The 236,113-nt window shown below is 28.9% G+C and overlaps 11 protein-coding genes across 16 annotated transcripts; 6 read left to right on the plus strand and 5 right to left on the minus strand.

Moving 5' to 3' along the window:
* Window positions 1–31,708: 31,708 nt before the first annotated feature.
* LOC132928372 (basigin) lies at window positions 31,709–39,261 on the minus strand. 2 transcript variants are annotated; one of them, XM_060992986.1, is made up of 9 exons: window positions 38,763–39,258; window positions 38,313–38,691; window positions 36,342–36,611; window positions 35,750–35,873; window positions 35,507–35,679; window positions 34,808–34,918; window positions 34,552–34,734; window positions 34,351–34,486; window positions 31,709–33,970 (listed from the first exon to the last, which is right to left on the minus strand). In XM_060992986.1, exons 2-9 carry the CDS (start codon window positions 38,392–38,394, stop codon window positions 33,922–33,924), a joined length of 1,128 nt encoding a protein of 375 aa, XP_060848969.1. In that variant the 5' UTR covers window positions 38,395–38,691; window positions 38,763–39,258; the 3' UTR covers window positions 31,709–33,921. The 2 variants fall into 2 exon arrangements, with proteins under 2 accessions (XP_060848969.1, XP_060848970.1); XM_060992987.1 differs by having other exon boundaries at window positions 34,347–34,486; window positions 38,313–39,261.
* A 12,073-nt stretch (window positions 39,262–51,334) lies between these two features.
* Window positions 51,335–52,846, plus strand: LOC132929343 (pyroglutamyl-peptidase 1). Of its 2 annotated transcripts, XM_060994640.1 has the most exons (3): window positions 51,335–51,718; window positions 51,787–51,986; window positions 52,053–52,846. In XM_060994640.1, the coding sequence occupies exons 1-3, from the start codon at window positions 51,515–51,517 to the stop codon at window positions 52,210–52,212; spliced, it is 564 nt and encodes a 187-aa protein (XP_060850623.1). In that variant the 5' UTR covers window positions 51,335–51,514; the 3' UTR covers window positions 52,213–52,846. The 2 variants fall into 2 exon arrangements, with proteins under 2 accessions (XP_060850623.1, XP_060850622.1); XM_060994639.1 differs by having other exon boundaries at window positions 51,787–52,846.
* An 8,145-nt stretch (window positions 52,847–60,991) lies between these two features.
* LOC132929341 (ubiquitin carboxyl-terminal hydrolase 2) lies at window positions 60,992–67,770 on the plus strand. 3 transcript variants are annotated; one of them, XM_060994636.1, is made up of 3 exons: window positions 60,992–62,729; window positions 63,261–63,793; window positions 67,531–67,770. In XM_060994636.1, exons 1-2 carry the CDS (start codon window positions 61,581–61,583, stop codon window positions 63,774–63,776), a joined length of 1,665 nt encoding a protein of 554 aa, XP_060850619.1. In that variant the 5' UTR covers window positions 60,992–61,580; the 3' UTR covers window positions 63,777–63,793; window positions 67,531–67,770. The 3 variants fall into 3 exon arrangements, with proteins under 3 accessions (XP_060850619.1, XP_060850618.1, XP_060850617.1); XM_060994635.1 differs by lacking the exon at window positions 67,531–67,770 and having other exon boundaries at window positions 60,993–61,266; window positions 61,337–62,729; window positions 63,261–64,037; XM_060994634.1 differs by lacking the exon at window positions 67,531–67,770 and having other exon boundaries at window positions 60,993–62,729; window positions 63,261–64,037.
* LOC132929342 (integrator complex subunit 14) lies at window positions 67,256–70,063 on the minus strand. The gene is made up of 8 exons (XM_060994637.1): window positions 69,879–70,063; window positions 69,573–69,774; window positions 68,916–69,086; window positions 68,539–68,844; window positions 68,261–68,476; window positions 68,004–68,187; window positions 67,785–67,939; window positions 67,256–67,723 (listed from the first exon to the last, which is right to left on the minus strand). The coding sequence occupies exons 2-8, from the start codon at window positions 69,732–69,734 to the stop codon at window positions 67,508–67,510; spliced, it is 1,410 nt and encodes a 469-aa protein (XP_060850620.1). The 5' UTR covers window positions 69,735–69,774; window positions 69,879–70,063; the 3' UTR covers window positions 67,256–67,507.
* A 258-nt stretch (window positions 70,064–70,321) lies between these two features.
* On the plus strand, window positions 70,322–133,420 carry LOC132929340 (semaphorin-1A-like). 2 transcript variants are annotated; one of them, XM_060994632.1, is made up of 17 exons: window positions 70,323–70,718; window positions 81,671–81,722; window positions 111,257–111,412; window positions 119,780–119,879; window positions 121,882–121,927; window positions 128,485–128,547; window positions 128,656–128,763; window positions 128,883–129,072; window positions 129,161–129,249; window positions 129,326–129,467; window positions 129,572–129,768; window positions 130,082–130,310; window positions 130,481–130,706; window positions 130,791–130,927; window positions 131,026–131,067; window positions 131,203–131,280; window positions 131,420–133,420. In XM_060994632.1, exons 3-17 carry the CDS (start codon window positions 111,289–111,291, stop codon window positions 131,791–131,793), a joined length of 2,145 nt encoding a protein of 714 aa, XP_060850615.1. In that variant the 5' UTR covers window positions 70,323–70,718; window positions 81,671–81,722; window positions 111,257–111,288; the 3' UTR covers window positions 131,794–133,420. The 2 variants fall into 2 exon arrangements, with proteins under 2 accessions (XP_060850616.1, XP_060850615.1); XM_060994633.1 differs by lacking the exon at window positions 81,671–81,722 and having other exon boundaries at window positions 70,322–70,718.
* Window positions 133,421–136,446: 3,026 nt separating this feature from the next.
* On the plus strand, window positions 136,447–179,234 carry LOC132929160 (gamma-2-syntrophin). The gene is made up of 11 exons (XM_060994300.1): window positions 136,447–136,788; window positions 168,604–168,691; window positions 168,783–168,962; window positions 169,583–169,739; window positions 170,557–170,685; window positions 171,857–171,922; window positions 171,992–172,176; window positions 172,246–172,404; window positions 174,695–174,919; window positions 175,584–175,787; window positions 176,885–179,234. The coding sequence occupies exons 2-11, from the start codon at window positions 168,626–168,628 to the stop codon at window positions 176,999–177,001; spliced, it is 1,488 nt and encodes a 495-aa protein (XP_060850283.1). The 5' UTR covers window positions 136,447–136,788; window positions 168,604–168,625; the 3' UTR covers window positions 177,002–179,234.
* On the minus strand, window positions 152,026–156,890 carry LOC132930425 (hairy/enhancer-of-split related with YRPW motif protein-like). The gene is made up of 3 exons (XM_060996296.1): window positions 156,220–156,890; window positions 155,768–155,988; window positions 152,026–153,417 (listed from the first exon to the last, which is right to left on the minus strand). Exons 1-3 carry the CDS (start codon window positions 156,450–156,452, stop codon window positions 152,615–152,617), a joined length of 1,257 nt encoding a protein of 418 aa, XP_060852279.1. The 5' UTR covers window positions 156,453–156,890; the 3' UTR covers window positions 152,026–152,614.
* A 1,353-nt stretch (window positions 179,235–180,587) lies between the features above and the next one.
* LOC132928309 (transcription elongation factor B polypeptide 3) lies at window positions 180,588–188,274 on the minus strand. Its single transcript, XM_060992889.1, has 9 exons — window positions 187,946–188,274; window positions 183,826–184,600; window positions 183,637–183,752; window positions 183,418–183,554; window positions 183,258–183,352; window positions 182,969–183,168; window positions 182,553–182,699; window positions 182,308–182,473; window positions 180,588–181,189 (listed from the first exon to the last, which is right to left on the minus strand). Exons 1-9 carry the CDS (start codon window positions 188,036–188,038, stop codon window positions 181,122–181,124), a joined length of 1,797 nt encoding a protein of 598 aa, XP_060848872.1. The 5' UTR covers window positions 188,039–188,274; the 3' UTR covers window positions 180,588–181,121.
* Window positions 188,275–188,955: 681 nt separating this feature from the next.
* LOC132928308 (protein phtf) lies at window positions 188,956–207,088 on the plus strand. The gene is made up of 18 exons (XM_060992888.1): window positions 188,956–189,338; window positions 196,946–197,008; window positions 197,147–197,286; window positions 197,655–197,878; window positions 201,758–201,932; window positions 202,019–202,097; window positions 202,229–202,396; window positions 202,476–202,819; window positions 202,891–202,985; window positions 203,082–203,387; window positions 203,470–203,515; window positions 203,728–203,850; window positions 203,912–204,095; window positions 204,177–204,405; window positions 204,517–204,612; window positions 204,681–204,824; window positions 205,045–205,140; window positions 205,911–207,088. Exons 2-18 carry the CDS (start codon window positions 196,977–196,979, stop codon window positions 206,058–206,060), a joined length of 2,631 nt encoding a protein of 876 aa, XP_060848871.1. The 5' UTR covers window positions 188,956–189,338; window positions 196,946–196,976; the 3' UTR covers window positions 206,061–207,088.
* A 4,081-nt stretch (window positions 207,089–211,169) lies between these two features.
* On the minus strand, window positions 211,170–222,434 carry LOC132930245 (J domain-containing protein). The gene is made up of 4 exons (XM_060996003.1): window positions 222,093–222,434; window positions 214,624–214,725; window positions 214,398–214,514; window positions 211,170–212,292 (listed from the first exon to the last, which is right to left on the minus strand). The coding sequence occupies exons 1-4, from the start codon at window positions 222,177–222,179 to the stop codon at window positions 212,107–212,109; spliced, it is 492 nt and encodes a 163-aa protein (XP_060851986.1). The 5' UTR covers window positions 222,180–222,434; the 3' UTR covers window positions 211,170–212,106.
* A 6,125-nt stretch (window positions 222,435–228,559) lies between these two features.
* On the plus strand, window positions 228,560–229,645 carry LOC132928720 (general transcription factor II-I repeat domain-containing protein 2A-like). Its single transcript, XM_060993573.1, has one exon. It carries the CDS (start codon window positions 228,560–228,562, stop codon window positions 229,643–229,645), a length of 1,086 nt encoding a protein of 361 aa, XP_060849556.1.
* Window positions 229,646–236,113: the final 6,468 nt, after the last annotated feature.

Here is a 236,113-nt window from a genome sequence, read left to right on the forward strand (position 1 = left end):
AACCAAGTCGGATATATTTTATTGCGTGGTGGCATTATCCAAAGTGATGCAGTAATTTTACCTAGGTAAAATACAATTGATACTTGAAATTTGTTCAAAACAAACTGTAAAAGAGAAAAACTATTGAGAAAGTTAATGTTGTGTTCCTGTTCAGTAAAACGTTCTTTTTGAACACAATTTATAATGCGTGTAAGGTGTAATATTATATTGTGTATCAAAAGTTTAAACGCTATGATGTTTATCGAGTTGTACTGCAGTAAACGCTATGTGTACCGGTACTACACTAACTCATAGTTTGTGTATGTTTGTATATATTTATATAAAGGCGTCGAAACCGCAAGTCAAAAGTTTCGCGCGCGTCAAGTCGTTTAGTATAGGTGGTTTAGGCGTAGTTCCGCGTAGTACTGCACCCCGCACACACCACACGACACACCCGCGACCGACATCCACAACACTTCCTCCGGATCGATAAGCGACCGCCTTACCGAGTATTTGTAAATGTGCGAGTATACACTTATATTTTATATATAATATACAGTATACACGCGCTACACGGGGTTGTGGGCTATATTATGCTTTTTGACCGAGTTCCGTTGTATCCGGAAACGAATACGTTCGTCGAAAACAATTACATATTAACACGCAAATAAGTATTTCTATTTTTTTTTATCATTATTATTATTATTATTTATAATAATATGAACGCCCTCGGAAAGGTAATAAATGATAGCTACACAAAATAAAATGTATCTATGGAAGTTTTTAATTTTTATCCAGAGTTTATTTTGTGGTGATCACTACAATGTAAAAATACAAAATACAGTATGTATACTATTGGTAAGTATGAAACAGAAAATATACAATAATAATATTGTATCTATGATAAAATGATAGCCGCGAATCTCCCTCTCGAACATACCGAACTGAAAAGTCAAACTATATCTTACAAAATGAGCAAGAAATTGATCATGCTGATATTTTGACGAATTAATAATAAACTAAAATGTTTCCTTAAATATTTGGTTCATTGATTTGTATAAGGGATGAGACTTGAGATATCTATACGGTTATACAGCATATTATTCTTATTTATCAAATCTTGCGAATTCTTAAGTATTGCGTTATTTTATATGTACAGGCATGTTAGGTATCTGTAAGTTAAACAATTATTAAATATTACATTTCGGTGTACATCATGTTTTCTATAGGCTAGATAGATTTCAAAGATATGCTGAATGAATTTACCAGAACACATCATAAAGAAGATTTCATATTTTAAGTGAAAAAATTATTTTTAATTATTAACTAAATTTTCTTATTATACATCAACATTTAGTTAGTACCTACTTTACTAAATAATAAAATGATTATTATTTTAATTATTGAAATTCGTTTAAGTAAAACTGGTTATTTAAATTATTGCTGATTGGTAAATTTAAAGATGTATTTGGAAATAATTTGCAATGCCAGTCCGATATTTTCATTGCTTATACAGACCAATAAATAATTAATCCGGCACTGTTCAGTAGTGTTTGGTCTAATTTCCATGGCCGTCTCGATAGTGACTCTAACAAAAATTATTATTAATAATTATTTTTAACCATAAAATAGCCGAAAACAAATATTTGTCTTGAGATAGTTTACAATAGGATTATTGTATGGACGGGACGTGGCTGGACACTAATGATTCCTACAGGAGAGGAAACTCGATTACAGAGGTATAGTGTTATACATAAGCGGAAATTTGATGAAATTAAGGGGTGCTCATTACACCTATATATAATGCTAAGACTTATACTTTAAAATTCTTCTGGGGGGGGCTTAGTCCCCTCAAGCCCACTCCCCGATTTCGCCTATGAAAGTAAGTATAGACACTATAGTTGCAGCCTGCATGTCTATACTCTATATAATTACATAATATTAATCTATGTACCTATCAATAAATTTAGCCAAAATTTGATATTTTGACGCATATTATTCCGTTCGTCAGACGTATGCATATAGGCAGCTATTGGTAGTAGAATGATAACATACGATATATCGCGGTGTCCATCGTACCTAAATATTTGCTGACATGAAATTGTTATTAAATGCACTGCATGCATACAATAATTACGAGCAAATTTTAAAAGATATATTTTCATGACGTTTATAATTATTATAATATATAGGTATACGATTTCGTTAATAATTCACGTAGGAATGTCGATTTTTGTTGCCTAAACACGATTACTGTAAACGTTTATAAATAGCGAAAAATATAAAAATGCAAACAATTACAATATAAAATTGGGTCTTACGCGGAAATATAATATATAAATAAAACAAAAACGCAACGCACGCGAGATTATAAATGAACTTCGTCCACTGAGTTCACGAAGACTGCAGTGTATGCGATGTATGAAACCATTGATAAAATATGATTATCATATTATTACGACCTATATAAATTATTAATTTAAACTAGTAAACATTTGACACATTTTTTACATTTTTCGTGTTGCTCCCTTTAAAACTGCACTCGCCTTAACTTATTTTTCGTACTCGTATAATATATATATATACACGATTTCTATTGACGATAAAATTATTTTGGTAAAAATTGATTACCCATCTGCATAAATTTCACCAAAACACGCTACTGCAGCACTGCACCCAAAATGTAAATCATGTATTATGCGTGTGATGTGAATGTATGTACCTACAACATAACAATAACATTTATATAAGTAGTTTTCCCGCGTATAACTGCTTCCATAAACAATACACATATATTAGTTAAGTAGGTGACGGCAAATTCGTCGATGATGCGTTTGGATCTAAATCTAAATATTTATAAAACTTTAACATACTCTCGTACCTGAACACGTACATCACTGATGGTTTTTTTGGGGGGGGTTATCTAATATTCATGTTTACATTCGATTCGTATTTATGAAGACAAGTTTAGTAACTATACCTATGTTGTTAATAACTGCAGTTATTATTATTATTACATCCTGATAATTTCACACACTCACACACACACACACACACACACACATATATATATATATATATATAATAACCTATTAATTAATATGTTATTTCAATATGTGTTAATGTCGAATAGTCAATAGGTCCTGCAGCTATCCCAACAGTCGGACTCATACATTATAATATTATACGACGCACTGTCACGCTCTACTCTCTCTCTCTCTCTCTCTCTACAATTTATATACATATCATATTCAATTATAATATAATTATTGTAGTCTACGTGTGATGCACAAAATATGATATTGTCACAAGAACACGCTCGAATTTCCGGACGATATGAAATTGTCGAACAACCGACGCATCAGTATATTATATAAAATATTAAACACAATATCTAATAATATTTTAATATGGTACGCTGCGATTATTTTTAAGAAAAATACCGTAGTGCAGTGTCCATGTCACCGACTAATACATTGTACGCAGCTGAGAAATTTATGATTTTTTCCATTTTTTTCCGTCGCGTTTGACACTGCGGGCGGATTTGTCATATTATTTTACGCGCACCACACACGAGTACACTACCTACCAACCTATACCTATATACGAGTACATTCAAAACCAGTATTTCTAGGACACACTCGAAGTCGCGCGTACTTGTATTTTTATCTACTGACGTGTCATAATATTACACGGACATTATGCCAACTTCTTGGCTGAGCGTATAGCTAATATATACCTCGCGGGAGGTATGATAACTACTACCGCGGTCGATGTCATTAGCAGTCATCGCGTGTAGATGCTCGTAAATCGTGCAATACTAATATTTCGCATTTCGTAATGTTGTACATTATAATGGTCTCCTATTGTTATAGTGGTTACTTAACCGAGTCAACCGTGCGTATAATATCCTAATTAAAATAATAATAATTATGATAAAAGGACCGCTGCAGGTTGTGGTTTTGGGCACTGGGTATATATTATATTATTATTATGCAATACAGTGGTTCCAAAAATGGCAGTGATCCAAAACACATGGCTACACTTTTCAGTTTGGATATATACTTTATAAAGCGCGAGTCACACTTGTGATTATAAACGGCAAATTCAATTGGTCATATATAATTTAAACGCGACTGCATTTTAAACACTTGTATTCACCAAGTTTTTAATTTTAAACTACTATACGACGTTTAACTTGTTTGGCTACAATCGCGCACAGTATATTTAAAACGTATCTGCATCGAGTTCCGTTTTAAATATAGTGAAATAATTGTAGGCAAATTGCACAATCACGATCTATATAAAAAAATGTATAGTTATCCGTGGACCAACAGACGAATGTAAAATTATTTTTTTTAAATATATAAATATATTTATATATTTAAAAATATTAAATATACTACTACTTGTAAGAACTGTAATATTGTGATTGTTATTTAAAATATAGCGTACGACTAATAGTAATATGATAAACGAGTTGAACTTAGGTTATACTAGGTTAAACTAAATGTAAGTTTATTTATTCGATTTGAATTATTAAAAAAATAATATAATCATATAGTATATAATATATATGCTTGTGTTTCACAAACCTGTTATAAATAAAAAACTGTGTTTAATAAATCTTTGTGTACTCGTACAATATAATACATAGGCACATAGTATACATAAGCAAGTAAATATAGACATACCGCATGGCACATACACATAATACACATAATACACATAATATATAATCTATTAATGAATAAATAAATATAATATATCCCGTGACCTGCAATTATTCACAAACGATTTATGACCCATAAAAGTATGATACGCAATCTGCAAAATAAATTAATATTATTATAAATGAAAATGCCAGCGCCTAATCTAACCTCGGGTGTTAAAACTAATATAATTCTATATTCGCAAAATGAATATTTGACAGAGAGATAACAGTTTAAGTTCAAAAACACTATTAATACTATAAAATTCAAATAAAAATGTTGCATCCGTGTACTACAACATATAATAATATTATAATACGGATATTTAGTCGTTGACGACCTCGCGGTATACCTACGTCATTACAATAATTATAGGTATATGTACTGTATATATACTAGTCTTTGGAAAAATGCTCAATTCACGTGTTATATAGATACATACTTTACTATCAAACATCAATAATATTAACTGTGTATTATTGTATTATATAATAACCTTTTTATCTGGTACTGACGATAAACAATAGTATTGTTTTTTAAAATATTTTGTTTGCGCCTCACCTATTATTATTATTTGATACAATAATATTAAAAATAATGGTTTTTTTTTTACCGACGCTAAATACATCAGGCTTGCGTGTATTGTACATACTTATCGTGTAATCGCATGCGAATGTCAACAAAACACATAAGTTACATAATAATGTTAATTTAAACAACATTTCCCAAACATAATAATAATAACAATACCTAATAAAAATAAAAAATAAATCTATTTTAGTTAAATATAATTAACACAGAGTTTATAATTATTATATATTTTTTTTATCACACATATTCGTTTACATTTTATTAATTTACTTTGACAGTTTGACGTTACACATAAAGAACATAGGTCGTGTATAATAGAGAGTATATTATTTTTTATCACGTATATAGTATAACGTTATCTATTAATGCGTGACTCTAATAATTGCAAAGTGTACAATGAATATTATGATTATTTCAACAGATAACACTATCATGAAATATCTCAAAAAGTAAGTATTTAGGTTTTCCAAATATTTTTTTTTTTTATTTAATTTTATATAAAACAACTTTAAATCAGAATTTAACACGTTGTGGTAAAAATTTTATAAAATGATAATAGTTTTAAAATATCATTATACTTGAAAATAATTAAACTTTTTCTTCTTTTCTAGACAAATACTTTTATAGGATCTATACTTTAAAATAGTTTTGGCCTTGTAGGTATTAATGTTCTCCTTTTACACAATGACCGTTACATATTATATTATAGAGGTTACCGTTAACAATAGTTTTACTGTGCCTGTATTATATCACACAGTAGGACCAGTAGGTATATTATTATTTATTGCATTATACATAGGTATACGGTTGACGTGCATGTATAGCCTACCATAGTTAGTAGTAATAAACAGCAGACAACAAACTCCGTTTGCTTAGAAATGTGTGTGGACACTAGCATACAAGACTTATCTATTAATTATTATCAAGTGTTTAAGTATCGTCTGTAACTATAATAAAATATGATTTAGAACAATTATTTTTGTTTGACATAATAGGTATCGTTTACAATAAGAATGCGTCGTACTGGTTTAAATGTACAATATTATAAAAAGATAAATAGAGACGGGTATGTACAATTATTTTTATATTATTATTATTAAAAATAATACTTCTGCTAAAAATGAGCGTCGGTGTGAACGAAGCCGACAGTGCCTCGTGTTCGAAAAATATATTCCAAATGTTTTTTTACAAAACAAACTTTTGAAATACAAAATATAAACTTTTGAAATAAATTCCTCGTGATAGTGACGTATTAAAATATTATGTTAATGCAGATGAGTATATCTACCAGCAACGACGTGTTAGAAATTCCGATCTGTATCTACGAATGGCTATTTTTAACTAATTGAGTGACTTCTGTTTCCGACGATAATCCACTTTAATTCCTCACATCCCTCCACAGGAAAACAAAAAAACAACGAAAACGACTATAGGTAAATACTTATATCACACAATTAGACAATTTTTGTTTTCCTCGCTCGGAGGAATAATAATGTTTAATGACAATTCACAACGGAAACACTCTTTTCAGTGTCAAGAAAATTCCAAAATGTTTGTTCTGCAGTGCTTGTAATATTTTCTATATAATTCTATATGTCTTTGAATAAATCAAATCGATAAACGATATGTATTACTATAACGCGGAATGGCGGAATCCTATCAGATTTCCATCATATAATATTCGTCGTAACACGATTCAATTGGATTAATGGATATCACACAAACTGTCCCGTCCTTCTTAGTGCCTATATGTATATAAAAATAGTTTATACACATTTATAAGTTTATACGACAGTTGCTTCGTTAATCCAATCGTTCATTGACAAACACAGAGGTTAGAACTACCTAGTAAAAAATAATCCTTTTTTTGTATTATTATCTGTGTACCATCATCTTAGCAGATATACCGACCAAGCGCATTATAAACAGGTAAGAATAAATACGTCATTTTTTTTTTTTTATTATCAAATAACTTCGCTTATACTTCTGCATCAATAACTACTAATACTCAAAATCTCACTTAAAGGCTAGAAATATACATCAAATTATCACGACATCGCAACATTATTCCCTCTGTACGATGATTATATTTTCTAATAAAAAAAACTCGTTGTCCCTTTGAACTCTTCGAAAGTATTTTAATTAGGTTACTTAATTAAATTCACATTTGTAATATTCTTAAACCGACTTCCTATCTTTATCAGTTACTGTAACGTCATATATCTGTATTTATTACTAATCAAATAACTAACAGAGCATCCAAGGCACTCGCACCAATTGAATTATAATTATGAACCAAAACACCCAATTAAAACAAAAACAAAAGGAAGTCATTCACGACATTTTTCGAGGTTAACTGGATCGAGGTAATTTTGACCAAATTTCGCATAAACATTTAAAATTTAAATTTGACTGGATTATCACCATTATGTAAAACAATTAAAACCACTACATACCCGAAATTTCCTATTCCCATAGATTTGCTAAATTATCACAAACCGACAACGATAAAGAAAACGACACTATATACTGCTGATATTAAAACCTGTACAAATTCAAACAATAAACATTGTAGCTTTTTTACTTTTTATATATGCTATATCATACATTTTATTGTTATTTACAATGATACATGCCTAATTAAAAACATTTTTTTTTTAAATGTTGATTATAAATCAGATTATTTATAATAAGTGTCTCATCTAAGTATAGTGTATACATTTTAAAAGTATCATAAATGTATTTAAAAAAATGATATATTATTTATAAGAAAGGTGTATAAAAATATTCTGTGTACCTATATAAATTATGATTTTAATAGCTAGTTATAAAATAAAAATATTAAAAAATAAAATAGGTTAATATAATACCTCAATAAATTGTACATTTTAATTTCTTAGAATATAAATTTAAAACACTAATATATAAAAAAAATTCCCGGTTGAGTGGTAGTGCTAGTTGTAACAAATGCTCTTTATATATTCTGTCACCAAACTTACATATTATATAGGTACATTGTAAAACTGTATAGACTATAAATACATTTTTATTCAATAAAAAAAAACTAAAAGGACATAAATTCACCATGATACAATTAAAATAAGGTTATCGGTTATTCTACACTTCTAACATCTGTATAGTAGGTTATATATTTTCAATTCTGAATTTAGTTATTGTTAGCTATTTTTCAATAATTGTTGATATTATTTCATCGCAATATTCTGAGTAACATGATTATGTTAACATTACAATCAACATTAAAATATTATCACACAATTTATTAATTATTTTGATTGTACCTTTTCACAATATTAAATGTATAATCTATGTATTATATAAGCTATATAATATAGCGCATAGTTATTATAGGTATATAATACAACTTTATTTTTAAAAGCTTGTAAACAAGCTATTATTTAATTTTTTTATTTTGTTCATCGTGGTTTGGTATTAAAAGTACTATTAATCAAGCAATTTAAATATAATCTATACTTCACTGGTTTATAAAATTATGTTCCATTCTTACGTTTAAATAAGGTGATGTTATGGATGAAAGGTTTAATAAGGTAGAAAACAAGAGTAAAACCATTGGATGTATAAACTATATCGTAACCGGTTATTTTATATAAAAAATTCAACAAAAGAAAAAAGAAAAACAAGATTATGGAGAAAAAGCATTGATAACAGTAGATGATAATTTCTTATAGTTACATCAAGTTATATATTATTATGTTTTGATTAAAAAAATAGTAAAAAGCAACAATTATCTAGAGACCTAATATGTATTGACGCTGTTCGCAGTAGTCACACATAAAATGTACAAAGTACAAGCACTACAAGTCTACAAAGTACCACTACAGGTCTACAGACATTCGTTTCTGTCAACCACCACTTATGGATACAAACAGCGTTACTTGGTTGACACTTCCACATTACCCGATCACTGAAGGTGGTCTCGGCCAATAGACACACGTGCCGACGGCAAAGGCCGCGACTTACCTTGATAACCTCCTACGACAATAGCCGGGTCCATAACGACGACCATTCCGAGTGAAAGAGTTTTATTCATATTAGTATTTTGTTCTAATAAAAATCAATATCCATTACACACTCGGGGACGATCTTAAAAATATATGTAATAATGTAGTTTTTAAAATTTCCGAATAGATTTTGTAGAAATAATATGTTTAATATCTTAATAAATATAATACCAAACTGCTGACTGAAAGTCTGCTGAATCACCTCATTTCCAATGATTCTCCTACATTGCATCCGTGATTCAACTTTGGATTCGACGTTGTGTTTTTTCCTCACCTTTCACACAACATCAATTTTAATCTGACAACGATAACCAATGACTAAATTTATTGCAGTCTACGTCAGTATCAAATAAATAACTTTTTAACATACAAATAAGGCAATAACCAATATAGTAAACAAGAAAAATGATCTTGCAAACTTATGCTCAACTGCATCACAACGCTAATTGTTGGCATACGAATTTGGCATGAACCGCTGTTGAATTGACAAAAAAAAAACAATTACATATAAGTAAATGAAGTTTTTGGCTGCAGATAATAAAAAGTCAATCGAAATAAAAGATAATAATCGGGACGGTTAATTCAAATCTTTAATGTTAACCATAATAAATAATAAAAATAATCATAAAACGGTTATCTCAAGTATCATTAATATCAGAACTCAAATTATATCTATATAGGTAGTAATATATATATATATATATATATATATATATATATGTATTATAATATACATTTATGTTATGCATCAAAAAGTACGTATACTATACGTTATTTTTTCGTTTAGAAAATGTTAAAAACCAATTCAAAAATACAATATACTAAAAAGTAAAAACTTGTATAAAAATGAATCATCGAAAGTAATAAATATTTACAGTGTGTCATGCTATAGGTACTGTCTTTCATTCAGCGAAAACCCTATTTCAATACAAGATCATCCAACTGAAATATTTAGTGGTACCTCTTGGCGTAAACACACTGTATATAATATTGTATTTGTATATATAGTTATCTGTTAAACACATGTTTGTGTACGGAAGAAGTAAAGAAAAGCTACTGAAAAATACTGCAGAGCTGATGAGATAGAATTTGTTGGACTCTATAACTTCCTGAACTCCTAATGCGGCCCTCCAAAAATACTAATTGATGATCCCTAGTATAAACAAGTATAAACATTATGCATACGTGTTGATAATATTCCGTTTTACATAGATTTCTGTTACCGATATAGTTAATTTCACATATTTAATCTTCTGGAATAAATAATAAAAAATTGTGTTGCTGTCGAAGTACATCTAGATATTCCAAATCTTACTAAATATAAATATTTTTAATTATAATAACGAAGTATTAAATCGGCACAGCGTTGTTCGGTATAAAGAAAACACGATGCGCCGCATTAAAAATACTCGCGGAAAAGACAAGACACATGAATCGTTTTTACAGAAGATAAACATATAATGCTAATATAACATACTCTCGCGTATACACGGATACACGGTATATAGTTTATACGCGTATATAATGTATATATTTAAGCCTCAATACGTGCAAGTCGTCATATATTATAAAATCGTAAAAATTGCAATATATCTATACATCTGCGGTAGCACGCCAGTCCGTTGGTCATGAATGCGCACACAATTAAACAATAAAAACAAATTAAAAAAAAAACCCTTCCACCGTGGCGACGACGGTGGTTTCGGATTCTATATTTAAATAAAAATATTATATATATAATATGACCGCGACTACTATATTACCTATATTATTAAATTTTATGGTTTCTGAAATTACGAAAGGTAATACACACATATGACCTGATGTGTGTGTACGAGGTGGCGGCCGAGAAAAAAAACAAAATCGTAATAATAATATTAATATACCAATAAAAACTGAACGAAACGCTTATACTATTATACCGCGAGCGGCGGCGGTTCCATATAAAAAATACTATTCTGTACTCATGCGCTCGGTCGAACCGACAGCGGCATCGGCAGTAGCTTAAAAGTTAAAATGCACAATAAGATATATTTATATATATATATATATATATATATATTATGTGTATATACAGCGAAAAAGTAACAACCAACCGCGTTACGGTGGAAGTAATAATAAACAAATATAATACATACTTGTATAATATATTATATGGTATTTTTTTTTCTTTTTATGGTTAGGTGTTCGTGTACAAAAATCATCGCTACGTCTTTATACTGTATAATATAAAGGTACTATACACATATACATACATGATATATGTGTATGCCGAGAATAATTATTACTACACGCGCTCACATAATATTATATAATATCATAATACACGCGACGGCCGTACGCTATAAACACACAGTCAAAATAATGACTAAAAAAATAAAAAGTTTTAAAATTAATAAAATATTCTCGTTCACCAAACGGTTATAATAATATAAGGTCAACAGTTAAACACTTCACTGCAAAATTTTATCGACTGCTATAAATTGCACCCGCCACCCAAATATGAAACTTTGTACTGCAGTGATATTATATTAGGTATAACTTATAAGTTATTGGACTAATATAAGATATTGGATTGAGTATTTTTATAAACTTTATCGAATTCTTAAAATACTTTTGAAATTACAAGTATTACCTGTAATTAATTTTGCCTTAGAGTTAAACTTAGTATCAAATCTCAGTATGGTTAAAGAAAATTTCAAGAATTGCTTATGAAATAAACTATCCAGTAATTCAATATGAAAGCTTGCAAAATTCCCTATAATAGTATCTATAATTCAAAACTAAAGGAGAAAATAAGTCAATATAATCAAAAATGTAAAATTTTACTTAATTATACTCTAAGTAAAGTACCTTAGGTAAAATAATAATAACCTAAGTTATTTAATTATAATACTGCAATATTCAGCTATGTATGACCTATATAGTATAACAAATAATAATTATCTAAGTAAATCAAATTACGTTTATACATAAATTCTAAAATGGAATAACTTTTTATAAAAATAAAAATATATAACTGAATACCACAGCAGTGACTAATAAAAAAAAAACAGCATTTACTAGTTAAGGTATCACTTAAATAATTATGAACATTAATATTTTTATCAAAATAATATTTAATAGGTATAAGCAACGACCTAGACTGACGATTCACCTATCATTATAGAATTTAAAATATCTACTACCTACACTTACTATATTTAATCCAATTAAAACATAACATTTTGTATTAAAGGAAATTATGGAGTTACCAATTATTCGAAGTTAAAAGTAAAATTAATGTAACTATCAATAGAATTTCGGAAATACTCTATACTATCATAATATTCTTCAACTAGTTCAAATGCTAAAACTTTAACTGTTAAATATTTGTAGACCTATCAAATATAAATTTAATGTACTTAATATGAAATTTAAATATTTTTAGAAAATCATAGAATATTATTAAAACAATATAATATACCAAATATATAAGTCACGGTAGGTAGTCTAAATAATTTATTATTCAATTGTTCATAATAGTTTTATAAAATCAAATGGTTAAAAGATTTATAATCAATAATCATACATTTATTGTTACTTATTAAAATTTTAATGACAATTTTACCGGCTAAAAATTGACTTTCACATTACCTTAATTTCAAATGAAAAGTGACGTGAAATTGTAACATTCTTTTGACTGAATAAAAAATGAATGAAAAATAATGCAAAATCTACTTATTTTTTTATGAAAGGAGCTGGGATAAGAGATTGAATAAATAGATATTATACTACATCATCATAATATCAGAATATTGCCATATAAATAAATATCTATGATTTTATCACAGTATTCTGTGATAGCATATAGTTATAATAATTATTATTTATAGCATAACGTGTGCAATTGACAACAACTCAAGAGAAAGAATAGTGAAAATACTTTTCACATATTTAAATGTAGTATTTATTATTTTAAATATGTTTATAATTTTACTGTAATGCTGATATTATAAACGCTTCATACTTATAGACGCATACGGCATACCCAAAAATCTAGTGCGTTGTAACGAACTTGCGGGAGCATTTGTAAGTGAAAATAATTAAAATAAATCAACTATAGTGAAAAAAAGTGAATAAATCACGTTACAGAATGTTATCAAATCTTTATTCGGACATAGGTCTTCAAATATATGTATTGTATTTATTTTTATCAGAGGGTATAAATTTGAATTCTATAGTTGATTTTTTTCCACTGGATTTATTTAAAATGGAAAACATAATATACCGAACTAAAGAAAATTAATGACTATACTTTTCAAGACATAATAATAAATAGTTTTTAAAACTGAATTTTAGTTGATTTCAAAATATTAAATCGTACTATCGTGAATAGTTTTAAATAACCAATAGGCAATATAAGTAATACAACTTCATTATTATAACCGTTTCACTTAAACAATTTCATCATACATTTATTTTCCTTTCATAATTTAAGAGTTTTTTTTTAGTAACGCGTAATACACATATTATATCTGCACAATATCTTTATTTATACTATATTTTGCAGCAACCAGACTTTTTTTCTCAATTTAAAATAAATATTTTTGCATTCGTCGTTATTTTTCAAAAATGTCAAATTTACACGTGATTGTAATATATGTATTATGTTATATTCATTATGCTGCATAATTGATTATGTAAATTTAAGAACGTCATCGTTAAGAAGATATTTTTTTTTATCAATTTATTTTTCGCCATCAGAAATACACCTATATCATAAACTATCGATGCAAATCTCTTCAAACTATGTCGTACGATTATAAAGAATTTCAGAGAAGTGATAACCATGTTATAAATTTTATAAATATTTATAACATCTACATATTATGTATGGTACCTTCATATACCTATTGTATCATTATACGTCTATAAATTGATAAATTTGCATTCCTGTGCGGACACAATATTATAATAACACGTAATAATGTAATATTTTATATTTACTGCCGGCATACGTGCGATGTAAAGGAAATAAAAATCAAAACTTTATTGTCGGCTTACGCACTCTCCGTCTGACAACATAATGATATCATACCCGCGTGTCATACTATATTATGCATGTGTGTACTTATTTGCACACGCGTGACCGCCCGTTATGGCGTTATCGTACAATATAAATATCAAATTTATAATATATAATTCACTACCGACGCATCAGATATACACGTTAATGTTATACGCATACAGCTCGTACACATGATAGTGTGACTATTACAAATAATAATAATATATGTGCGTATAATAGTATACCTACGTGTACGCAGACATTATAAAAATATACAATCGATTTGTTTCGTGTCGGGCGGCGCCCGCCGTAGAATTCTGTCGCGGTCTATAATGTATTATATAATATTATTGTAAAATATCTATCAATATATATATATATATAATATTATTGTATTAGTAAGACCGCACGTATTGTGTATAGGTACACGCGCTTGTATTGGAAATTGCGCGAAAACGTAAAAACCATATGATGTCGTTGTGGCAAAAACTTCGAAAATTAAAAGGATCGCCAGAGGACGTGATCAGGTGCGTTAACATCACCGCGATGCGGTGGCGGTGTGGGAGTCCCACCGCCCACGGCGGCGACGTATAGGTAGGTACGACATTATAATATTCGACGAGATTAATGACTATATATATATATTTTCTATAATAATATGACGTATATTATATATATACTGTCGGGGATGACTTGGGAAAAAGGCATGCCGGGAGCGCGGACTTATCGGAATTCAAACACTATATATCGATGAGGTAGACGTCTTGCATTCGCGCGTAAAAAACACGTTTTTATATTTCCAGTGACTTTGGCGTTGGCGCACGTCGTCGTCGTCTTACACATAAATATTATAGCCTATATATAAGTATGAGTATATATTATATATATATGAGTACGTTATAAAATATATAATATATCCGTGTGCGTATATTTATATATATATATATATATATAGACATCATCAACCCGATCGTGGGGGAGGGGGGGGGGCGCACAGAAACTCGGCGGCGCGTCAGTGGCGGCGGCAAATGCTTCGTCGGCGCGTCGGCGGCGGTGCGGGTGCGGACGAGAGGCGCGCAGGTATTATTAAATTACACGCGCACGCCGCCGAGCCACCCGTCTATACGACCCTCTCCCGGCACACACGCACGCGCGACACTACCCGCGCACCCACACGCAGTAGTCACAAACACACACGTGCACACGCACACACACTCGCATAATAGTATATATTATTATACGCGTGCAAGTACGCGCGAGCGTGTGTGTGTGTGTGTGTATGTAGCTATTGTATTTGGGGTTGGCGATGTGTGTGTGTGTGTGTGAGCTATATATACATGTATATACACCACCACCGCCGCCACCACCGCCACCGCCGCCGCCGCCACCACCACCACCTTATCTAATGGATGATTCGACGACGACGACGACGACGACGACGATGATGACGACGACTACGGCGGCGGCGGCGACCAGGAGCTTTTAGTACTGATTATAGGGTGAGCGTTCGGTGTACACACACACACACACACACATAAATATATTTCTATATATAGAAAGAGTGAGAGGACGAGAGAGAGAGAGAGAAACGCGTTTATGTGTACGTAGGGGTGGCGGCGCGTCCTCCCCACCGGTGCTTTTACGCGCGTAATACTCCCGCCGCGCCCACCCGTTTCGCTACCGCACCGCCGCTAAAAGCTTTCCTCCCGCCGCCCGACCGCCACTACGCTATATAATACACACACACATATACTTATAATATATATATTACATATACTGTTACTGCTGTTACTGCTGCTGCTGCAGTGGTACGCCAACGTGTATACGCCGCTCGACGGCATATAGCGCGCCCGCTTTATCGCCATCACGCCGTGCGCGGCGCTTCGATTATTATCGTTAAACAAGTGAAGAGTTTTTCGGGTTTTTCATCCCTTTTCTCTCCCTCCCCTATATATGTATATATATATATAAACACACACACCTAGCGACTCCGCGCCACCTTGTCCTCCCTCCACTTGTCACGGCCAACGCTGTTACCGCACTCTTTATATATAAATATATATTGTATATAGGATTTTCTTCCTACTTTTTTTCATATTTTTTTTTATATTCACCCTTTCCTCGTATATTATTTATATACATATACTGCAGAAAGGTAGGTGTGTAATAAGTTTATATATTTATATATATTATATAATATATATATATATAGACGCACATCCGCAACTTCCGTTTGCTCGTCAAATATATATGTATGTGCTGCACCTTCGCGCTGCAGTTCCACACGAGGTATATGGGTGGGTAAGGAAAAACGTTAGTCGATTTTTGTATTATTATACGTATTTTATTTTTTAAATATTATTTACAAGAATTTCCGAACTGTCGGATTTCTTTAGTGCGTTTTCCGCGTACCTACACGTGTAGATGCACAAATATATGTTTGATATGAAGCACTCCGATATTTCAGTGTAAATCTCAAATATAATCTTGCGCTATATTTTTAACATAATTGTGGTTCTCTGGAGATTATATACGTATTCGTATTTTACTGTGATCACGCATAAAACAACTTTCAATCGTTACTGTACCTAATTTATTTTTCCATTAATAGTATGATAGTTTGACTAAATTTACCATAAAACCGCACAAATATTAAAACATACTCACTGTATATAATAAATTAATAATTATTATAATACAAGTATAAATTACTTATACCATAGGTATGTTGGTTATATTATTTTGGTTTGGTTAGGAAAACCTAAAATTTGGACTTCAACGCTTTTAAAAAAATGTGTGTTTATGAATTTTTGAGATTTTTAGGTTGCTGTAAAAACCATTTCAGAAGAACCGTGTTTTGATTTTCAAGCCTATATAAATTAGGTATCTTAAAATTTAAAATATTACATTTCGTTTACATTTTTCATAAATAAATAATTTGCAAATATTCGTAATTTTGACGGATTTTGTTGAAACCTTAACTTCGATCCCTTGAAAAAGAATACAATTATTTATAACTAATAATTATAAAATATATTATAACATTGCAAATTGTGATCAATTCAAACCATGTTTAAATATATCTAAAATTGTATACTGTTAAAATAATAAATATTGCTATATTTTATATGAACGCAAAACTATATAGTACTATAACGTAATTACACCGAATTTAAATTAGAAATTCTAATTTCTTTTTAGTGATAAAAATTAACACATGCAGTACGCTTGCGTGGTTTAAACTAATTGAATGTATTATTATTTATTAAATGTATACGTTTGAATTCTTTAGAACGATAATAATAAGATTTTTAATTTAGTTCAAACATTAATTATACTACGCATATTATTTACATTAGTAGCACACGTCATTCAACTTACTATATAATTGTATATACAGCAGTGTGTATGATGTCGTATATTTTATTATATAAATAAAACGAATCCATCATGTTCTTCCTTTCCAATTTGTAAACGTATTTTTAACTGAAGCGTCCACATTTATAACCAATGTCTAAAAATCTTTAAATTGGAGGAACGACAAAAGAGATTTATTTTCCTCAATAATGTAAACTAAATTTAAGTTCATTTTGCTATTACGAGCCCGTACAAATTGATTGGCCGGTATACAGATTAATGATACGCAATAATTAACAATTTAAATAATACAAAATCACGATATTTTTAAATTATTTAAAACGTAAATATCATGCTATTATGATCCAAAATTTGTATAATCTTGTACTATTATTCTTTTCAGTTATAAGTAGTGTAACTCACTATTACAATGAAAAATAAGATTTAGTATATTTCAATTTACTTGATAATTGATAAGTAATTTCAAGTTCGAAACAATAAAAATATTATAATAAAATATATCTCTTGGCATTTACGAAGAGATAAAACTGTACCTACCCTCAACTCAAAAAACATATTTGTCATCATCGACTCTCTCGGCTATTATTTAAACTACACTAATCCAAACAAAAAAGAATATTGAATTCATATAGATATACTACAACATCAGATACTGGTGAAACGGGAAATGAAAAATAAGATCAATCTAATAATTATGCAACCAAAATAATTCCAAATTCAACAATAAATAACATATTATTCTCAAATGGCATTAAAACTTTTATCACTAAAATAATACTCTCGGTTTAACTAGACTACCGCAATATAATACCTCCAACAAATAAACAAAAATAGAAATGGCACAAACCCTCTTCTTTCAATAGTTGAATTTAAAGTATAGATGAGTCAGAATAAACACGTCTATTCTTAATAAACCAAATCAGTAAAAATCTTCTGTGCGACTGTGCTATATATGTCACACTGCTCTCGCAGTTAAACAAATATTATAAATAATATAAATTGGAATAATTGGTCATTCGCGCAAGTGGACATCAATAAGTTCATCGATTATATTATTTAAATTCAAAAAAGTGGTGGCAACGCGTACATTTATTATTGTATGCGTCCCCACGAGGGCCCGCAGGTTAAACAGACATTTTTCGAACGCGCCGGGGGATTTCGCATTGATCATTGTACGCAAGAAAAAAATACTGCAATGAAGAGAACAATAATAAAAAAGAAACGAATAAAAACCAGAAAAAAATACCGTCGCAAAGAATATCCGCCTATCCGGCCGATTCACTTATCCGTGCGCCGTTGGCGGCATTTGCGTTTACGATGAACGCATAAATTATACGCTACCACGGCCCGGTGAGTTTGACGCGAAAAAGAGTTGTGCAATTGTAGCGTAGTATTTTATACATAAACTGCAAGACGATGCATGATATATATATATATATATACATACTTATCCTTCCATTTTATAATCTAATGATGCATTTATTCGTGTTCTGATTTTTGGATTTTATAACCAATTGACTTGTATATCATATTTTCAAATACTTACATTCTTCCATAACATTTTAGATTCAAATGAGAGCGATAAATGTATTTATATTACAAGAAATGTATATACTATGATTTTTTTTTTGTGTATATCTATAATTATCACCTTTTGGAGCAGTAAAAAAGATTCAATCTTCAATATGAGAGTGTCTAGTTGAAATACGTCTGAGAGTCAAAAGTAGAATATCTATTTAAGATTAATTATTTAAAATAATTTTAAGCTATTGCTTATATATATTTATACCACTAACCTATTTACAACGTTCCATGCGAGTACTCATCCCATATTTATTTAAAATCGAATAGCAATAAAATATTATAAAGATACATAATATTAAAATAATTTATACTTAATAATATAATAGATGCGATGTTTTTTGCAAAAATTAATTAAATAGCTTACGTAAATTCAAAAATAAATTACTAATAGTAAAATTAAAGTGTAAATAAATAAATTTAAAAAAATATATAAACGGAAAGACATGCAGTATCCACTCCAAATCGATATTCGTATACAATATGATTTGTCAATGAATTCAATTTCAACACATCCATTACCATAACCTATACTCTAGTATACAGCAGCATGCCTTCCACGGTTTTTTCTATATTAATATCAATCACTATCAATTTTATACTACCATAATGTATATTACCTCAGCAGAAGTGTCCTGCCTTAAAAATTCTTAAAAACAAAATTAATATATAGGTAATCAAAAGATGAACTAATGAAACTTAGTGAATCAATCTGTTTAATGTATGTACAGATCGTCCTAGTACCTGTAGTTAATATTGTGATGTTCACTGTCCGTCAATATCGTATTTATTAACGAGAACACAAATGACACAAATGTCATGGCTCATGACTATTTTAATTTAACTAGATTAATATTTAAAAATTATACAAATACATGGACCAAAAATTGAAAATATTCTATTTTAATGTATTTATATTTATATTTTATATATTATTATATTGTAAATTACCTATAATTCCAAAATTACAGGTATTATGAAAGAAATCATTCATAATTATATTTTAGTAACTTTTTAATCAGACCGATGATTTACCCAGCATTAATAGTATTTATAAAAATGAATAAACAAATAATTATACATGAATATGTATGATAATTAATTTATTGATCCATTTATATTAGGAAATTAAGATTACACGGCGATGTAGATATGCAATTTAGGTACATGCATTACAAGTTGATAATAATATAATATTATCATTTATTTTATAAATAATTAATAATAAATAATTAGTTATTAATAATATTTAATTATTTTTGTTGAAAATAACAAACTACTATTAAACGTGTTATATATAAGCACAAATGCAAACTCAAATTCCGTAGTTTAAATAATATATATTTAGGTACAGGTTTGACATATTTTTTAATTTTAATTAATATTCATACTTATTGAATGTTTTTAATTAGGGAATTTACGTCAACCTATAAATATATTTATAAGCTTATTACTACAGTATTCCATAACTTAATCTTTATCAATGTTTGTGATTTTCGAAAAATGAAATGATTGCATTCTATTTTAAGTTAGCATATGTAAGTATAATAATTAAATGTAAATTAGATTAGGGATATAATGACAAGCAGCAGTAAAACTTAAAAAAATAAATGAAAAGTAAAAAATCAATATGAAAGTGGTATTTTACCCTGTCAATCAGCCGATAGATTAATTATGCGAGACCGATGTTTCCTGGAACTGTTTGAAATATATCTAATATCAGTGATATCTATATACATAAATTGTCATTACATAATTTATTATATTATCGACAATAATTTACCAATCGGATATTTTCTCATCCAAATATAAACTTTTTTCACTTCTAATATCTTAAAAGTAATATTTTACATATGTATACCTTACTACCTAGAAGTCTTTCAGTTCTATATGTCATAATGATATTGTACCTGCTATATGAATAATGAACATACAATATAATATTTTGATAATAGTTTTGTAAAGTATGTATGGTACACATAGAAATTTTATGACCCCCCTTCCCCTCAATTAAAATCATGTTCCTCGACACCTCTGAAAATAAAATCTAGGCCCAAATTATTAATTCATACGAAATGGGCTAAAACGAATAATAAACCTCATATTGAAAAGATTTTTTTAAAACCAAATACCTTTATGCGTGATGAAGAGCATCAATACAATAACGAATTTCGTTTAAATAATAAATTAATTTTTTTCTATACCTATACTTAAGAATAATAGACCAAATTTAAAGTTGTCCAATGTTATATTATATCATAATATTATGTATTATATTAGAAAATATGAAAGTCTTTCAAATTACAATTTTTTCAAATCGACACAACGAACTGCACGAATCACTCTGTTTCATTTGTTCGATCGTAAGTGATACAAAATTTTCCCGCTGTTTTTCGTGTCTTATTTGTGGGGGGGAACACGGTGTAGCCATCTTATCTATTATATTCATAATATGACCATGATATAGTACATTAATATAATATGCACTGACCATATGTTGATTTGGATAACCAACCGAGTGAGCTATAATCCTATAGGTAGGTATTATTATTTATATACGCTTATACTATACATAATATCCATAAATAATAGGTATCTATTACAGCTATCTATACATAATACATAATGGGACCACTAAATAAATTGATGTTTTCCAACATCGCATGTATAAAAACGGCCACTGTTTCGACTTTCCCTTGACTTTCAACTTTCGGTGTGATAGTCATAAACTCATAACATGTCCATCGAGTACTATATTAAAACAGGCAATATATATATATATATATATACCTACCTCTGTTCTATCTATACATATGATGATATATATAAACGATGTTATAATATGTACAAAATCGTCAATATTTATATACTAATATACTATAGGTATATTATCATACATCGTAAGCGTATTATATTATGTGTAAATGCATGACGTGTGCGTATATGTATAAGTCGGTCGTTTTGAAAGTAAGCGACCGAGTGATAATCGAATGTGACTTTGACCAGGAGATGTCTCGGTCCGGTGCGTCGTCGTCGTAGACTACACCACTGCCGCCGCCGTATTTGCAACAATCGGATTAGTACGGTACAAGAGCGATGGCGTGGGCGAGGGGTAAAAAAAGAGAAAAAAGAACGTTTTAATTCGATTTCGGATTAACCCTCGTCGTATACCCGGCGTGCCGCACCCGTTTGATGATAAATAAAATCTTCGGCCCAGTCACCGTCCTAATGGATGTGTCGCCACCGATGTAAGCTCGAACCGTCCGCGATGCAGTAATCGTCTATTTTTTTCTAAAATTATATTACGTCATAATGCTCCGACACGACTACCCCATCGAATTGTATTACATATTATAATAATATAAACCAGGCCCGGCGCGAGACGATGACGGAAAAAAATATTCGTTACGACAAAAATCAACTATGCGTTATAGTCTTATAGAATATAATAATATATATGTATATATATTGCATATAGATTCAAACGAATAAATAAATATTATATTATGTATATCATACATAGTTGATAAACCGATAAATATATGCGTATTTTAGGGAGGGGCACAGTGACCTACCATTTTTCTTTTCTATTTATTTTATATAATATATTAATTACTTATTGGATATTATAATAAACAATAATTAGGTATCTAACTACGATTTATTCAATTTTTCCATATATATTTTATACCCTCCCCCTTTTCTAAATACGCACTACTGGGTAGTTATGTATGAATTTCGTACCTGTATAGTCTAAAAATTGCAGAAAATTAAAATACAAGGCAAGCTGCAAAGTGAAATGTACCAACAGTTTGGAAAAATATTCTGCTTCGGAATATAAAATTAAAAATGTACCTATAGATACTGTCGTTCTAAAAATTAAAAATAAATAATAAAAACGTTGTATTATAATAACTTCAAATTATTTAAAAACAAAATTTTTCATTAAAATTGTTTTAAGAAAATGTGTTTACATTTAAAATAATCACCCTGTATTATGAAATAAATATATTAATCAACTATCGTTTTGTCGCACGAACACTGAAGACTGAACAATATAAAATATTATGTACAATAATATTATGTTTAGACAATGGACGGCATCACAGTTATGCCTTTACCGTTGTACATACCTACTACGTAGTATTTATATATATTTTTTTATAGATATAACCATAAAAGTAAAATAAATATGGTAAAAGTGGGATGGGGGTAATTGCCCTCAAATGTTTATCATAGTAGCGTGAACAAAGGTATATTGTTTAAAGGTTTAGGAGGTTGGATATTTTATACTAACTTAATAGCATATAGGTATTGTTATTACTAGATAGTTATACAAAACTGCGCGCTATAAATATAAATATATATTAATTTTACGATAGTGAAACACATTAAAGGAAAGACACGGTAATCAATTCTATTTATATTAATTTGTATAGCAAAATAACATATATAAATTCAATATAATATATGAGTATATGACTATCCATTCCAATTTGCATTTACCGTCACTTAAACAGAAAACTAGAACATTAAAAAAACAACCTTAACAACTAATTCATGTTTTCATTTAGTCATTCAACCGATTGTTTAACATATACTTTAATGGATTTCATGTAATGAGAAAATTACTACCTAACTGAAACATCTGATTTTTCACGTTTTTTAGTAGATATGGTACACCCTATTTTATATATACACTAATAATAATTTTAATTTTTGAAAAACTTAGTACAACTATGCGACCCTGTTGCAGTAATAAGCAGCTTACCGTCGCTATAGAAACGTTACAAAATTAAAATACAAATCATTAATAATTATTGCAAAGGTATCGTTCGCATCACTCGCCATCACTTAGATATTCCGATTTTATTTTTTATATTCTATCGATAAAATGTATGTCCATCTGGTGCAATTGAAAACTTTACACATCGTACGTTAAAAAAATCATCGTTAGTATTATTAAACGTAAAGAAAAAGTTTATATTATCTATAACATTTTGTAGTTATACGCTATTTAATTACCCGTTCTGGGATCGAGATGAATATAAATCAATTCGACGACTACGGTTATAAAATGTCCCTGATATCATTCTGGAACCGCAGCAAAAGCTTCTCTCAGGTGATATATTAAGAAGTCGACGAATTGAGGCGTCGGCGAAAGTGCAGGCGCTGGTGTTAGGCAGGATGGTAGTGAATGGAGATGATAGTCGGGCAGAAGAAATTTGTAGAACGTGACAGGTAGGCAAGAGGTGGACGGTTAAGCTAATTTGTGGTTTAATTCTGTGAGCCGATGGCCATCTTTTCAGTGCGGTTATGTACATTACTTTAAAAACTTGATGCGAATAAACGATATACCTACGGGACCGGATGGCAGTATTGTAATAAACAGTTTCCACCCATTCCTGTTATTATAAAGGTAAAAAAAGGGGTGTTAATTCGTTGCGACTGAACCACTACAATCTTTTACATTTTTATAATACAATTTTAAATTCATGTTTTTTATTGTATGTATATTTACAATTAATCGTGTATTTATGTTCATCAAAATCCTAGGAGATATCTTCCAAGTATTTTTATAGACGAAAATACTTAATATAAAACAAAAGTGACAACATATTCGATATGTTTAAACTTAAATAATGATTTTAAAACCAAATTTAAAATTTGAAATGGAACGTAAATTTAGTAATGTCTAGAGTAGGATTTAAGTCAGTGAAAAATTGAATAGTTAATAATACGTACACCGACAGCTCAAAAAGTTATACTTTGTGATAAACTTTTTCCACTCACCCACCAAATTTAAAGGTACCCTGGAGCAGTATGGGCTTAACACTCTCTCAAAAATCTATTAAACGACTTGAGTTGTTGAGATAATTTTCTTGCAAAAAGTGAAGGATAATTGGGTTTTATTTATTTTTTTAAATTTCCCTTTTAAAATATGTCCTTATAATATTATACTACATTTAATTTGCTTTAACTAATTCAATACTTTAATTTGTAAACAGTTGTTGTAAGTTTTGACATATTATCATAGATGCTCTTAAATCTTGACAAATTTATTTATTGATATACAAAAATTAAACTCAAATTATTGCTAGTTAAGTTAAACATTTTAAAAAGAACTTTTTAACTTGAATATTTTAACTATTAATACCTACCTCTGGGAATAGGTAGCTATTATAATATGTCATGGTACATTTTTTGCTGACCTTAAGTATTCGACCTGCTGTCAAAAAAGCATTAAATATTTTCAGAAATATTAATTATTTATAATATTTCAAACCTTTTTGTTGCGTCCATTAAAATGAATTTCATTGAAAAACTTCATTCTAAAAATCAATTTATATTACTCAAATCGGAGACCTTAACGCCATCTTTTAATGATAGTCGTGTACTACATTTAGGCGTTACGCACAGAAAACACAGCTATAGAATAACGCTTTTCATAACGATGCTAATTTTAGTCAAAATAAATATAAACAATAATCATTTGATAGTAACACGAAGGACATAATATTAACAATAATATCTATACATTTTTATTGTATAAAATACAATATTGAAGTAAATTTAAATTTGTAACAAATAGAAACATATATTTATTTTTTATCTTAAACGTCTATTGCAGTTAGTCGAAAAATAAAATTAAAAATAACTAGCTAGATATATCTATAAGTACGTACCTACATTATTACTCGATGACATAAAATAAATTTGGACAGTTCCAGTTTTAGTGCCGTAACCAAAATTATCAGATTCGACAGATACCGAAGAAAACATCAATCACGGTATCGTTCGAAATAATAATGATCGTTATTAATTTCACATTTTCACACACATATTTTAGGTAAATATAATATAGTAGATGCATACCTACCGGGTTTATGGATGACATATATTGTATATTATTATTATATTGTAATTATTGCCTACCTTTCGATGTAACTACCGCACAAATGTGACAATTGCAGTGAGATTGTAGATTTAGCCAGGACACTTCTCAAATTCTGGCTGGTGTACACCACACGATCTCGATGTCTTTTAAATCCCCGTCGGATCACGAAAAGAACAAGTTTCTAAACATTAGTGTAATTTATTTATTTGTGTACCGTCCGGTGTCCAGTGATCGTATCTTCTAGATAGAGACACACGACACGTTTAAAGAAAAATTTTTTGTTTTTATCAAATTTGCGTTGAGTTATCGCACAGAACATATTATATACTGTGATAATGCTATATACAAGTATACAACATACGTATAACAGCAAGTTTATATTTCTTCGCGTAACCGAGGTCGTGGGCACAGTCGTCGAAATAGGATATCACTCCAATATGAACTAAGGGCAGCCAACATGCTCGCGTCTAATATTTTATAAAATCAAAATTTACTTATTATAATTTATAATACCTATTATGAATTTCAATTGTTTTGGTGTAACTGTGTAAGTACATTTATAAAAATTTATCAAATTATGTAAAATGTTTATAGACATTTTGGCTTTGATGTAATTATTGTGTTTATTCACGTGGCTCGCAAACATGATGGTGTTGGCCACTTCTGTTGTAGATTCTTGCTTTGTACCTACCTCTAACTACTTCTCAATAGTAGACAAAATTTATTATCATACACTTTAAAAAAATAAATAAATCATACACTTCTAGGTAGGTATATTAAAGATCGTATATACCCGGGTATATTTTAAAGAGATACTCGTATAGTCGTATATCAGTGGCGTAGCAGGGGGATAGGCGAAAATTTTAAATTGTAAATATTATAAATAATTAATCAATTTTAATTGTGTAAATGACTTATGGACAAATAAAAAAAAAGATCTGAAGTTTAAATTATGAATACCCTATTAGACAAACATTATTATTATTATTAAACGGTGTTTTGTGTAGGCATCTTACTAACTACACTATCACAGTCTTGAATTCTTTGTTTTCTCGTATCCTTTCATAATATATTATTATATGATTTGTTTCAATAAAAAATCTATCGCATCTTTTACAGATCGGCTATTTAGATGCCCATGTTTTGTTAAAATTTAATACTTTTAAATAAGTTCAATATAATATAAAATTGCATTGATCCTACCAACTTAAGTATTCTATTAATTGTTAAAAAATTTGAGTCCTGCAACATATCTACCTACATAAATAATTATAGCAATGTTTATATTTAACGGTCACTTATTTATATATAAATTGTACTAATTTTAGTGTTAAAATTGTTAAATACTTAAGTGTTTAAATCAAAATTAAGTGAACATACATACATAATGCTTAGGTATTTCATATACCGACAAACGCTGATGTAGTATCTCGTTAAAAAAAACATTTGTGAATACAATAATTGCAATTTAAAACTGTTTTTAATTTCTCAAAAGAAAATTACAGATAGCCAAGTCGTATATACCTACACATTTTAAGCAAAACTTAGCGTAAAAATATTCGGTAACAATATAGAGACCTTGGCCACACTTATTTTGGGACGTCTGTACTACCTACTAGATAATTAAAATATTAAACGTAGTTTTTGCATGATGATCCAATTATAAATACGTGTGTTACGAGTGTATATGACTGTAAACTTAAATAATATATTTAAATGTATACAGGCAATTTTGTATTTAGTTGAGGTGTCCTCCATGGTGGGCATTCTAGACTTGAAAAAAATAGCCTAATGTATTAGTATTTTACTTATGCCGATCAAATATTTATATCCAAACTACAAAAATGAAATTAATTTTATTAGATCTTACATGTTTCAAGGAATATTTTGAACACCCCCCCCCCCAAAAAAAAAAAAAAATCACTCAAAATACGCCACTGCCTAATACCTACACTCTACAGGTATAATAAAGTAGGCTATGTTCTAAAGAGTCTAAAAGTACTATGCAAAATATATACACACAATTAAAGGTATTAAAAATATAATAACTTATATTATATAAATCTAATTACGACTTAACAACTTAAGTGCAAACAAATTTCACTCAAATTAGATTGTATATATTCATTTCAATACAGGTTTAAATTATAATATAAGATATATACTGGTTAAGTATTATAACTTAATCGTCAAGAGTGATATATATCACTGCATGTATTATTGTATTGTATAATAATTTATATACCTAATATAAGTACCTACCTAATCTGTCTTATTATCTTATTGTGTGTCTATAGTTAAGTATATTGGTAGGTATATAGTAATATAGTATACAGTATACCTACTGACGAAGTTTTTATTTTACTTTTAATCTAGAATCAGCGAATTATTTAACTTAATTTAAGCACGTACAATTACATATACACTATCAGTTTTTCATTTTTGTATAATAAAGAAGCAACAATACCTACGTAATAAGAATAATAATAAAGGGTGCAAATTAATTGTTTTTCAAGAAGCAAGAGAGCGACACCGTTAAAAAAATAATAAACTTTTAAATGAACGTAGTTATTTTAATTATTTGTTGTGTTTTTAAAAGACTTCATAAAAGGATGGGAGGTGTTAAATTAACACTGTTAATGGCAGCAACTTCGCAAGTACAATACAATTTAGTATATATAGTTATAGGTACTTAACATTCAGCATAGCAAACCAGTATATATATATGACTACACGTTTCTAGTAAAAACTTTCTAAACACACGTTAGGAATAAAAAAAACGAGTTATTTCATTTTTTGCTGTTTTTATATAAAAATAAAAAAGCTGTTTAAAAAAGATACAAATCAAAACTTGTTTTACTAGGTACAGAAAAAATAAAACCTTTAATATGTAATAAATGTAATAATAAATACAACAATATTGTTAATTAACAATAAAACTGTAGGGGTCAAAGTTATTATTATTTATTTTGAAATAAAAAAAAAACTTTTTGAAAAGTAATGGAGACGAGATACTAGATAGTACCTTCAATCTTCATAGTAGTATGCTTTACTCCTGTGGATTATTGATTTATAAATCAAATTGGATCCTTTAGTCTTTACCTATACTAGGAAAAAAGTATGCCCAAAGTACATCTCAAATTAATTAATAATTACTAGCAAAAAACAGCTCTCATAGTTAGATACATTATTTTTACAATCAAGCCCAGATTAAGATAATTTTAGGCCCGGGGCAAAACAATTTAAGGGGCGCATAATCATAATCAAAATATTGGTGACCCACAAATAAAAATATTTCAGACAAAAAAAAAATTATATTTATAAATTTATTTCATACTTTTAGATTCTGACGGAGTGATGAATGCATTAATTTTACAATGATGTTTTTTTTTCGTCTGTCATCACGTTTTGGAGTAGTAATAGTGCTTTGATTTTTAGACTTCAGCCCCTTTTTGAAAAGGAAATTGAATTTAGTTGGTACTTTTGGGGGGAGGGGGTCAAAGTATTTTTAAAAAGTGTTAGGAAAAACCCTGAAAAAGTAACGGAAAACGGGAATTTTTACGCATAACCACTTTTTGACAAAATCGATTTTTTGATTTTGCAGTAACTCAAAAACAAATCATAGTAAATACTTTAAATTTTCACTAAATGTTTATATTAGCGTTATCTATTTACGGTTAAATTTTCTAAATATTTAGAATTTTTTTAAACTATTTATAGACCATTGAAATTTTCGATTTTTATAAATTTTTTTTCTTGAAATGCCGATAAAAAAAAATTGAAATTTAATACAAGGTTTATTATAAGTTGTTCTTGTTGCAGTAAAAAAAAAAATCAAAAATCGTTAGTCACAATTTTTGTTTATCAAATGTTTACAAAATATGTCAAAATAGCGAAAATTTGCAAGGAATTGGGAAGTTGAAAATTCATAAAATATTTGTGATTTATATCTAAGGTTAACAACACAAGGTTCTCCATAACTTTTTCTTCAGATAACAGTAAAAAAAAAACTCCCGCGTCAATATAGAAAAAATTTTATGAGCGTATGAAATGTATTTTTTTACGAAATCGAATAAAATAACGATATATTACAAATTACAATTTAAATATAGGTAATAAATAATAATTTAATATATCCTACTAATTATCATAGACTTACAAATCATCTCCATTCAGAATCATTTTTTGTATACAATGATACCTGTCATTGCATTCAAATTTAACACATCCATTATAATGACCTATCCATCTCCTTGTCTACTATACAGCAGAGCGATATCCACTTGCCCACCTTTTTTAAATATAAAAATAAAAATGTTATTTGTATAATATATAATTGTACATTTTTCTTTTGATAGACGAAATATACCATTATTATATCCAAATATTTTTGATTTAATAAAAAAATGAAACGTACCATTCGTCAGGGGCCCACTATTCTTTGATATCCGTTGTGGGTCCGGGGATGACCCCCCCCCCCCCCGTTAATCCGAGCTTATTTACAGTCCCTACATTTTTTCAAGTGGTGCCTGCCAAGGTCCAACAATCATATTCTTAAATTATATTTTTAAAGAACTATAAATAAATACCTAACTCAATTGATGGTTGATAAAGAAAAATATTGTATATTATATAAGTACTCTACGTAAACAGAAATTGGGTAAATTACAATATTATTTATTATAAGTCGAATTATATCGAGGAACAACAACTTTATTTTACACTTTTTATTCCAATATATTTTAAGCATTAGAAATAGTTATTATTTAAGTATAATACTTACTCACTAGTCACTACAACGCTCAAATAATTTTATAACATATAGATAATATAATACATATTATTATAAATTATAACATAAAATAAGAATAGTTAGGTGTTTTAAAACGTTCCTACAGTAGTCAAAAGTATCCCTACATAGTATGCACTTTACATGAATATCGCGTTAATAAAAGTTATAATAAATTGCAAGTGATGAATACTATAGTTATGTATCAACTAAATAAAATGCGAAGAATAATAAATACATTCGAATCCGTGCCGAATATATTACATTTATGTATTTACATAAATCCAGTCATGGGCAAGCAACCTAACACAGTCTGTTGGAAAATTAATACTTACCAATTTTTTATGCGTATGTAATTATAACATAGCATGTATAGCTTCAGCGGCTTACACACGGGGTGGGGTTGCAGGGTGTTCAATACTCAGCTTGGCTTTTTTTATGAAGTATATAAAAACGTGAAAATGTTTATTAATTAATATAAAATATAAATATAATAAATTGTATAGAATATACTTATTTTTTATTTTTAATAACCAGAGGAGTTAGGGAGTATTATATAAAACCCCATCCTCTTCAAATTGGAAATTTCTGTGTACGCCGCTGTATAGCTTTATCGAACTATTGACATACATACAAGGAAAACACGAGAAAAAAGGTAGTTGAAACTCGGATGAAATAAATAAATAATCATTAAATAACAACAACTGTACTTACTATATTTCTATTTTTTTTTTTTTTAAGTAAAAATGACAATAGAAACATTAAGGCTCAAGGACATATTGGGTAAACACGTTTCTAACATATTCACGTGTTTAAATCATTGATTTCGCACCACTGAACTCAGTCCGTATTTGTCCGAATTATAACTCGGAAAAAAATTAATAACATATGGCAGTGCACTCTAGTGGCACACGAACAGAAACGGTAATATTGACGTTTCAGATCGCAAGACCACACCCTGAAATTTTTAACAAATTTCTTAGGGTAAGGGCACTAGGGCATTAACCATCAATTATTAATATAATCGCCAAATAAACTAATTTACATTTTTTTAATTTTTACATATTTGTTTACATTTAAAGAAACTATTTACCCAGAATGTCTTAATACTTATTGAAATTACAATTTGTACGATTATTTTGAGCCGCTAAAGCCAACTATTTTATTTATTTTAATAGTGAATTTGCTATAGTGGTAGAATTATTAATGAATATTATATTATATTTTTCAAAAAAAAAAATTATATTATGTTATTATATATACTATATAATAATAATAATATTTAACATTATCTTAAAATTACAAAGAAAAAAATTTGTCATACATGAGAATTGTTGGTTCTGAAAATTAAAGCCGTTGGCAGTGTTTAATTTTTGATCAGAAACACGTTTGTACATACAAGATAGAAATTAAAGAAGGTGTAGTTTAAATTTAATTAACAACAACCCCCTCCTCCAAGGATACTTTTTCAATTGAATTCTACCACATTATAAGTTATCTGAATTGTAGGTATAATTAAAAAAAAAAAAAAGCATTTATTAAACGGCGTCATAAGTGAAATATTCATTAAATACAAGAAGGTGTGGACGAGTGGAGAAATAATAACTTGTTATAACTATGAAATTAATTATTTAATGCTAACAATATTTTTTTTTAATTTTAACAAATTCTACAAATATAACACTGAATAAATAATAAAAAGGTCTTACGAGTAACAAATAAGATGGTTCACACCAATATATAGGAAATAAAATATTAACGTTTCATATCTCTCTTTCTGGTGTCAAAAAATTGATTGTAATGTCACTACGTTAATAGGCTTAAATTAGTTATGTTTTGAAGAAAGTTTTTTAAATTTCATTACAACAATTTAACAACAAGCAGTGACATTATATATATATTACATAATAATAAACATAATTTTATACGATCATATACGATTTAAACTTAATTTATGCTTATTGCTAAAAATAAATTTCCAACTGGGCAACTTTCAAATTTGATAAGCACCCTTAATATACTAGTTATAAATAAAATAAACCACTTATAAGTAGAATAATAATAAATATATATTGCTGGGGGGACAGAGGAAGTAATTATTATTAAATTAGACGAAAAAGTGAAATTGTTAGAAATAAAATCAGCGTGTAATACTCTATCATAATACTAACCTACGAATAAGTAACTCACATTATATTTTTTTTTTTTAACAACACTTTTATTATAAGCTACCTATAAAATAAATCTATGACCAGAATTAAAGTAGTTTACTTTTAGTTAAACGATAGGATAAATTTAATATTATTACGAACTGAAGGAATAAACATTTATTGAGCATTAAATGCAATATTTTCAGGCTTGTAAAAGCGCAGTAAACTTAAGATTTGGATAAGTTAGGCATGATAACATTGAAATTTTAACAAATCATTGAGGTTAACAGGCAGGGAGGGGGCGATTACTGTATTTTATTAATAAAATAAAAACACACATCAACTTTGGTAAAAAAAATAATAATAAAAAATAAAATAAAATAATATTAATAATAATAACACAACAAAATACGGAGAACAAATGATTTGCACAATGAGCCTAAATTTGTTTATACAATACAGCTAGTATACCATTATTGAACCTGAATTATTCCCATAACGTGTGGGAAAACATTCAATTTCATTTTTTATGGAGTAAAAAATACAATAAGCAGTAAGTATAACACTGTTTCAGCTGGACCAAAACAACAATTAGCTGTTTTCATTTAGTTATTTGTTAACAACTATGATAAATTTTTTTCTAAAAACATAAATAAAAATTGGTCTGGCAAACCTAATGCATCTGTATCTAAAACTTTATTCCTTACTTATGACCTTTGTTTAAAATGTGTTATTATTCATTTAACTGTCAAATTATTTCCGGTGTCGTACATCACCACCGCTGTGGTCATTAGCATTGTTTCTGAAATAGGTAATAAAAAAAAAATGAATACAATATTACAGTATTTAAAAAAAATGTAATCTTCAAAGATTAACATATTATCATTATGTAAGGTATAATATTATATCATGAAATGTATATCTAATCAGAATTTGCAACAATAAAAACTTAATACATTAATCTCTACAAAACACCAGAATTCTTGTAATAGCCTAGCTTTAATGTCATATCATAAGATTAATTTAAAAAAAAACAGTATTTACCATTATTATGACTAAACGATTACACTACATTTATAGCCCATTAGTTTAAATCTAAATTAAGACTAATTTAAGTGATAAAAAAAACTGAGGTTTCTTTAAAATATAATCCAATGTATAAATCAAGCTCATCTTACTTACGTCTCTGGCCCTTGGTCTGTGTCACTTTCCTCAAATTCGGCCTTGTTACGTTTCTTCTCATATATAAATATAACCAAACACAGAAGGATCACTTCAACACAAATACCCAAGAACGGCCACAATGCTGCCATTTTGTCTATGACATAAATAAAAACCAATCAAATGAAACAAACGTTCACTTTCTAATATTTTAGTTATTACCTTTAATGCGCACGTAAGAAGCAGCAGAGTTTACAGGTTCAAAGACAACAGTATTCTTTCCACTGCAGATGAAATTTCCTCTATCTTTCATTGTTATCGGATCCAAAACTAAGATGGCATTGGAAATATTCTTTTTGTTAGGTAAAAATTTAATATGTTCAGAAGGCACAAGAGTGGTATTTTCTAAAATAAAAATGTATTAACAGATAGTTTTATATTGGAAATATAAAAAAAATATAATTTTTCATATACTTACCAAATTTCCAACTAACTTCTGGTGTAGGTACACCATATACAATACATTCCAATTCCATTTTTTCACCCTCAATAAATGTAGCTGTTTTTGGCAGTTTCATGTAAGGCTTTACTATAAAAATAAAACGTCTTATGCATTTTAAATCATAACTTAATAGGATAAAAATAATTATATGCTATCAAAATTTTAATTTTAAAGCAGTGAATTTATTAAATCCCTTAAGGGCATACAGGAGATTAAATTCTTAAATAAAACTTATTTAATAATATTGAAATCAAAAATAGATGATTATTAGGTCAATAAAAGTTAATAACAGAAGATTAAAGTAAAAGTGGTTAAATAGGTTATAATGGTAGAGATAGGAAAGCATGATGAAAGTAACATTTTGTACAATTCAAGAGTTTATGACAAGAATGTTAAAAACAAATACAAAACACTAATAAAGAATAAACACTTTTAAAGTACATACTTCAAAAACAAAATCTTATTAAAGGCAAACAATTTTAATCTTAACTTAAATGGAATAACTATTTGTTAATTTATAATGATATATTTAAAATATATTATAGTATATCTATCAATGTGTTACCACTTTAACTAGGTAAATGACAAGTTATTTATTTTATATTCAATAAAAATTAGATTTAAAAAATAGAAAAAATATTTGATTAAAATATCACAAAAAAATAATATACTAACAGACAACATTGAACACCTTCTTGTCAATAAGATTATTATTTGAATTGAATAAGCTGCATGTATACTGGCCAGCATCGCTTTCAATAAAACGATTAACTACCAGAGTGTTTTCAGACACATCAATGTGATGTGGGTCTTCAGAATCAGTTGTTATTTGATTGTCACCTTTAAACCTAAAAATTAATATTTATTAAATATTTATTTATGATAAAAAGTACAGATAACTGAAATGTATATACTAACCACTTCCATATGTACTTTGGATCATGAGTGCCATCAATATTACAATTAAGTAGTAGTTTGCTTTTATATTCACCTATTTTATACTTATCGCCGTAGTCATAATTTGCTTTTATAGTTACTTGAGCTAAAACAAAATTATAAACAAAGAAATGAATACCTAGTAAAAAATTATTGGTTGTTGATTTATAGGATATTGTAGATAAAATGAATATCTAACATAATATAGGTCATTAAAATTGGATTTTAAACAACATAATATACAAATTACATATTATTATAATATTATATGCATTAGTAAAAAAAAAAAATCATATGAATGTCTGAAAGGTTTAATGTTTTATATAAATATATGTATATTTTATTTCAAATGCAAAATCTATATAACAAATAATGCAAACAATAAAAAACCAACAACAGTAATGGGTTAATACCTAACACAATGATAAATCTAATCTATATGAGATGTCGCAGTATACTGGAAAGTGTGTCTAGTCGCAATAGTTAATTTATATGCGAGCCTAAAATGAAGCGAGGCGAACCGGTCCGGGCACATGGACATTTATTTTAAAAGCTCATCATAGCCGGCACGTACCGGTAACCACATATAGTACATGAAACTTGTTGTACTGTGTTGTGCATCGATAGGAACCCGAATGTATCGAAGATGCAGAATTGGCCGTAACCGTGGATAATAACATACTGTCACCAGTTACTGCTTCGCTGATATTGAAGTGTTCATCAGTAACCAGGGTTTGACCATCCTTTTGCCATTTTATGACTTGGAACATTGACACACGACATGTTATCTTAAATGGTTCGCCTTCTCTCACTGTTGTATTACCCTCGTAACTGGGTTCATCAGCTAAGTAGTCCAATTTCGTTTCCGAAACAAACAAACATATTTTTCATACCCCATAGCCACGAACAATTTAAATAAACAAATAAACAAAAACTAAATAATCAAGAGTTATAGCTGTGCTTAATAATTTAATTATTGAATATATGGCATAAAAACTTTATCACTGTGTACATTTATATGGTTAAATAATTTAAGCATACCTACACTTATAAAACATACTAAATTACTATAATCTTCCTAGACATCACATCAACTACTTAAATATACATTTTTAATATTTTTAATTAAGTTTATATGTATTTAAACTATGACTTATAAGAAAATGGTGAAGTATCTTATTTTAAACTTTCTTTGAATATATATTGTGAGTTTAGTAACTAAACAAAAAAAACTTATTTATTGTAATATCAGTTGTAAAAATGTATAGATAATAAATGGGTACTATTAAAATTATTTGAATTTATAAATAAATACCTATTATTATACATACCAGTGTTTATCTTTAATTTTATACTTTCTATAAGTAGGTAAAGTTTTATACTTAGTGTTAATAAGTTAATAAGAAAATAAATACGTATAAGTAATAAAATTAATTGACCTATGTCAAACTATTATTAAAAGATTATCTTATTTACGTAATATTAATATAAAATACATTGAGATAAATTATTAATTTAGATAGGTACCTAACATTTAAAATATTTAGTTATTATTAGGAACCTAACAACTTATTAATTATTAATGGAAATGTAATTTCAACTTTTTCATTGGACATTTTTCACTTACATAATGTGTATACAGTAAAACCGATAACAGTTTTGAACAGCACCTAATTTATTTCTCCGTTTTAAGGAGACTAAAACAAACAGGATATAGGTTATTTGAGGTTGTTGCTACTTTTCATTGTAATGAGATTTCTGTCTTATAAAAGATCAGTCCAAAGGAGGTTTTACTGTACCAAATAGAAATATTTAATTGAATAACAGATTAAAGTAATCAAGTCGTAGCACACCACCCACCAGCATCCTATGTATAAGTAATAGTAGATAAAGGAATTATTACACTTGGTCATTAATATCTAGTACCTATATTATTGTATACATACATAGATATATTTCTTTCTTTAAAATTAGGTAGTAGGTATCTGAAACCATTTTAATTTGCAGCATTTTAAATTAAATTGACATACCTACTTGAAATCTGTGTAAATTGATAGTTTCGACATCATGATAGGCGACAAATTGTTTGATTATTTAGTTTAATTTATAATACCATAGAAATCTATTGTACCTACACATTTAAACCAAAGCTGTTTAAAATTTGGATAGGAGTAGGCACGGGTTATGATGTATTGTGCAACACAATCAATTTGAAACCATACAGGGACTATTACGAGCGTTGACGATCAGCACAAATATTAGAACATATAAACAAGTCGTGGACAGGTGGCGGCATTACGACGAGACAACTCGAGACGTTACGATTCACAAACCCGAACCATAAGAGAATAAGATTTGTTCTGGGGGGGAGGTGGGGGGTCGTGGTGTTGAACTTACAGCAAACCACCAAAAGGTGGTACCCATCGAACATTTTAAATCATTTGTTTATTTTATTTATTTATTTTGGAACGGCGCGGGTAAAGCGGGTAACGCCCTAACCCTAAGCACAGTAACGGCAAATCGACGTAAAAACAAAGAAACGTACCCAAGACCCTGGAGGGCCCGAAATCCAACAGGGCGCAGAAAACGACGCTGTACACAACGACGCTGAGCGAATTCCAGCACATAATTCCGGATACGTTTTCCCGGGTATGGGTCGGCCGAATTTCTCAGCAAATCACTCTAAAACGATCGCACTGGCCTTCTACTCGTCGCAGCCACCGCCACCGTCGCGCTCTTGGTCGTCGTCGTCGTCGCCGCCGCCGCCACCACCGCCGCCGCCGCCGTCTTGATCGCCGTAGCCGTAGCCGTGATCGACGCTGTGAAGGTCTTCGTCACCGTCACCGTCGCCGAACGTCGACCCGAAAGTATTTAAACGGAAAAAATCACGACACCCACGCGAGTACACAAATCACGTATAGTACCTATGTGTATATATAAAAAAAAAAAACAAAAAATTATTAATTTTTACTCAGTCACACGCACGACAACTCACGACGACTAGAGTGATGTGGTGTTGGTGTGTGTGTGTGTGTGTGTGTACGCGTGTGTGTGTTCGGTGCGCGTGTATGCGTATGAAAAACCGTACGGACTACGGACGCCCGCGCGCGCGGAATTAAAAAGGCGATATTATTCGGCGGACCGTGTATGAGTGAATGTGTGTTGGTGAGTGAGTGAGTGTGTGTGTGAGTGGGACAGTGTGTGTGTGGAACGTACGACTGCCCGTACAGTGTGTACAGCGGCTAGTGGAACGTATGTGTGTGTGACTGAGTGAACGAGTTTGTGAGTGAGCGAGCGCATACGTATGTGACGTGTGTGTGTGTGAGTGTGTATTACGGTGTTCAGTCGTCGGAGAGAGGTAAAATAGGCTAAAAATTTCCTTGTGCCCCGCGGAACAGGGCCGACAGAAAATAACTCGAAGGGAGAGAAGAGACGACGACACACACGCACAGATGCGGCGACAGAGAGAGAGCGACTACGGGGCCGCCGTCATTGACTCGGCGTTGGTGCGACCGAGACGGCCAAACTCACCGCTGCGGCGGCGGCGGCGCCCTGTCGTATTGATTTGCCGCCGCTCCACGCCCCGCCCTGCACCGCGACAGCGTAACAGTCGCGTAGCCGCTATAGCCGCCGCCGCCACCGTCGCCGGGCGCTCGACAGTGGTACCGCGGTCGCCGGATCGAAATTATTCGCACGAGACGCGGCGGAAAACACCGCATCCGCCCCGGGTACGGCCCCTACGGTCTCGCGCCGAAATTCTCCTACACAGTACACAGTTTTTCCGTTTTTTCCGACCGGCGAGCTCTTCCCCGCCGTTGCCGCCGAAGTCGCCGACCTCGAAATTCGACCGGAGAGCCGCTCGCCCCACCATGTGCATGTGTTCGCGAACCACCTCCCGGGCTCTGCCGCCGCCCATCCCTTAAGCCATCGAGCCCGTACGCCGAGCGCCGCGGCCGGGCCGGGACGACCGACCGGTGCACATCAACCAAACCGTAGGTCGTGTCCCCTTTGTCGGGGGCGGAAGCAATGAGCGCGTGCGCGATCGGAAAACTCCTTTGCGCTCGTTCTCTCTGTATACCCCACATTGCCGTATTTCTCTCTCATTATCGTTATTTCTCTCCCGCTCGTTCATCCCCGTCGTCGTCGTCTCACCCCCGCCTGGCGTAGGTCTATTTTCTTTCTCCGCTCCTCCCCCGCATCGGCGTGTTCAAGTCCCCGACCGCCGCCCGTATTATACCATCGCTGGTTTAATAACATTATAATAATAATAATTAATTATAATACGTGTATACGTGTGTGACAACGATAATAAATAATATTAATATAATAATAATATGAATCGTGTACGTGGTGACGGTGGGGCACGGATCGCACGACGTGACGTGTATACGTCATACCTGTACCGATTACGTTTACTGGTGGGGGTGGGGGTGGAGGAGCTTATCGAAAGTCACAGCGCAACGGCAATGGTGTTCCGATAACGCACCCGCCGCCGTCGCGTACACTGCAATGTAATCGGCCGCCTGCAGCACGCACGCACACATATGGGTCAAAGTGTGTGTACATGTGAACGTCGTCGTCGGCCGATCGACATGCTGTCTGCTGCCGTCGCCGCCGTTTATATTTATTTAGACCCGACCGCGAAGGAATTTTTTTCGTATATATATAAATATATGTTTATGTTTAGTCGCAAAGAAAATAGTTTTATTAATCTAATTAACGGGCACTGGCTCGTGAGATTTTCACAGCCATTCCAAAAGAATTCTCGTAAACGCGTTTGGCACAGAAACTTTGTCCGTCAATCGAATAGTGGTGTCACACTCATATTATTATTATTATTTAGATTCCGCACTAACCGTCGCCACGATTTCTCCGATGTCGGTTTAATATTCCGCTCAATGCCGATTATCGATCGCTCTCTAATGGACAATAATCTCTACGGTTGTACGCGATACGGCTTGATTAAATATTATTTTTGTATTACTGACGTGACATAAGCGTGCCGTGTAAAAGTTAGTTTAGGCGTTGTTCATATTATGCCAATCGGTATGTGCGTACCTAACGGATACCTAGACCTAATACTGATATACATAACCATTATATATTGTTATTGCCGGGTTTACCATTCCATTACACCCGATCGTAGAACTGAATCTCTCGTATAATAATATATTATTGTGTCGATATTTACGAGTAAAAAAAAATTTAATTTTCAATGGGTAATGAAAAGGGGAGTCACTGTTACTGTGTATTGGCTATACAACTATTACAGGCTTAAATATTTTGACCAGGGTAACTTTCGACAGTTCGAGTAGGTAAAAACTATATGCTAGGGATATAAAAAAAAATGTATATATACCAAATTATACGGTATATGTACTATGTATATTACTATATAATATATATATACCACGGAATACTATAGGGACTAAAAAGGGCGTTATACACCCACATTTTAAGGGATTTAGTATAGGCAATTTTATTGATTTCTTTTATGAGACAAATTAAATATAAATAAATGAATATTAAATAATTAAATAGTTAGGTACATCTAACACAAATTGTGATGTAATGCATTGAAAAAAAAAAAGAAAAAGTACCTATATACTACAATATAATATATAATTCTTTAAAATATATTCATGTTAATGACAATTTAAAAAAGATAAATATAATATATTTAGGTATTTGATGATAAAAATTATATTGTAATTTGTAAATAATAAATACGGATGTTGGTTGTTCGCAGGTTTTGTATTGAAATAAATATGTTCTATACGCGTCATCTTGAAGTCTATTTACAATACGAAAATAATCAAATACCTAAAATGTTTTCAATTTCGATAAATTAAATCGACAATAGGTAATCAAAAAGTGAACCACAGATTCATAGTTAAATTATTATTAGTTATATAACTTATATCGTCATAATAGCATAAATTTATTTATAAGTTATGACCACGATATTACTATATTAGTTTTGCATGTCATATGACAATAGTTTTAGTTATGAGTTTATGACTCATAAGGCATAAGTTATACGTTTTATAAGTATAACCATTATTATACAATAAACACACGGCATACTATATTTGGCGCGAAGCCAGGATTTTTGTTAGGAGGGTGTTTTAATTTTATATTTAAATATCTCTTTAGGGAGGGGGGAATTAACACAATCGCCGGTGTATTTACTAATTTTCACAACAATAATATCAAATATATGAAATAAAATCATATATTATACGACAACATATTTTTTAGATACACAATAAAAATAATAAAATATATTAGACCTATTAAATAATTTTTTTGTTTCAATACTATTTATACAGAGTGTTAAAAGTTTTAATATATTTTGTAGTTACTTACAAGTTACAACTCCTAAAAACATCATACTGCTGGCTACGCCTCTGCACATTACTGTACATTTAACAAAATTTTATTATTTAACGCTAAACAAACAATTTTCACTATGTTAATTAAGATTCAGTTTTCCATATTTTGTTGTTATTATCATAATTAAAATCTATACAAAAAGTGTACACTACGAACTAATCAGCCAACATTTGCTTATCAGCGAATTTAACATTAATTATTATTTCATATTTTATTACACCTACCTGTTTAAAAAAATAAATTATATAATAATTAATGTTTACCTATTAATATTTTAATAACGTATCTACTTATAGATACTTTTTTTTTATTAAGAAAATATTTACAATCTGTATAAAAAAATGATACAATAAGTAAATTTTAAAATAAATATACGAACAAGGCATTAGATAGAAGGGGGCATCCATTGACACTGTTTTTTTTTAAACTGAAACCAGTAATTCAAAATATTATGAAACTGTGAACATTTAAAAACGTATATAATGTTTTACATTTGAATAAATCAGTGGTGTAATTTCATTTTTTTTTTTTTTTTTATACGCATATTTTGATGCAAGCCATACCATATAACCACTATTTAGAATTTTCCCATTTCAGGTCAATCAATTTATAAAAACCAAGAAGAGGGGTGGGTAAATCACAATAATATTGAATTTTAAACACGGAAATATATATACCTTGTGTGGTTTAATTAATGACACTGAAAAAAGTATTATATTTTTAAGGTTTTGAATCTTGGTTCATGTGACTTACTGATAGTATTACAAACATAATATATACTTACCTATTATATTCTAGCTAAATTGTTTATTATAATTTATATAATATGTTAACAGTATTAACCTAGTATTAAGTAATCTATATTACACCATTTATGTATTATCATTATTCAAATATAATAAATGTGACCTACATAAAATATATTATGAGGTTCACTAGGTACATTATTATAATAGTACTACATATTTAAATTTAAAACTAATATCATGTACCTACCTTATCAGTTATAATTATTGATTATTTGTAGATGCTACTTTCCAGGTATATGATAATTACTACAATACAAAAGTTTAACATTTTTAAAATTGCATTGTGTATAGTAAATAATAATAATACGTGTCATAATAATACACTCATACCCAAATTTCAAATCTCTTCGAAGTTCAGATAATATTTTTTTGAATTAAGTGTACAAAATAATTAATGAATGAAAACAAAATAGATAATTTTAATTAATGTCCAATTTTATCAACATTTTAAATTAAAATATCTACATTAAATGCACTTAATAGTTAATACATATTGTACATAATATGTATATTTGCAATAAAAATATGAAATGACGATTCTTGTATTACATTCATAGAGACCTTATAATATAAGGTCTATGATTACATTATTAATTTTTTTAACTGAACATAAAATTTTTAATCAGCAAGAAATATCAAAAAATCAAATATTTTGAACGCTCATAAATAGCTCAAAATTGGTCAAAATAATTTGAATATTTCATTGAATATAGAAAATGATAATTTAAGTCACCGTTTTTCAAGTTTCTATGGTTAATACTTTTTAAATTACAACAACAAAATTATCGTTTAATAATAAGTCGTTATTTACTCTGTAATCTAGTTATCAGTGTATTTTAATTTTACGTATATATATATATATATATTATATATATACCTATTATACTCCTATAGGCTATAATAGTAGATATTACTGTAGAGCTGCAGTGGGCTGAACGAAAAATATACTATGAGTAAAGAATATAATATGACAATCATGATGATGTTAATTTTATCTTGATTGCCGTTTGCCGATTGGGGTGTGGTACAAAATACAAATCCATTAATAAACTAGAAAACATATTTATAACTTTTGTATGAAAAGGTCAAAAGCATATTATTGATACCTATTCGATATCTTAATAAATTAAATTATTTTTAGAAAATGTTCTTGTTTTAATTGATAAGTTCATAATTATTGTATAATAATTAATACATCTTACTTCACTCACACTTATTTTACAATACATTAATAATATAATTGAATAATCAACAATAGTTTAACAAATTTACCAATAATATTAAAATGTAAAATTAAGGTTAATACTCGTATGTTATTAAGATATCACAATTTTTTTTTAGAAGATAATTTGATGAGTAATCTATTGTAAACTAAATATTATAATATATCTTTTAACTCTCTATATTAATTGTTCATATATAAATAATTTTTAACTATTATACAGTGCCACATTTACAATTTTAACACACAGTACCTACAATCAATTTACAATATTTACATAAAGTTCTAAACATGACTTTTTAACACATTTTTGTAAAATATATTATTATAAGGTAAGTGTCAAAACTTAGATTATAAATTTAACATTTTTATCTTTTCAAAAATTAAAACTAAAATTAAATTTAAAATGCTCGAAACTTGTTCAACTATAATTTATTATGTTATAACTTATACATTAAATTATTCAATTTGACTAATGAATAACCTAATTAATGTCATTGAAATATCAAACTTTAAAATCATTTTTTCCCTTGAATTTCTAGGATCACCCTCACATAAATTTGCGACCAGTAAAATTCCACTCACGGAATCCCACAAAAACACGGACCTGCTATATAACTACTTACAATTTTAATAGATTATATAAACCTTTAATAAGTATGATATATTATTATATTATTTAATATAACATAGATACCTTAAAATAGTTTTATAAATTATATTAATATAAATAGATAAATATTAACCACTATAATTAATATCATCATCATACCCCTTATATCTTCTCAACCTATCATTAAATCCTATATAGACCTATTAACCTTAGTGATAAAAATAAAATAACTCAAAAATTACTAGATTGAATTTTAATTTAGATACATCAAGTCAATGATACAATGCCTCAAATTCTAAAAAAAACTAAAAAGTAATGAATCAGTTTAATGTTATAATTCTATTAAAGAAGATAATAACTATAATATAAATATAAATAGTTGGTATAAATGTATAATGTATTATTAATAAAATAAAATATTTATTGGTATTGATAAATAATTAAGCCTAGTGTTTTTTTTTAAGTAGTGGTGATATAGCCAGCTTGAAAAATGTTATAGTTTCATAATAATAAAATTCAAACTCCCTATCAACTCTTGAATAACTTTTGGATTCGCTGCTAAAAAATATTGATGCTAAAAATTAATGTAAAACTATAATTATGTTAAACAAGTTACAAAAATCTGAAAATATAGGTAGGTACCTATGCATTATATGTTAATTAATGATGATTGATGAACTATTTTATAAAATAGAAATATGCTTACTCATTAGTCATTGTCTTAACAACATTAGTATGTTTTTCAATTATTTAAATTGTTTAATTCAAAATACTTTGACCCAATTTCATGCAATACGTCATAATCTTCTTTCTTTTCATTCTATCAATTACATCATAATAAATTATTTAAAAAAAATTACCATTGTCAATTCGAATAAACTTAGTTCACTTCATCATATTGTTGTTTTAATTATGATACAGAATAGAATATACCTGTAAACTTGGAACTTAGTACTTTATGTCTTTATAGTAAATTGAGAATTACATAGGTACCTACATGGTTTGAAATTCTAAATTAGAAACTTTGTACATTTATTATTTATACTCTTATAGTTATAATATAACTATAGAAATTAGAATGATAATATTTTCAAATTTTTATTTATATATCATTAAAAAATATTTTAAAGATAATTACCTATTGTAGTATTTGATAATTAGCTATACATAATATTATACGTGATAAATCTTAAAAATAATTATAACATGTGTGTTTTAACTTAAGTTTAATAATATATATATATGGTATACAATTTAAAATTATCCTTATAGAACACTTTAGTCAATACTTTTATACTTACTAATCGCATTTCCCTCGTTAAATTTAATATTTCTTTCTATGAGTTCAAATAATAAAGATTATGATGTGTATCATGTAAAAATTATGCATGGGAAAATGTTTATGATAGACTTGACCGCATGATTTAAATTTTAACCACACCTAGAGCTTTTAGGGTTTCGCTCGGACATTTCGTTTTGACCTAATTTAGCTCGTTTCAAGTAGAGTGAGAAATAAAGTGACCGACATACAACAGAACTAAAAGTTGTACTTATAAGAACCGCTTAAAATATATATTAGAAATATTAAACAAATCTATTACAGCCAAAGTAGTCCGTTCAAGAAAAATTAGATACAGTAGCTAATTATATACACTGCCATTATAATATTACGCTCATTTTAGTAATTTCGTTGAATATTTATGTGCCGTCTGCAGACGCCGCAGGTTGGAATTATTCTTATAGTACGCGACTAATTTTCCGGCACATATATTATATACCATCACACATATACTCGCTATATATGCTGCAGTATATTATATTATTATGTACATACACAAACTAAAAATCATTAGCACTTCATTAACGTGAGTAAGACGAGTAAAGTATTTTTTTTTTTTTAACGAGACAAATCAGTGATACTGTATGTTACAACACAAATAGGTATACTACATTACTATAGTATGCATCAAATATAATTATTAACATTTGTTTTTATAACTGTTCTTTAAAGACATTTTTTGAATTTCAGTTCAGAAATACGTATGTAATATATTGTAGCGGTTAAATAAAAATTTATAATCTTTAATAATATGAATAATGATATACTGTAAGAATAGCACGATGTATTACAATAATGTTCAATGGAATATATACTCCAGCTGTACAACACCATTACAAGTTACTTCAACAAAATAAATATAATTGCACTGAATATTGAAAACCTAGCTAGTATTTGACTCCTAGCTCTGTTACATTACGTAATATACAGTAACAATAAAGGTCTAGTGCATAATGCATATTGTGTATGTATACATGTATATGTATAGTGTATATGACTATATGAGTTATGTTGACAGACCAAATAGAGATATTTTTGGCCGTAATATGTGTTTTTGTTTACAATTTCCTAATAATAAGCTTTAAAAAGAACGTAAATCATTTTATTTTACATTAGTTTTTTGTTATGTACAAAACAAGAACTATAGTAGGCAGTTGATATATTTATGTATTGTGTATTTACTATTTTATGTAATACTGTAATAGATATATACTCGATTACTCGAATAAGTAGACGCGTTCTTTGTAAGCAGGTACTCATGTTTAAAATGTCTTTGAATTTTTATGAACGTTGTATTAGTACTATATATTATATATTTACGTCTTATAAGTATATATTGATAATAAATAATAATTGCCTGCAAATGCCACTTTCGAGTTTGTAAAAAAAACTTAGAAACTTGAGTAAAAATTCACGCGCACAAAGTGAGCCAACTGTCTTTATAAGTTGAAAATCTAAACAATTCTTCACTATAACATTTTTCAATAATTTTAAAGTAAAAACTACCCCATTTTTCATAAAGTGAACTGGTAGAGTAAGGTAACTTTAACTGGTAAACTAGTAATATAATATAACTTAAAAATATACCTAGAGTAAAAACTAAAAATTATTTTATTTCCTTTTATAAACTTTATTTTGAAAATATTTCATAAATCGACGAGTTATACAAAATTGTTTTGCGAAACATAATAGTATTTCACATGCAATGCCAACTTTGGTATAATTATGCATTATTATCTTATGAATATTCGAATATAAAATCAAAACTTGCAATACTGCTAATAATAAGTAATAACTTACTGTTATTCACATCTATTATACCTATATTAGTAATCACAATTTATAAATTAATGTAACGCAGCATGTAATTGTTTTAAATTTAAATTGAATGTAATTAATAAATACTGTATCAACAAGTTTTTAAATTATGTATTGAAATACATTTAAAATTTAAATTTTAAATATTATTTTTATTTAAATTTTTATTATTGAAAGATTTTATGTAATTATATATTCTTGTTTTTTTATTGCATTTCATCTTATGGCATGAGCTCATGAATTTTAAAATTCTTATACACCAAACTAAAATTAACAAGTTTGAAAAACAAAGCAATAAAAAACATAATGACTTTCATAAAAATGAACGTCTATAGTGTGCATATATTTTTAACTACAAAAAATTACAAATTTTCGCAATTTTGATGAATTTCGTCAAGATTCTTACTATAAACGCTTATAAAAAAATGTTGTGACTTTATTTTTATTTTTTTTGGTGAATGGAGAAAAATGAAAAATACCATATGACAATATATTATATTATTATATAACTCAAAAAGAAACAAATGTTTTGAAACTTACATCATGTGTAAAAATACAAATATAAATAATGATATAAATATATAGTAAAAATTTCAAGTTTGAATAACATTAAAAAACAAAATCGATATTTTTAAATACCAGTTTTGTATGAAAATTCCAATTTTTTTTTTCCTAGTTCTTTTGAAAACAACTATGGATTTACGAAAAACCATCTTTAAAGTTAAAATCTAAAGCATTTTTACAAATCAAAAAAGCCAGAAAAAACACATCATTGTAAAATCAATGCATTGATCACTCCGCTTATTAGAATCTAAATATTCTTTTCGGTCAACAGTTCAGAAAAATGTCATTTTAATGTAGAAATATTTACTTGCTCAAATAATTAATAAACATACATTATATATATTTGGATCTCGATTAACCAGGCGTGAGGTCTGACAGATCTAGTAAGTCGTTAGATATACATATTAGTATATAACACGGTAAAATGAAAATATATATACCCAATAATTGACACACTTCATTAGACCCTAATAATCCAATAGTTTCCCTTTAGAACGCGACAGTATTAAAGGAAAAGCTAATAGTGAAATAATAGACGTTTTGATCGATCACTTTCGATATTATACATTTATATGGATTACGGCCTGTATAGATTGAATGATATTGTTTATTTTCGATATCCATTATATTTTAACCGGGTGTAGGGTATGTACTTTGTTTTAAGTCGCGAGATTAGACGAATTATTACAAAATTATGTTTTAAATTTTAATATAATAAGTAAAATATTTAAATATATACTTATTGTAAGAAATATCCAGACACCTATATATTTGAACATAGTATTGTATACTAGTATACTATATTATTCAACTAATGCTTACAGATATTTTGTTTATGAGATCATACACTATATAAAGTATTAAAGTTATTATTTACATTTTCTATGATAAAATTATCCTATTATCAATTACATCCGGTTGCCTCCACCAATTAATTTAAAAGAGCTTATTAAGATACATTTAATGTTGACGTTGATTAGGACTCTTCCCTCGTAACTTTGCAACAATGGATCGAGACAACATTACACTTACTGGTGAGGATAAAGTGCCTACAGTGTACTTCGTTTCAATAAAATTAATTAGTCACTTATTAAACGTTGTTGATGTTTATTAATTATTTGAATTGCAATTTCCAACAATAACGACGATTATTTATAAATTCAATGAATACTATTCATACACTTTTTAAGTAATATAAATAATAATTGTAAAATAAATTGTTATAAATTATTAAAAAATAGTAGGTACTTCTTATACGATTTATAATGCTTAATAGATACTAAAATATTAACATCGATTGTTCATAAATCAACAAAATAATAATAGATTATATAGGTACTTATTACATGTGTATTGTATATTGAAAAAAAAATGTAACAGCAGTATAGTCTGCAGTGTGTGAAATCTGTTGGTTTGTTTCACTCAACTCACAAAACAAAGACATTTTCATAACATTTAAAATTCCGAATTCAACCCAAAATATTTCACATTATATGTATATATTAATTATTAAAATAAAATAAAGACTTTGTAATTCGTACATAATACTGTAGAATTCGCTCAGAATCTAAAAATATGAAATGCCTTATGCCCTTATACAGTTAGGCCATTTGTCTTTGTGATATTTTCGAATACATATTTGAATAGATATTTCACAATAATCAATATGAATTTACAACTATATCTATGCTATAAGATAAAATTATAACTTTATCTCACAAAGTCATGACTGCTGACTGCACCCTTATAAATTATATAATATACATTGTTTCTTTATAAATAATATAAATATATATATATATGTGTGTGTGTGTGTGTGTGTGTTTATGTCTACTTATACGTCATGCATGCATATACTCATAGGTACTCATAACTCACGTAGGTTCAAAGGTACATATAACTGTAGCACTGTAGCCATTGTATACACTGTTTACGTATCGCTTCATTCCGATTTATTTGTATAATTGTATGGTATTGGTTTCTACCTATAATTATATAAATAAATATGTATAAATATTGTATAAATATGTTTTATATATATATTTTTTACCTCCATCAATCCATTCCAATAATTCCTTAATTGCTTAATTAAAAAGTATAAATTCCAACGTATTAGCAATTCATATTTACGAACAAATAAAAAAATTATTATTTAAAAACCGTGTTGGCTTATTATAAAGATTGCTAAAATGTAACTCTTTAAAACATTATTAAAACACCTATATAATCTTTTAAAAGATATAAAAATATTTTTAAGTTATATTTAATTTTATGTTATAAAAAACACTATAAACACACATTTAATACCGAACTCTTTTTATTATTAATCTTTTGGCGAATTTGGGATACCAATAAAAACCTTTTCAAACATTTTAAATTTGAATATCCCGTATATCTATTGTCCAGTACCAATAATGTCACTAATATCACTGTTATAGTTTCTATATCTAATTTTTAATGGTTTCTCAATAAAGGTATATTCATAATTTCTGATTTCATTAAGTGTAAGAATAAAATCGAGATAACTACACTATCGAAAAATGGTAAAAAAATAGCATCAAGTGTGAATTTTTCCACTCACCATTTATCATCTCATATTCGGAGATAGCCTACATTTTTTTACTTTTTTAGGGTTCTTAAGTCCACACTCTATATTGATCTATTGTAAAATAATACGACGAGGTCACTGTTTTTAAAATGTAAGGGCTCGTGTTTATATTCTCCTTGAATCAATAATGTTATCAACTTCTTATCAAGTTAAATAAATATTGATAATATATTATCATTATCGTCAATGAATAAAAAAATATTAATAAATCATAAATGATATTTTAATTAAATAATTTAATAATTTATTAGGATAATCATATCAGCTGTTGATACTAATTACTTACTAAATACTTTTTGGTAAAATAAAAATTTAAGACGTATTTCAATATTATTTAATATAATTATTATTATCGCTTTTTAAATTAATTTATAAATTATGAATCCAAAAACGGTAGTTGTCACAGGTTTTGGAATTTTTCGAGACTATAAAGTAAATGCAAGTTGGGAGGTTGCTCGAGTATTACCTGAAACTGGCATTACTGATGAATTAAATATAAATTTGGTCACAGTCAATATTCCCGTGTCATACAAAGATGTTGATCAGATTGTGCCGGCACTCTGGGTCCAACATGAACCTGCTGTAAGTTATACACTACAAAAAATAATTAGTAATTGGTATAATTTCAGTATATAATGTATCAACTTTAGCTAATGGTTCATTTGGGTGTATCACACTTGGCTAAAACATTGACTGTTGAGTTAGTTGCTAATGGGCATGGTTATTGTAGTATGGATATATACGGAAATGGTCCTGATGATAAGTGTTTGGTTAATAATGTAATCGAAACGGGCTTGAAAATGGAATGCACTGATGAATTAGATATTTGCACATCTCGAGATGCTGGAAGGTATTTATGGACCAAGAGCATTTACAGTTTTTCTATATTTTCATTCATATTATGTATATTATACAGGTATTTGTGCGAATACATTTATTTTAAATCTCTATGTATTAATAAAAATCAAACTATATTTATTCATGTACCACAATTGGATCAAGATAACACAGTTCATAAACTAGCAGAAAAACTTAAATATGTTATTAAAAAATTACTAGAACAAATTACAGAATGATTTGATAAAATACCAAATCAGTAATTTAATATTTATATATCTAATTTGTGATAATTGTTCCATTATTATACTTTACATTTTATATTGTTATATTTTTATACAATCAAGTTACAGAATGATTTGATAAAATACCAATTCAGTAATTTAATATTTATATATCTAATTAGTGATAACTGTTCCGTTATTATACTTTAAATTTTATATTGTTATATTTTTATCTTGATGGTTTTTTTCAATTTTAACTATATGCAAACAAAAATTATTTTTTATAATTAATGGTTGTACAAATTTATTATATTGTGGTATAAATCAAATTATTTATAAGCATTTAAATAATCAATCTAATATGTAGGTATACATTAGAATATATATATTTACAAATGATTAATTTATTTGTATAGTTATTTATTTGTAAGATTATTGATTGTTATGTGATGTTAATGAGTACAAATTTTAATTTTAATTTATACTTATTATCACAATTAAGAGTGCGCTTACTAGTATTTATCTTACTACAAGGTATGAGAAAAAACCGTTTAATTTAAAAAGTTAAGATTTTATTTTATTATTTGATTAATGAATGATGTACCAATTTACTTGTAAAATTTTTAAATAAATATATGATTTAACTTGATGATTTTATTTTAGTTTATGATATAATAACATAATATAATATGAGGGGGGGCTGGCATAGTTATATATTGTTATATATTATTTATCTTTAAATTTTAGTACCAATAGCACCATTAAATTTTTTATTCTAATTTAACCTTTATAAAACACAAAGATATATAAATAATGTTATCTTGATGATAGTTGAGGATGGTATTAAGATCCTAAGAAATCTAATTAAAGTTTTATATGTTACCTATATAGGCTATATATATTAATTTATTAACCGACTATAATATAAACTATATAAGGATTAACTAATAAATAAATATTATATTTCTAAAAATATAATGATTTCACTATATTTTAACTTACAAAAAAAAAAGTTGGGTAAGTGGGTCATTATTATGGGTGTGTTAAATTTGAATTCAATGATATATCATTGTATACAAAAAAACGATTCTGAGCGGAAATGGCTTGTCAACTTATAACACTAAGAACATTTCATGATATGTTTGTTGATAAATTATGTAGTAACTAAAATCATTTATTTTACATTTAGTATTACAGTAGGTTGATAAAATTTTTACCAAAAATATTGTTAATATTATTTATTATTATAATAATATTTATTTATACATATTATTATATCAACTTGTATAACTCAAACCTTTATAACATCATTCTGTAAATACCGTACAACAGTAAAAATAGATGCATAGTATAAATAGATGATAATGTCTTAAAGAAATTAAAAAGGCCATTGCGTATATTAAAACTCATATATTATATTATATTATATTATAATATAATATAAAAGTTTTAAGTACCCACGAATAATATTTTTAAATTATAACAAAATAATTAACATCGTTATTTATCTTTAAATAACTAATTTCATCCAAATTTGAACTTAAAATGTCTATAAAAAATATTTATTTTTAGTTTTTATGGTGTCAGGATGAACTACTTACACCAAAAAAACAAAAAAATTGAATTTTCGTAAAAATCTGCGCTATTCCTTATTTTTCATTTTGTTTTTCCCGATTATAAAATTTACTTTTATTTTTGACCCCCAAAGTAAAAACTAGATCTAATTCATTACCTAACCAGAAACCACCCCCCATTTTTGAAAATCTAAGTATTTTTACTGTACCGAATAATGTTTAAAGACACAAAAAACACACATTACTGAACTTAATACATTTATCAATTTATCACTCCGCTTAGAATCTAAAAAACGCCTTTTAAAAATAGTAAAATAGCTTGATATTGATTTTTATTAACATATATAGATACCAAAAGCTAGAAAGGAAGAACAAATATATTACTAGCTATGATAAACTACACTATAATCATTAGTTTTAATTACTACTTTACTAGTATTGAACTAATAATACAGTAATGTTATGTAAAAAAAAAAATATTTTTTTTTAGTAAAAATGGGGCTCAAGTACTAAGATATTTTACTACAACGACAAAAATAAAAATAATGTAGGTAGGTATTTTAGTCTTTTGTGCCTTTTTAAATATACCAAAATTACACAAATAAACTCAAATATCTACCCTAATTAAAATGTATTGTTTGCTTAAATTGCTATGTAAATTTAAATTTAACTACGAATAATTTATGTAAGTTAAAACAGTAATTGCTAAAGCTGAATACATAATCTTTATACTTCAAAATATATAAGTAGTTAAGTGCATAAATATTTTATTTTTTCTCAAATATTTAATACTATTAAATACTTAATAATCTATGGCTATTTCTGATAAATTAAGTTAAGTATTATTCTTTTAGACTTCAGAGGTTGATACTTAGGAATATTTATATAATTTTTCTTTCACAAACACAAACCCTCACACACAACATACACGACACACATAGAAAATATAACATAATTTCAACCATATAAGATTAAAGTATATTCAAATTGAACTGTAGATTTCAATAATAGGTAGTAGGTACTATAGAAGCATTGATTATAAATACTATACATAATCAACATTGATATTTTATATAGGTAGATACTCACTAAATCAGCAGTTCGGAGGGAATATAGTGTTGATAAAATAACGAGAATTTCGTCGTTAATATAATTATAAATTTATACCATTTTACAATCAGTAGGTAAAATTGAAAACAATAAATTAATTTCGGGACAGATGCCCATCAATAACAATTTTACTTTTATTGCCGTGGTTATTGGTTACCAATTATAAGTACAAATGTAAAATAGAGCGGAAAATAGGGTCAAGAACAAGAAAGGATCATGTAATATTATACTTATTCTACTTACTAAATAGGTACCCTAGACATCAATGTTATTACTTATTATAATATAGAAAATTAGAAAATATTGTAAAAAATACCTTCACAAGCACTGAACGAAATTATGGTGAACACTGTGTAATGACATAATAATATGTATATGCATAATATATGTATCAACATGTTGATATAGTTATTATAACTAATATTTAAAAGTGTTGTATTTCCTTACGATTTGTTTTCGGATGAATAAAAACATAAAAATGTTATATGTAGTAAAAGTTCAAATTATATATACCTAAATGAATTGCTGATTGCAGTCTATACCTAAAACTTTTTATTGAATTTGTCACTAGTCTTTAATAAAATGCTAACAAATAACATAAGCACACTAATTATCAACCTTGAGGGTGGTTTATTGTAACAAATCTGATCTAGTTTATATACTTTATTTGCTTGTGTATATTACGTCAGTAAAGTACAATAATAGTTAACGAGTTTTATTTTCATTGTGATCACTGATCACCTTAAAATTGATTTACACTAAAGAAGTAATATAACTACTCTCATACAAAGCCAGCGTGGGTGAGCTGCCGCTGGCCGCTGCCTTAGCCTTATATTGATAATATAATATGATTAATACACGATGTTTTTCGCAAAAAATAATTCAACATAAGGCATTATTTATAACAAATTAAATTATACATGCATGTATGGAATATTAAACATGGATAAATTATTAAATATCTTTATAAATAGAGGTTGATACATATTAAACCAAACTGTGGGTCGCGATTATACTTTTGGTGGGTTGTGTTATATTTTTAAATAAAATCCATCTTTTTTAATTTGTTGTTGTAAGCAAAACAGCAACAAAAAAAGATCATTCGTTGATATTGCGGGTCACCAAATTTTAAAAAATTCCCAAAATGGGTCGTACAATAAAAAGTTTGGGAACTTCTGCTCTAAACCTTAAATTAATTTAGAATTTTTATCATTTATCATATATCATTATTTCTCAACTCTTACTACTTTTACTTTTTTCCTAAACAATTCAGCCGTATATTATTAATAGTCTATTTCAAAAACTTTTGTCATACTTTTAAAGTTTTGATTATGCCAAAGACACTCAAAACTTAAGTTTAATTGAAATTGTAATTTTTTATACCTACCTACCTACACCGCCGTATTTGCCGATTAAGAAATAAACAAATTGAGGCATTGAGTAATTAATAAATATAATTAAAAATGCATAAATGTATATTTTATTTTATTCCTTAGGCTTAGAAATTAAGGCAAGTGACCAATTTGTCTCTTGTCATTACTGGAATAAAATTAATTCATCGTAAAACCACATTGATTTGTCATAAGCATTTTACGTGCGAGGTTGACGAAATTGAATGTTTAAATCTAAAATAATGTTTCTCATCAAACGATTTGTCATTTGTATTGATCGTATGAAACACGACGCCATAATGTATATTATTATTTTCTAAGCAATTTTCAAAATATTTAAACTAACCTAACATCTTCAATACATCCTTAATATTCTACATTTAAATATTAATAACAATAAATATTATTATTATTATTATAAAAAATTATATAATACTAATATTGTATTATAATAATTAATAAAATAAGTAGATATAATTTATGTGGAATGAATACGTTTAACTAACTATACTACCAATAGAAAAATAAATAATAAAATAGCTTTAGAAATAGTGATTGACCGCTGTCTATAGACTCGGAATTATTTATTGCATATTATACAGATAACGATTTATTATTGAATTAAAATTTAACATTTATAATTTATCCATTTCAGTCAACAGTGACAAACTCAATGACAAGGTATAGTCGAAACACTCGAAACTACCAACTAAATGTACTTATACAGTTGACCATCTTTCTCGTTTTTGCATATTATATAGGTATTAGGTAATGTAAAACAATAGTATATTATTCGTATGTATTAAAAAATTGTTAAAACACTTAATAAAATAGACAAACGTATTAACTGATATATAAGGATATTTTATTTGTTTATCTATGGGAACATTATGTTAATAAAAATTGTTTACATGTTTTAAATTGCTAAAATTTCCTAATACACTAGAAATATTATCATTTACAACTTTTTTATTTATAATTTTTTTATAAGAATACAATATGTACAGGATACGTAATGCATAATAAAAATGCATATATCATATGATAGTTTAGTTATGGCGGGTAATGATATTAATTATATTATTATCGTTTAAAGTTTAAACGAATCATTTAAATGAATGGACCTTGATGTTTATATTACGATTACGAATGCACCTATTGCACTAATAACTTACTGATTACTCGAAACATTTTGCGAGCTCAAAATAAATTTATTAAACATTAATATTTTTGAACTTTGTGACAAACCTATAACTTGAAAAATTTAATTAATATAATATAACTATATGTCCGGCATTCATTAATCAGTCGCTTAATGACTCATTTATTATCATATATTATTTTAAATGGTGTTGCTAAATGCTAATATTAAATGTTAGGAAAATTAAAATATTTTAATTTTAGGGGTTCAGTGAATGATGTTACACCGAAAAACGTATAATAACATCCATAAAAATCAGAATCACGTCTCTTCGATATCTAAGTATATATTATATAATAATTATTATTTATTATAGTAGTAGATATCATGGTTTATAATTATAGTAAATAGTAACACTAAATATTAGGACTAGATGATCTTTAATAATTTCATCCAGGGGTTTTTTTTTACTGTACTTATACTAGTTATATTCATGTCTCATAAAACATGGCATTACATTATTTTTGCATGGGCATTAACAAACATGTTTTTTGAATTACACCCCTTCCTCTTATAGATTTTCAATAACAATTGTCTTAAAATTTTTAAAAATTGTTGGTTAAAACTCGAGAATGAATAAAAAAAATCATAAGATTGGTATAAATCATACAAAATTACAAGTAATTCCGTACAAATATGCTTAAAAGCCTATAGCATTAAAATAAATAAATACCTACATTATTTATAATGTGAATTATAACAAAAATGTAATGTTTTTTCACTATTATTCGTATTTTGTTTCATTTATTGCTATTTTTTTCACGGAACTTCCATGCGATTTTGTGTGATGATTTATACTGGTTACCTAATGGTTTGTATAATTTTTAACTTAACTACTCTAGCGATCACTCAATTTTAATTTTTTTTTTTTTTTATTATTCTTTCTTTATATCTTTAATGGTCCCACGGATAAAGTTCGTTTATAGAAAAAAACTTTGAGTTTTCAAAAATAAGTGTACTATATAAAGCCATTTATGTAGTAAAAGAAAAACCTAATCAATCTAAAAGTCATTTGCCCAAAATATTAAGTGTCACCTATTTAGTAAATAAATCGCGATCACACTGCAGTAGGTATATCAGTATTATCAGTGCTATGATTATATTATATTCGAAAAATTAATAATATTCTTAAATTCGATAATATTAAAAATGTATGATGATCCTTTCGTATTATTTATTATTTTGTACAGTGATCCGCCAATTACTATGCTGCTCACCCACCGGCCTCTTTTGTTCTTTAGATTTTAATATGAGCATATAATAATATGATGCGTTTATTAAAATATATATTTATAATGCTTTACCGCTATACGATTTGCAATTAATTTTTAACACTTTCCCCGTATTTCACCGAAACTAAATTTTCATATTGTTCACAACCATTATCATAATATTATAATCATATTATAATACGTTATTGCAAGCAATATCAAAACGTGAAACAATATATTCGTGCGTCACATCCTATCATACACTTAATAGATTTATTCAATTATAATATTATTGTTATTATTATATTGCGCACCTATATAGCTATACACAGTACACACAATATTGTTGTTGTAATATTACTGTACAATATATCTATATCTATAGCTATACCCAAATACCCTATTATAATACACAATCTGATAGTATAAATTTCGTTTCCTACACCGCCGACTCCCATTAATATACGCAAATATACGGTGGAGCACGCGCGTTATGATAACTAATCAATTATTCGACTAGTATAAGCCGAGAGGGCGCGGTGATGGGTATCGGAGATAATGTATGCTCACGAGAGATACTTATATACATACACACGTATTTATATACAAGCATAGAGAGACACTGAATGCATATAAAGTATGCAGAATAACGTATAATACGACACGAATTACCGTCTGAAAAGTCGAGCAAAACGCGACATTAGCGAGAATGACTAAAGTGTCACCTATAATATAATATACATCATGTATTATATATACTCGCCGCCTAATTGTCCGTGTACTTATTACGATGTGTACGATAATGCGAAAAAGTATAGTATAATTATTGTACCAGGTAATAGGTATAATAGGTATGTATAATATTTTAATTACGCGCTCACAATATTTATGAATGTCGATATATAAATTTGTTATTTTAAGCGTATATACAATATTTATATTAGCTCTCCGCGGGCGCGCGACGACCACGCCATATAATAATAATTTAACGATGACACGCCGCGGTGCCACTACGGCAAACCTAATATTTTAAACCACGCCGAAAAAGGTGTGGTCCCGATTCGCGAAAAAGAAGAGGAAAAAAAAGTAAAATAAAAACCTATTGAAAAATATTGATTCCGGGCGCCCGCGAGAGAGAGATACTGCGGCCTTGGCCGGCGTGTCTCTTTGGCGCGCGCACGCGAGACCTCACGCCAACCGATATATAATAATGTATATATTGTATAATATAGTCTGTATAGGTATGTCGTTTTCGCACCAAGCACGGCTATCTGCAGGTCGACAAAACCAATACCGTGCAAAGTTCATCTCTCACGAAATCGGTCAAGTTCGTTATAAAAATACTGCTGCGGGTACACGGCCGAGGCGGTGTCGCGTCGACGCGCGCGTGCCGTATATTATAATATTATGTTATATGCACGCCGTGGGTGCGGACACAGTATAAAATACAATATTATTATAATATATAATGTATTATATAATACTATAAAATACGTCAAAAAACGATTACGTCGAATTTTTGAGGAGGTTCGAACGGCACGTAAGGTATATTTTTTCGGGAGTACTTTGGAAATATCACTGAAAGGCCGATCCCGCGTGTACACGTTATATATATATATATATATATACCTACCAGGGTTTCCGCCCTCCGCGGTCACCGTTACACGCATCACTCAAGTGATATCGGGTACCTTTATACATACATATATATATATATGCGCGTGTGAGCAGAAGAAGGTCGACATCATGACATGTGTACACCATACTATATATATATATATAGGTGTACCTATATATATGCAAGCGGTTGTGTCATCGGTTAGGCGCGGGCGGAGGATATAAAAAATAAATATATAAATTTCGAGCAGACCGTATTATGATATAGTCGCGCACTATACGCGCGTGATGCATCCATTGTATAAGACCCTGTCAAGGCTAAACGCGACCGACGACGGTTGTGGGTGTGTGCAGTACCCACACACACACACACACACACACACACACACACACACACGTATGATGTATACATAACAGTCGCATATATATATACATATATATATTGGTATACGTAACGTATAATAATAATACGTTGTGGCATTGACGATAACCGTCACGCACGCACACACGGTGTATACGATTTATACGCATTTTAATACACGTATACGTATAATAATGATATGATGTATATATATATATGTGTGTGTGTATAAACGCTAAAATAAAACCGAGACGAACTAGGTTAATCAATAGGCGCGCGCGCGCCGTGCGGTGACATCGGGACGACCGCGACGGTGGCTATCGATGGTCGCGCACTATACGGCGCGGTCCGCATCATCGATGGTTGCGCGGCCCGCACACATCGATAGTGGCGCTTGACGCCGCTGCTGCGGGGGTCGAACGCGCTCGCGGCGGCGCGCGTCACGCCGCCGCGCTAAAAATATACAATCGCGCCGACGACGAGGCGTTTCGGTACCGCGCACGCACATCGATCATTTGCCACCACCGCCGCCGCCGCCGCCGCCACCGCCGTGCTACCGTTTTCGCCGTCGACGGCGCGGCCGCCGCTTGCAGTGCGACTACGAGTTGTGTGCATAATAATAATAATAATAATAATAATAGTAATAGTAATAATAATAATAATAATATCTTTAGGCGACGGAGAGAGACGTCCTACTCTCGATCCCCGACGACACCGCCGGACAAAACTAACCGAATACGGGACAAGACCCGCTGCGTGCGTACGCCGACGGACGGACATCGGCGCGCCGGACGGACGATTGGCGGCGGTGCAACAGGAGACGACGGCGGCGGCGGGAAACGGACATGTTATGCGGCCCGGTAGTCGGGACGACGGTGCAGCAGGCGAGTGTTCGTCGTGTTCGTCGTTAATAACGTCATGTACGCGTCATCGTCGGCCGACAAGTACGGCACCGGCAGGACCGCGACCGCCAAGTCGTACCATCACCATCACCTCCATCACCTACATCACCACCACGTCGGCACGTCGTCGTCTTCGTCGTCTTCGTCGTCGTCGTACGCGTTGTCGTCCGAGCTGAGCGCCGACCGGCGGTCCAGGGCTTACAGCAGCGCGCCGAGACAGGTGACGCCGGTCCGGTCGACCGCGTCCTCCAGGTTGACGGACATCAACGGTAATATCCGATCGCTGAGCTTGAGCAAGAGCCTGTCGCCGGCGTCGTCATTAGGTTCTGCCCGAGGGGAAATCGGCGGAAAGACCACACTGCTGCAGCTAGGCAACGACAATAAACGGTATGACGCAACGAAAAAACGTTTGGACGCGTTCTACAACAGCAGATCGCCGTCGTCGTTGCTGAACAAATCGTACAATTACAAGTCCGGCAACTTGTCGTACTTCGAAAAGTACAACAAACAGCAGTACCAGCAAGACTCCCCTCCGCCCAACGAACCGTTACAGCAATCCAAATATGTCAACATGAACAGGACAAACTACGGCGGCATCACTGACAACGGAGCGGTGCATCCGGAGTCGTCGTCGTCGTCATCGGCGTACAGGTCGGTGGCCGATTCGAAAAAGGGGGTGGTCGGCATCCGGAACATAGGGAACACGTGTTACATGAACTCGGTGCTACAGTGCCTAAGCAACACCAAGAGGCTGACGGACAGCGTACTGGACGACGTGGACGGGGCCGACGGCAAGCTGATCCGGGTGTACCGAGACCTCCTGTCCCGGATCTGGACCGCCGCCGACAGCCATCCGGTGGACACCACCGCGTTTAAATCGGCGTTCCAGCGGTTGTCCCCGCGGTTTGCCGGCTACGAGCAGCAGGACGCCCAGGAGTTCCTGCGGCTGTTGCTCGACCGACTGCACATGGACGTCAACAGGGTGAAGGTCAAGCCCCGCGCCATGCCGGACGTGGACGAAACGCTCAAGGACAACGCGCTGGCCATCGAGTTCTGGCAGAGGTACCTAGCCACGGACAACAGTACCGTGGTCGACCTGTTCGCCGGACAGCTCAAGTCCACGCTCGAGTGTTCTACGTGTGGCCACAAGAGTATCACATTCGAGGTACGTGTACGAGTATACCAAGGTTGTTAGCCGATGCGCATTATAATATTATAATATTACGCATATGTAATATGTATATATATTGTATCAGCATTATACGTACGACTGTGGCGCGGCTACGATGTGATGATTAAATTGTAAATTTAAAAAAAATTGACCCCAATCCGAGCGCGCGAGATTAAAAATACGCTATACGCGCGCACACATTCCTCTGGCAACGGTCCCAGGCCGCCGGCGCCAAGTTGCGTAACGCTATATGAACGTATATAATATGGCCTTTTTTTTAAAAATATTTTTTTCTCTCCCGATATTATACTGTGCTGCGTTGCAGGCGTAACTGAGAAGCCCCAACTTCCTCCATGCCCACTCCCTAAAAAGCATTTCTAACCCGCCCTGCCGTAAAGGAATGCGTTAACTACAAGGCTATATACCTATATTACCTATATTACCTACATAAAAAACTGGAGAAACCAGAGCTGTTACATAGCTTATGTATTATAAAAGCCGTTGTTGTATGTTAACCGTATACAGGTGTTTTGGGACGTGTCGTTGCCACTGCCGTCCAGCGGCTCGGCTAACATAGTGTCCATCAACGACCTGCTGCACAACTTCACGCAGGAAGAGGTGTTGGACTTCCGCGAACGGCCCCGGTGCAGCGTGTGCAAGGTGGACAGAAAGATGTTCAAGTCGTACCGGTTCCAGCGGTTGCCCAGGTACCTGGTGCTGCACCTCAAGCGTTTCCAGGGAACGCAATCGTACAAGAAGATCACGTCGCTGGTGGCGTTCCCGTCCGTGTCACTGGACATGAGCCCGTACGTGTCCGGCACGGCCCGGAGCATACAGCCGCAAGGCTGCAAGTACAACCTGTACGCGGTGTCCAACCACACGGGCACGCCGATCGCCGGACACTACACCGCCATGTGCAAGCACCCGGTCACCGGTGACTGGAACTTCTTCAACGACAGTTCCGTCTCCCGGATTACGTCGTCCGCGAAACTCATAAGCAACGAGGCGTATATACTGTTTTACGAGGCCGCGAATTATTAATTAGCCGATGAAATCAGGTTTATAAATTGTTCTTTTTATTTAATTTTTTTTTTTTTTCTTGATATCCGTCCATGGATCGAGGCTTGATGACATGACACCATGCATATACTTATTATGTATATCAATAAGTACTTACCTTTATCATTTTATTATATACCTACCTAACTGTTTTCGCGAACGACCTTTCAATTTTGTACGAAACTTTGCTATACACCATACTTGCATGTACGTTAGAGTACAATAATATGAATTTATTATTTACCTATACGCGTAATTGGTAGCAGCAGTGTTGAAGTGTACGACTAGTGAAAAATATCGGGGAATACGATGGGAGGTGGACACGAGAGGGGAAAGGTTTACCAAGGTTTTATTATAATGGATACCTATATATATATTTAAATATAGCCAATAGCCGCATATAGGTTATAGGTAATATAGGTGTACCTACTGTGTACAACACGTGTTTTATGATCAAGTCAATATATAATGTTAAGTCTAACGTGATATATTATATTTATAATGTATTCTATAATAATATATTCGATGGTGTACATTCAATTTTCTTTTGATATGGAGGGGGGTGGATTAAATTATATACTCATTATATCGGAGTCCTTCATCCAACGCAATAAGTTCTATCAAAGACCATGTTAAAATATTCAGAGTTCATACATAATATTTTTAATAGTACTTTAATTAGAAAATTGAAATCAACTCATACAAAATAATTAAACAAAAATATATAGGAATTGAATATTTTATATTATTCTATTACAAAAAAAAATTCAAACATATTTCACACTTTGTTTGATATTTCCATAAAATCTTTGTCTGCAGCTAATATGGATAGTATCTATAACCTAAGCCTTTAAATCTTCCCTGTTTAAAAAAAAGTAAGCTATACACAAATTATAAAATGTCTTTACCTTTTGGATTATTATTGTTGTACGATAAAATATCATGACACTCGGCGTTCGTATATATTTACGTTTATATAAATAAACAATAAATAAGGAATTCAATTAAGAATTATAATAATATTCCGATTCCAGTATGCTGCACTCAGCTACAAAAATAGAAACATCTAGTCCATAAAGGGCACAACTCAAAGATAATTTACTAATATCTAATGATAAATAATATTTAATATCTACACAAAAATAATTTTTATATCAACAACATGTATTTATTTTTATACCTCATCGACCGAAAAATTAATGTATATTTTGTTATTCTATCATAGTTGACAAATGTTAAATTTTAAACACGTGTTACAACTGTGAACTGTTACAAGTACTTTTCATTCTAATCATTTTAATACTGAATTGTTAATGTCCTCGGGGGAGGGGGATTTACCCCGAAATTCCTCCCCTATTTGTACGCCACTGAATATATTTATATTTAGTACATTATAATTTATAATACATAAAAATGTACTTATATAGATACATATTACATACTGCATAATAATTAATGTAGGCATTATATAATCAGGGTACGGTAAAGATAAAATTGTGACATTTATGTTGTACAAACTACTAAGTTCGGTCGAATGTAGTGCTCATTGGTGCAATTATAGGATCGAATTTCTGTAGGGGGATTTCTGGCATGGGGAAAGAGGAAATAGTCCCTAAAAAAATTAATACAAGCTACAAGCGATGGAATAGTAAGGTGTATAAAAAAATGTCTCATCAATTCTTTAAAACTGTAAATATATTTATTTTTTTTGTGTGTGCGGAGTCAGCTCTCTTAGTTATACCTTATACCAATAATATGTTATGGTATTGAGACTTGAGAGAGTCATAATAATTACTCGTTCGATTCGATTCATGCATACACGAGCTCAGTTAGTTACATACCAATTCAATTTTATAAGTAATATAATATACTATTATAGTTAAAATCGGTAATACGATTGACTAAAAAACCTTAATTTGTTACCAGTGATTGATTAAGAGGTACCTATGATATAATGTAGGGATGAGCAACTCAAAGTTAATATAGAACCTCTATAGAGGGTCAATTTTTAGAACTTTAAAATCTAACGGACCAGAGAGTATAGAAAGCAAAAAAAAAGGTCAAATTTACTTTTTGTATTTATTTATTATTTACACGTATTAATATTGAATACATTGTTCTAAATACAGATAAACATTAAAATTGTATAAAGTAATAAGACAATGTAGATGTATGTGTGCTGATGTGCCCCACAGGCTGCCAGTTGCCCATCTCTGATATAATAGGTATATCAAATAATAACAATAATAAAAATTGAATTTCCTAATGACGAATTGTAAGGAAATAAAATTGTGAATCAGACATTTTTAAATCCTCATGAATTGATCATCAAACCATTGTTTACTTTTTGTCTTAAGATTTGTTTTCTAGGGACACTTGACTATAATAAAAATTATATCATGCTGATATTATTTTAATAGCTTCAAAAGACATAATTGTCATTTACGAGTATTTAAAATTGATTATTTAGAAATATTTTACTGTATCTCCTACTTTAACCTGGCATCTTATACTATTTTATAAAATGTTCAAGTGTTTCAACTTTCAACAAATATTTATTTTTCATCTTTTTCACTTACACCATTTCAAAAAACACATTAAGGTACAATATTAATAAAGCCTATAAAATGGGATAGGCTAAAAGTTAAATGTAACTACTTTTAAAAACAATATTATTTTTATTTTTACCCATAGGTAATTATTTATTTATATTTTTTCTTGTGTAATTAATTTTAAATTAACAACAAATTTAATTTTGTTCTGCTTGAATAAAATGATTAATATTATTGGCAACTTATAAGAAATATTTGTTAAACTTTATGTAGGGTTACTTTAGCTTATATGAATAAAATATATAGTATATACTTATATTATATTGACAGTTTAATTTATACAATTTTATCAAAAGTTAACTTTGTTTTGCACTAATTAAAAGTTTTTTCTACAATATATTATGTAAAAAGTTAAAATTATTAATGGAGACTTAATACTTTTATCATATTAGTGTCTATAATTGTGTACATATGATTTATAAACATTTGTTATTTTTCTTGTTCCTTAGTAACTTATTAAAACAGTTTATTTATTGTTGATTGTTGATTATTATATTTTATTTATTTACTTATGGAACAAATAAATTATATTTTTAATCAATATTGTGGCTGAAACCTGAATTATAAATGAGCATATAAATTATTAAATGTAAATAAATGATATTATTATACTCAGTTAACAATAATAATATAATACTATAGAAGTAAATTTAATACATTAACAGCAATACCACATATGACTTATCTGTAAATTTATCAAAAAACATAATATTTTGGTATCAAATTATTGTTTATAAATTTGTATTGTTCTCTAATTGTATCAAACATATCTCATATGTATATGTGATTATATGTATTTGCATAGTTTTAAATAGGATCCATAAAAAATTATAAAAATATAACAAGAAATTGTCATTAGTGTAAAGTTATTTTATTTTTTTATGAAAATAAACAAGTGGTCATGTTACTTTAATAAATATAAATCAAAATACTTTTAGAAAGTAAAAAAAAATATATTTGAAATTTTGCTATAAAATACAAAACTTTATAAACTAATTTAATATTAAGCAAATACAATATTCATATATTAATAATTATAATTTATAATTAATGAATAACATAAAATATTGTGTTATTTAATGAATTTTACATAAGGTCATGTTAAGCATATTTTGTTATCATAGGAGCAATTGTGAGTTTGGGATCCATAGCAAGAGGTTTTCGCAATTCCATAGCAGCATGGGATAATTGTAATGCACATTCTGGATGAGTACCGTTGGGTAAATTGCTGCATTCTATATCCAACAAGTCAGCAATACTGGTTAATAAGTCATTGAAGCTGTAAGCGATTGCAGCTTTTCGAATTCGATTTAATTCCTAAACAAAAATTTATTGAAAACAAATAAAATATATTTTAATTTTTACTTTTTTTATTTACCTTATAAAAACTTGGAATTTTATCTGGCATTTTCCTTGCTTGTCTTAAAATTTTCTGAATATCTGCTTGAAGACCAGCTTCTTTAATCCACACCAATTGAGATTGGTTGTAACTACGTTTATCAGGAGTTTTAATTGGTTGTGTTTCATCAACATCTGCGATATTAAATAAAATATGAACTATAATAATATGTAACAATTACATGAAATGTAATAATACCTGATTTACATAATTCTGTAGGTGATAATGTAAGATTTCGTATATCGCCTAACCAAGGAATAGCATTTGTACCAGGTTCAAGAATAATTAACATTAAATTTGATTTTTTTTTATTGTCTGCCCAACTAACTAATAATCCATACCAATTAGAACTTAATTGACAAACAGCTGTCATATTTTCTACCTATAAATGTTTGTATTCATTATTTAAATTGATTAAGATAAAATAATATATACATTAATACAAATGTATTTACTTTTAAAGCTCCATGTAATAACACACAGAATGAGGGAGTTTTTGCAGATGCTTCATTAGTCTCTGTGGATTCATCTAAAATTCGTTGAGGTAAAACAAGATGACGGGATAAAGTTGCTGGACATTCTACTTTTGAGGACTCTAGAAATCCAATTATATTTAGTTCACTTGAAATGCAACAAGTCATTATTTCAAAATCCGCAGCTTTTGTGTAAGACTAAGATATTCAAATACATTTTTTTAATTAAATGGTAAATGAAAAAAAAAATGTTATATTACCATAGGAGGGGGAATCAAATGAACATCTGACTTTAAATTCCCACATCGTAATACGGCACTGTAAGGTACATATGTTTCTTTAGCAATTTTTTCAAAAACTTTAGCAACAGACAATGGAGTTAAAGGTAATTCAGGTGAAGTTATGTAACCAAGACCATTTGGAAGTTTGTTAGAGTCATAATTATTTTTGTAAAGTGATGAAACTTGATCCAGGGGAACAACTATTAATTTTCCAGGAAATAGAAATGGAGTCATATCTGGTTTCCGGAGACCTTCATAACAGTTACCATCAGTAATCATAATAACCTAAAATATAATATTTTAAATACTAGAATTAATGAACTTTAATAAATTTTTAATTTTAATTAATGTCTTACTTGACAGGTTACAGAGTTAGACCATTCACTATGGACTAAATAATTAATAGTCTGTATTACAGGTGGATAACATGTGTTGGTCCTAAACTCTAACTGAGTGATTTTTGCTTTAATTAAGTCATAATCACGAGTAAATGAACACAAAACATCACAAGTGGAAGAAAATGTAACCTGTAACATATTAAATAAAAAATAATATAATAGATATTATTTATTGTTTTATTGATTAAATTTTAATTTATATATTAAGAAAATTATTTTACTAAGTTGAAATAAAAACGTAAATTTATCAAAAATAAAGTATTATTCAGACTAAGGATAATTAAATAAAAATAATTCAAGTTTGTGTGGTTCACAAGTAAAGATAAAACAATACAATTATACAATTATGGTATGAATGTTTAATAAAGTTATGTTGATAGTAATGAATAAACTAGTCAAAAATAAATAGTTCTCTAAGATATGAACAAGATATATTATAGTAAGTAACTAAAAATATTAAATATCAATATAATATTATATGTTCATAATTTAATTTAATTATACTATTAGTAATAAAGATTATAATAATACATCCAATTAAACTGCCTTAAGTAATACTTCAGATAAATATTAATAAATATTATGGTTCATTTCACAAAGTCAATATATACTTACAACAGCAACAAACTCTAGTTTGGAGTGTATGGCTAAATAGTCCAGTAAAACATTGACACCGTGTGTGGCCAACTGTAGTAACGTAAAGGACTCTTTGGTATCTTTGATTTTAATATCCCTGAGCATGGATACAGACAGATCGATGGCTATGACGGTGGCCATCGTCTAGGTCGGTCGTAGTCACAATATCTACAAAAGCATACTAAACCCAATCATTATTTTGAGGGTCACATAAAACTCATAATTGCATTTGACAGCAACAATGCAAAACGAATATTTTTTTTTACGTCTTACTAATTTACTTACAAAATGACTGTTATAATATCATACAGTACCAAAACCAAACTGTCCAAACTATCAAGTACCGTCTACTTATTTTGTACTAGCCAAAAAAGTTAAAGGCAATAGTTAATAGTTATTCAAATATTATTTATTATTTATCTATTTTCTATTCAACAGAACTGATTTACGATTCTTATCACACGCATAATAAAAGCAAATAACATGTTATCGCATTTTTGGTTTTGACCTTATCATCGGCGGTTCGGTTAATTCAGTCTGTCTGTTTGTCGTTGACAGAGTCAGTGTCTCGTGTTCGCGTTGGTAACACTACTTGCTTTTGAAACGGCCACGACCGCGCGCACACCGCACCAACGTCTACACTACACCGCCACCGCACGGTCATCGCCACCGGGTATAGCAACACTCCCATGTCATTACCGTTACTACTTTTTTTTTTTACCATGGTCCCTCACACTGACACGTTCTTTGGAACGTAAACAAAACTCAAACCAGTCCGAGACACAACTCGTTGTGCGGCTGTTGTTGTCTGTTTTGGTGCGTTACTCGCGCGTGTGTTACTCGATTTTTCTCTTTCTATTGGTCGGTAGAATTGTTTGGTTTCGGGTTGTCCGTTTTATTTTTAATATTTAAATACGATTTTTCGTGACAATTGTGGACGTTCTGTCGAGTTTTTTCAGTTTTCAAATGTTTTACCGCGCATTTTTAAATTATACACCGTTAATGTTTAATTGTCCACCTGCTCGTCGATCGGTGGATATAATATAATTTTTTTTTTTTGTTCGTGTTTTTGACTGTTTTGAAATAATAAGAACAAGAGCGACACCTGAAGACGATTTCGAGACGGTGAGTTCCAAGTGTTTACTTTTTACATCGTTAGCTGATATTTGGATTAATAAGATTTAATAATGATCATCTATTAAACAAATGTTATAGCCTATAGGTATATTTAATATTGCTTTTTTTGTTTCAACGTGATCCGCGTTTGTAACTTAGTTAGGTCAAGAATATTAGAAACTTATTATTCATTAAAGAATTTCTGAATATGAATACTTAGTAGTAATACGTCATATAACTTAAATAAAAATTACTTTCCGGCTCGTAGTTATTTTAATTTTATACGATTTTATAGTTGTAATTAATATTAGTTTATTAACTGTAGTTTTTGTAAAAAAGAGATCTATACCTATTTCGTATGAAGCCAGTTAAGATAGGAAAAACATATCTACTTTTAATTAAAAGATGAAAAAATGAATTTAATATTAAATTGTATTCTAATAGGTATAATATGGCACAATGTATATTATAATAACTGCATTAATACACATAATAAACATATTATAGAAAAAGAAATTGATATCTGATATTTGAATGTAGTTAAAGTTAAATTAAATCCCCGTTTCGGATAAAATGTATTGTATGATGATTTATCAATATCCGTTTCCGATTGAAATATTTACGCTTTAATCAATATTTAGTGTTATTCAAACCTATTAAACCGGAAATAGCTATGTCTTATTGGTGATTAGAGTCGCTTTAATATATTTTATTGAAACTTAGTGAATGGCACGTATTTTTTTTTAAATATTTGTTCTTAAGTATTAATAATATTGTAGGTATATACATTAAACATTGTTTGTTTTTAATAATATTTTAATTGATATATTGTAAATATTGTATTATATTATTGCCTCAAAAATGTTGATAAGCCTACTGTTAAAATATTTTTATGGTGTAGGTACCTACTTATTAATTTATCGAGTTACACAAACATTAAATGTATAGCTATTGATTATTGTGTAGTGTGCACTTTTTTCATTAAACGCTAGTGTATTATTCAAACAAAAATAAATTAACAATATCGGTTAATATAGGTGCCGAATGTATTAGGTTTAGAACGCTACACCCGTATATATTGTCTCTATTTTACACACACCGATTATGGTAAATCTATCTATCATTCTATCATATCTATTGGATTCTTATTTCAGTCCGGGATTCAGTCTGTATATAGTCAATATTAGAGCCAATTTACAGAACATTGAATTTGTATAGATGAAAATAAACTGAGCCCGAGCAGTTTTTTTAAAAATATTTATTTAAAAAAATTATGTACATTTATAAAATTGATTACTTAAGTAGGTAGGTACTTTTATATTACTTTAAAATTAAAACATGATAAAAATTACTCTGTGCCTATTTCGAGCGTGTAAAGCCGTATTCTCACGGCATATTGCTCTTGTAGTTTGGTATCATAAACGCGCCGGAATGATGACGTTTATCAAAGCTTGCTACTTATAGTTGCGTGGGCCGAGAGGTGATCTTTTAAACACAAGTTAAAGGTACCACGCGATTCATCACATGCGTCCTCGTGACGAGCCGCGAGCTTAGCTGAGCAACCCTGACTCGTCAAGTCACGTGTTGTGGGAACGTCAAGACTTGAGCCGAGACAACATATACAAGTGTAGCGTTTAATGATTTAAGCTGGTAGGACTGGTAGGTAGGCATATTATTTAGGTACGAGATGTCATTAAAATGTATTACAAAACCTCCGCTTAATTTAAAATTTAATTATTTATACCATTTTATTTTGAAATCAAAATGCAATGTGGGTAACTACTAATTAATTTTTTCTACAAAACTAAAATGATTAATATATTTTTTTATTGCAATTACATTGTTTTTTTTTATTAAGTAATTTATTGTATTTCAATAAATTGCCACACAAACTTTTTAAACGCAGTTTACTATATTATTTTATCGATATTAATATTAGAAGTCAAATTTATTGAGGTAATTTAAATTAAGGTTAAGTTTAAGGAAATTTCAGTAATAATTAATAGAGTATTAATGCAAATTAATATAAGAAAATCTCGAAGAAAATATAGACCTCTAAAATTGTATTTTTATCGTACATTGCGCATAATACACTATATACATATATATCCTTAATAACTGATCATCTGAGCTTAATGTTACACTAATTATAAATAGTATTATTGATAATAAGTATTTATAATCAATGTTTAGTGTGTCTACTGTCTACATAGACCAATATTTATTATTTATTTACGCAAGCCCTTGACAATCAATTATATGTATACCGTTTATGCATAATATTAAATACAACAGGTAGGTCATATTAGAAATATTTAAAAAAAATTATTCTTATGATGTAAGTAATGTTTAGCTTAATTTATTGTTAAACGCCAAATGAATATAGCGGTGTAGTAAGTGTATTGGTGTACATATCGGCATATTATCTACATTTTATTACATATAACTAGTAGTTATACATTCTATGTTTTGAAATATTTATAAATAATAATTATCTTACTCTAGACATAAGTACTACTTATTATAAAAATTAGAAAGTTCTGTTTACAAGTTTTAAGCCATTATATTATTAATATACAAATTTTATTTTAAATAAAAATAATTTCATGTAATTATAGAATAATATAAGTCATATTTGTTTTTATCTATTTTTATTTAATTTTAATTGATTGCCCATGTTAAAGCTAAAAGTTTTTATGTAATTTATTTTGGGTTGTATTTTTCAATCTAAGTGAAAATATTCCATGCTATTCACATTAACTATCAATTATTGTCATATTTCAGTTTCTACATGTATTAGGTGTATATAAATTATACAGGTAGGTTACAGGTACCTATAATATAATTTACACACTTGACAAGGACATTTTTTTAATTTGTATTTGTTATCTATTCACATCAAACAGGCTGCCTTTAATATGATATACTTACTCATATTCGTTAAATTGATTTATTTCATTAAAATGTCGCAATAGAAAATGTTTTATAGTGTTGTACAGGCGCCTAATACATAACTTTTGAATTTCCAAGAAAGTATGCATGTACATATGCGCAATTAGTGGGCGCTTAGGGTGTATTAGCACCCCAAATTTTAAAATAATCACCCTCAAATATTTTTTTATAATATCACATTCAGCAGCGATTCAACGCTATGCCCAGAAAATGAAGAGCTTAAGCACGCTCAGTTTTTTGTTATTGAAATTACGCCTATTATCATGTATCAATTTATTAATTTAAAATATTGAATAATTATTGTCTTCGTTATTTAAAATTAATTCATATAATACAAATCATCGAGATATTCTTATTTAAAGTGATTGGTATGTTTCCCTAATATTTCAGTATTTTTTAGTTAATTGGGAACGTCTAAAGTAATGTATTTATAAATATTTTTAGATTATTATATAAATATAGAATAAAATAACTTTAAACTAATAAATAATGTAATGTGTAAAATTATTTTTTCTATATAACCAAGTACATCCATTAGTTTGGTATCTGTTATTTTATTATAGTTTATACGAGTATACGTGAAAAATCATTACATCGTATTGTTGGGGATTTGAAGAACTGTATCTATTGTATTATATTCTCTAGGGTTTAGTGTCTTGGCGCCGTTTTGAAGGACAAAATTACACTGGTTGTCTCCAGAAAGTTGGCGCCATAGATGATATGTGGTCATGTAGGTACGCACCCCCGAGTGGCACCTATATAAGTGTCTGTGGGTATATTATATACATATATATATATAGAACGCGTATTGTATAAATATGTGTATGGAAAAAATATTTTTCAACACAAAATACGGGTGAAAAATAATCTCTCAAGAAATCTTGACATTGCAAATTAACAACTGGTTTAATACGTATGAAGAGAAAAAAAAATTATAAACATAATGTCAGTTAAATCGTTGGGCTCCACGGGGTCTAAGACTGGCGGCCGGAAAAGGAGTGGTTGTAGATCACCCACTGGAACCAGTTCAATAATAATATTTTTTATAAATGTTAGTTTTTCTATACCTATCTATACTACTACTACCTTTAGAATCTTTATATAACCCTTGTTTCATACATTATTTTATATTAGCATCTGATCTTGCTTGTTCTTTGCGTGGTGTGCTGGTGTTTAAATTTAATTATAACATTATTTCCTAAAACGTCATTGGTTACCCTCTCTATCTCTGCGATCTACATTGATTTTCTCAAGTGTTATTATAGATTGATGAAGTACGATTCAGGTTGATACTGATCAATAGATTTTTAATTAATAACAAAATATATGTATTCAAATATAACAAGAAATTGGTAATTGTATAGAAATATAATAGTAACGTGATTGAAGAGTTGTTACCAATGGGTGATTTCTTTATCATGATATTTATGTTGTTTTAAATCATTGTAAACTTTTACATTTACTTACCTATTGTAATAACTTTTGTACAGATTTTAAAAAGTTTTTCAATAAAAAAAATCAACAGCATAGGTAGTGATCACTAATTAATAATCATCATATAAAAATTTATAAGTAAACATTAATTGTTAGTATGAATTATAGATATAGCAGGTTGAAAGGTTAGGTATATACCTATTAATAGTTTATTTATACTACAGATTTATTAGACTTTGCATAGTTGATTATTATTGTATTATTATCTATGAATGCTATTTTTCAATTTATAAAGATATTAGATGTATAAGCGTATATCGAGTTTTATCGAACTCGATAGATTTGTCTTTAGATAAAGAATTTTGTTGGATTATAATTATTTAAAGAAAGATAGTTTCACTTTTAATATCAATAAAGACTTCCCATTAAACAATAATTCAGGCAATCAAATTTTATATTAATTTATAATATTTTAAAAAAAATATTGGGTAATATTTTAAAATTTGTATTGGTTATCAATGTTATCATTATTAAATGTTCATATAACAATGATCTATGATAATGATATATTTTAAACATTTTGAGTTTTTACGTTTTACTAATTATTTAAATTAATAATTACTTATAAGTTATAAGTTAATGTTATTATGTATGTATATATTCTTACCTACCTAAGTAAAAGTTATAGCGTTAAACATTTCGTCTTATTTGCTTTTAAAAGATTTAATTATTAAAATGTTATTAATTAAAATTGGTTTTAAATTTGGAAAAAAAATTTATTGAAGAAAAACCATTGATAGTCCAAAACACATTTATAAAGTGTAATTTGATTCTTTTATACATTTAAAAATATTAGTTTTCATAGTCTTAAAATTTAAATAATAAGTTGTAGGTACCTATACCAACGAACTAAATAATGAAATATCTATTCGTATGTATTATAAATTTATAATATACCTGCAGCCTACTATAAAATAACAGTAATATCGTTTTCTATGACGGGACTATAATTGTGTACAAATTTAAAAATATTAACAAATGTTTTTGTTGATTTAGTGAAACCTGACAAGTAGTGAATATATTTATAATTTATTGTGCATAATATAATTAATTTAATCTTTTTTTTTTTAATAATTATTTAAATTTTTTTATGTAGTTATACATAGTAGATAATGTAATAAATTAAATTTAGGTATAATTAAAGTTTTCATATCTGCAAAAGTACATCATATATATTATATATAATATTTATTTATTTAATTTAATTTCATATACGTATGAATTACTGGGCCTCACTGAGATGACTCGTGTAATCTAATTATAATTAATTTTATTACCTTATATTTTTGTAACGAGTGAGATTTTTGAGTAGATACTAATTTTCCTGTATTTACTATCTAATATTTTCTACCTTAAAATATTTAAATTAATATTGTTTAAAAAAAAAGAATACATTGCGTAATATCATTTTTATGGAACATTATTAGAACTTATTACGTATTATATACTTGACGTATCAAGCATTCAAGTGTCTTATATAGTAGTGATTAACATTCGTGTTGGTCAGTAACCTTCCAATAATCCTTCTGTAATCCGTCTGATACATTAGACAAACGAAAATGTAATCAAATAATAATAGCGTGGGATTACTTTGTCGAAAATTATCTAAAACATTAGTGTATGAATACGTTGACAATAATTACCTTATTAAATTAAAATGTAATATTTATTTTTTAAAGTTATTTCTTTACCAACTTAAATACTTCGTTATTATTATAATACGTGTAGTGTACTATTTACAATATAGAAAACTTACGTTTGTTTAGGAAAACTAATTTTTAGTTGTTAGCTTTAATATTAGAGCTCATATTGAAGTGAATTTATCTATTATTAGAAACGAAGAATATTATCTAGGGCACACAATAGATTTGTATGGATATTTTAATTTTAAAGTGAGCTCTAACTAGGTATGTAAAATATTACTGTTATTTAAAATGCTCATGTAACACTTGCTTTAAAATTAAAATATCAATAAAAGCCTGGAGGTGTTTTAAGTAATATTGAATATTATAACCTTTAAGTTTGATAGGACTTTTTACTTTGGGTAAAATTAAAGAATTCATAAGTAATCATAAATAACTATAAATTTATAACCAAACAAATAAACAATAATTTTTCATTCTAATTTAGGAAATTGTTTAAGTATAAAGTAGCTTATTCACTCGATAATTTAAATTATAATAAATAATACATAGGTTTTAGGTATAGCGACTAACATACTCCACAAATTATAATTTTAATAAGCTAGTATACAATGTCATTCATTATTATTAGAACCTCAATTGTTGTAATTAGTATGTTGTTACCATCTAACTATGATCTATGGCATCATTGTTTTTGTTGCCTTCGCTGACTTACAATTTACAATTTAAAACTACCTATTATAGATAATAGTTTATAAAAGTTGTTTTCCTATACCTCCAAATTTAAGGATAACTTTATTTCAAATATGATAATCTTCCTAATTTTGTTAAGCTGTTTATGATGTAATAAGTACTTTTCATGTATGATTCATATAAAATTGAACAATGAATCATACGCTTTGAAGGGTTGTCGCGTGACTTTTGATTTGCGCTAAATGACTAATAATGCGGTTGGCGGGCGGTATAATATCTGAGTATAAGTTGACCTAGTAATTTAGGGTCACGGATGAGTATATCTACTATATAGACTATATAGTCATACTTATTGACTTACATTGAGAAAACTTAATACCGTAATTTGATTCCTTTTAGGGGAAAGTATTTTTCTGAAGTAATTATGTGTTTTTATTTTTGCACGTGAAATAAATATACACATATATACAATATATATAACATACGAGTATATTGATAATATTATGTAAAATAATGAAATTTGTGATAAATTTTTTAAATTTATTTCAACTTATCGGTATACATTAACAAAATATCATGATTTAAGGTTTTAATTTTTAATTTTGTACATATATAGTAATTTGAATTTGCAATTAAGTTCTTTATAAAAATACACTTCTATTCTGCATAGTACTTCTTGACTGTTTATATAATTGTATTTGTGAACGGTGCCAAAAAAATGTATTGGGTATTTGAACATGATAGATTTATTTCTAAGTACTCGCATTTTCTCGGTAATATGGTTTCCATCAATTCAGAAATAAATTAATAGTTGATTTTTAAAGTGTTAGAACTCTTATTTTTATATTAGGATAACCGACTAAACAAGGTTATACATTTGAACATCGTATTAGAATATATTTTTAGAATAGTGGCATTTAACCATATCAGTTCATTCATATTAATTTTTTATTTTATGTCATAAATTAGGATTTTGAAGGGGTAATAAAATGATAGCTCCGAACCAGTTAGGTTAACTTAGTGTCGTCTTAGCGTACTAGCGATACTTACAGTAAAAATGGTAAAACGTGTCATAAAAAAAATCTAAACCGGTTTGTTGAGAAGTAGAAACTGCCTGCGGGTCGATTGCTTTTTACAGGTCTGATCTCTGATATTTCCAATGTATACACTATAGCCTCTAAAGCTTCCAAGTAGGTACCATTTAGATAATTTATCCGAAGAATATGTATCTAAAATCCTTGAATAACATGTTATTGTCATTAAGCAATCATCAGACTTCTAATAATATCACTGAAATACAAGTACTTAATTGACAACATTTTCTCGCAAAAAAAGTATACTCATAACACAATATTAAAATAAGGATAACTATAAACAAATTAACTATATTAGTGAATTGCTTTTTTGTAATTTAAAATTCAAATATTTAACACTGTTGTATATCGATATCAATCATTACAAAATTTCCTTTTATAGTTAACGAAAACGTTTCTATAACAGTGTTATTAAACTGTTAAATGTTCTGATTATTTAGATTTATACGTTAAGACATTTTTAAAAATAGCGAAAAAATAATATGTACTAAAGAAATATTGTAGGTAGCCGTATTATTTATTATTTTCATTAGGTCATAATATCGATAAGCTGATAATTTACGAGTAAATTTTTTTTTCTATTTACTCATAATAATCTATTCAATTATTGTATTATTTATATATTTAAAACTTATTTTATCTTGCAAAATCATATAACAGTGCTTAAGTAACACAATTTTCGCTTAATATTAAAAAATTAGAAAATACACATTTAAGTAATAAAGAGTAAAAACTAACAGCAAATAGTATTCAATATATATAATATTTAAAACAAATTATTATTATTTACAAGATCTAATTTTTTTTCAATAAAACTAAAAACAAGTATCTTAACTAACTTTTAACAACATACAAACCGTTAATTAAGGTCTATATATTATGCTGGCGTATAAATTACCACGATTTTAACTTGTCCTTAGACATTTCCTATGGAACCGGTTTCGTTGCTGTAGGTTCACAAACACGAGTTCTTTAAAAATACTAATGTCTGTTATACACTTCTGCGCACTAAAAATTAAGAGGTTTCTAGCGGGATTTTTGTCGCCCCATACCGGATAATTATTTCTATTCATAATTTGTTCTCATTATAAATGGTCGATTTAATTCTAAAAATTGATTTCAAATTTGAAACTCAATTGATTTTTTTTTGGTCTAGGGAATCAATGCTTGAAAATATGATTTACCCGTGGATTATAACTGTAATAATTTTGTATTATTGAATTGAAAATAATATAATTTTTAAGATACAAATATTTTTTACGTTTTGAACTAAGATAACATTATTATTGATTTTAAATTCTTATTTATATTTAAACGTTAAATATTGCTAAAAACAATAAAAATAATTGTTTATTTAGAAATTATCAATTAGGTACCTACCTAAAAGAAGTGGATTGCTTGTTTAAAATTAGTTGTGTTATTATTCATCATTTGAATACGAATTATTAATGATTATTTATTTTCAAACTATTTCTGGTTGTTATATTATATTATATGAACCAATTTTAATAATTTTTCCAATATTTTAATCTACTTTTGTAAATCATTATATATATGTAGTTTTATGGCACATATTATACAAAGTACCCTAAAGTTAATACCAACATGAATCTTGATACTTCACAGTTCAACAATCTAGCTAGGGGATTCTATTGTTCATCACTCTATTTTTGTACGTTCCTTATATTAAAAGTTTTTTGTGTTCTTTTCAATAGATTCTCTTATGCACGTTGTTTATTTTTTATTTTTGTGCACCCGACAACAATGGTCCTCCATTATTCGGCCCGTTCTACACGACTCTTCGTTCATTAACCATCAGTTAGTTGCTGTCCTCAGACGACTATGTACTTTTTTCTATTCGCACCTGTTTCGATTTTTCACGCATGCTCATCCGTATAGTATATTAGTATATATATATGTTTGTCGGATACTCTATATAGAGGAAATAATTTCATTTATACCTAATATGCATGCTTATGTATTTATGTGTATAAAAATATTTTAAGTTGATTTGGTTTTATGTTACATAATACTATTTTTAAACTAAACCAATAGTTAGGTACTAGTAAATAAATTGTTTTAATATTTAAAATTATAAATACAACAATGTTTTTGTCGTTTTCTTGTAGATTATAGTATACATATGATATAAAGTATAAATAATATTATTTATGTAATAGGTATACCTACAGGTATATTATATTATGGCTTAAGTGTTCATAAAAGTTAATATACGTAACTGTGGAAATAATTTGCCTACCAAAATTATACTGATATTTTTATTATTTTACCGTAGTAATATTAGGTAAAATTAAAAAGAAAACTATAACAATATTACTCCTAAAATCAGTAATATATAAATATTTGCAAATATCTATTACATTAAATTTATTTTGAACAATTATATTTCAAAAATTTATTTAAATATGGATAATAAATTCATATTACCGTATTTATTTTAAGCTTACGATTTATAAAATAAATGCCAAATGATTATTAACAAAAATTAATCACAACTATAAGCAATAGACATTTTATTGTCAATTAAATTCAACAAAACTGTGTTATTTTAAAATATATATATATATATATATTAGTAAAAAAATAATATTAATTACATAAGTTTATGTGAATATGTGGTTGTAAATATGATTTAATTTTGAATAAATATTTACCTAAATGTTTCTTAATGTTTAATTTATTAGTAACTGATAGATAATAAATTATAATACGAGTATAATTTACAGGCATATTGTACGTTATTAAATATTTTATAGGTATACTTTATAACATTATAAGTATAAAGATATAAAATATGTTTATTATTCTTAACTAATAACTTAAATTTTAATTTCACAGTATTTTTTGTCTTATCATTCTCCTATACTTTTTTGTACCAACTAAACAACGTTCCATTTCATTTGTAGTAGATTTTGGCACACAAACACGATGACGCAAATGCGTTGCCAGACTTCCATATATTTTTTAAATGGTTTTCTTTATTTTTACACTGTTTGTTGAACTTTTGAATACCATTCTTGTCGTAGTTTTTACAAATGCTTATTCGTGTTTTTTTTTTTTTTAGATGATATTCAAAATCACAATTTAACGCTTATTAAAGTACTACATTTGTGCAGGTAAGATATTTATTATTTAACTACAAGTTATGTATATTTTGTTATGATATGTTATTAGTATTGTCGTATACTTTAAGTAGTTAAGTCCCACTGAAATTAAAATTCTGTCCACATTAGATGATAGTACTTGTTTCACTGGCTAAACGCTGCATTAATTTATAACTTATATAATGTACTGTAAAAATAATTACTCTGTGTGAGTTAAATTACATTAGAACATATACTGTCAAAAGTAAAATAAATTATATTTTATTTTTAAATCTTAAAATAACTTTATATCATATATTATAACACCGTATTAAATATTTTGAGCATCCATATAGTACTTTCAGTATACAATGACACGTTTCGCTTCTTAACTGGAGTCAAAACATAATTTATTATATATTTTTTTTATTTAATCGTAGGGTCCCCTCGATGGTGGTATTAATGTATTATCTACCTTTTTGTACACCTGCCTGTTCCCTATACACATGGCTTATTCTTCTTTTATGACATGCATTCGGCCCAACTGATGATTTGTAAGGAGAATATTTTTATAAGAGAAAATTTCGGTTCTCAGCTGCTTTGTATGTAATACGTGATACGATATTTATGGATCACTAGTATTTTAAGCTGTTCAATAAAAATATCATGGCTTCACGAAATAAAATGAACAGCCTTAGTGGCTTAGTCATAAACTGTTAAATGTAATTCTATTTGTGGTTACTCATAATAATGACAATTTTTTAGACTATATTATATTTTGTCATTTTTGTATGTGGTTATATTATTATTGTTACTGTTTGTCGTTATCTTACTGCATGGACAAAAAGATTGAGGGTTTAAAAAGTAGCATGTCACCATTGAACAATACCTAATTGCGCGAAATACAAAGCTCCGTTCTATAAGTGTATGTGAATAAAATGAACTCTCATTACGCTCTTGCACTTTATTGTTACGAAATGATCTTGCGCTTTAGATCAGTAAGCAGTCTCGGTAATTGTTTAGTTGTCGTAGATTATAGTTGTTTAAAAATGTCCTTAAATTATAAAGTCATGAAATTTGTCATCAACATTCAAAAATATATATTATGTACCTTTAATACACATATATTATTGTATTCTGTATTGCCTATGACTTATATTTAAAATATTTTTTAGTGTCAATGTATTTAATTATATGAACGATTTAGAAAGAAGAGGCCATTTTATAATAATTATTTATGTATAACTATTTGTCTTTAATTAATGAATTTAAGTTATACTGTAATTATAAAGATATAATACCTATATAAGTAATATATGCATTATTTACTGAAATAAAACGTTAAATAATTTTAATATTTATAACTATTCAGTATTCTTACAGTAGCTTTATAAAAAAAACTAGATTCGATTAAAAAAATAATGTATAGTAAAATTTTTAAATATAGAATATAAGACGTATATAAAGCATTTATTTTATTAATAAATGAAGAAAAAAAAGTCCTCCATAATAATGGCGACCGCAGACTCCACGGTCCAAACCAGCTGGAGAACAAGTCACGATTATCCCTCCCTTCATCACAGTGCAGTGTACAAACGTTGTGTACAATAGAACTGGTTTTCTTGCAGAAGCCGCGTTGTTCGGATGAGACATACAGTGACCGTTTTGTCGTATTTTTTTCTCTGTTAAGTCGCATAGACGCTCTATCGAATGCGTAATTCAGAGTGCCAGTGGTTTGCCTCCCACCCCCAACACATACACATTGTTCAGTCATATATGGGTATTTATGTATAAGAAAAACACTATACTACTATAGGTAGTAGGTAATAGGGTTTCTATTGTTTTAATTTGTGTTTATGCGGCGTTTAGTTGACGAAGTATAATTTATTGTACCTCTTTTTGTGTGTACGAAAAATAAGCAGATGTTATCGGAATACTTTGCACGAACACCACGTGTACCTTCAGCGCCCTGATTTAACTAATACAAATTCGAATTCAAGTATTTATAAAATGCTAAGGATCATTTTCCATCGATATAATTAATAATGCGGACGTGTAATACTTGAACTCAATTTACGATATTAATAATAAACCTTTGTTGATATACTCTAGTCTTCTATTTATTGTTTTATTCAAATTGTATCAATTATTATTATTATCCTAGTTAAAACGATAAGGATTGTTTCTAATGTTTTTATATAGTAAATACAAATATATGCAGGGTGGCAAACTAGTTTGTGTTTACAAGAACGCCCTCGGGTAATCTGAAACCACTAACCAGTCTGAAAAAAGGATGAGACGTGTGTATGGCAAAGATAAATATTGTAAAAAAAAAAATTAACAAAAAAAACTTAAAACCGGTCGTATTGTCTCCTGCGTGTGCGTTTGTTGCCTAACTAGTCGCGCTAATGGCGTTCATTTAATTCTTTAATGCAGCGAGATTCACGGTCAACGTGGTGTAATAGCCCCGGACAGAAGCCTCGTAATCTATGCTTATTTTAATCTGTGGCCATCAGATAGTGAAACACATATGTATAACTTTTTCTAATGAACTACTGCAGGATACCGGCTATGAATATATTGATGTAATATCAGAATCATTATATTTCTTCTACGGTTGAGTGTCTACTAGACAAAAAAAAAAAAAAATGACTATCATTATTATTAGAATAGTCCTGATAAATAAAATGTACGTTTGAATAATCTGTTAAATTATCAAATTTGTAATCGCTATTTGTAGGAAAACTGTAAAAACGGAACAATAATATCGATTATAACGAGTATAACGGGAATAAACTAAAGTATTTATATGTCTGAATTATTTTGCAATTGTTGAATAAATTAAAATTAAAAATTACTTATTGTACTTATAAAGATATAAAATAAGAATAATAATTGTGCATTTTGATCATTCTATTATTTTTTTTTAGTGGTTCAGTATTTAGTCAGAGAGAATGAATTACTAGAAATAAATATTTCATTTTATTATGATTAAACTAAATACAAGAGAAAAGTTAAAATTAGTTTTACTTGTGAATTCATTTATATTTAAATGTATATTTTTTCATTAATACACTTAATTGCCACAGAATTTTTAAAATTAACATTCTAAATTTGTATTAATTTATCTATATTGTAAGTGCTTGAAAAAATATTATTAAATACATTTGTGTATTCAAATTTGCTAGGTTTAATATTCTTATGATTTTACAAATTCTTAAAAGTTTAATTCGGTCTTATTAACATTATATAATAATTTATTCATGTTGATAGTATTTCGCATAACGATTGTAATTATTGTTTTAGTTTGTAATGCTTTATAGAAAACTATTTGTCGAAAATATGAAAAATAAACTATTCCCGTTATTATAGGTCAATTGTATAATTTAAAAAAATAGATTATGTCGTATTTAAGGTTTTGACCTTCTATATTTTTGAGTTTTCAAAAAGTATAATTCATGTGATTGTAAAATAATATCCGCTTTAGAATTTGTACTTTGTATACCTCTATAAGTGGTTATTGGTATATCGTACACCACCCTTACAAATAAAGCGAAGATATGCCATTTATTAATTATTATTAACATATAGATATATGCGATAATAAATATGTCCCAAATTGTTTTATTTATATTGTCCAAGATTTGTCTGGGAATTGTTAGGATATTGTAAATGTGCCAGATTGGACATTGTCCATTTTAATTTGCTCAATCATTGCAGGTCACGTATAGTCTACAAGTGTTAGTACTGAATTCGAATGTTCGTTGATTCTACCAACTGTATTTTGACAGCCAAAATTATAATTGATCTAGGGAGATCAAATATCCTCAGTTCAAACAAAAAACCCATGCATACCTTTATATTTTATTATAATAAATTTATTAAATTTATTATTTATAGATACAATTTTAATTCGATTTTTTGTTATACAGCATTTCAATATAACAATACATATTTAAAAAAAAAAACGGGGAAGTCACTCTAATGTGTAGTAGGTGTCAAATGTATTTCGTTATAGAGTAGCTAATTGACGGATGTATTAAATTTTAACTCAATATTACATTTATATAAACAGAAAAAAATTTAAGTGTTGACAATGTGAAATTCTAATTTTAATGATGTTATAAAATTTATCTATATTTATTTATTACTATATTAAGTAATTTATGCTACTCATTTTTTGAGTAAAAATTCCGGTTTTTGTTTTTTTCCTTATTATATTAAGAAGTATAGTCGGAATTTTCAATTTTAAAAATTAAAGCTATTTTACTGCGCCAAAGGTGATAGACACAAAAATAAAAGAACACATCATTGTAAATTCACTAAACTCAATACATATTGCAATATTGTATTTTCTTACACAATATAATAGTTGTTTAGAAGTTCATATTATAATTAATATAATGACACCTTTATTTTTAATATAGATATCTGAAATTAACTTATATTGTATTTTAATTTTATTCAAGTCTATAATATATTAATATTCCTTGGCATTAGTTATTCTTTACTACTATACTTTTATATAATAATATACAATATATTATATATGTACAATGTACATTATTCATTATTTAATAATTCTTAATAGTTTTATGTTTACAATAAAAATGTACTTTTGATAAAGACTTTACAAGTTTTTTTATATAATTGTATAAAGATAATTTATGGCGTTATACATGACATGTCTTGATGTCTTACAGTTTATTTTCCATCGTGTATAAATAACTTTAATCGATATGTTTATACGTGAAGCGCGCTTTAAAACATTTATACTATCACACAATAAACAAATTATTTAAAAAATGTTTATATCCCTATCTCTACCTATACAATTTATGTGTTAAAATGTGAGGGTGTGTTAGAAAACCAGACAAATCAGATTTAACCTTCACACGTTTTCTGTAAAAACCTTGGATTGACAAATGAAGCAATTTACAGTCTCCAAGAACGTATATATTTAATGTATTACTTTATTTTTAAAATATGAACAATTAATGATCAATTAATTTTTTTTTTAAATCATATGTTTGCTGTTTACTTAGAGGCCAGAGGCCATACAATTATAACTCATAAATAATAGAACGTCTTAGAGTGGTGAAAATTTTTCGAATATCCGGACTTTTCAATGTTTTATTGGAGATCTTATAAGTTTTTATTTTATGGTAAACTATAAAGTCATTGCAACTAAGAAATATTGATTTTATGTCCAATTATTTTCTATTGTTTTAATTTTGTTAGAGTTTAAGCACAATGTATCAATCACTAATTTTTTCTAAAATTTATTAAAACATAGTTTTTTGACATCATTGTTCTTAGAAATATGTTTTTCGTTTTATTATGACTACTACTCATAACTTTTTATGTTTTTAAAATAATTATCATTTATCAATTATATTAAAATTTATATACACTGTAATTTACTTGAAATTTCTATAAATTATCTAAGTAAAATGAATTGTGAGTTCGGTTTAAAATAATTAAGGATTTTAATCGAGAACAATTTAATATTTGGTTTTTTGGATCGGTGGTTGTTTTAAATCAAACAATTCAATTACTCGCTCTATATATCATCAATAATTATTAACGCTATATACTCTATCCTTGTTTTCTACATTTATTTATTGCCGTTTTTGCACTCACATTTATGTGAAAGTTTTGAAAATACTGTTTAAGATTTTGACCTTCATCACAAGATTAAAAATTGAAACGTGTCTCCGTTGTCGTGGAAGCTGGAACGAAGTGATTTGAATAGAAAACGTAAATTCATCATGCGGTATCTATTTACTTATTTTAATATACACAACATGACTATTGATCACGAATATTTCACTGATATTTATAAACAATATTGTAAGTGATTTTTAAAATAATTTTTTATTATTGTTATAGCAACGGTATTATTATTTTATAATCTAATAACTAAATCTTGACCCATGGTCAAATTTATTGGTCCAGATACTATCGAGCCTATTACTATTGTAAGGACTTTTATAGCTTAAGGATATTTTCAACCTTGTGCTATCAAAGAAAGACGTCCTTTCATTGGACTTTGAGTGTATTAAATAATAATTTTTATCTAATATTTTTCCGCCAAAAATACATGAAAGTTAAAACTTATATTATTGATATTTAGTTATTAGTCGTTTTAATACTAGTTACGAACGACTATATGATTGAATTTAAACTATTGTATTTATTCACAGTATATTTTTTAATTTGGATAATATAAATTGATTATCATACAAAAACTTCAATAGATTATACCTTTTTATGACCGCGCAGTTTATTTATTTTTTGGTTTTTGAAATGAAAATAAATATTATTTACTGGTACTAGTTTTATACATAATTATAAATTAACTTTTTCTTAAATGCGTATATTATTATAATATGGTTTTTTTTTTAATTGTATAATAATTGTTTGCCTTCTAACTTTTTTAAATATTTTAACTTAAGCCTCTTTAATAGACTGATCATTCTCGTATTTTTGTTGCTAATAATAAAATCTTGCATACTTCTATATATCTTATAAATTTATTTTATTTTCAAATGAAATAAAAACGAAACTATTTATGTATAATATTGAATAATTCATATAATACAATTTTAATATTTTATGTCTTTAAAAGTTTCCTTGCCAATTAATAATATCATTATTCTTCTTAACGACTTTATAGTATATGATATAGTTTAATATTCATATACTTGGTCGCGCACGTGCGTGTATATTATATTTTATTTTCGATAGGTAGCATAAGATAATATCCAGGTGGTTTAGTGAAAACGAGATATTATGAAAAAAAGTTTCATATTATGTATTTTTTTTAAACTAAGACTCAGCAGGTCAGAAAATACTAGTGAAATTTGATGATTTGTGTCATCCGGCAATATAGTCATGTGTTTGGTGAGTAGGTACATATCCCTGCTGTCCGGCTGTCGGCTGTTATTGATGCCTAGCAAAAACATGCAACATAACCAGATGGTTAAAATAAATTTAAAAAAAAAAGAATTTCATTAGGTTAGTTGGTTTAAGTAATGTGAGTTCATTAGTTTTATATGCTCTACCGTAAGCTTTTTAAATAATTAAAATTAAAATTATATTTTATTAGCAAGTGTATAGTTTTTAACGCGTAACATTAGTATATCCATTTTATACTATATATTAAAGTGATTATGGATATATGTATATTTTTCTAAAGTATAGTATGTAATATCGTATACTATTGTACGGTATTTATGTAATAATAATAATAATATGTTTAGTGTTTACTAGTTGCCAAACATATTTCATAATTTATTTTATTAAAATATTATAGTCAAGGTTTAAGGAACATTTTGAATAATCACTTCAGGTACGTTGATAAACTTGTTTCCTTTAGTTTCTCTTTTAGCTACTTGTTTAGATTTTATTTGACATCCATACTTTTATACGTAATTATTAAACATTTTACTCAAAATATATTATTTAAACCCACTATTGCTAGTAGGTAGTCGGTCATACTATATAATAATATAATATAAGTCATAAGATGTTCCAAAAGTTTAATAACAAATTTATATTACGTATTAGTATTGTAAAACTGGTATTGCAGTAATAAAAATGTTTTACACTTGAGTTACACTTAATTGCATAGTAAATTTATCATATTTCGTGACTTTGCATAATGCATATAAATATATATTTATATTTTTATATTTTCATATATCTGTATATTAGGTGTAGTATATTTAATAGATTTGTATGTTAATATTGCTCATTATTATTTGATACTAAATGGATATATCTCGGTTATCAATATTTATTATTTAGGTACTTGTTTTTATTTAATATTTCTTGTAATATAAATCTTTATGACTGTACTTAAGTTTTATTATTGTATTATATACTATTATTTTTACCTATAGACTATGTTATTTTCTTAATTATTGTGTTATACGAATCGTACAATACCTTATAATGCAAGAGACTTTTAGAATTTACAAGAAATTTACATAATATGACCGACCTCGCATAACTAACAAAGTATTGTACTCAAAACTTAGACTTATTAGACTTATTGTAACTGGCTATAGTTTTAACATAACAGTTGTGCCTAGTACGTATTTGAATTATTCTATTATATAATATATATTCTAATAAGTAATATACAATATCTAATTGCATTGTGATTTGTGCTTAATCCAAAATGACTATATAAAGTATCGGTCAGTAATACTGCTGCTAATATTATATAACTGCAACTACTTCTTTATTGCTGAGATCTAGAAACAATGTGTTTTAATATGATATAGTATGGTTTCAACTGTTTCAAGTTATTATTTGTTATTGTTCAATTAAAAGGTATCATTATTTCATAAATATATAATCTAAAATGCAATCATTTTTTATTTCTTTGAAAATATTAATTTCGTTCCTCTTAAACCGAAAATATATTATATTATTTTGTCTGGGTATTAAATCATCCCAAACAATTATCTTCGAAATACGATGTGTGCAACTGTTAGTATAGTTAAAGTTGTTGTAATGAGTTTACTCATCCCATATAGGTAATTTTTTTTGACTATCTGAACACGAAAGACCAGGACAAAGAATGACGACGGTGGCGGTCTCGCAGTCTAAAAAATAAAAAAATAAAATAAAAAGTATGATAATAATAACCATAATTATGACATAATTATACTGCAGGTAATATGAGCAACGGCAGTCAGAGAGCCACCAAACTTAGGGTATAGGTAAACGAACGCACGCACGATGAGGATCATGTCATTAGGCCAATATCCAAAGTGTCTCTGTTTTTGTTATCACTTCCATTCTGTTTCTATGTCTTATGTGTATACAATAAAACCGATGAGGAAACGAAGTTGATCTAGAAGAGGGGTAAACCAGCTCAAAGATTTTGTGGTTATACGATTTGCTCGAACGATTTCTCTCATACGCACAAGCGCATACCAGTGCTGAGTGCATGGTAGACTTGAACGCTGTTTTCGTGAAACAATATACTGTACGTACACAGTAGACACCTGGTGGTTGGTTGGCGATCTTGTATTGATATATATGCGTGAAAACCCGTAGATTGTAGGTGTTTCGATTTTTCTATAAATATATATACATACAAATAAACGATGGGTCGAATTTACGAGCGTTTATGTCAAAAAAAAAAAAAAAAATAGAAAAAAATCATCTTCAAACAATGACGACGATTAAAAGCAAAAAAAATGTTAACAAGCGACGACGAAATTCCCGTTATGGTTTTTCGTAGATCTCGCACAACTGGTGATCGTTTGCAGAACAAGTGTTTATTAAGTAGGTACTATAAAAAAAATATAGGTTCACATTTATAAAAAATCGATATAAACATCTCGCGATTGGGCGTTAACATAATGACGCACCTATTCCGTTCTATGGAGTTTTATGTAAACCGCCATTGTAACAATATTATGTATCTGGTGTGGGGAAAAAAACTAATGCGATTTGACAACCCGCTGATGTTTTTGCTACTTGACCTGTCTCCGCGTCGCGCGTCACCACGGCAGAATGGTTGAACCAGTCCGATCCGCCGAATTGCTGTAGTGTATTGTCCGTGTATAAACCGGGTTAAGTGATCTGTATAAAGTGCAAAAGGTAGACCCACAACTGTGTTTCTTACTCGTGATTTTCGCCCAAGCGGCAAATATTTTTTATTGTAAAAAAATAACATTACTGTTTTTCTTTCTTTTTTAATTCAATTTACGCAAAACGTTCTGGTAAATGTGTCCTCCTTTCTCTGTTTATTAATAATAATGCATAATGGGATGCTTTGCTATAATTTTACGAAACAACGCATTAAGGTCAAAATAAAATTCATAAGTGACAACAATATTTTCTTATTTCGAGGAAACCGCTACTTAGAACTGCTATTTTATAATTAATTTGTCTTCTTTATGTTTCAATAGACTAAATGGTTTGCCTTTCCCGACTTTAAGAATTATACTAGTAATAGCAATTATAATTTAAAATCTAGGTACATAATAGTCATATTGTAAACTATAATAATTATTTATCTAAGTTATATTTCCAGTTATAATCATAATTACATTTAATATCATAATTATGCTTTGCTCATTAGTCATTACTTACTGTCTATTTTATAGTATACTACATTAGCGCATCAGAGTTTACTATCATCGGTACTATCATAATTCATAATATATCTATAATTAATGGTACTATAATAAATTATTAAATATAGACTATAAGTTATTTATACGATGGTGGATTTGAGAGTTTAATGTGTTACTCAAGAAACTTGTGTAAGGAGGCCTTGGTTCTCGTTAAAATAATATGAGCTACTTAATAAAAAACATGTATACTGCACTAATAGTGCTAAATAGAACACTCAAAATAACAATTAACTGTCACTACGTTAGATTGTCCATTTTTATTTTCAGAAAACAGTATATCGTTTTTAACTTTAATTTTTGCACGGAATCGCGGAAATGGTTTTAAAGTTTGAAATTTGAACTAAGTATATAGTACTGAGATAGTATTTATATTAGTTTTTAAAATATTATTGAATATTAGTACGTTTAAATATTGAAAAACTTCCTGTTAAATTAAATCAAAACGCGTAGTAAGGAAACGTAAATGGATAATTAATATAATAATATGTAAAATTATATACAATTTAGTACCATGGGATTTAACGATAAATCGTGACTGCAGTCGTATTGGTGTAAAAATAATTTAATATAACACTAGAGGTATAAAATATATTTTGTACATAACAGCTTACTGTTTATACTTATTAATAAGAAAAATAATAATATTATCAATCCACTTAAAACCGAAGTACAGATCGTGTGGAAAATTCTATTATTCAGCTGCAGCTCCTCGTGCATCGCGTGACAAACATCGAAAGTACTTATACAAGTATATAAATATGTATAGACAACGCAACACCTCTTCAATATCTCAACAGCACATACCTAGCCTAGTATACAATATGCGTCTATCGTCTTTAATACTATATAGGAGGTACCTAAGTTGTTGCAAAATACAGAATGTTTTTTTTTATGGTGCATAAACATTTTTGCATATTTGTTTGTAACAAACGCTATTTGTTTTCAGAAAATTGAATTATTTATTTTACATGCGTATAGTTTGTGTATGTATATATTATTTTATGTTAGAACTATTACTTAAGCTGATAAAATATACTAATTGTATGGTAATATATATATTGCATGCGTCAAATCTAATTTTTAATACAAATTATCTTTGGACTCTAAATTTAAATTTTATTTAAATTTATTATCTGTACAAAATACGTGATCTCAATTTATTATAATAATAATAATATAGTTTCCATAGTAATTATTATAATGTGTTATAATCAATATTATAATAACTATATGATACAATTAACAATGGTTATACAACATTAAAAATTATATTATTTTTTACTACTATGTCCTTACTGCCATTAATCATAAAACATTATTGAATATATTTAAAAAAAATGCATATATTCGTAAGTCGTAACTACAGCACTATCTCAAATAAAATATAACAACATAAACAATCGTTACTTAAAAATTGACAGTGTTTTATTATTTCTAGTTATATAACTCGCATAATATAATAAATAATAATATATGTAAAAAACAATATTGAATACGATTTCTTGAGTTTCTTCTTAATGCCGAACGTATTTAACATTATTATTTACTGTCTATTGCTGAATATCGCCTGTTGATATATCATATATAATAGTATAATAATATGTAATAGTAGTTACCAGTAATAATACATGGCAATGGTACGTGCGCATTTTATCGTGAAAACACATAATTTTTTCTTCTTGAGTCGAAGAAATACGCCAAAGGGTATACGCGGAACGCTGCGCGCCGCTCTTCCTCGCGATATCTATCATCTAGATCGCATCGTCGCCGTGTCTAGCATATTATATACTTTCTCCGAAGCACACCGTCCGTCCAATTTCTCGAAGCATATAAGATTTTTTTTTTGCTCCCCGGAACGAAAGTTACGTATTACAGTAAATATTAAATTTAAATTTCTAGGAATGGTTACTGTCGTTTACCATAATTATTATTTTCGTTAAACGATCGTGGATAGTACATTACTTAATATACTATTGTGTTGTTATAGACACGCGTTTACCTGGACGAAGAAGGCTAAGCACGCTATCCTGTAGATCGTATATTCTGTTTATTAGGTACTTTTTCGTGGGTTCTGATTCTGAGGCGGAGCCGCAGAGGAGAGCAAACGACGAGAAGCGACAATAAATAATAGCAACGTTTTTCTTTTCTTGTCGGTCCGCGATCTTTGGAATTCGTAAACGATATACCTACACCATATGATATTATTATGTTATCGAGACGACGTGACATACGTATAGTACCTATTCGATCGTATGTATGATTACAGGTATATGACGACAATCGTGTTTACTATATTATGTACCGCGGAGAGGTGTATCATTGTTATCATTATTGTGTTGTAGCGCGGTGGATCAGCTATTCTTATTGCTAAGGAAATCCTGCAATATAGGGTTTGGTCACGTACGCGCCGTCGGCAGACGACGATTTTCGAACGTTCGGTAACCGGGAAACGTGCCAGTGGCCCGGTACGTAAGATTTACAAGAGACGTCGAACCACAACGACGACTTCGTCGCGGGGTGTATTATTATTGTTATTTACGCGTTTTTCCTCTACCCCACGACCTGCACATCACCTGCGTTGCAGCGACGGCTCGACAAGAGCAGCTATTAGCGGTGTTATCAGCCGCGTGAGAACTCGCGCGCGCGAATGTGCAGTTTCCTCCGGCGGCGGCGGACGACGACGACGATACTCGAATACGGACGTGTGTGGTAATGTTTACTCGGTATGGAGGACTGTTGTCGTCATCGTGCGAAAAAGACGGGATACACGTGGATGGATGAGAAGTGAACAGATGCGACGACGAACAGGGTCGTGATGCAAGAACCGCGAAAGCCTTAAAACGGTATGATGGAAAAAAACTGGTTGCGTGCGTGTGTGAGTGTACGTATATAATGTTATATTACTGCATCGCAATAATTACACACGAGCGTCGTGTATATACACGTGTGTTGAATTCGCAATAATATTATTACTATTATTATTCTCCTTTCGCGCGCGCGTCGTCGTCGTTCGACGATGATCGGGTTCGCTTCAATCTGTGCGGTTTTTTTTTTATTTTTCCGCTAATATTCCGGTCTAGCGCTTACGCGTGTGTGCTTGATGTGTTACAACTAATATTATAATGTGTAGATATGCGCGTGCGCGTCCACCGACTTATCGTCGCGTATTTAAATATTACACGCGTCAACGGCGGCGGCGGCGTGTCTCAGCGGCCGCGGCGCACGCCACGTATTGAAATGGATCACAAAGCGACCGCCGCCGCCGCCGCCGATTTAATAATTAGATTCGTGATAGGTCGGTCCGACCCGCCGCCGCGCGTACAGGGCGCTCGTGGGGCTACATCTACGACCGCGATGACGATAATTACTATTACCGTAGTTGCATTGTTGTATTGCCGCCGCGGTTATTGGACTGAAAAGAATCGAAAACAATCATCGTCGTATCGGGAAAACAAAAATTCTAATTAAAAAATAAAATTTCATTCGTGTGTGCACGGGATCCAGTAAAATGCGATGCCGTTTACTCGTAATAACTATCTTAGCTACCTGTGTAATAACAATATACCTAATAATAATAATAATAATAATAATAATATGATTCATAGCCAGAGTATTGGACTTAATATAGTATAATTTATTATAATATTACGGATTACGTATGATATGATGATGATTATACATATTATTATTACTCTTTAGCGTCGAACGCAATGATAATTCGTATTATATTCGTATCGTTTCGATGATTTCGTTATTTTTTTCATAATCGCAATTGCTTTGATGACGAAATCGATAATAATTTTCGAAACCTTTGACACTAGTGCGTTCGTTTATTAAAGTCTCGCCGCGCAACGGCCGGTAGTACAGCAGCTACTGGTTACTGCGTGCCGCTTTGAAGCAACTATACTATGGTGTATAATACGTTATAATAATACTATTACATACTACGGAGCCTGTATATATATGTAGATAAATGTATTATTATTATTGCCGCGACCAACGATGAATGTCTGTTCGTGGACCGCCGTTACGTCTTAATATATTTATATTGCTCGACCACGCCGTCACAGTCCCCAACGTCCTGTCCTGCTCATGAGTCACGGATAACCGTATATATGCATTAGGATTTTAGGTCTATATCATAATAAAATATACGCTGCTTCCAATAAAAAATAAATCGTATAGTAAATCAAACTATGGTGTCATCTTATTATTTTCGTAAAATAAAATTATTAATACCTGTTTGGCTGTTCTATTTACCAAATATTCGCAAAACACGTCAAACAATTCTTAGAATAGTACCTAACATTCGAATAATCTATCATAACGAGATGATTCACATAAAAACCCTAAGGAGAACGACGATCGTGTAATAACACTATGTCGGTTTTCTTTGACAGCAACACATTCTCTTTTCGTGTTCCATGGAACACTCTGCAGAGTGAAACACGGTGGAGAAGAATCACTGATCTTTAGTCTAATCATCCAAATTAACATAATATATAGAACGTTACAAGTTACAGGTATTAAATTATGTCGCCTGTATTTGTCTTACTTAGTACTTTAAATTTTATATTTAATATTTTTAATATTGTAACTCTTTCACACAGTTATTTAACTCTGTCTTCAAATTTAGTATTATTTTTGAATAAATATATTTGAATAACATTTTTTTTTTTTACATTTACTCGCAGTGGCATATTTAGGATTTATTTAAGGGGTGAGATATATGAATAAAATTGTCGATGCCAAACATTCCAGCATTTTGTTACTCAAGGATAAAGTGATAAATGAAAAAAACACAACTATAGTCTATACTCTATAATCGTATAAATATAAGCTAAATAAAGAAAAGAAAATGGGGCTAATCTCCACATGTAAATACGACACTGATCACTCTTATAGATATCCTGCATAAATTCAGTTATTAATTTGTATATTACAGTGAGATATCACTATACATGTGCGAGTGCAACGACGATCGTCGGGTACTTACGTTCTAATAATAATAACTAAATACCTTTAAGCTAAACGAAAAAAAAACACTCGAAAAATACTGCTGATGCTGCTGTAGACTACAAACCAACTTACAGCGGCACGTATTTCCCGCATTTATATTTTTTTACTACGGTGAGCCAAAATGTCGTGCCATCTTCCCTTTATCTGTTTAATATAAGGTAGTAGTAACAATGAAATACATTGATGATATTATTAATATACTACTTTGGTGTCTGTTTTATGAAAAAAATGGTATAAATGTACGATCATTGGATTTTGTCTTACTTTTTACATTTTTCATCTTGCTAACACCATAAATATGCTCTAACAGGACCTATAGATAAACGTGAAGCTTGAGCGTGACCATTTCGATATTTTATTGTTGACTTCGGGTCAATATTATATAGTTTTCTTTTTAGGCATATTCACTAATTTAATAAAATAACGTATAAATGTATAATATATGTACGTAGCTCTTAGTCCTATACGCATAATATATGTAATGTGTGCGCCTATCTATAATCGTTACTATATCTTCTACACGCATATATTATAATACGCCACTAAAATCAATTTCAAGAAGAAAAACTAGTTGTAATATACACACGCATTGTATATATGCACATTTAACCTGTCAGCGTGTGCTCATCGTGTATCGGGTTATTAAATTTAATTTCGGTTATTAAGTATTTTTTTTAAATCCTCGTCTGTTTTCCAAAAATGGTCACGTCCCATCGACATGTGCATAATGTATTTATGATAATCGATAAACAATCGATAAATGGTTATTACCGCTATAATGTGTATCATTGTATATATCGTCGTAATTTTCCTTTAATCGTTGGCACTTGTTGCTGAGAACGTCATTTCCTGTAAATATAAATAATATGTAATTTAGTAATTATGACTGTTTGAACTTATAACGTATAATATTCTATTGACATCATTCGCGACGTCATACGATATTCTTAATGAATAAAAATTACAGATTTTTATTATTTGTTGGAATGATCAAAATGATTCATCATTGCGTATACATTTATACAGTATTCCAGTATAATAATATACAATATATTATTTATCATTGCCGATTTAAAACGGATACCTACATATTATTATAATGGCATTCAAACTATTACTAAACCGACTACTGAATGGACAACGGAGTTGGCCAACTAATAAATTATACTGTGTGAAAGTGTCTGTTATTATAATATATATTTATGGGTTTATTTATTATTATCGAAATGAAAAATGTACACACATATAACACGAGTGAACTAAATCGTCCGGTAAAAATGAATCTTGTGTCGCGTCTATAGAGGATATATTCAATTGTACTTCATATTTATACTACATTGTGCTCAGAATTTTATGAGGGTAGTGCTATAAGTTTATAACTAAGTCGTGAGAATTTTTATTGTTAAGACGTAATAATCGTATTTTTCTACTAAATATAAAACTATAATCAGTATAAAAAGTTGATTATTATAATTAATATAAATTATAAGCGTAAATTTATATGTAGATATATTGCAATTTTTTACTATTTATTAAAAACAATTATACACACTATAGGTTTTTTTTTACCGCAAGCTGACTTAAATAGGTAATAATTAATATGGATAGTTAATAGTTATTATAACTGCTGTCATAGTGTCACAGTACATCTGGTTCGTGTTGGTCGTGTGTTTTTTGTAATTGTATACGACAAATGCGGACATGGCTACCTATTATGTTGCATTTTTTATGCTTGGCACATAAATTAAAAAATTGCATCAATTGTTTTGTTATCCGTATATATTGTTAGCAACAAACATACGTTTCGAATTGTAATGTTTATGTATATTATAGTATACAATATAGCTTTATAAGACAATAATAATATATTGCTGAATTGCGAGTTATTTCTCAGTTCAACCAAGATGTGGCCTACGATTGAACGAGAAAAATTAATTTTTCTTGAATTTCTTGTACGTGTAAGATATTTTACATCGTATAGTACGTATAGACGTATTATATCTTTAAAAAGTAGGCACGTCACGATTTCTTTGGATTCGTTTCGCTTGTACGATAAATTCAAAATGTCAAAATGTATACATATATGACTGATACAATATTATGTATGTAATATGTATATTATAATATTGTATCTATCATTGGAAATATTTTGTAAATCATAATTTTTTGCTTGCGTCGCCGAACATTGGCCTATACTGCATTTTTTTCTATTATGTTTCTACAGTTTTTCGAATCAACGTCGTCTGTTGGTATATATTATATTGACATATACTGTAAATATACAAAATAACTTGCGTATAAACATAATAATATAATATACAGTTTTTTTTGTCTGCTGTACTTATAAAAATATAAAATAAAATATAATATTATATAATATTATTATAAAAACACTGGAGCGCGAACGTTGAACCCGCACGATTTTCCAGCAGGTCGAGTTTATAGTGTTTATACGCACACGACGCGTAGACCGGTGCACAACACTATAATATCTGTAGGTATATCTGCGCATGTAGAAATAACAATAATAATAATTATTATTGTTATATTATTATTATTCCGATGAACATTATCGTCGCACGTATATAATATATGGTACGTTGCGTATATAATATTACCATTATAATATAATGTATAATATGTATGGTACGCGTTTATAATATTATGTACGACGCGTACCTACCTATACCGTATACACAGACCCAAACACACACCTGACGAGATAGCTATTACATATTATATACAAACCTATAGGAACGCTATACACACAGGTTACTATGTATACGGAGTGATCCATTTAACGATAGTAACACATTATTTCAGAAAACATTTTTGGAAAACAATTGTATTTTTAATTTTTTTATCTTTATCATTATAACTTTAAAAAAAAAAAAATTTTTAATTTTTTAAAATTTAGAAATTTACTACATACATTTTTAATTTTATAATCGCCAGCAGAATATTAGTATTAGTTTATTATTTATTAGTATTTTGATCTATAAAAAAGAAATCAAATTTTGGACAAGTAATTTATTAGTTGTATTTTATATGCATACATTTAAACTTTAAACGAGCGGAATAGTAAACTGATATTTTGCAGGGTATCTCTGTACCACTTCATTCCATTTATCTAAACCTAAAAAAACTATTATATAATATCATGAACTACTCGCCTATTAAAATTCGATTTAGGTATACGTCGAAGTTCTCAAAAAAATTTCTCCTTTGCAAAAATAAACTAAAAACGCATGTTGATATAAAAAAAAAAAACTATGTTTTTTAATTACTTAAAATTATCTTAAACAAAATAAAATATTTTCAAAAATTTTAATAATTTTTGAAATAGGTAGTATCTATCATACGTTAAATGGATCACCCGGTATATATATATACACAACACAGGCGTATTATATTATGTGTATGGGTAGAAGCAACGGGCGCGCTTTTTTTCATCTACCGTGTAATGGTCCCCGAGGCCAAAACCCGTACGTGCGTGCGTGCGTGTGCCGCATACATTGCGCGCTCGCTTTCGGGGCATTTCGACGGGTTATATAAACGCGTACTATTATTATTATTATTATTATTGCTATGCACCTTACCTGCATGAGGACGGGTGGCGCGAGTGTGACGACGATGATCGGAAAGTGTGGTGGGACGCTGCTGTACACCCGGGACTATAATGCGCGTAACCGTTTTCAGATCGGAGTTTATAATATTATATACATGTCCACCGCGCGTTGTACGTTTACAAATACGACGTAATAATGTATAACATATGTATGTATTATATTATGAATATTAATATGTTAATATGAAATTATACGTATAATACACTGGATACGTAATGCACTGTAGTACATGTATATAATATTGTTGTTATTATTATTATGTACAGGACTATTAAACAGTATATAAATGAGACGACGGTGCATCGGCCGCGGTCGGGGTTCGCGTATACCCACACTTATTCGACCACGACCGCGGTAAGCGTAACGACGACGGCGCGAGGGCTAATTAATTACATTTGTCTCGGGCATTCGCCGTGTCCGGCGGCCAACAATAATCGTCGTTTCAGATCGTATCGCTGCTCGCTTGCTTACGATGCGTTCCTATGTATGGGAAGTGAGAATAATCGTATGCGTCCGAAGATGACGTTTAATATTTATGTTTCGTTTCAAACGGTTTTCGGGTGTGTTTATGACGGTGTCGTGATTTCTCATGTTTCAGCGACTACCTGCTACTATATAATATATCATACGCAAAGTAAATCACCGTCGAAAATTTGTTTCCGCATGTATGCGAGTAATATTAATTATTACTTTAATTTATAAAATACGATATTATAATATATATTGCAGTGTTGAAGTCAGGGGCAGGGAGGGGTTGTAGCACTCTCCGAAATGTCAAGAAAATCTATGAATATTTTTTGTGTTCTGTGTGTGGACAGTGTACGTATTATATGCGAACCGTATAATACGCATAGTTACGCATAAAAAGGTTGCAGCAAAATTCTAAAATGTTATATATACCGACGGACCACGGTATATCAATAACTTACTTAACTTATGGGCTATGAGAGATTATAGTTAAGCTCCTAGCTCTAATGCAGCGGTACCCAACCTTTTTAGTTGTACGGACCACCAATTTTGTAAAAAAATCTTTGAGGCTCATTAATGTCTAAAACCACACTTATATATACGTATGTATACAATATTATTAGATATATGTTAGTAATGTATTAATTTTAAGATTATATGTGGTCCACGGCCCAACTCCACGCTATGGTTGGGTGGGAACCGCTCTTCTAATGTATAACACATCATCAGCTATTTTCCCCCAAACTAAATTCAACAATGGATTGTCGAGAGAACTAAGCGAGACTTATGACATTAGGAGTCCACCTGTATTTAGTTACTTACATATAATTATTAGAGAGCGCAGAACCAAGAGACTTTTAAGAAAAATGACGGTGCAACCACAACGACTTAAATTCGTGCACGTTAATATTTGAAATACATGACAGTATTTAACAACAGTAATATATAATGCACAAAATATTACAAATATTATATTATATATAAATCTGAAGATTAGAGGTTTCCGGCCGTGATAAATATATAATACATACCGTTTTATGATGTAAATAAACTATATAATATACGCGTGACTGCAAGGCTATCAAGTTTTTATTGCGCTTCTCGGATCACGGGTTGTCGGGTTTTATTATTTGTTTCTAATTTATTGATAAAAAAAGCCACATCGGTTATTGAATATTGATGCTGATATTGTGTTAAGTATACTATGGATATCCAAATCGAATTCTTCTTTAGTCAATGCTTATTTTTTTCGCATAGTTACATTCGTTTGCCAATTGTGACGTTGTATAGTAAAACTATTTAAGTCGTATATTATGTTATTGTATATAGAACAGTATTACACCAATGATACAAATGTATTGCAGGCTAACGGGCTGTGTTTAATTCTTGCCGAAGCATACTTGAAATCAAAATGGAAATTTCTGTTCACGTATAGTCGTCGTTATTGGCACGTATTCAACGCGATGGAAATCGACAACTCCAATATCAGATACACATAGGTACGGACATATATTGTGGCATTATGGCAATGTATGTTCCACTTTCTTGCGGTTTCAAATAAAAATAATATAATATATATAATATATGCGTACGACGAAAAGCCGTACCTATTTTAGAATTATATGCGTTTCGTTATTTGATTAATAAAAGCATTAAAGTCTCAATCGTAAAAAATATATTATGCATTTTATAAGCCATACGAAATACGAATACGTGTCGGATTTTTCGAAAACGTTGCGTATTGCCAATACAAGTGTCGCCATAGTTTTGAAAAAAAAAACATGGAATTCATAAACATTTAACATTTTGATTATATGTATACATAATATTATACTCGAAATAAAATAATAATAATGTAGCATGATTGTGCTAACGTTGTCATATATATTTTATGCTCTACAATCAGATACACACACTATGTAAAATTAAATTAAGTTTTTAATTTTTAGAAACTGTCGTATAAACTCTATAGTCCGTTATTTGATACCTGTATAGTAGGTACTTACGTTATATAGTGAACTGAATATGCTGTAGCAGTATATATAATATTTAGGTAGGTATACATGTATAATATTCTTATAATAGTGAAATACATCATTATTTTGTATTTCGTAATGACAAATTGCAATACATACGTTAGGTTATAATTAAACTATATGAAGACGTATATTTATATTTTACAAAGTATACGTTACTTGGTGTAAATAATATTTATAAAACAAAATATATATGACGTATAATATAATATTATACAGTATTATCCTTATAGTATACGTATAATAATCTCAGTTTGTATTCATGTCGTCAAACGCGGCGCGTCAACTGACGTGTTGAGAGTACAAAAATATGTTTATTAGCGATAAAAAACACATACATACACACACACACATATTTATATATAATATCAAAATACTACGTAGTTTTTCTGTCGCAGACAACAAACGTATATTATAATTTATAATAATGTATTCGTGATAGTTTTTCATTCGGATCGGGTTTGGTCGTTACTCGTTTGGAGCGTATTACACGACTGTATATTGCAGTGTATTATTTTATATTATATGCGCAGCTTAGTTCAGTGAAAATTAATGGAAAAATTGTAATTGAATTAAAAACGTACATCCATGCCAAACGATCGTACCTACTACCTATATAGTGTTGTATCAGGGAAAAAACGTGTTTAAAGAAATAAATAAATAAACAGTGTCTAAAGAATTCAAATTAGAATGAATACGCATTGATGCGCACATAATGGCATCGAACACTATAATTTATTATATATCTTATTCGGCATGGAATAGTAGTCATTAATTCTCGTGGTTTTATAAAGAATATTTGACAATATAATTTTTTTTTGTGTGGAAGAAAATATTCGACGAAAATGTTATATTATAAATATGGTGGCCAAAATTGATGATAATTAAAAATTATAATATGTACATATTGTTTGTGTTTTTTTTTTGTTTTACATGTAAAAACGTTTAGTTTGAAGAAAATGTATATTATGCAAGTACTTTTTACGAAAATGGGACAAACTTTCTACTTCAGACCAGATGGTTCGACATCCATTATATACACGCGCTCTAATTAAAATAATTCCTTTTTAAAAAGAATGAAATAAACCAAATCAAGTATTTAAAATTTAATTGAAGATATTGAAGTGTTAATAGAACTGTGCGGCGTGCGCCCTGTTATAACTTCGGAGAATTATTCGTTAGGTATACGGTGAGATGTACCATAAACAAGATATACATGTAGTAGTTAGCTTGTATATGTATATAAACGTTAAGACTTGTATACATAATGTTAAAGCTTTTATTTAGTAAATATATTTATCATGAGGCGAATAAATGTTATTTCCTATACAGCGTGATGTTATAGTAACATAAACATATTTACAGGATTCAATTCTATGTAATTTCTATCTTAGAAAAAATCTGCTATTATAAGTATATTAAAAAGAAAATTGCAGGCGTTTTATGGGAAATTATTCAAAATTAATTAATATTGAATGGTTATTGGGATAACTATATTTATTTTGCTACCAATACAGGTTTTATTCGGTATTTATACTTATCTCTGTTTACCGTTGAACAATAATTATGTCAATACGTTTAATTATTTAATAGTTTCAGTACTATATTGTTCAAAAGAAAATATAAAAAAAACTTTAACCTAAAGAATAACTAGCATTCGCTTATTATGATTGATTTTTATCGCCGTCACCACAATCCGGTCCAAAAACCATGTAAATATTATATAGATTTGTGTTGTTTTAGTAAAATGGCGCAAAGAAGTAAGTCAATGTTTATTGTATATATGCATATGTTCTATTTAAAAAGAACTGTTTTAACCGCGAATAATTTATTCAGGTCGTTCGGTATACATGATGTGAGATTTTTATGGGATTAATTCGTGAAAATGATTGTATGATCGTATCCATAAATAATCCACGTGGATAGACCAAGGAATAATCGATATATCTTGGTTTTATTCTACTATAACACATGGATTTACGCATATAATTAATGCAGTAACAGTTTTATTCTATGGCAGTATTAACAAGCACGAAGCAATACTACTTCTTCTAAATGATGCATATTGTATGGGCTTAATTTTTATTTCGGGTTTTCGGGTACACTACGTACCTACTACCTACTGCTTAAAAAAATATCAAAATAATATAAATGCGTCTTACACAATCGTGCCTGTAGAATGTTATTGAGATAACCTAAAAGGTAGGTAGGTCTTAACTGCGCGTAAGAAAGCATTAAAAGTTAACCTAGAGGGTGCTAAAATTGGATCAAAATTGTTATCATGTAATGGAGACAAATTCAAATTAAACTAAGCGAGATTATAAAACTGAATGATTGGAAAAATAGGATGATTTAAAAAAAAAAGTAGTTTATAATGTGGAAGGTGGTCCTAATTAGGCTATGACATACGAGGATACGCGGCAGATATGTTAGTTATGTAATAAGGAAAGAGGAACCTACCCTATGTGTAGTCTGTTAGGGTACAACAAAGTATCCACAACACCTGCTCTTAGAATGTAATCAAACAGAAGTTTCCAGAATAGAAAAAAAATGATGGTAGGTACTGGGACCAAATAAGACGTCCAATGTCTAATATATAAGTGTCTATTTTATTAATATCGAAATTTAATAATTATCTGCCAATGACCTGATAAAAAAAAATATGAATTTATTTTTTATATAATGTCGCGTGTTCTCATAAATATATGCATTATTTCCAATAAGTTATTAATTACAACAATGATTCTTATATTATATAGGATATAATATTATTGTTATACTCGACTACTCGAGGCCAAAGTATAATTCCACATTGTGTAGTATAATAGTATACATGATACATGCGTATTGAGTGTAGTTGTAGTAACTACTGTAGTAGACTGCAGTTGTAATAACTACTGTAGACTGTAGTTGTTCTATTCGTATTTTAACGATCATCGCGGGACCTGAGAAATAAACGAGATACAAAATACCGCCGCCCACTTCAATTACCTTAATACACTAAAATGGCGTTTTAATGTCTCGCGCGCCAAGTCGTTAATTAAATATAGTAATAATACTATTATATTATTATAATATTCGAAAGCTTTTTTTACCTTTAAACCAAGTTCGATCATAGGTAAAATGACACCGGGCTCGCGCCGGTGTCCTACACAATAATAGGTATCTGGTGAATATTAAATTATATTATATTAATTATTGGCTATTGTATTGCATTTATTTTATTGTATTGTGTATTTTTTTTTTTTTTTTATTGCCATGTAGTCTGTACTTGTAGTAGTTATAAATGCGTTTCACTTTTGACGTGACCCCAAAAATAGGTTTGACACAGTACGTCAGTCGTCGTCGAGACAATACCACCGTGTGTATATAGTAGCGACCACGGCGCGCGATGATACAAAGCACCGTATTATTACTATTTATAACAATAACAATAATATATAAAGTGTATTAAGCCTGCTCGCGTTTATCCTTTTTTTATCTTATGGTTATTTAGCAATTTTGCGCTCGTTGCGTTCTAGTTCCGATTGGTCAACCGTAGCGATTTCCAGTCCGTGCCGATTGTACTCGCTGGTATACGATAATACGATATAATATATTATATTATATATATATATTATATACCTGCAGCCTGCTGTCGTGTCAAGAATTATCGTTATTAAACGCACGCCATCCGGTCCGTATAACCGATAATCATATTATTATTATTAATAACACACACACACACACACACATATATATATAAATGATATATATATATATATAGTAATTATATACACAATAATAATAATAATAATATATATATGCATACGAATTTGCAACTGTATATACTATCTATATAATATATATTTCTGTGACGTATCACGTATTTATTTCGATTAAGTCGATGGCCGAAGGGGTTGAACGAGTCCATGTTCTACAATATCACTTTTTCAAATCACTGTAAAATTTCGCATCGGTAATTTGATTTAGTTCGTAAGAAATGGTCCGATAATCCTATATTTACTGCGGCAAACCTTCAATCTGACATATATCTTTATATTTATATCTATTATAAGTGTCACTCGAGTGTATCTATACGCCCGACATAATATTATCACGAAGTGCGAGTTATCGTATATTCTATACATATAAAGTATAGTACCAGTATATGCATATATTTGCTTATTTACATGACGTGGTCGGGTTGAACGCCACTATGCTATCATTTATCACCCCCTCGAAGTGTCTGCTCGTTTCGAAAACATTAGTCGCGGATATGAGGGAATTGGCAAATTGTTGTATCAAGAATTGGGCAATACCTCGTCGTCTGAAATATATAATAAAGGTACTACCTACCAGCTATTGTTGTTTCGTAACGTTTTGTTCTCGATTCGACTTGAAAATAAATCGATACTCGAATAATGCATATTTTAATATTATATATATGTATAACTATATATAGTGAAACCTCGAAATAATATTCAGAACACCTATATTTTTATTATTTTGAATTTTGATTTGTTTTTTAAAACTATCAAAACCATTATTATAATTTTTATAACCGTACATTATTGGAAGAAATGCTGTTACAATAAAAGTTATAATCATTTAACTATATGGATTACGTCATCTTTATGTCTTCAGTGCATACTCTTGGTTAGTTTTGGCATTTCATATATTATTTTTTTTTTGAAGACTGACTTTTATTCATAAAATTACTAAATAAGGTAAATCGAATAACTACCGACTATATTATAAGCCATAAAATGGTTTGTTTAACATTCACACGTAGGTACCTATACATATTCTATACGTATATATTTTAATTAGCAGTACACAAATAGTTTTTAAGAAAAATCGATTAAATGGTATTTAAGGGCTTGCTAATGTACGCTTTCTTATTCTACAATGCACATTAAAAATGAATAAATATATATAATGTGTATGATATTTTAATGTCGTTTTTAATGTATTTCCCAATAGCAGCTGTCTTAATTTGTAAATTTTTGCGAATATAGTAAATTTATACTTTTTAACAATATGTATAGCAATACATTTAAAACGATTTCCAGTACTATACAATATTATTATTTCTACTTGTATTTTGATACACAGTGCCATTTCCTTTGGATGAACATGATAAATTTGCATGCTTCATATTAATTTACTGCAGAAATAGTACCTATCAGTGGTTCTATGTATAATACTACATAATAATCATATTAATATGACTTCCCGGGCAGCCGATCGTGCCATATGCGCGATGGCGCAGAAGTCAGTCACATCACACACCATTGGATGGTTTTTTTAAATTGGATTCCAAAAATACGCGGGCGCGTGCTGTCGTTCTTGTTGTCTTTAAGACGTTCTCGTGATATACGATACTTTATGTACTTACATCCCTTCCATTTGGCCAATACCGATTATCGGTATGCGAGTTGTAAACTGTAACCCTATCGGTTAGGTTTCTTCGGCTTCTTTTTCATGTGCGCGTAACGTATATGATGTTTGATGATATATATATATATAATATTAAATTAATATATTGTTATCATAAAAAAAAGTTGTATATAATTTTGTAAAAAAAAGTATCCGCATGTGTAAGGTTCTTTATTTCCTCGCACGACGACGACGGTTTAATTGGTATAAATGTATAGCCCGAAACATCATCGAACCTGCGATATTGATCGTGATGGATTATTTATTATATTACATCACTTGCGGGTGTTTTAAACGATGAACGGCTACAGTTACATTGGTATTAAACTATAGTAATAATAATAATTATAATATTAAATATTAATACGATAATTATTATTTAATGATCCGGTGAAAGTGTTCGTCACCGCCGCGTGATATGATGCCCACGCGCTATAACCGCGATGCCGCGCCAGATTCGCGATCTCCAGTGATTTCGTATTTTATTTTTCTCTCTCCACGCTGATTTATAATAAACATATATAATATTATCATGTTTCGTGCATACTACAACAAAATGTGGCGGGGGGATAGGGGAAATAATGTTTTCATCGGTCACGCTTACGAATTATAATACACATATAATATTATATGAATATGAACACGACGTATGCGAGCGGTTGTCTTGTACACAGTACACACGTTTATACATATGTAGGTATGAGTACTTATAATATGTGATGTGTGTGTGTGTGTGAGTACGTAGCTTTGTTGTTAACATGAGTCAATTTAACTCTATCTCAACGGAGAGAGAGATGGAAAGTCAATGTTCAATGATTGGCTTTTTAACACGACTGTACTAAAAGTCCGTGACAATTTAAAACGAATAAAATTAAAAAAATTATGTTTCATATTGGATTATAATATTATTATATCTTGGTGTCTCTTGATGGCGGCCGTTTTCGTAAATTTTACGTAGGTTTCAATGACATAATAATGCATGAATACTAATGTATTCATGCTTATAATATATTAATATATATTATGTACATGTGTGTAAAACGGCTCTATATGTGTGAGTGACCGAAAACTGATTTAAAAATGTATTTCACAAGATAAATATTCGGAGAGTTTTTACTCATATTATATTATTGTCTGAAGATTAAATATTGTGTTTTGATAGTTGTATCTTGGCGGCACATCTTTGCAAGGTATTGTTTGCCACCACATAACACACGCAGAATTACCGTTTAATTTATGTGCTCGCTTTTATATTGTTCTTAAAAAATATTACCTGAATAATACATGAACTAAATTATAAATGAAAAAAAATTACCGATTAACCAGTAATTATTTTTAAACGAATTTTTTTCATTATCTAATTATATATTATAATGCGTGTGTGTTGACTTGTGTTGTATATATATTATAATATATACAATGCTTTTTAAATTATGCATATTTAATTTGTTGTTAGCGTTTGCCGTTTGGATTATAATCATTTGTATTTAGGTAGTTTTTTTGTTGATACAATCAAAGTGATTCTCATCGTATAGTATTGATATTTTTATATATATATATATATAAATAAAGTTCCCTACATTTTTCAAGAAAATGGTACGTGTCAAAAATACAATGTACAAAAATCATTTTTTTCTAGTAAGTACATTTTCTAACCGTGTAGTAAGTCATCCGAAATATTATACAATATTTAATATCTATGCTACCTATATATTATTCGTTAACTGCTGCTAAATACAATTATAATTTCTTATATAATTTTTAAGATTATAAATGCTATTCATAAAATAAATCATAATATGAATACCTATTTACGTCCAAGGTAAACTAATGTATAATTTTATATCAAATAACATGTAGGTAGATAACGTATTTAATATTGATACATTTAAATATTAAGGAAAATTTAAATAGGTATGCCATCAGTATGATTATTTTGATTTATGTTTGAAGTTTGTTTTTATTTTGGATTGCATAATATTATTGTTTAAAATGTTCAATAATATTAAAATTTTAAGTCATGGTTGTTATTGCATTTTTATATTATTAGTTATGTTGCATGTAATAATTCATTTGGTAATATTAATTCACTGTGCGTAAATAACATATTTGTTAAAACGTTGTTTCATTTTGCAATGTAAAACGTTATACAATGATTTATGTATCAAGTTATGAAGAGAAAGGTGTTAGGATGAGTAAATACATTGCATGTATCCGTATGTAATATATGTATATACTATATAGGCTGTAACTTTAATATAGTAACGGTGTAACTCAAGTTGACATTACTTATGTTAGTATTTTAGATTAATTATGATATTGTTGTGTCCTTTTGTTCTTGTCAAATTGTTTTAAATAGATACTCATTTGAAACGATATATACCCTCGAGCTAAATCTTGAAATATGATACATTTATTGCAATTATAATTATCTAAGTAATAAATGGATAATAGTCTACGCAAGTACCTATATTATACTGTCTATATGAATACTGTACTCTAACGTATATATAGTTGCAGTATAGGTACCTATTTTTTAATTGGACGTTTATTCATTAATTTTTATAGCTATAATAACGCGTATTGTATGAAAAATATAGTATTAAAATATGATTTATATGTTAGAGTCTAGCGGTTAGACGATCGTTTATAACTTTAAGGGATTGTTTAAAGGTTAATTTGTGCAATATATTACTTTTAGTTAAACCATCGCCAAGAAAATATTATACCTACTTGTTGTGTTGCTGTTGTTAAGTGTACACTGTACAACCATAACGTTTATTATACTTTATTATTTTATTTTATTAAACGATGTCGTGCCATTTGTTTAGTTTCAGATGAATTCTCCGAACAACCTGTAAATATGTGGGGCTGTTCGAGTTGCGGAACACGTTGTCTGGTGAACTTGGTCATCATCTTTACCGTTTTGATTAGTTTAGCCGAGGCTTGGCAACAGAATCTACCGCCCAAGAATAGCGTTAGATATGGTGAGTAAAAATATTTCATGTGCTTACTTATATTATATTGATTTCGGTAAACTGTTATTAATGTTCAGTCAGGACAAAGATTATTGTATACCAGTTATGAATAAATAGGTATATATAGGTGATAAACTGATAATATACTGATATCTAATAACAACAATTAATTACAATAACAATATATATATATATGTATGTATAATTTCTATAATTAAATATTTTTTAATTAAAGGAAGGGAAAAAAAAATAAAATTATAATAATAGATTTTTTATTGATAACATTACATAAAAAATAAAACAATTTTTATTTTTTACTGGTACCATATATCGTATTATAATATTTTATGGTATAGTTGATTGGTTTAATCTAAAAATTAAAACATTGTAATACCTCAGGGCAATTTATCTTACTGTTTAATAATTTATACGGGAACTTTAATTCAATGAAGTCTTGGCCTTTAATGTAAATTATCATTGTCCAGAGAAAATAGTTAAACATCATTGCTAATTTGTTGAAATTAAAATCTTAAAATAAGAATAGAATTTCGTAAATGATGAAGTTCTACGAATATTGTAGATCAATAGATGAAAATGGACCAATATAATCAGACGATAAAAATGTATTAAAGAACATATTGATAAGAGAAATTTCTAAACATGATTTCCTTCGGGAAAATGTGGTAAATGTCCTAATATACATATATACATATTTTATATTATTATGTAGTATGTATTAATTATACTATGAAGCCATCCGCGATATTTTAATATTATAAATTATAAAGTAGACAATAACGGTCGGTCTCGTATCTGCAAACACTGTGCAGGCGACTATGCAGTACACCGAAATCGCGTGGCACGCACCGATAATAAGTCGACCGAAACTCGGCCACCACTGTGTTACCCGAGCGCAATAGCGTTGATTATGACACTGCAGTGGAACAAAAAAAGTGAACGGTCAATGTCTGCGTTATTCATAAATAATAATATTATTATTCCCCAAATCCCACAGTGTCTCAATATCTGTAATATCATCTGCGTGCGTTCTTTTTTTTTTCGTTTTCTTTCCTATACATAATATGTGTGCGGTGTGTAAAACGCACGACGGCCATGTATATAATACATTACGCGCGTACATCGCAGCAATACGATATCGCGCGTGCGGTCAGGACGCACTCAAGACGACATCGTCTATTGGGGTTCAGTGGTCACACATAGCGTAGGTAGGATACCGAGGTATAATATTATTATGTATGTACGTGCGTGCGTGCGTCGCGGTCACCAGTTTTTGGGAGGTCTTTTAACGACAGAAAAGTAATAAAAACAAAAAAAAACGAGACGTCCGAACGTGCGCACAGCGGTGACGTATTTTTCCCTCTCGTTGTGTTACATCGGTTATTGTACACAAAATCGTGTATATATATGTACATATATATTATGTACATATACCGTGGTTGTAGTAACCCACGACGCCGACCCCCTCGCCCTATAGCTCTTGACTCTTATGTATTGTTTGTGTACAACGTTTGACACGGAATAAAATATATTTATTACCACCCGGTGATGATATAGATATATATCGTATAGTTCGTGCAATTCGAAGCATCACATTATTTGGTAATACGGTTATTATATACCTGTAAGATATTGTCATTCCTTAGTATAATACATATATATATAATATAATATAAAACACCAACGCCCTACTGCTGTATAGCCGTAAGTACATAGTTGGATATTAGGCGTTTACATTTTGGGATAAATATTTACCTACTGTTCAGTGATAACAAAAAATAACATATTATGCTCGTTCTGTACAAGCATAGTATAATTTATCGCTGTATACGACTTGTTCATATAATACCACACAGTCTAAAGACTTCTTCGAGATGGTTTTTACTTTTTTTTCTCGGTAATTCTGTATCTGAAATTCTGAAGTGCATTTGAATAATAAAACTATTGAAATCGTGTATACGCTTATTTGTAGTTCGCAGAAATCTTGAACTGAGCAATAGTTTATTATTCGTCAAACGTCTATACGGCCCATTTGAGACGAAAAGGGTAAAACATATTTTTTTGTATTTGTTATGACAATTTAATATTATTTATTTAGAATAAATAAGTTCCAATTTGAAATGTCATTGTAGCTACTGACTTTATAGATACACAATATTAATGACTATGGAAGATTACCGCGAAGGTTATCTACATCATGCTGGTTTACAATATCATGTTGGATTATGATTAATGCTATTGACAAAAATATAATATTATATAAATTTACAAACACATTACACAGTGAATCGTTAAATTTTGTTGTTACCAAACTGTCCTTCAAATAACTATGTATAACATAATTATTGCCTTTTTTTACCAATCATTTTATTTTGTTTTAAAATATATTTACTTACCTACGCATATTTTACACCATATCCATTTACACTGTTAAACAATGCAGCCTCTGCACTACATCCTCTCTATTTACGTAATTAAAAAAAAAAAAAATCAATTATCGAATGTTACGGTTTAATTATTATTGCAATATTAAAATATTTTCTATTAAATTAAAGCGTGTACAAACTTTTTTGTGATAAAAAATGATGCTGACAAGACGAATTTGTTGAACATGCCAATTAGTTAAACTAATAACTCGTATTTCGTTTTTTTTTTTTTTTTAAACTGATTTCGATATGTATCATGTATTTGGTTCAGTTTAGGTTAGTAGAATTTATTTAACTACTATATTGCCCTATTATATAATAGCCATGAGGTACTATCATTTTGGTCGTCTGACACAAAACTGGTTAAACGATAAAATATCAAATACAGTCAAAAATTATATCGTCTATTTACAGCGCTGTAAATTATCAGAATATCAATGCTTAAGGCGTTAAAAAATGTCTCGTAAATCGGAACTTTGATATGGTAATTTATTCATGATAAAGTATTTTTTTTTTTTAATATTTGTAAGTTTTAATAAAAAATAATTGGTTTAAGCGGTATATATTTTATATATATATTAGACTAATAACAAAGTATTTTATTGAAACAACTGATTTGAAAAATAGATTAAAATATATATTTAACGAAATTTATATTGTATAGGTGCCTATATGCATTTATAACTTGTAATATTATGTTATATTATATAATATTGTGTTATGGTATAGTTTTTGGTTTCAAAATTAGTAAGAAAAATTAGGTATTTCTAATTTCTTTAAGTCTGTATACGAACACTTATAAATGTGCTACACATATAAAAGTATAAAATATAGTATATATAGGAATAGAGTGCGAGGACGCCATGCCGTTATTCTAAAGATCCTGTTTTATTGCATTGAAATATTGTTTTATGTTAAATTTCTACACCGTTCTTTCATTGTCTTTGGGTATATTCTTCTTTGGGCACATATATGTGTGTATAAAAGAATAATCAATCGATTTTGCCGCAATACCTCATCTTTCGTTTGAAACTCACTGATCTGCACGTACGCAATGCTGCACTATATTACAATGCAATAGCATTTTCTCTCTCTCGTATATAGGTATAAATATATAAGTATAAAACCGGAGTCTTCTTATACTATTTTTGGTAGCTAAGAGACTTGTTCCAAAATAATATGATGAATAAATATGAAGAGAGAGGACACTGGCCGGTTTGTTGTTGGCTTCAATCAATTCTTGTTACGCTGCATTGACCTGAATTTGCCTTTCGTGTGTGCTTAAATTAATATATATAGGCACAAGCACGCGCGCTCAACCTCTGTATGCAGCGTTACCACACGACACGTCGTTCCCGAAAGGTCAACGCGTTTTGAGGATTTTGATCAATCAACGACGACGCGCGACGTTGCGCTCGTCGAGTATTATAGAGCGTATAATGCAATGAATGTATCAATGATAATTGAATAATAATGTAATAAATTGTTCACGCCCGCAAAGACCGCCCGAGCGAAGTGCACGAAGTCCAATGACGATGGTAACAGTGTGCGTATAATATACTCAACATAATTGTGTGTACGCCTATGTATGTATTTAAGTTTATATTATGCATATACTTGTATGAACTAAAGAGTTGCGTTACGCAAAGATAACGTATGATATGATGGAAATTTTCCATTTTTGATTACGACATTTGTAGAATTGCAGCGGAAGTATCTTTACTACAGCGATACAACGCAGTGCGTACAAACGGAGAGTTGCAGCAGTGTGATTAAAATACAAATATCTATATTATATTCTCTCTATTGCCGCTGTCCTTTTCCTGAATATATCTCGTATAATATACAGTTATTTTATTTCAACGTCGTCGCTGTTACCGGTTTGTCCAGTGGGATGTCCCATTGACGGCGGCGGCGGCAAACGAAATAGTAAGATTTGTTTTCAATTTATTCATATAAGTAATGTGCGTGTATATGTATACAACTCGAGATTACAATATTTCCGGAGTTCATAAATTATAAACAAGCGTAAAATTGAATAAGAAAAAAATAAATATCCTACCTCATATGAATCCTAATGAGATCTCCCCTCTTAGTCGTTTTTTGCATGTTGTATAATACGACAATATTATGCTTTTCTCGTATGGACCAAATAATAAATATATATATGTATAATATATATGTATGTATGAGGTAAACAAGTTTTATTATTATTATTATAAATAATATTTTCTTGGTCTCAATCCAAGTGGTCGCACTTTCGAATGGAATTGATCAAGTCACTGAAATCACGCCCCTGTATTTAAATGCATGCGCAATTGTTTTTCTTTTATCATATAGGTATAACTAAAAGCGAAATTTGCCCAAAAGTAATTCGAAAACCGTATTCTTATCGTAATATGATAAAATAATTTTGTTTCTCGTTGGTAAGAAATATCAATATAAAATATAATAATTAATTATTTATTATGATTTATTAATTTATATTTGAATAAAATATATACATTAGCAATAACAAATAACTTAAAATATCAATTACATAAAATGTATTATAATTAAATACAACATATTTTAATTATTTTTTGATAAATGATTAGAGTAAATATTGAATATCGTTAAACCCTGAATTTGATTTTACAATAAAATATACTGATATATCTTATATTTTTTAATTTTAAATATGACACTATATTTTATGAATTTGTGTATTAACACAATCACGTATACATATATAATTATTATGCATATTATAATATTTAAGTTATAAATTACATTATTATAAAGAGTAAGAAAAATGATTTTTATGTCATTCATGCAGTATTATTCTTAAATACTTCTTTAAATGGAGCCGGCCGACTATCTTTGGGAGATGAACTATTAAAGAAACAAAACTTTTCATGAGGTCCTCCGTAATCGTTGGGTAGAATAACAAATGACTTTATTTTTTTTCTTCATTAATTTAACGTTATTTTTGTTACATTTATCTTTAACCGTGATCTTGTGATGGGTTGATGGGTTATTAAAACCTCACCAGAGTCGTCCTGACTGGAAGCTTTCGATCTTGATTACTATCGGCTGTACTGTGATAGTCACGTATAATAAAATATAAAGACGGCGAAAAAACTAATGTTGGCTATGTAGCATATAATAATTTAATTTGATTTTGTTTTTGTAATTTTTAAATTGTATATTTGTATATAATTATATATTAAAACTTCTGTAAGTATTGCTCAGTGTTAAACAATTAATTTTGATTTATGATAAATTATGTTGAAACTGAAAAACAATATAAATTTTAATAACAAAACTGTTGTGTCGAGAAGTGACTCATGTTTATAATCTTAAGTGTTAATAAAAATAATTATATTCAATATACATTATATATATTATGAATACAATTAAAGATAATATAATATGTGTTATCAATTGTATTTGCGACGTAAAAAGTTAAGTAGTATCACAGCAAGCTACTAGTGTATAGGCTTCAATTATTATTTTCATTGCATGTCGTTGGATTAGTTTATTATAATTTATATTAAAACGATTTTGAGTAAAAATGACTAATATAACACTTATTAAATTTTAATACATGGCTTTTAATTTCAATTATTTGACTGAAACCTATAGATCATCATATTGTGTTTGTTGAGTCGAGACCTAACATAACTTGACTTGTGATTGTAATACCTATTATACATAACTGTATATTTTATAGGTACCTACTACCTACTTATTACTTATATTGTAAACTGTTTATTCGTTTAATATAATATAATAACAGTACATATTAATCTATAGTTTAAGACTGTTCATAAATAACCTAAGTATAAAATAATATAATATATTATATCATGAAGTTGTGGAAAATTTCGAAGAAAAATATTTAATAGCTATTGTATAAAATTCATTAATTACAAACAAATTGTATATGAATAAAAAATATTTTCATGTATATAGATATAATAGAAACATTAAAGAACAATTATTATACACATTAGACGTGGTTCTATATAAATTTATGCAGGTGCTCATTAATATGCGTAAAACAATTTGAAAAAAACATTAGTATTATTATAGTATACAATATATATACTCACTGGTATTATTTACTACTGCTATTATATTTTAACATATAATAGTAAAAGTTATTGTAAATAATTATTAAATTTATGTCAAAATACATGTATTAAGGAAATTACTGTATCAGTTAATTTGTATAACCTATATTTAAAGATTTAAAAAAAAAATCATGCACGCGTATAGATTGTATAGATAATCAAAGAATGTGTACAAACTGAAATATATGTTAAAAATACGAGTATGTTTGAAATTCTTAGGCGGCTTTAATTGATATATGTGTGAATGAATACATTGTTATTACTATATTTTCTTGCTTAGAATTACGACTCGATTCTTTAGTTTTTTAATCGGAAATAATAATATTATATGGGTGTGATAAGCTGTTGATTATTCATATTTTTTTTAAACACTTATCCAACTGATACGAGTCCTTGTATTGCCGCTGACTCATTTTATTTAAATAGTTTTTTAAATTATATTTTCCAAAATATATACTAACGTAGAAATGTGATACGTATGTTTCATAATATGTAATATTATGTAGTTACCTATATGGATAAAAAAAATGTGTTCAATGTTATATATTTTAAGAGGTAGGGCAATCGCCTCCAGAGGTTAGGTTTAGACTCAAGTACTGAAGTATAAAAGTCAATGTTTGTAAATTATGATGTTTTCATTTTTACATTGTTATTATTTTGAAAAAATTTTATATACTCTTTGCATGTAATATAAATTCCAGTCTGTTGATCACTTAAGTTCTTTGTATTTAATTTGATAGTATATAAAAAAAACATATATTGTCTCCATAGATGTCATACATTTTTTAGTTATGCATTTGTATAGTTTAGTTTTATCAATGGAATATGACGAATATTAACGAAGTATCTGAAAAAGGAAAGGAAATTTCTTCAGGTTTTCAATTAGGTAATTTTCTTTTTTTCATTTTTTAATAGTATAATAGTATATACTATATAATATTATAAAATAAAAACGTAATTATACTTGCGTTAGAACAAAAAAAGCGAAATAATAATAATAACAATAATAAATAAAATTAGGGAGAATGGTTTTTGTGGCTGCTACCACCACATCGTTTGTTAGATAATAATGAGGCACGATTTAGCCTTGTTCGCAGCACATACTCTGCTGACGTCAAGGTTCATCCAGATATATCGTATGATATTAATAATATACAACACACACCAGAGAGAGAAAGATAATATGACAATTGGAGAGGAGAGTTTTAGATGAAAAACAATAGATTAAAAACATATTATTTAATAACAAAAAACACTACTAATAACGGCCACCTGTGCGTCGGCGGTAGCGGTTCACTACATAGGGGCGAAGAAGGAGTTATACATTATTTTTTTAACGTTCGTGATCGCACACAGGGATTTTATAATTTATTGCCAACGTAAAATTATCGGCGTCGGAAGGTAAATAATATATATGCATAATCGTATACGTGTGCAGTACTCCCAAGGTTTGTTATTGCATAACAATAAATAATAAAACGTTATAATCCAAAGGAGAATTATATATTATATTTCTGAGCAGCGTACGTATAATACGAATGCAAATCACAGTCGACTTTCATAAAATGCCCAAGAATATTTATAGGGAAATTGTCTTTCGTTTACATATGAATGGTATATATACTTAAGAAGAGGTCGTTCAAGTAATGGTAAATCACTCAAGGTTCCATTTCCTTTTCTTTTTTTAATAAACACGAAACTTTTATTGTTTAGTACTTAGATATTATATAAGTATATATATATATATATATATATATATATACATTATGACTGTATAATTGTATTAATATTGAGTTTGTTGATTTGTGTTTCAGGAGCATTCAATTCTGACCAAATATTTCACGGAAACAAGACCGCCACGGACTATTTCAAAATACTCCTTCAAGATCAGACGACTGCACTAATAGGATCTAGGTACATTTTATTTTTATCTTGTTTATTATACAATAGGGTACGTATATGCGCCTAATTAATAAAAACACCATATCGTAGGCGTTACGGTAGATCGATTTTTGAGGGAGGTGCAGGCTAGCCGGTCGATAAGTTCGTAAACGTAAACAAAGAACTAATACGATGACTTAGCGTTAAGACAGGATATATGCTCTATGAACCATTTGTATTTTACGAGTATTTTAATAATACTAGTAGGTGGGTATAGTTTTTGACTGTTTTCTTATTTGGTTTCAATTTTATTAGTAGGTAACATAAGCATTTATACTATATTATCGTTAGAAAGTATAAATAAATATAATACAAATAATATTAAAGTCATTTAGATGTACATATATATATTATTTGGACCTATAGTGTTCTGTGAATTTTCAAAAATTTCGCACGCATCAGAAAGCATGTACAAAACTATGAAAAAACAATTTATGCTCTACTTATACGTATTTTATGCTGATGCGTTGTGCTGCCTTTTGTTCTGGTAGTGCACTTGTCACAGAAATAATTGATTTTTTTAATTCAGTTTTAGATATTTTGAAATTATTTGCTATCTTTGAATCATTTAACTATTATAATTTACATTTAACATGCGTACAATTTTAATTCTACACTTCATTAGTAAATCACTTAAAATATTAAAATATTTTGATACTCAATAGTTTATGGTCAAAAAAGGGTAATCAGGAAATATGATTCATAAAGATTAATGTATTATTTTAGGCGGTGATTTTCTATCCTTCTCTAACCCCCTCATTGCATAGAATTTAAGATGTTTTATTTTCAACATACTGATTAATTGAAGCGCTAAAAATTCAGACATGAAGTTTTAATTTTTCGTCAAGTCTATTTATAAGATCGATTATCACTCATTTATGATTTAATCCTCTTATATATTTAATAATATCATCATAATTCAATTTTTGGATAAAATTATAAAAAATCTGTAAAATTCGATCTCAAGAAGATTACAATAAATTAAAATCTGTTTTTAGAATTATTATGGCTTATTCGTTGGAGCAATTGATACTTACGTTAGAAATAGAACATGTCATTTAAAATCCTATGTTGCACGTGTACTTATTAAACAGTCAGAAAATCATCGCTTTCAATCTTAAGGACCTATTGAATTTTTCATAATATATACTATAGATTATTTAAAGAGGTGAATAAGAAGGAAATGTATTTATTTATCTTACCACTTATAAAATCAATATATCGTGGGATACTTATATTTTGTACACACTGGTAAAAAATACTATAATTTATTGAATTCAAAATCATTATTGAAATTAGTTTTCATTATAAACAGATGTTCATTGCAATGTATAATATTTATTTATAATTATGTTGAATTATGGTTAATATTAGTGATTTTTTTACTGAAAAAGGCGATAATATTATGAAATAATTTAATCCAATAATTATTATAAATATTTGTTGCTGAATAGTTAATATAATTATATATTTTGTATTAAAACGGTTTGGTTTCGAAACTTGAATTTAATTTGATGTTAAAACCGTATAAGATCATATCGTATAATCATTTTAAAATAAATTGGCAAACTTATACTTGAATTATAATTACGATTTTCGTTAATTAATCTAAGGAAATAGTGAAAATAGTTTACAATTAGCTTGTGTAATGTAATTAATACTTATAATTGTGTAATTATTTGAATTAAATACACTTTTAGCAAACGTAATACCAGAAATATGTAATCAATTTAAACTATATAAACGCAAACGTTATAATCAGACCAATTGTTATTTTTAATTATTACGTAAAAATTGTAAAACCAAATCGGTGTGACCGTGTGACTATTCAATGATCATTGATCAATAATGTAATAATTTGTATCAATAAATTGCACTCTGCTGTGATTTAATTTATATATTTTTCCTTGTCACGTAGCCTTTCGCTTACAATATAATGGCGTGCTGGAATTAATTGAAAGTTTTTTAATTTCAGAAATGTACTTTACAACATCAGTTTGGACACCATGAAGGAAAATCACGTGAGTGAATTAATTTTTGTTGTATTTTATTCTCACCGTAAAATACGGTACAACGTATGTATTTTTATTATGCAGTTACTAAATAACGTCAAGACTTGTATTTAAACAATAGTTCGGTCAGACTAATATATCAAACCGTTGGCCCCAGTGGAGTATATATTATATGCATATACAATAATAATAATATGTACATTGGTAATCTAGTGAAGTTCGACGCATTTTGGAATTGTTTTTCCGGTCTGTTGCTTCGAGTTCTTTGTACTCTTGCCTGGTCTGGTCACCTCGAACGAAACGGTGTATAGGTATATAATATGCGGTTAAGACGATATTTTCCTTAAGCTCTCTCCCTCCATTCGTACATATTATATGTATATATGTAAACCAGCGTAGTGTATATAGACACTGTTTTTTCTTTTTCAATCCTAAATGTATTTTGTGTTGACGACAATAACGGATTTGGTCGCTCAGTTGACTCGAATCGTCATGTTATAGTGACCTGCCGGAAACATCGTTTTACTAACTACGTAGTAGGTACATAAATACCGAATCATCATCTGAATAATAATACAGCAAATATATGTCATCTGAATAATATAAATAAATGGTACCTCTTCGATATACAAGTGTGTACACGTTGCTTACGTAGGTAGGTATATACAACTTATATAAATTGCACACATTATAAATGTATACGTAAAGTAGTACCTATGGGCGTTTATTTAATTTTTTGCTATAATAGCTGATATACGGTAATTCTTAAAACCAGTTGTATATCAATTTTACAACCTTATTACGTATACATATATAATATGTAAAAGGATTCGATAAGTTTGTTTTTAAAATCTAGAAATAACAGGTTTCTAATGATTCAATATTTAGATTTCGAAAAATTATAATATTGTACTGATGGTACTTTATGAGCAATACTCGGAGAGCCAAAGGTTACGTTATTGTAATTATTATAATATTTATAATCAATATAAATTTAATTTAAACGCTACTTAATTTTTTTCAATTTTTTTTTTTCAATAAAACATTTTGCCCTAACACATTTTCTATGGGTGATATATTTATTCATTTCGGTTTGATTATATCAAGGCTAAAGCCCTTCAGAAAACCAAATTGATTATTGCGATCATCCTTATTTCATATTGATTATAATTTTTGAATCATGCTCTGATCAAACTGCCTATAAATCTTATAAATCAACTAACAGAAAGAAAAAAATATTTTACAGCTGCAATGCGCTTATTTCTAGTCTGACGAGTTAAACTATTAAAGGATAAGAAAAATAATATATTATATTACGAGATATGTCTTACGAGTATGTATTTGCTTTCTTTGTTCTTTTTTAAAGAAATTCCAATCCTTTTTATTGTTCTGTGTTCATCCATAACTATAGAAGTCTCACATTTATAATAATCTTTCTCAAATATACTAACTTTATACTCGAGTAATCCATTTATTTATTTTTGTGATAAAAACAGTTTTATTTCATTATAGTAAACGAATGATAAAATACAGCACATGTAGAAAATAATTGAACATTCAAAAATATTATATTGAAAATAAAATCTAAAGGTATAAAATATTTTATGTTTAAATTATCTTGATTAAAAAAATAAAATAATCATAGAGGTTTGTTTCAACAACTATATTTTACTTTTCATATCTTCTTTGATAATTATACTTACGTTCATCTTACACATAATATTTAAACGTTCAAATTTCAACATAATTTGTTCAACGAATTGGTTTAAGAACAACTTTTTCTTATTTATTATGTATAAAATATTACATTATATAATTTTAAAATTATTTTAATTTACTCTGATTACTAATTGACTTTATTCTTTTTACAAATTATTATATTGTATATACTTATATAATATGATTTTTTTGTACCATTGATACCGTCGGAAACAATCTTATACACATATAGGTATTACATTATCATAAAAAAATTTATAATTTTTACTCTCTTGTATTCACATTTTTTCTATTGTTATGGCCCAAAAATGCATAATTAATAAATACCTGCGCAAGTAATAGTCTAATCAATAACAATGAAAAACAGCGGTATTGGTGAAAGAGTAGGGCACGTGTGGGCCTTCTTTTGTTTGGGTTCACCAGCATGTTAGCGTGTTCTGGTTATTTCGCAAAATCTCTTGAACAATATAAAAATTGTTATTATCTAGGTGTTGTATGCGTGTTTCGGAGAAACACTACATTGTCCTTCTAATTAATCGCTCGACAAAGAAAGATGAAGGGAGAGGAAAGAAAGAATAAGAGTGGGAGATATGGTATTATAGGTATCACTGGACCATTTAAAATATCCTTGTTAAATATCAATTAGGCCTTAGGGTCATGTTGGGTGGTATTGTGTGGTTGTGTCCGAAAATCCGCTGGGAGGCTTAAACACTTTTGATGAACAAACTATTGGCAATAGTTTCGCTAAAATGAACAGAAGAGTTATTTTTAAAATTGCAAGTGTATACTGTATACATTATCATATACGCATATTTTAGTATGATCTTAGTGGAAAATGTTATTATAATTTAATAATAATACTTTTTATGGATAGAATTTCCGGTCGACTCTGATGTCATTGTTTTGAAATGAGAGTGAAGTAAATTATCGGATATTTTTACCTTATACAATTTTCATTAAAAAAATAAACTGTTGGATGACTATATGATAAAAAAAATAAAAAAGATTAAACTTGTGACAGATATCGTGGGTAGACCGGTAGTATTTTGAATGTGACAACACATTTTATGATTGATGTGCTCTGTTAGTAAATTACGAATTAATCGTCTACTGCGTAGAATGTATATACATAGTATAAGTATAAGCCTAATGTGTAGGCATGGCTAATGTTTCGGGGACAAGTCGCTTTCTAATAAATTAGAATTTCAATTGCACAATTGCTCGGTTAGAACATTTCCGCAACACTTTTCATTTATATCGGTATATTATGATTAGTACTTTGCACAGTAGATTGGAGTAAAATCTCTGTATGAAATATGAAGAGCAAAAAAAAAACATTTAAGTTGATAGTTTAAATTGCACTGAAAACTAACTATAACGTTAAAAGTGTTTTGTATTTCAATAAGTCACGTGTTTAATTAAAAGTTAACTTTTTATTTATGTATTATAAATAAAACATTGTGAATAATTTTATAAACTTGGTATTTATATTCTTTCTATGCGGATAAGACTCGATAGAATTGATAAACTGTCAAATTTTGAAGAATATACTGATACATGTGTACGCATTTATCATAACTTTAAAATTGTTAGAAGAATTTTAAGTTGATGCTATTTATAGTTTCTTCAGGTGTATTTTTTTAGTTAGAGAAAAATTTAACTGTTTTACTCTTCTACCGTATAAATTCAACTTATGAAAAACCTTTTTACAACGTATTTTTGTGAAAACCTAAGACCTTAAAGTAATATTATTGTGTAACTTAAAGGTTTGTTGTTTGTTTTTAATTCTTTTCATACATATTCGTAAGATAGTTAAACCCAATGTAAATTAAAGAAGTAAACAAAAAAGCAAAAGGGTTTATATGAACTTTTATGGCTTAATTCATCAAGTCAGGTCTACTTTATTCTATGGCTACAATAGAGTTTTGATAATGAGTAATGATTTATGGTCATAAATAAAATCATCCCCTTCAATAATTTTAGCACATAATAATTTTGCATTTTATTAATCATATAACTCATTAGTTTCAATCTACCTTATTTTTGAAATTAGTTTACGTATACCTGATTATATTAATTAATTATAATATAATAAACATTAACGCGATATGTATAGGTTTACTAATAGTATATAATATAACCACGGTAAAACCACTACGGAATGAGAATAATGTTTTCAATTGGCGTGTACTCCGTAGTTTTAAAATCGTTTTCGATACTATAATATCGTTTTCAATTTTCACCGCGTATATTGGTATATTCACAGAATATAACCTTCATTTTAAATATAGTATACGCATATATTTTGTTTTCGAATCAGGTTTGCCGTTTATAGAACGCATTGTAGACTTTATGACTCATTGGCGTTAAAAAATTTGTGGGGAGCATGGAGAAGCTGAAGCTCCCGATAAAACCCACTCTGATTTTTTGGGTAAATTTGTAATCATAATATTGTTAACTTTTTTTTTATTAAACTTATACAAGTAATTTTAAAAATAACTATTATGCTTGTTATAAGCAAACATAAAAAATATTTAGTTAGTGACTCAGTTCCAACTTAAAAAAATAAACTATATACTTAAAATAAAAATACCAATATAGTAGATAATGTATGTTTCAATATCTAGTAGACACTCGATAGTCATTCTACTCCGTACGTATTAGTGTATTTATATTTTGTGTTTAGTACTTAACATTTTTATCCTAATCTAATAATTTAAATGGTCTTTATCTTGTGGTTAGATATTATATTACAAACATGATTATAGTTGTATTTAAAAGAACTATAAACGAAAAATATCCGAGAACAGTTTTGTCCTTTAAAAGTTACGACATCACGACAATCAGACGTATATTATTTTCTGATAGGCACTAAAGTAAAATAACGTTAATTGTGAGATTATACCGAAGATAATAAATAGATATAGTTTATCAATAATTTATACAATGTCGTACTATCGTAGTCATTTTTGTGAAAGATAAAAATAATATTATAATATATTAGACATGCTCCTGGGTGGTTTTGCTTTCTAGCATGGAATATTTTTTGATTGATCAAAAATTCTCTCAATATCCATTATTTTATTATCTACGGTCATTAAAAATATGTATAGTTCTTTACTATACAATATTTATCATCAACATTATTGATACAATTTAGTTTTACTCACAGATATATAAAAATATCATAAATACAATTCTGTGGGGGAGTACACTGTATATAGTATTAATAATATCCATATATATGTTTATAATATTCAAATTGGTTTCATCATGCCTTATGTGTTATTTATATAAATCATAAATTAATAGTGTTATAGCTGAGTGTCAGTGTCGCCCTAAATTACAGTCTTAGTAGTTACATATATTTTGCCCGATATACCTACTTCACGAAACTCGTCTGAATTAGTTGAATACGTTATTGTTTTGAATATTGTAATACACATATTAGGAAATCATCTGTTAAATGTTATTCCGTATGCTCACCATGTATCTGCGCCGTGTTTAATTTTGTCCTATTATTTTTAACCCTAGTCTAACGGGTTGGGTTATATATATACATTATATATATATATATATATATGTACACAGAACAAAACGCGCGCACACAATATAATGTGAAAAAAGGGGTGTGCGCGCATGTTGTATACCGAAAGCGTCGTCCGACGGACGGCCGACTATAAAGTTAGAATTCAGTATATATGTATATTATGCGTACACGCACACGCGTTATAATAATACCCGTTACCCTATTTTTTCTGTCCCAATCGACAACAAAAATAAAACCAGCCGAGAACGCGCGCCGGTCCACGGCCATGTCTCGTTTCAATATGTCTTTTAGAATTAAATTATTTTATTATTAATATTTATTTTGACGGTACAGTGGGTTCGAATCACGCACTCAATACCCGTGCGTTGTCACAATTTTCCTTCACATTATCGTTCTAATGTTGAATACATTACGCATATATATATATATATATTAAAGGTTATAAATGACTAATAACTATAACTACAGCGTATATAGTATTGTTAGGTATATTGTATATAGTGGTGTTTTATTTTTCTCGTGGTACGTTTTTATATTATTATTTTTTGTTCTCGTGGAATCGAATTTCCGTTTCCGACACGCCAGCGGTGTTTGGTTTCACGTTGTTAATTAATTACCTAGTTAATAAAACACGTGTAACACGTACCCGAATTATCTATTGTTATTATGATCATTATTATTGTATACAGTTTTACAATTGTACCCGCTACATTACTCCATACGTGCTTTTCAGTTAGATTACGAAAACGTATGTACGATAATATCATGTGTGCACGCAATACGCATGGTCTCAATTTGTTAATGAAATGCGAAATGAAACGCGAGTTTTATGTTATCAAATATTATTGTTTTTATTGTAATTCGTAATATATTGTACGTTAATGAACTGTTTAGATATAAAAATTAAACCTTTTAATCTTAACCATTAATGAAACTGGCTGGTTTACCGGTTTACGTTGTAGCTCCTATCTTAAGTTGTATGTAGTTAATTTATATATATATTATAATGTAGACAGATAAAATATGTGTAAGACCACCATCGTTGCAAAGTCTCTACAATAATACTTTGTTATTATGTATGTTTCCCTTAGAAATTGTAATTACAAGATAGGTTTGAGATTAAGTAATCGACCTAAAAAAAAAAAATTAAATGTGCTTCCGCGTAATTGTTTTCACGGACGTCGTTCTAGTTCACACCAAATAATACACCAAAAAATATATAATATTTTTAGTTGTGAAAATAAAATGAATTTATCGTGCTTGTTTTGAATTATGAATTTGTTTATTTATTTTTTAGAAATACTACTGGAATTCCTCAGAAGCTAATTACGAAATGTGTCAGTTGAAGGGAAAATCGGAGGTAGAATAATTATTTTTTCTATTTGATTAATTAATATTATCATTATTATTATTGAACAACTCGGTCTAACCCAACAGTTTTTTTTACATCCTCTGTATCTCGTTTTAGGACGATTGTCAAAATTATATAAGAGTTGCGTACAAGAAGAACGACGAGGAGCTGTTCGTCTGCGGCACCAACGCTTTTCATCCGATGTGCAAAATATTCAATTTGACCGTAAGTCATAATTCATTTATACAATATATTATATATTTATATTTACGTACTAATATATACGTATATAACGCAACATGTGCATTATACAGCTAATAATAACTGATTTTTTTTGGACGCAGGACGGCACCAAAGGTGTGGAAGAAATGGATGGACGGGGTAGATGTCCTTACGACCCGTTACACAACAGCACCTCTATATACACCGGCGACCAATTGTACTCTGGAACCGTGGCTGATTTTTCCGGAAGTGACCCACTCATATACAAAGAACCGATGCGAACTGAACGACTAGACTTTAAGCAACTAAATGGTAGGCATACAACCAGTCACACGATCGATACGATATATATTCACGTAAAACAGTTATATAACTATGATATATTTGATAATTTGTACAGATCCGAATTTCGTGAGTTCGTTGGAATACAAGGATTACATATTTTTCTTCTTCAGAGAAATCGCCGTTGAGTACATAAACTGCGGAAAAGTAAATAATATATACGGATTGCCGGCCATGACGGCTAGTGCTAATATACTATAACAATGAAATAAACAATTTACAGGCTATTTATTCGCGAGTGGCTCGAGTTTGCAAACACGATAAAGGTGGTCCACATTCGTACAGGGATCGATGGACGTCATTCCTGAAAGCTCGGCTCAACTGTTCTATTCCGGGCGAATATCCGTTTTATTTTGACGAGATCCGTATGTATACTTATTATTGTGTTCAAATATAATTCATATATTGGTGGTTAATCATTGATCGCAAATAATATATTAATTTTTTCGACGTGTTTTCGTATATACAGAGGATACCAGCGATATATTGAACACGGCTTTGACTGGTATTGTCGACCCGATTGTCTACGGTGTGTTTAACACGCCCGTGAACGCTATCAGCGGCTCGGCTGTGTGTATGTTCAACATTAGCGACGTCATCGAGACTTTCATGGGATCGTTCAAGGACCAGGAGGCTATGGACTCCAATTGGTTGCCCGTGAAAAAGGTATGGCTTGTATATACTAGCTAAAATCGCTGCATCATATACGTATAATGATAATAATAATTCGTAGTTGATTCGTTCTCTTCTCTTATGAGAACCTATTATACTATTATTCCGACTATTGGCGAAAATTAAGGGGAGGGAATATGTTAGACCTTACACCTACCTATTTTGTCACGTTTATAGTGATCTGTCTTTTTCAATAATTTATAGACTGTTTGCTTCTACGAATATATGATTACAATTTACAAGTTTATGTGCTATCGTGTGTTCGTATACAATATATTAATTATTCAAATTTTTAACATTCTTATAGATCCCCGAACCCCGTCCCGGAACGTGCGTAGAAGATAGTCGGACGCTGCCTGATGTAACAGTGAATTTTATCAAAAGCCATTCGCTGATGGATGGTGCAGTACCGTCGTTGTTTTCTAAACCGATTTTCACTCGGATATCGCTCCAATCCAGGTTGACCAGCATCGCGGTGGATAATCAGATTTCTGGTCTGAAAGGACAGTACTACGACATCCTGTTTATGGGCACAGGTAATATAACGCTGATAAACAATATTTCACAGTATATATTATATTATACATATATAATACTAAGAATGTATTATATATAGTATTAAAATAAAATGTATAATTAATTTATACAATATGACTTCGTAATACACCGTAACCTATACAAATTTAACCATTATGTATGTTTGTAGACGATGGGCGATTGGTCAAAGGCGCATTGCATACAAACAACGGTTTGCCCGAGTTCGTGAACATCGAAGAAGTAAATCTCACCTCTAACAACACGAAATCGTTTCCGGTCCGGACGTTAAACATCATCAAGTCCGTCGATGGCAAACCGGGACGGATAGTGATCACGTTCGACCAACACATCATCTCCGTGCCGTTGGACCGGTGCTATCTGAAGACAACTTGCCAGTAAGCATACAATAATAATAATTATTTTACAACTTTACAAAATTGATTAAGCGAAAGAGGTTTTAACGATTCTATTGTCCACAGAGAATGTATCGATCTACAAGATCCATACTGCGCGTGGGATGGGTCGCATTGTGTTAACCATTTGGAGATCAAGAGTTCGTCTAAACAGCATTTCGTCCAGTCCATCGGCTCGTCTCAGAATAATGTTTGCCCGAAAGGTATGTATTATAATGTCCTAATTAAAAAAAATATGTATAAGTATATAGATTTTATGTGTGATTATTATACCATTTCCATTATTTTTATCGTTTTGCAGTGCCTTTCGATGACAAGATCGGACATTCTTCGTCATTAGACGGTAAGTGTCTAGGCCTTGCCCGTTAAAAATTTAACCTCAAATTATGCTTATAATAATATCAAACTTTCTACACAAAAGCATATTATTTTATACAAGATTATCGTTAATTCTTCTTTTCTTACATATATTATACAGATAACAATATAGACTCGAACGTGCCGAGGTGTCCGTCGTGTGCTCCCTGTTACACCGAGAACGTAATCAACAGCGAGAGTGAGTGTCATCGTCTAACTATTAATTAACATGATTATTATAATTCTATGCAATAATATTAATAATTATAATCGAATCGTTGACTATTTTTATATTATTATTATATCAATATTATTCTTTTATCCCGTTGTGTACACAGGTGTTAGCGACAAGACGTCCGAGATACCAGTAATTTCGTTGGGCGACGTCATCGGACTACTCATGATGATGTGCGTGCTGGCCACACTACTCGTCGGGTTCGCAGCCGGTTTCGTGTGCTCGCGGTACTTTCGGCACGCTGCCGATCCGTTTTCGTCAATGGCCGTTCACGCCCATCACCAGCTTAACCGACTGGCCGATATGAACGGCGCGGCTGAGATCGGCACCGCTCCGTTCCTGCCGTGCCCTAACAACAAGGCGCCGCTCAACCTGCTAGTGAACGTGACCAAGTGCAAGAACGACACGCTCGAGAAGAACTTGGACTCGGCGGTCGAGAACAAGACCCTGCAAAAGGTCAAGAAAACGTACATATGATGAGCGCGTGTGTACGAAGGACGGCCACAACCGCCGCTTCCGGTTCCGTTTCGCCCGTGGACCGGATTTGGCCGGCCTAATGGAGAAATACAGTGACTGATTTCTACGACTTGTGCGCAGCTTTGTGTGCGTGTGCGTACAGCGTACCTATATAATATTATGTTATTATTATAATTACTATTATTATTATCATTATTGGTACGGCGGTTGGTGGACGGCAAGACAAGGCGAATAAAAGATCTCAAACTTAATCAAAACGACAGTTTAAATAATATAATATATATATTATGTATAATTGTGTTTATATATTACTGTGTATGCTTATGGAGCGGCAGTTCGCATAGACTCTTTCGCCGAGTAAGTCAACCGACGTTCATTAAATACCTTTACGAATGTTGTCAGTACGACCATCTAACGCGATATGACACATTCCTTACAATTATATGAGCTTATTATTGACAATTATTATTTTTATTATTATTATTATTATTATTGATATAGTGTATGTTATATTATATATGGTACGATATACTTCGGATACGTTATACTCCGCGATATGTTTTTGTCGCGATTTATTGTTATGAAGACTTAAATATATAGGCACACACGCAGATATATAATGTATTGAATTAATGTTATAATATAATTTTTATTGTTATTATTATTATGATAACTATTACAATTATTTTCGAGTGACTCGAACAAATTTTACGCGAAGATTAATAATTCGCGTTGACGCCAGCAAACATGGTGATTTGCCAGTGGATTTAGGATTTTGAAGAGGACCAAATTTTTTCAAGGACTTGTAAATTATATTATCTACTATACATATATAAGTAATTCAATGTAAATAATATTTTGTGTATTGGCGTGAATTATTATTATTTAGTTTTATTATTTTTGTGAATGGACACGAATAATATTATTATAAAATATCCTGGAATAGTATCATTAATTTTAATAATGAGAATTTACTCTTCTCAATCACGATCATAACAACCATTGATGTGTAAATAAAAAAACGAAAAATGTTAATTAATAATAATTATAGATATACAGTATTATTATTTTCATAAGAATCTAAATTTTGTTTGTGACAACTATGTACAAGAACAATCCATCGATTAAAGATTTCTTATGTGCAATACACACTTGAACGCACGCCTTATTTTGATCTCTAAACGTAATATTCTTTAAAATTTAAGTGCCTTTTGTAATCGATGTTTTTATCTTGAATAAGATATCAATTGTATATTTTTACTACATTAAAATATGTTGTGCATAATATGTATTAATATTAATGAATTTCCAATATTGTATATAGGCCTAAAACGATATTTTACATGTTTAGAATAATAATATTATTGGTTACCACTGTTTATATTTACTTATAAAAATATATATATTTTATATATTATATTCTGATAATAATTTATATTATTATTTTTTAAACAACTAGGCTATTTTTTATTTATTATTGTCTATTTTTTTACATCTCTTATTATTATGCTTAATATGTTAAATAAATTTTGTATGGACCAGTGCATTTTGTGCACTAAGAAAATGTATAGAATTATTATTGTTGAAATATAGTGCCTTATAAACAGTTAACACTGTTAATATTTAATATTTTATTATTTTATTGTAATTGAAAATTGTTTCTAAATTCTTATACTATTGTACTACAATATTAGGCAAATTTAAAATATCTCATCTCATACGACATACTTACTTATACTATGAAATTATACGTAGGTAGGTATAAAATAATTTTACGTTTTTTTCTTATTTAAACATTTAATCTATTAACAAAAATAAATGTTATGTGTTGTTTCTATCTTAAAAGTAAATAACATAGTAAATTTTCGTTTAGCTTTGTGAGTTCCAATATTAAAACGAGTTTATTAACTATTTAACTTGAAGGTAACATTTTCTAGGTTTATTGAAGATGTTTTTTCGATATTTTAATTTTTAGTTATCAGAAACTCAGAAATAAGAACATTAAATATTATTATTTATTACTAAACCTATTGTCTATGTATACAATGTATCAGTAGTTCTGGGATGAATTTAGTAAGTAATGTAAAAAGGTATGTGCTGGACACAAATATATTGTATTGAAGAAATACTTCGTAAGAGCTGGATTTAGTGGGTTATGGACCCATAATGGAGCCTCTAAAAAATATTGAATTACCTATCTATTCATTGGTATATCATCATTGGTACTATGTATAAAAAAAATGGACAAGGATTTGTAATATGAGACACGCTTATGTGGTTAATTAAAATAAAAATGATTAAAATTTTTATAATAATATATTATTAATATCTTATTTTTAATTTTTAATTTTTTGTATTATTTACTCGAGTTTTTTTTTAGAACATAATTAAAGTCCAATTATTCTAACTTCTAAGCATATTTATGTTAGGCTTATATGTATAAATTAGTTTCTTGTAAGAACAAAATATTTCATTTTATTTAATACAATGACAACGTGTATTAAGCGTGCGGTGTTGGTAGCGTTCTGGAGCTACTCACGTAATATTATTAATGATCGTTTACTATGTATTCGCTCAACAATGGTACGTGACCTTTCATATTACCTATAAATTGCCTATCAAATACTCCTTAAAAATTAAGGTGAGGTACCAATCCTAAATATAATATTTATTAATTTTCTAATATATCATAAATGTTGTTTAGATTTCGATGAATATGGAAGCATAGCCCCAACATATTTTTTCCTCAATATTATGCTGTATATCTACAGGTACTTCATGTTTGTGCCTATGAATATAGGTTAGTTAGTGTATAATGTTAATAATATTTATTTATTGCAATAGTGAATGCTGAGACAGCAATTAACAAGAAATCTTTAAAAAACAAAATTAGTTATCATTTAAATTAAATAACATATAAGTAAATAGGCTTAGATAAAGTATAATTACTATAATATCATCTTTGTTTTCATTTTATTATAAATTATGATTAGTAATCAAAAACCTTGGATCGTAGCATCCTGATGAATCGGGCGAGTGATTGCAACTATGTAAAAATTGAATCAACAAAGGATTGATCAGATTTTAAAAATCAAAATAAGGTATAAACTTTGAGAGACTATATTTAACAATAAGTAGTACAATTAATGTTTAACATATTCTATATCAATAGTGTGTATCAACCTGATTTTAAACCTTATTAATCAATTATTGAAGTTTAATATCAAAAATGTTATTGAATCACTATACTAGAAAGGTATTTGGTATCTTTACTTAAGAGCCTTCCAGATATTTGGACGTAACACAGCTCTGTTCGCCTCTGCTTCCTTTCTCCACTCTCTCTATTTCTGCTTGGTACGTTCGATCCTTAAGTATGAAGTTGTTATTTGATATCCATATCTATCTTGTGATCGATTATGAATTGAGTAAGTCCAAAACACTTTCTTTCATTTACAACTTTTTTTTAATTAAAAATTGACCATCTTCCGCATGATTACACTTTAATACGCTCTACCCTTCATATTTTATGAGTGGCTTTAAAACGCGACTCTATTGACCTTGTGTGCACATCATCACAGTTCTTAACGGTACTCTTAACATTTCCGATTTTATTAGTATCTATTTCCTTCTGTGTTCTAACTCACCCCATGAGGAACCAATCTCTATTTTAAATTCCTACTAATAACCTCTTACGTGCACAACCAACCACTATATAATGTTACGTTGGTTTAACCAACCATAGTTTCATATAACTTTCATAAACTTTCAGTTTTTACTTAGTTAATATATTCTTGTTAACCAATTTATACGTATAATGTCCCTTGAAGCGTCTAATTATTATTAAATAAATCTTCTATCTAGAACCTTAATTAAATAAGTCTTGAAGTTTTTGGGTAATTTAGTTGTACATGGAAGACCGTAAAAATATATTATATATATTTAATATTTAAACTTAACGACAATTTAAAACATTTTTTTTTTGTTAAATTATGTTATACTATACTAATGAATATTTTAGTATTATACTTTTATAGGTATTTTGAGTAGGTACTTACACAGTTATACAAGTATATTATTTAGTACGCGACTCAAAATAAATTCTAAATTAAAATAAAACATAAAAACATTATAATTCTTAATTCTTATATACCATGCTTTGGTTTTAAATCTTTAAATAAAAATAACACTAATGACTTTATAAAGACCATTAGTAAATAATATAATATATCACATACAATGCATTATTTAAAATGTATTTTACTAATTTTTTTTTTTTATTCTTAAATAATTAATTTTGTACATGATTTCAAATAATATATCTACTATAGTTAGAAGTTACAAACAGATATAATAAGGATATGTGTAATAGTAAGTTGTTATTTACACACGCTACATAAATTACAGGTCTGGATTTGCATGCATACGAGATACGATGCGACAGCGATACGCGTGATCGACGCACGGTCAGGTGCCGTTTACACCGGTTTTTTTTTTTTCGGCGCTGCGGTTAATTTTCCGTCCGCTCATTCAGACACCGATCCTTTCAAAAACAACAAACGACGACGGCGCGAGGGCGAGTAGAAAACTTTTCACGCGTCACTGACGGGCCTGTCGCGCCTGTCGCTGTGTATCAGGTATTCCGCGCGCGGCGTCACATGCGCGTTTGTCTGCCGGTCTTCACGGCGCATGCCGGGCGGCGGCGGCAGTCGGTCGCCCACGGACACTATAAACTTATTCGATTATCGACCGACGACGCCGCGACCGCCACAGCAGTCGCGCCGCACTACCAGCGTACCGCCACCAGTAGTAACGCCGTCTCCGGTCGGAACGCTCAACGTTTGGCCGACTCGCGCTCGTCCGATTGTGGTGTGTCTGCGTCGCGTGCGATCTCCGGTGGTATGACCGCGGTAGCGTGAGGTATAGGTAGAGTAGTCGTCCGTCGTCCGCCGGCGGGAAATCCGATCGGGAAAAAACCGTCAAAAATCTCCGTTGTGGGTAAGTCCAGTTTTATTCTATAAGGTTGAAAATAATATAATATTATTGTCATTTCGCGGAGTACCTACTGCAGTAATCATCGCCGCACGATAATTGAAAATGTTATGATCATATTGTTCGTGCGTGCGTATACGTATAATGCGTGTATAGCCGTATAGGTATACTATAATACGCGCGTGTTTTGAATGGAGTAGCTCTAATGATAACGATATATTGTTGTGCGTGGCGAGGTTTTTCTCATGTCTGGTGTCCCGCGGCAGTGGCTTTTCGCTTGTTGTCGATGAATTCGTTGATCACGTTGTCGACGGCCTCGTTGTCGTAATAATCGTAACACTGCAGCAGCTCGTCGACCGATGTCGTACCGGTGCAGGCTGCGTAGACCTGCCCGCGCCGCCACCGTCGCCGGTCGTCCCGTTTACCGGACAATATTTTTTTCAGCGCCTGCAACGGAAATAAACCCGTTAAAATAATACTAAATATTATAAATACATATATGCATATATATATACGATCGGGTATAATGTTATTAAGTTTTAACCTGTGCGTGTACAAAGTATAATACATTATTTCGCGATATCAGAATATTACATGACCAGGTTGTGTGTTTCGGTATATAGGTATATGTTAGTTGGTTCTTACCCCATAAAATATACCGCGCGCATAATTGACGGCTGAAAAATCGTTAGTGATTTATAGTGCCCAGTAAATGGTTTCACGATTTTTATAAATTGCCCCGGCGCACGCATTTTGGCAATTATTAAATTTATTATCTTTATGGCTGGGATACGACGTCAAACGGCGATTAATGTGTTTTGACGACGACAAAACAGTAAAAATAAAAAAATTCTCGGTTCCCGCGTAAACGCTTACGCTAATAATTCCATCATCTATATGAACGCCGCTTGTTCGATTTATTTTATAACAAGTGGCTTAACGCTTAAGTGAACCTAAAACAAAATAAATATCCATGATTTAAATCACGGAATTCGAAACTAGAACGGGACAATTTGATTATCCAATATAATTCAATATTCAAGTCGTACCTATACAAATGTTTTATATCCCATAGATACTCAATTATTTGCAAGGGGCAAACCAATGGAAATAAGAATACACTAAGTTCGCCGTGAACATCGCTATTCCAATACGCGGCTATTGAATGTTTTGCATCTAAGTGCGCCGTAAATTGTATTAATAACGTTTATTCATCATACAATACATAATATAATTTTTTTAAATCATACTGCACCTATTAAATATTCTTATATTTCTAAAGATATGAAAAAAGAAAATATTTAATAAGTTTGACGCTATAATAAATTTATATTTAAATTTAAATATTTAAATTAATTATATTCATATAAAATAAATATATAAATTTTATATTAAATAAAAGCTATTTAAATTGTGGATCTTCTTTTTAAAAATATTTTAGCGTACATTCAAATCAATCGTTTAAATCATTTTTTTATACTCTTTATTTATTTTTTAATAACTTTACTCACTAAGACTCACATAGAAAAATATATACCTACTGAATAACTATACTCCATCAATTTGTACTACTTTTGAATTCATAACCGCCGCCCAATCAAATTTTATACAATGTTCTAATTTGTATTCTTGTTTGTATTAAAATATTTATTACAAAGTTATATGATCATGCTCATCTTATTGCTTATGCCAACGAGGTTATAAAATGATACTATAAAAATTAACTATATATTGTTAATTTATCGCTTCATTTTGTATATTGTGTTATAGTTTTTATAAGTTGAAATTTTAAATCAAACCGTCTACCTACTATATTACTAATACTAAAAGAATGATCACTGTGGTCCTATACAGTTATAGTTAATATTACATGTACGTAGAGGTATTGTATATTATTTAACTTAATATGCTTTGACAGTCTACTAAAGAACTTTTACTGTATACTAAGCCTTGCAGAGATAAATGGTTTCGGTAGAAGTAATGTATAACGGCAATTACAAATAATGTTTGAGGGTGAAAATTACATTAATATATTACGTTACATTTTCAACCTGAATGCTTTGATATATACACATGTTAAATTGCAATTTAAAATTTCAACTACATTGAATTTGATATTTGAATTAACTATTAAACTACAGATACCATTGTAAATAAATGAATTACAATGTTATTTTATAATAATATTTCACGGTTTTTTTTTCATAATTTTAATATAAGCTTATTGGAATTCATGTTTGGTATTTTGTAAGTAGTATATATTCTTATGCTGCATGATTGTATCATGTATTCATCTACAAACATAATATAAGTTTAATACACTATACATAATATACTCGAAAATATATTACATACACATATATTGTAGACTGTAGTCAAAAATAAACATTTATAATATATATTTATACTCTCATATCCTGTCTATAATTTAAGCTTTTGATAATTATAAATTTTAACTTATATATTATGATATCGATACAATTATGTAATATTTGATAATATTGATATACACGAGGTAGGTAATATATATAGCAATATTTTATTTAAATATTAATTAAAAAATTAATTAACATTTAAAAAAAAAATATATTTGTTATTTTAAAAGAGTTTAATTCTTAAGGATCTAACTCACTTTTAAAAATAAAAAAAATAATAATAATAATAAAAATTAAAACTTTCGGTAAAATTTAAAAAAAAATGGTTAGTATATATTATATAACTATATAAACAGTAAATGCGTGTGTAACATGTACAAAAACGTGTTAAGGTTATAATAATGTTTATCTTAACTTGTAATATAACAATAATATCAATAGTTAACAATTAGTAAAAAAAAATATTTAAAATACCATACTTATCCATAGTTTCTGAACTTTATTACGTAATTATCACATAACATCTAATATATGGTCGAAATGCACATCTATATTATAATCTTGTAACACGATGAATTATGATCGTAAAAATATATCGTGTCTGATATTTTAACAAATAACGACAACAATTATTATATTTAAATATAATTTGTAAATTTATATGGTAATAATGATTTTAGATTTTAGATTTCAATTTTTATTTTTTATTTTTTCTACCTTCACAAATACATGCCTATAGGTATGATTTTGTAATAAAAGACTTATGAGTTTTAATAATAAGGTAATAACAATATTTTTATTAAAGGTATAGCCTACAAAAGGCACTTAGTGAAATTAATTATTGATTAAATTGAATGCGTTGATATTATTGAGATATTATTTTAATAATCAAGAATGGTTTTTATATAAAAATAAAATTTATACTGAACTTTATTGAGATTTTCTTCGGTTATTCTAAAAATTATATTTTTCTTTGAGAATTTCAATTTCAAATTGTTTGAATAGTAATTGATTTACATAAAATGCATTATTATATTCCCGAGAAAATAAATAATATAACCATTGTAATTTGTTAAAATATAACTTTTAAAAAAAATTGTTTTTTTATTTTTCATATTTAAAATGTTTTTTTTATAAAAAAAAACTTTATAATAAACAATAAAGAATAAATTTGATATAAAATATGTTTTTCCTCGTGGTTTAGACTTGAAAGTCTATGGCACTTATTCAGTATACAATATTCAAAAGTTGTTGAATGAAATTTTAAAACAACATTTATTAAATCTAAAAATACTAGCTTCACTGTAAAAATATAAATAAGATATTTTTCATTAATACTGTTTCGCATTTCAGTAAAGCACAGCCGTTAACAATTTATCACTTTGATAACAAGATGTATTTTTCATTACTAAGTTTGTTGTATTTAGTTTGCAATCTTCTTATCCAGAATTAATGTAAAACAATCGATGGAGTTGTTCTACTCTATAGTTGATTTTAATTGTATCTGTGTGGCTATGTAGAATTGGAATTCAATGATTTATCATAGTAGATATACGGATAACTATTCTTAACGGACACCCTATGTTTTTATAATTTATTTATATAATCAACACAAATATACAGAAGTTTATTATATTTTTATTAATAGTATGATTAATTTATTTTTACTATAAAAACGTGTATAATTGATTATATTCAAATTGATTATTGTTTATATTTTAAAGATATGTTATTATTATTAACTTATATTTATCTAAGAACTATAGAAAAGTGTGAATAAGTTCGTGGCGTAATAGTTTGAAATTAGCCCTGATAAAAAATTATTTTATTAAGATAATAATAATATATATAATTATAAAAAAAATTCAAGTCTTTACGATTTATATTTTTTAAATTGGAACATACTAACTAAAATCGTTATTTTTTGTTAAAATAATTAATTATGTAGAATGCTTTATACAAAAGTCTAAAAAATAAATTGCGCCTAAGCACTTCCATTATTTTTAACTATAAACATTTCTCAAAAAGAACCTTGCATCATATTTTCAAACTTTTTATCTATAAACCAACATTTTATCAAATAAATTGATCAAAAACTTAAAATTCAAATTTTAAATATATATAAATATAAAAAATACAGCCAAAAATTAGACAAAATATTATTTTTAATATATCATGATATAATAATATTTAAACTAATTTTCAAGTTCTTGCTGTTGCCTTAATTCCTTAATGAATTAAAAAAAAAACATTATCATAATTATTAGAAATATTCCTCAGAATTGCCTATATAAAAATAATATTAATAGTTTCATGTATAAACCAAAACCGTGATGTATATTTATTAAATTTATCATAGATTAAAATATATTATATAAAAGTATGATAAGATACTTACTTTAACATTTTATAGAAAGAAAATAAAAATTTCTTAATTATTTTTAATTTATGATTACAGTTGTGTATTGATTATTATTAGCTATTATAGTTAAAGTCTATACAACTAAGTTATGCATTTAAATATATTTTGAACATTATTTTATTTAAAAAAAATTGTTTTAATTACTTGTGAATAATCACTGAACTGCAAATTACATAAAAATGTGTTAACTAAAAAATATAAAAATAAACTTTAATTTATTTATTCTAATGGATATAAAAAATATGTAATTTTATTAATAATAATTTTGAAATTTAAAATTATTAATCGTTAATTTTTTGTTATTCTACAAATAATTATTGTAAGTGAAATGTTCGGCAATGTCATATCAGTTATAACTTATAACTCATAATAATAATAATACTAAGCAGTAAGCCGTACAGAAATATATGTGCTAATAAGTATAATCAATTGTATTTGTATCATAAATGATAAAAATTTTAATCAATTACAATAATTATTATTCTTAAGCATTACAGTTATTATTTATTTTTATTAATTATGCCAGACATCCTGTACGGCCTACACAACCAACATTTAAATAGTATTTTCTAGTATTATATTTTAATTTGGAAATAAATTATTTTTACAACTATTTATTTAGGTGCATTTTTTATAATTGATTTACAATAAAAAATATTGTATGATAAGTATGGTGCATGTCTACATTTCATATTTTAAAACTTTAAGTAAAGCATATTTAAACAAATCAATTTAAATGTTAAATATTATTAAAATTTAACGCCAGAAATTTCAAATATATTTAATAATCTCAAATTCCAAATTCACTCACGTACTGCTGTTTTTCTCTCAACCCACATGCAATATCATTTAATGTTATGTCGACCAACAAAACCAACTGTATAGTCATTTTTTTCTATTGGGTATTATTGGTCTCCTTGATAACATATATATGTATACATATAACCTTTAGGCTATATAACATCGCTTCCCTTATTGAAAACGTCTTTTTCAATTCTCTAGACGACCGTCTTGTTATTATTTTCTAGCCTTTTTGCGTTTTTCTCCAATCACACAACCAAATACACTAGAGTCACGTTCATAATCCCAAACTATTTCTTGACACAGTCGTTTTTATTGTACATATACAATCGTAATTTTAATTGGACACGTCTAATGGAACGCCCTTACATCAGTCTGCCACTCGGACTAAATACGTTATATTATATGTAGGTACACTACATATGTGACGTATTTAATATACACTATATATAGATACATATATATACTACGACACAATATATAAAAATAAAACACACTCCATATTTCCATGGTCTACATTTTTTTTTTAAAGATGAAACATGAACAACTACTAACATTTTATGGTTACATACTTTTATAAAAGTATAGTTTTATTAAATTCATGAGATGTACAAGGTGTTCACTATATTTGTAAATACATGCGTATTGCTTGTGTATTTATGAGTATACGCATATAGGTACGTATATAGACAGATAAATTACGAAAAAAAACTTAATAGCTACGATATTTGTTTTAAGTACATGCTATAAGTAAATAATATTATTTTCATCATAATTTATAGATATTACAGTATATATTTATTATTTTAGTGCAACTTATAATTAATGTCCACTCACCTTGACGTATTTATTGCAAGCACCGACTATGGTCCGTAACGCGGTCATCGTGCACCGACTCCGTAGAACCAACTGATACCGCGTGGTATAGTGCATAGTGTATACGCACTGCAGCGGGCCGCGGCATCCCTCCGGCTATATGTTCAGGGGCAAGTGATCGCGGTGCGGGGGAAGTGGAAGGGCGTGTAGTTCTCACGGGAGAGAAAACCGTTTCGCACGTGTCCGAGAAAAATAAAAGGGGCACCGGCGTGGCACGTGGGAACCGCTGCGCAGGACACGTGCCACGATCAAATATAATATATTTAATAATAATACAACAATAACAATGCCTCGTACACGTTAAGTACGCCACATCACCAATATATATATATATCGTCCGTGCGTACGTCCATTCTTCGTCCCCGAAATATTTTCTCGTCACTATACCTTCCCGGTTTCGATTGCCATTTTCCTTTTCCCGATCATAAAATTATAATATGTATTATAATTTATAATGTATTCTTATTCGATTATTTCTGTTAATTCGATTAGATACTTGGTGTAACAAAAGAGTGTACATCATATTATTATTTATTATATACGAATTGGATACGTAGGTAATCCGTTAGACCTAACTCGACAGAGTTTTCAAATCGCGTCGCCTCGTGGGAATACGTTGGGTTTTTTTATAACGAAACTTCAAAGTCATAATCCTACTCGTTTTTTTGTTATACATCAACGCTGCTTCAATTTCTATATACAAAGATATATATATATTTGTTTTATCAAAAGTCACTTTTTATTCAATATTTCGTTGTGTCATTGCAATCAAGCGTCGGTCTATAAGTGCACGTAAAAAGTTGTTGGGTCATTGAAATAATAACAATATAACATCGAACCTATATATTTTTATGTATAATGGTCCAAAAATAATGTTACTTGTATATATTTGCGACATGTGTTATTCTGAATATTTTTTTACGATAAAACAAATGGCAAACTTCCCGAACCAATACTTTTATAACTGTACAATACTACAATCAATTGATTATGATGTGTAATACACAAAACACAATGTATTTTATACATAAATTAATAGTAATGAACTTACGGACACTTAACTAATATAAAATCAAATTTGTTTATATTTTAGTTATAAACAACTAACTTGGGTTATACATGTACATCGAGTAATAATTAACTTAGTAAAATTAATTAAAGATTTGTATAACAGTATAATTATATTGAAATAATAACAATAATAATAATAATACAACATACAACTTATATTAAAAATCAGCTAGAGTATATTATAAAATAGTATATAAACTATTGACAGTGTTTCAGTTATCAATGAGTGTTTTAAAAATGTCATATTTTAAATAGTATCAATCTACATACACTTATTATGCTTTAATATTTTATATGGACTTAACACTTAAGTATATGAAATGACTATGTAAAAATCTCTTTAAAACAAAAATGTCCATTTAAAATTTCTTAATTTTAAAATGTCAAAAAATAAAAATTTAATTTAATATTATAATGTATTATAATAGTAAATAATATCTATATTTATAAAGGTGGTATTATAGCCTAAATAGCCTACGCATTGACTCTATAAATATGAAATTAAAAAAAGGTAAATTAGTTCTTACGGATAAATATATAGTAATAAAATAATATATACTTACCATTGTACCATCAAACAAGTAAATTAAATTAATCCATACATAATCTCATTAAATTAAAACTATATTTATTAAGTATATTTATTATATAAATTTAGAAATGAGAAACATACACTAATTTGAATATGCTCATGTACAATTCTAATTGTCGGATATTGTTCAATACATATATACAATTAAAAAGGAAAACGTGTAAGTTAACCAAACTAAATAATATAAAAAAAACCTATCTATAGTATATTATACGGTGCTAATATTTTATAATATGCATATCTATATTAGTTGTTTTTTTATTTAAGAGTTACGCTTGGTTTAAATATCGAAGGGAGTTTTGTAATGCTTTCATTTGGATTTTTGAATTTTAATTCACTTGACATTGTTTTTTTTTTCATCTGGCACTTGTCTGCAATTTGCGGACACGGTCGACCGGACCCTTATCCATTACTCGTGAACAGATCCCTTCTCAAAGTTTTATAATTATTATTGAGTATAATATAATAACAACAATTGGACAATCATAACTCGAAATGTTATTTTGACCGATTTTAAATGCATTGTTCTGTAGGTCCGTGTTTTCCACATTCAAATGATGAATGGACACGACCAGAACGAATTGGCTTATATAGTGTCATAAAGGTCCTTCTCGCGGAACAGGAAATTGGCGTTTATATTTTAAACTCCATAAACGCGGAATTCAGTGATATCGTTTTCGATTCAAAGAGGGCAGAAATCATGCAATTCGATTTCAAATAGAATTTTTACCCTAAAATGAAATATTAAAAAAATTCACGGCTATATTATACACAGCATTGTATCCATTTTTCAATTCCTATCTATACGACGTATTTCGTATCCGATTGTATTGTAACACATTAATATTTTTTAGTTTAACGATAGCGATGCTTTTATAATAAATCATATTTATTTATTTTTCAGAGAATATATAACTTAATAATTTTCTATACTGACTGTATTGTACAATAATTATAAATTAAAATTAAAAATATTAAAATAGAAACTCGTTTACTTTTCTATAACTTTTTTATTAGCTATACCCTATAGTATAATAAAATATTGTTTTTATTATGTTTTAAAATAATACTTATTAATACTCATTACTCATTGCTGACTTTAATTTTAAGTATATTATTATAAGTATTTATAATATGAAAATACAAATAGGTATAGGTTGATGTTTTAGAGATGTTTTTTTAAATTTTATGAATCTATAAGTATACTTAATTAAAAGTAAAATTATTTTTTGAAATAATTACTACAGAATATTTCTTAAATTCTATAACATTTAATTTACAACATCGATTAACTTACTATAATTAAGAAAAATTGGAACATATTTTAATACCATTAAAAGTATTTATCAATTAAAAAAAAAAAATCACACATCGCATCATACATAGATAAAGTTTAAATAATATTCGCTGTGAATAGTGTGAATCTAAAAGCTAAATAAAATGTAATCGTTACTACTTGTGTTTTTAATAACAAGCGACGATAATTTAAAATTTAAAATCCCTTAGGGTTTAGTTTATCTAATAAAACGTGTAAAGTGATGAAGATGCATTTGAGTTGAGCATGCGGAACAGGAAATCGTCATGATTGATTGATGATCGACTGTCGATTGATTGAGCGGCATGTGTGCTCGTTAACGTCCGATTGTCGATACATAAGCAATTGGTAAAATAAAAATTTGGATGCAAACGAAATGGTTAGTTTTTCATAAAACAAAACGTATGGTTATTAATGTTATTTTTTGTAAATAAAATTGAATTTATGAATAACATATACTTATAATATTTAAAATTTATTGATTACGATTTCTACATTTTTATAATATTTTGCAAAGTTTTTGTTTTAATCAGTATGTTTTTGTATTCTGTTTGTGCAGTAAAATTTGCTTTAATATAGGTAAAGTATAAAGCAACAGGCATTTTATAAATTATTTATTCAATATTTTAAAGAATATAAACTTATATTTAATATACGAATATACGAGGTCTTGAAAAAATTAATTAAGTGTCAGTCTCAATGTTTATGCATAATGGGGTTTTTAAGGAGAAAACATTTTTCAAAAGATTAAAGTATAAAAAATAAAACAGAGTATAGGTAATAAAAATAAAGTGAATATTTACATATTTTTTTTTGGTAAATCAATTTCAGTTTAAATACCATAAGATACTCGTACATTAATAACTAATTATTTTTTTAGCTTAATTAAAATTCAAAAATACATATACAATTTTAATAATAAAATCATTAATTATAATCAAGTTTTTTTTTAATTACCTAAATTATATTTCGTTATATATCTGTTATTTACTCCATTGATACCCACTCTACCTACATAATGTTTTATTCTTATTTGTTTTTAATCCAATATTAAATTGTTCGTAAATAATAAAATCACTACAGAATATATATTTTTTCGCGTTTACAAGCCATTAAGGCTTTTTTTTCTGCTTCCACAAGTTCTTCCCAAACTATCCGATCATCGGCATTTATAATTCTTGTTATTCCTAAGTTTTCCAAATCTTTATTAAATTTGTTAATTAATATACCTTATGTATTATTTTGTCTTTTGCCCGCCATACATGGCCTGCCCACTCTAGCCTTTTAGCTTTCAGACATTTTTGTATATTTAGTCTGTTGAAAATTCTTTCAATCTCTTAATTTTTCTCCTTTCGTAATTTCCTGATTCCGGGTTTAATGTGGGACGACCATATATTTTCCTTAAGATTTTAATTTTGAATATTAAATGTTTTTGTTCATCGTTCTTCGTTGTTGTCCAGGTTTTGCATGCTTACATTGTTATATATATATATATATACGCTCAGTAGGTCGTATATTATATAGGTAGGCTAAACACAGCTTCGTTTTGGTTTCCCTTGAAAGTAGCTTCAATGAGAGTATACTTCCCATTATATGCTATCCATTATCCTCTATTTGCTAAGACGAGTCTCAGCCTTATTTCGTTATGCATATTATTACTTTGGTTTATATTAACTCTCAAGTATTTGAAATTTTCAAACTGTTCAAATGAGTAGATTCCCAGTCTAAGGTTTTGCATTTGCAGAATATTATTTGCTTTTGTTTCTACTTCCTATATTACAAAGCCACAAAGGTCGACAAACACTTAATATATACCTAATACGTATAGGTACACAACGACCAGCTGATTGAGAAAAAGGTAATATTTACGTTTAAAGCTAAGAATAATATAGTGGACGTCGCATAATATTATATTTACGAACAGATAAGATTATTTTGGCAATACATTTTGTATCCGCATTGTACTTATATGTTTATAATATATACATAACACATTTATATGGTATATATAAATATCCAATATCCATATTCCATTTATAATCCGTGTATCGTTTTTATAGCACAAACGCATCAGTTGGCGCATAGACGCATAGTATAATAACAATAAAATACCATTGTTATGTTGTTTTTCTGTGTATTTTGTAATAGGCATACCTACTATATGTCCCTTATAACCGCCAGCCACGGCGTATAACATAATGCGTATTATGTGTAACTGCAGCATGAGCAGCGTAAGCACTCATCGCTATCTCCCGTCCGTCGCACGGCAACGATATTGATAAATAATAATAATAATACGCACAACAAAACGCATTACAATAATAAGAATAATATAATGTATCCACCCGCCACAAAAGTTCTATATATATAAACGCAATTAAATATATTGGATTGTGACGTGTTCGATGAGCCGCGATGCTTTTATTTGCGTTACTTACTCGCTTTTTAATGGTTTCCTAAAAAAAAAAAAAATAATAATAATATTACATCTGACATCCAATACGTCGATTATGTTGTTGTATATGCATAAATCGTATCATTCGGTCCCAAAGTCACGCTGCAGTTCTTCGGCGGTGTGATATGCAGTATACTATATTATACTCGTCTGTGTATAAAGGCTCGTGTGTGTATTATGCGTGATATGTAGGGTGGCAGAAAAAAAAATATGGCACATTAAACGCGCGCCCGCGGGTAATCGCTGGGGATATATTAAATCATTGTTTAGCGGCCGTATCGCCGCACGCTTTTGCCGACGTTTTTATGACGATTGTTTTCCGTTTTATTTGGACAAAAGTAGAGACGCGATTTTCCGCGATCACCAGTGTTATCTATATTCCTGTACGCTATACACAGCAGCGGTATCGGTTCGGTGCTCTGCTGCACATGTCGCGGTATAAGTCCCGGTCATCGGCGGCTCGCGGCCGAACAAATTGAAGTGCTTGTATATACATTATTGTTATTCTTATATGATATTATTTTATGCGATAGGCCAGCTTGGGGTCGTTGTTGTCGCCGCGTGGACATTGGTCAGCAGCCCTCCTATAAATAACTCTCTTGTATATGCACACGTATGCATACACGGCGCGGTCAATTGCCCGTGTCCCTTACACAAACAATTGTGCAATCGGCCAGACTCGTACGCATATAGTATGGTGCACTGTAACACCGAACCACTATAGTGTATTATAGAACACTTATAATAATATGACAATATAATGTACAATTGCAAGTGGCATACGACTTAGTGCAGCATTTTCAATTACCGTCCAACTGTCGTATACGTGCTCGTGTTATAAACCACCGGAACGATCGAATCATGTGACATTTACGAACTGATAATAATCCATATTTCTGTCTGCGTATAATTGTTTACGAGTTCGTGTGTATTACATGTAGGCAATGATAATGTTATTATACATCGTATAAATTGTATAAGCTACGATATTTCTGTTCGTCGTATACTTGTACGCACGATCTAAGTCCACAGTGAGTACGTATTCATATATATATTATATTACTGTATTTTTTGGATGTTTACCCAAATATCAGTCACTTTTGTCAGAAATATATTTTGTCGACGTTTGTTTCTATATAGCACACGCTAAACATATGATTACCGGGGCATACAAATATGACAAATCCACGTAATAATTTAAGTGTAATACTACTTATATTAAATAGCGCTTATATGTAATGGTTGTATTTGTATATGGTAGTATATATCGCATATAGTAATTTATATATGTATACTCATATATCGGTCGCCGAAATCGATATAATGATTATTAGTCCCAAATAAGTAATTAATATGCAATTATTTTCCGTTTTAATTATGATAGACAATTAATAAGGATACGCTGAATGAATAATTATTATTATTACTAGTCACTACGCTAGATACGACAAATGAAATAAAATCTTTCTGTCTGTATTTATTAATAAAACGTGACAGTTCTTGTGAATATTAAATATTTATTATAGCATACACACATAATATTGAACAATTAACACGGTTTGATAATTTACATTATATATATATGTGTGTGTATGTGTATATAAACATATATTATAAATTTAAATAATATAATCAGCCCAAACATCAATTTATTGATTATTAATCAAGAGTACAATAGTAAAAAGTTTGAAGTCAATTAATTTGAACTTAGTTCAGTGATTATTGCTGTTAGCTATATTTTTTCAATTTCGGCGTAGAGTCAAGAAAATGTTAATATATACACTCAGAATCCGATTTCTTATAAATTTCATACGAATTGCACTAATGTGTATACCAAATTATAACTAAATTAAAATATTATATTAATATGATATGAATTTTTACATGCAAATTGAGGACTCTGTTGCGTGTACAACTATGAAATATGCAATCTTGATACGTATTATACAGATAAAATGAAAGTACACGGTACATCTTAATAACATTGGAACTTAATGTCCTAAAGTTTAATAGACCATGTAATGGGTGCGAAGGTCATAATAATTTGTACTAGAAAAATCTTGTATAGGTAATATAATATGAAATTATATATATATATATTTTTTTTTTATCAAATATGAATTTATATGTTTTATAAAAATAAACTAAAAAAATTGATACCTAATTATTAAAAAATTGGAATAATATGCAAAAATACGCATTAAGTACATATTTTTTGATTTATTTTTAAAACTAAGTTTGTATCAATATAATGATTAATGACTAATGATTGAAGTCTGTTAATTTAAAATTCTAAAATCTATCAATATTATGTATATTTACTTTTAGATGTTAAAAAATACAATTTTTTAAAGTGCAATGCATTCACATGTGCAATTTATGCATAATAAAAATATTGTTGTATTTCTCCCGATGACACAAAAAATTGAATGAAATGTGATGAATTGTCAATTGTTGCATAATATAAATGTGTCGATTTTTTTGTGAAGCGATATATGCAAATAAAACTATAAGCGATTGTATATCTATTCGTAGGCATGCTTTGTATGTTTTGCACTTTACTATTGCAAAATGTTTTTACTTATATTCAAATAGTAAACGCATGCGATTTTTAATGAAGGGATTTAACGTAAGAAATTTACATACACAAGTAATAACCGGTTCACCGCCACCCTCTGAGAATGACTGGCCCAGGCAACAAAAACAACCTTTAGTTTACTATTTCGAAAACGGGGGTAACTCATTTATTTGTTTAAAAATAAAAAAATAGCTAATAATACGTCGTTGCTTTTTCGGGATTACCGGCCAACAAGTTTAGACTAATGAGAAAGACACGCGACCGACGTAACGCCGCGCAAAGCTTCAAAAGAATAGCATATTATGTATTATATATATGCACGTCAACGCGTAGTATGGTTTTTATTTTCAAACGAGCCCAGCTAATCCTCTCTTTATGAAATATTATTGAAAACAGAATCGAACACAATAGTTGTATATATTTTTTAATGCTTGGTGTGTAACAACCCGCCTTATTCGAAGTAATCAAAGCAGTTATAAATATATATATATATATATATATATATAATATTCTATATACTGATTCGATCTCTGTGATGTATACTACTGCTGTATAATGTGATATACGATCATCTTGATTCTCAATAGCTAATGACGTCATAGTGTTCGTCATATAAACTGTTAGTTTATTGTTTTTTAATGAAAATAAAAAATGTAAAGCTGTGATTCAAAATACTTACCAGTTATTTACCACGACTACGTGTTGTATAATATAATATTAAGTACAAGACGTGATAATGATTCATAAATAAACAGTAATTTGATTTAAAAAAATATATGTATTGTATTTTTATGTAAATTATACAAAACAATACGTTAACAAATAATTTTTTGTCATATCGTACAAAATATAATCATTATAAATATCATTAATAAAAATAAAAGTATAGGATTATCGTACGTGTCCAAAATACGTACAACTCTCTGTGTATTAAAAGACTCTTAAAATATACAAAAAATAAAAATAAAAATATACATAAAACTTAAAAAAAAAATGTCACTCGTCGATTGCATTTCCCCACAACGCGTTAATTATTCAATGATACAATATGTTTATATGATGAATAGGGAACACCAAACAATAACGCGCGGAGTCGGCCGATATATTTATATCCGATGCAATTGCGAGTAATTACAATATTATTGCTATGTATTATGTATAAGTACAAAAAACGAAAATGGCTTTGGTTAGGGTCGTTGACTAGAATACGGTTCACGATAATAATTAGGTAATAATTCACAGTAAAAAAATTCAAGAGAAAAAACTCTCATTGGGTTGTCATACACTATAGTGCGTATGCCACTTATTGTCAATAAGTACTAACGATATGAGCGAAGTAAACGCTATTTAGTACGCCACTTCGGCGCCCCAAGGCCTATATGGTTTCATCTGCGCGGAAACGGACGAATCGGGTTGGTACTGCTGTTGTTGTTGGTGATGGTGCTGTTGGTGCATGGCTGCATCGTCGTGATAGCTCGACGGCGGCTGCGGTGGCGGTTGAACGGGTTGCAAGTTGTGCAATTGGTTGCCGGCACCGCCGCCGTGCTGGTGTTGGTGCTGGTAGTCGTCGCGACCGCGATGATGGTGCTGCTGTTCGTGTTGTCGCTGCTGTTGGTGATGGTGGTGGTGATGGTGATAGTCCGCCGGGACGGACGACAGGGTGGTGAGGCCGGCTGCGTCCGCTTCGGCCGCAGATTTGATGCCGTCCGCGGCCGTCGCTGACGTCTCGTAATTGTTGTTGTTGTGGCTGGGCGGCGGCGGCGGCGGGGGAAGGGTCAGCGACGGCGGTTGCTGTTGTTGTTGGTGAGGTGATGTCGTCGACGGGTAATGGTGCACCGGCGGAATAGTCGCCGGTGGTGGCGGCGGTGGCGGTGGCGGTGCCCCAACGTGATGACCACCGTACCAACCTGGGGGCGGCGGCGGTGGTGGCGCGTTGTGGTGTGCAGCAGCGGCCGGTGACTTCGCCGCATACTCGCGTTGTGCAGCAAAGTACTGTAAGTGCGACAGTAGACGCTCGCGCAGCGGATCCCGACCATTCATGCCTTCCACCGACTCCAAGTACCTGGCCACCTCGTTGGCGCATTCCCTGAACCCGATGTTGTGGTAGTCCATCGCGTACTTGGACGGATCGTAAGCCAACGTGTCTAAACCTGCACGAGAAAAAAAAACAAACCATGTTATTAATTATTATTATATTTAATGATTCGCTATTTTATCTTTTTTTCAAAAATTAAAGTTCTGAAGTTTAAAATCATTAGTAGGTAGATACTAGCGTATTATTTATACGATTTTATACATATTTTACAAAGTTATAATAACTATACTTATTATTTAAATATACATGACGTATTTTATTGAACTTATTATTGATTGTATATTATATGTATATATTTTATGATAAACTTGGTACAAACAGTGCAGGAACTTTATTTCCAACAACGTGCACGACTAGCCTATATTATTACTACATATGTATTATACTACCTAACCATATCCGCTATTAAATTGTTTTTATAAATTATTATTAAAAATTGAATTACAATAAACCGCAATATGACCCACAACCACCCATTCAAAAAAACTTAGTTAAACTTCCCACCACTAATTGTAATTTAATTGAGTGTGAACAAACAATTTTTATGCACGATCACAGGTTTATAGCTTATCTGGCTATATTCTTGCAGTTTTCGAAACTAAACGTTTAACTTTATTTTTTGAAAATTACACGTCTAATAAATACGATTATTTTTAAACATCGTTTATAAAATTTAAATTATCACGTATATGTAATTTTAAGGTAGTTTTTTTAGACATCATATTTACGTAACTCCTGTATAAAATGATACTTACAAGGTTACTTAAATGTATTTAATTTTTGGAACACAGGACAATGCTAAACTATTATAAATATCTTATTTTATATCATATTATATTTGTTTAAAAATTGTAATCGGGTAATAGGTACTCCCACGATTACGTTCACGGCCGATTTACGAGTTTGCGGGTAATAATGGTAATAATAGTAATAATAATAATAACAAACAATAAATCGCTGTGTGATCGGTGGTGTTTGCGTATAAATATACACGCGCGCGGGGGCTGCCGTCTAAAGTACGACGATGCTCGTCAAAACGGCAGTGGTTGGTGGCGAATCGTGGGAAAAGGGTGGCGCCGATTTGCGACCGACGAGGGGCAGCTGACACGGAATCACGTTCTCACGGTAATGTGTATATATGGTATATAATCTGTCCGTATTACCACCCCCTTTGGGATATCGCGATTTAATTTTGATCAATAAATTAAAAAAAATAAATAAATACAAGTAAGTGAGTTAACAATATACGCGGACACAAGCCAAAATCGGGATAAGTCTTAATTCACACGGTCGAAAACACCTGATTGCCGCGCGTGTGGCGTGTCTATTTAACACAAAAGCGTGACAAGATCGCGTGGAATAAGAATAATGAAAAGTATTTTCATATAATAATATAATCTATCTATTACCTATTGACTTACAATTTCCACTGAAATATCTTTTACACGTATATATATATTGCATAATACATTGACCCATATACTTAGTACTCATTGATAATATCTAGATCGGTATTAATTAACTAAGTCGACATATTTTAATCTAGTCGTTAAATCCAAACCAAACGTATAGACGAAAAGAAGGTTTTTTTGTGAAAAAATAATATCATTAAAACGCAGTTGTCCATGGTCACGACGTGTGACACCGTCATCGTTGCGTATTATAATGGTGATAAAATGTATTATTACGGTTGTATGCCGCGCGTGTTCCACTACGGCGGGCACTTGTCGCCGAGGAACAGGATATGTCGAGTTAATAGACTGAATACTTATTTACATCGTACGTACTACGTACTACTCGAGTCCTATAACCCTTTGCCGGCGGTAAGTAGTTATGCATGTACACCTTTTGTTTAATATTATGCTACTACGACGGGAAGTCGGCAAGAGGCAGGTGTACTGGTGTAATAGTGGCGTATAACGCAGTCAACGACGAAGACGACCACTGCTTAAATATAATTTAACGTACTCGCGCAACGACAAATCATAAATGGGATATACGACCGGAAAATTAGACAAAAACCTCAATAATATAGTATCGTACTACGATTATTTTATTTCAAACATTAACGATACGAACGACTGGACGCCAGCCTTTATATATAATATATACATTATAGTAATGTAATTACATTATTATTATTAAGTTATTAAAAAATGATAAAGAAATAAATGCTTATTTATATTATTGCATAAAAATATGTAACCTATATATGACTTTATAGTAAATCCATCGAGGTTGAATAAAAAGACTTGAATAGTTTAAAAAAATCGAGGTAGTAAACCAAAATGCTTTACGAGTTCGTGAGTTAAGTCTATTATAACTTTGATAAATATATATATATTAAATATACCTACTAATATTATATAATTACAACAAATATCGTTTGTAAGCAAGCGATTTACCTTTTGCGTGAATCATTTTCAAATGATCGACCGTGAGCTGTAAGATTTCGGCCTTTTCCAGTTTGGCTGAACCCTGTTTTTCGTACGCCGTGGGCACAAGCCGTCTGAGTTCGGATAGACTGGTGTTGATGCGGTCACGACGTCTTTTTTCGATAATGCCCCGGCGTTTTTTCCGGGTAAGCATATGAGGCGTGTCGGTTCCATCTCCGGGTGAAGAACAACTATAGGAAAATTGAAAAGAAAAGTGTAAGTAAAATAATTTAAGAATAAGTCAAAAAATGTGGAAATAATTTTTTTTTTAAACAAAATTTCCGTGTCGCAATAATCTCATATCATATTAAGATCAGAAGTAAAATTTGAAAAAATATAAAAATCTAAGTTACCGCGGGGTTTGAAAACAGGCGTGCGTGTTACAAGTATATATATATATAGATATATATAGGTGTACTTACTGGTCTTTGCTGGACTCCTCAGAAAACGCATCGTCGCAATCGTCGCTCTCGTTGAAATGTCTTTTGACGCCTTGCTGATGGTGTCGAGAAGTCGGCGGCGGCGCGGGCATCGAACTCCACGGTCCGTAGCCCCAGTGTGGGGGCTCGGCGGTAGCGGCAGCTGTGGTCGGCGGTTGGTACGATGCGACGGAATCCGGATGATGAGCCGGACCGCCCCCGCGGGGCACCACCATGCGCCACAAGTTGACGGCGGCCGGGTCGCAGTAGCCCAAATAATCGTTGGGCCGTGCGTCCGGGTACGCGACGGCAGCGGCGGCTGCGACGGACCGCAGGTCATGGTGGTGATGGTTGTGGTTAGCCACTTTGGCGGTTGGATTTAAAAAATATGAAGAAAAAATAAATAACCGCCCGGTAAGTGCAGTTATCGACGGCGGGTGGAAGGGGTCACGTGCTACGGTCCCTTGTTTGCGGTTTTATCTTTAAGGAAACGGTCTCGTCGCGGACCACTTGTTGTCGCGGCGGCGGTGCGCAGTGTGTGTGTATATTATATTAAATACGCGGGCGAACGTGTGCGCGACGTGTACGACGTGAGCCGGACGACTGCCGTGGCGCGTGGACGACCGGCGGCCGTACGTCGGGCGAACGCCGTCCGGACGCCCCACGCCGCGACGACGGCCACCCCCCACCACCGAAATAAAAAAAATCAAATAGAGTCGAAAACCGGAAGGGCGTCCCTTCTCACTCGCGTACCGTGGTACGACCATCCGGTTCCGAGTGCGCGCGCGCGTACGTATGTGGGTGTGCGTATACGGTAATAATATTATACACGCACACGCGACACCGCGACGTTATCGCGCCGGCGAGTGTGTGCGCGTCGTATATATGTATTTTGTATAAACGGTCCACACGTCTTCGCCGTCGCCGCCCCGCCGTTATCGCGCGGCCGGACAAAACGTCCGACGACGTCCGTCGCGCGGCGATGTAAGTGTGTGCAAATCGCCGGCGGGCACGTGATCAGCCCGAGTCCGACACTTATTATTATTATTTTGTATTAATAGGTGTGATGTATACTGATGTGTGGCGGTCGACCGCGCACGTTATTATATTATATTACAAGCGGACTCGTGGCGCTTTTAAAAACGTATAATAATAATATTTTAAATGCCAACTACTGTCTACTGGTGCAGACGGTGTTGTCATTAAACGTCGTCGTTTTCGTCGCAGTGGTCGCACGTGCGATCCGCTAATATGGTTAGGTTATTGACTTCGATTTAACGATTTGTTATAATAAGAGATACCGTTGACACACGTAATATAGTCTGCGGAACCGCAGTGAGCCAGTGAGATTTGCGTGCGATTCGAGTGTTGATTCGTTATTGGTGCATTCGATTCATTTCGAATAGCGTTTATTTTAAATAACCTATACGATGTGGCGGAACGTCGATCGAAACCGTTTGACGGTTAAAAATCAAAAAGGTCCTTCTTATATTATTGTCATTAGAAGTATATATCGTCGAAATCGTGAATTGTCCAAACGAAATGCCAAACTTTAAAATCTCCGGAATTTTTATTTTTACGAAAAATCCGACATGTTTATTCTTGGTAAATTATAGATTGCTCGCCGTCTCTATTATTTATGAAAGCTCGTATCACGCGACAGTCGCGGCGACACGCAGCCATCCGTTGTGCGAAGTCGAAAGAGACGCGCGAGTATATTATATACTTGATTTTGTTACGAATATTTGATATTCGATTTTCACTTTTACAGCGGAGTTGGGTATACGACCGTATAGTAGACTTTTAGATACCTAACTATTATTAAAACTGCAATCGTGATAGCGTTTATTGGTTATGGCCGGTATGGGATAATATACCATTCGTTTAGCGATCGAACGCTGAAAGTCGCTTTCTATGACATTTTTCAACATTATTTCATGTGCGATTCGGTATTTCGTCTGTAATTTAAGTACTTTAAACTATTTGATAACGTCCTTTTAATATTCGCTCCACTAATAGTGGGTATGTAATATTTGAATTTTAAGTTTTAAATGTTTATAGCTTTTATTGATGTCACACACATATTATTATATGTTTAAAATATTTTTATTCGTTGTATAGTACTATTAGTACTTCAATGATGGTATCGAAGTATACGTAATACGTGAATAGTCCTATAAACCAAACATTTTCAATTTAATTTAAATGAAAATTAAATTTAAAGGTTCGGCAACATCCCATAGGTGATAGGAACTATAGTAGGTACAAGTAAAAGTACTAGTAAAAGTACGTCATAACATAGTATATTTATATTAGGTATAAATAATTCACCCTCGCTTTATCGAATTGCCGTGTATACATCGTTCATTATAATTTATATAAGTAACAATAATAAATGCTTTTACCGTTGTACACTGTACACGTGTAGTGTAATATACGTTTACAACGTACCTACCACGTCTAATAAGGGACGATATACAGTATACTTATCGGATATCGTTGAAAAAAATGCAACATAACGTACTTATAAAATATACATCCTAAAGTGGTTTTTGCAGCGTCGACCCCACGCAGTTATATTATAATTTATAATAATACAGAATAAATTTATATACTATAATGCATACATATAAGTATATAAAAGTATAAAACACACACATATAATATATAATGTATTATATATATGGTGTACTCAATCGGTTAAAACATGTCAGTTTATCGGTATAACTCTGGTGCACCTGTGAATTTATTCAATTCGGTCTGTTGGCCACAGTTTATACACCGCACGTTCGTAATGTGTACAACAAACAACGCTAATTATTATACTCACGTGATAATAATATTAAACCGTTTTATAGTCATAGCATAGTATTTAATGTTTTTCTGTCCGTTTTCGGTATCGAGACGACTTCGATTTGCTGGTTATCGAATCCGGTAAACATGCCAACGCGTATAAAATTTATAATTTAAGTAAAAGTTGAGACGATATTGAGAAAAGTTTTTGGGCTTGGTAACGTGATATGGGATACGGAGAGTAGGCTGAACGAGTAGAGTGGTCGCGGAGGCGGCCGATATGTATCGAGTATAAATAATATATATATATACACATACACACGTCATCCCACGCAAGTACGGTTTGGATTCGATATCTTTCGTCAAAGTTTTTCAATCGTGGCGCACAAAGTTTAAGTATATACACACCTTTGGTTCCACCTCTGCAATCAAACGCGTCGTTCGCGTACGTGTGCCGACCTATATTTACCAAACGGAATCTTAAACATTAAAATATACAATCGTCAATCGGCTGCGATAATATAATAATAATACTGCAACTTGCAAGATCGAATACGAATAAAACTATCAATGTCACAAAACGGGCGTTCTATCAAAAGTCACTATAAATAAGTCACTTTTTGTGCCATTTTGGGAGCATACACAAAATATAATTTAAGGTGATTTTTAATGGGTTTGTCATTGTCATTGTTGACATTTTTGCCGAGTATGGAATTTCATATTGATCATCGCCCATCGATATAATACCATATTAATATTTGTCTAGTTTTAAAATTATGCTTTCGCTAACATCGTATCATATAATCCTCAATTTTGATTACTATTTTTTCATTATTATTAACCCTTTTAATATTTGTGTAAAATATAGAATTGTATTTCTATATTTTCGATCAGATAAAAATATCCGCCATCCAAATAATGTTCGCGTTATATCCAACGTAATACATTTATATAATATATATTTATTACGGTCAGTGAGCTTTGATAATTTATATTTTACGATTTCCATATAGCTCACGCCATACGGTGAGCCATATACGATCGTTCGGGTGTCTGGTAAATAATATTATAAACGTTGTTTTGTTTCCAATACTCGAGTATTACACTCGTGTGTAATAAATAACAATTCTAATAATTTGTTAGTTATAAATGTTATAATATAGTTTTATTATTATGTCTTGTAATAGTACACTACTCAGTACTTAACGAAATTATATAACGTAGTCGGTTATATTATGTAGGTTGTATCACTTGTATCTGTTTTGGCACATACCAATAAACGGTAGGTACAATTAACGGGATTTTCGTTGATTTTTTGGTTGATTAATGATTAGACATTCTTAAAAACTGTGTATAAATGACGATGCATAAAAATTGTTATTCAATATAAAAAAAAAAATTATGATGCGTGAACATTTCCATATCTTTAAAATGTGTATGAAATATGATTCAATATAAAATCTTGATTGTACTATAAATTGATACTTGTTTGATGTTTTAATTTATTTTATATAGGTACTTAATACCATTAAATTCATTTTTAACGCATCCATTAGAGTGACCTATATAGGTATTTAATGATGAGTAGGGCTAGGATTTCTATGCAGTAAAAAATTGTAAAATATGAATTTATTATTTACCAAAATATGCAAAAACAATATTTTTTTTAAATATTAGTATATATTATTATTTATTACATAAATATTTGCTTATATTATTACTTATTAGTTATTGTTATTACATATAATAATATTTTAATATGTGAACGATCGGTGATTAGATCGAAGAATAGATTTATATTAGTTGAAATTCCATATTCCACATCACACGATGTTGTTGGAGTATATTATTTAAAAGACGCGATTTGTCCCGGATTATTCGCCGTTTATAATGCTACACATTTTTAGAAATGTTTTGAATCCCTATTCTTTTTTAGTACTAAGTCCATTTTAGTTTAGATAGGTACATATATAGTATATTTACGACAACTCGACAAATAACCCAATAATATTATAGACGTTCATTAAATAAATACCATTTAAAACTAACAAGATTCTCAAAAATGTATATATTTATATGCAATTATATAGGTAATGCATTATATTGAAAATATGCAAAAAAAAAAATAATTGTTCTATTTATTCGAGAATGAGCCAAATCGTGGACATATCTGACAACCAATCAATTTGGACATAAGGGAAAAAATATGCAAATGTATAGAAATTCTAGCTCTAATGATGAGATACATTTGACAGTCGACATCTATATATTATATACAACAGAATGCCAAAGCGAGGATACACTGTTGTATCATAAGTCGAGAAAAGCTTATTTTTTAAATGATTATATTAATTTTGAATTTAATTTGAAATATTGAAATATTAATAATAATATTAAATTATAATATGTAATTTATCCAGGAATATTATCAATAAACCGTTATATTTTCAGTTTTTTTGCTGTACATTTACTACATTTTAGATAAAATCATACAACTCGTAAAAATAGACCGGTGCCAGTGCGACGGCATACCATACTAACATATTATATTGAAATATTTTATTTAAGAATAATATAGTATTACATACATTTAATTATAAAAATAGTTTTAAAATGTATTCAATTAAACTTAAGTTATTATTATATATATGTAGTTTTATCATTTTAACGTTGAAAACTTTTTAAAACCAGATAAAAAAAAAAACTTACAAAACAGTTTTCATTTTACCGTAAAAGTGAGTAAATTTATATAAGCACCTATAAACTTTAGAAGTTTAAACACGAAATATAAATTAATTTCAGCCTTTCAAATAGCGTAATATTAAATAATTTTTTTAGAACGTTCGTCACGTACGTATTTTTTTAAAATTATTATAAATAATTTACTGCTACGATTAAATGTACCTAACACCCTTGCCTAATTATCTCCAAGAATTGATTTAATATTTCAATCAGAACATTCAAAATAATATAGTATTATAAATTTATAAATGAAAAAACACATTATTATCTCACTTAGGATAGATTTTAATATCATTGTAGTATTTAATAGATCGTTGCATCATCCGTTTAATATTGTATAATAGTACTTCTGTTAATAACTCTTACCTAGAATTACATCAAACATCTAAATAATTGTGAATGAGTAAAGTGTATTTATATGTCGTATCTTCATATCTTTATATTTAAGATAATATATTATAGGCTTATGTTATTTACTCATTTATATTAGTATATGCGTACTAATATCCAACTAGTATGTGTATATACTATATTTTGTTAATGAAGTATGGACATTTTTCAATTCGAATACTTAACAATTCGCGGCTAACTAATTTTTTATTGTGCAAGTCTAAATTATACATATATTTCAATAAAAATTGATTAATAATAATAATTTTCTTAATAAAGATGTAGATATTATGTTGGATATATTGAATTCAAAATTTTATTTACAGAATAGTACATGCTGGCCGCTGGGTGGATTTTATTAAAATATAACGCTCATGTCTGTTTTATATACCTGCTGTATAGTATAAATCATAAATATATATAAGCCCACACTGGCTAGTGGCCACATTCTGTAGCTTAGCTAACATTTATATAAATAATTATTACATTAAAATATGATAAATTAAATTTTAAGCTGACGGCAAACAAATTTTAATAAAATTGCAGCGTTGTAGCCTTGTAGGTATTATTATTTAAAATTATAAATTATAAAATTGTTGATTTAACTACTGTTTTGAACTGTTTGATGTTGATTGATCACTTAAATAATTGATATCGAAAACATTTTTAGAACTATTAGAATCTACCAGAGGAAAATAGTTATTTTATTTTGAACAATATTTATTTGTTATAGATCAATTCAATATTCCAATAAAAATAAATCTATTAAAACATTTGAGGTCCTTAAAAAAACTATAGATGTCAGCTTATGATAATGGCTTGTTTTTTCATTATTATGTAGTGTACATTGTACATATACAATATACATACTACATATACATATTATGATATAATATGTTAATAATTAATATTAAGGCATTTATCCATCATATATTTTCCATCGTATTTTTTTATATTCCTATGTATTTATTATAATATTTAATAAAAAAAATATTTACTATTTATATATTATGTATAATTTTAAAAAGGTATGTACCTATAAAAAAAAATTATGTTAGAAAATTTAAAATAGGTATTTATTTTTGTTTGAATTCTGCTGTTGATCGCAGCATTTGCAGTGAATCGTTCCATTTTATTTAAAGCTTCGAAAAGTTCATCATTACTCCCTGGTTTGTTCTCGATAAGTAATATTAATAAAACTAGAAACTTCGAGTTATTCACAAAAATATTCGAGTTAAATAAGAATTTTTCGCATTATTTAAATAGGAAATTTAGGGACCGAGGAAAAAATTCGAGGTATCGACGAATTCGAGTTAAAGAAGTTCGAGAACCAAGTTCGACTGTAAATAATAATAAATTAAATAATAACGTCTATTAGCATTCAATTATTATGCTATTATAAACGCATTACTTTGTGGTGTAATTTATTTTTTACTCCAATATTTTATTGCTTATATTGGCTTTTTAATTACTTAATAATTCGAATGAAATATGTATGCAATAGTAATAATTAACATTTAGGGTTCGGGCTTGATATATAATCGTAGACCGTAGACTATAGTATAATATTTATAACTCAACCTACCAGTTTGGTCTTTGGGTGTATGCTATGTTTAATAAATTATGGTTGTATTCGCGTTTATTAAAATACACTTTTTTACTATACATATTACATATAGATAAAAAATTACATTTAGTGTAATATAATATAATTACACATTATATTAATAGGTATATAAAATTAGATTTTAATTTAATTTCCTAATGGTATTACTATTTATGAAGTAATTTATCTTCAATATTTTTATTCACACAATATATTTACTCAAAAAAAGCATTTAATTTATTATAATTTATTTCAACTTACAGGATTAACATATTTTGGACAGCAGTACACAATTATCAAACAGCAGTGGCTTGTAGATATAAAGTTAAACCGTCCGCCGTTCGTGTTTAATTCGTTTTGTCTTAAAAATTAAACCGTACATTGATGTTGAACTCCGTGAATTACGATTACTATACCTATTATTATACAATATGATAAAGAGCGCGTGTCTTGCGGTTTAACCACGTGCAGCAGAGACGATTTGCGCGCGTGCCGAGTGGCATGTCCGCCTATTTTATACTCCTCACAACGTCTAGCACGCGTATCGTCTCATTCACATAATCATCAAATTAAAATCTAATTATCTTTTTTCAATGGAACGATATAAATAATTATATCTATAGAATGTAAGAAATCGCTCGTCTGCATAATAATCACATAAAATATATTTTATACCATCAAATATACTAGTACATATAAACATTTTACGTGTTCACATACAGTCATCTGCTATATAAGTATATAACCCTCAATATTGTATAGAAGGTACGTATACAGGGTTGGTCGGGGGGTTCACGCCCCCCCCCACGATATAATTTTTTATTATGTTGCGGCACAATTTGTATTGCTATATTTTGTAAACCCCCCCCCCACCGAAATTTTTTTAATATATGTGCCTGTTGTATAGGTACACTAGACAGTTTTAAAGTATATAATAATATATTGTGTAGAACATTATTATCAGTTTTATTTTATAAGATTCGCGTACTGGTATTACTATACCTACAATTATTTTTTTTTTACGAGTAGGTGCCTATTAATGACATCGCAGGTAATTTTTTTTTCAAAAAGAAACAAATTTACATATATTGTGTATTATACGATTATTATTTATAAGTATATCTGAAAGGAAAATGCACGAGACAATAATATCGCACCTGACTATTTTACTTATATATTTAATTACGGCTATATGCGCGTGCATAATATAATATGTTGTCAACGCGTGTAATCATGTAATATCGCCGTGTTCAGTGGCGACCGACAGAGGCTTTTATTGTAAACATCGCATCGCTACAATCAGGCACACGTCGGACACGCGCCCGTATACGATATAATATATTATAATATGTGCGAGGTGGATCAGGTATTGTAGATTTTACAAAAGGTGTACACAAACACGCAAATACACAATTCTATACTCATCGTTAGACGGCGAACAACAATACGAGTAAATCGTAAGTACGACATTTTTACGCGCGCGCGCATGTGTATACGCACACGAGATTAAGTCCGATGTTTGTAATTATATAATAGTTGTGTGGGCGCGGCGGGTGGATGGGTAAAAGTGGCGATATATAAGGGTACGCCGCGCAAAGGGGTGTGTGAGAGAAGTTCCGGACACGATTTCCCACGAACTCTTCGCCGGAGAAAATGCTTTCGGGGTGAGAGACCGTTCCCGTCTATATACGACCGCGGCACACATATACGTACACGAGCGCGCGTATATATACATCACACACGCACGCAAAACCATTGTGTTCGATCGCCGCCTACGGTCACACGCCAAAACCACCCCTTCGACCTCACATGTATATACAGTGCGCACATTTACTATATATATATATATATACCGGCGGCAATATAACCGTGTATACTACTGTTATGTGTGTGTGTTATATTGAATAATAATAATACGTCCGCAAACACCAGACATTTAGTCGAGAGACTCGATCCCCTCCACTGTGTGTGCGGTGGTTATCATCGCGCCGCACACGACACGATTGACGACTGCGATGTATATATTATATGAATGACGACGATGTACTGTTATTACGCGTATCGATATACATGTATATATAATTATAATGTGCGAATGGTCCTCCTCGTCGCGAGTGCTGCAGTTTTCGAGAAAGGGGTCGCACGGGAATATGTATAACATAATATATATAGTTATTAAAATTACATTATTATATTTATATATGTATATACATGTGTGTGTGTGTGTGTGCGTATGAGGAAATACGAGTATATTATATTGTTGCGTGCGCGAACACATGTTAATTATTGTGATCGGAATCGAATTTTTTCGCATGTGGGCGACCTGTGGACCGTTAAGATTTTTTCTCTCGGGCCCCGTGTGACTTTTGCGGGAAATCAATCGTTTTTCGCCCCCGCCGCACTATATAAGGGTTCGATTAAACACTCGACGTTTTTTTTTTTTTTAATCTACAGCGGTGGCACACGTCTTGCTCGAATTCGACCGTCACGAACCCTGCAGATGATGCGGCGGACTGTACACGCCACTTTGAGCACGATCGCGATGGTGTATATATCGGCGGTGTGTGCGATCGCGGCCCTCGAACGGCGAGGCCGTCATTTTTCTCCTGTCGGTTTATCGCGCCAAGTACCACTATAAACGATACGCGTATAATACGTCACGACGATGTGTCAATGTGTAACGGAGCGTATAACGATTTTTATGACGTAAAACTATATTTTCTCGCAATTAGGCGAATCGCGGGCTGTCCCACGCTTTATGTCGTGTCGTGTAGTAAATTACTTTTTTTTTATCGGTTGTACACCACGAACCGTTTACCGTTTTCACATTACGCGCGCGCGGCGTTTTATTGCCACACGCAGTAGGTAATTACGGGGGAGTGATAATCTATATACAGATCGACACAATAATTAGTTACGACGAAACTATCTATCTATGAAAGATGTAAACGAATGATTAGATTATTATTGTTTTGCGCTATTTTTAAAAACGATTAATATTCAATAATAATTTCGAGTGTTTTATATTATATATAGTTATTGGTCAAGTACTTTCAATACAAGATTACCGTGATTATACAGATGATATTGTACCGAAGATTAACCATTTCAAAAATTTCATTTCCACTGATATATTTACCTTTTAAAATCTAAAATTAAGTGTAAGTACGTGGGTTTACTCGGAAAATATTGACTTTACCCAGAGTCATGAGTTTTATTGATATGTCTTATACCTATTATATATATATATTATGAGTCTTAGTTTATCCAATCGCTATCATAACACCCTAAAACGATTTTTGGTGTTCACAGTCATAACACTTTATTAAACATCAAATGTTTTTCACATGTTTTTAAATAATGTATTTATTTTTTCTTACAACAAATACATTAACTCTTTTTTTCGTTGCAAGTAGATCATACATATTAATAACCGCTTACTACGTTAAAAAAACATAAAAATGTTGGGTACTTTTTGCATATAAAACCCTTACCAAACCGTCATATATAACAGGGATAAATGTTTTTGGTGGATAGATCCCTTTCGAAAAACAAACAAACCGCAAAAATACAATATACTTTAATTTATTTATTCATCAAATTATATACAAGTAAATTGTATAATTAATTTATTAGGTAAATTTACCTATATTTTAGTATTTCATATACATAGATACTGATAAGTGATAATGCATGTAACCCTATCGAAAAACAAAATCCGTAAAAATACACAAAATACAATGAAATTGTTTTTGCATTTTGGCGATGTAGTTGAATAATTATAATTTGATTATAATATGTATATTTCTATATATTATATTTATTCAATACTGTAGTATAGTATATACAAGGTGATTCAAAATGTATGTTGCAGTCATTTTATCATTTAAATATTCATAATATTATAGAATGTTTAATACAAAAGTTTTTTTTTTTAGAAATATTTAAAGTGATAAATAATCATATTTTTTACAATATTTTAAAAAAGATTTTAGAGGTTAACTTAAGAAATTCAAATAAAAACTTATACTTTTTTTTGCAACGTTGATGTGAAAACAATTTTTTAGTATTTAGATTCTTAAAAATCGAAATTTAGAAAGAGTTATAATTTATGAGTATCTAAAGTTTTAAAGTTTATAAAAGCGGAGTGAAGTGGCATAGAAATACCTCGCAAAATGTTGTTTTACTATATTTTGCTCGTTTAAAATTAAAATATATAAGTATTAAAACTAAGGCTCTAAAGTTATAGAAGCTAAAATAGGCTAAATATGCACGAACAAATTGTATAAAATATTCATGAAAAAATGTAACCTAGTCCGAGTATCGATTATAATTATGTATCGAAATTCCAAATACTCGGAAAAAAATTCTTCGTATTATTATGATTCCAAAATATATAGTTTCTCATTTGAATTTCCTAAAATATTGTAAAAAAATTTAAATATGACTTATCATTTTAAACATTTCTTGATAAAACAACTTTTTTATTTAAATATTTTCCTTTTTATGAATATTTTATGTTTATATGATAAAATAGCTAACATGAATTTTGAATTGTCCTGTATTTATATTCAATTATATAATCAATTTTTATAATGAATTAAACACAGGATAGTACAAATAACATAAATGTGTATTGTGCATAATTTATAAAGTACTTTGTACTTACTTAATATAGTAGGCATGTATAATATTGTTTAATATTTGATATTATAATATTATATTATATTATGGTATATACCGCTACTATTTTCCTATGATTAATTTTTATTGTTTTATGCATAAATAATATAAAATATAACAAATATTGCCAATATTTCATAATTAACGAATTCTTATGTTATGTATTGTTTCAGTTGTGAACAGCTCGGAGAAATTATGCGGCTGAATTTAAATAGTACCCAAGAATCGGATATAAAAGAGGAGTGTCTGGATGGAGTTAAAGTAATAATATAATATATATTTACGCATAATGATTTTTCGTCGCTATTAAACACTGAGTTCGATCAAAAACTTAAATTAATAATACCATTAGGCAAAGACTGGATTAGTGCGAGTGAACGATTCCAATCGAGGTTCATTAACCGTAAGGTTGGTGTTGACGTTGGAATGCCTAAAACTTCAGAAACAAGAAGTTGTCGACAACCATCAGTCGTCATCGTCTTCATCATCTGAGGATACCATCGACAACTATCAACCTAGTCCAAACTATTATGTACGTAATTAAAAAAAAAAAAGATTAACATTATAATTTACATTAATTACAGCATTTGCCATTTTTGTCGTACATACTGCATGATACAATTTCCACGCGATTTAGATATATGAATTTTACGGTGTATAAAAGTGCTTAAGTATATTTTTTAACAATTTATAGATGACTTATAGGATCATTGAAAAAAAAAATTCGCATTGTATCGCAAGTCACAACACTGGTGAAAACTACATTGAAAATGTATGCGAAGTTACCCAATATTCTAATTTAATATTTTGGCTCACTCCATAAATAATATATATAATATATAAACTTGCCTATATCACGAAGTTCTATCACTGAATGCCCCCTTCTCTCAAGTTGACAGTCTCTATATTACATATAGATATAATTTGCGCTTATTGTAAGAAAAATTTACTGATTACACAAATACTAAATTTAAAAAAATATAATAATAAATATTCAATAGTGTTAAATACAATAATAATATATACAATGGTACTAATTAATAATCAAACTATGTTGTTCATTTCACTTTCTGTTTATACCTATACATAACATTATATATGTATATACAACTTCAGTAACACTTATAACACGATTTTTTAAAAACATTACAGTTGAGATATGTGACCGTGACCAGAAAAAACGGTAGCCTTGGAATAAGCGTCAAAGGTGGTCAAGAGAACAATTTACCGATATTGATATCAAGAATTCCCGAAGGAGGAGCCGCTTACCACACAAAAAGGTTATTCGTAGGAGATGCTATTATAAAAGGTATAGTGCCATATAATATTAGATTCGTAATTTTGATTCATTTTAAACATAAACGTAGAAGACATCCGTATTTTAACAAAATATCCACTCAGTATCGTTTTTCAGTACCTATATGTACCTACTTAATGGTTTAATATTACTTTCAAATAGATTATATTGTATAAAAAAAAATTCACCCCAATTGTTGTTGGTTCGTGTACAACTAAAAAAATAACTTTCTCATTTTTCTGTGCATATAAGTTAAAAAAACAATTATTATAGAGTGAACAATTTATTGGGAATACGTGAATTTTTTAAGTACAGCGTCAGTGTAGACTGTAGAGCATAAAATATTATAATATAAAAATGAAAATGTTTTATGAAATAATTTTTTTTAAGTTTAACTCACGGGTATACAGAAACAGAGTTATTCTAAATAAATACAAATGCATATAATAAATATGCATATACATTAGGTGATGCTATTTTCAAAATTATACGTGCATATAATATTATATATTTTTTTTTTTCTTGAAGGGGAGTATGAGAAATGGATGTTATGTTAATTTTAATACAAATTTTGTGCTTAAAGACATTTAATTAAAACACATAAAATCTAACGATGGTAATTTCCGTTTGTAACATATAATACCTCACTCAATAAATTTAATAATTTTGTAAAGGCTTTATATACCTACCAGGGTGGTGCACACCCCCTTCAGTCACCTCCATTTAGCTATGAATTATGAGTGCATAGTGAAAAGCTGTTATAATGTATAAATTATATCAGTATATTTTATATTTTACTATTATGATTAATGAATTTTATTTAAAACAGTGAACGACCAGTTGATCACAAACGCTTGTCACGATGCAGCTTTACACATTTTGCGGAATTCTGGAAATCATGTTACATTATTGGTCAAACACTACAAAGCTGCAGCACCTTTTTTATTAGGCGCAAGAGGTATTTATTTATATTACTAATTTGTTTTATTTAAGTAATTACTTTATCATATAAGATTTTGTAATGTTATTAGTAGTGTTCAAAAATTACCAATAGCAAAATAAAAATAAGGCAAGGTTCTACTACACTTCTAGTAAAAATTATAGCAAGTAAATATTTTACAGAGCCTAAAAATGTTGGATATAAGTGGGTTATAGGATGAATGTGATGATGATGGTATGAAATTTTAAATTTTAAAGTTTGTACCTATGTTAAAAGAATTTACTATTGCTAATTGCTATAATTTAAGTACTAATAAGGAGCATAGGTCATACAATGAAGGCATATATTGATTGAAAAAACCTTAGTGTACTTGTGTCTTGTTCAGTATATTCAGTATATTATAAAGTTTTGTTCAGTGTACACCTATTTTGTTAATAAGTATATCTAACAGAGCACTAATCGGGTAGGTATTAAAAATCGCGCTTGCGTGATGGTAACAATAAAAAATAATATTGTAAGTGTCACGATTTGTTTTTTTTTTTTAAATTATAATAGATATAAGAAAAATAGGTATATATTTTAATGTAATCTAGAAAACACTTTTAAAAATAAACTTGTTTATAATAAAATACAAAATTATCTATTGTACAAGGTAAATTGTGTTATGAAATTTCCTAAATATTCTAAACATATAAAAAACATAAATTATCAGTTATTATTTGTATTAAATATTATAAATATATTATAATTTTACTTGGAAATTATAGGTATATACTTTTAATACGTACCTAATTGCTTATTACTTAAAATATAATTAATTATAGGTATTATTTCTACGTTTAAACATGTCATTAATAATGATAATTAATCGTTGAGAAATCGCATCCTCATCTCCACTTGCATTAATTAATTTATGTCTTATACGATAATTTACGTAATAATTAAAGTTTGATAAAGATAGTAAATTGTCATCTATAATAATATATTCATATACACTTAGGTATTACTATATAATATAAACAATATAATGAAGTCGTCTAAGAGTCTATGTATATTTTATACCTAATAAATTACATCATAATTTTTAGACTAATTTATAAAAGTTTAAATTAAACATCTTGATAAACATTTACCATAGGCAATAAGCCAATGACTAATGAATAATAATATATAATCATAATTATTTTAGGGAAGAACAACAACAATAACGGGGAAAGTGACACAGAAGATGGACCATGGATGGATTATCTTATAAGTACGATTATCTTAACAGTTCCGTATACGTACATATTTGTATATTTAACGATTTTAATTTTGTATTCAGTACCACTGATGATGGGTTATGTAACCAGATATGTGCAGGGTACGGACAAACTGCGGCGAAACGGTTTCGAAGTGCACGGCATGAACGATCTTAATTCTACTATAATACATTGCGATAATGTCAAAAGTTTGTCCGAATGGGTTAAACTTATTTCGGAGAACATTTCAAATCTCGCAGAAATACAAGTAGCTAACTAAGCCGTTATTCCGTCGATGTGTCGATAGCATCAATAATATGTTTTTTTTTCTTTTCAGATTAAACTCTACAATTTAAATTTTGGCATCAACGAGAAAATCGAGTACATGGGATGGGTAAACGAGGGTGTGCTAAACAATAACCATCCTTGGCAAAGTTACTGCGCAAGATTCATGATAATAAGAGGTCGTGACGTACTGCTTTTCGACACACCACCGGTAAGTGTCATTTAAACTTGATGGATACAACGGTTTGACATTTTTTTATACCTAGCAGTGTTATAAATATTTCATTCGTCTGCATACATGTGTGCACATGCGTACACATCACTGACATATTTATTCGATATATAAAATTCTACGTCTGCCCATATTTTACCTTACCGTCGACGATTTATGTCTTATATATTATACAGTTAAACGTTAAACCTCCTTTAAAACGGATTCGCTCGGAATCAAGTGATTTTTCAATAGTAAAGAAGTTTCCATTAAAGAGAGACTAAATTTACGGGATATAGGTTACATGAGACTATTGTTATTTTTTAGGGGATCGGTTATAAGATGTTTTACTTTACATTGTGTACTAGTCTACTCCGTCAACACGCCACCGGGAAAATAAATTACTGTAGGTATCTACTACCTATGTGGTTCTATGTAATCTAACATAATCTTATAAAGTACCACCTCGCCTTAAATCTATATTGTTATATAATATTATAATATTCAGTGTTTTGCATAATATTTGTTCATTAAATATTATACTAATCTAGCTATAAAAGCTACATAGGTACAACACTATGTATTATACTTGTAAGTTGTAATACTTTACAAGAAACAAACTTCGAATAACTTTTGAAAATAAATGATTCAACGTATTTAAACATTTTTTCACCAGCTAATTTTAAGTCACTATTTTAATAGTAGATATTATATTATTAAATGTTATAACTGTTTACTGAATTAATTAGAAAATGAACCAATCGACATGCACTATATTTTATGTATATAACCCATGAACATGGTTTGTTGTAGTACTTCAAATATACATGTTGATGTAAATGTATATCGTTCGTTTAATAGGGCTTATTAAATATACTTAATTGAAAGTTCACTCCATTAAACGCACAGAGCATAAATATAAAGTGTGCATTGGCCATTGAGTGACGTAGGTATTGTGTTTCATCACGTAACTGATAGGCAAGTGGTAACTGTTTGGAGAGCTAATTAGTAATTTCAGGAGTCAGGACTAATTGAACCACAATACCACCGTACACCTACTTCTGACAAACGACGTTATTATAATTCGAGAAATTGTTGGTGTTATATTATAAACATGAAGTCGTTTAGAAACTTCGATTCATAATGCATAACTTGATCGCACACTAATATTATAGTCTACAAAAAATAAAATATCTTGGATGTATGTTATGGACACGATATTACATCGATTTTACATTGGTGTTATACTGTTATTCACTTTGTTAGTTAGCATTACTATTAAATTAATTATGTCACAGAATTTACCGAGCTCAAATTATCTACCCGCAGGAAACTTTTGTCAACAATATATAGTCGATTATATTATGGATATTAAATTACGACTACCTATTAACCTATTACACATTATATACTTAATACAGATATGTTTTGTCCTCTCGGATAATCTGGTTTAAAAAAATATCTGCAGAGCTAAATGCTTAAATTGCTTATATTAATATATGGGTATTAGATTAAATGGTGTAACTATTGTAAATATTTGCCGGTAGGGTATCTATTATAAAAACATTCTGCATACTTTAATTATGTTTATATATTATATAGACTATATTGTCTATATTATGTACACTGTATACAGTATGCTTATCACCATATTTCGTTCAATAATGAGTACAATAAAATTCTGATTTTTAGAATTTTTAAATAACGACTATACTTTCAAATACTCGGATATTTATATAATTTAAGGAGTGCTATTTGGCGAAAAAAACATTCTATTTGTTATACACAGATAGAATCATAAAATGTTAATAGATTAATATTATTGATCAATGATTACTATAATTTTTAATTCATTATAACCTCTATAGTCTATATTCTCCAAATCTATTATCTTCAGTGCACAACATTAAAATACTTTAAAACTTTCCATTCAAATGAAAACAATTTAAAAAAAAAATCAGCTTTACAATTTACACGAAAACAGTTGATACGTGTTACGAAAAAAGTTGGTACGTAATTTGAAAAAAAAAGATTGATAAATAGAAATTATTAATTAAATAAAGTATCCATATATTTTTTTAATTTAATATTTAAAATTTTGTTTGAGATATTATAATTTTCTAAAGAAAACTCCTACTCGTTCAAAATGTGTTTTAAATAATATTTTCTAATTCATTAAAAAATACCCTCTCCCCCCATCACCACCATCCGCCACAACCCCTCTTGTCACAGTGGTTCGAAACTATAGAATCGATAGTATAGATTTTTATACGTATAATATGTCATACAGATGTCCATTACGGAATGGCTGGATTGCGGCGTCGTGTACAAGCTGTACGAGTCCATGTTGAGACTAGTGAAGGATGCAGAAAACGTGGATCAGAGGCAAAATTGTTTTTTACTACAAACATCCAACGGAGTGTCCCGGTACTTTTCAATGGAAACCAAACAGGGTCTACTGGATGTACAGTGCGCGTGGCATAGGTCGATATGCACGTCCATGATGCACATCAAAGTAAATATTTCGAATTTTAACACCTATTATACAGAGCAAATAGTTGTATTTGCTGGAAAATACGTATAGATTATGCGAACGAATTTTCGAAAAATATAAATATTGTGAGTGGGCGAGTGGCATTGCGGCAATCGACGCTATAATCATCACCATGGGTAATTAAGTATAGTCCGTTGCACTATCTACGTATGTATAAAACATGCGGTGGTCGCCATACTAATTGTCTCTGCAGTCAATTCGTGTTTTCATTGTATTTATATTTAATATAATTTGAAGGAAATAATATTTTTATAGTTATTTTAATGTAACTATTTTTATTTTTAAATATCAGCAATAAAAGTTTGTTAAAAAAAAAATTAATTTGTGACTATTATCTGTGTTTCACATAGATTTTTTGTAAACGAGTGAGAAGATTTATTGAATATTATGATAAATTAGGGTCCCAGTTTGTATATGAGTTTCCAAAATACGGTTACAAAAAAATATTTACAATAATAAATTTCAAATATTGGATTTTCATACCTAAATCTACCACCAGGCACCAATCACTACGTTTCGTATAATATTATAATTTACCCTTTTACTAAATGTTAATTGAATATTTAATCATTTATGTAAAATTATCGCTCTAAAATATTAAAATTATATTTTTACATTTTCACAGAGCAGAACATTCTACGTGCTGTTCGGTAACAACCAACAGCCATCGAACTTGATACTGGACTGGGATAACGGATTTACATTATACGACAACTGGACGAATTCGAATGTTTGGACGTACAAGTTTTCTGAGCTCCGTGGATCCTCAGACGATCACATTTCCCGTCTAAAACTTCATTTTAATGATAATGGCTGCATCGAAACAAAGGTTGTACAAAATGCAACATTATTTAACATATCGTCACGGTCAGACGTACCTAATTATAAAATAATAATGTCAGGATGTCATCATATCCAGTCCCTATTTTTGTGAGCAGTAGCAAATGACAAAAAAGAAGTATACGTATGTGTTTACTAGTCACAACTCTTAAAAGATGTTTGTTTAGATATGCTAAAAAAAAAATGGTTAAGTGTGTACGTAGTAGCAAAATGTACAAAAAATAGAGATTATAATATATGTTTTATAATAATAAACCTTAATAATACCTCTATTATACTCTATTATAATATAATAATATATATAGGTATATTATACAGGTTAAATTCTTAATAAGAAAGAGTATGTGTGACTTAAAATGACAAAAAAATGATTTTAATTAAAAAAAAATATATTAATGCTTCTAAGCATTTCGTACATTTTTTTTATATTACAAGTCAAAATGTATACACACTAATTATTATGCATACAAAATACAAATTAATATAATAATAATCTACTCGGAGTTAAGTTTTAATATTATTATACTACTATAATGGTAACAAGGGTTAAGTAGAGTCAGTCTATATAGTATGACACTAATCTTTAACATGTTCATTGTGTATATCATCAGAATTCTGAATTCAGAATTAGTAACTATTGTTTTTAAAACAATGGTATTTGTCTAATGAATTATTGTTTATTATATTTCATGCAAATTTAATTGAAAATTAAAAAAATAATTTTTTAATACAAATTTCATTAACATCTGTAGCTGCTTGCAGACATCCCTCCTCCCCGTGCAATTATTGTCAGTATATACATAGTATATTATAATGCATTTATGTCATAGAATACTGCAGGGTGATCAGAAATCCGTGTGGCAATATAAAAATAGCAATAATTGGTTCTCCTTCTCTCCAGTAATAATAATTATAATATCATATAATGCAGAGTATTCAAATGTTATAATATCGTTACGATTTGTACGATACGGATTTCTGGTCGTCCTGCTGCAGTTCCAAAATTTTATGTCGTCAAATATTGTGATCGCCTCACACGAGAAATCGATTTTTATTTTATTATTTTTATTTTTTGTATCCATTTAGGAATTGGTCTGTCAAGACCTGCAGAGCTTGCTGTTCTGCGTGCATGCGTTCCTGACCGCCAAAGTGGTGTCCGTAGATCCTTCGTACCTGAACACCGAAGGGATTCAACAGCTGTAAGACGTCGCTGGCAACTGCAGTAACTGCACTTAATCGATAACGTTGTGTATACCATTACAATATTATACAATTCATAATACTGTGTTTATGAATGTTGCCGATTTACGCGCCATCCGTGTTATGTATACAATATATATATACATATAGACTCAGTTATATAGACGATTGTGCATATACTAGTATATTTTACTATTATTATATGGTTGTTTATAATTAATAGTCACTGATATTATAATAATGTATATTAGGAAACGTCTTAAACTTTGTTATGTGTTAGCGTTTCAGGCCGTCACCGCGTGCTATAATAATTACCTACCGTATATATACGGTTGTATTATAATATAAAATACCACCTACCTTCAATAGACTTATTATATTGTATTATTTGACTTCTATCATGGCAATATCGCCCATTATTAATATATGGGCATCTACCACTGCTATACGTGACAAAGTTCTGCATTTTTAATAGTACGCCTGCATAGAGTTTGTGCTTACGTCGCGCAATCGAGGCGAGGTTGGCGAGGTTAGCGAGATTATTGTTATTATTAATTTTGATAACCCGAAATTTGAATATTTCGCCTTACGGTGCAGCACTACCTAAGGATGTAAATGCATTTAGCCATCAAGGGTTGACATTCTGAGGAGTGAGCTACTGCAGCTCTTATACCAAAAACTATTAGCTTAAAATAATCAGTAGCAGTCCATCCTTTACAAATCATCGCACATTTTATATTTTGGGAAAATCGAAGAATGATGTATTGGTTTTACACAGACGTGGATTCTTTTTGTTTTATATTTATGTGTGACAGAGTGACACAATCTTGAGCCAAGTAAGCCAATCATAGAAATAGCCTACCCAGAATTGTATACACCCACCCACCACTATTATCATACCAGTATTTTTTTAATATAAATTGCTATTACGAAAATGATTTACTTTTAACATAAGTGTAGTAAAAACCTAAAAGACTATTTAATTGTCAAATATTATTGTTAAATCTTAGTCAGGGACTCAGGGTGTGTGCAGTATGCTCTCCAAACACCCAAGACCCTATATAGTTGCATCACCGCGGTTAAGCCTTAATCTTATTTAATAATATGATACTTAATTAATATTAATATCACATTGTTCTTGTAGAGGCTGCAATAAACAATTAACACAGGGTAGATTATGAGGATATTTCAATTGGGGGCGAATATAAAAATTCTTTACATCTTTCGTAGAACAATGATAAATTATTGTATTATTAGTTACCTATTACCATAATAGTGCGCAAAAATGTCAGAAAAATACATTTTTTATAGCATGATATATATTATGTATCTCTATAAGTTTATATATTTTTTTTTATCAATAATTCGAGTTGTGGTTGTTAATTAGTTTGTTGTGATTAATGAGTAATTGTTTTTATATTATAATTATAATTCATAACATTTTACATACCTATAATTTAACGTCTCATTTAGATATCAGACTGTGAACATAATAATATATTTAGGTATATATATTATATTATGATACCTACAATATATGTTCTTCATTTTGTCATTTCTTCATTATACATAATATAGGTACTGGTTGTATATATAAAATGGCTAGGAAATGTTCAAATTGTAAAAACTGTAAGACATTTTCAAACTCTTGAAATATACTGTACCTATATAAGTATAAAAAAATATTTAAGCTTAAAAACAAACGCACCTACATAATAATATGTACCGTTTGCATTGTAAATGTATAGAATTTAAATAATTTAATTATGGTATTTGTAAGCGCAGACGCGTTGTTACTGGTAAAATATAATATACCAAATAATTATTATTTATTAGGTAGTTTGTGACTAATTGTCATAATTATTGCATATTAGATCATTTTAAATAAAGATTATTTTTTCTGTGTTATTAAAATATGTATGTAAACAATATAGACACTCATAAAAACTTAATTAATGTTTTCTTGTTTAGAAACTATTAATTTATTTGGTGAATAATTAAGGTTGTGAACTGTAAAGTTTCTTAATATCTATATCTATTTTTCAACTAGTACATGTTTATTATTTTAATTACTCACACATGTCACGTTGTACCGTATACCTACCTACTATTTGTACTAAAATCAGTTGTAAAATAAGTATGCAAAATACAAACAATATTATTACAAGCCACAAATTCGTTGATATAATAATAATAATGATAATAAAAAAAAATGGTTTACTTTGTCTTTATGAAATGTGTTATAATTTTTTTATGTGCCTAGCAGTCTAATATATATATATTACATAACATAGGTACCTACATATTTACATTTTACATACGATATAGATTATGGATTAATAGAATTTTATTATTTTATAAAATTGTATTTTTATTTGAACAAGGTATACCCATTATAAAAATATATTTTGTTATCTTCATCAATATGATAAAATGAAACTGTATCGTATTAAAAAAAAAAAATCACCATGTAAATAATAGGTACTGTATCGCCATATCGGAACCGGAAGAAGAAAATAAAAAAAATTTTGTCATGCAAAAATACAACTGGTTTAGAATATCGAAGACTTTACTCGATGACTGAATAATGTTTTATTTACAATAACGTATCGATATAATCCGTGAGAACATGACGGATATCAATAAGCTAAGTACCTACCTATATTATGTCGAGCAGCTAGCATTATAAATAGAAAACGTTATGGAGTACCTACAAATCCATATCTATTGTCAGTATATAAATAAAATTAACTACAAACAATTGTTTTTATGCTTATAAAAAATATGTGCACTAGTAAAGTAGTAAATTTAATAAGACTTTTGACTTTTTGAGTAGGTATCATTATTTGAGCGAGATGCGTATCCTTGGCGTTGCTGCAAATCCTTTCAAAAGCATATGGTTCCGTTGGAGCTGGAACAAGTTAAGTTCCTCACGTGCAGGCAGTAAGTATAGCTATGTCGTCTATTAACTGGGCAATAAGAATAAATGCGTTTTTCGTCGAGACATCTTTGGAGACGGTTGTTATAAGTATAAGTATAAACTCCGATTATTACAGTATTTTTATTAGGTATTTAAGTCGAGATGTGAACATGTTTCATTTCGCTAACGGACATTCTGGTTTTTAAGGCACTACGGGCTCCTTTATTATTACGGGACGCGCAGTGCAAACGCAAAGGTAAACATAAACTAATAATTATCGTTACAACCGCAATAATGACGGGGTCAGAATGTCTGCAACTCGCAAGCGCGAGTGTTCGTTATAGTTAGGTTGTTAGGTACTATTTAAAATTTTAGAATAAATAATATCAGTTCCAATAAAGTATCTAATAGTAAATGGAAATTATGTAGTTCATTGTCGGGCTATCGAATCGTGTTTGGACATTTTATTCTAACCGTTATTTTTAGGTCATCGATTTCCGGGCACTACTTCACCTGCGTGATTGCCCATCCACTAGCAATACGGGCACAGTCCACAGTAGTTACCTAATACACACAAATGTCACAAATTGATTTTTCTGAAAGTACCTGCAATTGAGTCAAATACTAAGTGTAGTATTTAGGTTATTGTATGATTTCATTGAGTATATATTATAGAAAATTGAATAATAATTGTATATTGTATAATTATGTAACAGCTACAACTCGCCGCTCAACGTGTTACAGTATATAATTATCATACATAAAGCTTGATGACTTGTTACGGAAAATTGAAATTACATTTAAAAAATGTATAATTTTTAATAATTAAACTCACAATTTGTTGAAAAAAAAATGTATATAATAAAAGGAATTAATTATGGTACCTTACTATGTCTAGGTAATAGGTATTAAAAATAGAATCAATACTTAATAATACAGTATTACAATAATTAATTAGAATTACAATGACCGTGTTTATAATTACATCTATAATAGAATAACGACAATAAAGTGTTCACATTGCGAAATCTTAACGCTAATTAAGAATTAAAAATAAAATAAATTCAGAATTCAATTCATCACAGAAATACATATTACCAAATCTTAGAACCTTCGTGGCAGATACGTTTTAATAAAAATGTATACATTAAATATGTATGTATGTAGGGAAATACTATTATTTCAAGTTAGACATGAAGTAATTTAACGCCTGCGTGTAGATTTTATGAGTTGTAACGCCTTTTGCATCAAAGGAGCTTTTTTCTTTTTCACTAAAATCATAAAAAAGAAAATTACATACAATTTATTATTATTTATAAAATATAAATCAGAAAAATGTAAGCATATTGATATATAATTATAATTTAGAGGAAGCCATAAAAATCTTTTATCTTTATCAATCATTCAAATATCATGGTAAATACTAAATTTACTTTTAAAAATTTATATGTTCAAAAGTAAGCAATCAGTCATTTTTACTAAAAGTAACATTAAGAGAATGTCAATATTTATCGTAAGTGAAAATATATTTGTTCTCTTTCTTAGATCCAAAAACAACATAGATAAAATACATTAATGTAAAATAGTTTTTATTTTATGATTTTTGATTAATCTTAGAGTAAATTCACTTATTAGAGAAATTATAGTGTATTATAGTTTTGAAGGTTTGACATACTTATTAGTTATTTTATATTTTATTTAAAAAAATAAAAAAATAAGTTTGTGCATTGAAATGGATATTAAATTGTTTTAAGACAATATTTAAAAAACATCAATATCATACCCTTAAAAATATGTTTACCGACTTACTGTCAATTTTTTGTAACAGGTTATTTTACACTAAGATTACTCAAAAATATAAAAAAAATGACTGCATGAATATTTATACATAAATGGGATAGAAAACGAAATAAACAGTAAACTGACATTGTTTTAAAAGATGATTATTATTTAATTATATTAATTAAACTATCATTCAATTACTGTTTTTTAATCAGAATAATAAAGTTAAGGTTGTTTGGTGCATATTTATTGTTTTAAAAATTGAAATTAGATTTCACAGAAATGACAAGTTATTGTGTTAAACTGTTCAGAATGTAAATAAAAATATCTATTTAGAAGTTAAAAGAATCAAAAATAATTGATTTATTGTAAATTTTAATTCATTAACATGAACAACACAATCTTTCTAAGTATCATACCGAAACAATTCATACTCCAAACCATTTAATAATATACGTAGAATGCACGCGCAAGTTTTAAGAATAATGACCTTCATTATAATATTTTTGAATACGAATAAAGGTCTCAAAGAAAATAATAATTAACATCTCGAAAAATATGAAATGTAATGTAATGCAATATAATATAAAATAGTTTCTATTCATACTCGCACTGGACGGCGAATGGGCAGAAGTCAGAGCAATTGGTACACCAGTAGCCATAGTGGTGGATCTCTTGTTGGCAGACAGTGCTTCAGCAGTAGAATGTCCTCCCATCATAGATTTGTTTAAGATATTACGCCTAGTATCAGCAGAAGCCGTTTGGAATTTTGCCTGTAAACGATAATACAAGTGCACAAGGCAATTAGAATCAAAAATTTTACAAAAAACATGTTATAACTAAATAATTTGCCTGTTTTTTAGCAATGCCGCGAGGTGGTTTAACAGTTGAGTCAACGTATGCTAGTTGTGTTTTTCTAACAGGCGTGGACGCAGCTTGATTTGCATTTATGTTCCGCCGTAGTTTGGCCAATTTTGTTTCACGTTCTTCTAGGCATCTCTAAATATCATTGTACCATATTATTATATTCATCATGTTAAGTTTTAAATATTAATTTTAGAAATCATCCCAATTTTACTTAGTAAAGGATATTTTTATGTTAAAACTTTTTATCAAACAAAAACATGTAGGTATGTATTTAAATTGCTGTAATAGAGAATACAACGCCATTAAAATTTAAAATAGATTAAAATAGAATTTTATACAAAAATAAAAACAAACTTATACTGTGTGTAAATGATTTTGATAAATAATTAATTTATAATTACTATATAAAAATTTCTCCATGGTTCATTTTTATCTGGAACTTTATTGCGAAATTCTTTTTTGCAATGGTACTCCCATAATACTCCAGTATCTTCAATCAAATAATCATTGAACTGTTCTAAGGTATATAACTGATCAGGGCTAGCGTGTTTCAATATTGGCTCAAGTATACTAAACGGAACTCCACCAGTGTATTCCAAAGCTAAACAAAATTGAAAATGTTTAATAAATACACGTCTATTATTTGTAGGTAAGATAAAACATGATTTTGTATACAAGAAATATATTTACCATCTAAATTGTCCTTAATAGTTTGGATACAGAAATCAAGTAATCTAGGAACTTCAGTATAGATTGAACTCTTATTTCCAGAGTACACTTTTGTCCTGTAAAATATTATATTTTAGAAATAAAAATGACTATAAACAAAATATTTTATATACTCCAATACCTCATATTTTTTGTTGTCATAATTTTAGCCAACGGATCAAGATCTTCTGTTTTCTTTTTCTTTACATCTAATTGAGATAGTGGTTTATAGTTAGCAATTAATTCTTCGGGATCTAAATTAAATGGTGCCAATGGACTCTAGAATTAGGTATATAACAATGATTAACATAGTAGTTTTTAAATTTTTGAACATAAAAATTTTGTTTAAAATTATACTGACTGGTGGCATAGAACTAGATTCTCGCTCTGAAGACATTGATCTATCTCTATACTTGGATTTAATTTGTTTCTTTTTAACTATTTCTATACCTAGTAAAGCTTCTTCAAATGTTTTGTCTGAAAAACATTATATAATAAATAAATCAAAAATAATTAATTTGTATATAAGTACATAAGGCGCTCAACTTACTACTGCTATTACTACTATGAGTACTATGGTTAGTACTAGTTGAAGGCTTAGATTCTTCCTTGGTTTTATCCTTACTACTTTTTTTCGAATCACTTTTATCTTTATGACCTGACCTTGATTCATTTTTGTCCCTATGAGAGTGAGATTTAGATTCAGATTTATGAGACGATTTATGCTTATCTTTTTTTTTGTCTGAATGTGAACTTTTTTTCTCTTTTTTAGTACTTTCTTCATAACCATTAATATGTTCTCTATGAGAAGTTGTTGCAATATGTTGTGCAATCTCACATATTTCTGGTTCTGTTTTAATTTTGACATTTTCATACTTATAATCTTTTTTTACTTTCTTTGAGACATGTCCATCTCCTTGCTCATCTGTTGAATTAGAATAAGATTCCTTTCGTTTTTTATTGTCTTTATCTTTTTTACTTTTTTTATGCTTTGATTTTTCATGATGTCGATGGTGAGATGATTCACGGTCACTTGAATCATAGTTAATTGTATTGATTACTTCTGGTTCATTGATAAATTCTTCATTATCTTTTGGTGAAGATACGTCATGATTTTCTTCATCAGAATTATCATCTCTTTTATAGAAATTTTCAGTTTCTTCAATTTTTACCACATTTTTCCATTGAATAACTAATGTTTTGGCTGATTCTCCAATGTTGCCATCATATTTTCTTAAATTGTTGACCACTCGTCCAATTCCAGTATTTTGTAAATTTTGAACAGTGATAGGAAGTTTAGAAAGTTTAGTTATACATTTCATTATCTAAAACAGAAACAATATTATTTATTAATTATATATATTTTTTTATAATATAACACAAGATGTATTTCATAATTTATAGTTATTTTATTATCAATTCTGGTAGGATTAAACCTTAATCATTGATCATAAAATTAAATACTATTATACTAGAATTTATGACTAACTGTAATATGCATAGATTAAATAGTAGTTATTACTCAACCATAATATGTATGTATATTTTATATAAAGAAATAGGTACAGTGCTTAAAAAGAACAAAGAAAGCTTGAATTATATTAACTCATTATATTTTTTATAATTGATAATAGTAATAAGAAGAATATGAATTTTTTACATTTACAATTTGTTTTTAGGAAATAAAATTTATTACAATGTATAACTTTTTAAATACATTTTAGTGCAATTTTAAGATATTTTTAATCATTAATGCAATGGACTTTAAACACTGTTCAATGCATAATGTTTGAACCATATATACATGGATCAATTACTAAATTATATAAAAAGGGAAAATGGATTAAAATTAACATTTTAAACTATAATCTACTTATCAGAATTTGAAACAGAAGTATAATTTATTACATATTATGTAGTAAATTCCAATATTTATGCTTTAAAATATTAAAATATAATTTGTATACCTATATACTTTATTTTTTTTTTTAATGAAGCCTATTGTAATATCTTAATCAAACTATTTTATATTGTCAAAATAAAAAAGTTTATTGGAATTTAAAAAATAAATAAACAATTAAAAATGGTTGGTATTAAATTTTTTATTTACTGTAACTATTTAAAATTAAATTCAAGTCTTTCTTTATAAATATATGTACTCAATAAATGTATATCATTTTATTTCCTTATCTTAAAATTCCAAACTAAAGTGTGCAGATTGTTGTAAAAAATATATTGTTTATAACATAAATATTAAAAGTGGGATAAAAATTATACATATTGTGTATTTAAAAATTCTAAAAACAGTAACCTTGATCTACTGACCTAATGATGCACTTTATTATATAAAACTACAAATTATACAGGAACTTTCACTAAGCATAAAGGTATTGATAAATAAGTAAGTATAAAATTGCAGGTAAATGGTAAAAACCGACTTGGAAAAAAAATGTTAAATTAAATTATTTATAAAATAAAATTTTTTATAGTTTTTGATGATTTCATATACTATTTATATAATTATAAATTATTTCTAAAAATAGCTGCGGATATTAAGATTATTATTGTCCTACAATTTGGTAGTCATCGATAATATTATGAATATAGCTTTCATATTATATAATATTTGTGATTTTTATGAAAAAATAAATTTGACTTTTGAAATCTTATAGATTTTCACTTTAATTTTTTTATCCTAAATTAAAAATTGTATAAAATACTATTTTATTCATATATTTCTTACAAAGCGTATTAACATAGATTGATTCACTTATTATAAAAAAATGACAATTTAAAAATAAATATAGGTTACAAAAGTATTGAGATATTAGTTGGATAAAAATAAATTGTTTAATTTATAAATGTATTACTTAATTATATATAATAACTGAATTAAACTCATAACCAATATGTTATAATTTTGCATATTATTACAATGTTCTTTGCATCCCTCGTGGAGTACTTAGAAACAATTCCGGATCACGTAATATAAATTGTTTATGAATTTTTGGGATAATTAGATAATACTAAAATTTTCATTATTTATTTTTATTATTATTTCAGTTATATTATTTTAAATTAAATAGTGAACTAGAATCATCGAAATTTGATAAATAAAATTCATAAAACTGTAATTTAACTTAAACCTTTGACTTAATTATACAAGTATTTTTCTTATATTTACTTTCTTATTATTCCATCTTGAGAAAAATGAATTTAACAGAAAAATAAATAAATATTGTACTTTACAAAAAATGATTATTTGCACTCGCTTTGGGTTTAAACATGTATTATCATTTCAAACACATAAAAACACTAATAGTCTACAATAATAATCCAAATTTGATAAAAAAAAAAAAGGGTATATGTTAGAATTATTATAAAAAGTTTATAACAATCAACTTCAGAAAATTTTTTAAGGATAATTTAAGCCATTCTATTATTATGTTTTATATATATTTCATTATCAATGTTTGTGATTATTTTTCTTATTTTATAATATTAGGTTTTTCCTAATAATTATTTCATACAATTTAAATTTTTTTATCCGTTAACCTTTTATACAATTAATCAAAATAGGTAATGTTAACCTATAATCAATTACCTATGGATTGGTTTCTCCATCAACACATTGGATCTGTTTCATAAAAGTAGGCCATTTTTAGTAAAAGTAATTTTTAATTTTTAACAATTTACATTGCATTTTCTAAAAACTACTATACACTTTTAAATGGTTTCAGAGCTATAATTCTATTTCCTTATTTTAATTCTAAAATTTAACAAGGAATGAAGTAGTACAGTCATAATTAATTTATAGTCTATATTTACACCAGTAGTATTTTTAACTTATAAAATATATGTGTTTGTTGGGAATAATATGCAGGTCACAATATCAATGTACAGGCCTAAAAAAGGACGACAATTTAAAAATGCAAATGAGTATATTGAAAGATAATTGATATCAAAATAATATAATACCTAGAAGTATATACATCTTAACTATACAAATATGTAGGTTAGTGCTGAATAGGTTATAATAGGGCTAATAATTTAACAATGGATAATTTTACATTAAATATACTTGGATAATCTGTGATAATTAAATAATCAATTTTGTGTCCATATTGCTTTATAAAATAAGATATTATGAGAAATCACCAATTATCAAAAATAATATTGAATACAAAAATATTTGAGAAATAAAATACTAATAAAAAAGTAGGTAAATTAAATATTAAGCAAAACAATAAAAGATCAAAAGACAACAAAATGTCTATAGACAAATAGGTATGTCATTTCAATAAAAACGTATGTGAAACAGGCCTATTTTTTTTTTTAAGAATATCCTATCAAAATTATAATGAGGAAATGTTCAAAGGTGTAAGGAATAATATTCTTATGGACGATGACAGTTTATGTGACTTGAAGTCCACATAAGAATTGGGTTCGAGTGTCGAGTGACATATGGAAATCGAGAACCAACATGTTTTAAAGACATGGGATCCAGTTCGAGGCGCGTTTTACCGGTTCAATAATCAATTAACTACTCTAACTTGGGGTCTTTATTTTTTTCGTGAAACCTAACGCGTCAACAAGCATGCGAAATCGGACAGCCATCAAAGGGAGCACACCAGCAAGGGCCTCTTATAAAGTCTCTTACGAGTACGCACCTTGTCGTTGTCGTTGGATTCGGTGGCCCTGCCGATGTGTCTCTTGTAGTGTTCGATCACGCCGTTGAGCTTATGCATTTTGGAGTCCTCCATCTTCACCCCGACTCGCCGGACGACGTGTCGTGCGTACGTTTGCACTTTGAGGTGCGAGAGCCGTTTCAGTCACGAGAGCGGCACGCTCAACGGCTCAGTGGGGGAAGGAGGCGGCCACCGAACAGTCCTGATGCGTCGTACGTGTCGCTAACTACTTCAGTCAGAGTGTCGCGTTACCGTGTAGGTCCGCGGTGGACATCAATAATCGTGAAACGAATGATTTTGTGTTCGTTGAGGTTTATCACCAAAACGTAAGCAAAGATCAGCTGATGGCGAGATACACATGACGTCCTATCATAGTCATACGTTTTATCACCGTTGCCGTAGTGATAAACGCGGTGTTGTTACCGCGATACCGGTTCTAAGACTCAGCTGTTAATATTTTACTGTGGAATGAAGGTGCAAACGATGTCGGGAAATTGTGCATACGGAATTTAAAATAATGAAATTGTAAAAAGGGCTACGGGTAGTGAGTGGGTGTACATTCAAATTTCAAACGTCTTTATGGCGTCTCTTTTCTATGGTTACGACTCGCTAAGAAATATAAAATACTATTATTAATTATTATTAAGAAGTATCTAATAATGCACAGTACATGGTACCGAAGAGAAGACAATGTCTAACTAAAAAATAAAGATTGAGATTTCGTGTTCATTGCCCCTCCCCCCCCCCCATCGATTGCGATTTAAGTACAATCGTACCGTTTTTTACGTCGGTATTATCGACTACACACACTAACTGAATTTTGATGCATCATGCACAGATAATACATATTATGTGACAAAAGCGTAACCCGTTGCCACGTTCATGTCGATTACAGTGGTATAAAGTATGGGATAATATGGTATACCAATTGGTATTCAGTCGCCGTCCCATTATCAGCAGCTGCACTAGCAATGGAATATTTTCCTTGTCAATGTTGTCTCCCCCCGCCACCACTTCCACGCCATCGCATCATCGATACCTGCTAAACACACTTATACATTAATATATATATTATGTATATCAGTCGACTCTCGACAGTCACTACCCAGTACACGGCCAGTGCAACGTCTGCTCGTAGCTGTCCCGTGTCCGTTCTATTCCCGTCGTGTCCGTTTCACTCGTGTATATATTAGATGTTAATACTGTAATAATAATATATTGTGTATACATACAACGGACGGACGTGTTCTGGAATCTAACGTTTCTACGATTTTTTATTTCATTTCGCCGAAAGAGTAACCAACACATTAGTTTTCGTCAAATACTACCCAGATCTATCTTCGACGATTCACCGTTGCTCGTCCCAGTTCGGTCGGTAAGTACCTTCCTACCCGCTCGATACGCATTTTCTCATTTTCCATTGCCACAGCGCTGTATAATAATGATTGTGAATTAATTCAGACGCAATGTCATTAAAGTGCAATCAGACAAGTACCTATTGGCTGTAGTTGGTCGCCTATTAGACATAGATAAACGGTGGCATTGGAATGTATTAATATCATTAATTTCCTGCATGTACGTACATGAAAAAATATAATCGTTGGAAAACACACTTGTGTTTACATGCACATACCTACCTAACTGTCTAATGATATTTTTTATAATTTTTTTTTTTCGTACAACAGTATAGGATTGCTTTGGTCAACACATTAATTAATTCAATATTGTTCCAATAACGATTAACATAAATTATTATGTAGATACCTATTGTGGTCTTAATTTAACTTCAAATATTAGGTTTGTAATGCACCTAATAATATCAATTGTAATAATTACGACCTATCAATAAATATAATATGCTCGTAACTACATTTATTCAAAAACATTTTGATAAGTGATAACCTATATTTAATAATATTCATCTACCTAGTCCACAAGATATTAAGTATTGAATTTAAATATATATATATATATCGATCCAATTTAGTGGTTAATGAAAATGTTAGTACCTTACTACCTCTATTGAAATTTGAAATATTTTTAGCTGATTTTTTAACTAGGCTTAAAATATTATCTGCAATACCTACTTATGATTTTTGTATACATTTTTCAATTTGACAGTTAAGAAATCAAGCTTTTTATTGGTTAATTTTGAAAATTACATATACATGTGTATATCGGTTTAGTACATTTTTTGGTACGTACACATATTATATTTTTATACAATCACTACTTAACATTTACCATGTCCTTGAGAGATATTGCTCCAGGTAATTTATAACACTCCTACCTATGGATTATTTTTATTCATCAAATTAATTGGTATGGAGAGAAGCTGTTATGTTACCTACTTCAATACTATTATTATTTTAATTAATAGGTTATTATTTTATTATGCTTATTGTATATACCTCAGTATCCTATTTTTTGGAAGTATAATGATTAAAAAAAATAGATTTGATGTTAATTGTTGATTATTATTGAATAATGATGCAAATTACAAACTATTTTTTCGACATTTAATTGGTTAGGATTTTTTTTTTAATAATTTTTACATGGATATTGGATTAATATTATAAGTTTAATTTTAATACTTTTATAATATAAGATAAAGACGATTTATGTTTATACCATTTTATTATAACTGCATGATTGGTACAAATACTTAAATAGATATTATGGAGCCAAAAATGCTACACTTTAAAGAAATTAAATTGAATTATAAAAACTTGTAGCATGAATATGTATTATTTAAATCTTTTTACCAAATTGTTTTTCATATAGGTAGGTAATGATTTACCTAATTGTTTTTATTCTTACTTACCTAATTAAGCTTATTTACTTCTTAAAAGTATACCTAATAAGCATTATTAATATATTAATATTGGGTTATGGAATAGGTAAATATATCAAAGCTTTTGAAAATTGCAAAAAATTTAGTCTCCTACATATTATATTAAAACTTATTATTTATCATTTTTCTGTGATAAACTTGGTGTTTTTTTTAAGTAATAGGTGTACACCATATAAGAGGTACAACTGTACAAGTTGGAATGCCCTTGGTTTGACACCACAGGATTACATTGAATGATGAAGCAATCCCTAATAAGTTTTATTTTATAAAATTGCCTGTATTAAATGTTGTTAAATTAAATAAGAATTCTTTTTTATTTTAATAGATATAAAATATATTTTTAAAAGACGTAACAAACTATTGCTTTCTGATTTATGTGAACCTATTTACATGACAATATTTATTTATTATAATGTATTCATTATATTTCATGATACTATGTTAATATATTTAATAAATGTGTACATTATTTTTTTGCAAATAAAGTTGGTTATAAAAATACAACACACAACCAAAAATGTTTTATTATTTAAATTAATAGTTATTGAAAATTAAATTGACTTAAAAATACTGACCTACTATTCTATTTTACTATGAATTATTTAAATTCTAAGTATTAAAATAACATTATAACTAAATATATGGTACTATACTATTTCCAAATTACTGAAATTTATTATCTGTGTATTATAGTCCTAAAGATAATGTAGATATGATGTACAATGAGTATAATATAAATTTAATTAAATACATCTTTAAAGTTTATTGCTTACATTTTACTAGATAATTTAAAAATAATCATCTGTAACAGCCAACAGGTAAGAATCTTATTGAAAATAAATATCTATTTAAAAAGTTATCTGGTTATAAGGTTTTTGAAATATTATAAACACTACATAATAGTTAATCTGTACGGTACTGAATATGTATGCTAGGTTAAGGTATTTATACTACCTAATTATTTTAATTGTTTGTGACATTTACTTATTTAGAGGTTGGTATTATCTTTTATGTAATTATTGAATTATAATATGTACTCATTACTTTTTTCTTGTATAATGTATTATATTAAGTGATAACTTTTGAACATCATATACTTCTATTAATAACTCTGTATTAGTTATTAGCACTCAGATGAAGTATAGCAACACAATAGACTTATTTTTCCTCGGATTTATATTAGTTAATTGTATTAAGTACACATTTACATTGTTTCACAGTTCCACTATATAATAGTAAATAGGCACTATTTGTTTTGGTACATCATTCATGATTACATAAGATTTTAGAACAATTAAACCTTATAAATTATAAATGTGTCTATTTAATTATACTTACCTATATATATATTTAACTAGATATTTAACAGTTAATCAGCAAAGCAAATATTTTAAAAGGTATTCATTGGTATTGATATAGTATCTAAAAAAACTTCTTTTCTGGTTTCATTTTGCTGAATAGTTTATTCTATTATTAATTTAATTCACTGATATCTGTGTCAAGATATTATAGAACGTTTTACCATACAATAAACAAATATTAAAATATTAGATATTTATTAATACATAATATAATAAATATATATTACAGTAATATTAAGATACATTTATATGAAATAAATTACATACAACTATTTTTATTCATCAGTGAGTGAAATTATTTTAAATATTATTTAAAAGATAAAATATTTTAGATAATAGCTTGGCTACTAAGTTGAAGTAGTTACTATAATATTCATTACATTATGTTTTATTATGTTATAATAATTCTGGCTTCAGCTGTTTGTTGTCACTTATTTTATAAATTCAAAATATGTATACTGCATATTACATTATTTTGTGAACAATATATTAATACAATTAAGAGATTTTTATATTATTCAGATATTTATAGCTATATTAGTTAGACAGAAAAGAAAAACAAGTATAAAAATATGTAGGGAAAGCCAGAAAGGGGAAAGTGCCACTATAGTGTATTGTACTATTGTGCAAACATAGTTATAAAAAATCAAAGTTTTGTAAATAACATCTAAGTCTAGCAGTTAATTTTTTTTTATCTATTGCATTTTTTGGCAATTGGAATATATGCTCAGTGTGGTTACAGGTTTAATTTAGTTAAAAAATAACTAAATTCTTATAGTTGTGTTTCAGGTAGTGACTATAGTGTTAAGACACAGTTTAAAAATAAGACCACTACTAGCTTAATCTTTGCCATAATCTAAATTAAGACTGTTTTGAAATTTTCTCATCTCATAATAAAAATAGAAATTTACATCATTACATTCTACAGCTTATTGGGATAACATACTTTAGCGTAATGTCAAAAGTCACTTTCCGTCGAAATATTTGTTTATTTTAGTTGTATTATTATGTAGGTAGCTAGTTTGAAAGTAGAAAACACTATTAATACATAACTCAATAACTGTATAAAATAAACTATAGGTATTGTTTTTTGTCTTCAGCTACGTATTGGTGAGTCAATGTACATATTATTATTTTGAATGAATTATATAATTTATCATCCTATTCTGAGTTATTAATGGCTCAACGTAATTAATAATTCATTACATAATATGGGAAATAGTTATAACTGCCGGTGTTTGTAAATTAAAGAAATTTATATTGTTAGTGCCTAAATAAAATAACTGTATTATCTATTAAGTCGATTATAATTTTCTTGGCTTTGGATCCAAGATTCAAGAAGAGCTGTTGGTTTTTTTGGTGTATTATAATTAAGTTGGATAAAATAATTAGTGATGGACTTTTTAATTTTCTAAGACGATTACCTACATCAATTATTTGAATGAATATTATTAAATTATAATAAACAATAAACATTAGATAATGTAGACTTACAAGTTGCTACCCTTATCAAAAAATGTTCGCAGTGGAGTATCCATAAAATGATCTTATCTTCAAAATATCTTCCCATAATTGCAGTTAAATTTAACTTAAATTGGATTGTTTTTATTTTACCTATTTATAAATTATACACAATATATATAATTTAAAAAGTATAATAATCGTAGTTTATAATGACAGAAATGTTGATTGTATTGGTTACATGGGAAATAAGTCGCTCACTTTTAACGAAGATATATATATATATTATATTATGTTTATAATCATGGATTAAGATGGTGGGGACGTGATTGGGTTTTTCGGAATGGTACATATTACTATATTAGTGTATTATTACACTTACAGTTAGGTTTATTAAAATTAAAGGGTGGAATTATTTGGGGGTGAAATGTTATTGACGATATACGTAACTATCTCTTTCTTCTATGTATAAAATGTGATTTTCAGATAACTGAGTGTGGCTTGTAACATAGTAAAAAGAGTGTTATATGATCAAATTTTAGATTGAAAAATTTAAATTTTGTATGGGTTAAATTGTTTTGTTGACACTACACTCGTTAAATTCTAAGGAGAATTTTATAACTATTTAGTTTGGTGTAAATACTGGGTTTTTAAGTCTTATTGGACAAAAGATTATTTAGTAAATGTTTTTATTGTTAAGAGATACATTTTTTCATGTAAGTATATATGTGAAAAAATTAGTGGGTTATAACAAAGTTGTATGCATTATAATATATTCATAATATAATATGTATTGTTTTTACAGTGTATTTACATTATACACCAAACAATTTCATCGGTTATAAAAACAGTAAGTTAACCTGTTTAAACTCTGTTAGATTATGAAAACCAGCTATGGTCCGACATATGATTTTTATAAATGTAAATGACATCGGTATTTGGTATATTATTATTAATGGTTTAAAAATAGTTTTATATTTGTTTCTTAAATTAAGTCATGTAGATATTTTTATTAAAACCAATTAACAATAAAATATGAAATGTAAATTACTATAGTAATACTTATTAGATTAAGAATCAAAATATTGTATTTCACTGAACTCAATACAATATTATAATGTGTAGGTATAGTTTATTTAGTTTATTGTGTCTTTTACGCCAATTTAAAATTTTATAGATTTAGAAATTGAAACATTGTTGTTAATGACCATTTCCATTTTCTACTCTAAATTGTAATTTAATCATAAAAATAATAAAACATCCCGACAATATCTTGGCTAGTAGGATGATAGTAATTGATATTATACTACGGTCTACGACTATTCATCTTTATAATTAGATAAAAGTTGTTATAACTTTTTATTTATAACTTATAATAATAGTTCTCATTGTGATCAAATTATTTTTGTATTTGGTATGCTTAGTTCAATGTTCTTAGCATGAGTAGCAATTGACAGTAATTCATAGGAATTATGTATTTTCTGACATTGCTACATTTAGATAAGGGACATCTCAAATGGTTATGTTTCAATTATTATATTATTTATAGATAGTTGTTTGTTTAGGTACATTTTATAATGACCCTGCATATTACAGTTCTTTGAATTGATCGTTTTTATCATTCTTCATCAAGTTTTCCGGTAAATTTATTATAATGATTTACGAGTATTTTTTGTATGCTTCATTGCAGCATTTTGTTTTATGTATAATTTATAAAACCATTTAAAATTTTTTAGTTTAAATGCTATAAGATTGAATCATTATGTTGTATAATATAATGTCAATGCACCTGCATTTACGATACCCATTTAGTACCTTCCTAAATTAATAATTTATACTGGTTTTATTTAAAACTGTTAAATATTTTACTATGGTTCAATATTAAACGTTATGTCGTCATGATTCATGAACTCTTGTAAAACAATATAATTTAAACAACATAATATATTATGTAATTATAATATTTTATAAATATATAGATTGCGGATTGGTGTTCACTTTGTTAAATAGTATTGTTTTAATTTTTAACTAGTAGCCATAATATTAATGTTGACCGTCGATGTTTGTTTAATTTAACTTTTCTTCATAACGGTTATCTGCATTGTGTAGATACCGTATACTTCAAATACCCTCAATAATATATAAAAATTAAACTTAAAATATGTCTTTGTAATGCATTTTACAATATTTATTGTAATATTTAATATTATTATTATATGTCAATTTATTGAACCATACAGACAGAAACATATATTTGATAGGTAGGTATTTATTTTTGTTAATATTTACTCGGCGATTGATAACAATGCTTACGAAGCAATATATAAAGCATATATTATATTATTCAAGTATAATAATATGAAATGTGTGGGTTATGTCTAAAAATGTAAACATTGACAGTTTTTACAAAGATGAAATTGTATTTGTAAAATGTTTCTGATCACGCAAAACATTGTGTTTAAACACACACGTAGTGCTTGCTGCTTATACTTATTCTTTTGATTAGTTTGGTTTTTGTGTTGATCGATTTTACTATGTCAGGAATAATAGTCATATAATTATTATCCTATTATAGTATTATAGTAATTATAGTTACTATTAACTGGTGTTAATTGCAAAACATTCAGACTCATAAAGAAACGGTAGGTATTGCTTTTGTAATTTTTATATGATTTCATGCTGTGTATAAATGATAATATTGTTATTACAACAAAGACTAACAATACATAAGTATGAAAAAAGAATTATTATATATTTTCTTTATTAAATCAATAATAATAAAAAAGGTTTGAAGCATTTTACTCGGGAAGTAAAAATACGTTTTAGTCATAAATGTATCCATTAAAATGTATATCATTTTTATACTACGAGTATAAAAAAACATAGGCTATTAATTTATTCATTATTGTATTACCTAATAATTAATTTATTAAGCCTCGTTTAAAATTATTATACGTCAATCTGTAGACGTCAGACAGCAATTCATAATTCGATAAGTGGTAATGTAATCGCTTTCGGTAAAACCTATGTACCTAATACGTTTTATATTTACAAAATAATATAAAACCTCTTAAACTATTTATCGTAATCAGCTAATAAACGATTAAATAATGTAACTAATTAGGTATTAATTTTATCAAGCTGTAAAATAAGTAATTTCTAGAATGATTTTTTTTTTTGTATAACACATGAATACCTTTAATGGCTGTGGGTATGGGGTAGAAATATGAAATCCAACACTATTCAATTTATATTATAACTATTATACTTATCGTAAACTTAAAAAAATATTATATTTTGTTTTAGATCAAATTAAGCTAGTGTATCAGTTTAGGAAATGGGATGTAATGTACAAAAAATAGTCACGTGGTGAGTAGATATTATTATGATATTGATCATTATATATTTATTAGTTAAATATAAAATACACGTGCTATGTTAGAGACATTATAAACATCACGGTGTACATAAAATAATAATATATAATATTGACATTTTTTGCAATAGGTATCAAAAAAAAATTGGCACTTATGATAAACAACAGTGGGAAAAAACGATTGAGCAACGTATTTTGAGTGGATTTACGCATGTTCCAAAGAAAAATGCTAAATTGAAGACTGATCTTATTGATGTAGATTTAGTGAGAGGTTAGTAGTAGCATTGAATTAATCAATTGTAGTAAGTACAACATAAATGTACAATAATATTATATAATTATTAATTATGATACTATTAAGATTAAAAAAAAATGTCCATCTATACGACCCTGGCCTTGCTTTACAATACATAACGGGGTTCTGTGTGGTCTGAGGTTAAGGTCTATTGATTTTTTTACCCATTGACCTTTTCGGCAAAATCAATACGGCCAAAACTCGGGTAACCGGCGTGTAGTTGAGTACATTGTACTCGTTTAATTATAATATTAATTACTGTTTTAAAATATACATTATAATATTATATTGATATTATTTTCGGGATTTGAATTAATATCGAAATGATTGCACTTTGTTTACAGGATCGGCGTTTACCAAGACGAAACCGAAACACGGGTTTTTCACTGTAGCCCGTTTGGCGATCGTCCGGCTATTATTTTTACCATGCTATTACCGCTGGTACATACACCAGACGTCGTGGCGATTGTTTCTGTCGCTTTTATGTCTTTACGTCTTGGAACTGGCAAACATTTTGTTGTTCAGTTACGTCACGTTTGTTTCCTCCGAAGAAGAAGACACATCGCCGGTACGTAACAATATTATAAATTATTTATAAAACATCACGTCGTATAACAGAATGTTACTGCATTGTAGCCACATTATTATTTGCCTAGTACAATTATTGTATTATCGTGTTCGACTAAAAACTCGGTTGTGACCATCGAGTTTCGCGTTCTAATCCAAGAATGGGCCGGGACACCCGGCCGGCGGCCGTCCAGTTTCGAACCATTGTGATTTGTAATATATGCAGGCCCGAGCATAGGAATTCTTCACAGAGGGGGGAAAATAATTATATTATAATAAAAATAGTATTATATTTATATTATTCTTTTAAGTAGGTATATGAAAAGTGTTTAGTAATTACATTTTTTCGATCAATATTATAATACTTCAGGAGTCATGCAGAAGTAAACTTCCTTTTAATTTGTTTAAACCAATATAGCTGTTAATTGACCTGGATGCAAAAAAAAAAAGCAATGGGGCGTTTTAACCCCCCTCCCACGCTTATAGGAGATATATGTAATATTATTTAAATTATACTATAATGTGTATAATATAAAATAAAATACATTTGGACGTCCTGAATAGTATTACTACTTACTCCTACACGATGTTCGGATCCTGCTATCGATGCCATAATATTTTAAGTAGGTATAGAGCGAACCGACACAAAGCCGACGGTCCGTTCCGTTATTATTCCGGTCAGTCACTCGAAAGCAATTGTCTGTATAATAATAAATTATAGTGCATTATCTCCGCGTAAACTACAAGGTTTTTAGTGTATAGCCGGGTATACGATATAAATATAACTAATATTAAAACGAATTTAATTTACAAGATCGTCTATATAATAATTTATTTCCTAGACTTTTATGCGTCAGATATAAAGGTCACATAGTTGAAGAATAATTATCATAACTATAAAAAAATTAATACATTTATGATATCGTTTGTCGTTTACCTAAAGGGCTGATACGTTTAAACTAATAAAATATGATAAAGTACTTGCGCACAAAGTTTGTACCTACGCATTAATAAAGTTGCATTATACATTATATTATTATGACGTCACGTTGAATTTAGTAAATATGGTACGGATTATATTATGATATCACGATTTCATAAATTCTAAATTTACGTATTTATTTTACAATTTGAATTTCTGTATAATAATAATCTGTTATATTTTTTATAATAAAAAAAATCGAAATATTTACTATCTGTACATAGCACAATAAGTAAATATTTTAATTATTATAAAATACATTTTTTTCTTTTAAAACATTAATGTTATCATTAGAGGACAAATTAATTCATTGATAAAACTCAATGTGTATTTTTTGATGTTTTAAATGTGTTTACTTACTATGCCAACAATAAATAGCCTCTCTTTTAAATCAAAATGTTGGTCTCACTTGCGGGTTAATACTCAAAGTTCTAACAACCAATTTAGCACAATCTTTAATCAATGCTCCGCACACTTCACAAACTATTAGCTATAACTCTCTCCATAACCTAATCGAATTCTCCCATCTCGCTTTCTTAGCAATATGCCAAATACCCAACGTTCTACCATCACTTCATCTTGGCTAATTGGCAATTGTAGTACCAAATTACTATATTTCACCTGTTAATTTTGTAATATTTAAACATTTTAAACTAATTTATTTTTATTTTTTTTAAATAATTAATATATAGGTTTTTTTTTAAATTACAACCATGAAATGTCAGTAATCTCCTAGCTCGCCCTCTAGGCATTCTATACTCAACACATTATTTATCATCCTCAAAACTAATTTTAGAAACCTGGCTTATCCGTACTAAGAAGTTCAAATTATAACGACTGCAGTATAATAATATAATAAAATAATAAAAAAATACATTTATTGTATATTGTAGCAAAAATTAAAACATTATTATCATATTCTTACAATTATTGAATTATTATGGTATAAATCAATATTTCTAATTATTATCAACGTCATTATACGTTTTTTCTACGATTTTATCTGTTTCACATGCTGGTCTAAAATTTAAAATTTAATTATATATTATAATTTGATCAATTAATGTGACGTATATTTATCTAAAATATGTTAAGATTATATTGAATAATTAAGATTATTGGTTTTTACCATGTCCACTAATAAAAAAAAAATGTTGTTATCGATACAGGTACACAGCACAATTAATTGTTATTAGTTTATTACACAATAAATTGTTATTTATTTCGTAAAAAGGATACCGGCATAGCGCCGACCTTATGCCATATAACAAAATAGTAAGCCGCCTAGCGCAAAACATTTTACATAGAAAAGAAAACTGTAAATTTTTATTTGAACCACTTGATAAACCTATTGATAATTGATTTAAAAACTAAATGTATAAAGTTGATTATACTTTCACATATAAACGTAATAATTCATTCTGTTGAAGAACAATTATCAACTAATAAATCATAACCATTTTGATATTTTCAAGTTTTTGTATGACTTAAGTGATTAAATAAATATGACAAATAATGATACTATTAAAAAATGTAAGTTATTACTTTCAAAAAATGGCGATGTTAGTAAAGTAGATACTGAATTCTATAGCGGAAATTTCGTTGAATTTTTAAAGGAGCTAGAATAATCTAAATAAAGTGATCCACAGGATAACATTTCTAATAGTTTAAATTTTTGGTTTTTAATTGGAGGGAGGGTGGAGGCCAAGTTTAAAGTTAAGCTTTAAGCGTTAAAGTGAATTGTAATTTGTAAACTTTGATTAATGATGATTTTATACCGAACGTATATAGTAGTGGCACTTTGTATAATTTTAACAATGTCTTTGTGTCGGTCACATTAGGGTTATGAAGTTTTTTTAAAATACAAAAAGTATTTGGGTTTTCTATGAACCAAGAAAGGTTAAGTGATCTTGCAATAATTTGCACTGGAAGAGGTGATGAACAATCTTGAATTTAAGCATTTATTGATCTTTAATACAAGAAAAATCTCTCTATATGAATGATATTTGATATATTTTGGATATTGAAGTTGTATTTTTTTCATATTTTATTTTAATGTATGATAGTGTATAATATTGGTTATAAAATATATGACTAGCATTAATATTTATTTTTCTATACTCCCTAGACCCATTGTATAATATGTACAAAGTATCTACATAGATTACAAATTATAATCTATACTCTATACATAACAGATAATTTAAATTAACGGTATTTGATATATTTGTGTAAATGGAATTATGATACCTATTTAAAAACAATGGTTTATCCGTGTGCTTATTGTTGCATGCTCCTAAAAGTCTAATAGATTTAAATGTCTAAAGCAAGTTATTAAAATTTTTTTATCAAATAACAAGTAGTAATCGATGGATCACAAAAGATATAGAACTTAAAAATTAAAAATATTCAAATATTCATTTATTAAAAATCAAAAAAAACCCTACAATTTTTAAAAATGTATACATTTATTGATTATTATTTATTAATATTACATTTTTATATTTCTATATTAAAAATTGTTTCATTAAATAAATCGAAATTTAAAAAAAATGATTTGTTGTGCTTTTTAGACTTTTAGATGAGAAATCCAGATTAGTATTTTATCAAGAATGATAAATATATTTCATCTGAATTTTTTTTTAAACAATTTGAAATAATTTGTAACTAATAAATAATAATCATTGCAAGAAATCTTAAAGCTGCTAATTCAAGGTAGTTGTTATTAACTATCTATTCTATGTTTACTGTTGCTTATTGTTTTATAAATTATAAAATAGTACGTATCATCCTCAATTGAAAAAATTGTGTATGAAATATGTATCAACATTTATAATTTAGGTTCCATTATTTTATTTATTTTATAGTTATTCATAAAGACAATACTTTTTTTTCCAGACTGTAACACTTGGTGAAGTACTGAGTCCATTTATAATGATGCTTGTTTTGAGCATTGTTCATTCGCAAATTGTATCTACCACTACAATTTCAAAAAAGAACTTCCTGAAAACACCTAGATCTCATAGCCCAAGACATGCTAAAAGAGGTCATTCTACCTCAAGTAAAATTAAAAGTAAATTCATATTATTATTTATAACATTTTATAGGTAAACTTGATATATACAATCAATATATTAATACTGAATTATATAATTATAGATTCGACTGAAATGAATGTAGAAAGTATTCAATCTTTAGTTGGCACTGATACTAAATATGTAAAGCGGAGAAATAGAATGTGAGTTATTGTTATAGTAAATAAACTATGTTTTCAGTAATATTTATATTTTTGTTAAATCATTATGTTTTACTATTTTGAATTATTTTTGACTAATTACATATTTTAAATTAATTAAAATTATGTTTTAGTGGAGATGTTTCTAAACCCCATAATGTTGTATGGGATACATCACCTGTAAAAACACGTCATTGGGTTCTAGAATCTTTATCTGATGTTAATGTTTCATTAGTACCCGAAGGTTTTGGTTCCGATTTACGTTTAGTTAATCTTGATGAGAAAAAGCAATTGGGAGGAGTGTAAGAAGAGTTTCCTTTTTATCTTTCTAAATCTGTATAAATATGGTAAAATTTTTTGATTTTGTGTAATTTTTTGTAGGGATCGTATGGATGTCAGACCTAATACGTCAAGTTCAACACATGACGATGATGGTTTTGAAAGTTTAAATGGTAATGGATCTAGTGATAATCCTGAAGAAGATATTTTAACTGGTTCCACCATTACATCCCAAACATCTGAGTCCACTAGTGCTGAACAATCAAGTAGTACACCTAAACATGATCAATTAGTGGAAAAAGTTGAATGTGATGTTACGTTGGTAGCAAAAAAGGCTAATGATCCAGTTAGTAAAAATGTTTCCAGTCAGAAGAGGTGTTTAAGATTCAAAAAAACTCCATTAACCTCAAAAGCTTCCATTGCTGATTTAGATCGTAGACTTTCTGGTATAAAAAATTTAAAAACTCATTTTAATTGCCATTTTATTAATGAATACAATAATTATTTACTTTTTTAGCTTTCCAGACATCCTCATGTTTTCAATATGCAGTTAATTCTGAATCTGAAGATAGTGAACAAGAAACTGAAAATGACGGTTCTACATGTCCAAAAGTAATTACTAATTTTTTATAAAAAAATATTAAATTTATTTACATATTATGTAGTATATATATAATCAAGGAAATACTAACGATATAATTATTTTAGCGTTTACTTGTACGTCGTAGCCATCGTTTACAAGTCCTTCAAAAGACAAATTCTGATGATGATGAAGATGATAATGTAGATAGTTCTTCTAGTCGACAAACAGATGAAGAAGGGGATGTATTATCATCTAATGGAGGTAGTGCTTGTCCACTATCCATGTTGACTGAAGGAACGACTAGTGCTGGTGAATGGATTGGTCTTACTACAAATACTGAAGAAGGTTCTTCTACATCGGATATGGATGCTGAACAAACTAACTTATTAAGTGATAATCAAGACCATCCATTTTTATGGGAATTTGAAACTGTATGTTAATTATTGATAATGCTTATATAAAAAGTTAGAAAATCATAATATTTTAACATTTTAATCTATTTCTTCCTTGTAGACACCAACTGTGATATTAAGTCCAAGTTGTGCGGCATCAGATAGAGGTAAAGTTTGTAATTCATTGATTTTTTTATTGTTTATTAACAAAATATTCAATATTAATACAATTATTATTAGCTAATTTTTTTTCTTCATTTTTTAAGTATTTCAAGTTAATTCTAGTTGAATTAACTAATATGATAAATTCAATTTATAATAATATTAATTTATAGTTTTAGCAATGATTTTATAATATTAATATATGTTTTGATTTTAGTGAGTTGTACAATGTGGGAAAAGAAAGAAGTAAAAAAAGCTGATTTATCTGTATTAGATATAAGTTCTGCAATCATTGCTAGAGTAGAAGAGATTCCTGAACAAATGGATTACTTCTACTTAGGTAAATTGTGTTATGTTAAATCTGTATTTACAGTATTTAATATTTTTATAATATTTCTTAGGTGTTTTCTTGTCTGTGATAATTGCCCTCATGCCATCAGCTTATAGATTACTTAATAGCTTGACAGAGGACAAACCTTTACCAACCTTAGCTATCACTGTGAATGAACCTCCAGAGTATGTGTACAAGCAGTATTTATCTGCATTTTTTACTATTGTTAATGCTGCTTTTTCACCCATTGGCTGGTGAGTATTTAAAAATATTAAATTATGTAAATAATAATTCTTATATTTTTATTTTATTAATTGATTTAATTATATTTGTAGGGAAAGATATATCGTGATTACAACTTTGATAGAACGATTTTGTTTATCCTTAATGTTCTTCTTCTTATTAACCGTAGCAGAGCGCACATATAAACAGAGATTTTTGTATGCAAAGTTCTTTTCGCACCTCACATCTTTTAGAAGAGCTAGGAAATCTAAATTGCCTCATTTTAGACTTAATAAAGTACGGAATATCAAAACTTGGCTTTCCATACGCTCTTATTTAAAAGTAGGTTAATTTATACTATTGATACTTATTGTAATAGAGTGTAATAAATTAACTTAAATTGTATTTATATTAATAGCTTTCTTATTATTATTTTATAACTTGTTTTTATAGAAACGTGGACCTCAAAGATCAGTAGATGTGATCGTTTCATCTTCGTTCTATATATCATCATTGTTTTTAGCAATTTTAAGCGTAGAATTACTTAAGGTAAGTAAATAAATTAGAACTGTCTTACGAATTTAAAAAATAATTATTACATTATTATATTTTTATAGGATACATTTTCTTTAAATTCAGAATTTCACCTGGAGTCTTCAGCTTGGTGTATGGTGCTAGGAATTTACCTTTTGCGATTTTTGACTTTAGGAACAAAAATTAATAGGAAATATAGAAATTTATCAACACTTATTACAGAACAGGTAAATATTAAAATGTTTTAATGACATACATGTTGAATTTTGAATACATTCTTAAATTAATTAATATTATTAATATTCCAGTTTATTTACATTCATAATATTATGAATGTTTTAATTTTCTTTACTTTATAAGAATATATTGTAATACAACCTGTTAAAAATCTAGCATTTTTTATAATTTATTGTCTAAATGTACATTCATGATTTTCTTTTGTTTTAGATTAATTTATACATGCAGATAGAACAAAAACCTAATAAAAAAGATGATTTGATGGTTGCAAACAGTGTTTTAAAATTAGCTGCAGATTTACTAAAGGTATATTTTATGCATCCTATTAGTATTTTGAGCACTAATAGCTACTTTATAGCTAATATTTTTATGTTTTAAATACATTTAAAAATGTATTAAAATAGCTTGATAAAGTACAATTTTATCATTATATAAAAATTATTTTTTAAGTTTTTCGTATTCATAATAAATTTTAATTACCTAATTAAATTTATAATATATATTAAATTTCTGGTTATATGTGAAACCACTGTAATTAAAATTATTTATATTATATTTAATGAATAATGAATATCTATGTTAATTAATAATTTATGTTTTTTTATTAATGTTCTTCGGCTGATAGATTAAAACAAATATAAAACATGCACAATTTTAAAATTTTAACCCTTTGAATTTTGATGAGTAAATTATTTTACTATGATCAGTAAATTTTAAAGAAATAAAATTTCACAGTCATAAAATTGTAAATTCATCGAAGGCAAGCATTAACTAGTTAAAGAATTATGTCTTGAGTAATTTTGTTGTAGTTAATTTTCTAATCAATTTAAGATCTAAAATAGTTTAATTCACTGTTAAAATAACTTAAATTTGTTTTACTTTAGTTTAAAAATAATTAATAATTATTAATTTATAATAATAGTAAAAATACTTTTATCGCTGTTTTTTGATAAAATAATAAAATAATATTATTCATTGATTTATAGTCTCCATATACACAAATATTTTTAATTGGTTCGTTAATAAGTATAATGATATAATAATAATGTGTAAAAATATTTGTTGTTTGTTTTTAGGAATTGGAAAGTCCATTCAAAATCGCAGGTCTATCTGATAACCCGTATCTGTTTACACTGATAAAAGTAGTGATCCTGTCTGCTCTGTCTGGTGTGCTTTCTGAGTTACTAGGATTTAAGTTGAAGTTGCACAAAATCAAAATCAAATAGAGGAACTGATGTTTAGGTTAGGTAAACAAATTACATGCTAACGAATATGGTTACTTTTTGAACGGATGAAGATCATCACTTATATTATCATATATAGTCATCAGTCTTATGAAATCATGGCATGTTTAGACAGTGGTTATGATGATAAAAGAGCTCGTTATTTTAAATGCTATTTGTTGTGTACTATGTACATCAATAGACATTATTGTCCTTCATGTCCAGCAAGGATATGCCATTTATGAAGTCATCATTCTGTAGTTTGCCATAATACCTATTATATATAATTATGATATACTTTCTGAGACTTCTAATTTTATAAATATGATAGCAATACCTACCTTACAAATTATAATAAACAATAAATGTCGTGTTCATAGATGTAACTTTAGTTATAACAGGCGTTTAGCTATACTTTTAATTATATTGTATAACATGAATCCAATTGTAAATAGTGATACCTAGTGTTTATATAATATACAAGTATGGTACCATTATAATAAGTAAGCATCATTTATTGTGTAACATGATGAGGTAAACTGATGCAGTATCAAGTGGTATTGTTGAAGACAATTTTTAGTGATTTTTATAAAATTGTTTTTAAGTACAAGATGAGGTTTATTTAGCTAATTATTTTTATTGGTATATAAATGTATCTACCAACCAGGCTGTAGCAGTTAATAAATATTATGTTAATTATAAACTATTTAACAGTAGTAGTTGTGATGTACTACGATATGTAGTTGGTAACAAAACTGTCCTTCACCAGCATCAAAGGGCCTGAAAGCAATACTTTACACAGTGCAGTACTGTATCTCACTATGGTTGGAGCGTTTATAGTTAATACACATGAAATGTAATTTTAATATTTATCTCTTTTGATAATTGTTTAGGAGTGTATTCTATTTTCTATACATTATCACTGTGATCTTTTTGTTATTATTTAATAATTTAATTTGAATGTTGTTTATTTAGTGATAAATGAACTGTCTATACAAAATAAATGTATTTAATTAACTTGTGTAATGAAATTTGTAATTTTTTTATTTTTATCCTTTACACGTTTGTGTCGATTTCTGTGGTAGGTATTATAGGTCTACACGGACCGAAAATGTGCAGCCTGTTTCCGTCATGTAAATATTTTTGACAGCCCGGGCCGGATAAGTCGGATAATGTATTTTATTTTCATTTATTTAGGCCAACTTGGGTTCAATTTTTCATGGTAAGCCTATCCCGATCCGAGTATTACGAATAGCCCAGTTTTTTTATTTAAATTATGATTTGACAGGGTAATTTTTTTTTGAATTGTTTAAATATTTTTTATTTTTTATTAGTAGGTATATTCTTATTTATATTAAGTAGTATTAAGTATACTAAAATATATTTTTATATAAACAATACATCTATCAAAACACATTGTTGAAATGTTGATTGTTATAACTTATAAACTTATTACTATCAACCACCCCACCACACTAGTGTTGTTAAAACATTCTGGAAAGTCCTACCGGAGCATGACGAGTTTTAATTTTAAAACGTATACCGATATGAAAATGTATATTTAATAATATTGGCTCTACTCCGTTTCCGTTGAGAATCGTTAATCATCAATGCTTTGTTATTGAATTAAAATGTAACATATGCATTACGGTAATCGGTCAAAAAGTTCATTTTAAAAAAAGTTGGACAAAAAGTCCGAGCACATTTTTAGTGTCCGACAAACAGTCCGAAAATATAAAATATTTTATATAATTAATACTTATTTTAAAAATTTAAAATGTTTGTAGACATTATATTATTTCATACACATTATACCTATTATTATATTTATTTCTATTTTCTTATTTTCATTTATAATTATTTAATTTATTACAACATATTAGAACAATCAAATTTTTTTTTTAACTAAATATATTTTAACAAACAATGAATTTTTTTTTATTTATAAACACGTCAATCTAAACTAAAACTAAAAAAAAATAGTATATTATAATTATAATAAAAAAAATATAAAATTGTCATTATATAGGTACCTAACTGTCCTAACTATACTACTATAGTGGATTTCCATTATATTCTTGTTAGTTATACAAAAATATAATAACACGTGTAATGTGTATAGCATTTTTAAATTTTTAAAATAAATATTAATTAGGTATATAAAATATTTTGTATTTTTGGGCTTTTTTTCCGACACTAAAAATGTGCTCGGACTTTTTGTCAGACTATAAAAATTGAATCCGGACTTTTTGTCCAACTATTTTAAAGCTTACTTTTTGTCCGCGATTCATCCATTACAGTGACCTACTTCCTCAACATCTATTGTACACAGTGGCGTAATTAGGATTTCTTAGGAAGGGGGGGGGGGGTTAAACATTGTTGTTTTTAGTAGAAAGCCGAACTTTATATCACATCCAAAAAAGAAATCTTAAACTCTATTAAGAACACAATTATTTATAATATTATAATTGGATTACTATTAAATTATAAACTTATATATAACGTATTAAAGATATTATTAGATAAATCAAGGTTCTGTGGAGATCTATCCACGGCTACTTGTTGGTAGTTTAAAAAAAAAACTAATTTTATGTATTTTTAAAAATAAAGGGTATTTGTAAGACAATTACAAAATAGGTTAGTACGAGAACAGTCGCTCTTTCTTTTAAAACAATAATAATTGTGATTTTTTACTTTACTACCATTATAGGTCTCGAAAAACCATTTTTTTAAAACTACATTTTAATCGTTATCTAAGTGAAGGAGTAAGTTTTGAATTACGAAAGATTATAAATTATTATTATAATTATTATAGCCTATAGGTGTGTTGCCGAATCTATAAACGTATATAAATCGTTAATGAAGTCACTTTTTTTCTTATAACGGCCACGTTCATAGCCCCCCCCCTAATATTTCATTAGATCCCCAAAAATGTATTCAAAATGTTGTTATTATTTTTTACTATTATTTGTTTTAATAATTATCTGTTAATTTTTTTGAAAATTGTAAAATAATATTTTACCAACAACTGCCGCTAATAAATGTTTATATAAGCAAATTATTATTGTATTAAACGTATTTGGATTCCAGAAAAATGACATTCGATAACATTTATTATCGTACTATATAATATAATTGCATTTACGCAGTGGCGTATTACCGTAGGTGATATGGGTGATATATTGATATATCACCCCCCCCCCCCCCCGAGCCCTTTTTTTAGGTTGGAGATTTATAGATAACCTAGATATTTGTCCCCCTGGTGGCCTGGCCCTAATGTGCTAAATAGTTTTGGTCATATCACCTCCTCGAAAAAAATCCTAGATACGCCACTGCATTTATGTAATAATGTTGGTTGTACATTTGTACATGTTGTTATTCAACTTTTTATATATATTACTGGGCCGTAGCCAGGAATTTTCTATAGGGAAGGTCCAGTTCCATATAGATAGGAATTTTACAGAGGATACCTATTATTATAGGAAATTACATTGAGGTTAACATCAAAATTGTAACTTGAATCAAAATGTTATATTTTCATGATAACACCAAGTTTTTTCTCGGCTTCTTAGCCATTCCATCCAATACTTCATCTGACTTGATGATGATACTTCAGTAACGACTCAATAGTACCAATCCATTGAGACGATTTTGACAAACAATTCAATAAATAAAATGAAATCTGAATTAGTTGTTTATACACATACCTCTTTCATGCTGTTTTTTAGGTAGGTGGTAAGTCTTTATTCTTTTTAAGACAGAACAGATTTTTCTGGCGTTGAAGTAGAAACGGGGAGACATTTTGAGTAAGATAAATATATTTGGGAATATGATAGGGTCACGACACCTGATGGCATCCATGCATTAGAAGGCAGCATTTCATCATTATTTGTTAAGCGAATGATAACTAATAATTTATAATTATACTGTATAATAGAAAATTATTTACCAGCGCGGAGCTATCGAACCGTACGATCTAAGCTGGCCAACGGTATGACTCGACTAATATTTTTTTTTGTTCTGCATCCTCCTCGAGTTTATTCAATTCCTCCAAATTTGCTACGGGCACTTTGAGCAGTGACAAATCATACAAATTTAAACTTGTGGTTATTGATTGTTAAACTCAAATTTTATTTACTATTCCCATGTGTTTCTTGATTTTTATTGACATCAACTTTAACAATATCTATTGCTTTCTGTATATTTGACACATTTCTAGAAACTTAATTAAAAATATATTGTCAAGCAGATATAATTTAAATATTTTTATATTATAAAAATTTATAAAACCTTTGTGGAAAAATATGGATCAAAATATTAAATATTGAACCAAAAACATTTAAGGATTTTTATGATAAATAAAAATTAGTAAGGCTGTTTATATGGTTATCATTAAACAAATACAAAGTATTACATTTTTAGGATATTTTAATTTTAATAAAATGTAGTATTGTAGTCAAACATGAAATAAATAAATAATATAATCTATACATTACCTATATTTGTAAATATTTTATGTATATGTATATATCACTATAATACTGTATTAGGTGTATAATTGTATTTACTGTAAATATGTAAATGTAATAGGTAGGTTAGGTAGTGGATACCTATGTTGTATGCAATTAATAAATTATTCTTTTTTTTTTCATACCTTAATTTATGGCTACATAGGTCCAGATATCAAATTACCTAAACCAGTTACATCAATATCAGAATATGATTCATTTTTGTCACTAGTATCGGACAATGATGTATTCATATCAATCAGATTCAATTTTTGCTACAACACGGTTCAGTCAATTCAAGTTCATTATCATCGATGCTTGCAGACTGCAGTAAGTGTTAGGCTAACGCTAACATCAGTACCTAAGAATTGAGTGAGATTCATTTTCGTCTTCAACCAGTATATTAATTATTGTCATCAGTTTTAACTATTTTTTTTCTTGAAAACGTAAAAAAACTTAGTCATGGTTATTTAGTTCAAATAAAAATACAATGAACATTGAGAGATGACGAATGACGATACATCATCATTTTATAAAACAGACTCGTATTTTGCATACAGACGTAATAATTACGAAGGGAATAGGTATAACCAGTAACAACACATTTCGGGTTTTGTATTCATTATCCGTTTATTTTATTTTTACAAATTTGAGAAACAATATCTCACCGAAATGGCAATACAGTCAAGTATATTAATATACTAAGCTTAGTTTTATGATATTATTGTAAATAGGTAACCGTAATAAATAGTAATACAACTACATCGGCGTGAACGAATGACACCGATAACTTATAAAATAATAGGTATAGGTACGATTTGTATAATTGTTACAATATAATTACAATTATACAATGAATTAGAACACGATACTATCAATATTGTACTGTATACACTGCATCTTAGCTAATTGTTTCTGAAATATTCTAAATTTATAATAACATATCATATTATTATACCTATTATTATTAGTATTACCTACGTCTTTGAAACGTAGAATTCCCCGATGCTACAATATTAATTTGTGTTTTGCGAGATGGATATCAAACTACATTAATTAGGTTTGAGTAACGTAATCTACTAGACTCAAAATAGATAGCGTTCAACTAATTATTGTGAACGTGAAATATCATTTACTCTTTATCGACTAGACAATAGTTGAATAGTATTGTGTTTTGAAATAACTAGAAGAGACATTTTTTGAAGATTCAATCGATTGAATATGTACCCAAAGGTCTGAGAAGAAAAAAATATTCACTCTATTTTACCCTAAAAAGTTTCATTTTATACCCTTTTAGAAGTAAGCGTAATTAAAATATAATAATAGTAATATTGTTAATTTTAATGTGCAGTTAAACTTATTACGTATTTCACTTCTCAGGCCTCCGGGTAAAGATGTGTCTTATAAGAGTCAGTATAATATGTATATTATAGTATATATAAGTACAAATTATATGAATGTATATCAAATCACGATAAAAGTATTTATTCGACGAAGAAGGAATGTTTTTTTTTTTTTTTTATAGACAATATCTACGTGACTTATATCTCGTAATTGCGAAACTTGTTAATAATATCTGCATTAGACTTGGCATCCCATTTTACTTTGTTGGCTCCTAAGTTCACTCCACCTTCAGATGCTCTCCTGGACGCCATTGAAGACGAAGCCCCTTCACCACCTTCCGGAAGCATTCTGTCTTTGGTATTCATTTGTGCCCAGTGCATTGACTGAAAACAATGAATTATTATACGATATTAATAATTTTCATTGCAATCAAACATTAAAGTACCTAGGTTAAAGCATTTAATAAAATATATTGTAATTGCCTAGGATTCAATAATTATTGGATTGCTTATAAATATTATGTATTTAAAAAACAAATACAGTATATAATATAGCCATTATAAATATATTTTTATTTTATACACTGAGTAAATTATCTATCTTGAAGTATATAAATGAAAATCAGAATGAATTCGAATAAGTAGTTTCTGATTTTTCAAACTTCGAGTTTAAGGTCTACGGATAGTGGTCCAGGATAAAAGATTTAGAAGATTAGTTGGTGGTATTTAAAAAAATTGCAGTAATTAAAATTAATTAATTTGAATTAAATTTAAATATACGTGGATAATTAATATATCTATGTAAAACCAAAAATTGTCAAAAAGAACAACAAATAGGTACTTGACTAAATATTAGGTACATCTATTTTATTTTTTATGTAAAACCGTTATTAAATATCATTAATTATTATCTTAAGACCTTAGTATACTATGTTATGTTTAATAACTGCTACTAATCAGTTACCGGATTAAGTTTATTGTTTTCCCAAAAAATCTATAGTATATCTACGGGATATGGTGAACGAGATTTTATTAATTGGACGAGTGCGTGGAAATGTAACTTCTATATGTTCTCGATTTTAAAAGCGTATTATATATTTATGTTGAAATGACTATCCCGCACGGAAATAACCTAAGCACGCTGTTTACTGATATATAGCGCGAATGTTTTTTTTTTGAGCTGCTTATTTAATTTGAGTAAAAGAAACTGATTAATGTCCCGAATACGTGGCATTTTTACCTACATATAGAAATAATATTATAGAATGTAAAATAAATCGATTTTTTTTTCCTGTTACGTTTACCAGGGAAAATATATAAACTCGTCCTAATACATAATTAAATAACGACATTTAAACGGTTATTTAACTTCAAAAAAAGAATGTAAATTAAATCAGCAAATACACTCATGAAAATGTTATTTAGCAAAACTACTTAGGTATAAAATAATTATTTAGGTAATGCATGATATGTTATATATAGGATGATCCACTGAATATGCTCATCCCTTTTTACTTTTATAATAATAATGTGGTTATTCAAAATCTGATTTTTAGAATTTTTAAATATACCTATTTAAATACCATATTTTAACATTTTGAGATTGTTTGTACTACTTAAGGAGTGTCTTTTGAAGATACAAACTTCTATATTGTTCAAATGAAAATCCTCTGTTTATTTTATAATTTGTATTTGGTGAATAATTTTTCTGAAAATATTGAGGTAATGAGGTATCAAAATCAAAATTCAATCGAGTAATTTTTAAGTTATTTAATTTTGTACATCTTGTATGCAAATACTAAGGATTATATTATTGTGAAAGTTCTATGATAAATTATTAATAATTGATTTGTAAGATGTAGGGAGTAGGGGCTATTGAGTGTTATGATAATTTCAGAGTTTTAATAAATATAATTATATCAATATTTTACAATTTATAAAAATAATCTAAATTTGATAAATACTTTATGGATCCGATATTTCATATATTTTATATATTAGTAAAATCGTTATTAAGTACTATTATCTTTAGCATCAACATTTTAATAATTAAAAAACTATTCGTTCAAATTTTGAATTAAGTTTATCAAAATGTTCAGAGATATCAAATAATTTGTATCACGGAACTTAAGTAGTACAAAAACTCAACATTTATAAAACACGATATTTATAAATTAATTATTAAAATGAATAATGGGGATGATGATCAGCATGCTTAGCGAATCACCTTGTATATAAGTGCCATATGGTATTTATAATAGAGTGCTGTAGCAGTACTTATGTACGGCCTAAGCCCACTCTGTATTATTGAGCAGTAACAGGCGCAAAGCGAAACAAAATAAAATCGACGTCCTTTATATTTATAGACGCGCCCGAACTCTGTATTGTTATTGATGTCTCGAATTTACACTAGCTTAACACGAACGGATACACCATTACAACTATTATAGTAACTACTACATGTTTTATTTGAAATTCACACTCCGTACTTGTTGGAAATGTTCTTTGTTGCTCAGCCATGTTTTATAGCTAACGGCCACGCCGCTATTCTTCCATTTGTCGTAAGTTGCCCGCTTTTCCGGATCGCACAGCGTTTCTTTGGCTTCCTATAACGCACGCGAATATATCATTCGAACACGATAATAATAAAAACAGCAGGTAATAATATTAAGTACCTACGTATCAAATGAGGCGCGAACGCCCGTTATTGCTTACATTAAGTTTCTGGAACGTTTCTTCAGCCTTCTTGTCGCCGGAGTTTTTATCCGGATGATACTTAAGAGCTCTTACTTTGAATTCTGCGCTTATTTGCTCCACCTGTTTAACATAATGTTTTACGTATACATTAACTGCGAATCGCAATAAAGTGTTTATACATTTAGCGGAAAAACATCGGTTAAAATATTATTCATTTAATCTACAAATTAACGTAGTGTTAATGTTTTTTTTTCCTGTATTATGGATTTAATTATTTTTTTTTCTAGTTGAAAACACCGGACATAGAACACTCATATATTGGACATCCAACAATTTAATTTATCAACCGTAATTTATTAATAATGCTTTCAGCGTAAATAATTAAATTGTGGAACGGTTTCAGGTGTTGCTTTTTCCAACCTACTTTTCCGTTGTAATAAATTGCCTATATGTAGCTATACACGTCTGTTTGAAGTTTCCGCGATATTAGTGACAACCTAGTTTAGATAAATTGACTACAAAGTGAAAAATATCTCATTTTGGCGTCTCGCAATCAATAATAATATTAATAATATGTGACGGTATGTGTTGCGTATATAATATGAACATCGTCGGCAGAGTAAAATATGTATCTAATTGAGTGAGTTGTATAACTGTGTTATAGTTATAAAACGTCATCAAATAGGTAATGCACATATAATATAATGTACCTATTATACATTTCGTATAATAAAGGCTTTTGACTTAAGTGAATTTTACAAGCCAACGTGATATAGGTGCGAGATAACAATAATGGTCGGTGATGTTTCAATAAAACATAATATACAAATTGTGTGCATCTACCAACCCCGTGGTAAATATAGACAACTACTAACAGTGCTTTGTCGGGTTATATGTATATAAGTAAATATACAGGAGACGGAAACCCGCGAGTGTTATATACCTTACCGACGAAGTTACGTACATTATATGCATACATTATGGCCTTTGTCTATTTTCAGAGGCCTAAATCGTATTGTCTCGAATTGACATACATTATATTACGTAAAATTAGCATTATACTGTAGTTCAGTGTGTACCTACGTGTATTGTGTACGCAATAATACAGAGTTTTGTTAACTTTTAGATTCAATTGTACTTTTTTCAGTAGCGCGTGCAACTGTGTGTTAATGTTGTTTTGTCGTATAACCCTATGGTACAAATAATAATAATATTAATATTAATGGTATGTATATATTCTAAACGTGAAAAGCGTATGGCTTTACCTTTTGAATTTTTTTTTAAGTATATAAATAGTTTCAATAGATTTCAGTTTGTCCACTCAATAAACAGAGCGCTCAAAAGCAAACCGTTTTTGAATAAAAGTCGAAAGATGCTCTATACCAAGTATTTGATGAATGAACAACAGGTGTCGTATCTTATAAGTTTATCGTGTATTTTATAACACTTCAATGTTTCATTCATTGAAAAAAAAAATATAATAAAATATTCTTTTGAAATTATTTTCATGCAAAATATTTCAGTGTGAACATCTTTACATCGTCGAGCTTAAAGGAAATTATTTTGTCAACCAAATAATATAATGATTTATAGAAGATTTATACGTAGAATTCTGTAGATTTTTAGAACTTTTTTGTTCTAATTTATGACAAATATCTATGATAAGTTTAATATTGTATGAAACATACAATACAATATGTAAGTTTCTACTAAGTATTTATAGAAGTATAGAACACAATTCAGCTTACAGGTCTTCAACCTTTTGATATCAACGGCTATTTTAATTTTATTATAGTCTCATAAGGTATGGGCCACAGTAGGCGTTGTAAAAAAAAAAAAATCAAATGTAATATAAGTATATTGAAAAGGTTCAAAGTATTTATTTTTGTACATACAAAATATATTTAAGAGGATGCCACACCCGCATGTGTTGTCATTTGTCTTCATTTTACATGACGTATAAAATACGGCAAATTTTTGTTCAGCAGAATTGATTTTATGTTGTAGCTTTATTAATCTTACCTATCTATTAATATTAGAGTAAATTTATCTGTTATCAAATAGGCTTTTATTAATAGTATAAATATATAGTATAATTTTAATGCAAATTATGAGCATTTTAAAATTTTAATATTTTTACATAGCTATAATTAACTTTAAAATTGTAATATCAATACAAATCTGCGTTCGCCTGGATAATATACTTACCATTAAGCTCGATAAAAGGTAAATTTACTCTAACATTAAAGCTACCGTAACATGAAATGAATTATATTGAACGAAAATTTACCATATTGTATTTGTATATATAAAAAAGAGACAACACATGTGGGTGTAGTGACATATCTTACATTTAGGTATATACCTACCGAAGCAGTTTTAATTTAAGTAAAATAAATAATAACCATTCAAAAATAAGAAGTTTATTAACTGACCGCGTAATATTGTAAAACATAAATAATTAAACATTATAGATAGGTACACTTAAAAATAAATCGTATTATCATTAGTTAATCAATTTTAATTAAATCGTTTATGAATTTTGTTATAGTTAATATAGTTAATATTTTTATTAAATCTCAATTAATTAAAAAAAAAAAAAAATCGATTCACATTTTAAATATAGGTAAATTATTTTTAAAATGTCATATTACTATGTTTGTACAATATTATATAACAGTACCTACACACGACGAACAATGCATTATATAATCGCACAGTAACAAAAATAAAAATATAATTTTATTATTTAGTATAGTTGATAATATAATTTATTAATATATTTGTTTTTTTTTTTTTTTGTAAATAAATAATGTCGATATATAATTAAGTGGTAGACTGATTTATACAATAATAATCGTGTGTAAATTGAACTACACCGAGAGATTGGGTATTTGGGTTATTATAATTTATAATGTATTCGATTGGTATTAAAACAATTATATTAATAACAGTTATTTGGAATACCTAATCAGCAAAAATTATTATATCGACATTATTGCAGACTGTATTGCGCGCAAATCATGTAACTATTATGGAGGCCTAATGTTTTTATTTTCTAGAGCTTCAATCTAACTGCAGGTTCAAAATTCATTGGTGATTATAATTATCTCGATAATCTTATTAATCTTAATACATATACAATTATTTAAGATTTAAACCAGGTATTCCATTATATACATGATATACATGTATATAACTTACAAGTCTAAAAATCCACATTTGTAATTAAATTACTTTGTTAATTTTATTTTATAACATTTTGAAAACATGAATAAACATTACGTTATAGTGCATAATGCGTATATTCAGTGAATGTTTGGTATACGGTCATTTGGACAAATTGCTTTTCGGCTGTTAGGTACCGGATTATGTGGTCTGACCGTATATAGTGGGAAATTATAAGACCTCAAAACCTCTAATGTGCTTTTAAACAATATTTGTAGAATTATGTTTTACAGCTTTGGAGCACCTCAGAAATGAATTTAAAAATCGAATATTTGTGAATATTGTTTGTTAGTAATATTATTAATAGTATTTAATATTTATTATGTATGTGGTATCATACCAGACATCAGATGTACAAAAAGAAAACATTGGGTTATAATTAATATTAAAATGTATCTATTATACTTACTATAGTTACAGCTGAACTGCGTCTATTTACTATGTACAGAGTGATTCACCAAACATATTCAAGGCTCACTCCGGTTTTTTTTTTGTTTTATAATGAATTTATTTGAGTCTTCAATTTGGAATTTTTAAATAATTTTTTTTGATTTTTTTTATTACTTTAAAAGTGTCTTGAATTGCAACTTATAATTTTTAAACGAATCCCTTCTCTCTTTTTACTTTAATTTATTTAGTGGATAAGTTTTTTAAAAATGTTCGTATGATACTATGTACCTAATTAAACATTTAAATTAGTAGTTTTTCAGTTATTAAACTGTGTAGGTATTATATTAAGTTTATGTTAAGTCCTTAACAATGGTTTTACAAAATATGAAATAGAAGTCATATCTAATCAAATATTTATTATATTTAGACTATTTTTATAAATTATAAACATCGATTTAATATTAATTATTAAAGTTTTATAATTAAGAAGATAACATCTATATTTTTTAGAACTACTGTCATGAAGCTATTATACAAAGTTAAGCAACTCAAAAACTACTCGTTAAAATTTTAATTTTGATAAATCGACATTTTCAGAAAAATTATCCGCTAAAAAGCTTATATTATAATAGAAACGGTGTCATTTGAAAAAAAAATTGAAGTTTGGACATAGCTAGGACACTTTAAACAGAAAAAAGGGCGAGTATGCTTGGTAAATAACCCTGCACAGCATGTTGCTAGTTTGGTACACACATTATTGATATTTGATCCTACAATGTATTCTGATTATTATTGATTTATAAATTATCTACGTATTATCAACTGTATTAATGATTCAATCAAAATTATGAAAATACTTACATTTAAAAAATGTTGAATGGTATAATACATTTTAAATTTTCCAATAGGTACTTATAATAATGTGTGCTTAACAGTAAGATAATATTATTGTTGTATTTGTAACTTGAAAGTGATTTAAAATTGGATTATACCATTCAATTTTTTTTTAAACATTCATTATCTTATTGACGAAAAAATAAAACAAATTATAAACTATTTTACACTATATTTAATCACCATAGATTATTATGACATATTTTATTATTTAATTACGGTTATTGTCATTATATACTTGTATTATCAACCATAATAGCATTTAAAATAGAATAGAATATTATAATTATATTATATTCGAATTACTAAAACTTCATTATAGGTGAAAGTAACATTTTGAATTACGCAGAATAAATTTCGAAATCACCTAAATCATTCTACAGATAAGACCTTGTCGAAGATATTAATTTAAAAAAAAATATGAGCGGACCTTGGAAAAATACATAGTATTTTTCTTAGCTACAATTGTTTTAAAAAATGTACTTATTAACAAAGTTTAAATTCAATAAAATATGTAGTTATTGTGTTATTAATATCGTAATTTATTAAATTATAAATTTATATTTATTTGAAGGAAAAATGAATGATAGTTAATGAACGGTACAACGAATAAACTGTATAAAATAAAAAATTATACAATATTTGCAATTTTTATCAAATTAAATTAATTTTTTGCAGAATATGTACAGTGTACATTATTATTATATAATACAAAAAAATGTTTTACGTGCATACTTAATGTTTGTATTAAAATAGATAATCAAGACTGTATAGCAGCTATATGATCGATATTAATTAAAACATTCAAAATGTCGTACAAGAGTAAATATTATGTTTTATGTATATATGTAGACAAAGAATTTTTAACATATACATATTTCAAAAAATTATATTTTATTTGTTCGATATCAATTAAAAAAAAAAAAAAAAGTACCCATCAAAAACATTTAGTAATTGTCGTGGTGACGTTTTATTGTTTTAATCTAGCAGTGTATATACCGAACCCGTATGTATTATAATTTCGTAATAACATTACAATTTTTTTTTTTTTTTTGACGACATTCACTTTAATTACGAAATAATATGCGAAATACATGTATAGTGTTTGTGTGGACTTTTACTCAAAAATAGACGATATGCGACGAAGATATGCGACCTATACACGATAATACACGGCCTATATAATATTAATTATTATGTTTTATATTATATAAACCGATAATAGTATGGCAGTGACCCTGGTCGCGCTTGTTATGTTTCCATTAAAAACAGTGAAGAGTGACCGGATTAACATGTCGGTATGTCGCGTAGTAGTTTTTTCCCAACCGTGCATAATTAAAATGCATACAATTAAAAGGGTATATCATCTCTATTTGCTTAAGTACATTATATTTTTTTTTTATTTAATTCACCTTTAGTCATATTAATTAATTGTATTATTATTATCATCATTAGGTATAGATGTATCGGTGTTATACGGTGTAGTATCTAATCCCGAATGTATTTTTCAAGTTATATCTACGTTTGTGTAATAATATGATATTATAAAATTAATGCCGGATTCGACAATATATACGTTTACTATCCATATATATTTATGATAAAATTATATCGTTTTGTCCGATTCCGCTGCCGCCGCTGTTACCGTACAAATGTACAATAGTATGCAGGTGGCAAGCTCTCATATACATATACGCATACACGCACAGGTATGGCTGGCCTTTTGATAAATCCTTACGACCTTTTCCCATTACGTAGCGGGATATCGTCGGCGGACCATTATTGCGTCCATTTATAATACGAATATAGCTATAGTAATTTATCGGCCACCGATAATGTCTTGCTTCTATAAGTTTATGTATAAATATATTAGATATATACTGACATATTCATCTAGCATGCTCCCTCTCTCATTTTATCCTTTAACAATGAATTTATTCAAATTTTGATTTTTGAATTTTCAATTATACTTAAAGACTAATTTTTTTTTAATATAAATTGTCAAGGAGATGATTTTAACGAGTATTTTTCTATGTAATTAAAATTTAAGTACTAAAAAGATAATTTATAGGTTCAAAAATAATGTGGGGGTTATGATTGGAAAATTATAAAAACTTAACAATTATTAATATAAACGTTAGATCTATTTTATACTTTATGTAGAATCATTATTTATTATTAATAATGGCTATTGTCCCTAGATCATAGTACCTACATAAGATTTAATAACTCAGAATTTCGAAATTAGATTTTGATTCCCAAACGTTTTCAAAATAAATATTTGACCAACAATAATCAATAGTAAGAAAGGACAGATTCATATGAAAAATAACTTTGTAGTTCTTGTCACCGTAGAATAATACTTGAATGGTATCTAAGCATTTGTAAATATGTTCATTAAGAGTACTTAAAAATTTCAAAAATCAGAATTTGAATAAACGTGTTGTTCGAGGATAAAAAGGGATGTGAGCATTCTCGGTGATTCACCCTGTGTACACAATATTATATCACGCGTGTTAATGTGTACTGCAATCGTAAGTGACGAGATGTTATATTATATTTTAACAAGCACGCAATCCGCACTCGACACTCGAGATTTCATACCTCGATTGTGGTTGGCACGCTTTATCTTCGCGCGTCGTCACTCTATGCGCTATGGTGTACGTAGTGGGGTATACTATAATAATTCTTATCCTGGAAAAACTTGCACGGTCAGTTTATTATCGTGGTGCACGTACACAGTTTATAAGTGCTGAGAATTATACAGGGTTATAAACTTATGTATTTACAACATATTATACACGGTACCTATTATAGACAACAACAATAATAATGACAATATTGGCAACAATAATGCGTCAAGTCCTTTTTATCTCATAAAACAAAGGTAAGGACTAATTATTATTGTTGCATACCAAATGCAGAATTGATAAATTATTTTAATGTAATAAATAAGTATAGCGTAATCGGCTCACCGTAGACGTCTGATCGCATCCCAACATTTGATAGTAATCGTCTTGGGCCGACGAGTCGTACGACAGTATTTCCGAAACGCTGGTCATCGCGCGTGCAGTCGATCGAGACGTGTATTTGGAAATAATATTATAATACGTATTATTATGGATTAGCGATATGTGCGGTTAGTCCGCGCTCGTTGATCGTTACGATCGTATTAACCGGCGAAGGACGGTAGGAAAAAAAAACTAGGCAAAACAAATCCGTAGTCGTCGTCGTCGCCGCCGCTGCCGGTGGTGCGCCGCTGTTGCCGTCGTTATCGTATAGAGCTACCGCTGCACGCCCTACCGCAATCGTACGCGTGACTCACTGACCCAGATCGCGCGTGTACCAAACACACACACACACACACTTCGATGGTAAAACACTATATATACACTCTCAGCTTACAACGGTCGTTTTTGGTGAGCTGGGCGGGGGAGGGGGTGTGCTTTCCCACTCGTTCACTATTTGACGACAAATCCGTCGTCGTCGGTTTTTTTTCCACCTTCATATATTATATTTATATAATGTAAATGTGTGTGTGTGTGTATACGCAGGTGCGTCAGATGATGGATTTATCCTTTTTTAACCGTGCGATATCACGTATATGCCAGCTTTCTATATCCTTTCTCGCCGCGATATTAAATTATATTTCGTTATTATTATTACAGCGGTCGGGTATTACGTAGGTATATATATATATATACTAATATATAAATACATATGTATTATTATTGTTGTTTAAACGCGCGCGGTGTCTGTAATACGTAAGTACGCCCATACCTATACGCGTAAATATAATCGGACGCGGAAAACGAAAAAGAAAAGCTCTCGCGGCGGACTATACGCTTCGGTGACGGCGGCGGCGGCGGCGGCGGCGGCTACGTATATATCGTGGCCGGGCTGCTGAGGCCGTAATCGTTATACTGCAGCAACACGTTCCCCGGCAGCAGCCCCTCTCCCCTTACCGCCGATAAGCCTATTTTCTCCTTCACCGCTGCTGCTGCGGCACTCTCGTCAGCGCCTCACTCCCCCACTACTACTACTCGATCCCTCTCAATCGCCCGTATATATATATGTACAGCTACTCTTCCAGCGTGCGTTTACGTCATCGCTTTGTAGTCGTCCGCCGCCCTTGGCGCACCGCACCCTGACCGCACCCTGTGTATGTTCTGCAACCCCATTGCCATATACCGGAGTTATTGACGGATCTGTTTTTCTACACGAGGTATATTACCTACAATAACCTTCGCCGAGTTTACGCGTGAAATGCTATACACAATATTTATTATTGCATATTACACGTTAAGGTGTATATTATTTGTATTGTTGTGTGTACACGCTCTAGTACCTAAACGATGATGTATGTATACGCGATGGGGGTGTTGGCGGCCGCGAGAGGGTAGGACACCTGTCTCCGGTGTGTAAATAGTATAATATTATATATTTCGTTCGGACGGCGGGCGGAAGGAGGTGGAGGTGGAAGGCAAACGGAATGAAAAAAAAACCCCCACCATTACTATAAGTATATTTCACGGGCATATTTCCCGACGGGCCGCTTGATTGTCGTCGCTGTAGTTGAATAATATATATATATATCTGCGCTACCAGTATCATACACTGAAGCGTAGTACTACGAAGGCTAATCGATAACGTTGTAACGATTTACAGTGGACTCCTCTCGATACATTGTCGAATGTGACGTGAACCAGAGTAAATAAGATAGCACGCGAGTTCGAGAAAATGTTTAATATGTTTAGTATGGTTTTACCTGCCGAGAACAAAATATGGTTTGATAGATTTTAAAACAACGTAGGTATATACGCGCATAAGAGGTATGCAACTATGAAAATATAAAGGTAACAAAAGTTTAGTCCGTACTAAAAGCACTCAAAACTAGAAAGGAAACTGGAGATAATAAAGTAATATCGGCAATCTTGAAAACTTTAAAATTATTGTCAGAGAGTGAAAAGTAAGTCGCATAAACTAGATACGAAATACGGGACCAAGCCGTTGATGTGACGTTAGTGATGGGTACCACAGATGAAGGGAATATTATAAGATATCATATTTTATATTCCTATTATTATTTCTTATAATATAATAAATGTTTAATAATCAAGGTCGAAGTCATAACAATATAAGACATTAAAAAAGATTCAAACAATGCATCGTGATCGTAAATAGGATAATAATATGCGGTTTTTATAGCAGGCACGTTGTTGATAGACAAAATATTATTTATATATATATATATATGTATATATTGTGGTAACAGTTTGTGCTAAGACGCACGATTTGAATAACAATGTTTATGTTTTAGGTAGGCCTATTAATTGGCTATTATAAACTTTTAAGCGATCTCAAGCATATTATACTAATGATTTCGTTAAATTTGAGTTCATTATAAATAGGCGTATTTACGAGTATCGAAGTATAAGTTGGTAAGTAGAGAAACTGTTTTGAAAGTTCATGACGTATAAGGGTTTAGTTGAAATTCTAAAACACAACTTATTTGCGCCCTTATTTTAGAGACTGTTGGAGACGTTGAAGTAACAATATAGTACGTCATATTAAAAATAAAAAAAATAGAAACAATATTTACCTATACTGTACACATTCAAATATTATAAATATTATTATTTTTTTTTATAAAATACATCAATATATTTAATTTGGTTTAAAATACAATGTTTTTTTTTATTATTTTGCTTTAATTTTTGTAGAGGTATTTTAAATATTTTTTTATAAAAATCAATTATTGTATTGATAAAAGATAGCATTTCTCTTTATTGATATTGTATATTATATTATTAAACATAGTTGATTTTTAAACTTTCATTTTATAGTAAATTAACACTTTTTTTTATTTCTAATAAGTATATGCTTTGAAAATAAACCATATCCATTAGCTGTCTATACATCAACAACTGTTGATTGTTCATGTCAAACTGTAGTTACCTATAATAGACGTAATATTAAGGTTGAAAAGTAAAAAAAGTTTTTAAAATAATAAAAGAATATATTATAATATATATTTTATCAACCATCAATACTGTTTTAATAATAATATAGCGTTAAAACTGTTTTCAGTATTTTAACACACTGCAATTATTAGAAAATAAAAAATTAGTTTTTATTACTGATATTGATATACAACTATATAATATATATTAAAATATTATTTTAACGCGCACTTTAAAAATATAGTAGGTACTTCTTTATGTTTGAAACTCTTTTCAAATTCTAGGTCTGGCTATAGTCTTATTTATACTATAAAATATATAGATTATTTAAATAAAAAAAATATGCATGTTTTATCAAAATAGTTTTATCGTGAAGAGTAGACAAAAATATAATAATTATAATAGTATAATAATATAATTGTTTATTATATAATATTTGAACAAAATTAGTTCAATGATAAGTATCTACACCCATTAAAAGAAAAATATAATCTTTATTGGGACGTATTTGTCTTGAAATATTAATATATTTTTTCATGGAAGCGTTCCTTTTGTATTAAATCGAGTGAAAAATGATGTATTTTAAAGTTGACAACATGATCTACTTGTTTGAATGCTCTATAGCTATAGTGAAAACTGATTTTTAAAGATGATGTATAGGTACTACTTTTAAGTGTAATTGGATCTGGGGAGGATATACAATATATTGTGCAATGCAAATTATTATCACATCAGCAAAATATCGTTGGTCTTTGATCTGCCACGAATCTTACATAGGGATGGTTCTTGACAAGCCCCGAGAGTGAAAATGTTTTGCATGTAGGCACACATACATTTCATTTTTTCCGTTGATAGATACATGAAAAATTATTGTATGCGCTGTACACGATATTGTACACATAAACATGATTTTTTTTTTTTATATTAAACGTTTTATGTTTTGTTGACTGTGATAACTTAAACAGAGTCGATATAGTCACAAAAAAGTACAAAATATGCAAGCATTTATGCACTTAAAAACCATGAAGTACGTTGTGAAAATACGCACAATACACAAACAATTTTTTTTATCTGTTTAATTAATAAAAATATTAATAAAATAAATAAGAATGGCGTTAAATAATATATACAGATGGTACAAGACGTGTACACTTAAAATAAATACTCGATCGACTTGCAGAATTGAAATTAAAATTATATTCAAAACAATAAAATATTTAGTTATAGTGGGTATTAGGAAAATTATCATTCTATCGAGGACTTCATGATGTGGACAAAAACGTGACTACTAAATATAAGTTCGAATCGAATATTCGTATTTACACATGCCAAATTACCAAATTGTCAAGGGTAGGGGTGACCCATCACCGACCAACCATAAAATCGCTACTGGTCTTACATGCGGGTATGCATTACTGCAGGTAGCTACTGTACGCTATTAATTTTTATATTTAAATAAGTTATTATTTATAAACATTCAACTTACATTTAATATGTATTTATTCGGTCAAGGATATGATGGCACTACGGCCATGAGTGAACATTTCAGATACATACACATAATAATTATCAGTGGAGCACACCCAGCAGGACTTAACGTGTATTTTCGCACACAAACTTTAAATGTAGCATATTAGGTAAAAAAAAATGAATAGCTTGATAGTTGATACAAAAATGTTTTGAAAATATCAAATTTCTATTTTTTTTTTTTTTTATAGAATGTTTTTTATTGTACATATTATAAGACATGACGTGGCTTCATCGCTAAAAACTTGCGGGTGGTCACTCCAGGAACTATAGCAACGCCAGACGGTGCTTAATTGTAATACTATAACCAGTGATTGCATCAAAACAAAGCCACACATATACCCGTGTGTTACGTTTATAAGCTGAACTGCAGATAGTAATGAAATCAGAGATCTTGATGGCAGCCAGAGAACGAGCGTGAGCAAGATACTGTGCGCATGTATTGTGTACAACAACACTATAACTAAGGTTATTCGCTCTAAATGGTAATCGTATGGTCTAAAAGCGGACGCACGCGGGAGACAAACCATAGCAGTGCGAAGTGTGTCTCGAGTCGTTCGTTAGCAGCTGCACTAATCTCAAGGCACATCGGTTAGGACGGTCATTCGCCTGTCTATGTCACAGTTTTTCTTATGCGTGTGACATGCCGTTCAAACAAAAAGGCCGTCCGACGGCTATCCGGAGGATGGATATGCGCACCCGCAATAATTGCCGCTGTTTTAAAAACGTCATGTCTATAATACGAATAACAGTATAGTTTATCAACAACGATAAATGATAATGATTATTAAATCTTGATTTGTTTTTTTCACCTTCCACCACGAAAACACTTTATCATCGTTCATTATTGGCCATTAAATATGCAGATTTGTACGCATTGACCATTACGAAGCATAAACAGATTAACAGTTATTTAAAACTACCAGCTTATACGGTCGATTAGTGCCTACGTCATACGCGTTATCAAATTTTATAAATTTTATCAATTGGATCCAAAGAAACCAAGATGCTTATTTAAAATGTATACAAAATAAATTATTAAATTAATTTTGTTTGTTAAAACGATTTAAAACAGTTTAGAGCATTTTTTTTTTGCATTTTTCTTCTGTGAACAGATCTAATAGATTTAGCTGTTTTAATTTTAAAAGACTATAACTTACGAACTCATTTTATTTTATATATATTTGAAATGTGTATTTTTTTTGTTTGGATCCAAAATGAAATGTTGATGAGGAATAAGGATTAATAACGTACGTGACGTCACACTAATCGTCCGTATTGCTACAGAGACACAGACACGCAGTAGGTACACCGATGGATGTAATTTATATGAGACAATATAATATGAAGCATTTTCTAAATGATCATTAGACTCGTGACATCAACTCGGTGTTTTCGGACATTATGTATTGTATGATGACAGTTATTACTGTGTTAAAGTCCATTTATACCCGTTTTGATGCTTCCTGAATCTTAAAAACTTGTATTGAAGTTTGTTTATGACTGAGATATTACCTACCTATATCATAAACTTTGTATTATCATCGAAGCAATGGACAAGCTGAGAATCTATAGTCCAGGAGTGGGCAACTGGAGGCCCGCGGGCCGCATCCGGCCCGCGTGCCTTTTTATCTGGCCCGCGCTACATTTTCAAATTTCATCATACAAGTTTAAAGTTGATCGTCTATACTTTATAATCTATAATGTATAAGCTCTATATACTCTATATTCTATCTGAGTCTATCTTATCGTATAATTGTTATCTGGAATTGAACATCGTTAAATGTATAAATGTCATAATATAGTTATAGTCTATACACACGTATGTATACGTATAGCTTTTAATCATATAGCTGTTTGTACCGACCTATTTAATTATATCAGTTTCTTCGTATCGTTCGTGTCGTGCTGTCGTTGAATTTATTATTTTCGTGTTTTTGTAGTGCCTAATAATGTCCGCAAAAAAGTGTAAAATTGATGATGAAAATAGTACTTTTAACACCTCATGGGAGAATGATGACTATTTATTTATTATTAACAAACAAAAAAAACCTCAATGTCTAGTTTGTTTAAGCGTTATTGCGGTCTTAAAAGAATATAATTTAAAAAGACATTACATGACAAATCATTTGTCCAAATATGAAAAATATTTTGGTGATGCAAGAGAGAGTGTTGTAATTGTTCTCAAAAGAAAACTTCAATCACAACAAAATGTGATGACAAAAGCAACAACTTCACAACAATCAAGTTTATTGGCTTCATATATAATTTCTAACGAAATAGCAAAATCTAAAAAATCGTTGAGTGATGGCGAATTTGTTAAAAACTGTGCAGTAAAAATGGCTAAATCAATTAACGAAAACAAAATGGCCAGTGAATTTGAAAAAATATCATTTTCAAGACGCACAGTGACACGTCGTATAGCTGATACTGATAGTGCCATTCGTAAGACATTGCAAACTATTATGACGGATTATGCATATTTTTTGATTGAATTGGACGAAAGCACAGATGTTTCAGATGTAAGTCAACTTTTGATATTTGTTAGAGTTATATCCCCACAGTTTGAAGTGTATGTAGAGTTATTAGAATTATGTTCCTTGCGTGGAACTACCAAAGGAAGTGATATATTTAGTGCACTAAAAAACGCAGTTGAACCATTTGGTGGATTCAAAAAAATGTCATCGATTGTGACAGATGGTGCTAAAGCCAGGGTTGGCAAAAATATTGGTTTTGTTGGATTATTACGCAAATCTAACGTTAATGTTCCTGCTATACATTGTATTATTCATCAGGAAGCGTTGTGTGGAAAAATAATGAAGCTTGACGGAGTTATGAATACTGTATTTAAAATTACTAATCTCATTAGAGGAGGCAACCGTAGTTTAAACCACCGTGATTTTATTACATATTTGGAGGAACTTGATCGCGAGTATGGTGATTTACTATTACACACGGATGTACGCTGGTTAAGTCGTGGTAAGCGTCTCGAACGTTTTTTTGTTTTGAGATTGTATAGATTCTATACAATCAATTAACAATTTATTCTGATCATCGTTAACTAACATTAATATATAATTTGATTTGCCTGTATAGTTATTTTTCGTTCCGTCCGTCTTTCGTGTCTATTATTATTATTATTATTATTATTCGCCGTCGACTCGAGTATCTTTTTTAATGACCGTAAGAAAATTACGCTGTGTCGTTATTTCGTATACTCGGTTTTACCCAGTTACGACCACGATTTAAACGAAATGGTGCATGCGCCTTATAATAAAATGCCTTTGACTATATTGAATTATCTGCCATCTACGCATAAGTGTTGCCGCCACATGACGTCTGCGGGAAAACCACTCGCACGTTGTCATTAAGTCGTAATATCATTGTACACTCTTGGGATGACTTAAATCCTGCCTCTGTTTCATTTTACGCAGCACTTCAGGGGTTGTGCATTTATATATAAACACACACCCATACACACAAATATATATATATATATATATATGTATTAGTGTATTGCATACATTCTCCGAACTTTCTTCTAAACATTATCGTTACTTTTAAATTTAAATCATTAAACTATCACTCTGTATTTGACCGTGTGACGACAATAGGACGTTTTATTAACTGTGGCGCAACCAGAATTTCGCAGAATAGAGGCGGGAGGGGTTTAAGTATTTTGTGTAATTCGTGAAACGTTCTTTATAATATTATATTAGTGTTATCATAATGTATATTGTATATATATATTGTATCATGATATGTAATAAATCTTGTATGTACTAGAAATACATAAGACACAAATAATTTACTCATAAAATAGAAATTTGGAACATCATAACATTATGATGGTCCACGGAGGGGAGATTTCTAATTTAATTCTAGTGTCGTATATAATATAAACAGAATAGCTTCCGAGTACAATTTTTTCTCATGTATAATTCAAAGTATTCATTTTTATTTGTATTTTTTTATAGTTTTATTTTCTTATTCGATAATGAACTGTCATATTAATCAAAAACGAATGTAATACAAAAAATAAAATAAAATATATATTACTCAAAGTTTATCCAAATAATACCTTATAAATTATTGTTTACACCAAATCTATTATATTATTTTAAAAAGCAATGTTTTACTAAAAAAAGTGTTATTAAAAATCTAAATATTTATTACAATAATTCATTTCTATTTACTAAAGTTTTTGGAAGGACGTTTTATTTAGAATGTAATATAAAGTAAATTTTTTTTGTTTTTTACATGGTACCTATTTATAAAAGTATGTTCATAATTTATAAAAAAAATAGTTTCATCACAGAAAAATATGAATGGTAGTGTTATTGTTTATAGGACCTTAGGCTATAGGGATAGATTAATGCAAATTAATGTTTTTTGTATTGTTTCTATATTTTACAACCATAATGTATCATAATTATACACACAAGGTTCCGACCAAAATTGATATTAATTTTCAGCCTTATAACAGAAATTGAATATTACTGTCTTTGCACAACGTCGGTAAGTTGAATTTTAATTTTAAAATTTGTTCCGTATTATTATTTTTTGTATTATTGTTTTTGAGAATTTGAGCATCTTGTTCTTGCCTGATAGTAGACACGTGTCAAGTGTGCAATTTGAACGTCATTCAACATCAATCCACCAAAATCAGTTTATCGACTACATTCTTACCTAGATGCTTTGTACGTTGAATTTGAATATTTTCAACTGTATTATTGATATGCGACTTTACGTTTTTGGCGTTTTCGTATTTGGCACCGTGCGCGGCGACAGCAGAGAGCTCAACGGTATACCAGCTGTCATCGTGGGTAGTAGCGTTGGTGGCTATGACAGCAGTGGAATGGCTTGTGCAGTGAGGGGAGGTAGTAGCTTTTGAATAAAGAGTCCCGGGGATGGCGGTGGCCCCGGAACAAAGGCTAACACTGCGAATCCCACGCATCGAAGTTCGCCAACATCAGTATCCTTTGCGAATGATCTATTCCGACTATATTTGCATAGATTATTATCATTGATATGTTTTTACAACGGCTTTAAAATTGTTTGACCTACAACCTAAAACCGAACACTTCTCATGCTCAAAAAGGATCAAAATAATCTAAAATTTAATTATAAATGGACAATTTTAAAACGCATTTGGTTAAAATTGTAAGTATTTTTATTTATTTGTTTTGGGTTGCTCCAATAAACAAAATCGATTTTGTAAAATACAGGAATTGCTTAAAATGTTTTGAAAAGTTCTAGAAATTTCTTATTTTTGATCTGCCAAAATACAACTAGATCCGCAATTGTCTACCAAAAATTATTCCCAATCGAATCATTTTTCTGTCCCAAAAGGTAGTAAAAAAAAAAAACACAGGTATATTGAACATTCATTTTATTGTAAAATCAATACATTCATCTAAACAGAATATTTACATAATTAAATTTCCGAATGTAGACAGCTTTAAATTTTGTATTACTAAATACACATAATATTAATGTGTTTAATTAGCTATTAAATTTTATTGTTTCATAGAATTTTTCATTTACATAACAATCAGCTAATGAAAACTAAGAATAATATAATTTTATTGACCCATTAAATCAGTCGCTCTATCTAGTGTTCTTTGAATGAACTGTTTTGCAACACTTGCATTTCAATGCAATTTTGCGTTAATTTCAATTAAAACTTTGTTTTTATAATTTTAATTTATAAATGACAATTTTTTATTTGGTTCTACTAATTTTGATATTTCAATGTTGGTAATAAACTAATAAATAATTTTAAAAAATACGTTCTATTGTTTAAAAGTATTTTATTATTCAATTTATTGACTTATTATTAATATTATTAGATATTAAGGTACTTGGAATGAGGACAAAATAGTGATATATATTTCCTCATTAGTCATTAATCATTATAAATCAATAATCACTAATTAATAATATGATATTCACAATTAATATTTGTGTAAAGGTTAGGTTAGATTAGTTTAGGGAAAACTGTGAAACAAAACAAATGAAAGAACTAAAATTAGATTAACTTTACATATGAATACACTGTTGTAAATTACTGTCATTCTTCAGTAAATAAATAGTTATAAATTTCGGCTTTAAATAAAAAATGCTTAATTAAAATTCTTAAAAATGAGTTTTTATACATACATAAAAACAATTATTATAACATACCAAACTAAACAATCTATCATTATTTTGACTTAAAAATATACAACATACACATTGAAATTTGAATAAATTTGAGAGACTTCTTAAAATTATAACTAACATACAAAAGTTCAAAGATAAAAATAAAGGAATTGATCACAAAGTCTCAAGAGACACGTGAGGGTTCTACGTGATAGAAGTTACATTTTTCATTGGATTGGAATACCGGATAAGTAATTCAACTGTAAATAGAAACAAATAATAATAATCCTTTTTAGCTTAGATAAAAATAATAATATATAGTATTAAATAGCTTCTATTTACATCTAACCACAAATTGTAATAAATTTATGTTTATATCTCAATATAAGTAAATAATTTTTTTTCGAGAAATTCGTAATACGTAAAATATACCTGTACGGCTGTACTGTGAATTTTTGTTTTGTTTGTGTATATTTTTTTTTATTAATAATACCACTTTTAGTAGTAATACTCTAAACTACATTTTTTTCTATTACTCTATACATAATTCAAAAACTTAAAAGTCTTCAGTTTTTTGTTTTATGTTATTTTATAGTATCTAATATTTGTTTTCAATTTATATCATTGCTTTAAAACAGTGGCAACCGGTGGCCTGCGCCCGCTAAATAATAACTGCTATTTAGAGGTTGCCGTCCAATATAATAAAAGTGACAATATATGACTACACTTACATAGAAATCTGATAATAGACATTTTACTGTATTCATACAAAAAATACAAAATAAAATTCCTATCGTAAATAGCCATAGTTTTGCTTTGTTCTAGCTTTTGTTTTTGGTGACAGGATCTTAAAAAATTACACTTCTTTCCAGACATTGACCCATTTTTTAATTCGTCTTCATTGAAAAGGATCAGCATTAGATCACCTATTAGTTTGGCGGGTGATCTACGATTTATCAATGCTAATTTAGATGGGTCAATTTTGATCCAACTACTCGGCCATATCTCTACTAACTTTTGGAAATTCTACAACAAAATTCAAATTGTTTATTTTTTTTATGATTAAATAGTTTACTATAAGAATACTATTAGAAATAATAATTGACTACTATAATAGTACTACGAATAAGTAGTATCCTACTAAATACTAGTAGTAATTTTTACTAAATTGACGTACCTTATTATTATTTATTATGCATAATTATTACTATATTAATATACTTGTGATTCTCTTAATATTTTAACTTAAGTAAAATGTTCTATACATATATTCTAAAAAGAATTGATATTATTTGCCTATTATTAAAAAGTATTATTTTAAATCATCCACACTATTTATAGGCTGTAATACGTAGAAAGAAAGTATAAGTACATATGAATTGAAATATATACTGATGATTGATGAATATTTCATAAAAAATAAAAAGAAACCCATTGGAATAATACCTAACTCCGTATTTGATACGAACAATGAGAAATATGCCTATTATATTGTCATATTGTTAAATTAATTAAACAATACATTTCGTATAAGTTATTAAAAAGTAAAATTGTGGACATTTCTAACAATTATATACATCGTAACTGATTAAAATATTAAATGACAGTTAAAATAAATGTTGTAATAACAATTTAATAAAATATGTAAAATAATATTAAAACAAAAATTCAAAACCATCGAACATATCTACAGTATTTAGGTAGCTAGATGGTTGATCACTTAGAAATGCTATGTATCACTGAGATATGATATAAAGAACTCAAAGATAAAGAACATAAAGATTAATAGCTGTTTATTAATGGATGTATAACAATGTTAACCCATTGTGAGATGGTTGTAAAAATTACGTTAGATAATTAAGAAAAATAATAAGTCACACTATGAAAATTATTCTTCACTATACAGTCACTGACGTCTCTATAGGATAGATTTTCAGTATTTGTATTCATAAAAATGCCTTCTCACACATGCCACGGTATGGTTTATAATATTTTAAATAATTAGTAAATATTAAATGATTACATAAAGAATCTGTAGCTATTTCAAAAGTGTACGATTTGCTTTGTCTATACTATATATTATTATTCTTAATTAAATAATAATTTGAATATCTGAGTCAAGGCAAAAGGTAAAACATTTTTTAAATAGTTGATACTCAATAAAAAAAATCAAGGAAATATATAACGTAAAAATATTTATTAAGTATCTATTATAAAATATTATATAGTATTTGCCACTAACGTAAAGGGCAAAAAAAAAACCAAATGTATAAAAGATAACAGTTATTTATTTGAGATTAAAAAATAAAAAGATCATGGGTGAATATATCATATCATTTAGCACGATGATTAGTAATTTATAATATATATTCATTTATTTTCTTACTTGGAATAAAATTGTATGTTTATTTTTTATAAACTTTTATTAAAACGTCTTAATAATATCATATAAATATGTTAAATTACTTTAATAGTTTTTAGAAAATTAGAACAAGTTAGCAAGTCAATTTTCCATAAGTTAATTTGATTTAAATCTTTTAAACGCTACCTTGTAAATGAACTAATGAGTGGATTATCTTTGTATTAATAATACAGACTTCGCTGGAATAAGAAGAAGTTAGAGAAATACTTGAAAATTAAAGTTTTCCTTATTTTTGATAATGCACATTATTCCACTAAATGTAATAGGGTTATGTGTAATCGTATACCAAGTTTTTAGAACCACATACACAAGCCTTGCAAAATAAATCACGAGGTGGCTTAAATTACAACTTTGTTTTAACGTGTTTATACTGTGTTTTAAAGCACATTAAACCTATTAAAAGTTCCATTATCTTCAAACTTTACACGTACCAGATAAATACACGTAAAGACCATACATTATTATTTTCATTATGCTCCGTGTAGATTGAAGTCATAATAAAAGTTTTGATCAAATTGATTTTGATAGGTAAACTTATCAAACTATAATTAATCCGATACTAATCTACTCTATAATTTAAAAGAAAATCTAACGTCATGTATGCAAATGTGGAAAATAATACACTTACTATCATAATAAAATATTATAAATTCATCATAATTATGATTGGCTTTTAAAAGAAACAATACATAGTTCTCTCCAATATTATTTTAATTTCCAAGAATGAATTATAATAAGTAGCATGTTCGTTGTTGTATATTATATTTGATTAGGTTCAGGACTGATTCCGTAACTTTTAATTCAGTTCACATATTGAATACGATTCGAATCAAACGAAAATTCAACTCGTGACAATTAAAACTAGAGAACTCGCTGTACTGTTTATAGCGGTGGGAAATTCCGAAATTTGATTGTAATGTGTAGGGGTTTACGGGAAACA

Source organism: Rhopalosiphum padi, chromosome 4 (assembly GCF_020882245.1).
Source record: "Rhopalosiphum padi isolate XX-2018 chromosome 4, ASM2088224v1, whole genome shotgun sequence".
NCBI classification, from domain to species: domain Eukaryota; kingdom Metazoa; phylum Arthropoda; class Insecta; order Hemiptera; family Aphididae; genus Rhopalosiphum; species Rhopalosiphum padi.

Coding starts and splice junctions, on each gene's coding strand:
- LOC132928372 (XM_060992986.1), bottom strand. CDS start 38,394: ATGTGCTGGAATTCGCTCAGCGTCGTTGTGTACAGCGTCGTTTTCTGC. Junction 34,735..34,807: donor AGAAGTTAGTTGGAAATTTG/GTAAGTATATGA, acceptor TTTTTATTTTAG/AAAATACCACTCTTGTGCCT. Junction 34,487..34,551: donor TTCTTACGTGCGCATTAAAG/GTAATAACTAAA, acceptor TTTATGTCATAG/ACAAAATGGCAGCATTGTGG.
- LOC132928720 (XM_060993573.1), top strand. CDS start 228,560: ATGTCCGCAAAAAAGTGTAAAATTGATGATGAAAATAGTACTTTTAAC.
- LOC132929160 (XM_060994300.1), top strand. CDS start 168,626: ATGCGGCTGAATTTAAATAGTACCCAAGAATCGGATATAAAAGAGGAG. Junction 168,692..168,782: donor AGTGTCTGGATGGAGTTAAA/GTAATAATATAA, acceptor TAATACCATTAG/GCAAAGACTGGATTAGTGCG. Junction 175,788..176,884: donor ATGGCTGCATCGAAACAAAG/GTTGTACAAAAT, acceptor GTATCCATTTAG/GAATTGGTCTGTCAAGACCT.
- LOC132928309 (XM_060992889.1), bottom strand. CDS start 188,038: ATGGAGGACTCCAAAATGCATAAGCTCAACGGCGTGATCGAACACTAC. Junction 183,353..183,417: donor ATGACAACAAAAAATATGAG/GTATTGGAGTAT, acceptor AATATTTTACAG/GACAAAAGTGTACTCTGGAA. Junction 181,190..182,307: donor CCATTCGCCGTCCAGTGCGA/GTATGAATAGAA, acceptor TTATGATTTTAG/TGAAAAAGAAAAAAGCTCCT.
- LOC132930245 (XM_060996003.1), bottom strand. CDS start 222,179: ATGACCAGCGTTTCGGAAATACTGTCGTACGACTCGTCGGCCCAAGAC. Junction 214,726..222,092: donor GATGCGATCAGACGTCTACG/GTGAGCCGATTA, acceptor TATGTTAAACAG/GTGGAGCAAATAAGCGCAGA. Junction 212,293..214,397: donor ACAAAGAACATTTCCAACAA/GTACGGAGTGTG, acceptor CATTGTTTTCAG/TCAATGCACTGGGCACAAAT.
- LOC132930425 (XM_060996296.1), bottom strand. CDS start 156,452: ATGGTGGTGCCCCGCGGGGGCGGTCCGGCTCATCATCCGGATTCCGTC. Junction 155,989..156,219: donor GAGGAGTCCAGCAAAGACCA/GTAAGTACACCT, acceptor ATTTTCCTATAG/TTGTTCTTCACCCGGAGATG. Junction 153,418..155,767: donor GAAAATGATTCACGCAAAAG/GTAAATCGCTTG, acceptor TTTCTCGTGCAG/GTTTAGACACGTTGGCTTAC.
- LOC132929341 (XM_060994636.1), top strand. CDS start 61,581: ATGTACGCGTCATCGTCGGCCGACAAGTACGGCACCGGCAGGACCGCG. Junction 62,730..63,260: donor ACAAGAGTATCACATTCGAG/GTACGTGTACGA, acceptor AACCGTATACAG/GTGTTTTGGGACGTGTCGTT.
- LOC132928308 (XM_060992888.1), top strand. CDS start 196,977: ATGGGATGTAATGTACAAAAAATAGTCACGTG. Junction 197,009..197,146: donor GTACAAAAAATAGTCACGTG/GTGAGTAGATAT, acceptor TTTTTGCAATAG/GTATCAAAAAAAAATTGGCA. Junction 202,397..202,475: donor AAAAAGCAATTGGGAGGAGT/GTAAGAAGAGTT, acceptor AATTTTTTGTAG/GGATCGTATGGATGTCAGAC.
- LOC132929342 (XM_060994637.1), bottom strand. CDS start 69,734: ATGGCCACCGTCATAGCCATCGATCTGTCTGTATCCATGCTCAGGGAT. Junction 69,087..69,572: donor AACTAGAGTTTGTTGCTGTT/GTAAGTATATAT, acceptor AATATGTTACAG/GTTACATTTTCTTCCACTTG. Junction 67,724..67,784: donor AAATTCCAAGTTTTTATAAG/GTAAATAAAAAA, acceptor ATTTTTGTTTAG/GAATTAAATCGAATTCGAAA.
- LOC132929343 (XM_060994639.1), top strand. CDS start 51,515: ATGAATCCAAAAACGGTAGTTGTCACAGGTTTTGGAATTTTTCGAGAC. Junction 51,719..51,786: donor GGGTCCAACATGAACCTGCT/GTAAGTTATACA, acceptor TATCAACTTTAG/CTAATGGTTCATTTGGGTGT.
- LOC132929340 (XM_060994633.1), top strand. CDS start 111,289: ATGTGGGGCTGTTCGAGTTGCGGAACACGTTGTCTGGTGAACTTGGTC. Junction 129,250..129,325: donor AGTACATAAACTGCGGAAAA/GTAAATAATATA, acceptor AACAATTTACAG/GCTATTTATTCGCGAGTGGC. Junction 131,068..131,202: donor ACATTCTTCGTCATTAGACG/GTAAGTGTCTAG, acceptor TATATTATACAG/ATAACAATATAGACTCGAAC.